Here is a 288,358-nt window from a genome sequence, read left to right on the forward strand (position 1 = left end):
TTTTGGGTTTCCACTTCGTTGATTTCTGCTCTCAGCTTTGTTATTTCCTTCTGTCTCCCTATTTTTGGGTCCTTTTGTTGAGCACTTTCTAGTTCTATTAGCTGTGTCATTAAGCTACTCAGGTAAGCTCCTTCTTCCTTCCTGATGTGTGCTTGCAAAGCTATAAATTTTCCTCTCAGTACTGCTTTTGCTGTGTCCCATAAGTTCTGATAGTTTGTGTCTTTATTGTCATTTGTTTCCAGGAACCTTTTGATTTCCTCCTTGATTTCATCTCGGACCCACTGGTTATTGAGTATGAGGCTGTTTAACTTCCAGGTGTTAAATTTTTTCTTCTGTGTCCCTTTGCAGTTCACATCTAACTTCAGAGCCTTGTGGTCAGCAAAGGCAGCCTGCAAAATGTCTATCTTTTTTATTTTATGGAGGTATGTTTTATGTGCCAGCACGTGATCTATCCTGGAGAATGATCCATGTACATTGGAAAAGAATGTGTATCCAGGTTTCTGAGGATAGAGTGCCCTATATATATCTACTAGGCCTCTTTCATCCATTTCTCTTTGCAGGTCTAGTATATTTTTGTTGGGTTTCCATTTGGTTGACCTATCAAGTGTTGACAAGCCTGTGTTGAGGTCTCCCACAATTATTGTGTTATTATTGATATCCTTCTTCAGATTTGTCAACAATTGTATTAAATACTTTGCTGGACCCTCATTCGGTGCGTATATGTTTAGGAGAGTGATTTCTTCTTGCTGTACAAATCCCTTGATTAGTACATAATATCCATCTTTGTCCCTTACAACTTTTCTGAGTATAAAGTTTGTGTCATCTGATATTAGTATGGCCACCCCCGCTTTTTTAAGGGTGTTGTTTGCTTGAATGATTTTCCTCCAGCCTTTGATTTTGAGTCTATGTTTATTCTGACTATTCAGGTGTGTTTCTTGTAGACAGCAGAAGGTTGGCTTCAGTTTTTTGATCCATTTCGCCACTCTGTGCCTCTTAACTGGTGCATTTAGTCCATTGACATTGAGAGAAATAATTGTCATGGGATTTGTTGCCATCTTTGTGACACACGCCTCAGGAGACACGCCTTGAAGAGATTAATGCTGAAGGAGGTCAAAGTTCCCAGGTTGATGCAGGCTGGGGGAGGTCCCAAAATGTCTGCCGGGCCTAGGGGTCCAGCAGTCAGCCTGATCCGCAACTCCGGCCCCCAAACACTCACCTCAGCCGAGGCAAGCCGTCAGGGGATGCCAGGAGAAGTCCCCAAATGTCCACAATCCACAACTCCAACAGAAAACACACGCCTCAGGAGACACGCCTCAGCCGAGGCAAGCCGTCAGGGGATGCCAGGAGAAGTCCCTTGGAGACATTCTTAATACATATTATCTAAACACATATATAATATATAATGCATATGATATGATATACATATAACTTTAAGCATAATAATATTATGCAATATATAATACTATATTAATAATGTAACATAACACAACATAACAAAACAGCGTAATACAATATAATGTATTAAAATAATATAAATATAACATAACATAATATAGTGTAATAAAATATGCTAATATAATATAATTAATACATAGTAAATAAATGTAATACAAAATAATATAATAATAAATATAATATAAATGGCTTTTTGCCTCAAAAATGATAAATACATATTCTTCCCTAATGCAATGGGGCCATCTCCTGAGTAGACAATATGCTAGACATACTTTCTCAAGATCAAGAGGATGGAAATTATAGCAACTCTCATCTCAGACCACGATGCACTGAAAATAGAAGAGAACTACAAATAGAAACCAATAAAAATGAAACAACATTGAACTAAATAGCTCATTGATGAACAACAAGTGGGGCAGAGTAGAAATAAAAAGATTTCTGGACATAAATGAGAATGAGGATACAAACTACCAGAACTTGTTCAACACAGGAAAAATACCTGAAGAGTCGAATGTATTTTTGAGATGGAGTTGTAGAGTACTCAAAAAAAGCTAAAGAATATACTAGCTTAATGATTAAAAATGCACTCCCTTTTAGTAAAGAGCCTTCAAATACATACAGTTTTCAATAAAGTTGGTAAAAAGTATTTTTACAGGAAGGATTTTAGGTCATTCCTGGTGGTGTTTAAGAGAATATTCTCAACTCTGTGCTTGGGAGTTAATTTCTGAAGTGGAGGGTTCAATTCTTGGTTGGCTACTTAGAGACAATGGCCTTAAGCTCTGTGCTATCTCTGGATTTAATTTCTTTTTAGCAATGACTTTATTTAAGCAGTGATTACAAAATTGTTCATAGAATGTACAGCACCCTTCACCAGTGTACTTTTCCCACAACCAGTTTCCAGTTCCAGTTTTCCTCCCATCCTCCCACCTACCTTTCTCTGGACAGTCACTTTTCTTCTCTCTCTCTCTCTCTCTCTCTCTCTCTCTCTCTCTCTCTCTCTCTCTCTCTCTCCCTCTCTCTCCCCCTCTCTCTCTCTTTGACACTGTGGTTTGCACTATTCCTAATGAAGGGGTACTGTGCATATCATTTTATCTACTTTCAGCACCCAGTTCTTGTCTAGAGTGATCATTTCCAGCTATCATTGTCATAATGTTCCCTTTTCTGCCCTAACTGCGTTCTACCGCTCTTTGTGGCAAGCTTTTAACCAAGAACTAGTCCTCCTGGTCCTCATCTTTATTTTCTCTGTATATTATTACCATACTATCAGTTTTTATAACTCATAAATAAATGGGACATTCTATCTCTCTCCCTCTGACTCAGTTCGCTCAGCATAATACTCTCCGTATTCATCCATGTATAAGTTAATTTCATGACCGTGTGTGTGTGTGTGTGTGTGTGTGTGTGTATGTGTGTGTGTGTGTGTGTGTGTTTTGGGTTACACCTGGCGGTGCTCAGCTCAGGGGTTATTCCTGGCTCTGTGCTCAGAAATCTCTCCTGGCAGGCTCAGGGAACCATATGGGATGCAGGGATTCCAACTGCCTTCTGTCCTGTGTTGGTTGCGTGCAAGGCAAACACCTTGCTGCTGTGCTATGGCTCCAGCCTCCATGTTTCTCAACAGCTACATAGTTTCCCATTTTGTAAATATATCATCCTTTCTTTATCCACTTATCTGGTCTCTGGGCATTTGGGTTGTTTCCAGATTCTGCCTACAGAACAGAATAGAATAGAGCTACAATGAGCATAGGGGCACAAAGAGCTTTTCTTTATTGTGGTTTTCAGCTCCTAGGATATATTCCTAAGACTGATATTGCTGGTTTATATGGAAGCTCAATTTCTAGTTTTTTGAGGAATATCCATCTTGTTTAAAAAAGACATTCTAGTTCAATCTTATGGTGATTTGTTCATAATTATTTAATATACTTTGTGTATGGTGTGAGATGTAGATTAGGATTCTCCAACACTTGTCAAGCTTGCTCTATTTCATGAATTCAAGTCATTTTTTCATAGTGTAATTGTACATAATCCTGGAAACTTGTCCCTGCACTTTTTCAATTGGATTCTAGTGGTCTGAAGACCATTTTTATTCTAGACCCACAGTTTTGGCTACTATATATTTTTTTAGCACATTTTAATTTCAGGAAATGTTATACCCTCTTTTCTTTTTTTCTATGAATCACTTTGTATACTCAGGGCATTTTATAGTGTTGTCCGGGTTTTAATGAAATTTATTCTAACTCTGAAGTATTTTAAAAGCAAATTATAATAAGTCTATATAATACTTGGCATAGAATGATCAATTCCCCAATGTTAACTATTCTAATCTATGAATATGTAATATAGTCCCATTTCTAGGACTCCTCTTTCTTTCAATAATGATATAAAGTTTTTGATGTATAAACCAATTTTTATGAGTTGATTTTGGTAGCCTGCTACATTGTTGTATTTTTATGAGAATGTTTTAGTGTGATAATAGTGTCTTCTTTGTGCACTAGCATGTCATCTGTAAGTAGTGAGAGCTTCACTTCTTTTCTGATTTTATGCCTTTAATCTCTTATTCTTTTGAGGAGAGCGATTGAGTCTCACTGTGTGTGGTTTAAACCACATAGGTAGTAATGAGGGCTTACTGCTGACTTTGTATTTAGAGATTACTTGTAGTATACTCAGGGTCCTATATGAAGTCCTGGGAATTGAACCCACATTGGCCACATATAGGCAAACACTCTACTCGCTGCATTATTTCTCAAGTCCCTGATCTTTTTTTCTTATTTGTTTAAAATGGCAAGGACTCTCAAAGCCACATTTTATAAAAGAGATGAATGTGAGTACTCATGGCCAAGATGGCAGAAAAGTTATTCTGGTGAGTTGCAACAGGGTATAAAATGATCATAAAGTGAAATGTAATCTTAGGGTACAGGTAATGCCTATAGGAAGCCCAGAGTATGACCTAAATAAGAAGAGTGAAACTGTGGAGCCCAGTCACTCACAGGAGTTTTCATCTCTCTAATAACACAAATTCTAGTTGGGAAACCAGTAAAGTACCATGAAGCCAGAAAAAAAAGGAACAATATAGAAGCTACTGAAAGTAGAGACATTCCGGAAGCACCTCAGGCCTGGGCTTAGGACACTTGGCACTGCCAGACAAGACAAATGATTATAGTACTCTCTGCCCTGACCAAAACTTAAGCACAAAATAAGTGGAGCCAAAATACTCTGGACTCTAGAAATCCAACATGCTGAATATGAGTACTGAATTAACAGAGTCAGGGTGAGGCAATAAGAACTACAAAACCAATATTTCATTCATACTTTTAGAACAGCAATCATGATGATGAACATCAAGCTCAGACAATAGTCCAGATGCTTTCCCAATACTAATCAATATCGGATCATCAAAATATTTAAAGCAGATGTTTTTGAATATACTTTAAGAGAGATATTAGTATACTTGAAGTAGAAATCTACTCCTTGTAGATAAACTTTGGCACCCCTCTTTCACTGCTAACAGGTCAACTGGACAAAAAATGAAAATGAAAATATATGAAAAAAATTAAAGAGATGAGCCTAGCAGACATGTTGAGGGCTCATCATTCTTCTGAATCGGAGTATACATTTTTCTACAACGCACATAGGACCTTTGCCAAAATAGACTATATGTTGGGATAGAAACATTTTCATTAATGAAGAAGAAAGAAATTGTATCAACTCTCTTCTCAGTGGAAATATGGAATAGGGTGAAAACTCAAATACTTGGAAATTAAATGACTTACTACCAGGAAACACGTAACTCAAAGAGAAAATCAAGGAAGAAATCAATATTCCTGAAAATGAATGAGAATGAAGAAGCAAGTTACCAGAACAAAAGAGATAGAGCAAGAAGTGTATTAAGTTAAAAATTCATAGCAATGTAAGTGTACATACAGTAGGGAACAACAAATAAAAGTGCCCAAGAAAATAACTTAACTTTACAGATTCAGTGACTAAAAAAAGAAAAATAAAAATTAACCCAAAACAAGTAGGAGGAAAATTATGAAGTTTAGAGCAGAATTCAATGAAATGGAATCCAGTTTCATCAAAGGTTTAACAAAACAAAAAGCTGGTTAACAAATAGAAAAAGAAAAGACAGCTCATTAGTTAGATTCACAAAGAAAAAAAAAATGAAGGAAAACCGGCTAAGCTTTGCAAAAGCCGGCTCTCTGTGTGTGACACCAGGCGGGGAAAATCCGCAAAAGTATACCGGCCCAGTGGGGCTTAACTGTGAAAAACTGTGAGTGTGACCTGTCTATGTCTGTCTACTGTCCTCTTGCGTGAAACTCTTGCAAGTGGGGCAAAAAGAGGCTCCAGAGGAGCACTCTTTCTAAGGAAAGAACTCCATTGCAACAAGAAGGAAAAATCACACTAAGAACTGTGCTGGATCACAGAAGCAAGCATTTCTCTCCGGACTGTCTGCTCTGTTGCATGCTTGGGCCTAAGATTTGACCCAGTGTGAGGCTTCATCCACGGAGGACTCCCCTCCCTTAGAGGCAAGTCAGCCCATCCAGAAAGGGAGGAGCCAGAGGAGTGTGCTGCCTGCATCATATAGACAATGAATACCACCACAACACGTAGAAAAACCCACAATACAAGTGTGACAATGGGGAAACAATGCAGGCCAACATCAGACATAGAGAATGAAGATGACAATTCTGAGGACCAGATAATGACCAACCAACTAATCAACCTCTCAGATAAGAACTTTAGACTAGCAATATGGAAGATGCTCAACGGACTCCAAGAAACCATGGATCGAGTTGAACAGAACACTAATAATAACCAAGAAGACAGAAATCACAAAACTCCAAACTGAAATAACATGTCAACTAACAGGACTGAAAAAGTCAGTAAACGAAGTGAATGACAAAATGGATAAGCTCTGGGACAGGGTATCAGAAGCTGAGAATAGACTTGGTGCTGTGGAAGATGAGATACATAACAATTCCATACAGCAGGAGAGATTGGACAAAAAATTTAAAGCAAATGAGCAGACAATGGAAAAATTAGTCAAAGAATGGGAACAGATGAAAATAGAAGTCTATGATAAGATCAACAGAAACAACTTAAGAATCATTGGAGTCCCAGAGACCCAGGAAGAAAATTTCCAGGAAGAATCAACAGTCAAGAACATCATTAAAGAGAAACTTCCAGAGCTAAAACATATATGTGATCAAATCCTGCATGCCCGAAGAGTACCAAGCAAAAGAGACCCCAGAAAAACCACCCCAAGACACATCCTAGTCACAATGACAAATCCCACAGATAGAGACAGAATTCTGAAAACAGCAAGATCAAAAGGGGAAATCACGTTCAAGCAAGCTTCCCTGAGATTTACAGCAGACCTGTCACCAGAAACACTCAATGCCAGAAAGCAGTGGTGGGATATTGTGACAAGACTGAATGAAATGAATGCTTCACCCAGAATACTATACCCAGCAAAACTCACTTTCCGGTTTGACGGAAGAATACATGGCTTCACAGAAAAAAAACAGCTCAGAAACTTCACAGACACAAAACCAGTCTTAAGAGAAAAAATGAAAGACCTAATGTAAGGCAAGACTACCCAAAAGACACACCAAATTTTGAAATAAAGATGGCGTTAAATCCCAGGACAATTCTTTCATTCAACGTCAATGGACTAAATGCACCAGTTAAGAGACACAGAGTGGCTAAATGGATCAAAAAACTCAATCCAACCTTCTGCTGCCTACAAGAAACGCACCTGAATAGTCAGAACAAACATAGACTCAAAATAAAAGGCTGGAGAAAAATTATCCAAGCAAATAACACCCATAAAAAAGCTGGAGTGGCCATACTAATATCAGATAATGCAAACTTTATAGTCAGGAAAGTTGTAAGGGACAAAGATGGACATTTTATATTAATCAAGGGGTACGTAGAGCAGGAAGAATTCACTCTCCTAAACATATATGCACCGAATGAGGGGCCAGCAAAATATTTAATACAACTGTTGACAAATCTGAAAAATAATATCAACAACAACACAATAATTGTGGGGGACCTTAACACGGCTTTGTCAACACTGGATAGGTCAACCAGACTGAAACCCAACAAGAATATACTAGACCTGAGGAGAGAAATGGAAGAAAGAGGCCTAGCAGATATATATATAGGACACTCCATCCCCAGAAACCTGGATACACATTCTTCTCCAATGTACATGGGACATTCTCCAGGATACACTACATGCTGGCACATAAAACATACCTCCATAAGATCAAGAGGATAGGAATTTTGCAGACTACCTTCGCTGACCACAAGGCTCTGAAATTATTTGTGAACTCCAAAGGGACTCAGAAGAAACACTTTAACACCTGGAAGTTAAACAGCCTCATGCTCAATAACCAGTGGGTCCGAGATGAAATCAAGGAGGAAATAAAAAGGTTCCTGGAAACAAATGACAATAAAGACACAAACTATCAGAACTTATGGGACACAGCAAAAGCAGTACTGAGAGGAAAATTTATAGCTTTCCAAGCACACATCAGGAAGGAAGAAGGAGCTTACCTGAGTAGCCTAATGACACAGCTAATAGAACTAGAAAATGCTCAACAAAAGGACCCAAGAATAGGAAGACAGAAGGAAATAACAAAGCTGAGAGCAGAAATCAACAAAGTGGAAACCCAAAAAACAGTCCGAAAGATCAACGAAAGCAGAAGTTGGTTCTTTGAAAAAATAAAAAAGATTGATAGACCACTGGCAAACCTAACAAAGAAAGAGAGAGAGAGAAACTTGATAACTCGTATCAGAAATGAAAAAGGAGAGATCACTACTGATATGACAGAGATTCAAAGGGTAATCAGAAACTACTTTGAAAAACTCTACGCCACTAAAAATGAGAACCTGGAAGAAATGGATAAATTCTTGGACTCTTATAATCTTCCACGGTTGAAGAAAGAGGATGTAGCATATCTAAACACCCCCATCACCATTGATGAAATTAAAACAGTAATCAAATGTCTGCCGAAAAACAAAAGCCCAGGTCCAGATGGATTCACTAATGAATTCTATCAAACTTTCCAAGACGAACTACTGCCAATCTTGGCAAGACTCTTTCATGAAATTGAACAAACAGAAACACTTCCAAATAGCTGTTATGAAGCCCACATCACCTTGATACCTAAACCAGACAGAGATGCTACCAAAAAAGAAAATTACAGACCAATATCACTGATGAATGCAGATGCAAAGATCCTCAACAAAATCCTGGCAAATAGGATTCAATGCCTCGTTAAAAAGATCATCCACTACGATCAAGTAGGTTTCATCCCAGGAATGCAAGGCTGGTTTAACATCCGTAAATCTATCAACATAATACACAACATCAATAACAAGAAAAATAAAAACCACATGATCATATCAATAGATGCAGAGAAAGCATTTGATAAGGTCCAACACCCATTCTTGATCAAAACTCTCAGCAAGATGGGAATGGAGGGAACCTTTCTCAATATAGTGAAGGCCATCTACCACAAGCCAGTGGCAAATATTATCCTCAATGGAGAAAAACTGAAAGCCTTCCCTCTAAATTCTGGCACAAGACAAGGCTGTCCTCTCTCACCACTCCTATTCAATATAGCACTGGAAGTACTTGCTATAGCGATTAGGCAAGAAAAGGATATCAAGGAAATCCAGATAGGAAAGGAAGAAGTCAAGCTCTCACTGTTTGCAGATGACATGATACTCTACTTAGAAAACCCTAAAGACTCTATCAAAAAGCTTCTATAAACAATAGACTCATATAGCAAGGTGGCAGGCTACAAAATTAACACACAAAAATCAATGGCCTTTCTATACACCAATAGTAATAAGGATGAAATGGACATTAAGAAAACAACCCCATTCACAATAGTGCCACACAAACTCAAATATCTTGGAATCAACTTGACTAAATATGTGAAGGACCTATACAAAGAAAACTATAAAACTCTGCTCCAAGAAATAAGAGAGGAAACACGGAAATGGAAACGTATACCTTGCTCATGGATTGGCAGGATTAACATCATCAAAATGGCAATACTCCCCAAGGCATTATACAGATTTAATGCCATCCCTCTAAAGATACCCATGACATTCTTCAAAGAAGTGGATCAGACACTTTTGAAATTCATTTGGAACAATAAACACCCTCGAATAGCTAAAGCAATCATTGGGAAAAAGAATATGGGAGGAATTACTTTCCCCAACTTTAAACTGTACTACAAAGCAACAGTTATCAAAACAGCATGGTATTGGAATAAGGATAGGTCCTCAGATCAGTGGAATAGGCTTGAATACTCAGAAAATGTTCCCCAGACATACAACCACCTAATTTTTGATAAAGGAGCAGGAAATCCTAAATGGAGCAGGGAAAGCCTCTTCAACAAGTGGTGTTGGCACAATTGGATAGCCACTTGCAAAAAATTGAACTTAGACCCCCAGCTAACATCATGTACGAAGGTAAAATCCAAATGGATTAAAGACCTCGATATCAGCCCCAAAACCATAAGATATATAGAATAGCACATAGGCAAAACACTCCAGGACATTACAGGTATCTTCAAGGAGGAAACTGCACTCTCCAAGCAAGTGAAAGCAGAGATTAACAGATGGGAATATATTAAGCTGAGAAGCTTCTGCACCTCAAAGGAAATAGTGCCCAGGATACAAGAGCCACCCACTGAGTGGGAGAAACTATTCACCCAATACCCATCAGATAAGGGGCTAATCTCCAAAATATACAAGGCACTGACAGAACTTTACAAGAAAAAATATCTAACCCCATCAGAAAATGGGGAGAAGAAATGAACAGACACTTTGACAAAGAAGAAATACACATGGCCAAAAGACACATGATAAAATGTTCCACATCACTAATCATCAGGGAGATGCAAATCAAAACAACGATGAGATACCATCTCACACCCCAGAGAATGGCACACATCACAAAGAATGAGAATAATCAGTGTTGGCGGGGATGTGGAGAGAAAGGAACTCTTATCCACTGCTGGTGGGAATGCCGTCTAGTTCAACCTTTATGGAAAGCGATATGGAGATTCCTCCAAAAACTGGAAATCGAGCTCCCATACGATCCAGCTATACCACTCCTAGGAATATACCCTAGGAACACAAAAATACAACACAAAAAACCCCTTCCTTACACCTATATTCATTGCAGCACTATTTACCATAGCAAGACTCTGGAAACAATCAAGATGCCCTTCAACAGACGAATGGCTAAAGAAACTGTGGTACATATACACAATGGAATATTATGCAGCTGTCAGGAGAGATGAAGTCATGAAATTTTCCTATACATGGATGTACACAGAATCTATTATGCTGAGTGAAATAAGTCAGAGAGAGAGAGAGAAAAACGCAGAATGGTCTCACTCATCTATGGGTTTTAAGAAAATTGAAAGACACCCTTGTAATAATAATTTTCAGACACAAAAGAGAAAAGAGCTGGAATTTCCAGCTCACCTAAGGAAGCTCACCACAAAGAGTGATGAGTTTAGTTAGGGAAATAACTACATTTTGAACTGTCCTAATAATGAGAATGTATGAGGAAAATGGAGAGCCTGTCTAGAGTACAGGCGGGGGTCAGGTGTGGCGAAGGTAGACTTGGGACATTGGTGATGGGAATGTTGCACTGGTGATGGGTGGTGTTCTTTACATGACTGAAACCCAAACACAATCATGTATGTAATTAAGGTGTTTAAATAAATTTAAAAAAATACAAAAAAAAAAAAAAAAGAAAAAAAATGAAGGGGAAGACATAGCTGGATCGTATTGGAGCTCGATTTCTAGTTTTTGGAGGACTCTCCATATCGCTTTCCATAAAGGTTGAACTAGATGGCATTCCCACCAGCAGTGGATAAGAGTTCCTTTCTCTCCACATCCCCGCTAACACTGCTTGTTCTCATTCTTTGTGATGTGTGCCAATCTCTGGGGTGTGAGGTGGTCCTCATAGTTGTTTTGATTTGCATCTCCCTGATGATGAGTGATGTGGAGTATTTTTCATGTGTCTTTTGGCCATTTGTATTTCTTCTTTATCAAAGTGTCTCTCCATTTCTTCTCCCCATTTTTTGATGGGATTAGACGTTTTTTTCTTGTAAAGTTTTGTCAGTGCCTTGTATATTTTGGAGATTAGCCTCTTATCTGATGGGTATTGGGTGAATAGTTTCTCACATTCAGTGGGTGGCTCTTGTATCCTGGGCACTATTTCCTTTGTTAATCTCTGGTTTCACTGGCTTGGAGAGTGCAGTTTCCTCCTTGAATATGCCTGTAGTCTCAATGTCCTGGAGTGTTTTGCCTACGTGTTGTTCTATATATCTTATGGTTTCGGGTCTGATATCGAGGTCTTTAATCCATTTGGATTTTACCTTCGTAAATGATGTTAATTGGGGGTTTAATTTCAATATTTTTCAGCTTTCTTTGCTCCATTTAGGATTTCTTGCTCCTTTATCAAAAATTAGGTGATTGTATATCTCAGCTATACCACTCCTAGGAATATACCCTAGAAACACAAAAATACAGTACAAAAATCCCTTCCTTACACCTATATTCATTGCAGCACTATTTACCATAGCAAGACTCTGGAAACAACCAAGATGCCCTTCAACAGACAAATGGCTAAATAAACTGTGGTACATATACACAATGGAATATTATGCAGCTGTCAGGAAAGATGAAATCATGAAATTTTCCTATACATGGATGTACATGGAATCTATAATGCTGAGTGAAATAAGTCAGAGAGAGAGAGAGAAAGACGTAGAATGGTCTCACTCATCTATGGGTTTTAAGAAAAATGAAAGACATTCTTGCAATAATAACTTTCAGACACAAAAGAGAAAAGAGCTGGAGGTTCCAGCTCACCTCATGAAGCTCACCACAAACAGGGATGAGTTTAGTTAGAGAAATAACTACATTTTGAACTGTCCTAATAATGAGAATGTATGAGGAAAATGGAAAGCCTGTCTAGAGTACAGTCGGGGGTCGGGTGGGGAGGAGGGAGATTTGGGACTTGGTGATGGGAATGTTGCACTGGTGATGGTGGTGTTCTTTACATGCCTGAAACCCAAATGCAATGAAAATGTATGAGGAAAATAATAGAAAGCCTGTCTAGAGTACAGGTGGGGGTTGGGTGGGGAGGAGGGAGATTTGAGACATTGGTGGTGGGAATGTTGCACTGGTGATGGGAAGTGTTCTTTACATGACTGAAACTCAAAGACAATCATGTGTTTAAATAAAATATATATAAAAAAGAAGAAATGGAAGACATTATAAAAGATACCACAGAAATTCAAAGAATCACTGAGGTTACTGTGAGAAACTTTATGCTTGCTATAAAATGGAGAACCTAAAATATAAGAGAAAATTTGAAATTATTCAACCCTCCTAGCTTGAATCAGGAGGAAACAGAAAGTCTGAACAGACTAATTATTAGCAGAACATTTGAACGACTAGTCAAGAAATCAAAATCGTAACAAAATTATTCTCAAAATGTGGGAGAAAATAAAGCTCCTCTACTGCTGGTGGAAATTAAACTGTTCAAAACATTTTTGTAAACATTATGGATACTCACACAACTAGAAACTGATCTTCAGTATGATCCAGTAATTTCACTTTTTAGCATATGCACCAAGGACCAACAAATGTATACAGAAAAGATATTTGCACTCATTTATTCATTGGAGTACCATTCACAAAAGCCAAAATCTGGAAACAATACAAGTATTCATGAACAGATAACTGGATAAAGGAACTATGGGATACATCAAGAATGGAATATTACTTAGCTATTAGAAAAGATAAATTCATGCAATTTGCTGCTACATGAATTGATCTGGAGATTCTGATGCTGAGTAAAGTTAGTCAGAAGGAGAGGGGCAATTTCAGATCTCCCTCATTGTGGTATAAGAAGAAACAATAATGGATATCAAATACCTAGAGGCAACATACATTAAGAACCTGCATGAACCCTTCTGGTATCATATTATTGTAAACCAGAGTGCCTAAAATAAAGTTTTATAAAATCTCCCTGAATTCCAGACTCAGCAGAGTTTACTAGTTAGTTCTTGCAAATCTTTAAAGAAAACGTACTTCCATTTTCCCCAGGCTCTTCCAGAAAGTCAAAGAAACAAATATTCATCCAAATAGCTTCTATGAGGTAAAGACACTAAAGTTGAGATAGCAAGAACAAAATCAAGTCATAAAATTAATGTAAGCATCATTTCAATACAAGAAAGAATTAAAGGGGCCCAGAGAGTAGAGCAAGCAGGCACTTGCTTTGCACATAGAGACTCAGGTTCAATCTCTGGTGCTGACATGGTCCCCTAAGTCCTTCCAGGAGTGATTCCTGTGTGCAGAGCCAGAAATTAGTCCTGGGTACATCCAGTTGTTGTGCAAAGTCTGACAAGATATATCTATTCACACTAATATTTTTCAACAAAATAGGAATAAAAGAAACCTTTCTCAACATAGTTAAAGCTGTTTGTCACAAACACAGCTAGCATCATATTTGGTGATGAAAACTTGAAAATATTTCCTTGTAGGTCAGGCCCAAGACTAGGTTAACTGCTTTACTTTATTATAGTATAGAAAGTCCATCTCATAGCAATTAGGCAAAAAGGATATTCAGTCTGGAAAAGAAGTCAAATTATTGCTGTCTTCAGATGGCATGATTCTATACTTAGAAAATCCTATGTATTATACACTAAAACCTCAGTAAAAATAAAATTGAACAGTATTGTGATAGGCCACAAAATCAACAGGCAGATGGCATTTCTGTATGCAAACAATAAAATAGAAGAAGGGTAAAAATTGAAGTCCATAAAACGTTGCCTCAAAAATTTGAGTACCTGGAGTCAAATTGACAGTACAGTCTATACTGTGCTTGTCTTTCATGCTGCTGACCTGGATTTAATCCCTGGCACTAACTATGCTCCCTTAAGCCCCCCATGAGTGAGCCTGGAGTGCAGAGCCAGAAGTAAACCCTGAGCACCACCACATGTGGCTTCAAAACAAAAGTTTTGGAGTATCTGGGAATCAGCTTAACAAAGGAGGTGATAGAATTATAAAAAAAAAAAAAAACTACCAGTCAGTGATAAAGGAAAAGGGAGAATACATAAGGAAATGGAAACACATGATGTAGTATTATTGTAAGAAAAGACTTTCTCAAAGCAATATACATATTTAACACATTTTCTATAAAATTAGCTCTGATAATTTTTGGAAAAAGAGATCAAATGATGTTAAATTTTTTATGGGGTAATACCCTCCCCCATATTGGCAAAACATTCCTGAGGATAAATATCTAGGCTTTTATTTACCAATTTAAATTATCCTACAAAACCACTATAGCTTTATATCAATACAGTATGGTACTGAAATACAGAAAGAAGCTCAAACCAGTGGAGGAAAAATGACAGGTATATTGTCAGCTATTTATCAACAAAATGTTGCTAGGACTGTGAAATGGATCAAGGAAAGTCTCTTTGAAGTTCTAGTTCAACTAATTAGTGAACTTTTGGATATTTGAAGTTATTGTTTCAATTCAGTTACTCCTAATTGGTCTGTTGGAGATTTCTACTTATTCTGATTCCATCTAAGGGAGTTTTATGATGATAAGAATTCATCCGTTTCTCCTAGGTTCTCTAGCTTAGTGCCATAGACCTGTTCATTGTAATCTCCTGTGACATATTTCTATTTCATAAGGATCTGTTGTAATTTTTTTCTTTCACCTCTGATCCGATTTATATGATGTTTCTCCCTATATTTTCATCATGAGTCGGGTTTTACTCATGTTTATTCTTTCAAAACAACAGCTCCTGCTTTCATTAACTCTTTGTATTTTATTTTGGTCATTGATTACAGCTCTAATATTTTTAAATCTCTCTAAGACCTTTGTTGTTCATGTGTCATTCTTTGTTTGTTTGTTTGTTTGTTTGGTTGGTTGGTTTTTGAGTTATACCCAGAGATGTTCAGAGGTTACTCCTGGTTCTGATCTCAGAAATAGCTCCTGGCAGGCTCAGGGGACCATATGGGATGCCAGGATTTGAGCCACCATCCTTCTGCATGCAAGGCAAACGCCTTACCTCCATGCTATCTATCTGGCCCCGCCTTTAGGATTTTCTAACTACTTTTTTTTCCTATCTTTATTCTCTTGGTATATTTTTCTAGACTAATTTCTATGGCAAGTACTTCCAGTAGTAGATTTAATAGAAGTGGCAAGATGGGGCAACCTTGTCTTATGCCAGAGCTGAGAGAAATGGTGTTTATTTTTTTCCCATTTCGTATAATATTTTCAATAGGCTGGTGGTAGATGGCTTTGATTATATTGAGGATAGTTCCTTCAGTTCTCAGCTTGTTGAGGGTTTTCTAATGAACAGGTACTAGAACTTGTTAAATACTTTCTCTGCATCTATTGTTATATATAATCTTTTATTGATATGATATATTGAATGACTTGCTGATGTCAAACCATCCTTGTATGTCTGGAAAGAATCCTTTGTCCTTCTTGATGAGCTGTTGGATTCTGTTTGATAGTATTTTAGGGCTATCAGCCTGTAATTCCCTTTTTTCAGGGTGTCTCAATCTTCCTTTGGTGTCTGGGTGAATTTAGCTTCATAGAAACTATTTGGGAGTGTCTTTGCTTCTTTAATTTCCTGGAAGAGTCTGAAAAGGATTGACAGTAGGTCCTCTTTTAAGGTTTGAAAGAATTCATGAGTGACTCTATGTGGGCCTGGGTTTTGTTTTGGGGCAGTCTTTTGATTACCATTTCAATTTTTTGAGTCGAAATACGTCTGTTTGGGTATTCAAGATCATCTGGGTTCAAACTTGTGAGTTTACAGGAGTCCAAAATTTTCTCCAATTTTTTTACTATTTCTCTTCTTTTGTGGAATAATATTTTCAGTAGAATCTATGATTGACCTTTGTAGTATCTGTAGTAACATATCCCTTTCATTTCTGATTCTATTAAGTTCTTTCTCCTTTTCTGTGTGAGTCTTGCAATGGTTTATTACTTTTGTTTATTTTTCAAAGAACTAACTTTTATTTTCATTGATTTTTGGATTGCTTTCTGGGTCTCCAGTTTATTAATTTCTGTTCTAATTTTACTATTTCAATATGCCTATTTTGGCTCATTTTGCTGATCATTTTCCAATATTTTAAGCTGTGCCATTAAATTATTTATGTAGGCCTTTTCTTCCCTCCTGAGGAAAGCTTGCTATGGTATAATTTTTTCTCTTAATATTGCTCTTGCTTTGCCTCACAAATTCTGATTATTTGTGTCTCCATTCTCATTTGTTTCCAAGAATCAAGTAGTTCCTCCTTGACTTAGTCTCTATCCCACTGGTTCTTCAGCGATAAATTGTTTAATTTCCAGTTATTAAAGTTAGTTCTCTTTTTGTGTTTATAATTTATTTACATTTTTATTATTATAAATAATTATTTTATTATATATTTATACATTATAATTATACAGAATATTATATTATAATTATATATTGTAGATTTATTATTGTGAATTATTTTATTCATATATTTATATATTATAATTATGATTATATTATATTATAAATTATTATTTATTATTTATTATATTTTCTGAGAAGATAGTTGATATAATTTTTTTTTGGTTTTTGGGCCACACCCAGTGACACTCAGGGGCTACTCCTCACTGAATCACCCCTGGCTTGGGGACCATATCAGATTCCAGGGTTTAGCACTTGCAAGGCAGACACCTTACCGCTAGAGCCACCACTTCAGCCCAGTTAATACAATTTTTTTTCTCTTTTTTTTTTCTCTTTATTTAGATATCTTGATTACATAAATGATTGTGATAAGGTTTCAGTCCTATAAAGATCACCCCTCTTCACCAGTGCAACATTCCCGCCACCAAAGTCCCAAATCTCCCTCCATCCCACCCCACCCCCACCTGTACTCCAGACAGGCTTTCCAGTTCCCTCATTCATTCACTTGATTATGGTAGTTCTCAGTGTAGTTATTTCTATAACTGTGCTCACCACTCTTGTGGTGAGCTTCATGGAGTGAGCTGGTGTTCCAGCTCTCCTCTAATTGTCTCTGAGGATTGTTACAAAAATGACTTTTATTTTTCTTAAAACCCATAGATGAGTGAGACTATTCTGCGTCTCTCTCTCTCCCTCTGACTTATTTCACTGAGCATGATAGATTCCATGTACATCCATGTATAGGAAAATTTCATGACTTCATCTCTCCTGACGGCTGCATAATATTCCATTGTGTATATGTACCACAATTTCTTTAGCCATTCGTCTGTTGAAGGGCATCTTGGTTGTTTCCAGAGCCTGGCTATTGTGAATAGTGCTGCAATAAATATAGGTGTGAGGAAGGGGTTTTTGTATTGTATTCTTGTGCTCCTAGGGTATATCCCTAGGAGTGGAATAGCTGGGTCGAATGGGAGCTCAATTTCCAGTTTTTGAAGAAACCTCCATATCGCTTTCCATAGAGGCTGTACTAGACGGCATTCCCACCAGCAGTGGATAAGAGTTCCTTTCTCTCCACATCCCCGCCAGCACTGATTGTTCTCATTCTTTGTGATGTGTGCCAATCTCTGTGGTGTGAGGTGGTATCTCATCGTTGTTTTGATTTGCATCTCTCTGATGATTAGTGACGAGGAGCATTTTTTCATGTGTCTTTTGGCCATTTGTATTTCTTTTTTATCAAAGTGTTTGTTCATTTCTTCTCCCCATTTTTTGATGGGATTAGATGTTTTTTTTTTGTAAAGTTCTGTCAGTGCCCTGTATATTTTGGATATTAGCCCCTTATCTGAAGGATGTTGGGTGAATAGTTTCTCCCACTCAGTGGGTGAATCTTGTATCCTGGGCACTATTTCTTTTGAGGTGCAGAAGCTTTTCAGTTTAATGTATTCCCATCTGTTAATCTCTGCTTCCACTTGTTTGGAAAGTGCAGTTTCCTCCTTGAAGATACCTTTAGTCTCAATGTCATGGAGTGTTTTACCGACATGTTGTTCTATATACCTTATGGTATCTGGTCTGATATCAAGGTCTTTAATCCATTTGGATTTTACCTTCGTACATGATGTTAACTGGGGGTCTATGTTCGCTTTTTTGCAAGTCGCTAACCAGTTCTGCCAGCACCACTTGTTGAAGAGATTTTCTCTGCTCCACTTAGGATTTCTTGCTCCTTTGTCAAAAATTAGGTAATTGTATGCCTGGGGAATGTTCTCTGAGAACTCAAGCCTATTCCACTGATCTGAGGGTCTGTCTTTATTCCAATACCATGCTGTTTTAATAACTATTGCTTTGTAGTACAGTTTAAAGTTGGGGAAAGTAATGCCTCCCATTTTCCTTTTCCCTAGGAGTGCTTTAGCTATTCGAGGATGTTTATTGTTCCAGATGAACTTCATAAGTGTTTGATCCACTTCTTTGAAGAATGTCATGGGTATTTTTAAGGGGATCGCATTAAATCTGTATAATGCTTTGGGGAGTATTGCCATTTTAATGATGTTAATCCTGCCAAGCCATGAGCAGGGTAAGTGTTTCCATTTCCGTGTGTCCTCTCTTATTTCTTGGAGCAGGGCTTTATAGTTTTCTTTGTATAGGTCCTTCATGTCTTTGGTCAAGTTGACTCCAAGATATTTGAGTTTGTGTGGCACTATTGTGAATGGGATTGCTTTCCTGACTTCCATCTCCTCCCTATTATTATTGGTGTATAAAAAGGCCATTGATTTCTGTAGGTTGATTTTGTAGCCTGCCACCTTGCTATATGAATCTATTATTTCTAGAAGCTTTTTGGTAGAGTCTTTAGGGTTTCTAAGTAGAGTATCATATCATCTGCAAACAATGAGAGTTTGACTTCTTCCTTTCCTATCTGAATTCCCTTGATATCTTTTTCTTGCCTGATCGCTATAGCAAGAACTTCCAGTACTATATTGAAGAGGAGTGGTGAGAGAGGACAGCCTTGTCTTGTACCCGAATTTAGAGGAAAGGCTTTTAGTTTTTCTCCATTGAGGATAATATTTGCCATTGGCTTGTGGTAGATGGCTTCAACTAGATTGAGAAAGGTTCCTTCCATTCCCATCTTGCTGAGAGTTTTGATCAAGAATGGGTGTTGGACCTTATCAAATGCTTTCTCTGCATCTATTGATATGATCATGTGATTTTTATTTTTCTTGTTGTTGATGTTGTGTATGATGTTAATAGATTTACGGATGTTAAACCATCCTTGCATTCCTGGGATGAAGCCTACTTGGTCGTAGTGTATGATCTTCTTGATGATGCATTGGATCCTATTTGCCAGGATTTTGTTGAAGATCTTTGCATCAGCATTCATCAGGGATATTGGTCTGTAATTTTCTTTTTTGGCAGCATCTCTGTCTGGTTTTGGTATCAAGGTAATGTTGGCTTCATAAAAGCTGTTTGGGAGAGTTCCCTTTTTTTCAATTTCATGGAAGAGTCTGGCTAGGATTGGTAGTAGCTCCTCTTGAAAGATTTGAAAAAATTCATTAGGAAAACCATCTGGGCCTGGGCTTTTCTTTTTTGGTAGATGTTTGATTACAGTTTCAATTTCCTCAGTAGTGATGGGGGTGTTTAGATATGCTACATCCTCCTTACTTAAATGTGGAAGGTTATAAGTGTCCAAGAATTTTTCCATTTCTTCTAGGTTCTCATGTTTTGTAGCATAAAGTTTCTCAAAGTAGCCTCTGATTATCCTTTGGATCTCTGCAATTTCTGTTGTGATCTCCCCCTTTTCATTTCTAATACGGGTTATCAGATTTCTCTCTCTCTCTTTCTTTGTGAGTTTTGCCAATGGTCTATCAATCTTGTTTATTTTTTCAAAGAACCAGCTTCTGCTTTCGTTGATCTTTCGGATTGCTTTTTGGTTTTCCACTTCATTGAGTTTGCTTTCAGCTTTATTATTTCCTTCTGTCTCCCTATTTTTGGTTCATTCTGTTGGTCATTTTCTAATTGTTTAAGCTGCGCCATTAAGTTATTCAGGTATGCTCCTTCTTCCTTCCTGATGTGTGCTTGTAGAGCTATAAATTTTCCTCTCAGCACTGCTTTTGCTGTGTCCCATAGATTCTGGCAGTTTGTGTCTTCATTATCATTTGTTTCCAGGAAAGTTTTGATTTCCTTTTTGATTTCATCTCGGACCCACTGGTTGTTCAGTAGCAGGGTGTTTAATTTCCAATTGTTAAAGTTTTTCTTCTGTGTGGCTTTGTAGTTCACATCTAATTTCAGAGCCTTGTGGTCAGCAAAGGTAGCCTGCAAGATTTCTATCCTCTTGATTTTATGGAGGTATGTTTTATGTGTCAGCATGTAGTCTATTCTGGAGAATGACCCATGTACATTGGAAAAGAATGTGTATCCAGGTTTTTTGGGATGGAGTGTCCTGTATATATCTACTAGTCCTCTTTCTTCCATAACACTTTTCAGGGCTAGTATGTTTTTGTTGGGTTTCAGTCTGGTTGACCTATCAAGTGTTGATAGGGCTGTGTTGAAGTCTCCCACAATGATTGTGTTATTATTGATTTCTTCTTTCAGATTTGTCAGTAATTGTATTAGATAATTTGCTGGTCTCTCATTGGGTGCATATATGTTTAATAGTCTGATTTCTTCCTGTTGCACATATCCCTTGATTAGTACATAGTGTCCATCTTTGTCCCTTACCACTTTTCTGAGTATAAAGTTGGTGTCATCTGATATTAATATGGCCACCCCAGCTTTTTTCAGGGTGTTGTTTGCTTGGATAATTTTCTTCCAACCTTTGATTTTGAGTCTATGTTTGTTCTGACTATTCAGATGTGTTTCTTGTAGGCATCAGAAGGTTGGATTCATCTTTTTGACCCATTTTGCCACTCTGTGTCTTTTAATTGGTGAATTTAGTCCATTGACATTGAGGGAGATGATTTTCATAGGATTTAATGTCATCTTTGTAGATAAGTTTGCTGTGTTTGTTGGTCTCTCTTGTCTTAGAGTAGACCTGTCAGTTTTTCCTTTAAGGCTGGTTTATCTTCTGTGAAGTTTCTGAGCTGTTGTTTATCCGTGAAGCTGTGTATTCTTCCTCCAAACCTGAATGTGAGTCGGGCTGGGTGCAGTATTCTTGGGGAGGCATTCATTTCATTCAATCTTGTCACAATATCCAACCACTGTCTTCTGGCCTTGAGAGTTTCTTGTGACATGTCTGCTGTAAGTCTTAGGGATGCTCCTTTGAATGTAATTTCCCTTTTTGATCTTGCTGCTTTCAGTATTCTATCCCTATCTATGGGATTTGTCATTGTAACGAGGATGTGTCTTGGGGTGTTTTTCTTTGGGTCTCTTTTAGCTGGTATTCTTCGGGCATGCAGTATTTGATTGCATGTAGGCTTTAACTCTGGGAGTATCTCTTTGATGATGTCTTTGACAGTTGATTCTTCTTGGAGATCTCCTTCCTGGGTTTCTGGGACTCCAATGATTCTTATGTTGTTTCTGTTGAGTTTATCAAAGACTTCTATTTTCATCTCTTCGCATGCCTTGAGTACATTTTCCATTGCCTGTTCATTTGTCTTAATGTTCTTTTCCAATTTCTTCTGTTGTGTTGAGCTTTTCTGCATCTCATCTTCCAGTACTCCGATTCTCTCCTCAGCTGCTGATACCCTGTTGGCGAGGCTATCCATTGTGGTTTTCAGTTGAGCAACCGTATTTTTCAGATCTGTTATTTCAGTTTGGAGTTTTCTGATTTCTGTTTTTGTGTTCTCTTCAGATCGATCTATGCTCTTTTTGAGGTCTACAAACATATTCCATATTTCTACTCTAAACTCCTTATCTGAAAGGTTAATCAGGTGGTTGTAATTTATTAGATCAACCGAGCTTTCGTCTTCATTCTCTATGGATGGTGTTTGCCTGCGAGTTTTCCCCATTGTCACGCTTGTAGTGTGGTTTTTCCTGCGTGTTGTGGTGGGGTTCATTGATTAGGAAGAGTTCGCGGCTGCAAAGGGAAGCGAAGCGGCTGAGCGCTTCTGTTGCCTCTAGTTGCAAGTCCTCAGAGTGAACAAAGGCAGGGCAAGGTAGAGCGATCCTGCAGGCCCAGAATGCAGCTGCTCACCAGCTTCAAAATGCAGTTTTTTAGGGGTGCACTCCCTAGGCCCCTGAGGAAACCTTCGGAAGTTCAGAAGCACAGTTTCAGGCAGACAGAGATAGGAGTTTTCCCCGGAGTCCTCAGAGTGAACAAAGGCAGGGCAGGGCAAAGCGATTCCGCGGCCCCAGAATGCAGGCACTCACCAGCTTCAAAATGCAGTGTTTTTGGGGGTGCGCTCCCTAGGCCCCTGAGGAAACCTTCGGAAGTTCAGAAGCACAGTTTCAGGCAGACAGAGATAGGAGTTTTCCCCAAAGTCCTCAGAGTGAACAAAGGCAGGGCAGGGCAAAGTGATTCCGCGGCCCCACAATGCAGGCACTCACCAGCTTCAAAATGCAGTGTTTTTGGGGGTGCGCTCCCTAGGCCCCTGAGGAAACCTTCGGAAGTTCAGAAGCACAGTTTCAGGCAGACAGAGATAGGAGTTTTCCCCGAAGTCCTCAGAGTAAACAAAGGCAGGGCAGGGCAAAGCGATTCCGCGGCCCCACAATGCAGGCACTCACCAGCTTCAGAATGCAGTGTTTTTGGGGGTGCGCTCCCTAGGCCCCTGAGGAAACCTTCGGAAGTTCAGAAGCACAGTTTCAGGCAGACAGAGATAGGAGTTTTTCTCCGAAGTCCTCAGAGTGAACAAAGGCAGGGCAGGGCAAAGCGATTCCGCGGCCCCAGAATGCACGCACTCACCAGCTTCAAAATGCAGTGTTTTTGGGGGTGTGCTCCCTAGGCCCCTGAGGAAACCTTCGGAAGTTCAGAAGCACAGTTTCAGGCAGACAGAGATAGGAGTTTTCCCCGAAGTCCTCAGAGTGAACAAAGGCAGGGCCAGTTAATACAATTTTTATCCTCTTAATTTTGTGCAGGTATATTTTATTGCACAGCACATGGTCTATCTTGGAGAATGTCCCATTGCATTGCAGGTGAACGTGTATTTCAACCTTGTGAGGATGAAAATTCCCATATATAATATTAGGCCACTCCCTTTTTATTTCTTCCTTAAAACACAATATATCTCTCTTAAGTAGTAACCTGCTAGATGTTTCAAGATATGAGGTGTTTAAATCTCCCTATAAGAGTGTGTTGCTACAGATAAGTATTAGGATTTGTTTTAAGTATATCAAAGGACCCTCATCGGGTGCAAATATATTTAGGAGTGTGATTTCTTCTTGATGCATATTAGTAAGAACTGACCCTCTCTTCAGTTTTGGGCAATTTTCAGCAATGATGGATGTCCTTGACTGTTGCAACTTCATACGTGTTTTCTTCCTTAATCTCTGGGACCCCACTGATTCTTATACTGTTTCTGTTGCATTTATTCGAAAGGTCTATTGTTAACTGTTAACTTATTTTGAGGATATGTTTTATCTTCTGTTAATTTATTTTAAGGTTCTTTTCTAACTTCTTCTCTTATATGGAGGTATTATGCAGCTTATTTTCCTTTCACTTATTGTGTCCTCAGTAGCAGTTTCTATCCTGGTGAAACCTTCCAGCAAGTTTTTCATTTCCTCTACCAAGTTTAGCAGACCTGTTATTTATTTATTTATTTTATTTTTGGTTTTTTTGGGGCCACACCCTGTGACGCTCAGGGGTTACTCCTGGCTATGCGCTCAGAAGTTGCTCCTGGCTTCTTGGGGGACCATATGGGACGCCGGGGAATCGAACCGCAGTCCGTCCTAGGCTAGCGCAGGCAAGGCAGGCACCTTACCTCCAGCGCCACCGCCCGGCCCCTGTTATTTATTTTTTAATGACTTTTTAAACTTTATTTATTTATTGGTTGGTGTTTTGGGGCCATACCCAGTGGCTCCTGGCTTTGTGCTGAGAAATCGCTCCTGGCAGGCACGGGGTACCATATGGGATTTCGGGAATCGAACTGGGTCTCTCCCGGGTAGGCTGCGAACACCCTACTGCTGTTCTGTCTCTCCTGCCCCAGACCGGTTATTTTTGTTTCAAATTTTCTCATTTATACTTCCCTATCCTTTTGAGTCTATTCATTCCATTCGTTCCATGAGTTCTTTGAACATCCTCCACATTTCCTTATAATAGAGGCTATATAAGTGGATGATGTTAGTTGACACTTCAGAACTAATATTTTCATCCACTAAGTGTAGTGGATTTCTTGTTGTCTTCCCGTTGTGACATTTGTAGTGTGTTGTTTTTTATGCGTTGCTGGTGTGGCTCCTTGCCTAGAAGAAATGTGCAGCCATGGAGCAAAATGGTGCGGCTGCACTCTTCTCTCAGTTCACTAGCCTGAGGTCACTTTTGATTCCCACTATTGTCACAGCTGCTGGTCTCTAGTCTTGCCCTAATTCAAGGTCAAGCTTTTCTCTGGGTATAGGAACCTTAGTCAGAAATGCAGGTAGGAGGGGCCGGAGCGGTGGCGCAGAGGTAGGGCATTTTTCTTACAAGCGGCTGACTTGCAAGGATGGACTTCAGTTCGATCCCCCTGAGTCCCATATGGTCCCCCAAGCCAGGAGTGATTTGTAGGCTCAGAGCCAGGAGTAATCCCTGAGTGTCACCAGGTGTGGGCCAAAACCAGAAAAAAAAAATGAAAAACAAAAAACATTAAAGAAATGCAGGTTGGGACTGAGGTCCTGTCTGGGTCGCCCCAGAGGGGAATCCAGGCTAAGCGACAGTCACAGCGGCTACCCCGTCCCACTGTCACTCGTGGCCTCTCTTAGTCTCCTGTCTCACAGCTGCACTACTGCTGTCCTTTTGGTCAAATTGAGGGCCATCCTGCCTTTGTTAGTACATGCTCGCTCCCAAAGCGCTTGTCTGAGTCCTGAAAGTTTGGCCATGCAGATGGGCCAGTGCATTTTCCACAGTTTAGAATCCCACTCCGGGCCACCTGGGGCATCGTCACTCATGGCCATGGCACCACCGATCCCTGCCTCACTGCCACTATTGGCGTCTCCTAGCAGGCATCTCTCCGCCATGCCACTGCCACACGCATGGCCCAATGCGGGCCTCCTGCCTCCTTGAGCCTTGCCTTGCACAGGACCAAGTCAAGGCACCACTCACTGCCAGGCTCCTGTCTCTGGGATCACTGCCATGTGGCTGCTTTGAGGACTGCCTCTGTGGCTGAAGGTTGACCTGTCGCTGCACTTTTCTTCAGCCATCTCCCTAGGAGCTCAAGTTTTGATTTGGTGATCAGCCTTTGCTTCTTCTGCAGGAGTCCAGGGCCCCATTGCAGGGCTGGAGGGTTTCGGCAATTTCACACTGTGGCGACAGGGAACGAACTGCTCTTGGTGTCTCCAGGCTCCTCCAAGCTGCTGCTGTTGCAGATGCTACTGCTACCACAGTCTGTCCTTTTTTTGCCCAACTCATTCTTTTTTAAAAATTAATATTTTAGGGGCCGGAGTGGTGGTGCAAGCAGTAAGGCATTTGCCTTGCACGCGCTAGCCTAGGACGGACCGAGATTTGGTCCCCTGCATCCCTTATGGCTCCCCCAAGCCAGGAGCGGTTTCTGCGCGCATAGCCAGGAGTGTCATTGGGTGTGGCCGTAAAACAACCAACAAAAATTAATATTTTAAATCATTATTGTCATTGGATAACAGAGTTACACATTATTGATGTTTATGTACTTGATCGAAGTTACCGCATCTAGACCATCATCAAAATGCTAAAGATCCTCCATTTTGTCCTTGTCTCTTCCATTCAAATTAATGAAATTTTATACCAAGTGCAATACCAAGTTTAAGCAATAATAAGTAATAATACCAAGTGTAAGCAAACAATAAAAGCAGTTCAGAAATGCAGGGTGATCATTACACCAAGAGCAGACTTATAAACATAATAATGAGGAATAATAACTTTCTAGAACCAGATGAAAATATAATTAAATAACTAGACTATCTTGGGAAGGGCTGGAACATTCAATCCCAAGAAATACAAAGTTAATCTGAAGAAAATAGACACCATGAAATAAATACCCCAATCTCATCCTTCACTCTGTAGTTTTTTTGGGGGGTATCTCATTGGTAGAGCTCAGAAGCCAGCGGGCATAGGAACAATCTGAGTAATAACGCAAGGTAAAAATGAAAAAAATTCATGTGGATATGGAATAGAAAGGCAGAAGATATTTGACAAAAATTTGTATGATGTCAGACATTTTTCACTCTTTGGAGTTTAATAATGGGACTAATCTAGATTCAGATGCAGAATTGTAACTCTTTTTTTAAATAAAAAAGTTAAAACTCAGTGAAAAAATGCCGAATTAAGGACACACAAACATAATCTTATCTATAGGATACAGGTTGGTGAATCAACTTCTGCTGATAAAACACCTTACAAATTGTCCTATTCAGTTATTCCTAATGTTTGGCAGTCAAAAACATAGTAGCACACATGGTTTTTTGGAATAGTATGTTAGGTACATATCTTTCTAGTTGACTTGGGGTTTCTATTCTGGTATCCTACAGTTCTAGGTACTCAAATAATGTTCCTGTGGAACCTAGCTGGCAGGTCTATCTAAATGTATTCCCTTAAAGTTCCGATGTACTAAGAGTTTTACCACAAAAGCCTTACAAATACCTTGCATATATTCCAGAAACCGCTACTCTGAACTCAAAGTAACATGATTACACGGATTCGACACACTTGGAAACTGCTTGTGTAGTCCAGCCTGAGAATGATCTGTCTGCTAGAAAAGCCTAATAAAGTCCACGCTAGACAAAAAGAGTTGTTCCTTGCTTCTGAATTCAGAGGCACAGGAAGAACTACCAGAGTCAACTCCTAATAAGTCTCTTAAGAGAATCTTTGACAGCAAAGCTGCCCTTGATTTTGGATGTAGACATTGAAAATGTGGGTCAACTAGAATACTTGCTATTGATAATTTTTAGGATAAGAGTACATGGCGCTTAAAGCAAGGACTCTAGAGGCACAGCATTAGGGAGTCCTGTAATCACCATTAGTAATTAACTAAGTTGCACCAACTTATTTAACTTTATAGGCAAGAGTGCCCTCTTGTGATTAACATATGAATAATATTCTAGGGCCTTGGCATGATCAGTATACATGCCAGTTGAGGCAAAGAAATTTTACTGGCATTACAAGAAAGATAAGGCATTCTTCTACACTCTGGTGAGTACTTTATGAGGTGTTCAATAAAACCTCCATTGGAGACATTTTTGTATCTGTTTAGCAACCCATAACTTAGTTACTAGATATGTACAAATATAGTATTTGCTAAAGTATGTGATAAACCAAAATAACTCATTGCATATGTGGCAAAATCATGTAGGATGATGAACATCCAATATTGCCAGTAGTGATCCCTGAGTGGAGAACCAGAAGTAAGCCCTAAGAGTAGCTGAGTGTGGCTGGCCCCAAAACCAAAACTAAAACTCCATTATAAGTAGTTGTGGGCTGGGGCCAGAGTGGTGGCACAAGTGGCAAGGCATCTGTCTTGACTGCACTAGCCTAGGACGGACCTTGGTTCGATCCCTGGCATCCCATATGGTCCCCCAAGCCAGGAGCAATTTCTGAGTGCATAGCCAGGAATAACCCCTGAGTGTCACTGAGTGTGGCCCAAAAACAAAAACAAAAAAAAGTAGTAGTGGGAGAGAGAGTACAGTGGGTACTGCATTTGCTGTGCAATTGGCCTACCGGGGTTTATTCCCTCCTATTCCATATATTATTCCAAGCACCACCAGGACTAATTTCTGAGCACTGCCAGATATGACCTCCAAATCAAGATAACAACAGAACATTATAACTACTTAAGCAGTTCTATCAGAATAACCTTTGTATATTTAGTGCTGAAGTCAACAACACTAAGGTTATGGAATGAATTGATTTCCAGTTCTGAAAAAAATTAAGCAGGGTCGAAAATACTTCATTCATTCAGGAAACACTTATATGTCCTTGTCTATTTTAGTGAAATACATGTGTTCATTTTGATCATTAGGATTAGTAAAATGCAGATGTGTAGTCTACTTGTGGATGAACAGATTTTTACATAATGTTGAAATGAGGATACACACAACAAATTATGCTTGCAACACTTATCTTTATTAAAATGATAATGAATAAAATATAAAGTGAGAAGATGGTAGCTAAGGAAATAAGGTAGCTCATAACAATAAAATGTTTCAAATAAAAAAGGAGTGGGCCCGGAGAGATAGCACAGCGGTGTTTGCCTTGCAAGCAGCCGATCCAGGACCAAAGGTGATTGGTTCAAATCCCGGTGTCCCAAATGGTCCCCCGTGCCTGCCAGGAGCTATTTCTGAGCAGACAGCCAGGAGCAACCCCTGAGCATCGCAGGGTGTGGCCCAAAAAACCAAAAAATTAAAAATAAAAAAGGAGTATCAATTGGATTGTTGCCTCTAGAAAAAATATATAAACAATTCTCATCTTCTGTTTTTTGCACCAGCAGAGTCTACAAAAGAATATTCTGAAGCACCACAGTAAAAAGACCCATTAATCTTTGTGTATTTGTGTTTTTCCTAATTAAAAGGTATAATCTCATCCAGATGGATGAGCAAGACCAACATGCAACAAAAATCAAAACAGAGGGCATCAAGAGTCCAATGTCTTAGAGAATGTAGCAAAAAGGAAGTGCACATGAGATGCTATCATTTGTTCTGTAACACCATTAAAGGCTCTGATTTGTTCTGTAAATGGCTTTTTAAACTTCTGATTTAAGTGATATAAAACCTGTTATTTTTAAATTAAAATTATGGGTCACAGGGATAGCATATCAGGTATGGTACTTGCTTTCTATGCCCAACACAGGTTCAACTAATGGCATGCCACTCGAATTATCCACAAAGCTCTGTCAGGAGTGATATCTGAGCACTGAGCCAGGGGTAAACCTTTAGCATTGCTGAGTGTGGACCCACAAAAAAGAACTTAGTAATGGGTTAAGCCTCAAATTAAACTATTCTCGGTTGTATCTTTATATTAGAGTAGAAATCTTATTTTTAAACAGTTGGATATGAAGATTTGTTTGTAGTCTTAATTTTGCTGCATTTTTTAATAAAAAGTGATTCAAACCAAGTCACATGTAAGTAAGTCAACATTTTGAGCTAAAAGGCCATTAACATGAAATATACATTATTATGGAGCAGAATAAGTTTAATACTTTTATATTAAAAACCTGGGATACAATAGGATTATTAGCACCATAAAATAATTCTTCCCCCAAACTGTGCCCTTATACAAAGTGAGATTATTCTCTTAATTGAAAATTTAATCTGTTATCTTAGTTATTAGAGAAAATATATAATATTCTTCTTATAATCTTGGAGAAAGTCATAGTGGATCCATAAAGTAAATTGATTTTCTTATGTCTTATGCAGAATGGAGACCTTGCTCTGACACAGTTGAAGTACATTTAAATCTTTGTGGTTACTATCCAGCATGTTCTTTTGGTCAGATATAGTAGCACCATTAGTGACAGCAATGATAGATACAGGACTTTGGATAATGCACACTGGAAATTTTATATATACATCTATATGTATATATAATATATCAGCGTTTAAAACCACAAGCATTCTTCAAAACGTTATGTCTTCTTCATACACACTTGACATCGGCTAATATGTGTTCTCAAGTCTCCTGCTTTCAGTATTTCTGAATGAGGTATTCTAGGAAAGAAAAAAAAAGGCAACAATATTAACCTTTTAGGATATCTCAAATTTTTTACTTTTTATAATGATCAAAGTAATATGATTTACAATATTATTAATGAGTTCATAAATGATACACTAGCATTCATCAGCAGTGTACCACCTCCCTTTCCCAAGACCTCCATCCAGTGCCTGTGTCTGTCAACAACCCCTCAAGTCAGTGTTTTTGGTCAATTCCTCTATTGTGTTGCTTTTGGCTCTTTGTGTCTACCTTGCTGTGTATCTGCAAATCCAGCACATGAGAGAGATGATACTGTATTTATCCCATTCCTTAATTTAAAAAAAAATAAAATAAGCAAATTCTTTAATTAAATCACCATGAGACATAAGCATTTTTGGTACTGTGAGATATAAGCCTTTCTGGAAAACAATATTGGCATTCATCAAAAAATACTAAAAATTGAGCTCCCATCTATCTTGTAATATCTCTCCTGTGAAAATGACCTAAAGATCACAAAACACAAAGCAGAAAAAAATTTGAATGCCTATGTACAAGAATCTGAAAAAAAATATTAGAGACTATGCAGCTGTTAGGAAAATATTAAGCCATGAAATTTGTTTATACATAGATGGATCTGGAGAGTATTATGTATATTTAAATAAGTCAGAGAGAGAGGATAGACATAAATGAGAGCACTCATTTGTGGGATATGAAAATAAAAAGCATTTCAAAAGCATACTGAAAAATAAGAAACAGGGAGGCATCTCAACAACTTGAAGATGTACTACGAAGATATAGCGATCAAAACAGAAAAGTAGTTGAACAAAAACATTTTCAGATCAATGGGTCAGAATAGAATATCTAGTGTCAAACACTCAAGTATATGGACAATTAATCTTTGACAAAGGAGCTGAGGCATAAAATGGAATAAATACTGCCTCTTTAACAAATGGTGTTGGAACAACTGGATAACCACGTGTAAGAAATTAAAGCTGGATCCATACCTCATACTTTACACAAAAGTCAATTCAAAGTAGGTCAAAGACCTTGAGATCAGATATAAAATCGTAAAATACACTGAGGAGGACATAGGCATAACATAACAAGACCTAGATGACTAAGGAGTATCTTCAATGATATGATGCCAACGGCAAAGACTATAACATCAAATCTGAATAAATGGGACTAAACTAAAAAGTTTTTGTTTGACAAAAGAAACATGGACTAAAATTAAAAAACAGCTAGTGGGAGAAAATATTGGTATTCAACACTTCAGATAAAAGATTGATATCTATAATACACAATATACTCACAAAGGTTAATCTTACAAAATCTGAAAACCCCATTAAAATAGGGAGAATAAATGAACAGATACCTCTGAGGAAGACCAATAGGCACATAGAAAAATACTCATCACTTATAATTAAGGAAATCCGAATAAAAACAACTATGAGATATCATTTTATACCAGTGAGGATGGCACATGTCAAAAATAACGGAACAATTTGTGATGGCAGGAATGTGATGAAAAAAGGAACTCTGACCCACTGTTGGTGGGTATGCTACCTGGTCAACTCCTATGAAAAACAGTATGAAGGACTCAGTAAATTCATAATAGAACTCTCATATGACCCAAAAATCCTTTATTTGGGTATCTATCCCCAGGACAGAAAAACACTAATCCAAAAGGATATGTGCACACTGCTATTAATCCAGCACTAAAAATAGGATTTGGAATCAGCCTAGATGTTTAACAGATGAGTGGATCATGAAGATATGGCATGTATACACAATGAAACACTACACCGCTATAAGGAATCATGCAATCATGCAATTTGATGGACTCGGAACTACTTCTGGAAAGTAAGCCAGAATAAGAAGGATACATACAGTATGATATCACTCATATATGGTACTTAGAATAACTGTATGAAGAAATTAAATGGTTTAAATAAGGGTTGTCAAGAACAGTCTAGACCCCAGAATATAGTGAGGAGAAAAAAGAAACTGACTGGGGGTGGAGAAACATATAAATGATAACAGACAGGGACTAAGGGGGTTCTCAGACGCATTGTTAAGAAAGACAGAACTAAATATCTAAGAGTCAACATCAATAAAGTAATGAAAATGGAACAAAAAAATGGAGACACATGCCCTGCTCATGGATTGGTAGGATTAACATCGATAAAGTGGCAACACTCTCCAAAGTATTGTACAGATTTAATGTAGTCTCTCTAAAGATACTCATAACATTCTTCAAAGAAGTGGATCAAACATTCCTGAAATTCATTTGGAAAAATAAACACCGGCGAAGAGCTAGAGCAACCCTTGGGAAAAGGAATATGGGAGGCATCACTTTCCCCAACTTTAAATTGTACTACAAAGCTATAGTCATTAAAACAGCAAGGTACGGGGCCGGAGAGATGGCATGGAGGTAAGGCGTTTCCCTTTCATGCAGGAGGTCATCAGTTCGAATCCCGGCATCCCATATGGTCCCCTGTGCCTGCCAGGAGCAATTTCTGAGCATGGAGCCAGGAATAACCCCTGAGCAGTGCTGTGTGTGACCCAAAAACCAAAAAAAAAAAAAAAAAAACAGCAAAATACTGGAATAAATACAGATCCTCAGATCAGTGGAATACACTCGAGAATTCAGAGAATGTGCCCCAGAAATTATAATCAATTAATTTTTATAAAGGGGCAAGAAATGCAAAATGGAGCAAGGAAAGCCTCTTTAGCAAGTGGTGTTTGGACAACTGGTCAGCCATTTGCAAAAAAAAAAAAAAAAATCAGATCTCCCACCTAACTCCCTGCACAAAGGTCAAATCCAAATGGATTAAAGACCTTTATATCAGACCCAAAACCATAAGGTATATATAACAACATGTAGGTAAAACACTTCATGCCATTGAGATTAAAGACATCTTCAAGGAGGAAATATCACTCTCCAAACAAGTGGAAGTGTAGATAAACAGATGGGACTACATTAAAATGAGAAGCTTCTGCACCTCAAAGGAAATAGTGCCTAGGATACAAAAGCCACCCACAGAATGAGAGAAGCTATCTACCCAATACCCATAAGATAAGGGGCCAATATCAAAGATATACAAGGTGCTGACAGAACTAAACAAAAAATATCTCCCCCTATCATAAAATGGGAAGAAGAAATGAAGACACTTCTCTTAAAGAAGAAATACAAATGTCTAAAAAGTACAAAATGCTCTATATTTCTAATCATCAGGGAGATGCAAATCAAAACAACTATGAGGTACCATCTCAAGCCACAGAGACTGGCACACATAACAAAGAACAAGAACAATCAGTTCTGGCAGGGATGTGGGGAGGCAGGAACTTTCATTCACTGCTGGTGGAAAAGCCTTCTAGTCCAGCCTTTGAGATTCCTCAAAAAGCGGAAATTGAGCTCCCATATGATCCAGCTATACCACTCCTAGGGATATATCCTAGGAACACAAAAAATACCCTACCTCACACCTATATTTGTTGCAGCACTCTTTCCAATAGCCAGACTCTGGAAACAACCCAGATTCCCTTCAACAAATGAATGGCTAAAGAAACTTGTACATATATACAATGGAATATTATGCAGCCATCAGGAGAGATGAAGTCCTATATGTGGATGTACATCTATTATGCTGAGGAAATAAGTCAGAAGAAGAGAGATAGACACAGAATAGTCTTACTCATCTGTGGGTTTTAAGAAAAATAAAATACATTATTGTAATAATATAGAGATGAGGGCTGGAAGAACAGGTTCACGATATGAAGCTCACCACAGAGTGGTGAGTGAAGTTAGAGAAATAACTACACTGACAAGTATGGTGACAATGTCAATGAGTGAGAGAAGTAGAATGCCTATCTCAAATTCAGGTGGGAGTGAAGGAGGGAGATTGGGGTTATTTATTGGTGATGAGAATGTTGCACTGGTGTAGGGGGGTGTTCTTTTTTATGACAAACCCAACTACAATCATGTTTGTAATCAAGGTGCTTAAATAAAGATAATATAAAAAATAAAGTAATGATACCAAAATGTTAACCAAACTTTAAAAAGTGCCCATTATAATGACTGGCTTGAGCGGGGGTGTGGCATGGACATGGAATATCAGTAAAAGAAGGTTTGACACTAGTGGTGAGACAGGTTCTGAAATATTGTATATATGAAACCCCACTATGAATGTTTTAAATCACAATGGTTTAAATAACAAAAACTTAAGGCATTTCAATTTATTTCATTTCAATATCATACCCCATCTGTTTGTATTTAATTTATACTGATGATTCAATGATTGACTTTTAAGCAATGTGATCTAATATAATAACTGGTATGATCAAAGATAAATGAATGAGTAATGTGATCCAATATAGTAACTGGTATGGTAATGAAAACCTTTTTGATTCTTTCACCATCATTATTATCTTTATGTATATATAATCTCTCTATATAATAATACCTATATATTATCAAAATCATTATCTTATATCTTATTCTAAAAACTCTACATTAATGAGAACCTGAGCACTTGGTTTGAAAAACTACAATAAGAATTATTTAGAGAAATTATGTAAGAAAATTATCAAGAATTGAAAAAGAGAAGCAACATATAAATTTAAACTAACCCCAATATTTTGAAATATCCTGAGGTATGTGGCACATGGTCTTATTAATTTAAAAAAATTATCAGGCCCATAAAAATTTCCCGTTAAAGAATACTAGATGAGTTGGGAAAATACAAATTGACTAGAGCTTCAATCATCAACGTAGTCTCACAATTCCTTGCACAGCTGTTTTCTCATTATTGAGTTACAGAAACTTTACTTGCTTTGTTTTGCTGCTGAAAGATTTCTACCATCCCATCTCAATCATGTGAACCTAATATTAGCCAAGTATGTTTTTCTAAGTTGAATCAGGGCAGGAGGCAATAATAAAGGCTATAGTCCACTAGATTCCTAACATTTGTTGGGCATGCACCATCCATGGATTCATAAATTTCCATTATTCCATAGTATCTCTAAAGGAATATTAGGATCTTAAATAAATTAAAGCCTTAATCACTATACCTGAACATGTCTGACACATCCACAGTCGCCAACCAAAAGGAATAGGAGTTGGAGTAGTAGTTGCATGTACCTCTCCCATGACATTCAATGAAGGGAGCGGAGCGAAACTCTTCCAAGCAGGACCCAGGAGAAGCCAGGGCTTGACCTGAACCCTCTGCACCTGAACTTGTGTGCTAGAAAGACAAATAGAAATACAATGATCCAAAATACCTTGGTGAATACCCAAAAATCTGCATTGAGTTTGATTAAAATTATAATTTGAGAAAAGAGCCAGGGCCAGAGAAAAAAGAATAAGAGCCACATCAAAGGTTCCTAACAAGAATAACAGTAAAATTATAAAAGTTATTTTCTAAAAAATTTGTGACGGAAGGGGCCAGAGTGGTGGCGCAGCAGTAGGGTGTTTGCCTTGCAAGTGGTTGACCTAGGACAGGCCATGGTTCAATCCCCAGGCATCCTATATGGTCCACCAATCCAGGAGCGATTGCTGAGCAAAGAGCCAGGAATAACCCCTGAGCATCACCAGGTGTGGCCCAAACACCAAAAAAAAAGCCATAAAAAATAGTGTTTTGGAGAAGCTATTTGCAAGTATTCATTACACTGGAAATATGTAGATGCCCGGGATAGTTAACTATGGATGACAAGGTGAAGGCAAAGCATTTCATACCATCATAAAGGAATAACCAATCCAGAGAGAATCCCATTCTGGAGGACAATGGGGAATTTGAACGGTTTGACTATGAACTGCAATGACCACAGCTGGAGCTTCACATACAGCGCACCTTGTAAGGAAAGGGGAGAATGTAAACAACTTACAAAGAAAGCATGTGACACAGTGCTGTCCTTTTCCTTTTTATGTCTTTCTTATATGACAGGGAGCTGATTAAAGCCAGATTCCAAGTAAATATAAACTGACTAGTATAATGGCATCCATTTTCTACCTATCATGAAAATAATTATCATTAGCTCTGGACTCACTTGTGATAAGTGAAACTCGCAGGGTTCTGCTAAAAGGTAAAAGATATAGCATAATGTTGGGGTATGGAGGTAGCATAGTGGGTATGGTACCTGACTTGCATGGGGACAAGCAGGGTTTGAAACTAGTACTCCTTATGCTCCCTGGAGTTCCACCAGGAGAAAGCCCTGATTACGTATGGGTTTTGCCCCCAAATCAAACAATGCTCTATCAATAGCTTACCGACTAATATATGGCTTAATGTTCTGGCCCTTCAAGGGCTCCATGCTTACTGGTATGAGCTCTGGGGTGGAAAGCCAGTAAGAAAAGTCATTTCTTGAAGCAAAGTTGCAAATATTATTAATGTTGCAGAACATGAAAGGCATAGTACTGAAGCGACGTAGGCAGCTACCAGTAGTTCCTATGGAAAAATTGAAGAGAAAACGACAAAGGATTGCATGATGATGATGATGATGATGCTTTAATTTCTTCTAAAGAACTAAAACAATCTTTCAAAGAGAAACTAGTATGGATATCTTAGATAGTAAATACAACCTTATATTTTAATTCCCATCACCAATGCCCCCATCTCCACTCCCTCACACAATGGCATTGCATGAACGTCCTCAGTGTAGTTACTGCTCTAACTGCACTCACCACTCTTTGTGGTGAGCTTCATATTGTGAGCTGGTCCTTAGGGCCCTCATCTCTGGAAATTATTTCAATACTGTCTTTTATTTTTCTTAAAATAGATTCTGTGTCTCTCTCGCCTTCTGACTTATTTCACTCAGCATAATACATGTACATGTACATCCATGTATAGGAAAATTTCATGACTTCATCTCTCCTGATGGCTGCATAATAGTTCATTGTGTATATGTATCAGTTTCTTTAGCCATTCATCTGTTGAAGGGCATCTTGGTTGTTTCCAGAGCCTGGCTCTTGTAAATAGCGCTGCAATGAATATAGGTGTGAGGAAGGAAGGAATTTTTGTATTGCATTTTAGAGTTCCCAAAGTATATCCCTAAGAGTGGTAGGGCTTGGATCATATGAGAACTCAATTTCCAGTTTTTTTTTTTTTGGTTTTTAGGTCACATCTGGTGGCAGTCAGGGTTACTCCTGGCTTTGCACTCAGCAATCACTCCTGGCAGGCACACAGGGGAACATATGGGATGCCGGGATTTGAACCACCATTCGTCCTGAATTGGCTGTGTGCAAGGCAAATGCCCTACTGCTGTGCTATCACCCTAGCCCTCAATTTCCAGACTTTTGAGGACTCTCTATATTGTTTTCCATAGGCTTGACTAGACAGCATTCTAACCAGCAGTGAATGAAAGTTCCTTTCTCTCCACATCCCTACCAGCACTGATTGGTGTCATTCTTCGTGATGTGCGCCAATCTCTGTGAGATGGTACTCATAGTTGTTTTGATTTGCATCTCCCTGATTAGTGATGTGGAACATTTTTTCATGTGCCTCTGGTCATTTATATTTCTTCTTTGAGAAATTGTCTATTCAATTCTTCTTCCCATATTTTGATAGGGTTAGATTTTTTTTCTTGTTAAGTTCTGTCAGTACCTTTTATATCTCTGATATTATCCCCTTATCTGCTGGGTATTGGGTGGATAGCTTCTCCCATTCTGTGGGTGGCTTCTGTATTTTAGGTATTATTTCTTTTGAGGTGCAGAAGCTTCTCATTTTAATATAGTCCCATCTCTTTATCTCTGCTTCGACTTATTTGGAGAGTGATGTTTCCTCCTTGAAGATTCCTTTAGACTCAATGTTATGGAGTGTTTTACCTACATGCTGTTCTATAAATCTTATGGTTTTGGGTCTGATATAAAGGTCTTTAATCCATTTGGATTTGACCTTTGTGCAGGGTGTTAGGTGGAGATCTGATTTTGCTTTTTTGCAAATGGCTGACCAGTTGTCCAAACACCACTTGCTGAAGAGGCTTTCCTTGCTCCATTTTGCATTCATTTCCCCTTTATCAAAAATTAGTTGATTGTATATCTGGGGCACATTCTTTGAATACGTATTCCAATGATCTGAGGGTCTGTTTTTATTCCAATATAATGCTGTTTTAATGACTATAGCTTTGTAATACAATTTAAAGTTGGGGAAAGCGATGCCTCCCATATTCCTTTGTCCAAGGGTTGCTCTAGCTATTCATGGGGGTTTATTGTTCCAGAAGAATTTTAGGAATGTTTGATCCACTGCTTTAAAGAATGTCACGGGTATCCTTAGAGGGATTGCATTAAATCTGTACAATGCTTTGGAAAGTATTGACATCTAATGATGTTCATTCTCCCAATCCATGAGCAAAAACCTTATTTCTTATTGAAACATTTGATTTACAAAGTTTTTCATAGTTGGGTTTCAGGGCCAATCCCAATTCTAGCGTAGACCACCCTCCAATGCTCCCAGAGTACATTCCATTCCCCCAAACCTATAACCCAGCATGACAGTATAACATGCATATTTTAAGTTTTGATTATTAAAGTATGGGTCTCTTGATTTCATCGTTGTTGACATTGGCTTGGATATTTAGTTCTGTCCTTGGTTAATACCACCAATGCTCCAGAAATCTCTTGGCCCCTGTCCCCATCCTTTGATATTTGCATTTCTCCTATTTTTTACTCATTTCTTTCCTTCTCCTCACTATACTCTGGGCCAATGGGTTCAGACAACTTTCATTTGCTTAATTACATTTCTTCATGCAGTTATTTTGCCACATACCTCATATAAGTTATATCACTCTGCATTTTTCCTTCTTCTGGTTTACTTTAACAAATATCTTCAGGTTCCATCCATGTTGCAGTAAGTTGCATGATAGAATTATGCCTTAAAGCTATGTAGTATTCTATTGTATATGACACACATATCTATTGTTGGCCATCTAGGTTGATTTCAACTCTTACCTATTTGACTGAATACTGCAGTGTAGAGTGGTATGCATGCATTCTTTTGGATCAGTGTTTTTCTGTTGTGAGGACACCAAAAAGTTGTTTTGCTGACAGACTGGGTCATGTGGCAGATTGAATCTTAGTCCATCCATACTAGTTTCCATAGGGGTTGGACCAGGAAGCATTCCCATCAGCAGAGGCTGCGAGTTTCTTTATCACCTCATCCCTGCCAGCATAGATTATTCCCAACTGCTTGATTGTTCTATCCTCACTGGTGTAAGAAGACATCTCTTAGTTGTCTTTATTTGGATTTCCCTAATTGTAAATGATAGTGAGCAATTTTTCATCAGCCTGTTGGCCATCTGTTGGTCTCTCTCCAAAGTGTCTGCTCATTTCTTCTTCCGATTTTTATGGGAATTTTAGGTTTTTGTGGGGTTAACCTTTGTAAGTAATTTGCATATCTAGATATCAAAACTTTATTTGATTTTTGAGTGCAAATATTTTCTCCCACTCAGTCAGCTATATTTAATTTGCGCCCATTTTTTTGCCACACAGAAACTTTTTAGTTTGGTGTAGTACTATTTATTCATATTTGATTCTATAGCCCTTGCCACTGGCATCTTAATATTGAAAACTCTTTTGAGGTCTAAGTCTTGTTATGTTCTGCCTATGCTTTCCTCAATTAATTTTATGGATTCATATCTAATCTCAAGGTCTCTGATCTACTTTGAATTGACTTTTGTGTAAGATATGAATCAATCTTTAATTTCTTTTTTTTTTTGGTTTTGGGGCCACACCCGGTGATGCTCTGGGGTTACTCCTGGCTGTCTGCTCAGAAATAGCTCCTGGCAGGCACGGGGGACCATATGGGACACCGGGATTTGAACCAACCACCTTTGGTCCTGGATCGGCTGCTTGCAAGGCAAACGCCGCTGTGCTATCTCTCCGGGCCCAATCTTTAATTTCTTACATGCAGTTTTCCAATTGTTCCAATACCATTTGTCAAGGAGACTATCAATATTCTAGTTCAAATTCTTGGTTTCTTTATCAAAAATTAATTGACAATATTTTGGGTTTTGTCACTGGAAATTCTTTTCAGACACATTGGTCTAAAAGTCTTTGTTCCAATGCCATGCTGTTTTGATTGGTATGGCTTTGTAGTATGCCTTTAAGTTAGGTAAAGAGACTTCTCCCAGTTTCTCGTTCTTCAATATGTTTTTGGCTACACCAGGTGTTTTATGGTTGCTCAAAACTATAATTTACTGTAATAAGTCCCCGAAGAATGTCATCTGATTTGGGGTAGGGCTTGCAAGGAATTTATGTAGTAGTTTAAGTAAGATGGTCATTTTCAGAACATTGATTCTTCTAATTCATAAGCATGGAATGTTTTCCATTTTCACTGTCTTCTTAAATTTCTTAAGTGTTTTAAAGTTTTACTGACATAGGTCTCTCTCCTCTTTTGTTGATTCCTAAGTACTTGATGGTTTTTGACACTATTTTAAATGGGATAGACTCTTTGAATCTTTTTGGTCAGAGCAGTCATTATTTGTATAAAGGAATGCTTTTCAGTATCCTGTATTGAAAGCTGATCCCTTGGCTGTAATGATTTATTGTTTCTATGAGCTTTCTCTGGACCCTTTAGGTATATATATATCTATATATATCTATATATATCATGTCATTTGCAAATAGAGATAGTTTGAATCCCACTTTTACAATTTGTATCCCTTTTATTTTCTTTTCTTGCCTGATTGCTGTTGCCATGAATACCAACACTATGTTAAGTAAGAGCTGAGATAATAGACCATTCTTGCTTTATGCCTGACCTCTGTGAGAATGCTTTCAGTTTTGCACCATGAAGAATAATGTTTGCTATGGGCTTTTTGTTTATAGCTGTTAATATCTTGAGGATAGGTCCTCTGTACCTATTTTGCTGAGGAATTTAATCATGAATATACATTATTCTGTTGTATAGATGGAACATTCTCTAAGATAGATCACATTTTAGTGCATAAATATAACTTACAAAAATTCAAAACAAGAATCCTACCAGATGACACATCAGACTACAATGCTACAGAAATTGAGACTGATTGTAAAAAGAGGATGTGGAGAAAATCTAATATCTGGAGACTAAATGATATCCCCTTCAATAATGGCTGGATCAAAGAGGAAATCAAGGAAAATAAAGAGATAGCTTGGTACTAATGAAATTAAGATGAAAGTTACCAAAATCAATGGAACACAACAACAGCAATAATTAGGGGGAAACTCATATAGATACAGGCCTACATAAGGAGAGAATAGAAAGATAAAATTCAACAACATAATGGCACACTGTAAATATCTGGAAATCAACCAACAAGCGAACCAAAACACAGATGAAAAAAGAAATAATAAAAACCAGAGCAGAAATCAATGATATAGAAACAAAAAAGTAATGCAAAAAAAATCAATAAAACCAGGAGTTTCTTTTTGAAAGTCTAAACCAGAAAGACAAAATCACAAGGAAAAATAGAGAAAATGCCCAAATAATTTGGATAAGTAGTGAAAGAGAAATTACAACAAAATCTTCAGAAACCCTACAACTCATGAGAGCTTATTATGAACAACTGTACTGTTGTTAAGCTAAAGAACCTAGAAGAAATGTACAGATTTCTGGAAACCTAATCTCTCAAAACTGAATGAGAAGAAAGTAGGTAGCATAAACAGGCAATTCACAAGCAAGGGAAAATTCAAATAGTAATTACGAATCACCCCAAGAATAAAAGTCCAGGGCAGGAGTGATAACACATAGTGGGTAGGGTGTTTGTTTGCCTTGCTTGTGGCTGATTTTTCAGTGTAGCATCAGGATTAATCTCTGAACGCTACTGTGTGGCCCCTCCCCCAAAATAACCACAAATAGAAGAATAACAGTCCAGTACCTGGTTGATTTATGTGTTAATTTTATCAAACATTCAGAAAAGAATCACTACCATTGATTTTAAACTCTTTCAAAATATCAAAGAGATGGGAACCCTCCCTAACTACTTCTATGAAGCTAACACTGCACTGATTCCCCAAAGTCGCCAATCTCACTGATGAGCATTGATGTAAAATCCTCAACAAAATTTTAGCAAGCTGAATCCAATGGTGTATCAAAAATTACACTTCATTTCCAAGTGGGTTTCATCTTGGGAATTAAAGGATGGTTCGGTATATGCAAATCAATCAATATCATATAGCACATCAGTAAACGAAAAGACAAAAATCTTTTTTGGACATATACCCATATTACCAATTAAAAGCAGGACATACATTATAATTTATGTAGATATTTGTTGCAGTTAGTAGTTCATATTCTTCCACACTTTTAAAACTGGTGGCATATTTGTCTTTTGGGCATATATCTTTTGGTGAATATTAAGTAATGCAGTCTGGACAGGAGAGTCTATGTAACCTTGCCAGTGTTGTTTCTTCAGGCTGCACTATTGTCGTTCAACACATTTCCAGTCTGTATCTTGAGATCTCCTTTAGTCTAGGGACAATTGCAAATCTGAACAACAACTGACAGTTTTAGTTTTGGGTTTTCAATTTTTGAACATAAGTAACAGTGCTCAGGGCTTCTTCATAGCTCTGTATTCAAGGGTCATTCTTAGTGGTTCCTGTGAGGGGCAACAATATGCAGTGCTTAAATAGAAGCAGGATCAACTATGTCTATGTAAGTGTTTTAACCTTACTATACTGCCCAAATGTAACACTTTTAAATTCCTCTTCAGGTACCTTCCTCTATTTCACCATACTTAAAATTTTCCCTGTGTTACTTTGTGGAAAATATCTTTCATAATTTTCTTTCATGTCATGTTATATATTAACTGTATTGCTGAGTTGACTATATGTTTTACCTTGACTTTTGCTTAGGTCTTATATTATATTTGTAGGCCAAAGGACTTAATCAAAGGATATTTATCTAAGATTGTTTTGGATACTGACATGCATTCACCTGATTAGCTGTGTGCCATCATCCAACAAATATATATAACAGGAGTAAGTATCTGTATCAGATAAGCTCCAGGAATGTAGAAAACAAATGATTATCTTAAGTGTTTCTATGGAGATAAAAGCATACTTACCTACGGAAGATATTTATCTACTAGTAGACTTAGGTCAAGCAAGGTTCTCAAAATCAGAAGCAAAAATTTTAGAAAATTTTGTGGATTTAAAGTAGCTTTGAGAATCATCAGCATATTCTTATTTCATAAATGAAACTACTTACTTTAGTATAGAACTAATGTATTGATAAATTTTAAATGATTTTATATAAAAATATTTTACTTGGTAAAGCAAGTCCTCTGTGACATCAGACATCTGCCCCTGCTGTATGATTACCAATTGGGAGAGACTGTGCATGGCTCCTGTGTGTGTTGCTCTACTATCCCGTGTCCAGAACCTCTCCTGAGTGGGCCGAGAAGGGCCCAGAAAAATCGCTTTCCTAGAGTTGCTCGGGCAAAAAGCCAAGAAACACTGAGTCTGAGGGCGAAAACCAGCTATAGCAGTAACTTGCAGAAAGGCAGATTCCCTGTCTGTGACGTCAGGCTGGAGTAATCTGCCCCTACTGTGGGATTACCAATTGGGAAAGACTATGAGTGTTGCCTGTGCTTGTTTTTCTACTGTTTTGTGTCCTGAACGTCTCCTGAGTGGGCTGAGAAGGGCCCAGCAAAATCGCTCTCTTAGAGGCTCTAGAAGAGCACAGCTGCCCTGCTTCGCTTCATGACTATGCACTCTTTCTAATGAATGAACCCCACCATAACATGCAAAAAAAAAATCACACTACAAGTGTGACCGTGGGGAAACCTTGTAGGCAAACCCCATGCACAGAAAATGAAGATGATAGCTCTGATGACACAAAAAATAAAAACCATCTGATTAACCTCTCAGATAAGGAGTTTAGAATAGAATTATGGAGGATCCTCATGGAAATAAAAAAAAATATAGCTTTAGTTGAACAGAACACAAAGACAGAAATCAAAAAACTCGAAATTGAAATAACAGATCTGAAAAAGAAGGTAGCTCAATTGAAAACCTCAATGGACAGCCTCTCTAGCAGGGTAACAACAACCGAGGACAGAATCAGTGAACTGGAAGATCAAATGCAGAACAACTCCATACAGCAAAGGAGACTGGAAAATAACCTTAAGGCAAATGATCATACAATGGAAAAAGTACTCAAAGAATGTGAACAGATGAAAATAGAAGTTTTTGATAAACTCAACAGAAAAAACATAAGAATCATTGGAGTCCCAGAGGCCCAGGAAGGGGATCCCCAGGAAGAATCAACAGTCAAAGACATCATCATAGAGAAACTCCCAGAGCTAAAGACTGCATGAAATCAAATCCTGCATGCCTGAAGAGTACCAGCTAAAAGAGACCCAAAGAAAAACACCCAAAGACACATCCTAGTCACAATGATCTCTACAGATAGAGATAAAATACTGAAAGCAGCAAGATCAAAAAAGGAAATTACATTCAAAAGAGCATCCATAGGGCCCAGAGAGATAGCACAGTGGTGTTTTCCTTGCAAGCAGCCGATCCAGGACCAAAGGTAGTTGGTTCGAATCCCGGTGTCCCATATGGTCCCCCGTGCCTGCCAGGAGCTATTTCTGAGCAGACAGCCAAGAGTAACCTCTGAGCACCGTCGGGTGTGGACCAAAAACTAAAAAAAAAAAGAGCATCCATAAGATTCACAGCAGACATGTCACAAGAAACTCTCAAGGCCAGAAGACAGTGGTGGGATATTGTGACAAGACTGAATGAAATGGACGCTTCACCTAGAATATTGTACCCAGCTCGACTCAAGTTTAGGTTTGAAGGAAGGATACATAGCTTCACAGATAAGCAACAACTCAAAAACTTCACAGATGCAAAACCAGCCTTAAAGGAAAATTTGAAAGGTCTACTTTAAGACAAGACAGAGCAACAAACACACCAAACTTAGACACAAAGATGATATTTAATCCTATGACAATCATCTCCCTCAATGTTAATGGACTAAATGCACCAATAAAGAGACACAGAGTGGCAAAATGGGTCAAAAAGATAAACCCAACCTTCTGTTGCCTACAAGAAGCATACCTGAATAGTCAGAACAAACATAGACTCAAAATCAAAGGCTGGAGGAAAATCATCCAAGCAAACAACACCCTTAAAAAAGCTGAGGTGGCCATATTAATATCAGATGACACCAACTTTAAACTCAGAAAAGTTGTAAGGGACAAAGATGGACACTTCATACTAATCAAAGGATATGTGCAACAGGAAGAAATCACACTACTAAACATATACACACCAAATGAGAGACCAGCAAATTATTGAATACAATTATTGACAAATTTGAAAGAAGAAATCAATAATACAATATAGATGAGAGACCTCAACATGGCCCTGTCAACACTTGATAGGTCAACCATATTGAAAACCAACAAAAATATACTAGCCCTGAAAGGAGAAATGGAAGAAAGAGGACTAGTAGATATAAATATAGGACATTCCATCCCTAGAAACCTGAATATACATTCTTCTCCAATGTACATGGGTCATTCTCCAGAATAGACCACATGTTGGCACATAAAACATACCTCCATAAAATCAAGAGGATAGAAATTTTGCAGGCTACCTTTGCTGATCATGAGGCTCTGAAATAGGATGTGAACTACAAAGGGACACAGAAGAAATACTTTAACAACTGGAAATTAAACAGCTTACCAATGAACAACCAGTGGGTCCGAGATGAAATCAAAGACGAAATCAAAACTTTCCTGGAAACAAATGACAATGAAGACACAAACTATCAGAATCTATGGGATACAGCAAAAACAGTCCTGAGAGGAAAATTTATAGCTTTGCAAGCACACATCAGGAAGGAAGAAGGGGCATACTTAAACAGCTTAATGATGCAGCTTATAAAATTAGAAAATGATCAACAAAAGGAATCAAAAATAGGGAGACAGAAGGAAATTACAAAGTTGATAGCAGAAATCAATTAAGTGAAAACCCAAAGAAATAATCTGAAAGATCAACGAATGTAGGGGTTGTTTTTTTGAAAAAATAAACAAGATTGATACAGCATTGGTAAAACTCACAAAGAAAGAGAGAGAGAAACTTGATAACCTATATTAGAAATGAAAAGGGGAAATCACTACAGAGATTCAAAGGGTAATCAGAGACTACTTTGAGAAACTCTAGGCCACTAAACATGAGAACCTGGAAGCAATGGATAAATTCTTGGACTCTTATAACCGTCCACGGTTGAGTAAGGAGGATTTAGCATATCTAAACACCCCCATCACTATTGAAGAAATTAAAATGGTAACCAAATGTCTGCCCAAAACAAAAGCCCAGGCCCAGATGGATTTACTAATGAATTCTTTCAAAACTTTCAAGAGGGACTCTTACCAATCTTAGCCAGACTCTCTCATGATATTGAAAAAATGAGAACACTTCCAAACAGCACAGCTTTTATGAAGCCAAAATCACATTGATACCAAAATCATACAGAGATGCTGCCAAAAAAGAAAACTACAGACCAATATCCTTGATGAACACAGATGCAAAGATCCTCAACAAAATCCTGGCAAATAGGATCTAATGCCTCATGAAGAAGATCATTCACTACAATCAAGTAGGTTTCATCCTAGGAATGCAAGGATGGTTTAATATCCATAAATCTATCAACATAATACACAACATCAACAATACGAAAAATAAAAATCACATGATCATATCAAGAGACATAGAGAAAGCATTTGATAGGGTCCAACATCCATTCTTGATAAAAAAAAAACTCTCAGCAAGATGGGAATGAAAGGAACCTTTCTCAATATAGTCAAGGCCATCTACCACAGGCCAAAGGCAAATATTATCCTCAATGGAGAAAAACTAAAAGCCTTCCATCTAAATTTCGGTACAAGAAAAGGCTGTCTGCTCTCTCCACTCCTCTTCAACATAGTACTGGAAGTACTTGCTATAGCGATCAGGCAAGAAAAAAATATTAAGGGAATCCAGATAGGAAAGGAAGAAGTCAAGCTCTCACTGCTTGCAGATGACATGATCAATTAGAAAACCCTAAAGACCTTGATATCAGACTTGATACAATAAGGTATATAGAACAACACATAGGTAAAACACTCCAGGACATTATGACTAAAGGCATCTTCAAGGAGGAAATTTCAGTCTCCAAACAAGTGAAAGCAGAGATTAACAGATGGGAATATATTAAGCTGAGAATTTTCTGCACCTCAAAGGAAACAGTGCCCAGGATACAAGAGCCACCCACTGAGTGGGAGAAACTATTCACTCAATACCCAGCAGATAAGGGGCTAATCTCCAAAATATACAAGGAACTACAGAACTTTACAAGAAAAATATCTAATCCCATCAAGAAATGGGGAGAAGAAATGGACAGAACTTTGACAAAGAAGAAATACAAATGGCCAAAAGTCATGAAAAAATGATATACATCACTAATCATCAGGGAGATGTAAATCAAAACAACTATGAGGTACCATCTCATGCCACAGAGATTGGCACACATCACAAAGAATGAGAACAAGCAGTGCTGGTGGGGATGTGGAGAGAAAAAAACTCTTATCCACTGCAGGTGAGAATGCCATCTAGTATAACCGTTATGGAAAGTAATATGGAAATTCCTTCAAAAACTGGAAATTGAGCTCCCATACGATCCAGCTATACCACTCCCAGGGTTATACCCTAGGAACACAAAAATACAATACAAAAATCCCTTCCTTACACCTATATTTATTGCAGCACTATTTACAATAACCAGACTCTGGAAACAACTAAGATGCCCTTCAACAGATGAATGGCTAAAGAAACTGGTACATATATACAATGGAATATTATGCAGCTGTCAGGAGAGATGAAGTTATGAAATTTTCCTATACATAGATGTACATGGAATAAAATAAGTCAGAGGGAGAGAGATAAATGCAGAATAGTCTCACTCATCTATGGGTTTTAAGAAAAATGAAAGTCATTCTTGCAATAATTTTCAGAGACAAAAGAGAGGAGGGCTGGAAGTTCCAGCTCACTACATGAAACTCACCACAAAGAGTGATGAGTGCAGTTAGAGAAATAACTACATTTAGAACTATCATAACAATGTGCATGAATGATAGAAGTAGAAAGCCTGTGTGGATTACAGGTGAGTGTGGGGTGGGGAAGAGGGAGATTTGGGACATTGGTGATGAGAATGTTGCACTGGTGACGGGGGGGGGTGTGTTCTTTACATGACTGAAACCCAAGCAAAATCATGTTTTAATCAAGGTATTTAGATAAAGATATTAATTTAAAAATATTGTACTCATAGCTTTAAACTACTCCTGCAAATCTTAATAAAACTTTGGGTACTTAATTTTGGGGACTATAACAGCATAATTAAATAATAATTATAATTATTTATATCTAGATCAAATTTCAGAAATTAACCTTTACTCTTTATAAAGACTAGTATCATAGAAGAGGTAACCCTCCCAAGCTGTTGTACTATACAAAGACCAGTCTCCCTAATAACTAACTAACAAAAAGTAAATAAGATCCTTTATAAAAAGCCTTGCTTTATGTCTCGAATGGTATTTCACACTAGATAATTAATGTTTTTTTCTTTTTTTTTCTTTTTTCATATATATATAACCCTTCATCAGTGCAACATTCCCATCACCAATATCCCAAGTGTCTCCTCCTCTCCACCCCACGCTGGCCACTTTCTACTTCCAGACTTTCTACTTCCCTCATTCAGTCACATTTTGTTATGACAGTACTCAGTGTAATTATTTCTGTGACTGCAGTAAATAATCCCTGTGGTGAGTTTCATGTCGGGAGCTGGACCCTCAGTCCTCCTCTATTTTTGTCTCTGAGAATCATTAGACAAATGTTTTTCATTTTTCTCAAATTAATGTTTTTCATTTAAAATAAACAGTTATCTATATAAAATTCAGAGTGCCGTGATATGCTTTTCATTTGGAAGCTCCCTAAAATAGAGATGTACTTTGACTAAGGCTATATCACAGAACACAAAAAAAAAAAAAGCACAGTAGCAAGTAAGTTGTATGATCTTACCTAAGTCTTGACCATGAGCTCTTTTATTTCCTTGTACATATAGAAGAGAAAAGCCTTCGTAAACCTTGGCAGTTCCTGGTGGGCATGGAGGTACTTCCGTGGTTTGACTGTGACGTGTGATGAGGAATCCGTGGTTGTAAAAGGAGGTTCCAGGTGGACCTGGAGGACCTTGTAATCCATCAGGCCCAGGTGGGCCACCCAAGCCACGGGTACCTATTTTCATGGAATCATTAATACACAAGATGAAGGAAACTCCAATCCACTATTATGACTTCTAACAAAATATAACTGCATTTAATTACAGCCAATATCTATGGTGTTTGTAAAATCATATTAAGGTATCAAAGTTTAAAGCTAAATAAGATCCCGATCCTACCCTCAAAGAGATTTAGTTTTTTTCTCCTGGAATGGGTTGATGACATTTGACATTTATAAATACTGGGTGACTAAATCCTGAGTAAAGTGACACTTTCTGATGGAGTCTATATGCAAACTGGTCTCTTTATGTATTAAGGAGTTCCGATTCCATGACCAATTTCTTATTAGTTGCTCTGTTCAATAGTAAGAAAGGAAGAGTGTGGTTGCAATCAGTCTCAGTTGGCGAGCTTCAATTCTGAAAAACCTTTACCTGTGAATCTGTCTGGGTAATTATTTGCAGGCATACATTTGCTTAAAGAAGAGACAATACACTAGAAAAAACTGTTTAAATACATGCTTTTCTATCTACTACTAATTTTATTTAAATATATATTTTAATTAAATATGTTTTTCAATCTACTACTAATTTAAATTACTGAATTTAAATAAACATATTTAATTTTTATCAGAAGAATATACACTGAATACTTAAAAAATTCCCACTTTGAAGCCAAACTGGATTTCTAGTATACCAAATACATAAATAAAACAATCCTATGCTTTTCTTATCCTGGCTAGTCCAATGATATATTTTTCCCATCTTCCCCAATATTAGATTTTTCAGGTAGCGCTGCTTCCTCTTGACTAATACTGCACTGGAGGCCATATGTCTGTAGGTCTTCCCATCTGAAAGGTTGGTGTCTGTGGCAATGTTTTACTTATCTTACCTGGCTGGCCAGGCAGACCTGGGTCTCCTTTGTGTCCTCCTGCACCATCAAAGCCAAGGAGTCCATTACGTCCCGGTTCTCCTGGAAGGCCAATTGGACCTGAAGGAAACAGAAGTATGATCTTAAAATTTGAATGTATTAATATCACACCTAGACTGACCTAGCATACTTAAGGTCCTGAGTGTCACTGAATTTCACAACTTGATCATATCATTAATCCAGGTAAAAGTTAGGACAAAACATAAGGTCTAAATTTTAAACATTCACTTTGCTTCAGTAATCCCCTTTATTTGTTTATTTTTTAAATAAATTTCTTTATTTAATAACTGGGTTTACAAAAATTTTTATACTTGGGTTTCAGTCATAGAATGTACACCAACTTGCACCTTTAAATAACATATACTTAGAATGGGGCCAGAAAGATTCTCTCCACTCCCAACTCCTCACCCCATGCAAATGGAAAATCCAGTGGTCCATGCCCACACCCACTATCTTGCTAGCAAAATCAGTTCAGTTCCACAACTAATCTTGAAAAGAACACCATGCAGCCTTTTCAGGGGCCTTCTCAGAAAGTAGAAAAGAAATTCCCCTTTCTGCCTAAAATCACAGCAGACCGCTGCCAACCTGAACACCCTCCAGCTTAGCTTCACAACGAAAATGCAGCAATCTGGCAAGCCACCTAATTTTGTCTGCTTCATAGCTTCTGGACTGCACAGACAATTGTGTGTCTACATGCTAACTCCGAACTTCATAGTACTGTCAGTACAGTACCTCACGTCAAATTTAATGGGAAAGTTGCACAGAACACCAAAGTAAATGAGTGAAAACAATAACACAGAAGGCTCAACTGGCACCAAGCAGCCCAATGAAATGCTCAGACAATGACTTCAATAACACTATTTTGAGGTATCACAGGGGTTAGCACAGTAGCACAGTGGGTAGGGCATTTGTCTTGCTCATACCCAACCGGGATTTAGTCTCCGATATCCCATGTGGTCCCTCTTCCAGGAGTAATCTCTGAGTGCAGAGCTAGCAGTAACCCTTTAGCACTAATGGACATGGCTGAAAAACAAAAACAAAAAGAGAAAACTGGAGAAAAGCCTTAACCTCCTGCTGGCGTGTGGGACCCCATTGCCAGCAAGGTGAGTGTGGACCACTCAGAGGGAGAGAAATAGAGGAAGGACTCAGCTGCCCACCAGTGCCGGGGATAGAACCGCCAGCCAGATGAACGTGGCCCACTCAGAGAGCCAGAGCCAGAGAGTGTGGCCTATCTGCTTTGCTCTATGGCAGTGCACTTCTCTTAGTCAATAAACCCCAGAATGGCAGAAAGAAAACACCACACTGGAAGCGTGACAATGGGGAAACAACGCTTAGAAATGAAGATGGTAGCTCTGATAACCTGACAAGTACCAGCCAACTATATAGCCTCTCAGATGAAAACTAAATTTAGAGAATATGGAGGATGTTCAAAGAACTCAAAGAAAGCATGGAATGAACTGAACGAAGCACAACCAAGACTCAGGAATATAAGAAAGCATAAATGTAGCCATTAGGAAAAATGAAGCCATGAAATTTGCTTATACATGGATGGACACTTATGTAGATCATTATGCTGAGTGAAATGAGTCAGAGGAAATGAAATAGATATAGACTAATCTCACTCATTTGTGAGACATAAGAAAAACAAGACTTAGCATGTTAATATTACCTGGAGACAACAGACGTAGAGGTACAGTGGTCCTCAAACTATGGCCCACGGGCCATATTGTATTTGTATCTGTTTTGTTTCTTCATTGCAAAAGAAGATATATGCAGTGTGCATAAGAACTCGTTCATAAGTTTTGTTTTTACTACAGTCAGACCCTCCAATGGTCTGAGGGACAGTGAACTGGCCCCCTGTTTAAAAAGTTTGAGGTCCCTGGAGGTCCAGCCCAGAGTAGAGAGCTCACCACAAAGAGCGGTGAGTATAGCTAAAACAGAGAAGGGTTTCCTATGGCAATGATAATTGGAACTGATGATGGCTCTGGACTAGAACTCAGTGCTGAAAGTGGAGAAGCTCACAGGCAAGGCACCCTCCCATTAGCCCACTAGCAATAATGCAAAGCACAGTGTCAAAAGGGAGAGAGCAAGAGAGCGAGAAAGAGAAAGAAAGGCAAACTAGCTGCCCTAGAGCAAGGTGGGGTAGGAGGTTAAGGGGTGGGAGGGAAATGGAAGGCATCAGTGGTAGGAAGAGTGCGTGCACTAGTCAATGACAGTGTATTTTGTAAGACTGAAACAAAACAATGAAGAACATTTTAACCATGGTGCTTAAATAAAGCAATTAAAAACCAAAAACCAAAAACAGGTATCACAGTTATTACTTTTATTGATGTACATTTGATAATTGCAATTGCCTTTGTGTTGTAACAAACAATATGAAGTAACTTTGTGCCTGCGAAGGACGGAGGGTGAAGGTAATGAGGAAACTAGGATATTTAATGTCTGAAACAACTGTAATATGAACAACTTGGCAAACCCCTTATGTTATAGCAATTTTTATTTAAATGGGAATATATGGTAATCTTGAATTTTACTAGTTGTGAAGACTCCTATTTGGGGGAAGATATGGTCTGAAAGATAAAAGAAGAGTAGGTGAGTTTCCTCAAACAGATAAGTATCCATACTGGTACCTGGTAAGCCTTGAGGTCCTGGAAATCCTGGTGGACCTTTTAGTCCATGTTGGCCTGGGACCCCAGGTGGACCAGGATCTCCTTTGATTATAATGCTCTTTCCTGAAGGGCCGGGTAGTCCAGGAGGACCTAAGAGGCACAAACAAAAATTTGTGAGTAGGGGAAAAGAGCAAAAGGAATACATGCTGGAGAGAACAAAGATCAGAATAAGAATGAATGCAGGAATAATATGTTAAACATGCTACAATATTGCTATGTCTAACAAAAATCTGCTTGGGAAACTACCATGATCTCATTCAAATGACTTCCCTTAAGTGTTGATGAAAAAATAGGTATACTGTTTCTCTTGTCAAGTCTTTAAGTACGATTCAGTTAATAGACCATCTAATGCACTACAGTTCAATGAACACAGGTAACAGGAGACGACAAGTCCATTTTGATTCGAACAGCATTTACAGTTTCTTTGTATTTGTCAAGGGATCCGTTGTTCTAGGAGGAAAATTTAGTGGACGCCATAATTCACAGATTATGTCTCTCAGTACAAACAACTATGACAGCATAAAATCCAGTAAATTTCAAAGAACATTTATTTGGGGAGGGTTGCCTATTAAGGCCCCTCCTGGAAATTCTTAAACCACTGGCCCGTAGTTCAGTATGACAGGAAGTATATGTGATGCTGCTTGGGCCCTGTGGTGCCACGGATTACCTGATCATCATGATAGTGCTTTGGGGCCTCCAGGGTCCCACCAAGAGATGATCAGGGTACCGTGTGGTTTCAGGGCTTGAACAAGAGTCAGCTGCATTCAAGACATGAACTTTAACCTCTGTAATGTCACTCAGATACTTCAATTAAGCATTCTGATTAGTCCTGCACAATCTTACATTAAAAAATCTGATATCATTGCAGCTCTATTTACTATAGCAAGACTCTGGAAACAACCAAGATGCCCTTCAACAGACGAATGGCTAAAGAAACTGTGGTACATATACACAATGGAATATTATGCAGCTGTCAGGAGAGATGAAGTCATGAAATTTTCCTATACATGGATGTACATGGAATCTATTATGCTGAGTGAAATAAGTCAGAGAGAGATGGAAAAACGCAGAATGGTCTCACTCATCTATGGGTTTTAAGAAAAATGAAAGACACCCTTGTAATAATAATTTTCAGACACAAAAGAGAAAAGAGCTGGAAGTTCCAGCTCACCTCAGGAAGCTCACCACAAAGAGTGATGAGTTTAGTTAGAGAAATAACTACATTTTGAACTGTCCTAATATTGAGAATGTATGAGGGAAATGTAGAGCCTGTTTAGGGTACAGGCGGGGGTTGGGTGGGGAGGAGGGAGATTTGGGACTTGGGTGATGGGAATGTTGCACTGGTGATGGGTGGTGTTCCTTTTATGACTGAAACCCAAACACAATCATGTATGTAATCAAGGTGTTTAAATAAAAAAAATTAAAAAAAAATAAATTAAAAAAAAAATAAAAAAATAAATGAATTTTATTGCAAATGAAAAAAAATCTGATATCGCTATTACAACCATTAACATATATAGCTTGGAAGATTTGTAAGTAGAGGAAGAGAATTACCTATTTCTCTACAATTGTTGGGGACGAAGACTAACAGCTAGATTGAAATGCAACAAAGCATTTGGCACTACTGGTTGTACCGAAATACAAACAAATGTAAACTTTCAAATTATTTCATGTCTTTAGTATCAGGTATATCACCAGGAATAAGACTTACCAGGGGGCCCCATACGTCCTGGATTCCCTTCAGGGCCAGTTGAACCAGGTACTCCTGTGGGTCCTTTTATGCCTACAAAGAAATTTCATAAAAGTTCATAGTACACCACCAGAACCATGACACATCCCAAAACATAGTTATAAGAAGAAAGTTGAAAATATCACTTTAATACCTGGGAATCCTGGAAGACCAGGGAGACCCGGATCTCCTTTCATTCCATTGAGACCTGGATGACCAGGATCACCCTGGACAAATAAAATAAGTAGCGTTAAAATAGAATATGGAGAAGCATGAAGAGAGTGAGGGAACAGGTATTTTTGCATAGTGGTTTACAAAACTGTCTATACAGTGAAATGTTAGGGATTCAATTCCTAACTGTACCTCTTATTAGCTTGTGATAGCATTTTAGTTTCATACTTTTCATAATTAGGATAAAATACCAAGAACGGTATGTACTATGAAGATTAAATTAATAATATTACATAATTAGAAAATAAGTGAACGTGACATGTACTTAATAAATGGTAGCTATTAACTTACCAGAATTAACAAAGTTTTTAGTGTAGCAAGAGTGATTATGTATTTAGACTAAATAAAAATTATACAATTACAGAAAATATAAAGTCTGAAAGACAGAGCCAGGAAATTTGGGAAGAGTAGAAAATAAAATAATAGAACATATCTATTATTTAGACATCTTCACAGTAGAATATGTCTAATTGAAGTAATTAGAATATATAGAAAATATAGGAGAATATTTTGCTAGTCTAAAATATAACAAGATTTCTTATTAGTAGATATAAAATAGGAGCAAGACTAACATCTCATTATGGCAGAATGTAAGAAAGTATTTAAAAGGAGCATATTTCAGGAAAAGTAAGAATTGGATTTCAGGCGATCCTAACTCTGAAGAACACTAAAGTAAGAAATGATAGGTTAAAAAGTGAATCATCAGGAAAAAAAGAATGTATGCATCAAATGAAAAAAGGATGAATGAAAGATCATGTTAGCACTTTTTTTTAATAATGCACAACCAGTATATGTATAGGCACTACTACAGAGTAAGAAAAAAACATGGGGTCTAGCGCATTGGCGCTAGAGGCAAGGTGTCTGCCTTGCCAGCGCTAGCCTAGGACAGACCATGGTTCGATCCCCCGGCGTCCCATATAGTCCCCCAAGCCAGGAGTGACTTCTGAGCGCATAGCCAGGAGTAACCCCTGAGCGTCACCAGGTGTGCCCTCCCCAAAAGAAAAAAAAAACATGGGGCCAGAGAGATAGCAAGGAGATAAGGCGTTTGCTTTTCATGCAGAAGGACGGTGGTTCGAATGCCGGCATCCCATATGGTCCCCTGTGCCTGCCAGGGGCGATTTCTGAGCATAGAGCTAGGAGGAACCCTGACACTGCCGGTGTGACCCGAAAACCAAAACCAAAAACCAAAACAAAAAAAAACATTCTATGTCACTATCCCAGTATTGACTATTTAAGGTAAAAACTATAAAAATCAAATTTAAGGAGAAAGTTTGATGACAAGAAGTATGATCTTAATATTCTTTTCTGTACTTTATAGATGGATTACAATGGGAAACCATGTGATGAAGAAGCATATTAACAACTTGATTAAGAAACCAGTAAAATTATCCAACAAAACAAAAAATAAACAAATATAACCACATCAAGTTAAAAACTTATGCACAGTGAAAAACAAACTACACTTAATAAGGCACCCAACTGAATAGAATAATATATTTGTATACATCATATAAAATGGATTTATATACAAGGCACTTCAAAAAGTCAACAAAAATGTCCAAGAACTCTTTACATAAATGGGGTGAGAAGATGCATAAACACTTTCTACAAGCAGATAAAGAGATGGACAGATGATTAGGGATTTACAAATCAAACCAATGAGATATCAACTCATAAAAGTGAGAACAGTACATATCAAAAATATCTGGAACCAGCCATTGTTGGTGGGGCTGTGGTGAAGAAGTAAACCTTATCCACTGTTGGATGGAAATGTCATTTGGTTCAACCTCTATGGATACCAATAAAGAGATCTCTCCAAAATGAACAAAAAGTAGAACTCCTGTCTGACCCAGCAATGCCACTTCCCAAAGCATAAAATCATTACTTTGAAAGGATATCTGCATACCAGTGTTCATTACTGCACTTAATACAATAGTCAAGATATGGAAACAATAAAAATACCCACTCTGGAGGCCGGAGAGATAGCACAGCATTTGCCTTAGACGCAGAAGGACTGCGGTTCGAATCCCGGCATTCCATATGGTTCTCCGAGCCACCAGGAGCGATTTCTGAGCATAGAGCCAGGAGTAACTCCTGAGCGCTGCCAGATGTGACCAAAAAACAGAAAAAAATATGCATCTGGCTCCATGGACCGTGAAGTTGTGAAATATATATTATGGAACACTGTGCAGCTCCAAGAAAAAAAACAAAATCATGCATATAGTAGAAACATGAATCTCATAGAGAATTCATAGCAAATATCATGCTAGTGACATCTGTCAGAAAGAATAGATACAGGTAGATACAGAATGATCTCCCTCAAAATGGAGTTTAAAGATTCACAGAATCACAATCAATAAAATAATTAAAGAATTAAAGTCACCAAAGAGCAGATGAATATCAATTGACTCCAAATCTGTAATACATATTTTAAAAATCACCTCTACAATATTACAGTTGGGGACACGAAACTTAAATCTTATTATAATGAAACAGCAACTGAGAAACATCTTCAAAAATAGAAAAGAGCCACATTCTTTTTCCAGATATATCAAGTCACAAAAGAGAAGATAGCTGTAGAAACATCTCTAGATTAAGAAAGAATAAAGAGGGGCCGGTGAGGTGGCGCTAGAGGTAAGGTGTCTGCTTTGCAAGTGCTAGCCAAGGAAGGACCACGGTTCGATCCCCCAGCGTCCCATATGGTCCCCCCAAGCCAGGGGCAATTTCTGAGTGCTTAGCCAGGAGTAACCCCTGAGCATCAAACAATTGTGGCCAAAAAAAAACACAAAAAAGTAAAAAAGAATAAAAAGGTATCAAAGTTAAGTGCAATGAATAATTTCATTTTACTAATTTTACAGGGGGAAATATATAAAAGACATTACAGAAACAACTAATACAATTGAAGATATTGGGAAAACTGAAATGTTCAAAACTAAAATAAACTAATCTTCATTTTCCTCAAGTTGCAGAAAATTAACTTTAATCTTAATATTATGTGGGCCTGGAGAGATAGCACAGCGGCGTTTGCCTTGCAAGCAGCCGATCCAGGACCAAAGGTGGTTGGTTCGAATCCCGGTGTCCCATATGGTCCCCTGTGCCTGCCAGGAGCTATTTCTGAGCAGAAAGCCAGGAGTAAGCCCTGAGCACCACCAGGTGTGGCCCAAAAACCAAAAAAAAAAAAAAAGAAATATTATGTACTTAAGTATTTAGTGAAAAAAGTGATGTAACACATGGAGTTTACTCCCAAATATTTTAAAAATTAAATTATTGATTATGCTGGCTCTTCATCAGGACTTAAGTTATTACAAATGTGATGCCTTAAGTTTGATTCCTGGTACCATATACACAAAATATATATAATTGCATCTATAATATACATATTATTTTATATATATAATTACTTACTCTATACATGAGAGTAAACAGGGAATCATTCATTGCTACATTCTTAACCATTCTAAAATTTTCTATAAATATCATTTTCAATAAAATTTCAGAAATAGGGATTGGAGAGAAAGCACTTTGAGTAGGGCATTTTCATTGCACAAGGCCAACTTAGGTTTGATCTCTGGCATCCCATGTGATTCACTGAACCTGCCAGCAATGACCCTTAACACAGGAGCCAGGTGTAACATGCGAGTCATGCTGGGTATGGCCCAAAAATCAAAAGAAAAAAGTTAAGACATGTGTAGATATGAGAACTGACACTAAAAAAATAAACTGAAATTGATAATGAGTTATAGAATATATCTGTTAATATTAATTAAGTGGAGAGACATGTGAACTGGAAATATATGAGAAATGAATGAGGTACGTATTGAGAAGAAACTGAATAGAGAGGGAAGTAAACATTTTAGGTAAAGTTGTAAAGAATAATAGTGATGATATAGGAGAAAGTATCCAGTTATGGAAATTTTTAAAGCCTATTTTGCATGAGTATTTCCCTAGAGCTGTCTGGGTTAAAAAAACTGAGCTCTTGGGGCCGGAGAGATAGCATGGAGGTAAGGCTTTTGCCTTTCTTGCTGAAGGTCATTGGTTCGAATCCCAGCATCCCATATGGTCCCCTGAGCCTGCCAGGAGCGATTTCTGAGCATGGAGCCAGGAGTGACCCCTGAGCGCTGCCGGGTGTGACCCAAAAACCAACAATAACAACAACAACAACAACAATAACAAACAGCTCTTTCTGTGTAGGCTTTCCAAGCTAACAAAAATCTTTCTGATAACAGAGGAATCTTTGAGGATCACCAAAGCACAATATGACTTTCTGAGTCACTCTCAGGTGAAAAGCACATGAATGTAGATGTGGAGATATGTTAACATTCTCATTTTGGCAAGTGAAGGCAGAAGTTCAGTCTATTTGTCTCCGTACAGCCGAAATGGTAAACTTTACTTCATTTCAAATGTAGGATATACCCACTCATTGTAATTACTTCTTTAGAGATGAATGATCTACATAAATGCAGTTATGAAGTGACAGTTAAAAGAGAGAGAGATTTGACTTTGGCTCATTTGCTTTTAAATCAAAATGAAGCATTCCAGAACGCAAGTCATGTGCTAAGATTTCAGGGAGAATACCTTCTGAGGCACCTTAACTATAGTGTAACAAAGCCCCTTTAATTGGAAATAGGACTGAAAAGCTGCCTCTTCACGACTAAAGCTGATATGGAGATCTGAAAAATGAATGCTAATGAAGGCGATACAAGCTTAGAATCCTTCCTCTACTGACAAATATTCACAATCCTCTTTCATCAAATAAAACTCGCATCTCCTACCTGCATTCCTGGTGGCCCTTGATTTCCTTTCGAGCCAGGCAATCCAGGTTGCCCAGGTTGGCCTGGAGTTCCTTTTTCTCCTTTAATACCTCCATTTCCGGGGAGACCTGGCGGGCCTTCTGGACCTGGTAGACCTTGAGAATGCAGGACAAATGAGCACATTTCAGTAACAGGATAAAGTTAATACTTTAATAATATCAGTCATTCAAATAGTTTGTGGAAGAAAATCCAGACTGCATTAGACTATAGACCTATATTCTCTAAAGTAATTGGAGTGGATACTGTATTTATTAGCAAAGGCTTGCAGACCCTTTTAGGGTGCTTTTGTTATGTATTAAATCCAATGCTTACATGCAAAGAAGAATTTTTAACATTAAAATGAAGAATGCTTGTGTAATTCTTGATTGATTTAAATTCCAATAAGGCAGACACCACAGGGCACTTTTCTCAAACTGAAGATAGCCATAGAATTCACAGGCAAGCTTGTTCAAACTGATCCCTGGGTCCCTGGCTAGGGTTCTGGATTCTGTAGGCAGTAGAAAGATTCAGACTCAAGACTGTACATCCTAACACTTCCCTGATGATGAGAAAAAAGCTGCAAGTTATGGTCCACACCTTTAAAAATCATTGCTACAGAGCACTCAGGTCCTAGCCATTGTCTTACTCTAAAATAAAATTATATTATATATAGAGTAACTTGAAGTGTTTCTTAGTGTGCAAGTAAGAGTTATTTAGTGCTTAAAAACATTTTAGTGACATCTACTATACAAAGATATTTTCAAGGCATCACATTTATGAATTCAATGTTCTATCACTGAATAAACTTGAAAATACTTTTTAACTTTTTGGGGGAGGGTCACACCCAGCAGCGCTCAGGGATTACTCCTGGCTCTGCTCTCAAAAGTCTCTCTGGCAGGCTCAGGGGACCATAAAGGATCCCAGGATTCGAACCAGGGTCCGTCCTGTGTTGGCCGTGTGCAAGACAAATACCTTACTGCTATGCTATCACTCCGGCTCACATTTTAATTTTTTAAATATTTCTGATAAAATAACTATGGATATATTTTATGAATAAAATAATTTATTTTTCATTTTCCTTATCTTAATCATACAGTAAAGTTAATTTCTTTTCCAGAATAGTTTATTAAAACCATTGTGATTTACAAAATTCTTAGTGGGTTTCAGACATACAATATATCTGGGTCAATCCCACCAGTGTGAACATTCCTCCACCAATGTTCCCAGACTGCACCCCATGACCCCACCCTAACCCCCAGACTTCCCGCAAAACAGGCCCATTCAAAGTTTTCATTGTTAAGAATTTGGGTCTCATGATTTCATTGTTGCTGACTTTGGATGTGGATATTTAAATGCACATGAGACCCCTTGGCCCCTGGCCCCAATATTTCTTATTTGTGTTTCTCCTCCTCCACTCAACTTCTTTCCTTCTCATACTTTGAGAGTAGTTGATTTTTATTTGGTGGACAGTAACATTTATTTGAACATGTATACATCTTGAGCCATACTCAGGATATCAGGATACAACCCCTTTTAGACTAACCCTCGGCAGGTTCATATTTTTTCAGATTTTACAGTGGGATTTTGTTCCTCTCTATTTTTAAACTGTGCTCAAAATCTTTTTTTCTTTTGGTTTAAGATATTTCGTAACAATAAATGAATTTAGTCACTGTGACACAGTTCCAAAGTTGTTCATGATTAAATTTTAGTCATACAATGCACAACACCCTTCACCAGTGCACATTTCCCATCACCAATGTCCTCAAATTTGCTACCAGCCTCTCTTTCTTTTTTTCCCCTTTATCAAATATGAATTGATTGTAAGTCTGAGGGTCATTCTCTTTATATTCAAGTAAATCCCATTGATCTGAGTGTCTGCCGTTATTTCAGTACCACACCGTTTTAATGATTATTGCTTTGTAATACAATTTAAAGTTGGGCAAAGTGATGCCTCCCATCTTCTTTTTTTCTCAGGGTTGCTTTAGATATTCTTGGCTGTTTATTGTTCTAGATGAATTTCAGGAGGGTTTGATCTACTTCTTTGAAGAATGTCATGGGTATCCTTAGAGGGATTGCATTAAATCTGTACAAAGCTTTGGGGAGTATTACCAATTTAATGGTGATAATTCTCCCAATCCTTGAGCAGGGTAGATGTCTCTATTTCCTCGTGCCCTCTTTTATTTGTTGAAGCAATGTTTTCTACTTTTCATTGTATAGGTTCTTCACTTCTTTAGTTGACTCCAAGGTATTTGAATTTCTGTGGTGTTATTGTGAACGAAATTGTTTTTAATGTCTATTTATTCTCTATCATTATTTGTGTATAAGGCCATTTATTTTTGTGTGTTAATTTTATAGCCTGCCACGTTAGTATATGAATCTATTGTTATTAGGAGCTTTTTGGTAGTCTAAGTATAATATGTCATCTGTAAACAGTGAGAGCTTGACTTCTTCCATTCCTATCTGGATGTCCTTGATATCTTTTTCTTGCCTAATTGTTAATGCAAATACTTTCAGTACTGTATAGATCTTATGTGCTAGATCTTAGGGGAAATGCTTTCAGTTTTTCCCCATTAAGTATAATATTTACCATAAGTTTGTGATAAATGGCCTTGACTACACTGAGAAAAGTTCCTTCCATTCCCATCTTGTAGAGAGTTTTTATCATGAATGAGTATTGGACCTTATCAAATGCTTTCTCTGCATCTATTGATATGATCATATGGTTTTTTAATTTTCCTTTTGTTGATGTGGTTTATTATGTTGATTGACTTGCATATGTTGAACGATTCTTGCATCTTCACAATGAATCTACTGGTCATGGTGTATGACTTTCTTCATGAGGCACTGGATCCTATTCGCTAGGATCTGCCCACTGCAACCTTGCTGTTTTTGTGCAGGTTAAGCCGCTCTTAGTTCCCTGCCTGGGATTTCGTTTCTGAGTTCACTTTTTATGCATGTTGCTGACCAGTTTTCTCACTTGCTGAAGTGGCTTTCCTGCTTAACAATGTATTTCTTTTCTGTTTATCAAAGATTAATTGATCTCAGAATATTTAAATCTACTCCATTGATCTAGAGTCTGTCTTTATTCCAAAGCTGTTTTATGACCAATGCTTTCTAGTGCAGTTTGAAATTGGGGGAAATTATGCCTCCCATCTTCATTTACCACAAGGATTGCTTTAACTATTCATGGAAGTTTATTTTTCCAAATGAATTTCAGAAGTGTTTGATAAATGTCTTGGTAAATTGTATTGGCCACCTTATAGGATATACCTTAAATCTGTACATTTATAGATGTCAATTTTCCATGCCATGAGTAGGTATGTGTTTCCAGTTCCTTATGCCCTCTTCTATTTGGTGAAGCAGTGTTTTGTAGTTTTTCGTTATAGGTATTTCACCTTTCTAGCTGATATCAAGGTACTTGAATTTATGAGACACAATTGTGAATGGTAATTTTAATAACTCTTTGAGAATGAGATTATTTTTAATAGCTTTTTTCTCCCCTTCATTATTTATAGTTAGAAAAGCCGGGGCCGGGCGGTGGCGCAAAGAGGTAAGGTGCCTGCCTTGCCTGCGCTAGCCTTGGACGGACCGCGGTTCGATCCCCCGGCGTCCCATATGGTCCCCCAAGCCAGGAGCGACTTCTGAGCGCATAGCCAGGAGTAACCCCTGAGCGTTACCGGGTGTGGCCCAAAAACCAAAAAAAAAAAAAAAAAAAAAAAGAAAAGCCATGATTTTTTTGCACGTTAATTTTGTATCCTGACACCACTTTCCTATACATTTCCTATGTGTTTCTAAAAGCATTTTTACAGAATCTTTAGGATATTCTAAATATATTATCTTGTTATTCAGAGTGAGAGCTTTACTTCTTCTCATCCTATTTGGATGCCCTTGATATATTTAAAACATTTTTAAATGTCTAGTCTTATAAAAATTAATGACATCTTTAACTGAATAAGAATGAGATGCACAGTTACAAAGTTATTCATGACCCAAACCGAATTGTAAACAATCCATGCCTATAATATATATAGCCCCTCCTATATACTATTCCTCCTTCCCCTTCAGAAATCCTACTATCCCTTCACCCCCAATCCCAATGTTATATCCTGCCTTATTAAAGCTCTTTACCCTCAGTTCTTAGCCCATTAGGTATAAAGACCGACCTCCTGTCCCAATAATCTATCACCCAGCTCCCAAGAGAAGAGACACACATCTCGTCCCCAGTAAGAAACTACAACCAACACTCCTGCTGACTCATGCTCTCTGGCCCTCCTTCTCACCCACCCAAAATGTGGACTGTTGCTTGATACTTGATACTGGATTCAGCTCCAGAAGGACCCCCAGTGCAATGTCTTTCATCATCAATGTCATCATCCCATCTTTCATCATTGCATATTTACACCACCAATGTTCCCATTACTCCACCAATATCTCCAATTTCCCTCCCACTCTCCCAACTGCCTACCTCTGGAGCAATTTTCTTGTTCTTTTATTCCTTTTGTTTCCTTTTAGAGACAGTTGTTTGCAAAATTCATAATAAATAGGGCATTTTCTACTCCATGACAAGTATGTTCGGTACTATACTGTACAAAAATGGTGAGAGTGAGCAAACTTGTTTTATGCCAGGTCTTTTTTTTTGTTTGTTTTTGTTTTTGTTTTTGGGCTACACCCAGTAACGCTCAGGGGTTACTCCTGGCTATGTGCTCAGAAGTTGCTCCTGGCTTGGGGGACCATATGGGACACCGGGGGATCGAACCGCGGTCTGTCCAAGGCTAGCGCAGGCAAGGCAGGCACCTTACCTTTAGCGCCACCGCCCGGCCCCTTATGCCAGGTCTTAAAGCTTTTAGTTTTTCTACATTGTGTATGTTTGTAACAGACTTGTGGTAAATGGCTTTTGTAGACTGACCAAAGTTCCTTCAATTTAGAACTGTTTTTATCATGAATAAGTGATGAATTCTGTAAAATATTTCCTCTGTATCTATTGATATGATCATATGATTTTTATTTTTCTTACATTGATATGATATATGATGTTGTTTCACTTAAATATGTTAAACCATACTTGCATCTCTGGGATTAATCATATTTAGTCATGATGAACTTTATGATGAATCGTTGGATTTATTGGCTAGTATGTGTTGAGGATATTTGCATCTGTGTTCATCAAAGATATACTTACATCTCTGGAATGAAACATAACAGTCATTGTGTGTGAACTTTATGATGAATTGTTGAATTCTATAGGCTGGTGTATGTTAAGGATATTTGCATCTGGAAAAATTGTGAGTGCTGCCTGTGTGTGTCTGTCTACTGTCCTGTTGTGTGAACCTCTTGGGAGTGGGCCAAAAAGAGGCTCCAGAAAACTCGCCCTCCCAGAGGCCAATTCCAGGGCGGGACTCCATAACATGAAAACCGGCTATGCTTTGCAGAAGCCAGGTCCCCTGTTTGTGATGTCAGGCTGGGAAAATCCACAAAACTACGCCTTCCATTGGGACTGGACTGTGAAAAACTGTGAGTGCTGCCTGTGTGTTTCTGTCTACTGTCCTGTTGTGTGAACTCTTGGGAGTGGACCGAAAAGAGGCTCCAGAAAACATGCTCTCCCAGAGGCCAATTCTAGGGCAGGAATGCCAAGGAACTGCTCCATAACGTGAAAACCAGCTATAAGCAGTACTTCGCTATGTGGCCGTGTGCTCTTTCTAAGAAAAGAAAACCATCGGAACAAGAAGAAAAAAATTACACTAAGATGTGTGCTGGATCACTGAAGCCCAGCATTTCTCTCCAGACTATCTACTTTGCTGCATGCTCGGGCCTAAGATTTGATCCTGTGTGAGGCTTCATCCACGGAGGACTCCCCTCTCTTGGAGGCAAGTCGGCCAAACCAGAAAGGGCGGAGCCAAACCAAATCAAAACCACTATGAGGTACCACCTCACACCACAGAGAATGGCACACATCACAAAGAATGAGAATAAACAGTGTTGGCGGGGATGTGGTGAGAAAGGAACTCTTATCCGCTTCTGGTGGGAATGCCGTCTAGTTCAACCTTTATGGAAAGCGATATGGAGATTCCTCCAAAAACTGGAACTCGAGCTCCCATATGATCCTGCTATACCACTTATAGGAATATACCCTAGGAACACAAAAATACAATACAAAAACCCCTTCCTTACACCTATATTCATTGCAGCACTATTTACCATAGCAAGACCCTGGAAACAACCAAGATGCCCTTCAACAGACGATTGGCTAATGAAACTGTGGTACATATACACAATGGAATATTATGCAGCTGTCAGGAGAGATGAAGTCATGAAATTTTCCTATACGTGGTTGTACATGGAACCTATCATGCTGAGTGAAATAAGTCAGAGGAGAGACACACACACACACAGAATAGTCTCACTCATCTATGGGTTTTAGGAAAAATAAAAGTCATTTTGTAACAATCCTCAGAGACAGGAGGGCTGGAACACCAACTCACTCCATGAAGCTCACCACAAAGATTGGTGAGTACAGCTATAGAAATAACTACACGGAGAACTACCATAATCAAGTGAATGAATGAGGGAAGTGGAAAGTCTATCTGGAGTACAGGTGGGCGTGGGGTGGGATGGAGGGAGATTTGGGACATTGGTGGCGGGAATGTTACACTGCTGAACGGGGGTGTTCTTTCCATGACTGAAACCTAATCACAATCATTTATATAATCAAGATATTCAAATAAAAGAAAAAAGAAAGAAACTGTGGTCCATATATACAATGGAATGTTATGCAGCTGTCAGGAGAGATGAAGTCATGAAATTTTTCTATACATGGATGTACACGGAATCTATTATGCTGAGTAAAATAAGTCAGAGAGAGAGAGAAAAACGCAGAATGGTCTCACTCATCTATGGTTTTTAAGAAAATTGAAAGACATTGCTGCAATAATTTTCAGACAGAAAAGAGAAAAGAGCTGGAAGTTCCAGCTCACCTCAGGGAGCTCACCACAAAGAGTGATGAGTTTAGTTAGAGAAATCACTACATTTTGAACTGTCCTAATAATGAGAATATATGAGGGAAATAGAAAGCCTGTCTAGAGTACAGGCGGGGGTCAGGTAGGGAGGAGAGAGATTTTGGACATTGGTGATGGGAATGTTGCACTGGTGATGGGTGGTGTTCTTTACATGACTGAAACCCAACATAATCATGTATGTAATCAAGTTGTCTAAATAAAATATAAAAGAAGGATATTTGCATCTGTGTTAATCAAGGATATAGACCTGTATTCTTTTTTGTGGTCTCTCTGCTTTTGGTATCAGGGTGAGGTTAGCTTCATAGAAACTGTTTGGAATTATTTCTATTTCTTCAAATTCCAAGAAGTGTATGAAAATGATTGGCAATAGGTTAAATGAATTCATTTGTAAATCTATCTGGGAGAGGACTTTTGTTTTTGAAAAGCTTTTGATTGCCATTTCTATTTCCTTGATAGTGATAGGTCTCTTCAGGCATTCCACATCATCTTGGTTCAACCTTGGGAGGTTATAGATTTTAAAGTATTTTTCCAATTCTCCTCCTGGCTCTCATCTCTACTGTTCCTGGATATTATTAACATACTATTTTTCTCATATCCCACAAATCAGTGGGATTATCTCGTCTATTCTTCTCCCTCTGACTCATTTCACTCTTCATAATTCTCTCCATATCTATGCATTTTATAAGCACATTTCATAGAATGCATTTTTCCTAATAGCTGCATAGTATTTCAAAGTGTAATGTACTAGTTTCTTTAACCATTCATCTGTTTCTGAGCACTTTGGTTGTTTCCAGATACTGTAAATAGTGCTGCAAAATACATATAAAAATAATTTATCCTTTTCTTCTAGGTGCTCTCCTTTTATGGCATAAAAAGTCTGAAAGAAATATCTGATTGTTGTTTGAATTTCTGTACTATCTGTTCAAACTCTTCTTTCAAAATTAAAGTATCATGTTCATTAGCCAAGAAACTTTATGAAAGATCATCTCTTTTATCACTACAAGAGAATTACTTAAAACTTTATTGTAGAATAAAACTGAGACTAAGTCCATTACTAAGAAAAAAACACATATCCTTTTAATTTCTCTACACAAATTATTCTATTTTTTCCATTGATTTCAACAAAATATGGAAAATACAGTATTTTGAAAGACATAGACTTATGAATTTAGGATATCCACTTCATTGTTTACAAGGCTACCTTTTGTTCTGACCTAAAAGTCAGACTTTGATTCCATTTCTAATACTTTCAATATCAAGAATCAGATTTTTACCTGCTATCCAGGCTTTACTATAATAATTAAGAACAATAGATTGTGGATCTAGAATGCTAAGTTGGAATCCGAGTTGCATTAGCCTATTAGTGTTTGAAGATAGCACGTTTATTGATTTATTTAGCCTCACTTTTTTCGAGTCTTCTGTTTCAAACCACAGAGATTCTTAAATACCCTACCCAAGCACCAAAACATCTCTCTTGGGTAACAATGGGTAGAGCCCCTAAAATTCAACTAAAACAAGTCTGAAGTAGAAATAAGTATAGTAGCTAATTTATCAGATCTTCAAAGATTAAATAATATGTGTTAATTAGATATCAGTGTCTGGCGCATAATAAGGTTCTTTCAGAATTATGTAATATTTAAAAATTACTGTTTTCATTATTTTTAAGATGAGAGCAAAAAAGGTTATTTTAATTTTTCCATGGAATTAGAAAAGCTTTTATTTGAACCTTTCATGTGATGTAAGAAAAAACAACAGAATACTTTTTAATAACCAGGAAAAATAACATTATGTCCCTATAAGAGACAATGTTTCATATTTTGACTTATATAAACTAAACTGATACACTGCTTGCTATGTTTTTTTGTTGTTGTTTTTGGCCACCCCAGTGGTGCTCAGAAATCACTCCTGGCTTCCTGTTACTTTTAAGATACCTAACCTTAAATGGGCTGGCTATACTGGCAGACCAGGGTCAAAGGGTGATAGTATAGGATGCACTCTGGGTTCACTGGTGGAGGGAGGTTAACACTGGTGGTAGAGAATGGCCCTGATTTACTATATATCTGAAATTTAACTATGAGGGACTTTGTAGATGACAATGGTTTTAATAAAAGAAAAGAAAAAGAAAATGTTGGTGTAAGTTGAATATTGCATTCATTTTAAACCAACTGCACTGATGGGAGACTTTGTCCAGACACTGCAACCAGTGTCATCCAGGGATTTACTTCCTTGACAAAGAAAACATGTCACTCTTTGAGGTAGATCTTGGGACCAGAAACTGTCAAAGAAGCTTGATTTTCACTTTTAAATTCTTTTTTGGAGAGTGGAGTTTGTTCTTATATTAAACAGCTAACAACCGAACAGACATATTCAGAGAATTGCTGTCACAATCATGAAGAAAGGGCCATGGAGATGGTGTCAAGGGCTGGATCACATGCTTTTTATTCGGGATGTCTGGATTTAACCCCGACACTGCATGGTCCTCTGACCATCAGCACGAGATGTACACTCACTATAGATCCCAAATAAAAACAATGTGTAACCATGAAAAAAGGTTGGTCATTCTATAATTACAGAAAAAAACAATAACAAACAGTACCTGCTGACAATGCCAGGAATGGCCACTGACCATAGCTAGGTGTGGTTTCAACCCCAACCCCTAAATGATCCCACTGAGTCCAAATCTCTTACCTAGAGAGCAAAATTATTAGTTTCACCTATGATGCATTATGTAGACTAGAAATCACTTAGTAAATCAGCTATAAACAGGACATAAGAAATATAATTGACCCTGGTTTTATTCGTTTCACCACATATTTTCCTCCACGGACCCCACTGAGTGACCCCTTATCAAAAAGCTAGTAGTAAAATTGATCACAGCTGGGTGTGGCTTCAAAACAAAAAATGAAAGAAGAAACTGTGAATTAACTACAGTGACGTAGATGTCAAGATGGAAAAACTGAATACTTTATCAGCTTCCTCTTCCTGTCTGAAAAATAATCATTACATAAAAATTTGGAAAAACTACATGTTATGGGCATTTACTTTTGCAATTAAATGTAAATAATGGCCAATCAACATGTCATTAATGTAGATTCTGTTCTGAAGTCCCTCAAATATATTTGACTTTAAAGAAAAAAAGAAATACATGTTTTATTTTGAACAATACTTAATAGTTTCCATGAAGTCAATAAAACCTTAGGACACAAGATTTCAAGAAAATAAAATGAATATGAGGAGGCTACAAATGGGCCATATTCCTTCTTCAGGATATACCTTTACCTGTATTAACCACATAATTGTTTTTGTTTTTGAGCCACACCCGGTGATGCTCAGGAGTTACTCCTAGCTATACGCTCAGAAATTGCTCCTGGCTTGGGGGACCATATGGGATGCTGGGGGTTCCAACCGCAGTCCGTCCTAAGTTAGCACATGCAAGGTAGATGCCCTACCGCTTGTGACACTGCTCTGGCCCCTTAACCACATATATTCTAATCATTCTTCTAAATATAGCCAAAGTATATTGTTGTATATATGAATTTAATATGTTCATCTCTTGAAATTTTTATTAATTTTCACAAAAGTGAGTAAAAGAAAATGATATACTGAGAGGAGTCCCTAATCCTAATATCTGATATTCTGCCTAACCATAAAAATAAGTCTATTTTAATTGAAAAATATGATGTTTTTATGTCTGGATTGACTGTTACAAAAATGAAAACAGAAGTGCATATATAAATTCAAGCTTGATTATAAATAGGTCATGTTACCTTCACCAAAATGTGAAATGCCAGAGCAGGCTGTATTTGAGTATATCAGCACTCTTCAATGACTTCTGAATTATAGTAAAAAGTACCTTATCTTAGCAGACATATATTTAAAAAGAGAACTGACAAATGAAGAATTCTAACCTTGAACACTTGTGAAGAACAGCGTTCACCAAAACCCAAATATCAATGATAGCAATATCAAATAGCACACGTACAAAATAAGATTAAGAGAAGTGTTCATGACTTAGCTAAATTAAATAATTAAAAAATGATTCCAGCATTTCTTTTTTTGTTTGTTTGTTTGTTTGTTTGTTTTGGATTTTGGGCCATACCTGGCGATGCTCAGGGGTTATTCCTGGCTGTCTGCTCAGAAATAGCTCCTGGCAGGCACGGGGGACCATGTGGGACACCAGGATTCGAACCAACCACCTTTGGTCCTGGATCGGCTGCTTGCAAGGCAAACGCCGCTGTGCTATCTCTCCGGGCCCTCCAGCATTTCTTTTACTAGAGTTAACTGTATACAAACAATCATATAGAACTACAGATATTCAAGTCTTTAAAATCTGATTTTACAAAATAAGCTGCTATTGTTCATAAATCATAAAATAAGAAAAACACCGTGGAAAATACATTAACCATATTATTGTGGCTTTCTAAAAATTAGCATCTCAACACATTAGGGTTCCAGATGTCACTGCAACACTGCGACATGTCACTGACAAACTTTCATGTCTTTAACAAGTGAGAGTTTTCCGGAGAAAAAAGGTTTATATCACATTAATGTACAAGATTAACATTAGTGTCTCTGTCATTCTTTAAGGAAAATATGAGGTGAAAATTTGTTATGCTCAGATTGTCCCAATGACATAAAGTTAACATTAAAACCTCATTAAACACAAGAAAAAAATCACAGGTGATTAATAACAGAATTTAAAACATGAGTACACAATGTACTAACAGTGGTCTGTTTTAAAAATTATTCTATAAGGACGCCTTAAGACATTTTTCATCATTTATTGAGATTTTATTCTCTGTGCCTGGTTACTTGTGGTGAGTTATTGACAGAAATATCCACTATTTGTTAGCAACCGAACATGAAAAGATAATGCAGAAATATCACTATCAATAGAAAAGTGTGCTTTAAAATATTTCTGCATTTAATATGTATTTTGGAATTCAGGCTATTAACTATTCAAAGCAAGGCGGTAGGGCATTTAACTAGCACGCAACTGACCCAAGACCCACCTAGGTTCAATCCTTAGCATTGCATAAGTTCCTACCCAAGCCTGCCAGGTGTGATTTCTGAGCACAGAGCCAGGAGTAACCCCTGAGAGCTGCTGGGTGTGGCCCCAAAGTCCAACCCCCAAAGAAAAACAATTCTACAAAAAAGGACATCTTAGTTAATATTATCTGACTATAAAAACAATTTCCTTTACTTACAGTTTTTCTATGATTTCTAAATAATGGAATAAGCAGATAGAAGAAGTTTGTGCTACAGCACTGGGTCCTAGGAATTAGAAGACCTAATTTTTACTTTTTGCTCTACTTCTTACATATATGAAATATTAGGCAATTAAATTTTTCTGAGGTTTCCTTACTTAGGGTTATATACTCCCATACAAAGTTATTTTTTAAGATTGATTCAGTTTTTAAAATGTCCATTTAGTATTTTAGCTGATATGTTCAAAGTTCAACAAGGAACAAAAAGGTTGCCAAATTCAAGCTCCTCAAGGAGCTTAAACAATTTAAGTGCATTGTAAGATGTAAATAATGGATGTCTATTAATGTACAATATTATCATTACTGTCTACAATTAAAACATTAAATATTTTGAAACTCAAAAGGTTAAAATTAGCTTCTGTTTCTGTAAATGGTTTCCAACTCACATACGGCAAACTTGCGAAAGATTGCATGTCCAGCAGAGCATGGCCAGGCAGTTAGTTAAATAAGTTAGAATTCTAAGCAAAGATAATTCAGTATTTGAGCAAAGATTTTTTTTTAACTTTTGAACCACACCTGTTGTTGGTCATGTCTTACTACTCCTGACTCTTTGTTCAGTGATCATTAATGTGCGACTCGGGGGAACACATGCAGTGTTGAGGATTGAACTGGGATCAGCTGTTAGACAAGGGAAATGCCTAGATCTCTGACACTGAGTAAAGACATTACATGTAAGTGTTTGGTTCAGAACCAATATCCGAGACTCACAGAAAATGTATCACTGAAATATATGGTATTCCTGTTTGACTAAATGCCAGGCTATTTTTATGTCAAATCATAGAAAAACTTTTTTTTATAGTTTTTTGGTTTTGTCTTTGAGTCACACACAGTGATGCTCCTGGTTTACTCCTATCTCTGCACTTGAAATTACTCTTTAGACTTTACTTTCTAAAAGGTAGCGATTTAATGAGCTATATGCCAAGTTAGTTTCGGAAATTGGGCTCTGAAACCTTTCTATTTCACAACAGAACTGCAAAACACAAATAAAATATAAAACATAAGATCTCCTATGAGTGGCAATAACTAAAAATAAGGTAATGAATGGGCTGATATGTATCTATACATCTATATTTGTATATGTTTTCAGGCCAGACCCAACGATGCTCAGGGGTTATCCCTGTCTGCACACAGGAATTACTCCTGTCTATGAGAAACAGGACACTGAACCCGGGTTGGTCTGCCAGAAGCAAAGCAAGTGCCCTGCTTGCTCTACTATCGCTCTGGCCTGGGATTGATACATTGCAAATTCAGCTTCTACTTAAGGTTTTGATATTTAACTGTTCCAAGGAAGATAAACTGCATTGAACAATAACTGCAATGTAAAGAACATCTTGTAAATCAAATGTTGTTTAATCGTTTTTAAGGAATGTGGCTACTTTCCTTTCTTATTCTTTGAAAATGTTCTAGTGATCAGAAAAAAGCAATTTCCTTCTAGCTAACAGTAATGCCTAGAAGTCATCAAGGCAGCAAGAAAATTACTATGCAATTCAGACAGGGGGGCACTCAAAATGACTTCAGAGTATAACCTGGTCTCTTTTGCTTGGGGGTAGTTAAACAGCATGCACTTTTGGTAATTGCTTTAATGATACTCATTAGGAAAAAATTCAAGAAGTAGGGGTTGATAGAAGTTTTTGAGGTTAACAGAAAACAAGAAATTGGAGTTGAGTTTCAGTTTGCTTATGGCTGATCCTTGTCTCCTAAAGAGTTAGAGGCAGGTGTTCTGTGTCAATTATTTAGAACTATAATGAGATTAGATCATGAACATCAAATGATTTAACTATTTCTGTGGAAAGATATATGCTGCCATATATGCAAAGCATAAATGGGAACCATGTGTGAAAAGGCTTACAACCGAGCATTGGTGACCTTAAGTGAGAAAAGCAAATAGGGCAGTAACTTATCAGACCTTATATTTATTGATTTATTTTGATTTGGGGGCCACATCCTCAGCATGCTTCATTACTCCTGGCTCTGCATTCCAGAATTGCTCCTGGTGAGACTCAGGGGATCGAATGGAATATTGAATCTGAGTTGACCATGTGCCAGGCTAGTGCCCTACCTGCAGTCCTACCTCAAGCGCTTGATTTTTATGTGACAAAATCTTATTCCTGGACTTCAGACAGGTTGCAGTGCGCCCTCTTCTCAAGAAGCCCTGGTTTTAGCAAAAATATTATTATAAAGAGTTCTGGCATCATTTATATCCATTTATATTAAACTCCTCATCTGCAACCGCTGATGCCTAAGATTTTAGCCTCTTTAGCAAAAAACACTGGTTGGCCCATTTCGAAAGAATCTGCCTGTCATTCATATATGCTCGCAGTATTTTGATCATCTAATGACTCTGATGACTCGCTCTGCCACTCAGCTATCAACCCTCACTTTTCCTTGTATTCAGAAACAGACTCAATCTCTTGCCCTTATTGCAATGATTTTTTTTCCACTTGCAATAGCCCTGAAGAAAATCTGTTTCACTACCTTTAACGATTGTCTGGTAAATTTAAAATATATAGAACGTAGTCCCTTCTCGACCTGACATCTGTGGATCTAAGAAATAAAAGAATTGTGACAAAGTGAAAATTGACTGAGTTAATTTAGATAGAAGTGTATTTTAAATGATTCTAGAAAAATATGCAATTCAAATTGTGAAGAAAAATTGTTATCATTCCAAATACCCAGAAATAAGGAATTATAATTTTTCCCTTTTAGTTCTTTCTTAAAATTCTCCCACTGGGAAAAACGTCATGATTGCCCCTTGGAGTGCTAATATACTCATGACTAAACACAGATTAAAAAAAGCTTCTAGGGGCTAGAGTGATAGTACAACGGGGAGGGAACTTGCCTTGCATGCAGTCAAACTGGGTTCAATCACTTGCGACTCATATAGTCCTACTCACTTGCTCTGAGTAATCCCTGAGCATCAAGAGGTGTGACCCCCCAAAACAAAAACAAAGCGAAGAGGCTTCAATATAAAGATTTTAAACGTTTTTTACTTTGTGCTTATTTAGCCCCATTTTCAGAAGAGCAGAACTCAGAATTGTGTGATAATCCCAAATGCTTAAAAATCTATGTCGAGTCAGGAAATGAATACTGACAAGTTATTAAATCCTATTTTAGTTTAGAAATATAAAAAAGAGTTCAATTTAACTTACATTAACAGATATAAGTAAACAAATAGGTACTACTCCAAAATTAAAATATTATAAATATATTTGTGTTAACACAAATATTCAACTAAAGTGATAGAAATATACAATATTTGAAATGTTAAATCAGTTTTCCTAACTAGATCATTTTCAGGACCCCAACAGACAGAAACACTTCAGTCTACAATTTACAAAAATCTTTCAGAGAGAATTTGAGAGCATCTGAAAGAATCTGAGGATCAAAGCAGTGGAAACCAATTCACAGATGCACTTTCTGAGGCTTTGGGAGCCCGCTTTGTGGCAGTGCTTGTGAAGGCCGTGGCTTTGGGACCAGGAAACCTCGTCTATGGTATGACATACGGTCACGCATTCCACTTAGTCAAGGATCATCAACATGGGACAAGGAAAACACTACATTACCACTGTGACAATGGAGAAACAACACAGGCGTCCACCATGCTTAGAGAATGAAGGTGGTATCTCCAGGGCCAGAGCCAAAGCATAGTCGGATGTTTGCCTTGCAAGCATCCAACCCTGAATGGACCCCAGTTCAATTCCCAGCATCCCATATGTTCCCCCGTGCCTGCCAGGAGTGACTGAGCTCGGGGCCAGGAGTAATCCCTGAGTGCTGCTGTGTGTGACCCAACCCCCAAAAGATGGTATATACGATGATCTGAAAAAGTACTGACCATCTATTTAGCCTCTCATAAAGGGACCACAGAGAAGAAATATGGAGATTGTTCATAGAACTCAAAGAAAGCATGGATCAAATTGGATATGCCACAAATCAAGAGGATAGGAGAGTAGAAATAAGAAAATTTCAAACTTAAATAACAGAAATGAAAAAGTTGGTACGCAAAATAGAAACCTCACTGGAAATCCTATCCAACAGAGTAACAAGTGTAGAAGACAGAATCATTGAGCTGGGAGATGAGATGCATAACAACTCTATAAAACAGAAGAGGTTGGAAAAGAGACTCAGAACAAATGATTAGACAATGGGAAAAGTCCTCAAAGTAGAGGAACAGACAAAAATAGAAATCTTTGATACAGGGCTGGAGAGACAGCATGGAGGTAAGGCATTTGCCTTTCATGCAGAAGGATGGTGGTTCAAATCCCAGCATCCCACATGGTCCCCTGTGCCTGCCAGGGGCGATTTCTGAGCATAGAGCCAGGAGTAACCCCTGAGTGCTGCTAGGTGTGATCCAAAAACCAAAAACCAAAACAAACATATAAAAAAACCTACTTATAATTACATCAGAAATCAATTTAGTACAAGAAATTCTATACAAGAACAAGACATTAGGGCCGGAGAGATGGCATGGAAGTAGGGCGTTTGCCTTTCATGCTGAAGGATGGTGGTCTGAATCCCAGCATCCCACATGGTCCCCTGTGCCTGCCAGGGGCGATTTCTGAGCGGAGAGCTAGGAGTAACCCCTGAGCACTGCCAGGTGTGACCCAAAACCAAAACCAAAAAAAAAAAAAAAAGAATTATTTGATAAACTCATCAGAAACTATCTAAGAATCATTGGCGTCCCAAAGACACAGGAAGAAAACCCCCATGAAGTATCAACAATCAAGGATATCACTTCAGGGGCCAGCGAGGTGGCGCTAGAGGTAAGGTGTCGTCTGCCTTGCAAGTGCTAGCCAAGGAAGGACTGCGGTTCAATCCCCCGATGACCCATATGGTCCCCCAAGCCAGGGGCAATTTCTTAGCGCTAAGGCAGGAGTAACCCCTGAGCATCAAATGGGTGTGGCCCCAAAAACAAACAAACAAAAAAGATTATCACTGCAGAGAAATTCCAGGAGCTAAATAGGACATGCAAACAAATCCTAAATGCCTATAGAGTACCAGCCTAAAGAGATCCAAAAGAAAACATCTAAGACACATCTAGTCACAATGATGAACCTCATAGATAGAGTTGGAATACTGAAAGCAGCAAGATCAAAAACGGGAAATTATATACAAAGAAGTGTCCTTCATTAAGAAAACAACCCCATTCACATTAGTGCCACTCAAACTCAAATATCTTGGAATCAACTTGACTAAAGATGTGAGGGGCCTATACAAAGAAAACTATAAAACTCTGCTCCAAGAAATAAGAGAGGACATGCAGAAATGGAAGCACATACCCTGCTCATGGATTGGCAGGATTAACATCATTAAAATGGCAATACTCCCCAAAGCATTGTACAGATTTAATGCGATATCTCTAAAAATACCCGTGACATTCTTCAAAGAAGTGGATCAGGCACTTACAAAGTTCATCTGGAACAATAAATACCCTCGAATAGCTAACGCACTCCTAGGGAAAAGGAAAATGGGAGGCATTACTTTCCCAACTTTAAACTGTACTACAAAGCAATTGCTATCAAAACAGCATGGTGTTGGAATAAACAGAGACCCTCAGATTAGTGGAATAGGCTGGAGTACTTAGAGAAGTTCCCCAGACATACAATCACCCAATTTTTGATAAAGGAGCCAGAAATCCTAAATGGAGCAAAGAAAGCCTCTTCAACAAGTGGTGTTGGCACAACTGGCTGGGCACTTGCAAAAAATTGAAATTAGACCCCCAGCTAACATCATGTACGAAGGTAAAATCCCAATGGATTAAAGACCTCGATATCAGACCTGATACCATAAGGTACATAGAACAGCACATAGGTAAAACACTCCATGACATCGAGACTAAAGGCATCTTCAAGGAGGAAACTGCACTCTCTAAACAAGTGAAAGCAGAGATTAACAGATGGGAATATATTAAGCTGAGAAGCTTCTGTACCTCAAAGCAAATAGTTCCCAGGATACAAGAGCCCCCCACTGAGTGGGAGAAACTATTCACCCAATACCCATCAGATAAGGGGCTTATATCCAAAATATACAAAGCACTGACAGAACTTTACAAGAAAATAACATCTAATCCCATCAAGAAATGGGGAGAAGAAATGGACAGATACTTTGATAAAGAAGAAATACAAATGGCTAAAAGGCACATGAAAAAATGCTCCACATCACTAATCATCAGGGAGATGCAAATAAAAACAACTATGAGGTACCACCTCACACCCCAGAGATTGCCACACATCACAAAGAATGAGAACAAGCAGTGTTAATGGGGATGCAGAGAGAAAGGAACTCTTATGGTGGGAATGACATCTAGTTCAACCTTTATGGAAAGTGATATGGAGATTCCTCCAAGAACTGGAAATTGAACTCCATGCGATCCAGCTATACCACTCCTAGGAATATACTCTAGGAACACAAAAATACAATACAAAAACCCATTCCTTACACCTATATTCATTGCAGCACTATTTAACATGGCCAGATTCTGGAAACAACCAAGAAGCCCTTCAACAGATGAATGGCTAAAAAAACTGTGGTACATATATACAATGGAATATTATGCAGCTGTCAGGAGAGATGGAGTCATGAAATTTTCCTATACATGGATGTACATGGAATATATTATGCTGAGTGAAATAAGTCAGAGAGAGAAAAACACAGAATGGTCTCACTCATCTATGGGTTTTAAGAAAAATGAAAGACATTCCTGAAATAATAATTTTCAGAGACAAAAGAGAGGAGGACTGGCAGTTACAGCTCACCTCATGAAGCTCACCACAAACAGGGATGAGTTTAGTTAGAGAAATAACTACATTGCGAACTATCCTAACAATGAGAATGTATGAGGGAAATAGCCTGTCTAGGTGAGGGTGAGGATGGGGTGGGGAGGAGGGAGATTTAGGACATCGGTGGTGGGAATGTTGCACTGGTGATAGGGGGGTGTCCTCATATGACTGAAACCCAATCATAGTCATGTTTGTAACCAAGGTATTTAAATAAAATATTATTTAAAAAAGAAGTATCCTTAATAATTACAGTGAATTTATAAGTAATTCTCAAGGCCCAAAGACAGTGGTGATATATGGTAACAAAAATTAATGAACTGAATGCATCCTTCACCTAGCCAGACATTACATTCAGGTTTGAAGGAAGAATACACAGCTTCACAGATAAACAAAAGCTTAGAAACTTTAGACTCAAAACCAGCCTTAAAGTATGAACTGAAAGATCTACTTTAAGATAGGACAGACCACAAGACACACCAAATTCCTCCTAAAAGATGACACTATTTCCCAAGACAGAGAGGCAAAATGGATTAAAAAGCTTAATTCAATATATTGCTGTCTACAAGAAACACATCTGAATAGTAACAACAAACACAGACTCACACTCAAAGGTTAGAGGACACTCATTTAAGTAAACAACTCCCTTAAAAAGGCTGGAAAGATAAAAAAAAAAAGGCTGGAGAGGCCAAACTAATATCAAATAACACAGAATTTAGACTTAAAAAGTTATAAGGGACAGAAATGGACATTTCTTAATGATAAAATGATGTGTACAAAGGAAATAAATCATACTCCTAAACAGATATGTATCCAATGAGGGAAAAGCAAAATATTTGAAACAACTGTTGACAAACTTGAAGGAAGACATCAATAACAAAACAATAATAGTGGGAGACTTCAACACTGCTTTCTCACCACTTGATAGGACAATCAGGCTGAAAACTAACAAGAATATACTAGCATTGACAGGAGCAATGGAAGAAACTGGCCTAGTAGATATATACAGGGCTCTCCCAGAAAACTGAATGCACATTCTTTTCCAATACACATGAATCAATCTCCAAGATAGACTACGTGCTAATTGATAAAATATACCTACAAAAAATAAAAAGGACAGAAATTGTATGTACTATCTTCTTAGATCATAATGCACTGAAATTGGAAGGAGACACAGAGGAAAAATTTTATCACTTGGAAAATACACAGCTCACTACTAAAAATGTTCAGACTAAACCAATACATAAGAACTGAATTGGCACATGACCCTTAAAACTTCTGCAAATATTTTAATATGTAGCACACATATATAAACATATATACATAACAAAATACATATATATCTAAATACATCTACATATACATAAACAAAAGAATACTTTAAAAGTTCATGAGTTAAAGGACCTGGAGAGAGGTAAAAGTTCACAAGAGCAATGTCATAATTAACAAAAAGGGAAACATCAAAATTGTTAGAAATACAAAAAACTGATGCATTATACTAAATTATTTTATGTTGAATTTTAATTAAAAAATACTCTAAGGGGCCATAACGAATGCACAGCAGTAGGGTGTTTGCCTTGCATGCGGCTAGCCCAGGATGGACAGCAGTTTGATCCCCATTATCCCATATGGTCCCCTAAACCATAAGCAATTTCTGAGTGCATAGCCAGGAGTAACCCCTGAGCGTCACTGGGTGTGGCCCAAAATCCAAAAAAAACCTTTAAATGTTCATATTCATACATCTGTTTATAAAATGAATTATTACTTTGATCAGTATAAAATAAGGAGCACAGAAACATCCTGAACTATCAAGAATCTTTTTTACTAATAAAAATTACTATGAGATTAGAATAAGAACAATCAATTCTTACATTTTCCTTTGGCTATTGGGCCATGCCTGACAGTGAACAGGACTTAATCCTGGCTCTGCACTCAGAGATTCCTCCTGGAATTCTCAGAGAACCATAAAGGTGATGTTTTCAAACTGAGGTCAGGTACATGGAAGGCAAGCACCCTATCCACTGTACTTATCATTTCAGCCCCCAAAATATCACTATCCATTTAAGACTGATTTGTTTTAAAACTCCATTTTATTTAATGGTTTATGAGTAAAATAAACCACAAATACTTATCAGATGTGTATTTTTCTAACTACCTCATTTTATAGAATTGGTAAAAATTTTAAAGCACCACTAAAACTAATGATGTATGTTGGCATATTCCAAAGAGTTAATTCCATTATTAGAAAGAATAAAATAAATGCACCCCATATACATCTTAACCCAGGCCCTTTGCCTGGTCTGTATTGTGAATGGGGGGACAAAAAAAGAAAGAATAAAAGGGACATGTATTATCATATTGATAAAAAAAAAAGTGTCTTGCATGTGTGAGCCCTAAATTTGATCCCTTAGATGGCCATAAAATGAATAACAGTACTGCTGAATAAAATAAATGTAAAAAGGATAAGTTTGTTTCCATTGAATTATTTATGCATAATAAAGCAAGCAATTAGTGATGATTCTTTAGATAACATAAAAGTTTAACATAGGTGAAGAAATTTTCAGTTTTTCTTCAAAAGAAAACAAAGGTGAAAATCTAAAAATATTTATAGACAAGTCGCATAAAATAATCTGATTTGAAAATCTTTGACCATAGGTCATGGTCCTATTGATTTATATTTTAGAGAATATCTAATAAAATTTACCACATCACTTATGATTTTATTGCAATTTAAGTATATTTTTATTATTCACATTTAAAATTAATATTTTCTTAAAGAAAAACTATTACGTTTTTTGTTTTTTTTTTTTTGGACACACCCGGTGATGCTCAATGGTTACTCCTAGCCATGTGCTCAAAAATCCTTTCTGGCTTGGGGGACCATATGGACATCGGGGATCAAATCACTGTCTGTCATAACTTAGCCGCATGCAAGGCAAATGCCCTACTGCTGCACCACAGCTCCGGTCCCATAACTATTACAGTTTTTATAATTACTTTATTTAAGCAGCATGGTTACAAAATTGTTCACAACTGACTTTCAGTCATACAATGAACACCACCTCTCACCAGTGCACATTTCCCACCACCAATGTCCCCAGTTTCCCTCCCACATTCACCCTTGCCTGCCTCTTGGAAGACATTGTACCTCTCTCTCTCATTCTCTCTCCCCTTCTTTTTCCCTTTGTGACACTGTGGTTTGCACTATTGTTAATGAAGGGGTATATATCATGCCTATTATTTATCTCCTTTTAGCATCACATTTTTGTCCAGAGTCATCAGTTCCAACTGTAATTGTTGTAGTGGTCCCTTCTCTACCCTAACTGCACTGCTACACTATTTTTGGCAAGCTTCCTACCATGGACTGGTCCTCCTGGCTCTTATCTCTATTGTTTCTGGATATTATGATGCTATCTTTGTTATCTTCTAGCCCACAAATTAGTGATTATTCTCTGTGTATCCCTACCCCTGACTCATTTGACTCAGCAGAATAAGCTCCAAATCCATCGAAGTTTAGGTAAATTTCATGACTTCACTTTTCCTAACAGCGTATGTATACATACTATGTATGCATAGTATTTCATTGTGTAGATGCACAACTGTTTCTTTAGTCACCCATCTGTTCTCTGGAACTTGGGTTGTTTCCAAATTCTGGCTATTTTAGTAGTGGTGTGATAAACATGGGAATGCGAATGCATAGTGCTTGTCCACATGATGTTATTGCATTCCTAGTAATGGTACTGTAGGATAAAATGTAAGTTCAATTTCTAGTTTTTTGAGGAATCTCCATATGATTTCCAAAATGGCTGGACCAGTCTGCATTCCCCTGGCAGTCAATGAGTATCCCTTTCTCCCCACATCTGCACTAGTACTGCTTGTTCTTGTTTTTTTGTAATGTGCCAGTCTCTGTGGCATGAGATGTTAACTATTGTTGTTTTGATTGCATCTCCCTGATGATTAGTGATGGAGCATTTTTTCAAGTGTCTCTTGGCCATCTGTATTTCTTCTTTGATACAATGTCTGTTGATTACTTCTCCCCATTTTTGATGGGGTTCATATTTGTTAAGTTCAGTAAATTCCTTGTATACCTTATTAACACCCTATCTTCTGGGTCATGTTTCAATAGTTTCTCCCAATCCACGAATGGTCTTCGTATCCTAGTTAATGTTTACTTAAATGTATAGAAGCTTCTCAGTTTATTGCATTCACATTTGTTTATCTTTGCTTCCACTTGCTAAGTCAGTGATTTTTCATCCTGGAAGGTACTTTAGCTTTAGTGTTATGGAGTGTTCTGCCTATGTTTTCCTCTATATACCTTATGCTTTCAGGTACGCTATAAAGATCTTCAATTCCTTTTGATATGTCTTTTGTGTATGGTGTTAAAGGGTTCTGAGTTCACTTTTGTATGTAGTTGACCAGTTTCCCCAGCACTACTCGTTGAAGAGGCGTTCCTTGCTCCACTTTGTATTTCTTGCTTCTTTCCTAAAGATTAATTGATCATAAACCTGTGGGTCCATCTCTAAATATTTAAATCTATTCCACTGACCTGAGGGCCTGACTTTATTTCAATATCATACTGTTTTTCATGACTGTTGCTTCATCATAAAATGTAAAGTTGGGGAAAATTATTCCATCCATCTTTTTTGACAAAGACTGCTATAAATATTACTAGAAATTTATTGCTCTATATTAGGGGGTCCTCAAACTATGGCCCACAGGCCACATGCAGCCCACTAAGGATATCTATCCAGCCCACCAGTTATTTTTGCTACTCTGCCTGTTCTGCTTAGAAGGCCACTCGTCCAAAACTGTAGTGCATATGTTTTATTTTTTAATTTAAAATAAGATATTTGCAGTGCTTTTTAAACTATAGTCCAGTCCTACAACAGACTGAGGAACAGTAAACTGTTTAAAAAGTTGAAGATCCCTGCTTTTTATTAATTTCAGGAGCATGTGATCCACTTTTTTGAAAAATGCCATGGGAATTCTCATAGCAATCGCACTAAATCTATACTAAACTTTGTAAAATATTGCCACTTTAATGTTAATCCTACTAATCCATGAGCAAGTTTGTTTTTTTTTTTTTTTGTTTGTTTGTTTTTTGGTTTTTGGGTCACACCCGGTAACGCTCAGGGGTTACTCCTGGCTATGCGCTCAGAAGTCGCTCCTGGCTTGGGGGACCATATGGGACGCCGGGGGATCGAACCGCGGTCCGTCTCCTAGGCTAGCGCAGGTAAGGCAGGCACCTTACCTCCAGCGCCACCGCCCGGCCCCAGCAGGTTTGTTTTTATTTCCTTGTTTCCTTTTTAATTTCTTGAAGCAGTGTTTTGTAGTTTTCTTTGTATTAGTGTTTCACCTCTTTCGTTAAATTGACTCTGAGGTACTACATATTCTGAAGCACATTGTGAATGGGGTTATTTTTTTAAATATATATTGCTTCTCTTTTATTGTTTGTGTATAGAATAGCCACAGATTTTTTGTATTAAATTTGTAGTGTGTCACTTTACTACACAAGTTTATTGTTTTTACATGCTTTTTTGGAAAACTCCGGGATTTTCTAGATACAGTATCATGCCATTCAAAAACAGTGTGTGCTTTACTTCTTTCCTATGTGGATGTTCCTGATATATTTTCCTTGCCTAACTGATATGACAAGAACTTTCTGTACAGTTTTTCAGTATAAGAGGCAAGAGGGGGCAACCTTGTTATGTACCAGACCTTAGAGGAAAACTTTTATTTTGTTTCCCTTTGAGTATAATGAGTTTGTGGTAAATGGTTCTGACAATACTGAGAAAATTTCCTTCAATTCCCATCTTGTTGAGAGTTTTTGTCATAAATGGAAGCTCAACATTGTCAAATGATTTCTCAGCATCTACTGCTATGATCAAATGATTTTTGTTTTTCTTTTATTGACCTGGTATATTACACTGGTGACTTGCATAAGTTAAACCATCCTTTTATCTCTGGAATGAATTCTACTTCTTAATGGTGTATAAACTTCTTGAGTTGATGAATTCTATTTGCTAGTACTTTTTGACGATCTTTACATCTGTGCTCATTAAGGATATATTTATCTAGAATTCTCTTCATTTGGTCGTCTGTCTCTTTTATTATCAGGGTGATGTTCACTTTGTCAAAACAATTTGCGAGTGTTTGTTTCTTCAATTTGTTCAAAGAGCTTGAAAAGGATTGGCAGTAGGCCCTCGTTATTTTTTTTATCTTTATTCAAGCACCTTGATTACAAACAGTATTGTAGTTGGGTCCTCTTTAATTAAAAAGTTTGAAATAATTCACTAGTGAATCCATTTGGGCCTGAGCTTTTGTATTCTTGGACAAAACATTTGAATTTCCTCAATGTTGATAGGTCTTTTTGGCATTTCCAGATCAACTTAATTCAAACTTGGGAGGATGTAGGAGTGCAAAAATGTATCCATTTCTTCCAGGTTCTCTTGTTTTATGGCAAAAAGATTCTCATTACTTCTCTGAATCCCTTGGGTTTCTGTATTTTCTATAGTGACTTCTCCTTTTCATTTCTGATTCTGTTTATTAAGTTTCTCGCTCTCCCTTTCTTTGTATATCCTGTTAATGGTATATTGATCATGGTTATTTTTTCAAACAAACAATTCTTGCTATCATTAATATTCTGGATTGTTTTCAGGTATCCAGTTAATTTCTGCAATCAGTTTTATTATTTCCTTCTGCTTGCCCATTTCCAGTTCATTTTCTGATCCTTTTATATTTTGTTAAGCTATGTCATTAAATTATTTATGTAGGCCTTTTCTTCCTGAAAAATGTTTGGAAAGATATAAATTTTCCTCTTAATACTACCTGTGGATAAAATACCACTACCTCTTTTACACAACCACTTGCTAACCAATTATTGCTTCTTAATTTTAGCCTTTTCTCTTTTTAAAAACAATGACAGTAAAGTTTTCAATTACTCGAATATAAAAATAAAATATGAAGTCTAAAATTTTGTTTATCACCAGTGATGGTACTCAGCAACATTAATCTTGGCTAAAAGTGAGAGCATCTCTCCAAAATTAGTAAAATTAAATGACAGCATAGATACAAAATAAAAAGTGAATGTGGATGCAAAATTGAGACATCTAGAGAAACTAACACAAAACACCTAACAGAATGAAGCTAGCATGAAAAGATCATTATTCAATTTAAATCAAGCTGTGATGTTAAAGATATATTTTTTTATTTTTCTTGGTGTTATTTCTTGATTATATGACAGAACCACAACACAGTTTTGGAGTGAGCCACAGCATCCAAAGGGTGATCACTAATAAGATTTCTGTATGACATGCTGAGAACTTTATATTCAAAACTACAAATGCATTTTACTGCCACGTTATCAGTACAGCTAACTTTACATTTAATAAGAAGATAATAAATTCATGTTTGCTTTATTTGCCTGTTAAATTCAACTTTAAGTAAATGATGGTAAGTAAATTTAGGTAAATGATGATAAGTATTACTGGACAGAATTATTAGAGTACACGGAATTGGAGAGAACTAAGTATTAATCAAACTATTTACTTAGCTTGCTCTTAGATTATATTCTAAAATCTAGTGACTGGATAACCTGATATCGAGAAAAAATCTATTAATAAATATACTACATACATACCTGGTTTTCCAGGATAACCTTGGGGACCTACATTGCCTTTCAGGCCTTGTAGCGTTCGGCCTGGAGGACCAGGTGTGCCTGGGGGACCCTGTAAACCAGGGAAACCATGAAAGCCTGGTTCACCCTTTGGGCCCGGAGGACCAGGATTTCCTGGAATTCCAGGTAATCCTCCATCACCTTTTTGACCTATAAAAGCAAAGATACATTAGAAAACATTTTAAATGATATCAATTATGCTTATATATAAGGCTAATGTTATTCACTCATATTAGAACAAATAGGACATTTGGATAATTTAGATCTTTAAACACATCCTCAATACATCTCAAGTCCCATTTTTCTTATTATATTTTATTTATATTATCTATTATTAGCATACTTATAGAAATGTAGAAAAAAAACACTTGCATATTGAAAAATATCATGTGCATTAGGATATAGAGCAAAGATCACATGACAGGATATGTAGAATGGTATAGAATACATGTAAAAATACACTCAAGATGGTGGGAAGAAACATTTTGAGACTAATTTTATTTTTTAATTTTTTTATTTTTTTGGTTTTTCAGGCCACACCCATTTGATGCTCAGGGGTTACTGCTGGCTAAGCACTCAGAAATTGCCCCTGGCTTGTGGGGACCATATGGGACGCCAGGGGATCGAACCGCGGTCCATTCCGTGTCTAGCGCTTGCAAGGAAGACACCTTACTTCTAGCGCCACCTCACTGGCCTCTTGAGACTAATTTTAAACATACTTTTTTATTGAATCACTCTGAGATACACAGTCCAAAGTTGTTCATAATTGAGTTTCAGTCATATAAAATTAAAAATAGTAGATTTCCCATCACCAGTATAGACTTCCACCATCACTGTTCCCAGTTATCCCTACTCCTCCTAGTCTGCCTCTGTTAGATACTTTTTTTTTCCTTTTAGGCACTGTAGTTTGCAATACTGTCACTGCATATCACTTTACCTCCTTTCAGCACCCAGTTCTTGTCCTCAATGATCATTTCACACTATTATTGCTAGTGTGATATAACAATACTAGTTAGCTAGCTAGTTAATTAAATAAGTTAGGCCCTTATCTGGCCTAACTGTACACCTGCCTCCCTTTGTAGCAAGCTTCCTACTACGGACCAGTCCTACTGGCCCTTGTTTCTATTGTCTTTAGGTATTATTCTAATACTAAAGATGAAGATCTTCAATGGTTTCTGAATGTCCCCGAAGATCCATTTATAGAAGATTCAGAATTATAATCTAGATCAGCTCTTTAAATATTTTTCTGTTATCAATACCCCTGATAACAAAATAATAGTGGCCTATTAAAATAATTTTGCACCTTGAGATCATATGAATGATATTGGAATATTCAGATTTGTGTGTTTTAAAAAGTGCTCATAAAACAGCCAAAGAAAATGTAAGAACATAAATAGAAAGATGTGGCAAATGTTCAGTCACTCAATTAACTATATTGTGCTTATAAAAAAATAGAACAAATGATAAATAGTAGATATACACTCTGAACTAAAAAGATATACATATATATGTGTGTATTAAGTTAGTTTTCAAGAAACATGATTACTGACATATTCATAGACCATTTTCTTAAATTACCTTGATGTTACCCTATAGGGAGAAAATAGGTTTTCTTTCTTTTTTTTATTTGCTTTATTTTGAGTCACACCTGGTGATGTTCAGGGGCTACTCTTGTCTAGCAATCAGGAATTATTCTTGGTGGTGCTTTAGAAGACCATATGACATGCCAGGGATAAAACGTTTAGCTGTGTGCAAGGCAAGTGCCCTATTCACTGTATTATCTCTCTAAACCCCCAAATGTGGTATTTTTCTTGACAAAAAATAGAATATTTTTGAAATCAATAACTTTTTACACTTTTGCTTTCTAGCCTTATCATTTCAATATCAATTAGATAGCCAATAAATAGACATGTATGTATGTGTAACTTTCCTTAAAGATGCATTGTCTTAAAGAGTGCTGAGTGCAGCTAGAGCAGTAACTGCAACTACCATGACAACTACCATGACAATGATAGGAGAGAGGCAGGGTGTTGGGGTGGGGAGCAAAACGAGGGGCACTGGTGGCAGAAAAATCACACTGGTGAAAGGTTGTGTACATTCTATGACTAAAACCCAATTATGAGTATTTCTGATACAAAAGACATATTGTATTTTTGTAAATAAAATTGCTAAAAAAAGAATTATTTGATACAACTTTAGCTTACAGTTATCATGGCTTTTATCTGCATGTTATTACAATAAATGGCAGATGCCAAGAAATATTCTCTTTTAATGGGTCTAAGTAACAAGTTTAAAAACGTTTACCATTAATTGGGGCCCAAGCAATAGTGCAGCAGTAGGGTGTTTGCCTTGCATGCAGATGACCCAGGACGGACCTAGGTTCGATCCCTGGTTCCATATGGTTCCCTAAGCTAGGAGCGATTTCTGAGCACATAGCCAGAAGTTACCCCTGAGTGTCATCGTGTGTGACCCAAAACCCCCAAAAAAAGTTTACCAGAAAGTCCTGGGAGTCCAGGGGGTCCTGGAATTCCAAAGCCGGGTTGACCTGTCAGAAAATAAATCCAAATCCTCAAATGAATATTAATTAAAACAAAAAAATCTTTGAAATGTTTAAGTGCTAGAGGTATATTAAGAAATATATAAGATTTGTTTCAAGATAAAAATATAAATCCAAGATGATGGAACTATATAACTATTACATGTATTAGATATATCATTACTTAAATTACATATAAAATGAAATATAATTGCTATTGATATAGTGAAGAAATCATCACTAAAATAATCTGGGCAGCTCTTTTTGTGATTTCTTCTATTTTTATTTTCCTCATTCAATTTTATTGCTGTATATATTCATTAGTGTTAATATAGCTTCACACTCATAATTCTACTATTCCATATCCAACATTAAGTGACCCATATCCTTTTATCACTTTATATCTCCACTATCTCTTTTGGCAGCCTCAGGTTTTTGTTTTTGTTTTTTTTTTTGGTTTTTGGGCCACACCTAGTGACGCTTAGGGGTTACTCCTGGCTATGCACTCAGAAGTCGCTCCTGGCTTGGGGGCCCATATGGGATGCTGGGGGATCGAACCACGGTCCGTCCTAGGCTAGCACAGGCAAGGCAGGCACCTTACCTCTAGCGCCACCGTGCCAGCCCCAGCCACAGTTTTATGTTCTATTGATGATACCTAAAATTTGATTTCCAGGACCAGAGAGATAGCACAGCAGTAGGGCATTTGCCTTGCATGCAGCCGATCCAGTTTCAATTCCCAGCATCCCATATGGTCTCCTGGGCCTGCCAGGAGTGATTTTTGAGTGCAGAGCCAAGAGTAATCCCTGAGTACCTCTGGGTGTGGCCCCCAAAAAACAACAAACAAAATAACCTTAAAAACTTAAAATTTGGGGCCCGGAGAGATAGCACAGTGGTGTTTGCCTTGCAAGCAGCCGATCCAGGACTTAAGGTGGTTGGTTCAAATCCTGGTGTCCCACATGGTCCCCCGTGCCTGCCAGGAGCTATTTCTGAGCAGACAGCCAGGATTAACCACTGAGCAATGCTGGGTGTGGCCCAAAAACCAAAAAAAAAAAACTTAAAATTTTATTTTATTGGTAATTGTTTAATCTATTAAGTTTGATAACTTGATATGAAAAACTGAGTAAAAAAGGATAAAGGATTTTTCATAATAAAAAGACAAATTGATGTTTACATGAGGTAATGTTCTCACAAAAGAGTGGAAAATTTGGGGCCAGAGAGATAGCACAGCGGTAGGGCATTTGTCTTGCTTTTGGCAGACCCAGGTCAGACCTAGGTTTGATTCCCAGCATCTCATATGATCCTCCAAGCCTGCCAGGAGTGATTTCTGAGCACAGAGCCAGGAGTAACCCCTGAGCGCCACTGGGTTTTGTTCCAAAACCAAAAAATCAAGAGTGGAAGAATTAATTAGGAAGAGAAAGGTGGTTAGCAGCTTAGACAGTAAGGAAATTAGAAAATGAAGAAAATAGAAATAATGAAAAATTGTAATACCTGGTTCCCCTTTTTGTCCATGTGGTCCAGGAAGACCATCTTGACCTGGTTGGCCTTTTACACCAGAAGGCCCTGGTTCTCCAGGAAGACCTCTTGCACCTAAAGAATAGAGTAAAACAGGTAATACCTATCGTCCCAATTCCCTTTTCTTTCCATGTACCCTGTCATTTTCAAATTAGCTTCAAATAGTTTTATTCACAAGACATGTTTTGCTTCTGAGACATGACATAAAACCATGAAATATGGAAGGAGTAGCAGAATGGAAGAAAAGGATGAGACTAAGGGATAGCTTAATTAATAGTTCAATATCCAAAATCTCTCGAGTTTCTCAATTTAATCTAGACTATAGAGTATCCAAGAGAATAAGGGGTGGAGGTAGACAGATGAATCATAGATCTCTGATGGAAGCAAGATAAATGACTTACTTTAGAATTTAGTAAACAAAAGTACTACATGTTGTCATTCAAATAAACAAAACCAGAGTTATCTCCTCGTACAAGATACTTGAAATAACTTTCCCACAGAAAAGTGAGTTGCCCTCTAAAGATATCACACATTCAAATGACTTTTCATTTATTATTAATAAGTTGTCTACTTTACACCAAAAATCAGAGTGAAAAGTCAATGACCATCATGTTTCTTTTTCTTGAAATGTTCACAGTTCCTAGAAATAACTTTATAAAAAATTAATGAGACCTGATTTTCAGAATAACAAATTCTGTATTTTGTGCTTACCTACAGGACCTGGTTCTCCAGGAAGGCCAGGATTCCCAGTACAACCATTAATACCCTTTGGTCCAGGAAGGCCTGGGGTTCCTACAGTTAAATAATAAGAGTCAAGTTTAATAATAAAAGAAAAACAGAACTGATTGACAGCCATAACTCAAAAGGACAGTTTGTATATCATTAGCATAGAAACAGCGAAGAACAGAAAGGAAACCCAAAAAGATACAGATATTTTCTATATAGTTAAAATGATCATTTAGTTTTAAATTTACTTATTTAGAGAATAAAATCATTACATTTTCATAAAAAATAATCATACTACACTTCAAAGAGTTGGAACAATTTGAGATTTCAGGGCTGGAGTGATAGCACAGTGGTAGGGCATTTGCCTTGTATGCAGCCAACCAGGACGGGCTTGGTTCAATTATCGGCATCTCATATGGTCCCCTGAGCCTGCCAGGAGTCATTTCTGAGCACAGAGCAAGAGTAACCCCTGAGTGCCATCGGGTGTGCCCCCCCAAAAAAACAAAACAAAACAAAACAAAACAAAAAGAATTTGAGATCCCATTTCATAGCTGATATCAATCCAGCTATAATTTTATTAAAGGCTAGTAGATTTTAGCTATTATGATTTTAATTATTATGAACTCTACTTATAGATATCAGATCTACTTTCAGTTTTATGTTACTAATGATATTAGTGAATATTAATTTATCTTGGGAAATTATCTATACTAATAGATATAATATACTAATATATACCAATAGCTATAATATACTAATAGGAATGGAACTGCTAAATTCATACGCAGCTGTATGTCATATTTTATGTTTTTTATTAACTTTAATTTAGGCACCATGATTTGCAAGACTGTTAATGGTAGGGTTTCATGCATAAAACAGTCCAGAACTAAACCCTCACCAGAGGGTTTACTTTCCTTTATCACTTCCCTCAGTGTTTCCCCATTACCCCACCTATTGGTTCCTCTGTCCATTTGCCATGCCGAGCTTCCCACTAAAGACCAGTTCTCAATTTATATTTCCTTGTAGAATTTGGTATTTCCTTAGTATGTTTCTCCCAGATATGGTAAATATCATTCTTTATTCCCCCTCTTCTTGTAACTTCACTTAGCATGATACTATCCATAGCCATCTACACAGAAAATTATATTATTTTATCTTTTCTTATAGCTGAATAGAATTATATTAAAAACATAGTTTTGCCATATATTCTTTGCTTGCAGTCTTTAGCTCTGGGAGTTTCTCTGTGATGATGTGTAATATGTTCTTAAACTTGGTTTATTTCCTATTGTGAATAGGAATGCAATAAACAATGAACTACAAATGTCTGTTGTGAATAGTTTTGAACTCTAGGAATAGATGCCAAGGAGTGGAATTTCTGGGTTATTTGAAAGCTCAATTCCTACTTTTCTAAGAATTGTCCAGATTGTTTTTGAAATAGGAAGGGAATTCTGATATTCCCACCACGAATGCATAAGGGTCCCTTTTCTCCCACACCCATGCCTACACTGGTTAGTTTTGTTTATTTATTTATTTGGTGAATGGTGGAAGTCACTCTGGTGTGAGATATATCTGAGTTCTTGCTTATTGATCTTGTTTATTTTGTTCAAAGAACAAACATTTTCATTCCTCTTGCCTACTTTTGGTGTTGCTTTTTACATTTCCAATTTTTAAATCTGTGCCATTAAGTTATATATGTAGGCCTTTTCTTTTCTTTTCTTTTCTTTTTTTTTTTTTTGGTTTTTGGGCCAAACCTGGCATTGCTCAGTGGTTAATCCTGACTGTCTGCTCAGAACTAGGTCCTGGCAGGCACAGGGGACCATATGGGACACCGGGATTCGAACCAACCACCTTTGGTCCTGGATCAGCTGCTTGCAAGGCAAACGCCACTGTGCTATCTCTCTGGACCCAGGCCTTTTCTTTTCTGATGAATGCTTGCAAATGATAAATCTTCTTCTTAATACTGCTTTTGCTATGACCCCCAAATCTGATAATTTGTGTTTTCATTCTCATGTTTGCATTCACATGATTCCAGGAATCATGTGATCTCCTCTCTGATTTGGTCTCTGATCCACTGGTTATTCAGCAGTGAGCTCATTAATTTCCAGGTGTTAAAGTTATTTCTCCATTTCTGCCTGTAATTCAGTTCTATTTTAATTATATATGATTCTATTCAATCACATGGTCAGAACAAATAGTTGATATGATTTCTATCCTCTTGATTTTATAGAGATGTGTTTTATGGCCCTGTATGTTGTCTATCCTAAGGAATTGCCCATGTGCATTGGAGAAATAAGTGTATTCAGGTTTTTTTAAGGAATGGAAAATCTACTATCTACTAAGCTGCTCCATTCTATTTTTCACTTCAAATCCAGAATATCCTTGTTGATTGACCTATCAAGAGGTGACAGGGCACTGCTGAAGTCTGCCACTAATATTATATTGATATTGATATCTTTCTTCAAGTTAGTAGCAGTTGTTTTAAGTATTTTGCTGACCTCTCTTGGATATATATATATATATATATCCCTTGATTACTAAAAAAATCATCCTTCATTTGAAACCTTTTAAAGGCTGAAGTTTGTGTTATCTGATGTTAATAGGGCTACCCCAGCATTTTTAAGGGAGTTGTTTGCTTTAAGGTATTTTTCCAACTTTTGACTTTGAGTCTAAGTTTTCTCTGACCATTCAATATTTTTGAGGGCAGAAAAATATTGGATTTAATTTATTTGATCCATTTTGCCACTCTTAACCCTGGCCTATTTAGTCCACGAGTGTTGAGAGACATGGTTTTCATGGCATTTATTCCATTTTCTGTATAACTTTTGGTGTGTTTGTGGGGTTTGTTTTCCTAAAGTAGAAGACCCTTCACACTAGATCACCCTTAGAAAATGGACCAGTAAGAAAAGACTAGAATGACATATTCAAGTTACTGAATAAAATAAATTTTCAACCTAGAGTTTACTACCCAGTAAAACTCTCATTTATATGGAAGGGATGTATTAAAAACATTCTCAGACAGAAAAAGAACTATAATATTACAGATAATAAAATCAACTGTAAATGAACTACTAAAATATAACTTTCACTAATGTTATTTATTATTTTAATATATTTTATTCAAGCACCATAGTAACAAGATTGTTCATATTACAGTTTTTTCCCACAAATAAAGTTGTTTATGACTGAGTTACAGTCATACAATATATAACAACCTTCAACAGTGTGCATTTCCTGCCACTATGTCAACTCTCACACTCACTCTCACCCTCCCTGATGCCCTCTTCCCTGCCACCCACCCTCTCTGGCCTGTACCTGGGGCAGGCATTTTACTTCTCTCTCTTTCTCTTTCTCCCCATCTCTCTTTTTTTTTTGACATTGTGGTTTGTACTATTGCAAATTAAGTGGTGCCATGAATGTCCCTTTCACATTAGATCCTTCTCTACTCTAACTGCACTCTTTCATTATTTGTAAATAGAAAAGCCACGAATTTTTCATGTTAATATTGTAGTCTGCCACTTTACTATACAAGTCTATTGTTTCTAGGTGCTTTTTGGCAGATTCTTCAGAATTTCTAGATAAGTATCATGTCATCCGAAAACAACATGTGTCTTTCACCTCTTTAGTTGACTCCCAGGTACTTGCTTTCTTGAGGCACAATTGTGAGTAGGATTGTTTTTGTAATGCCTCTTTCTTCTCTATTATATATATATATATAAACAAAATCCATAAATCACTAACTCTAGACTCACAAAGAAAGGAGAGAGAAACTTAATAAATCAAATTGGAAATGAAAAGCAGGATATTATTACAGACACAGAAATTGAAATGGTAATCAGATTACTTTGAGAAACTCTATGCCACAAGAGTCTGGAAGAAACAGATAAATACTTTTTGTGGGGAGGTTTTGGGCCACACCCATTGAAGCTCAGGGGTTACTCCTGGCTATGGGCTCAGAAATCACTCCTGGCTTGGGGAACCATATGGAACGCCAGGGGATCGAACCACAGTCCGTCCTAGGTTAGTACTGGCAAGGCAGACGCCTTATTGCTTGCACCATGGCTTCGGCACCAAAACAGATAAATTCTTGGACTCCTATAACCTCCCAAAGTTCCACCAAGAAAATCTGGCATATCTGAACAGACCTATAACTATTGAGGAAATTAAAATGGTAATCAAAAGTCTTTCCCAAAATAAAAGTCTGGACCCTTATGAATTCACTAGAGAATTCTTTCAAACCTTTCAAGAGGACCTGATGCCAATCCTTTCAGGATCTTCCAGGAAATTGAAGAAAAAAAACACTCACAAATAGTTTTTCCAAAGCTAACATCACTTTGATAACAAAGTAGACAGAGATGAAACACACAAAAAAAAGAACTACGGACCAATATTCTTGATGAACACAGATTCAAATCTCAACAAAATACCAGCAAATAGGATCTAACAGCTTATCAAGAAGGTCATACACCTTGACCAAGTAGGATCTATCGCAGAGATGCAAGGATGCCTTAACATACACAAGTCAATCAACATAATATATCGTATCAACAAAAGGGAAAATAAAAACCATATGATCATATCAGTAGATGCAGGTTAATCATTTGCATTCATGATAAGAATTCTCAAAAAGATGAGAATTGAAGGAACTCTTCTCAGTATAGTCAACACCATTTACCACAAGCCCATAGCAAATATTATAATCAATAAGAAATAAACTAGGCCTTTCCTCTAAGATCTGGCACAAGACAAGGTTTACTCCCCTCACCATTTCTATTCCACGTAGCACTGGAATTACTTGCCATATTAATCAGGCAAGAAAAGAACATCAAGGGCATCCAAATAGGAAAGGAAGAAGTCAGGTCCTTATTGTTTGAAGATGACATAAAATATTTAGGAAATCTTAAAAAGCTTCTTGAAACAATACATTTTTATAGTAAAGTGGCAGGTTACAATATTTATTATTTATTTATTATTAATTTCAGTAATAAACAATAAATAACCTTCAAACTAAATAATTTTAGTAAAAAATACTTTTAGTAAAAAATAACCCAATACAATATAATGGTACAACGGTTCATCTGTTAATAGATTCCTTGAATGTCAATGGACTAATCTCCCTAAAATGACAAAACATGCATTTGCTGCTTAAAGAAAAAATATATAAAATCTTAGGCTAGACACAGGCTCAGAGTCACTGGATGAAAAACAATTATAAAAAACCACTGGAAAAACAAGCAAACAAAAATCTGGGACAACCATACTATCATCAGAAAAAGGCATTAAACTTCAAGAAAATAATTAGAGACAAAGATGAATCAGGGAACAATAGGCCAAGAAATACTAATTCTAATCAATATTATACATACCAAATGCTGGGTCACCAAAGAGTATACAGTTTTTGATTATATACCTAGAGAAATATATGGAAGATGACATGATAGTACTGGAATTCCACTCTTGCCACTGGATAGATCCATTAATCAAAACATAAGGAAGGACACAGAGATATCAAAGAGAAACTAGAAGAGCTAGGACTAATGTATCTATGTAGGGGCTTCCATACTCAAAAATCTGAATATACATTCTTCTTTAGTGCACACAGAACATTCTCTAGCATCATACCAAGCATTCTATCAGACCACAATGACAGAAAGTTAGAGATTGATTGTAAAGAGGATGTGGAAGAACTAAAACCTGGAGACTGGACAACATATTGCTTAAGAATAGCTAGATTATCAAATGGTCCCAAGCCAGAGCAATTTCTGAGTGTATAACCAGGAGTAACCCCAAGTGCTACCAGGTGTGCCCCCCTCAAATAATAGCTAGATCAAAGAGGAAATCAAAGAAGGAATAGAGATTCCTTGAGACTAATGATAATGAAGAAACAAGTTAATTAAAATCTATGGGACACAGCAAAAACACTAATTAGGAGGAAAACTAATAGCGATACAGGCCTACATAAGAAAAGAAGAAAAAATTACAAAAACCACACCTTAAATATCAGGAAATTCAAAAACAAAGAAACCTAAATATAAGTAGAAGAAAAGAAATGATGAACACCAGAGCAGAAATCTATACTATAGAAACCAAAAAAAAAATAGAATTAATGACAAAATTAATGAAACCAGAAGCTTCTCTGTTGAAATAATAAATTACATAGAAAACCACTGGCAAGACTTATGAGAAAAAAAAGAAAGTGCTCAAAAAAAATCAAACTGAATCCAACAGCATATCAAAAAATTACACATCATGAAGTGGGTTTCATCCCATGGGTGCAAAGATAGTTAAATATACACAAATCAATCAATATCATACGCAATATTAGTAAAAGGAAAGATAAAAATCATAAAATCATATCAATCAAAACAGAAAAGATTTGAAAATATCAAACACTAATTCATAATTAAAGCCCTAAGCAAAATAGGTGTGGAAGGAACCTTTCTTACGATAGTAATAGCTACCTATAAAAGCCCATATACAATGTTATTCTTAATTGTGAAAAACTGAAAGCATTTCCGCTGAGTTCAGGCACAAGGCAAGAATGACCATTGGGGCCGGGCGGTGGTGCTAAAGGTAAGGTGCCTGCCTTGCCTGTGCTAGCCTTGGACGGACCGCGGTTCGATCCCCCGGTGTCCCATATGGTCCCCCAAGCCAGGAGCAACTTCTGAGCACATAGCCAGGAGTAACCCCTGAGCATTACCGGGTGTGGCCCAAAAACCAAAAAAAAAAAAAAAGAATGACCATTGTCTTCACTTTTATTCATCATAATATGGAAGTCCAAGCAAAATCAATCGGGCAAGAGATGAAAATCAAAGGATCCAAATTGGAAAAGAAGTCAAATTATCTTTATTTGCAGATGACATTATGATATACATTGAAGACTTTAAAGAGTCCACAAAAATGCTCCTAGAAACAGGTGCACAGTGGGTAGGGCATTGGCTTTGTATGAGGATGACCCAGGTTTGATATCCGGCATCCCATATGGTTCCCTACCCTATCAGAGTTATTTCTGAGTGAAAATATAAGAGTAACTACTTGATGTCCCTGAGCATGGCCTAAAAAACCTCCTAGAAACAAATCAATACAGAAATTGGCTGGCTAAAATTCAATAAACAAAAATCAGTTTCATTCATTTATACAAATAATTCAGAGAAGATCAAAGACTCTATCCATTTAAAATAGTGTCAAAACCAATTGATTATGTAGATATGAATGTAACAAAAGAGGTAAGATATCTATACCAAGAAAAGCTCAAAACACTTAAGAAACTATATTGAAAAACATTAAGCTGGAAAACATCTTATTACACAACTAGAAGCTATAGTACAAAGTAATAGTGATCAAAACTTCAAGGTATTGAAACAAGGACACAATTTCAGACCAATTTTAGACTGGGTCAGAAGATATTCAGTGACAGCCCCCCAAATATATGATCAATTAATCTTTTTTGTTTTAGTCTCTCAAACTAGAAAATCTGGTGACAGTGGATTCACGTTTTTTTAATGTCTATTTTTTTTTAATTTTTATTTTGATCATATTGGCTTACATATCTTTCACAGTAGTATTTTAGGTACATATTAACATTGAATCAGGGGAATACCCATCACCAAATTTGTCCTCCCCCCATCCCCGTTCCCTTCCTGAAACCAGATCCTCCACCATCACCCCCCCGGGCTGTAGGTGGCCCCCTCTTTGTCTAGCTTACTATTAGTGATCATATATCTGTTTGGTCCTGGTACCCTCCCTTGTTTCCCCCTCTATTTGAGAGGTGGAGCTCGATCATTCGAGTAATGTGGTTTTGTTTGAAGGAAAGAAAAGCAATAGGATGGAGTAAAAAATAAGAAAAAATAAAAAAAATATAATGTAACACCACTTCTTCCTGCAAAGGCATACTAAAATAAAGGGGAAATTTTACGTGAAAAAACAAGCTCTTATCTACTAGGGATAAGAACTTATACTTTTTTACAACACAGGGGCAACTCCCACCCTGAACATATGTCATGTGGAACCAACTTAGACCCCAGGAAATTAAGCACTGACCATCCAGCCCTGACTCCTGGATCCCAGACATAGAAACGACAGAGTTCTCCATAATAGCTCCAGGAACCAAATCCCCTCCAGGGCATCCATAATGTTGCTCTGACACCAACATGCGCCAGTTCTAAATTGATAACCTGACAACAAAGAAATGGGAACAACTTGATCCAAGAGCAAGTTGTCCTTCCTCACCAGCCAACTATAAGACAAAATCAGAAGACATGTCACTCTTTGATCTGTGCAAAAGCCAAGATCGCAATATACAGATGACTGGTTGTTATAACCAGGACTGGACAGTATGCATCCTGGGACCACCACCGCCACCAACAACAACAAAAAGTACTAGTCTAGCTTTTGGTCTACTATTTGTTCAACAAACAAGATCTCCAATTCCAGAGGTCTGACTGAGACAATCGCAACTGAACGAGTCTTCCAGAAGCATAACGAAAGACTCTATCCCAGGCTCCATCCTAGGAGCAATGTAATGACCAAGACCACCAACTACAGAAGATGGATTAAAACGACACTGAAGAAGCAGAACTGCTAGAACCACAAAGAAAGACTTCATAAGCTCCATTCCCTGAGCTGCACAGCCACCAAGATCTCTAGAAACAGAGGTCTGATTTTACCATCCAAGACAAAGCAGAAGTCTTCCACACACCACGAAAGCAGCAAGGGGAGAGTAAATGATCATACAAGGAGTCTATAGTTAATCCCATGACAGTATACTGCAGGGGTGGAGAAATCCTGTATCTCCTAGGCCAAGGGAATTCTCTCTATTATATCCCCAATAGTTACTGTGCCTATGCAGGGAGACAAAGAAAAAAAGCACAAAATAATCATTTTTCCACATAAAAAATTTATTGATTGATCGATTTTTATTGACATGTTTATTTTGGTGTAGACATTGAAGTTGATGTCTCCAATTTTATTTTATTTTATCTTTCTCTTTCTTTTTGTACTCCACATGGTTTGATTTCAGAACCGAGACTATTGTGTGGTGCTTGTCCTTATTGCTGTAGTGCTCACTGGATATTTAATTTGATATTTCTTTCTGTATTGACGTGGTGTTTCAATTACCTTTTTCATGTCCTCGCTCATACTGAGGTTGAAAGCCTCTAGAAGGACTCTGCCATTTTCAGCTTATTTGGATTCACATTTTTAATATAATTACTTCATTTAAGCACTTTGATTGCAAAATTGTTTCTGGTTGAGTTTCAGTCAAAGAATGCACACAAGCCATCACCAGTGCATATTTCCCACCACCAATGTCCCCAGTTTCCCTCCCACTCATCCTCCCCCACCTGCCTCTTTTTGACTGTCATTTGCACTATTGCTAATGAAGGGGTATCATGCATGTCAGCACCCAGTTCCTGTGCAGAGTGATCAGTTGCAGCTAGCATTGCCATGGTATATTCAACTAATCTCTGACAGAGAAGTTGAGAACATGAAATGCAGTGAAGATAGCCTCTTCAATAAATGAAGTTGGGAAAAGTGGATAACCATGGTAAGAAATTAAGTCATACCTGGAGTCAAACCTAGAGTCATACCTCCTCATACATTAAACAAAAGTCAATTCAAAGTAGATCAAAGATACTGAGATCAGATCTAAACCTATAGAGTACACCGAGGAAGAGATGGGCAGAACATAAAAAGAACTAGACTTCAAAGGAGTCGTCAACAATATGATACCAATGACAAGGACTATAGAATCAAATCTAACAAATGGGACTATATCAAACTCAAAACTTTCTGTATGGCAAAAGAAATATGGTCATAAAGTAAAATACAGATGAGTGAGTGGGAGAGAATATTTTTGAACAACCCATCAGATGAAGTATTAATATCAAGAACAAATGTTAACTCCACAAAACAAAAATCTCATTAAAATGGAGAGGAAATAAATATATACAAATTTGAGGAAGGCCGAGAGATGGCCAAGAGGCACAGAAAAAAATGTGCATCATCACTTATTATTCAAGAAATCCAAATCAAAGCAACTATAAGGTATCATCTTTCACCAGTGAAGATGACACATATCAAAAATATTGGGAACAATCTGTGTTGGTGGTCATGTGGTGAAAAGGGAACTCTTATCCACTGCTGGTGGGAATGCTTCCTAGTCCAACTCCTGTGGAAAACACTATGTAGGGTTCTCAGCAAACTCATAACTGAACTACTATGTGACTCAGTAAGCCTGCTTTGGTTATCATTCCCCAGGACAAAATAATAAATTCATCCAAAAGGAGTTATGTACACATATATGTACACATATATGCAGCATTCAGTACGATAACTAAGAGATTGAATCAACCTATATGTTCAAAAACAGTTAAGTGAATCATGAAGATGTGGTGTGTGTATATTATATATAATAATATAAGATAGTGTATATTATATATGTATATATTTATATATATAAAATGCACTTGAAGAAAGACATCAATAACAACACAATAGTATCTGAAGACTTCAACACCACTCTGTCAAGATCAACCAGGCTAAGACTCAACAGAGATATACTAGCTTTGAAGGAAGAAATGGAAGAGAGGTGATTAGTAGAAAGATCTGCATTTGTTTCATATAGAATTAGTATAGAATTTATGCAGTATTCCTTTGAAGCACCTTCTAAATTTGTTTTTGCTCAAGTTTTATTGGGTTGTTCTATCATCTAAAACCTTTTCATACCTAAAAACCAAATACACATTCTTCTCCAATGCATATTGGACATTCTTCAAGATAGACCACATATAGGCTGTTAAACATACCTGCAGTGAATCAAAAGGATAGAATTTATATAAACTCTTTTCTCAGACCATGATGTACTGAAAATAGAAGAGACCTACAAATGAAACAGAGAAATAACTTTAATACCTGGAAACTAAACAGCTAACTACAGAACAACTAGTGGGTCAGAGAGGAAACCAAAGAGGAAATTGTCCAGGAAAGATTTCTGAACAAAAAAGAATAAGGAAATGAACTATCAGAATTTGTGGGACACACCACAGTATTAAGAGGAAATTAATAGCTCTGCAAGCATTTATTGGGAAGGAAGAAAGGATCCACCACATAAACAAACAAATAAAATATTAAAAATTAAAATAAATAAGAACTCTAAATAAGGTGAAAATAAAAGAGAAATAAAATAATAATAAATAATAAAATAAATAAAATAATAGAGAAATAAAAGAGAAATGAAATGGGGGAATATCAATAGAAATTACTGTTTCTGCAGGCAAGAAAATCAAAGAATAAGCAGATAATTTTGAGAAACTTCATTCCAAAAAGTGAGGGTACCCAGAAGAAATGAATACAATTCTTGACTCCTATAATTACTCAAGTTTGAATCAAGATGATTTGAAATACTTGAGTAGACCTGTAATTATAGAAGAAATTGAAATGGTAATCAAAAGTCTTCAAAAAACATAAGTCAACATCCAGATTGATTCACAACTGAATTACTTCAAACCTTTAAAGAGGACTTCCAGTTCTTTATAGGCTCCTCCAGGAAATTGAAGAAACAGAAACAATCCCCCAACAGTTTGTATGAAGCTAACATCACCCTGATATGAAGAGCAGACAGAGATACCACCAAAGAAGAGAATTACAAGGAAAACTACAAAATACTACTTCAAGAAATAAAACAGTACATAAGGAAATGGAAACACACTGCTCATGGATTGCGAGAATTAACATAACTGAATGACAATACATTCCAAAGCACTGTACATATTTAATGCAATCTCTATAAAAATACCAATGTCTTTTTCAAAGAAACAGATCAAACACTTCTGAAATTCATAGGTAACAATAAATCTCCATCAATAGATAATGGGAGGAATCAATTTCCATAACTTCAAACTATACCACAAAGTGTTAGTCATTAAAACAACATGGTATTGGAATAAAAACAGAACCTCAGAAAAAATAGCATAGATTTGAATATTGTGAGACAAACTCTCACGTTAATTAATCTTTGATAATGGGGCAGGAAATATGAAGCAGAGGAAGCAAACGTCTTCAGCAAGTGGTGCTGGGAAAAATGATGAGCTACATGCAAAAACTGAAGGTACATAGAGGAAAAACAGGAAAAACTCCATACTATTGAAGCTAAAGTAATCTTCAAGGCTGAAGCACCACTTACCAAGCAAGTAGAAGAAAATATTAATAAATGGGACTTCATTAAACTAAGAATCTTCTGCACCTCAAAGGAAACTGTTTCCTGTGTCCAGAATACAAAGACTATGAATTGAGTGAAACTACTCATCCAATAACAATCTTCTAAGGAGTTAATATCTAATATCTATAAAGCACTGGTAGAACTTCAGAAGAAAAAACGCTTATCCTATCAAAAATTGGAAGAGATGAACAAATACCTGCACAATAAATAAACATAGATGGCCAAAATACACAAGAAAAATGCTCCACAACTTTAATCATTAGGGATATCCATATCAAAATACTAATAATATATCTTAATCCACAGAGATTGGCACACAACAAAAGAACAAGAAAAATCAGTGCTGGTTAAGATGTGGGGAGAAAAGGAATTCTCATTCATTGATGGTAGGAATGCTGACAAGTCCAGCCTTTTTTAAAACAGTGTGGACATTCCTCAAAAACTACAAATTAACTTTCTGTATGACCCAGTACTCCCAAGAGTATACCCCAGAGTCCCAAAAACACAATGCTGAAAAGACATCTGTACTCATATGTTCCCTGCAGCACTATTTACAATGCTCAGATTCTCAAAACAATCTAAGTGCCTGAGAACAGATGAGTGGATAAAGAATCTTTACACAACGGAATATGTAGCACATAGGAAAAATAATTTCATGAATTGGCTTATACATGAATGGATATGGAGAATATTATGCTTGAGAAATGAGTCAGAGGGCACAGAAATAGAATGATCACACTCATTTGGGAGAGATATAAAAAAAAGATAGCATGGTAATAATACCCATATACAGTAAAGACAAATTCCAGGAGGGCTGGTTCAATGCAGGAACCTTGAAACATAGAAAGCAGAGGACAGTTAGGGCAGAGAAGAGAGCAACATGTCAATGATAGTTGAAAATGATCACTCTGAACAAGAATTGGGTGCTGAAAGGAGATAAAGTGATATTCATGATATCCCTTGAGTAGTAATCTTGTAAATTTTAGTGTCTAAAAGGAAAAATAAGAAGAGAGAATAAGAAAATAAAAATGTCTGCCATAAATGCAGAAAGCAATAATGGCAGGAGGAAGGATGGGAAGGAAATGGGAAATTGGTGATGGGAAATATTCAATGGTGAAGGGATGGGTGATAGATACTGTATGATTAAAACTCAATTATAACAATTTTTTAACTCCAGTTAAAAGTAATTCAATTTAACACACAGTAATTCAATTTAAAATTTCATTTAAAAAAAAGACAGAATACTTAACAGAATACCGAACTTAGAAATGAGATCTAAATACCAGTACAACACCAGGAAGCATGAAGTAGGAGATTTAATCTGTAATGATTGAGGAAGACAAAAGCCTGGAAAGAATCCTTAGCTCATCAGATATTTCTTTTTTATAAAATTTTATAATAGGTTTTAAATTTATTGACAAAAAAGAATAATATATTTGGAGAGTAACTTCCTTCTAGAATTTTGAAAATTAATTTGCTCACTTCACTTTATCCACACATAAGACGACACAATGGAAATGAGAACACAGAAGATATGGTTTCTCAGACAATATCACAATACACCAGTGCAGCCTCTTTTAGTCTGGGGCTCTCACATGGCGGGGAAACCATTCATCTTGGAAGGTTTTGCTCCAGCATCTCTCCCCACGAGGGGGTACAGGGGTTATTCAATTGGCTTCCTGGCCATCAAATTCCTCTGAAACAAAACCAGACTTCATCCAGGGAGCTTACAATGTTTAAAGAATTTTCAACATTGTCAGATCTTCCCAAAAGAATCTGGGAGGTAGGAAGGTTAAGTCCTTTATCTAGATGCAATAGCCTCATTTATATTGGTGAACCCTGAGTAATTCTACTTCTCAACCATCCTAATATAGATTTAGACTACCCGCTAAAGGTTCCCTCCAGCCCCTTTGGGCTGTGACTCCTAAAGGTTCCCTCCAACATCTGTGGGCTCATTTCTTGGAATCAGACTGGCCTAGAGAGATGGAAGGTCCCTTCCAGAGGCTCATTCACAGGGGCCAGCATTTACTTCACTGGAGCCTGACTGAATGAACAGTGTGGATGCCTTTGAAGAATATAGTGGAAGAGAGAAAAGGAATGTGAGACTTTGTTCTGAGACAAACTTCCAAACTGGTTGGAAAGTCAGGCTGCAGTGTTTTATTCTTGCACAACCCAAATCCTCTGCAAGTTCCACTTCTATCTGTAAGACAGATCACCTAGTGTGGTCCAGGAAAGACAAAACCTTAAAACTCAAGGTTCAGCCTTAGGGAAAACGCTTTGTTTTGACTACCTTGGCACTTTTTTAGACGGTGAAGAGCATGTGTGATCACAGGCGTGTTGATTCCAAAGTAGCCTGATGGAAGGTCCAGTACTCCCACACTGCTCCTGCCAAACAGCACAAGACAGTCTCCCCAAGGCATCTGCTCAGGCTGTGGGAAAGGCTTTGGAATGGGCTCCTTGATAGGAAGTCTCACAGAACAGGAAATAGAGCTAAAATTTTAGGTGTCATGTGTTAGCTTCCTCTTCTGGTCCTTTCTGAATTCTGTATAGGAAATTGGCAATTTGGCTGAGATGAACCCAAAAAGTATTTCCAGAGTCGAAAGCCTTAGAGTTCCAGTAAAATCCTATGTTCAAGTCAGAAGATCAGCTAAAGACTGGAATGACTGGTCCACTGAGCTGCAGAAGACTAAGGATGAGGCATGGTACAATCTCCTAGGCCACGGGAAGCTCCAGAGGGAGGGTAGTTAATACTGACGATCACAAGATGCTTCTAGGCCAGCAGGTAAGTACAGGGAAGATTTTCTCTTTGAGAATAGAAATGAGCCCAGGATTGTTACATTTTTTTTTAATTTTTATTGTGACCAATGTGCATTACAAATCTTTCACTGCATCATTTATGGTACATAGTGACAATGAATGAGGAGCATTCCCACCACCAGTGCTGACCTCCCTCTGTCCCTATTCCCAGCATGCATCCCACATCTCCCTCCTCTACCCCCCAGTATGCCAGTGCAACTGGTCTCCACTTTACAGTTTGTTGTAGATTGAGCATCCATTCCACCGTCATTGGAGATAAAAAAAAAAGGATAAGAAAAAGGGGAAAAAAATTGGTAACAACTACCAAAAAAAGAAAGGAGAAAAGAAAAAAAAGAAAAATGGAGGAAAAAAGAAAAAATGGACCCAGCAAATAAAAATAAAAATAAATCTCTAAATAATAACCACACGTGTGAAAAAGAAAGAGAAAAGTGAAATAACAAAGAGAAGGAAAATAAAGTCAAAACTAACAAATCAAAACAAAACAAGAAAAAGTATGGGTGCTGGGGTGGTGGGGTTTGGTGTTCCCCCAACTTTTTTTTCTTTTTGCATAGGCACAGTAAGCATTGGGGAAGAAAGGGAATTCCCGTGGCCTAAGAGATTCAGGGTTTCTCCATCCTTGAAGCATACCATCATGGGATCAACCCCTGGCTCCATATATACTCATTACCCCATCCCAAAGGCTTTTTTGTGATGCCAGGAAAGTTTCCTCTCGGTTGTGTGTGAGAAATTCAAGCCACTGTAGCTAGCGATCTTGGTATTTGCGCAGGTTATAGGTCAGGGTCTAGGATAGAGTCTCTAGGTTCTAGAGGTTCCTATGCATCGTTGATGTGGTGCTCAGTCTTCTGTAACACTTGCTCCCTGATTTCGTTAAGTCCCTAGGCTGAAGCCTAGGATATTATGGATCCAAAGGTTCTGCTCAGTCTCTGTTGTCCAAGTTAGACCTCTGCAATAAGACATTTAAGGCATTTACTTTCGGACCAACTCTGTGGGCCGGGAACATCAGCCCCATGGCTGCCCATTTCAATTAGACCCTTCAACTGTTCTTATTCTCCTCACTCATCTTAGCATCTCCTGACAATGTAAGTTGTAGCCTGATGCATATATATGTGTATATGTGTGTCTATAAATATATATCCCCACAAGGGCCAAATTTGGCAGTGCTTAGGGGCCTATGCAAAGTCAGGGCTAGATCTCAGATCTGGCACATAGAAAGCATGATGCCCTACTACTTCCAACTACTCTGTTGGTTTAAATAGGTGCCCCCACCCCATTTCTGGAGTGCTCAGATATTTTTTGGTTTGGGGGTCACACTGGTGGTGCTCAGGAGTTACTCCTGGCTCTGTACTAAGGAATCACTCCTCGTGGTGCTCAGTGGACTACATGGGATACCCGGGATCAAACCCAGGTAAGATAAGGAATAAGTCTTAACCATTGTGCTATCACTCTGGCCCCTGTCAGCAAGGCAAGAGCCTTTAACACTGTGCTATTGCTCAGGCCCCTGTGATGTTTAGATTTTTCAAAAATGTATAGCATAAAATAACAGTGCTCTCAAATGAAAAATGTTTTCCAAAGTTAAGATGTTATAGTCAGAATGAGCTTGAGACACTGACCAGTGAGGAAACTTTGGTTTCAGGATGTCTCACTGTTCACAAGTTCACTTCAATTCTACACTTTATATCACTGTTAGGCCCATTTGCTTGGATACTGAAATGGCTTAGAAATTTAGAATGCGGGTATTCTGTGAAATTCTCAACCAGATCTGGGCTTAATTCTGCACTTGTACAAATGTTACTCTACATGAAAAGGGTGTTACTTCTGGGGATGTTTAGTCTAAGGATCTGGGTTTTGGAAACCATTTGGAGGCATGAAAGGAGAAAGCAGATGCTGGTGAAGGGCAGATGGGACAGGCTCATTTCCAGATCTCCCTCTGGGGGCACTGTCGCATATCTGAGTATCTAGGATCCCAAACAGACAATTACTGTTAATAGTGACTTTCTCTTCCTATGTTATAATCAAATCATATTTGGAATCAATTTAGTTCATTCTGGTAATCCCTGTTCAAAGGAAAATGACTAGTTCAGATAGGTCATGAGGTCAAATACTAGGCTTCTACAGCTCTAAACAAATCCGGTTTTGCAGCAAGAAACCCCTAGTTGAGTTCCATCCTCTTCCTAGGTTCCTCTTGCCCGAACAGTGCAAAGCCTTATGGAACATGGCACGTGCAGAAAGCAAACAAACCCTCCAGAGGCCCCCATCTCCAAAATCCTGAGTAGTTAGGGAGGTGGCACTGGTGGATTCTGAGACTAAATGATTAAAGGGGCTAATAAAGAACAATGGAAGAAATTCGTAGGAAAACATGGATAGAAATGAGCAGCACAGGTGAATGAAAGCCTGAAATCACAAACATGGTTCCCAGAGCTCGGAGTGGCCAGGCACCCCAAGCCCATGGCCACAACCTCAGCAAGGAAGCCTAGGCCTGCAAACCTTGGTTCTCTTTGGATTCTGCACTCAGCACACTAAGCTAGCTAAACAAAACTTTCCAAAGTTCTAAAATTATGAGGCTCATGAAATAGGCCAACATACAAGAAAAGCAGATTGCAAGAAATGTAGCTAAGACCAGTCCCTGAAAGATCCTTTTCCTGCGAATGAGGCTGCTTGGAGAAAGAAGGGGGTTTCTCCATTCAAGTCCAGCCCAGTCTGGTCCTGCAACCCAAGGCAAAGCTGAAAGCCCTGGGCAATGACTCCAACCTGGTCAGTGTCTGATTTAGCGCTTGGCGATCTCTTCTTGGATGCACAACTTGAGGGCCTCTTGCCTGGCTGGATCAGAGCTGCGTGAGCTGACACCTCTTCACTCATCCTTCCTAGATCATCGGTCTGCTCCACAATAACTTGTGTGACTTCTCCGCTGCCCGCCTCAGACTCTGAGCAGAAGAGCTGCTGATGGCCAGAAGACTGGTTCCGAACTGCCACTACTTCTGCTTTCTGCGGACTCTGGACAGACTCGGCTGCTCGAGTGCACAAAGCCATCTCAGTGTCGTGGCAGGTACGCATGCAGGTCAGGCTTCGCGCCGCCTCCTTGCCTTCTCCTTAGCCGCCTGTTTCATGTTCTTGTCCTAGTAGTCATCGTTATGGGGAGCTAGCCTGGAGTCAGTGATCACCAGGAGGGGCCACACCAGGCTGAGGTCGGCAGTGGCGGAAGGGGAGGGCAATGCCTGGTCAGCTGGTTCCTTCATGATTGATGTACAAAACCGCGGCTCCTGTCCAGCCACCCTCCAGGCTTACAGCAGAGCCACAACCAGGAATATGGAGAGGAGTCCATTTGGATTCCCTGATGCAGAGTCGCCGTCGACTCCCCAACCCCGCCGCCTCAAAAAGCCTCATCAGAAATTTCTAAACTCTGATGAACATTTCAAAGCAATAGTCTCAGTTACTTAATAAGACAAGAAAATGTATGGAGAGGAAATTTAAGGACAGTGTAACTTTGGGGAATAATCCAAAACAAAAATCAGTGAGAATACAATACACACACACACACACACACACACACACATGTGGCTGACCAGTTGTCCCAACACCACCTGTCTGTAGGATCTTGTCCCATTGCATTGATAAAAACTTTTTTTTTAAATTCTTCACAGAGAAAGGTTTGAGCAAGCATAATCTAGTTCAAGATTTAAGTTGTGAGGCACTATCTGGTTGAGAAATAATAAAAATTGCCAAATAAAAACTTACTCTGTGATAAGAAAAAAGGAAAGTATTTTAAAAAGAGTATTACCTGGGAATCCAGGAAGGCCTTGTTGCCCTTTTGCTCCAGGTTGTCCTTTTTTTCCAGGCAAACCAGTCACTCCCACAGAACCTTTGGTGCCAGGGTTACCTGGGTATCCAGGCCTACCAGGTTCACCCTGAAAAATTAAACACTTAATTTATATATGACTAAGATTGCATAATGGCATAAAATTAATTGTGTTGGGGGACCACACTCAGTGTTACTCAAAGCATATTTCTGGGTGTGCATCCAGGGATCAGACCTGGCAGGTTTGGGGGACCTTATAGGAATATAGGGATCATAGAGCTCAGGTCAGCTGCATTCAAGAGAAGCACACTACCCATTATAATATCAATAACCCTAAATAATTTATAAAGATTAAACTCCATATCAAGCATGTTGCTAAGTATTTGACATAAATTCTCTCATTCAACCATTAGAATAGCTCATTTAGTTATTTATCATATTTAAATATGAATGACAATGTTGCACCTTCCAAGATTTTATCCCTGTCTCACAGTCCTGTAACTAGTATGTGGCGGAATCTGGATTTCAAGGTTGACAGTCTGATCTACACAGTGATAATCAATGCAGTAGCCTATAATTCACTCCTTACTATAAGCACTTGTCAGTAAAATTCTCCTCCAAATCAAATTTCATCTTAATATAAATAATTGCATCAATTCTTCCCTGGAAATATCAAGTTCAATTACTACTCTATTAGAGTAGATACTTATCCTGGCATGTTTATGATGGTTTTATAATGTATGTCTTAAGTCTTTGAAGTTAGGACTATATTGAAGTTTGGGGAGTCATTGAACTAACACTGGAACTAACTACACTGAAGTTTTGAGAGTCAGAGATAATTCAAATGAACCATTTTCCTCAATGAATATTTGCATCATGGTTTATTCAAATAGAACCTTATAGAATAATTTGTCTCAGTTTTCAAAGAAATTATTTTTCAAAAATAAGAATATTTATACTTTAGCAGTGTTTACACTTCTCGGCTTCAAAGGATCTGTTATGTTCCAATGAAATGATTGTGTTCACTGCCACCAACAAATAATGAATTACTATCTCATAAGATCCACAGCAGTTGATTACTGGAAAAAATACCACTAAAGTTTCAACGCTGACTAGGTGTAAGGAAGGGTATGTAAAACTGTTTTCAGAGAACTATGACAGAGATACAGTTAAGAATGCAATTGCTACTTTCATTAATTACCTATTATGCTTTGTTTATAAGCCTCTTCCATTTAGGTAATAAAACATTATGACACAGATCAGCAAGTTCATCACTAAAAAGGAAAGGGAAAACAAAAGCCAAGCAAGAGATATGCCTTTAATCTACTGAAATATACTCAGATATTATGATAAAGAGAAAATAAACCATGTTCTCTTCTCTGTTTTTGGACTGGCTACATATGCTAAAGCATAGATTTTACAATAAAAATAAAGATTAAGGGGCCGGAGTGATAGCACAGTGGTAAGGTGTTTGCCTTGCATGTGGCAAACACAGGATGGACCCCAACTTAAATCCCGGCATCCCATATGATCCCCCAAGCTTGCCAGGAACGACTTCTGAGCACAGAGCCAGGAATAACTCCTGAGCGCCACTGGGTGTGACCCAAAAAAACAAAAAATAAAGATTAATTACAGAATAATAAATATTCTATACCATTTTGTAATTTGTTTAAAAAAGAATAGGAAGAAGTGGAATATTAAAGGAAAAAACACACCTGCTGAGACAAGTGCCTTGAGTAAGTTTACCTTTGGGCCAAGCAGACCTGGAAGACAAGTGCCAGAAGCACCTGGATCCCCCTTTTCTCCTTTTTGTCCTGTTAGTCCTGGGGGGCCAGGTTGTCCAGAAACTCCGGAAGGTCCAGGCAACCCTATCATGCCCTGAGGGCCTGTTACAAGACGTAAAATGCAGTGTGTAAGAAAGTAATTTTCATTTGTGGCATATATAATTAACATCTAACCAAGCAAAATATTTAAAAAAGAAAGTCACAAATTTTGAGTTTTAAACTGATAAGCTTTAAAATAAAATTTTCATAAAGACCTATTTTTAAGAAAGTTTAAGTGAAATGCATAAGGATGGAGAAGTAGATACTTGTGAACTATATGAACAGATTATAAAGTTCTGACTCTTAATTTCCACTTACAATTTTATATGATGAGAGTTTTACCCATTGATTATATTATATACCATATTTTCTGGCATATAAGACTGGGCGTATAAGACGACCCGTAATTTTCCTGTTAAAATATAGGGTTTGGGCTATATTTGCCATATAAGACCTACCTCTCTTGACACACAACAAATGGAAATTAAAAAACGTAAGAGAAAAAGAATAGAACCCTCAAAGGTTAACAGTATATGTTTAATAAAGCTAGACTTTGGAGTGCCAACAATCATTTTACAATTGTCATTTGTTGTAAGTGACTGTGATTTTTTTTATTGTGATCTACATTGAGAGCAGGGAGAGGGAACTCCTCCAAGAGCAGTTGGCTGGGTTGCAGCGATTAATAAGATTAATAGTGATTAATAGCTAGAGGGAGACAAAGCACCTCCTCTGTGTTCCATAAAAGTTGAACAGAGGACTGAGCACCAGAAAGCCACATACCAGCGATGACACCTGGAGGCTAGATGGGAAGCAATGCTCAGTAACTCAGCTCCTCTGTGTGCCCTGAAAGATGAGTTAGGACAAGCAGAGGACTGAGTGATAATGCCTGGCAGCTGGATGGGATGCGGTGGTAAGAGGAAGACGGGGGTGGATCACTCGTCCCTGAAGTTGGAGTAAGTTGCAGCAAGCCCTATACCTGCATATAAGACGACCTCCAACTTTTAAGAAGTTTTTCATGGGTTAAAAAGTTGTCTTAGGAGTAACCCTTGAGCGCTGCCAGGTGTGACCCATAAACAAAAACAAAAACACAAAAAATGTTGTCTTATATGCCAGAAAATACGGAACATTTTTTAAATTTGATTCCACAAACACCATATTTTTATTTAACCATTTACTATTGATGATATTAATTATAAGGTAATAATTTTTACTGCTCACCTGGAAAACCCATATCACCTATGTTCCCTTTCAGTCCAGGAGATCCCATACATCCTGGATTTCCTGGGAGACCAGGGTCACCCTTAGGACCTAGAAAATTTAAATGGCTAAAAGTAAGACATATCAGCAATATTGGATTCTTGCACCATAAAAGATGCAAGTAAGGAATTGGATAGATAAAACCTTAATATATAGTCAAGTTCCAGAGATCTAAATTACATTCATTTAAAACTGAATAGTTCTATCAGGAGGGCCTGAGAGACAGATAGTATAGTGAGTAAGGCCCTTGATTTGCATGCAGCTGACCTGACTTTGATATCTGGTAACCCATATGGTTCATCCCCAACCTGCCAGGAGCGATCCTTATGTGCAAAGCCAGGATTAAGTCTTAAGTACAGCCAGGTGTGGCACAAAAACAATTCTATCAGGTTACCCTGTTTCTTATTCTAATAACAATTCGAACTGAAACCCAAATATATGTTGTAAGTATGTAACAGGTCTTACTAAAAATAATCCAATATCATTAATGTCTGGGGAACTTCCCATTAGTGCTTAGGGAATGTAGGATCATGCCTGGTAAAGCTTAGCCTGGCACTACATGCATCTTGACAATTCAGTGCTAGCTTCTCAGTCCCTGGATTCACCTTGGGCACTCAAGCATGTAAGAAATTTGTTCTAGTTCTTGGAGTTATCTCCTTACCAACCCATACAATTTTCTCAATAGATTCAGAAAAGGCTAAAACTGATTATGTGAGATAATCAAAGGAAGGGGATAACTTGATGATTTTCCAAAGCACATTAGGCCAGGAATAGATAAAAAAAAAAGGCAGAGTTCCTGGAACGCCCAGTAGTAATGTTGTTTACACATTCTTCGTAGCTTTTAGGCAATTAAGCTTTGTTGTGTTCCCTAAGTTTTTTCCAGTGAATACAGTACTGTACTAGATATATATTTTTTGTTTTTTATTATAAAGTGACTTCGAACTTGGGAGAGAAAATGCAGAAGGTACAATGGAAAGAAAGACAAGATTTCTCCTTCCAACTACATTGAGGGAATGTGAATGTGGACATCGACTATTCCGTATTCTAAATGGTCCAACTATAAGAAAATGGCTTACAATGTGCAAGAAAAAGTTTTCTTGGAAATATAAAAATCCAATCAACTCATGTTGACTTTAAGGATGATAATATTTTTTCTCATTTTAGGGACACATTCATCTCTGCTCAGGGGTTATTCCTTGCTCTGCATTGAGTGATCACATCTAGCAGGGTTTAGGGGACCATATATGATGCTGGGAATAGAAATCTGTTTAGGTATGTGCAAGGTAATCCTACCCACTGGTAGTATTTCTCCACCTGAAGCTGTAAAATTTTATACTTAAATTTTAAAAATAGAATCAGCTGGAGGGAATAGATCTCAAAAAGCTGGAAAATATGCTTTGCATGTGGGAGGTTTAGCTCAATACGGGGGACTGTATGGTCCTCCACACACCATGCACCACTGGAAGCAATCACTTAGCTTGGAAGAGTCCCTAAGCACCACTTCATATGGTTCAAGAACAAACAAACAAACAAAATCAGGCCTTGAGAATTAGTATACAATATATGCCATTCATGCAGTTGAACCCTAGCACCACATAAACCTCTGAACATATATGCCTTTCATGTATTTGATTCCTAGCACCACATAGTGTGAACATCACTGGATGTCACCCTGGGAGCAACCTAGTACCAACAGAGTCATATAGGTAATCCCCAAAACTACATGGCCATCTAAGCACAATATCCATGGCCCTCATATTAAACTATTAGTAGATGGGAATCTCAGAGAGTTATTTTAATTATTGGGTCACACCTGGTGATGCTCAGGGGTTGCTCCTGGCTATGCACTCAGAAATCGCTTGGGGGATGAGACTTCAGGGATCGAACCACTGTCGGTCCTGGGTCAGCTGCATGCAAGGCAAACACCCTACCTACTGCTACGCCATGATTCTTCCCGCAACAGTTTATTTACATGCTTCAATATGTGACTAGTCTGAAGGCACATAATTGGAAAAGATGATTTCTTCAGACTCCTACTGTGTAACGTTCTTATTTATATATGCTGTCATGTATGTTAATAAAGCACAGTTCATTACTTGCATGTTCTTATTCAGTGTAAAACCTGATGCCACAAAGTGAAAAAATTAATTAAGAAAAATATCCTACAAATATACAAATATTATATTTGACCATGGGTTTTGTGAAAGAAGAGAACTTTATGCTTCAGTAATTATATAAGCAAATCATCATTCCCAGAGATACATTACACGGGATAAATATTTAATTTTTTTCAGGGTTTTAGTATTAGTTTAACAACTATCATACTGACCAGAATGTCCTGGCAATCCAGGCTGTCCAGTTAATCCAGGTTGTCCTGGGTCTCCAGGTAAACCAGGGTAACCTTTTGGCCCAGGAACTCCAGGAAAACCTGACACAGATTTTTTAAAATGGTATTATTAACCCATTAAATTACTTTGGCAGAGCTAGTCAAATTATGAGCTATGAGTGAAACATAAGAAACAGTGACAATCTAAGAGTATGAACCAATATTGATCCATACCAACACTGAGTTTCTGACCCTATAAAAATGAAAGAAATCTGGTAGGGGTGGGGTGGGTGTTGGAACATCCATCTAAACTTCAACTATAAACATCTTTATAAATCATGCTTTAATAAAATAATTTTCTATGAAAAAATCTGACAAATTATTTCTTTTTTTTTTTTTGGGCCACACCCGTTTGACGCTCAGGGGTTACTCCTGGCTATGTGCTCAGAAATCGCCCCTGGCTTGGGGGGACCATATGGGACGCCGGGGGATCGAACCACGGTCCTTCCTTGGCTAGCACTTGCAAGGCAGACACCTTACCTCCAGCGCCACCTACCCGGCCCCTAAATCTGACAAATTATTTCTAAGCTGTCTCAGACCTTATTATGATCTTGAGTTAGAGATAAGTTAGTTTACTTCATCTACTTTGTATGAGGCACAATTGAAAGAGAAAAGACATCTTGAAAGTACAAAGCCAAGAAAGAAATATTATTTTAGCTGTAAAATAGGTGTCCCTGCCTCTTATGTTATTAGATATAAAACTGCAGAAAAATTAAAGCGTTTTAAGGAAAATTTTCACTAGTTCTGCTCATAAGGAAAGTTACAAGAATATGTGTACACATACACACAATTTTAATAATGATGAAATAATATTAATAGTTATAACACTTAGCTACAAACTATAAACATCAAATAAGCATTTAAGTTTTATGGGTAGAGAGTATTAAGGCCATACCTAGTGGCACTCAATGTCCCTTGAAATGCCAGGTATCCAACCAGCATCAGCTACATGCAATCACCATAATCCTGTACTATTCTCTGGTCCCACTGCTAGTTTTAAAGTTCTGTGTTGTTTGAAATCAACCAGCTGCATTTAAAATGGCAGGGATGTTGGGGCTGGAGAGACAGTACAATGGGTAAGGAGCTGGCCTTTATGATGCCCGACCTGAGTGCAATCCCTGGCACTGCATATGGCCCACTGAATCCTACCAGGAGTGGTCCCTGAGCACAAATACAGGAGTATTCCTTGAGGATAGTCATGTGTGGGCCAAAAATCAAATAAATAATAAAAAATTAAAATCCAAGTACAATATGGTCAACATTATAAGGCATAATAATGCAGTATTCATTCTTATCTGGATTCACAGTGGTTTAAAAGGATCAAAAATTCTCAAAACCTGAAATGTGTTCCCAGTAATTTTGGCATATATTCATTTCTCTTTACCATATAGGATTACAATATTCTGGAAATCCTATAGGTGACTTCCTAAAATAAATTTAAAGCCTTGTAGCTTACTCTGGACAAGAACTGGGTGCTGAAAGGGTATAAAGGGATATGCATAGCACCCCCAATTGACAGTAGTGCAGATCACAATGTCAGAAAGGAAAGAGTGAGAGAGAGAAGCAGAATGCCTGAGATAGAGACAGGCTGGAGTGGGGCTGGAAGGGAAATATGGGACATTGGTGGAAGAAAGTTGCACTAGTGAAGGTCAATGCACATTCTATGACTGAAACCCAACTATGAACTTTTAGTAAATATTGTGCTTTAAAAATGTATATAGAAGTAATTGTACATGGGTTCTGTTTTATTTTTCTTAATGTTCTTTGGCTGAAAGTTCAAAGTTAAGATATCAGCAAGGGGACTTCTGAGAATTCTGTTTATGGGTGATTGTCCTTCTACTGTAACTTTACCTTGTCCTCTTTCTTTGCATCTTTGTTCTCATAATTAAAAATAAAAAAATAATAAAAATGTATGTAGACGAAAACATAGAGAAAACACTCCATGACATTGAGACTAAAGGCATCTTCAAGAAGGAAACACCGCTGTCCAAACAAGTGGAAACAAAAATAAACAAATGAGACTATATTAAGCCGAGAAGCTTCTGCACTTCAAAGGAAATAGCAAACCAGGGTAAAAAGGTCACCCACGGAATGGGAGAAATTATTCACCCAATATCCAGCAAAAAAGAGGATTCTAAGGTGTATCTAAGGATATCTAAGGTGTACAAAGTAATAAAAGAACTTAACAAGAAAAATATCTAAGGCCATCAAAAATGGGGAGAAGAAATGAACAGACGGGCCCGGAGAGATAGCACAGCTTGCAAGATAGCTTGCAAGGCAAGCACCCGATCCAGAACCTAAGGTGGTTGGTTCGAATCCCGGTGTCCCATATGGTCCCCCGTGCCTGCCAGGAGTTATTTCTGAGCAGACAGCCAGGAGTACCCCTGAGCACCACCGGGTGTGACCCAAAAACCAAAAACTAAAAAAAAAAAGAAGAAATGAACAGACATTCCTCAAAGATGAAATACAGATGGTCATAAGGTACATAAAAAATGCTCAACATTACTAATAATCAGGGAGATACAAATCAAATCAACAATGAGATATCATCTCATGCCACAGAGAATGGCACACATCACAAAGAATAAGAACAGTCACTGCTGGTATTGGTGTGGGGAGGAAGGAACTCTCATTCACTGCTGGTGGGAATACCATATAGTCCAGACGTTTTGGAATACAAAAGGATATTCCTTAAAAAAATGGACATTAAAAAAATAAGTGGACATTGAATTCTCATATGATCCAGCAATACCACTCCTACAAACATACCTTAAGACCACCAAAAAATACAATAATCCCTTTTGCACTCATATTCATAATAATGTTATTTACAATAGCTAAAATCTGAAAACAACACAGATGCTCAATAACAGGTGAGTGGTTAAAGAAATGGTGGTACATCTACACAGTGAAATACTATGCAGCTGTTGGAAAAAATGAAGTCATAAAATTTGCCTTTACATTGATGAATATAGAGACTATTATGCTAAGTGAAATAAGTCAGAGGGAGAGAGATAAACACAGAATAGTCTCACTCACTTCTGGGCTTTAAGACAAATAAAAGGTAATATAGGAATAATATCCAAAGATAATAGAGATGAGAGCAGGAAGGACCAGTCCATGACATGAAGCTTAGCACAAAAAGTGGTTAGTGCATTTAGAGAAATAACTACACTAACAACTACCATGGCAATGATAGCAAGAGTAATACAATTTCTGTCTTAAAGACAGGCAGTGAATGGAGGAGGAGGGAAATGGGGGACATTGGTGGCAGGAAGGTTGCACTGGTGAAAAGGGTGTATATTTTATGGCTGAAACCCAATTAAGAACATGTTTATAACCATGATACTTGAATAATCCTTAAAAAAGAAATTCTTAAAACATTAAACTACAAAATCAATATTTAAATGTTAATTAGTGAGCAGTACAAATCATTTAAAATCTTTCCCCAAATTTTCCATATCATCTTTTTTGATTAATCCTGTATTATAAAAGTGTTCATAGTATGAAAATGATCTTCAGATATGCAAAAAAACATATTCACAAAAAATAAATTCACTCACCGGGTAACCCGGGGTCCCCCTTCTCTGGTTTAGAGTCTAGCAGGTTTGGATCTATTGGTCCAGGAGGACCTGGAAGGCCAGGCTCTCCTTTATTTCCTTTTTCTCCTGCAGGGCCAGGGAGTCCTGGCTCACCTGGAAAGCCATCATTACCTAAAACCAGCACATGTTGTAAGAGATCCATGACTAATACATACAGATTATTTGTAAGTTCCATTTTTAGGTTACTTAATAAGCATCCAGCATTAATATACCTTATCAATAAATTACTTGTAATGACATATATTTTATGTTAAAACAAATAAATAATTTCTTCTGGGATTCTCTGATAATTATAGAACATAAATGTCAAAATTCAATCCCCAGGGCCCGGAGAGATAGCACAGCGGTGTTTGCCTTGCAAGCAGCCGATCCAGGACCAAAGGTGGTTGGTTCGAATCCCGGTGTTCCATATGGTCCCCCGTGCCTGCCAGGAGCTATTTCTGAGCAGACAACCAGGAGTAACCACTGAGCACTGCCGGGTGTGGCCCAAAAACAAAAAAAAAAAAATTCAATCCCCAAAATTGTATCATTTTGAGGTAAAATTATCATGTCACTGGGTATACATATGAAACAAAACATATCACCAAATTGAAAGCAATACTTAAATGCTATGCCACAGAGAAAACAGTAATAATTATTCTGTATTGGCATAAAGTAATGCTTAATTTTCTTTTATAGATGCCAAAAAATGTCATATTACCTTTAAGACCAGGAATGCCACTCCTTCCTGGAATTCCCAAAGGTCCTGGTGGACCTGGAGGTCCCATGACACCCATTTCACCTTTGGTACCTTTTAAGAATATCAATAAATAATTTAGTTTTCCTTTCCTTTACTTTGGAAAGATAAAGCCTGTTTTAATCTTTCAACTGGAAAAACATTGAAAGTTGGAGGGAAAGCAAAATATTTGATACTTTTCAATAGTTATACATTTTGTAAGCAAATTTAATCACCAATGATTATTCTCCTTACATCCTTCACCCCCTGAGAAATACAATTTCCAGTTCTACTCCTGTAAAGTCATTTTCCCATTACCATCTACTGCACCTATGCTTTGCTCTTGAAAAAAAAAAACACTGCAATTCAAAGCTTTCAGTTTTCATAACAAATCTTTCAGTTTCTTGAAATACTTCTTTTTGTTTGGTATTATTTCTATTGGGAGTCAGTTACTCAGAAAGAAGAAAAACTATACTGATATTTCCAGTATAAGAAGACCTGAAGTCATGTGATGACCTGAAGTCATGTGAAGAGGAAATCTGGATGAGGTATAATGTGAAGATGGCAACATGCAGGAGTCAGAGCATCTTAGATGCAGACCCTTCTCCCTCAACTACAGTAGTACCATGTGAATCAGACATAAAACACAAATAACCTTACCAAGTAGTCCTTTGATATTTTATTAAAGATATTTTAGGTAAGCAAAATTACGTATTCAAATGATGTGATGATTTACATTACAGAAACACATAGTGAAAATTTCAGACAAAGCAGGGGTAAGCTAAATGGCAGATATCATCCATGCTCATGTACAGTATAAATTTAATACCCAGCATGAGAAGAAAAGTGTGATGCAAATTGAAAAAATAATTCTCTACAAATAAGGACACTTAACCGTTTTCCGTCACATGCACTGTTAACCAGAAAAGTATAAGAAAAAATGTACCAAAGCCTTATTTTATAAATGCCCTGAATCCAGAACCAAACAAAACTTTAAATATATTAAATATATTACCTGGAAAACCAGAGGCACCTGCTTTGCCGGGGAGCCCCGGTGACCCTGGAGATCCAAGAGGACCAGGTTTGCCAGGGATCCCTGGACGGCCTCTCTCACCAGGGAGTCCTGGAACATCAAAGCCCGGGGGCCCCGAATCCCCTTTCATTCCTGGTATTCCTTTCGAGCCTAGTTAATAACAACAGTGACAGAAGTTAAAAGTTTTAAGAAATGTATCTGCTTATTTTTCTAACAATAAAAGGAGAGAATTCTGTATTTGACAAATGGGAACAATGAGCTAGAGATACTTTTGCATCATGCACAGAAAAAGAACCAACTACCGTAATTTGGGACTTTCAAGAATATGTTTCAAAGAAGGTACAAAAACTACAATGGTGAAATACCAATCTTTAAAAAACATTCCTGAAGTATAATTCTAAGTTACAATAAAAGGTACTTAACTTTTTAAAATTTAATTTAATTGAAACCACGGTGTTCTGTAAAGTCCTTCCTAGTTGGCTTTCAGACATAAAATGAATCAGGACCAATCCCACAATCAATGTCAACCTCCCTCTACCCTATTCCAAGAGGATATTCCAACCCCACCTTTTGCACCCCCCAAGCCTTCCAGTGGGACAGGTCCCATCAAAGTTTAGATTGTTATAGTTAGGGTCTCTTGAGTCCATTGTTGTTGACTTTAGTTTGTATATTTACTTCTGTCCTTTTTCTTCACACTTCTAATGCACTTGAGACAGCTTGGACCTTGACCCTCATTCTTTCATATTTGTGTTTCTTTGCCTCCACTAAGTTTCTTTCCTTCTCCTTGCTATACTCTGGAACCAAAGGTGTTTGGGACAACTCTCATTTGGACCACTGCACTTCTTCATGGAGTTATGCTAAATAACACATGTAAGTGATATACTGTATTTACGCTTCTTCTTTTGGCTTCTTCCATTTAACATAATATTTTCCATTTTATCATCCATGGTGCTGCAAATTGCATGATGGCATCATTCCTTACAGCTATGTAGTATTCCATTGTCTATATGTACCACATCTTCATGGTCTATTTGTTTGTTGTTGGACATCTAGGTTGATTTCAATTCTTAACTATTGTACTGATTGCTGCAATGAACAGCGCTGTGCATGCATCCTTTGGATGAATGTTTTTCTGTCCTAGGGATAGATATGTAAAAGACAGATTGCTGGTTATATGGAACCTCAATTTTGAGTTTAATGAGAACCTTCAATACTGTTTTCCATAGGGGTAGGACCAGGCAGCACTTCCACCAGTAGTGGATGAGAGTTCCTTTTCCACCACATCCTCAGAGATTGTTCCCATTATTTTTGATATGTGACATCTTTACTGGTCTAAGATGATATATAACTGTCTTAATTTGGATTTTCCTAATGATAAATGATAATGAGCATTTTTTCATGTCTCTGTTGGCCATCTGTTGGTCTTCCTCAGAGAAGTCTCTATACATTTCATCTCCCCATTTTTATGGGGTTTTTAGGTTTTGTGGTAACTTTATGAGTACTCTATATCCTAGATATCAAACCTTTTAGTTGAGTGCAAAATTTTTCTCCCATTTAGTTAGCTATCTTCTAATTTTACCCTCTGTTTCTTTTGCCATATAGACCTTTTTAGTTTGATGTAGTCCTATTTATTCAGATTTGATGCTTAGCCCTTACCATTTGGCATTCTATCATTGAAGACTTCTTTGAGGTGCCCCCAAACCCCACCAGGAGTTATCCCTTATCTCAGAGTCAGAACTATGCCCTGAGTTGTGCTGCATGTGTCCCAAAATATAAACAAAGGAAAAATATGGCATTTAAAATTATGTAAGCTTCTAGAGTACAGGCAGGGATGGGGGGGGGAGGAGGTTGGGACATTGGTGATGGGAATGTTGCACTGGTGAAGGGGGTGTTCTTTACATGACTGAAACCCAACTACAATCATGTTTGTAATCAAGGTGTCTAAATAAACATATTAATTTAAAAGTTATGTAAGCTTAGTACATTTCTGCCTTAATACTAAAGTACTCTAAAAACAAGGTGATTTAAAAATAACATATTTATGAAAAATAATTACATAAATCATGTTATAAATTCCCATTAAAATATCTATCTTCTATATAATATAGTGAATCAGTGTTATTGGTCTTCATCTATCAAATGGGAATATTCCATAACTGACTAATTTGAGCAAGTTCATTACTTCAAAGCAATATTCAATGATAACATGTCATTTTACTGTTGAGTTCAAAGGAAATTTTTATGAAAGCAAGATGATACAACATACTTTCAGGGTGGAGAAACCCTGTATCTCTTAGGCCAAGGGAATTCTCGTTCTAATTTCCCCAACAATTACTGAGCCTTTAGAAAAAATATATTAAAAGAAGAAACCTTTATAAGTAGTTGCTGGTTTGGGGTTGATTTTTAGTTTTTTATCTTTGTTCTGTTTTGTTCTGTTTTTTGTTTGTCTTTTTGTACTTTTATTATTACTGCCCTATTGTTTTTTCTTGTTTTTGTTTGTTTTGCTTTGTTTTGTTACCCTTTTCTTCTTGTTTTCCCCTTTCTCCTCCTAAAGGGAAATTTATAACACCTAGACGGACTCCTCCTAGTTCCCTTTTCTTTGGCTTTTTCTTTTTCTTTTTCTCCTTTTGCTTTTGTTTTTGTTTTTCTTCTCCCTTATCTGTTCGTATATCTCCAACAGAACCACATTACTGGAATCCTCTTGTTCAGTCTCTCAATTTGAGGGAGTAAAATGGATGGTACCAAGACCAGACAGTCGAATGAACTTTCAGTGGAAATAAAAAATGATCAGACTTGAACACCAAACCTATAGTCAATGACAACAGAATCGATATCCAATTTACAACAAGCTGTACAAGTGGGGAACAGTTACACTAGCATTATGGGGGGTAAAGGAGGGAGGCATGAGATACATGCTGGGAACAGGGGCGGAGGGAACACAACACTCGTGGTGGGAATGCTCCTCACTCATTGTCACTATATGCCTTAATTATTTCTGTGAAATAATTGTAATTCACTTTGACCACAATAAAAATAAAAAAGAAAGGGGCTTTGTAAAAGAAAAAAGGAAATTATAAGGCTTAAAAAGTGTTTTAAGATGTTTTTTGCAAAGCCTTAACTATAGTTTTCAAAGGTCAAGAAATTATACAAAGGTATATTAATGTTTAGGTGTGAAAGAATGAGTACCAGAAGCTTTGGGGTATTTAGTTACAATTATGACTACCTCACATTTATTTTAATCTTACCAGGTCGCCCTGTTAGTCCAGGAGTCCCTGGTAGGCCTGGTGGTCCCTGAGCACCTGTTCCTGGCAGTCCGGGAAGTCCTATTGGTCCAGGGCGTCCTTTTTCTCCAATGGCACCTTTAAGAAATATAGTTCAATTAAAGAGTTGAGAACATCATGAAATAGAATAAATACAGCTTCTTCAACACGTGTAGCTGGGAAAACTAGAGAAATAATCATAATAAATTAAAACTGGATCTATATCTTATGTAGATATAGATACACAAAATTCAATTCAGACTGAAAATTATATAGTACATTGAGGAAAATATAGTCAGAATGCTCCAAATTATCTTCTTTAAAAAAAGTAGAAAATCTTAAGCATCTTCCTATTTATGAACTTGAGCCCATGGCATATTGTAAATAAATCCACACAATGTATTTCCAAATATGGGTCTGAAGCAGGGTTGTTGCACAAAATAATCCAAACCAGGCTGCGGGTGAAACACGGGTAGTTTGGCAATCTTCTACCGTATATCATGAGAGAGCTGCCTGCCATAACTACCATTTTTATCGAGTACAGAGGCAATCCTCAGGTGGGGGAGTAAGGATAAGAGTAAGGACAGATAAAACTCAGGCTATCCTGAGCCAGTCCTGCCCAAGTTTGAGCTTGAGACATGTAAGACAATCTTTGTTTTGAGTGAAATCAAGTTGTATAAAAATAGATACATGGGCCGGAGTGATGGTGCAGCTGTAGGGCATTTGCCTTGCATGCAGCAGACCCAGAACCAACATGGTTTGATCCCCGGAGTCCCATATGGTCCCCCAAGCCAGGAGCGATTTCTGAGCACATAGCCAGGAGTAACCCTTGAGAGTAAGAAGATTTGGCTGAAAAACCAAAAAAAATGATACTATCTAGAGATACATTTACCTTAATTGAGAACAGACATATTTCTACCTTCGCACACGAGAAAACATACATGTAAGATTATTCACTAAGTCATTATTTCTAATAGGAAAAGATGGTAATAGTTCAAGCTAGTAAGATGAAACTGGTAAACTATGGTACAACCAAGCAAGTAAATAATATAAAATTATTTTAAATATATTGATAAAAAGTGATCTCTAAGCATAAAATAAAATACAGGCAAAGACACTGATAAATCTTTTGAGAAAGAAAATAAATGTAAATATTTGCTTGTTTGTATTTCTGTAAACAAATACTAGAAAGATAAACAAGTATTTCTGAAGAAATATATGAGAAATGGGTGGCACAGTGGAATGGCCATGGGGTAGGAAGACTTCAGGGCACATGCCTTGTATGCATCTGACCCCAGTTCAATCTCTCAAAGCACCACCTCAAAGCATCTCTGGGTGGTCGTGGTGTATCTGACACAAGAGGGCCTGAGCTACTCTACATCTTTAGGTTCTATCATTCAACTGTACAGCTACATTGACCAAGAATTTGGAACATGGTCTTGATACCACTGAGTACCACTTGGAAGACCCCCAAATTTTTTCAAATAAATACCTTTTAGATTTACTTTTATAAAAATATGATTGTATTATCTAGCCAATGAAATAAAACACAAAATTCAAGGGAGTTAAAAATATAGTGACAAATTGGGTCAGAGAGATAGTATATTAGGAAAGGTGCTTGCCTTGCACACAGCTAACCTGGGTTTGATACCAAGCAGCGTTGCCAGAAGTGACTTCTGAGTCAGAAGTAAATCCTAAACATTGCTGATGTAATGAAAATCAACAACAACAACAACAACAACAACAAACCACTGAGTGGCAGCACAAATGCACAGACCTTCCAGTTAACTGGATTTATAACTCATAAACTTTCCAAATATATTTGATTTCAATAAGTTAAGAACAAGTTGAGGACTACAATAGTCTCCCATACCTTTAGGTCCAGGCAGCCCATCCAAGCCAGTTTGTCCTGGAGGACCTGGAGAGCCTGGGAAACCATGATCTCCTTTTGGACCAACTGCTCCTCTGATGCCTGGGAGTCCTGAAGGTCCTGGAGGTCCAGGTAAAGCAAATCCTGGCTCACCCTTGAACATAAACATAAAAAAAGGCAAGAAAAGCTCTCATGACTTTCTTGATTTTTATTTAGTGATTATTTTACCAATAGAGTAGTTAAAGGATAAAACATAAGGTACTACTTTTTTTTCTAGTTGGGAAGGGGAAAGATAATTAAATGAAAAATAACTGCTATGTTGTGAGGAAAGAAAAACTGCAAGATAGAAAGTGGTTTAGTAAAACAAATTCAGTAAGTCGGACTGCTTTTAAAAGAAAAAAATGAGATCCTGAGACTAAAGAAGAATTTGGGCCTGGAAGGATAGTATAGTGGGTAAGGTGCTTGCCTAGCATGCAGCCAACCTGGGCTCCATCTCCAGCACAGATATGGTCCCTGAGCATAACCAGGAGTAACTCCTGAGCATAGAGCCAGGAAAAATACCCAGGCATTGCCTGGTGTAGTTCAAAACCCCCCAAAATAAAATTATGAATCTACCTTTGAACTGCGGAAATCTGGCAACATCCCTTCTTTGTGCCTAATCCAAATTTGATTCTAACATTACATGGCTCCCTAAGTATTACCAATGCCACGATGACCCTGGTTGGTCTCGAGCACTGCTGGGATGGAGCAGGCACCTAACATTCATCTTGACTTCACTGACAGAATTGTTCGGAATGATTCTAGATCCCTGTATGTCACTTGAGAGCTCTGGCAATTCAAGAATAATATGTATGTCCAAGTAAAAATTGAGATTATAGATTAGAACCATGATAGGGCCAGAACGACAGCACAGCAGTAGGGCATTTGGCTTGCATGGGGCTGACCCAAGATGAGCATAGGTTCGATCTGCAGCATCCCATATGGTCCCCCAAGCCAGAAATTATTTCTGAGCAGAGAGCCAGGAATAACCCGAGCACCAATGGGTGTAGTGCAAAAACCAAAAAGAAAAAAAATGATAACTAGTTAACTTGTATTTTTTTGTTTAAAACATCAATTTACTTAGGATGAATTTTTAAATATTTACAGGTGAAAGGACAGGACTTTGAGATCTGGATTAAAATACCTCAGCAAAAGTAAGACTAGGTAAAGCAACTGAGATATCTTGATTTGTAATCTGGTTGATGAGTATATGAACATTTACTACATTACTCCTTTTAATTCTGTGTTCATTTGAAACAATTCAGGATAAAACTGAAATATGAAAGTGGTTTCTCAGGAGCCCTGAGATTTGGGGGGGGGTTGGGTCACACCCGGCAGCGTTCAGGGGTTACTTTTGGCTCTATGCACAGAAATTGCTCCTGGCAGGCTCAGGGAATCATATAGGATGCCGGGATTCAAACCACCGACCTTCTGCACGCAAGGCAAACGCCTTACCTTCATGCTATCTCTCCGGCCCCCCTGAAAACATGATTAATGGTTCTTCCCATAAAAAGTATAATTATGAAACATAGAAAGTTTAAATAAATTAAATAAATAAAAATCAGGATCAAAATAATTATATACCATATCACAGTAATTTTCTGAAGCTGAACAAAATGTTAAAGTTAGCTAAGATAGAATAAAATAATAAAAAGTAAATCAAACAGGGTATAACTGTTACTGTTATTCTATTAGTATTACTGTTATCAATATTATTAAGTTGATAGCAACACTTTGCTTTCGGTATATAGGATGGGACTGGGAGAGAAGGAAACAAAGAAGAAAACTCTAGATCCAATATTCAATATTTCCAATAAATAGCTCACAAGCTTAGACATAGATTAAATGAACAGAAATAGTATTGAGTGACTCAGAGAAGCGAATTATTATACTTTCTTATCTTTATTTTCCTCTCATTCCATAATCATTCACTCTAAAAGAGTTAGGAATTTTGCTTCTGAGAGCATTAAAATAATTTTCTATTAAACATTGAATGGAAATATATTATCGGTTTTATTTTATCTACTATAGCAGCGACTTGGAATAATATCTAAATCAAAATATAGATTAGGGATAAAGAACATAAAAGAAATATAGGAAATAATAAATTAAAATGCCCTAGACCTTTGGTCCTGGGAAGCCCGGTAGCCCAGGAGGACCTTCTAGACCACTTCTTCCAGGTATCCCAGGTGCTCCTGGAGGTCCTGGAATTCCAGGAAAACCTGTAAAATATGTTATTTTTAAATCTCCAAAAGAAGAAAGTCTATGAAAGATACCCAGGCTCACATTGGTATCATGTCCAAGTACTAAAGTATATTAAGATATTAAACTACGGTGACATTGTTAGGGCCAGTCTTTATAGATCCCTGAAATTTGCCCTCAATCACCTAATTATGCCATCATTTTCACAGAGGGCTTATGTATTTAACTTATATGCTCATCTCAATAAAAATTGGGGTATTTATATAGTAAAACAGAATGGCACATGAAAATTAATTACCCAGTGCTCGCTTCAGCAGCACATATACTAAAATGGGAATGGTACAGAGATTAGATTGGCCCCTTCGCAAGGATAACACGCAAATTTGTGAAGCGTTCCATATTTAAAAAAATTAATTACCCACAAAAATGTAGAACATTTTCTTCTGCTTACAATTGAATATAGGTGATAAACACCTACCATAGAATTCTGGAAATGAGCTAAAAACAATTCCAGATCTTATACATACACAGAAAATTAAATCTGACACTTTTGAAAAAATTTCAGTTTAAATGAGTAAGGGCATATTTAAAATTTCATTTCAGCTCAATACATACTCTTGTTTGATAAGAATAAATTCTGCAAAGAATTAAAAAAATTGAAGTATTATTTCTAAATATTTTCAGTAAACCCTGAAAATAAAATTTAGGAAAAATATTTCTTGGATATATGTGATCTACAACTCAATCATATAATAACCATGTACTGAATGTTTATTGTGTGACTGAAAGAATTCTAAACCCAGAGAATATAATAAGAAAATTGAAAGACAATAAATGGTCTTGTGAATTCAAAAAATATTTTGATTTTCCTTGATCATACCCAGTAATATTCAGGGGCTACTCCTCGTGGTGCTCAAGGGAACATTCAGGATTTTGGAAATCAAACCTGTGTGCAAGAGAAGTACCCTATCCATTGTACTATTTTTATGGCCCCAGCATTGTGATTTTTAAAGGTTAACATAATTTTTCCATAACTATGAATTAGACATTTTATGTGAAATATTTTAGATAGTCAAAAATTGTACAACATATACAATGTAATTTTATTTATATTTTATGGTACATAGTGAAAACATAATTAGTATGTTTTGATTATTGAATTTACTATATCAATATTAATCAGTTAACCTACTCTTCCTACTGCCCCGTCCTACATACCTTTGGGACCAGGAGGTCCAGGATGTCCAATTCCAGGCATACCTGGTTCTCCTTTGCTGCCAGGTATTCCTGGCAAGCCGGGTTTGCCTGGCTGTCCTGGTTCACCTATAAAAGGATAGTTATTTAAAAGGAAGCATTCAGAGAAGGAAGCCAGTAAGGGTTGAAGATGTGATTAAATAATTTCACCACATACCTGGAAGACCTACTTCACCATCTCTGCCTGAGTTACCAGGTAGGCCAGGTTTCCCTGGCAGGGTTACAGTCTGACCTGGATCACCCCTAGGACCTAAGAAACAAAGGAAACTATAGTGATTGATATGCATGACATGACTAGAGGTTTATTTCAAAAATTAAATTAAATATCTTATGTAATTAAAAGCAAAAAGAATTTGTGATCAACCTTGAGAATAAATTAATAAAAATATACCATAATATATCACATTATATATTTAAGGATAATACCCAACAGAAAGATGCCATTGCTTTAAAGTTTTGAAAGGTTCAATTACAACAAGAAGTAGACCAGGGGTCTCAAACTCAATTTATCTGGGGGCCGCAGGAGGCAAAGTCGGGGTGAAGCAGGGCCGCATAAGAGATTTCACCAAAAAAAAGTCCTCAAACGTCATTATTAACAGTTTTAATGATTTCTTCTGAACATGAATAGAACATTGAGTGAAGATCATGAACAGTTCTTCTGAACATGGCTTATTTTTCCTATTCCTTGCTGCCAGAGACTTGACAGAACTTTTCACAAATCTGAACCACCACATTTGGCTTTAGAGAGGAAGCAGTTGAGACCCTCAGTATGGCTTGAAGATGATCATCATTAAGTCTAGACCTGTACTTTGACTTATTGAAGTTCAATGTGGAGAATAACTTTTCACACAAATATGTGCTCCCCAAAAGGCACATGGGGCACTTGAACATTCGGGAAAGCTCAGGGAAGCTGGGGGGCAATTCTTTCAAAAATTGCCCATGCATGTCTGCTTTTCCACTAATCTCCCTGAACTTGGCTTTGAGATCAGAGTTGCATTGCTGGTCAATGAGCTCCATTCGAAGTACAGGAGGGGCATCTTGCACATCAAAGGAAAAGGGGTCCACAAAAATTTGGAAAGTGCTTTTTGGAGTCTGCAAATCTGTGATCAAATTCCTTCTCTAGCTTAAAAATAGCATCAACATATTTCTCACCACTGAATGGTATGCCTGCATCCACAAGTTCCTTGCATGCTGGGAAATGGCAACGGTTTGTCTGAGAGAGCTGGGATTTCCATAACACAAGTTTTGTGGAGAATGCTCTCACGTTGTCATAGGCAGCACTGATAAGTTGCCCTGGGCCTTGTAACATCTTGTTTAGTACATTCAGCTTATGTGTGATGTCAAAAAGAAAAGCTAAGTCCATGAGCCATTTGTGATCACTCAACTCAGAAACAGCATTCCCATTCTTCTCCATTAAGGCTTTCAATTCTGTCAACTCAAAAAATCTTTTCAGGACATCTTCCCTGCTGAGCCAATGTACCTCGGTGAAATAGAGCACATCTCCATATTCTGACTCCATTTCCTCTAAAAAAGCATGGAACCTCCTGTGCTTTAAGCCCCTGGATTTGATTTGGTTGATGCATTTCACAACAACAGACATCACATTGTCACACAGCAGGCATTTACTGCAAAGGGCCCGCTGATGGACAATGTAGTGAAGAGCAATAGCCTTCTCTACACCCTCCTCTTCAAGTTTTTTTGAACGAGTGCCACCAGTCCATTTTTCCTCCCTGTCATCGATGGTGCTCCATCAGTTATTATTCCAACAAACTTCTTCCATGGCAAACTTGCATTCTCAATGGCATCACACAGATGCCGAAATATCTCATTAGCGGTGGTCTGGCCATGCATTGGAATTATTGTGAGCAGCTCCTCTGTCAATTCAAAATTGCAATCAACACCTTGGACATAAATTGTGAGCTCCACAGTGTCTGTTATATCTGTGCCCTCGTCAAGAGCAACTGAGACTGCATCAAAACATTTAGCATTCTCACACAGTTGATGATAAATGTCACTTGACATGTCAGAAATGTGCTCTGTCAGTGTTGGCAGAAAGGCTAATTTTGTTAAACTGACCTTTCTTTTCCGAAAAGATACTACTTGTGGCCTGTAACATGCATTTTTTAACAAACTCTCCTTCTGTAAATGCTTTCCCTGCCTTAGCAATCATCTCACTAACCATGTAACTATCTTCGACTGATGCAACATTCTCTTTGGTTTCTTTCTTAAAGAAATCTTGTTGCCTCATTATACATGCTTTAAGACTGGCAACCCGCTTGGCTCTCTCATTTATTTGATATTTTGCACATTCCTCAGCATGTTTAGTTGAATAATGGCGTTTTAAGTTGTATTCCTTGTGCACTGCAACTTTCTCTGAGCAAATAAGACATGTGGGGATGCCCCTGTGTTCAGCAAAGAAATACTGCATCTCCCACTTTTCCTGAAATTGTCTGTGCTCGTCATCAATCTTTCTCTTCACTGCGGGCTTTGATGAAGTCATGATGAAGGTATGACAAAATCTAATTCTGTAATAAACTTCTCTCCCTTCTCTCCCTTAGGCCTCTGATAATGCAAGGGACAGCGGGCAGGAGCAGCAAAAATGATGTCTATGCTAGGTGCAAAGTATTTGCGATTATTTGCTTACTGAATATTTCCAATAAAAAATTGTATTAGTAAGAAAAAAATCACAAAAAATTGCATTAAACATTTGCATACCCCGGTTAAGTTATCTTGCTTACATATTAACTGACCTAGGTTTTATCCCCAGCACTGTACATGGTCCCCAGAGTACGATCAATTGTGATTCCTGAGTATATAGACAGAAGTCCTGAACATTGCCAGGTATTGCTCAAACAACACTCCCAACCTCCAAAAGAAGACCATAGTTGACCACAACAATGAAACTGCAGACAATCAAATAAGGGATAGAGAGTACAGTAACAACAGTCCATTAACAATAGTGGAGAGCAGTTTGAATCCAGTTGAGGTAGGTGAGACCAGCAGGAGCAGCTGTAAGCAGTGGGTAGAGACTGGATTAAAAAGTGCCAGCTGGAATCGGAACTCTGTTATGTAAACCCAGACACAACTGCATGCTGGCTGTAAACAGAGTTTGGGGTGGAAACAGGTTGAATCCAGCTGAGGTATGTGAGACCAGCAGAGGTAACTGTAAGCAGTGGTCAGAAATAGGATTAAAAATCGCCAGCTGGAATCAAACCTCTGCTATGTGAACCCAAATGCACCTGCCTATCAGTTGTATGTGGAGCTTTGGGGAAAAAAGAACCCAATTTGAATCCAACTGAGGTATAGTATGTGATCCCCAAGACTGCACCCACTCCGTTTCTGTCCACTGCTGCACATTTCTTCCAGTAAAGGAGCTGTAACACAATACTTAGTAACAGTACCATACAAAAAAGATCACAATGGAAAAACTACACAGAACCCCACAACACCCTGTGAATGAAGGTGCTAGTTCTAAAGATCCAACGAACACCTGCCACCTACATAACAGCTCTGATCAGGACTTTAAAGAGGAAATGTTATAGATGTTTAAAGAACTAAAAGAAATGATGAAACTGCCGGAGAGATAGCATGGAGGTAAGGCATTTGCCTTGCATGCAGAAGGATCGTGGTTTGCATCCCAACATCGCATTTGGTCCCCTGAGCCTGCCAGGAGCGATTTATGAGCACAGAGCCAGGAGTAACCCCTGAGCGCAGCCAGGTGTGACCCAAACACCAAAAATAAAAATAAATAAATAAATAAATAACTACATAAATACATAAATAAAAAAGAAATGAAACTACAGCCCAGAAGACTCAGAGAATATGAGAGTAGAAAAGAGAAAAGAGAAAATTTCAAACAGAAATATCAGCGCTGAAGAACATGGTAGGTGAAATGAAAACCTCACTGGAAAGTTCTGACCCACAGAGTAAAAGTCACAGAGGACAGAAACAGTGATGTAGAAGATGAGTTGTATACCACCACCACACAAAAGAGGAGGCTGGAAAAAAATCCTAAAAGAAAGCAAACAGATGACAATAGAACTCTGGGATAAACTCACTAAAACACCATAAGAATCATTGGGGTCCCAGAGATTCAGGAGAAAAACCCTGATAAAGAATCAACTGTCAAGGACATCTTTACAGAGAAATTCCCAGAACTAAAGAGTGCATGCAACCAAATTCTGAATGCCTGAAGTGTACCACATAAAAGAGATACAAAAAAAGTACCCCAAGGCACATACAAATAATAACGATGAATATCACAGAAAAGAATAAAAATACTGAAAGCAGCATGATCAAACATGGAAATCGTATAGGAAATTGTAGCTATCTGATTCACAGCAAATTTATAGCAAACAACTCTCAAGGCCTGAAGGCAATGGTGGATATAATGACAAAACTCAAGAAAATGAATGCTTTGCCAAAGATACTTCACCAAGCCAGAATTCAAGTTTGAAGGTAGGATATGCAGCTTCATGGATAAACAACAGCTAAGAAACTTTACAGACTTAAAACTAACTGTACAGGAAGAGGACAGAAAAAAAAGGCAAGGCTGTGGAGCTTCACTCCGCAGCCATGCACCTCTTATAGAACAGGAACCCCGGCCAGCACACCTATCTACCTGTCTTCTGTGCTGTGCTGCATTTTTGGCCTGATTTCATCCTGTGTGTGGCTCATCTGCGGACGGCTCGCCTTCCCTGGAGCCTTCCTGGAGGTGAGTTTCAATGCCCAGAAAGGGGAAGCCGCTGAACTCTGCTGGAACTCAGATGCCAGCACCCCTATCTGCCTGTCTTCTGTGCTGTGCTGCATATTCGGCCTGATTTCATCCTGTGTGTGGCTCATCTGCTGACAACTCACCTTCCCTGGAGCCTTCCCTGGAGATGAGTTTAAACATCCAGAAAGGGAGGAGCCAGAGGAGCGCGGCCAATCCACTTTGCTTTTCGGCCGTGCACATCATTTAGCCAATGAATACAGCCACAACACGTAGAAAAACCCACAATACAAGTGTGACAATGGGGAAACAACGCAGGCCAGGGCCAGACATAGAGAATAACGATGGCAACTCTGATGACTTGAACATGACCAACCAACTAGTCAGTCTCTCAGAGAAGGAGTTTAGAGTCGCAAAATGGAAGATGTTCAAAGAACTCAAAGAAAGTATAGAGGAGAACACTAATAAGAATTGAGAATATGAAGATAGAAATCAGAAAACTGGGGAGGGGGAAAATCAGAAAACTCCAAACTAAAATTTCAGCTCAAATAATAGGTCTGAAAAATTCAGTAGTGAATTGAAGTAAAACATGGCTGAGCTTCCCAACAGGTTAATAGCAGCTGAGGATAGAATTACTACACTGGAAGATGAGATGAATAACAATTCCATACAGCAGAAGAAATTATAAAAAAGCCTTAAAGCAAATGTTCAAACAATGGAAAAATTACTCAAAGAATGGAAACTCTTTCTAAGAAAAGAACACCATTGCAACAAGAAGAAAAAAATCACACTAAGAAATGTGCTGGATCACTGAAACCCAGCATTTCACTCTGGACTGTCTTCTCTGCTGTGTGCTCAGGCCTAAGATTTGATCCTGTGAGAGGCTTCACCCACGGAGGACTCCCATCCCTTGGAGGCAAGTCGACCCACCCAGAAAGGGTGGAGCCAGAGGAGTGTGGCTGCCTACATCATTTAGCCAATGAATACCACCACAACACGTAGAAAAACCCACAATACAAGTGTGACAATGGGGAAACAACGCAGGCCAGCATCAGACATAGAGAATGAAGATTACAGTTCTGATGACCAGATAATGACCAACCAACTAATCAACCTCTCAGATAAGAACTTTAGACAAGCAATATGGAAGATGCTCAAAGAACTCAAATAAACCATGGATCGAGTTGAACAAAACACTAACAAGAACCAAGAAATATGAAGACAGAAATCACAAAATTCCAAACTGAAATAACATGTCAACTAACAGGCCTGAAAAAACTCAGTAAACAAAGTGAATGACAAAATGGATAAGCTCTGGGATAGGGTAACAGAAGCTGAGAATAGAATTGGTGCTGTGAAGAAGAGATAAATAACAATTCCATACGGCGGGAGAGACTGCAAAAAAAACTTAAAGCAAATGAACTGACAATGGAAAAATTAGTCAAAGAATGGGAACAGATGAAAATAGAAGTTTATGATAATCTCAACAGAAACAACTTAAGAATCATTGGAGTCCCAGAGACCCAGGAAGAAAATTTCCAGGAAGAATCAACAGTCAAGAACATCATTAAAGAGAAACTTCCAGAGCTAAAAAATATATGTGATCCTGGGATCCCATATGGTCCCCTGAGCCTGCCAGGAGAAGAAAAAAAAAAAGAATATATGTGATCAAATCCTGCATGCTCGAAGAGTACCAACCAAAAGAGACCCCAGAAAAAATACCCCAAGACACATCCTAGTCACAATAACAAATCTCACAGATAGAGACAGAATTCTGAAAGCAGCAAGATCGAAAAGGGAAATTACATTCAAGGGAGCATTCTTGAGATTTACAGCAGACCTGTCACTAGAAACACTCAAGGTCAGAAGGCAGTGGTGGGACATAGTGAGAAAACTCAATGAAATAAATGCTTCACCTAGAATACAGCACCCAGCAAAACTCACTTTCAGGTTTGAGGGAACAATGCATGGTTTCACAGACAATCAACAGCTCAGAAACTTTACAGACTCAAAACCAGTCTTAAGAGAAAAACTGAAAGACCTACTGTAAGACAAGACTGAACAAAAGACACACCAAATTTCAATATAAAGATGCCATTAAATCCCAGGACAATTCTTTCTCTCAATGTCAATGGACTAAATGTACCAGTTAAGAGAAATAGAGTGGCTAAATGGATCAAAAAACTCAATCCAACCTTCTGTTGCTTACAAGAAACGAATCTGAATGAACAGTCAGAACAAATATAGACTCAAAATAAAAGGCTGGAGGTAAATCATCCAAGCAAACAACACCCATAAAAAAGCTGGAGTGGCCATACTAATATCAGATAATGCAAACTTTATACTCAGGAAGGTTGTAAGGGACAAAGATGGACATTTTATATTAATCAAGGGGTATGTAGACCAGGAAGAAATAACTCTCCTAAACATATATGTACCGAATGAGGGGCCAGAAAAATATTTAATACAACTGTTGACAAATCTGAAAAATAATATCAATAACAACACAATGATTGTGGGGGACCTCAACACGGCTTTGTCAACACTGGATAGGTCAACCAGACTGAAACTCAACAAGAATATACTAGACTTGAGGAGAGAAATGGAAGAAAGAGGCCTAGTGGATGGATATAGGACACTCCATCCCCAGAAACCTGGATACATATTCTTCTCCAATGTACATGGGACATTCTCCAGGATAGATTACATGCTGGCACATAAAACATACATCCATAACATCAAGAGGATAGAAATATTGCAGGCTACCTTCGCTGACCACAAGGCTCTGAAATTATTTGCGAATTCCAAAGGAACACAGAACAAAAACTTTAACACCTGGAAGTTAAACAGCCTCATACTGAATAACCAGTGGGTCCGAGATGAAATCAAGGAGGAAATCAAAAGGTTCCTAGAAACAAATGATAATAAAGACACAAACTATCAGAACTTATGGGACACAGCAAAAGCATTACTGAGAGGAAAATTTATAGCTTTGCAAGCACATATCAGGAAGGAAGAAGGGGCTTACCTGAGTAGCTTAATGACACAGCTCATAGAACTAGAAAGTGCTCAAAAAAAGGACCCAAAAATAGGGAGACAGAAGGAAATAACAAAGCTGAGAGCAGAAATCAATGAAGTAGAAACCCAAAAAAAAATCTAAAAAATCAATAAAAGCAGAAGTTGGTTCTTTGAAAATATAAACAAGATTATAGACCACTGGCAAAACTAACAAAGAAAGAGAGAGAAAGGATAACTCGTATTTGGAATGAAAAAGGAGAGATCACTACTGATATGGTAGAGATTCAAAGGGTAATCAGGAACTACTTTGAGAAAATCTACGCCACTAAAAATGAGAACCTAAAAGAAATGGATAAATTCTTGGACTCATATAGTCTTCCTCAGTTGAAGGAAGAGGATGTAGCATATCTAAACTCCCCCATCACTATTCATGAAATTAAAACGGTAATCAAGTGTCTGCCCAAAAACAAAACCCCAGGCCCAGATGGATTCACTACTGAATTCTTTCAAACTTTCCAAGAGGAAATACTACCAATCCTGAGAAGACTATTTCATGAAATTGAACAAACAGAAACACTTCCAAATAGCTTTTATGAAGCCAACATCACCTTGATAACTAAACCAGACAGAGATGCTACGAAAAAAGAAAATTACAGACCAATATCGCTGATGAATGCAGATGCAAAGATCCTCAACACAATCCTGGCAAATAGGATTCAGTGCCTCATTAAGAAGATTATCCACTATGATCAAGTATATTTCATCCCAGGTATGCAAGGATGGTATAACATCCGTAAATCTATCAACATAATACACAACATCAAGAAGAAAAATAAAAATCACATGACCATATCAATAGATGCAGAGAAAGCATTTGATAAGGTCCAACACCCATTCTTGATCAAAACTCTCAGCAAGATGGGAATGGAAGGAACCTTTCTCAATATAGTTAAGGCCATCTACCACAAAGGAGAAGCAAATATTGTCCTCAATGTAGAAAAACTGAAAGCCTTTCCTCTAAATTCTGGCACAAGACAAGGCTCTCCTCTCTCACCACTCCAATTCACATAGCACTGGAAATACTTGCTATAGCGATTAGGGAAGAAAAAGATATCAAAGGAATCCAGATAGGAAAGGAAGACGTCAAGCTCTCGCTGTTTGCAGATGACATGATACTCTACCTAGAAGACCCTAAGTCTCTACCAAAAAGCTTCTAGAAACAATAGACTCATATAGCAAGGTGGCAGGCTACAAAATTAACACACAAAAATCAATGGCCTTTCTATACACCAATAGTAATAAGGAAGACATGGACATTAAGAAAACAACCCCATTCACAATAGTGCCACACAAACTCAAATATCTTGGAATCAACTTGACTAAAAATGTGAAGGAACTATACAAAGAAAACTATAAAACTCTGCTCCAAGAAATAAGAGAGGACACGTGGAAATGGAAGCACATACCCTGCTCATGGAGTGGCAGGATTAACATCATTAAAATGGCAATACTCCCCCAAAGCATTTTACAGATTTAATGCGATCCCTCTAAAGATACCCATGACATTCTTCAAAGAATTACATCAGGAACTCTTGAAATTCATTTCGAACAGTAAACATCCTAGAATAGCTAAAGCAATCATTGGGAAAAAGAATATGGGAGGCATTACTTTCCCCAATTTTAAACTGTACTACAAAGCAATAGTTATCAAAGCAGCATGGTATTGGAATAAAGACAGGCCCTCAGATCAGTGGAATAGGCCTGAATCCTCAGAGAATGTTCCCCAGACATACAATCACCTAATTTTTGATAAAGGAGCAAGAAATCCTAAATGGTGCAAAGATAGCCTCTTCAACAAGTGGTGTTGGCACTACTGGCTAGCCACTTGCAAAAAAATTGAACTTAGACCCCCAGCTAACATCATGTATGAAGGTTAAATCCAAATGGATGAAAGACCTCAATATCAGACATGAAACCATAAGATATATAGAACAACGTGTAGGTAAAACACTCCAGGACATTGAGACTAAAGGCATCTTCAAAGAGGAAACTGCACTTTCCAAGCAAGTGAAAGCAAAAATTAACAGATGGGAATATATTAAACTGAGAAGCTTCTGCACCTCAAAAGAAATAGCACCCAGGATACAAGAGCCCCCCACTGAGTGTGAGAAATTATTCACCCAATACCCATCAGACAAGGGGCTAATCTCCAAAATATACAAGGCACTGACAGAACTTTACAAGAAAATAACATCTAATCCCATCAAAAATGGAGAGAAGAAATGGACAGACACTTTGAGAAAGAAGAAATACAAATGGCCACAAGCACATGAAAAAATGCTCCACATTACTAATCATCAGGGAGATGCAAATCTAAACAACTATGAGGTACCACCTCACAGCCCAGAGATTGGCACACATCACAAAGAATGAGAACAAGCAGTTTTGGCGGGGATGTGGAGAGAAAGAAACTCTTATCCACTTCTGGTGGGAATACTGTCTAGTTCAACCTTTATGGAAAGCAATAAGGAGATTCCTCCAAAAACTGGAAATCGAGCTCCTATATGACCCAGCTATACCACTTCTAGGAATATACCCTAGGAACACAAAAATACAATACAAAAATCCCTTCCTTACACCTATATTCATTGCAGTACTATTTACTGTACAAGACTCTGGAAACAGCCAAGATACCCTTCAACAGAAGAATGGCTAAAGAAACTGTTGTACATATACACAATGGAATACTACGTAGCTGTCAGGAGAGATGAAGTCATGAAATTTTCCTATACATGGATGTACACGGAATCTATTATGCTGAGTGAAATAAGTCAGAGAGAGAGAGAAAGAAAGACACAGAATGGTCTCACTCATCTATGGGATTTAAGAAAAATGTAAGACATTCTTGCAATAATAACTTTCAGACACAAAAGAGAAAAGAGCTGGAAGTTACAGCCCACCTCATGAAGCTCACCACAAACAGGGATGAGTTTAGTTAGAGAAATAACTACGTTTTGAACTATGCTAATAATGAGAATGTATGAGGGAAATAGAAAGCCTGTCTAGAGTACAGGTGAGGGTTGGGTGGGGAGGAGGGACATTGGTGGGACATTGGTGATGGGCATGTTGCACTGGTGATGGGTGGTGTTCTTTACATGACTGCAACCCAAACACAATCATGTATGTAATAAAGTTGTTTAAAATAAAAAAATATAGAGGATAGAAATTTTTATCAAATACCTTCTCAAATCATATTGAACTGAATTAAAAAGTAAGTTACAAACAAAAGAACTTAAACACTTAGAAATTAAGTAGCTCACTTCTGAAAGCCAGTGGATTAAAGACTAAATCAAAGAGTAAAACAAAGTATTCCTAGAAACAAATGAGAATAATGTCATGAATTATCAGATTTTGTGGGACACAGAAAAATCACTATTATGAAGGAAATCTATAGCTTAATAAACATTCATTCAGGAAGGAAAAGCCAACATAAATAACTTAATGGCAAGCTTAAAAACAGGCAGACTAAAGGAAACAACAAAGCTCAGAGCAGAAATTAATGAACTGGAAACCCAAAAAACAATTCAAAAGATCAATGAAAGCAAGAGTGTTTTTTTTAAGTTAACAAGATTGATGGGGCCAGAGAGGTGGCGCTAGAGGTAAGGTGTCTGCCTTGCAAGCACTAGCCAAGGAAGGACTGTGGTTCGATCCCCTGGCATCCCATATGATCCCCCCAAGCCAGGGGCAATTTCTGATTGCTTAGCAAGAGTAACCCCTAAGCATCAAATGGGTGTGGCCCAAGAAACAAAAACAAAAAACAAGATTGATAAACCACAAGAAAGTCTCACAAAAACAGAGAAACTTAATAAATCAAATTAAAAATGTAAAGGGAGAGGTTACTTCAAATATGGCAGAAATTCAAAGGGTAATCAGAGATTACTTTGGGTAACTCTATGCACAGAACTAGAGAATTTGGAATAAATGGATAAATTCTTGGGATCTTTTAACCTCTCAATGTTGAACCAAGAAAATTTGGCATATCACTATTGGGGAAATTGAAATGGTAATCAAAATGCTTCCCAAAAACAAAGCTCAGGCTCAATTGGATTTATTAGCCAATTCTTTCAAATCTTTAGAGAGAACCTATTGCACATCCTTTTCAGGCACTTCCAGGAAACTGAAGAAACTGAAAGACTTTGAAATAGTTTCTATGAAGCTAACATCACCCTGGCACCAAAAGGATAAAGAGATGCCACAAAAAAAGAGAACTACAGACCAATATCCTTGATAACAGAAGCAAAGATCCTCAACATCCTAGCAAATAGGATCCAACATCTCACTATAAAAGTCATACACCATTTCCAAGTAGGATTCATTCCAGATATGCAAGATGGCTTAACATATGCAAATAAACCAACACAATGAACCACATCAAGAAAAGGAAATATGAAAATAATATGATCATATCAATGTATCCAGAGAAAGCATTTGATGAATTTCAACATCAATTCATGATAAAAACTCTCCACAATATGGAAGAAACTTTTCTCAATATAGTCAACACCATTTACCAGAATTTTCTCAATATAATCAACACCATTTACCACAAGCTCAAAGCAAATATTATAAACAATGGGAAAAATAAAAGCCTTTTCTCTAAGATCTAGCACAAGATAAAGTTGCCCCCTCTCTCCACTTTTATTCAACATAGTACTGGAAATACTTGCCATAGCAATCAGGCAATAAAAAGAGATAAAGGGTATCTATATCAAAAAAGGATAAAGCCAAGCTCTCACTGTTTGCAGATGGCATGATACTATATTTAGAAAATACTAAATACTACCAAAAAGCTTCTAACAACAATGGATTTGTATAGTAAAGTGGCAGCTTACAAAATTAACACTCAAAAATTCATGGTGATTTTAGATACAAATAAGAAAAGAGATGAAAGAGATGTTTAAGAAAACATTCACAATTTTGACTCCGAAAATCAAATATTTTGGAATAAACTTTACTAAAGAGGTTAAAGACCTATAGAAAGCAAACTAGCAAGCACTGATTCAAGAAATAAAAGAAGACACAAGGAAATGGAAACTATTCCCTGCTCATGGATTGGGAGCACTAATATTATTAAAATGGCAATACTTCCCAATGCATTGTACAAATTCAATGCAATCAAACTAAGAATATCCACATTTTTCAAAGAAGTAAATCCAACACTCCTTAAATTCATTTGCAAGAAAAAATGTCCACAAATAGCTAAAACAATCCTTGGGGGGAAATGGTCCAAAAAGGAAGGGAAGACTCATTTCTGCTTTTAGACATTAAATTAAAACATATTAATTACAGTAAACTCACCTGGAAATCCTGGGTGACCTGGATCTCCTGCCATACCTTTCGTGCCCTTTTCACCTACTGGGCCTAGAGGCCCAAGGCCAAGAGAGCCCTTAGGCCCTATGTTTCCCAAAAGACCCGGCAAACCTGGGTTCCCAGGTGGACCTCTTTCACCCTTAGAAACAATTTGACCCTGAAAATTTTAATGAAAAAAAACACATATATAACATTATTAAGCTTGCATTACTGAATATAATTACATTAATAATACATCCAAAATAGTCCTTAAAGGCTGGGTAAATGTGTTATTATTATGAGATGGTATGTGTGATCACTCCACTTATGTCGTTCCTTTATGTCATTCCTTTAACTACTATTTTGAGTTCCAACTAAATCTTAGAGGCTGGTAGGATAATAAAAAATAAAAATTCAAATCTCTATGCCTTTATGCAGTCTCTATTCTAGTATAACTCAAGACATTTACAGTCCAACTAATAGTTTATAAAATATATTCTTACACATAAATACCCTGGGCTGTTTTTTGTGTATAAAACAAGACTTTATATTCAGTCTTTAGGAGCTGTGGTATAATTAACATAGCTATCTTTTCATACTAATTTCTAAACTTCATTTTACCTAACACCTGTTGTCCGGTTTAAGTAAGATAAAGATATATAGGGTGTGAAATGGAGACACACAAAGAACCCATACATACTTTAACTTCCTGTATCTATTCACAGCTGATATTACTCAATATGGTGATAGATTAATATGAAAGAATTTAAAAATAATTTTGAGAAGCATCTCCAGAAGCCCTACAAATTCAATAAAATTATATCACGTACTAGATATAATCACATTATTTAAAGCTTAATTAGATACTCAGCACTGACCCCAACCTAAAGAACTTCACTAAGTAATATTCTGATATCGCTAAACCAAGAATAGCAACTTACAGGTTCTCCTTTGTGGCCAGGAATTCCTGGCAATCCATCCTGTCCAGAAGTGCCGGGTAAACCAGGACGCCCTGGAGCTCCAGGGGAACCCACTTCTCCTTTGTCACCCTTCATTCCTGGGTACGTGTAGATGTCACCAGGCTCACCTTTAGATCCAGGAAAGCCCGGAGACCCTAGGATCCCTGGTATTCCCTAAGGGAATTTAAAAAAGTGAAGTCAGTTGCTTTTTGGTTTGGGGGCCACAGCCAGCTATACTCTGGGCTTATTCCAGGCTCTGTGTTCAGGATTAACTCCAGGTGAGGCTTGGAGGACCTTAAGAGGTGCCACAAATTGAACCACGTTCAGCTTCATGCAAGGAAAAAGTTTTACCCACTGTGTGTTAAGTATCAAATTCCAATAAATTAACTTTTTCTCATAGTTTCTTCTTTACAATTTAACCTATCAACACATATGAAAATATTTAGTATATAAAGTAATGAACAAACTGGGATAGAAAAGTCAGGGAAAGTACATAATTCAAATAAATCCCAAATTAAAGAAAAAGAAAAATTCTGGGTCAGGGCAATAGCACAGCAGGTAGGGTATATGTCTTGCACGCGGCTGACCCGGGTTCGACCCCCAGCATAACTATATAGTCTCCAAAGACTCCCAGGAGAGATTTCTGAGTGCAGAACCAGGAGTAATCCCTGAGCACCTCTGGGTGTGTCCCAAAAACAAAAAAGAAAAAAAATTCTTATATAAGTGAAAATCAAACAGTAAGTGGCTTCCTTCAACTTTTCTTTTATAATATACTCAGAACTTACTGTTAATCCTTTGGGACCAGTTGTACCAGCTTGGCCCTTTTCACCTTTTTGTCCAGGCAAACCAAGAGATCCTAACACATACATAAGAGAGTGCATGCTTTGAGCTTGAATCTCAGAAAAAGTTCAAATACAAAACAACAAGTCAAGGAGTTTCTGAATAAGAATACCATAGAACATCACAAGAGATGAAAGCATCTCTTGAGGTGAATCCTGGCATTTCATTTACATGCAATGTTATGTCCTTAGCTATTTCCAACTCCAGGGCCTCTCAGAGCTTCGGTTTTCAAATGTTGGCTCAGGTTCTCAGAATCATTTCACGGCCAAAGTGAGAATGGGTGAAGGCCTCAGAGAATTCTATGTCCTAAATTATCTTAGATTCTTACTATCTGCTCATATTTCTTTGAGCTTTATCATTTCAGTGAACAGTTGTCATGCCTGAAACTTTGGCTCATATTTTGTGCTTAAAGATCAGAGGAACTAATACTAAAATAATGTTTCTCAAAATGAGTCTCTGGGCCCTGCTTTATCAGCATCACTGGCTAGCCATAGCACAATTATTAGTTAGAAAAGCCAACTCTTGGGGCATCCCAGGCATGTACTAAATATGAAACTTTGGGGTGTGTTCCAAGAATCCCAACTTAAAAAACTATTCCAGGTAATTCTGATACACTCTTAGACTTGAAAAATCAAACTTGAAGCACAAGGCGATACAAACTCCAGTGTCAGTGACAGGACTTACTAAAATTCTATTTCCAAGTGTCAAATTGATTTCCTTGGCACATATTCTAGAGAAAATAACAAGAGATCTAGTGTCTAGTCTAAACCCTGAAAGATATAAAGTATGATTTCAAAATACAATAATGGGATATACCAACAGGTATAAATTTAACAAATATAAATTAAGCTATGATTTCAAAATAGAATAATGGGATATCCCGAGAGAGCTGAATAAAAAAACTGTGGGACTATTAGATATCAAATACAGTTTTAGGGGTCGGAGAGGTAGCACAGTGGCAGGATATGCCTTGCATGGGCTGACTCAGGAAGAACTCAAGTTCAATTCCTGGCAATCCATATGGTCTCCCAAGCCTGCCTGGAGCAATTTCTGAGCTCAGAGCCAGGAGTAACCCGAGCGCCCCCTGGTGCGACCCCAAAGCCATATAAATATGGTTTTAATTATAAATTGAGAGGTAGTCTGAAAGAGGGGAATGTTACCTAATACGACCAAAAGTAGCATTTTTATATAGCACTTTAATGATCATTTCCGATGATTATGAACTCTACCACTGCAATCTAAATACAAGTCAATTGCTATGTTTTCAGGCCCTCAGTTTTCTAGAATAAAATACCTGACTCTGCATGTTAATTTCCTCACCGGATATAAAATAAGTAAGCTATTTTTCCTGGAATATGCCAACATATTTTAATAGGAAGCATTAGTAGCTTCACTATTAGAAAAAGAGCCTAGTTTATTCTATAGCACATAGAACTTCCTATTTATTTATATATAATCATTATAATATTATAAAATTATGAGCTCACTAATTTCTAGCTTTGACATATTTTAAAAGGTGTCCCCGTGGCTTGAAAGTTTACCTGGAGGACCTGGAAGGCCTGGTAAACCAGGCTGACCGGGAGGACCCGAAATAGCAGTTCCAATACAGTCGAAGCAAGTGTCACCTTTGGCACCTAGACAAAATGATAATGCAGACAGATTTGACTAGAAAGTAGCTACCGTCTTTAAATAGGTTCAAAAGAAGTCGGCACTATGAAATAACTTTGCCACCTAACAGTGTACTTAGAGAAGGCTGTATCTAGAATTAATCCATTTGACATTTATTGTGTACCAATAACAGTTCTCAGTATTTACAATACACTGGTAACCAGTGTAATACAGAAATATTAATGCCTCAGAAGTACTCTCATTCTACCAGCGGGAAGGGAAAAAAGGAAAGTTACTAATAATCAAATTACATATTACCATACATGATTATGGAAAGAAGAACTCAATAATGCCACTGCTATGATAGGGATAAATATAAGCTTGCTGATAAGAACAGGCTTTAATGAGATAATACATAATCAATTTTTAAATAACATGGTAATGTATTCAAGGCAGAAAGAGTCATACTTGGTATATACAAGGAGCATCCAGAAGACTACAAAGGTATAGCAGAGTAAAGAATGGAACCTAAGTTAGAGAGTTAAATTCTACCATCAGAGTTATCATTAAAAATATAGGTCACTGTAAATACTGCTGTTTTATTGTGTGTATTAAATTATAATGGAAAAATTCAAACAAAAAATACTAAGGAATTATTTAAAGTTAAAAAGCCAAAAGCCACATGAGAAGAACTGATCATTGTTGATTATTATTAGGTAAACACAAATTAAAATAACAAGGAGGTTTTGTAAAATAACAATTCGCCAACGAATAAAAATGGCATATTTAAAAAAGTATCCGGAAACAAGTGCTGGCAGGACTGTGAAGAAAAAGGAACTTGACGGGAATTCATTGTTGGTGGAAATGTAAAATGGTTTATCTGATATAAAAAATAATATATAGGTGCCAAGAGAGATAATACGGAAGGTAGTGTTCTTTCCTTACATGTGGTCAACCAGGGTTCAATCCCTGGTAACCCATACAGTGTCCTAAACACTGACAGAAGTAATTCCTAAGTACAGAAATAGGAGTAATCCCCAAATATTTCGGGGAGGGGGTGGTCCAAAAGCAAACAAAATTTTAAGACATCTTAAAAAATTAAAATATAAAAACAGAACTACCATGAATAGAAACACAAAAACAATACTAGTTATCCATTCTAAGAACATAAAAACATTAATTCAAAAAATATATATACTTACGTATGGATATATCTTTATATTTATACACACATACACTATTTTCATAGCAACAATATGACCAGTAGTTAAGGTCTAAAATAACCCAAGTCCTCATGAGTGAACAATGAAGCTATAACATATATAAAACTTTAAGAAAATCTAAACTCTTGCCTTTAACTGAAGGTTGTAAAGGAGACAGAAAGCTGAAAGTAGGCATAACGTAGGGGACAAGAGGGAAGCATTTATGGTGACGAAATTCATGTACTACTGAAACTAAATCTTGAATAACTTTGTAATTTTAAAATTCACAGTGATTTAATAAGAAGAGAAAAAACTAAAGAGCTCTATGCTAAGAAAAGTAAGTCAAAAGAGAAAAGACAAGTACCAGATTATCCAATATAAATATAAACATACAAATATTTTCAGTCTCAAAAATCAATTCTTCCTAAATAAAAATAACCTTAAACGATATTGATTTTATTTAAAATATTTTCATGGTAAAAACAATGAAAATGATCTATTTACAAGAGAATAAGTTGAAGGCTAGAAACAGGTTACTCATTTAAGTGGCTAATCCGCAGTTATTGGGGAAAGATGACAGCCAGCCTAAAGTGACTCAACGAAGATAATGATAACTGAATAAGAATCTAGACAGACTTGAAAATAGCCAACAGAATGTTTTCATGAATCATGAATCAGGTAGAGAAACTAATTTCAAGATTTCTAGCCTAAGCAACCATAAAGCTAGAGTGACCTGCTTTTAAACAAGAAGGGGAAGACATAAATGGAAAAAAATGTGAAGTGGAGGGACAAAGATTGTGATTTTTAACTTGGACAGAATGACAAATTTAAAATGTTTAGCAGACAAGGTTAACTACAGTTGGAAAGCAGATAAAAATTCAAAGTAATTGGCAAATAGGCGGTGTGTCAGTAACCAGATTGAATTAAAGAACTCAGATACAGAAGAGAAAAATACCTGGACTGTGAAGCATTCTAAAATTAAAGGTTGGGTTAATAACTCTGAAATTAATATAAAAATAAAATTAACTTATTATAAAGCTTTAATAATTTAGATAGTCTGACATTGGTGGTAGACTAGAATAGAAGAATGAAACAAAATAGAGAGTCAAAGAAAGACATATACTTTATAATAAATGTAACAAATGCAAAGCAGTAATAGTCTTTTATAAAAATTTCAATAACATAAAATTATTAAACAAAGTCAATTGTATATTTATGACAAAATTAACTTTGAGCCTTGATCTAAACTATACACAAAATTATTTGAAGATATGATTATTTATAGTGCTAAAATTTAAATTAGAATGGTATATTTACTGTATATCAACTAGAAAAAAAGAGACTCAGAATTAGTATATCATAGAAAAAGCTAAGACAACTTTTATAGATAAACCCAATGAGAAAATGTGAAGAACTAAACGAGGATTCCTGGATTACCCTCACCCCAGAGTTTATGGAGAAGAATAGAGAAGGAAGAAACGAAGGTGGTAAGGAAGAAGATAAGAAAAGGAAATAATGGGGGAACAGGGGTTGGGATTTCAGTTCTATGGATGATACTGGAGCAGAGTATAGCCACGTATCCAAAGTCCCAGATTCAACAACACTGAAAACACGAGCTCTTTTAGCTACAACCACTGAACTTTGTAATGTACCTGTCAAGGTGGCAGACAAGGTGTGTGGGTGGGATATGATGGAGTATGGGAAACTTGATGGGAGTTGACACTGGTGGTGGGACTGGTGTAGAAATATCATATGCCTAAAAATTACTAGAGCAACTCTAGTCCTACAGTGTAGCACCAGCCAGCCATAAAAAGGATCTGCCTCTTTAAGTAATACCCTCTGATTGGCGATTGACCAGCTGAGTTTATATCCCTCCCCAATCCCCCCCCCATTTGGGAAGAATTGGGGTAGAGAGGTGTTAGCAGTTAGAAGACACAGTTGAAGGAGCAGTCTCGGACTGAACGGTTTCTACCCCTGGCTACAGCTTTTCTCCTTGATTTGGACAGACCTTTGGCTACCTTTGGCTGTATCCTTTGACTTTGCCTCAATATGACCTTCCTCTGATTCCAAACCCATCTCTCCTCTCCTGACCTAGGGGTTTGTCATAGGCTCCTGGACTTCTCCTCTAAAAGAGATTGAAATATCTGTCATAGTCTTGCCAGCAAGATCCCGTGGATGAGTGTGGGCTCATCTCCGGCAGCTTGGCACTGACAAGTAACATTATGGGTCTTTAGTTAAATAAAAATTAAAAAGAACAAAAAAAAAAAAACCAAGACCACTTTAGAAAAATGATTGGTGATATCTACAAGAACAAAACTTGTAGCTACTCTACCTCTTAAAAACTCCATTATCAGGTATACAAATGCCCGAAATGAATAATGTTTATGCTCTACAAACAATATGTAAAAATGTTCCTATCAGATGTATTCATTATAGAATCAGAGCAAATGTCCATGAGAATGGATAGTGAGGTATTTTTGTATGTTGAAATTCTAAGTATTTATTAAAATACTTTGCAAACAGAAAGATGAATAAATAAGATTTAATATTAAGCAAAAGCAGACATTAAATTTTTTAAACAATGAGCCCATTCATGGCAAGCTAAAGATTAAGCAAACTGGTAAATGATAGCGAATACAAGAATGGTTGTCTTTGGAAATGCTGATTAGAAGTACAAGAGGATCTATTGGATTCCCTCAAAAGTTAGACATTTAAAAAATTAAATGGTAGTTAATACATATAATACATAATATAAATATCTACAAAAATCTTACAAATATGTATGAAAACAACAGAAAATGTAATTTTCTGAAAACTAGATGAAGAAATAAAGAAGTGATATTTCACTTTTGGATTTGCAGGTTATCTGATGATATCTCTTTTTTGTTTGTTTTTTGGGCCACACCCAGTGACACTCAGGGGCTACTTCTGACTATGCTTGCAGAAATCTCTCCTAGCTTGGGGAGTTATCTGATGGTATCTCTTTACCTATCTCTTTACCCTGAGTGCTGCTGGGTGTGGCCCCAAAACCAAACCAAACAAAGTTGATTGTGGTCAAAATGATGAAGTGCACACTAATGCTTATGAGAAAGCATTCAAATATGATAATTGGGCAGAGTAACTTAGGTAGGATGTACAATACAGGGGGTTCTGTTGACGATTTGAAAGAATGAAAGAATGAGCATCAAACCTTTCACGCCTTGTTCTCCTTGGAGTCCTTTGTCACCTGGAGGTCCTAGAGGACCAGGAGGGCCAGATTGGCAAATCTCATCACCTGAGATAATATAAACACTGGTAAACTTATTGTTATAAAATATTCTGAAGCCTAAACAAACAATAAAACCTGACAAGGTAACAAGATGTTTTAGTTACTTCTCTACACTGCCTATAGGTAAAATTGTTAATGATTTGAGAAACACATTTAAATGCCAAGAATAGTAAAAGCACTATTTTATATATGTATATAATTCTATATATGCACTCTCCTATATATCAAAAAATACAAAAAGTAAAGATCCTTAGGTTGGATTTATTTACAAATTAAAACAAAAAAGAATAACTTACTAGGAGGGAAGAAAGGGCCAGGAGGGCCAGGAGGACCAGGAAGGCCAGGAGTTCCAGGCTGACCATCCACTCCAGGAGCACCCTGAATAGAAATTCCAGGCAGACCACGTTCACCTTTATGACCCTTTTCTCCAGGCAGTCCAGGGGGGCCAGGAGGACCCAGAGCTGCAGTTCCTAACATTGAAAGCGTGCTCTTATTATTGAAAGCAGAGATAATACAGGAGTAAGGCTATTTTCACAGTGGCTATGGTTCGGTTTCTCATGCCACAGATGGATCCCTGACCACCACTAGAATTGATCCCAGAAAACAGAGCCAGGAGTAAGTGCTAATCATTGCTGGATATGGCTCACAAAATAAAATTAAATAATAAAAAATATAAAGCGATCTACTTTAGCTTTCAATGGAACTTCTAGTAATAACAAGCTCTTCCTTTAATATGAGAGCCAGTTATATTACATACTGTATTGATAAAACAGTTTACTTAATAACGTTTAATAAACCTTTCTATTGCCTTATATTCCAATTTTCTATATCCATCCACTTTAGTTGTCTTAGTTCACAGTATGTAGATATTATATTCCAATTTTAATTCATTCAGTGATATATTATTTCATATCTACTCCAATTATTTCTTGTCCTCTCGTATTTTATTTCTATTTACTTGGGTTTATCTGTGTATGCCCTGCCCCAATGTACATATATTATGCAGATATATTTTTGGATATTTTCTTTAATCAGCTATTGTGTAAGTCATGAATATTATTTATATTACACTTTAGTGATTATTACTAAATTTAAACTTCTGTATTGAAACCTGTATTTTATAAACACATAAAGTATTAATAATATATTTTCTCCCCTTAATAAGACAAAAAGCTATCTTCCTGGTAATCTCTATGTACTTCACATTCCATGTTATTATACCCACAATTACATTTCCAGTTTGTTAAAATATATCACTCTATCTTTAATGATCAATATTTATTATAAATTACTCATATTTTCTCTAAACATTGATTTTTATACAATATCCTCCTAATTCCATGCCAAAATTCATCTTAAATTATGTTGAGTGAAATAAACATTACTCTATTCCAAAAACTATAACTTTGGTTTTTGCTTTCAAATAAAATTATATACTTTACACTTAAAAAAAGAAATAAGTCAGAGGGAGAGAGAGATGCAGAATAGTCTCACTCATCTATGGGTTTTAAGAAAAATAAAAGACATTTTTGCAATAATTCTCAGAGACAAAAGAGAGGAGGGCAGGAAGGTCCAGCTCTCGACATGAAGCTCACCACAAAGAGTGATGAGTGCAGTTAGAGAAATAACTACATTGAGAACTATCATAACAATGTGAATGAATGAGGGAAGTAGAAGCCTGTCTAGAGTACAGGCTGGTGTGGGGTGGGGAGGAGGAAGATTTGGGACATTGGTGATGAGAATGTTGCACTGGTGAAGGGGGGTGTTCTTGACATGACTGAAACCCAACTACAATCATATTTGTAATCAAGTTGTTTAAATAAAGATATAAATAAAATTAATTTCCTTCTTGAAATAAAGATTCTAATAACTATTTCGGATTTTATGGATATCATAAACAACCTTCCTTCCTTCCTTCTCTCCCTCCATACCTCACTCCCTCCATCCTTTCTTCCTTTTTTGTTTGTTTGTTTGTTTGTTTGCTTGTTTGGAGGGGGTTGGTCCACATCTGGTGATACTCAGGGTTTAGTCCTGGCTCTGGATTCAGGTTCATTCCTGGAGAGACCCAGGGAACCATGTGGGTGGCAGAGAATTGAACCCAGGTTGATGCATGCAATGATTCAAGAGCCCTACTCTGTACTGTTGCTTCAGTTTGACCATAACCTTTATAAATAAGGCATATTCACAGTAGGATCATAGTGTGATGTACAATACAGTATCTTAAATGATTATTATTTTACAGTCACTTTGAAATTGTAATCCATTATTATCATCCTACACACGTAACTTGATAGTGATCTCCCTTTTCTTTTAAATAATAAAATTATTTTTATATCCTAAATTATGAACTTATCCTATAGTATGTCTTCCTACATATTTGGGAATTAGGATTATTTTAATCTTGCACAGTAATTAATAAGGATTATCATAGAATCATTATTTATGTTTTAGAGACACAGCCAATGGTGTTCAGAGGATACTCTGGTGGACCTCAGGAGATCATCTTCAGTGTTGGAAATCAAACCAAGGTCAGCTAAATACAAGGCCTTAATCAATCCCTGTATTGTGGCCCTTATAGATTTTCTTTTTGTGTGTGTGTGTGGTTTTTGGGTCACGCCCGGCAGTGCTCAGGGGTTATTCCTGGCTCCAGGCTCAGAAATTGCTCCTGGCAGGCATGGGGGATCATATGGGGCGCCAGGATTCGAACTGATGACCTCCTGCATGAAAGGCAAAGGCCTTACGTCCATGCTATCTCTCTGGCCCCCCTTATAGATTTTCTTAATAGAAGCTCTAAGTCAGTTTTGTTTCAAATATTGACTCCTTTTCAAATTCTTTCATGGCACATTTTGGAACTTTTAGTTTTATCCTTCATTTCTTAACTTTTATTTGATACTATGTAACTATCTAACTTTCATTGCCACTTAGGATAACTCTTTACTTTTGCAGAACTATATGTAGATAGTCCTGTTTTGGAGTAGAATTCATACTTAGGACTAAATAGGTCATATATTTTTTCTCTTTCTTGTTGGGGGAAAACTGAATGCCACTCATCTTAACCAATTAACTATTTTAATATCCAAATAAATATTTTGGGCTTTTTAGTCACACCTGGCAGTGCTTAGAGGGTAGTCTAAGATCTGTGCTGAGGAGCGACCCTTGGTGATACTCAAAGAATCATATGCAGTACTATGGATAAAAATGGAGTGGGCTGCATGCAAAGCAAGCACATTGCCTTCTTAGTGTATTATCTCTCTATGTAACTAAATATATTTTAAGTAAAATGGAAAATAATTTATTAAATTGGTTTCTGTACCAGGTACATTAAATTTTTTTTGAAATTTTGCACACATCTGCATGATCATTTCATTGTAAACTTCAGTGCTCATATTATGGTTAAATTAGAAATGTTCAACCATACTGCTGATTTTCAGATACAGAATTATAAAAACATTTATTGACCCCATAATTTTTTTTCTTTTTGGGTCACACCCAGCAATGCTCAGGGATTACTCCTGCTGGCAGGCTCAGGGGGCCATATAGGATACCGATATTCGAACCACCGTACTCTGTATGCAAAGCAAATGCCCTACCTGCATGCTATCTCTTTGCCCCTGTGACCCCATAATATTTTATTACAATCTAAAATAAGTAGTGAATTTGTAATTAAATGCTGTAGAATTCTAATTGGATGCCTTGTTTACTATTTTAAAATAGGAATTCTTATACAGACAGTCATATTAGAAGAGCATTATTTTTGATAAAAGTGTAATGGCCAAATTTTGGCTCATAAAATGTTACTTGATTCATTAATAATAACAAGAAACATTAAGCATGACTTAAATGATTTTACTTTTCTTTTTAGGTAGAGTCATATGGTGAGAAAATTATCTGGTGAGGTTTAATATTTTCACACTCACTCTGGGGCTAGAATAAGATGTATACATGGATTAAAACATGCCAAGCACATAAGAACAGTATATTTTACCTGGAGGTCCAGGAGGACCAACTAGACCCTGTATTCCAGGAAGTCCTTTTTCTCCCTTTGCTCCAGGTAAGCCAGGTGATCCAATGCTTCCTTTTTCTCCTACATATGTATCTGTCCCAGACCTGGGAATTACCTTTATTATAAAAGAATAAATAAACTCAGAGAAAGAGCTGATATCATGGGTAAAACTTATCAATAATATATAATTACATCATTCATTATTTTTCATAAAACTTTCAGATACCACAATTACTAACACTACTACTACATAAAGTCACATTCTGTTTTAATACTATGCTTCAATAAACTCAAAAATGTTTAAAACCAGTAAAACTATCACCACTTTTCTGGATCCTAGGGATATAAAACAAGTTTTTTTTATGTCTCTTATAAATAATATTCAATTTAATTATATCACCAAAGCCTAATAAATATTTACTGGCAATCTCTCAAATTTTCTCCCTTGTCTCCAGTAATGACTCATAAAATTGGGGTTTGTCCCCTTGAATCCAACTTTATATCTATAGCTATGATATGCTTCCTTTAAAAAAGCCTTTTGGGGACCAAAGTCCAACTAGTATTTCATTATATGTGAACAACCTGGTTTCAATCCCTGGCAACCCACATGGAACCTCCAAGAGTAATTCTTTACTATTGAACCAAAAGTAATATCTGAGTACTGCTAGGTGTAGCCCAATAAAGCAAAACATAAATAGCACAAATCCCTTTCAAAAACGGCTTTCCGGGGACCTGAGAGATAGCATGGAGGTAGGTAGGGCATTTGCCTTAGATTCAGAAGGACAGTGGTTCAAATCCCGGCATCCTATATGGTCCCCTGACCCTGCCAGGAACAATTTCTGAGCGTAGAGCAGAGGAGAAACCCCTGAGTGCTGCTGGGTGTGACCCAAAAACCAAAAACCAAAAACAAACAAACAAAAATACCCACGGCTTTCCATTGTTATCTTAAGACAGAAATTGTTTGGCCAGCGTGGTGGCGCTAGAGGTAAGGTGTCTGCCTTGCCAGCACTAGCGTAGGACGGACCACGGTTCGATCCCCCCGCGTCCCATATGGTCCCCCAAGCCAGGAGCGACTTCTGAGCATATAGCCAGTAGTAACCCCTGAGCGTTACTGGGTGTGGCTCAAAAACCAAAAAAAAAAAAAGAAGAAAAGAAAAAGAAAAAGAAAGAAAAGAAATTGTTCATTACTTCTTTTTTTTTCTTTAGTTTTTGGGTAACTCCTGGCATACTACTGGTTCTGGATTAAAGGATCACTCCTGGTTTGGGACTCGTTCAGGGATCATTCCTGGTGGGGTTGGAGGAACATATGGAGTCCTGGGGTGCTAGGGATTGAACCTGGGTTAGTTACATGCAGGACTAATGCATTACCCACTTACTATTGGTCCAGTCCTGCTACTTAGTGGATCTACATTTTAACTAATTATTTTCATTTTTTATTGAATCACATGAAATGCGAAGTTACTAAGTTGTTGATGGCTGAGTTTCAGTCATATGCTATTCCAACATCCACCTTTTCTGAGTGTACACTTCTGGCCACCAATATCCCCCGTTTCCCTCACACACCTACCTGCTACAATCTGCCCACTACACTTTTCTTCTTTCTCTTTCTCCCCTTTCTTCCATTAGGCATTTGTGATTTGCAATACTGTCACTAAAAGGGTATCATGCAAATCACTGTAACCCCTTTCCGAACACAGTTCTTGTCCACAGTGGTCATTTCCAACTATCATTAACATAGTCGTACCTTCTCTGTCCTAACTGCACTTCCTCACTCTTTGTGGCAAGCTGAATATTATTCTCACTGTGTCTTTTTATATTCCACATGAGTATGCCTGACTCATTTCACTCAGCATGATACTCTCCCTATCTAGCCACAGATAGACCCATTTTATGACTTGGTTATTCCTAACGGCTGCATAATACTCCACTGTTTAGATGTACCATGGTTTCTTTATCCACTCATCTGTTCTTGGGCATTTGGGTTGTTACCAGATTATGCTATTGTAAATATTACTGCAATGAACATAGGAGTACAGGTGCCCTTTCTGCATTGTGCTGATCTATTTTTATCTTTAAACTATGTCAAGTAATTTCTTTCAGATATATTGCTGCCATTTATTGTAGTGAACTCTTATTAGAATGAGATATGAAGATTATAACCACTTGATGCAACTTGCACACTGTTGTCTTTGTCTTTTTGTATGTCATTCCAAACACCTGTATCTTCCCCCGATCATTCCCTGTATCAATTTATATTTTTGTTTCTCTAAAGAGACAAAGCTGACCTCTTAAAAGATTTTTTGTCTATTAAAATCAACAAGAAATCATTTCCGTTCGCTGTCATCTTAGATTCATAGTCATTATAAATTTCATACTAAATAAACTAAAATAAATTTTATTCATAGATCCATATAGGTAAATATCTTTGGATTTAAGAACTTGTCCATCTGAGATATAAAAAACACCTGTTGGAAAACTGAAAAATCATCCTGGCATCATTAGATGAAAGAAAGATTCAAACAACAAGAGTCTGAAACTGGGGTCAAGAATTGGGATAGTTGTTCAAAGGGAAAGGTAAAGTGATTGTGTACACTTATGGTCTCAAAATGTCTATTTCTTGGGGCCAGAGTGGTGGCGCTAGAGGTAAGGCAGATGCCTTTCAAGTGTGAGCCTAGGATGGACTGCAGTTCGATCCCCCGGCATCCAATATGGCCCCCAAAGCCAGGAGTGATTTCTGAGTGCATAGCTGAGAGTGACCCCTACTCATCAACGGGTGTGGCCCAAAAACCAAAAAATTTTTTCTATTTCTTCTAATATTCAACAGAATATTATTGTCTTTTTATAGAGAAATTATTATCAGATAAAAAATTGCAATTTTAAAGTGAAAAATCAGTGACAATTTTTAAAGTGAAAATATTTAAACATATTCTTAGATTCAGTGTGGTAATAAATATCACTATCTGAGGTCTCTATACACAAAAATAAATGACATTCAAATGTTTGAATACATGGGTTTATGCCTATTTAAAATCACTTAACTATTTGAAGGCTCAAAGCAGTATAAAGTCAAAAGACTTACCAAACTTTAACCAATAAAATTAATATATCAAGCTGCAGTAATTATCTTTCATTCTTGTTTATAAATTTAATTTGTGCTGGATATATACATGACAAAAATCTGTATTAGCCCAATTATCTTTCATTCAGCAGTTTTCTGTATTTGCAATTGAGAGCCTCTAGAAAGCATAAAATCAGGGAAGAATGAACTGTAAATCAGACAATTACAAATTGAGAAAATCCATTAGAACCTGGTCCATCTTTCCTTTGAGCCCTCTGCAGGAGCAAGGATCAACCTCTACGTTTCTTGTAGTTTATTTTCTTGAACCCTTGCAAGCAAGAGGTGCACCACCTGCTGGTTACTAAAAAATGATTTGGCAATCGTGATGGAAAACAACAAAATGTCCATCAAACCTTTACCATAGGAAGTAAAGATCACTGGCAGAATAATATAATGATTGTAATGTCAATATCATAGATATCATAAATATGAAGAATTTCAGGGTAGTGCAAGTTAATACCGGCTTATATTTTAAAGTTTAAAGGTACAGAGCATATAATTAAGACACAAAAATAATATTACATTACTAAATGTGATAAATAAAGATTATAACAAAAAAATCTTACAAGTCCAGGAGTCCCAGTTGGACCTATGTCACCTTTTTGGCCCTGTTCAAAACATATAAAACATATTAGTAAAAACTTGAAAATATTAATTTCTAAAAAGCATAATAGTTAACAAAGTTTCTCAGAACCTTAGAAATTCATAGTAAAACATCTCAGAGAAATACACCATGACATAATGATACAGAACTGACACAAAGCTATGAAGACCTGTGATAGTACTTCAGATTTATCAGCTCTAAAACGTGAAAAATTTAACTTCTCTGCCTTATACAGAGATCAGACTTCGAAGGTACTTTTAATGTAATATCCCTTGACAGAAAGAATCCTATTTTTTTCCAATCTGGATGCCCTTGATATCTTTTTCTTGCCTAATTTTCTACCAGAACATGAAAAGTCTATTTAAGAAGATGGTGAATATAAAAATGGTTCCCATGGGCAAGAAAGATAGTACAGTGGGTAAGGCTTGCCTTTCACATGCCCAACCTATGTTAGATCCATGGCATCACATCTGGTCTCCTGAACACTACCAGGAGTCATGTGAAGAGCCAGGAGAAACCTGTGAGTATCTCCAGGTGTGGACACGAAACAAAATTAATCGAAACAAAGCAAAATGATACTTAGAATCTGTTAAAACCATTATTTTTATTTAACCATATTTATTTTCATAAAACTTGTCAAGTGCATAAATTTTAGACCATCGCATTAGGGGCATGTATTTTAGAGCTTATGAACTAAACTATCATCAGCAACCACAAATAATACTTGTGTGACTTTCTCGAAGAAGCAAAAGAAAGACAAATTCAGATGAACCTGTTATAAAGAACACAGTAGTCAATTGTTACTTTACTGACCAAGACACAAGGATAGATGTCTCTCTCACCTTTATTTTAGTTCTAGAAATTAATAGAAACCTTTCATCTATCTATAAATTCCTTTTACTTTAAATAGTTATGGTGTTCCATAATATCAATTTATTAATATTTCTTAATTTATTAAAATAATTTGGTATATGTGTATTTATAATCTTCCTTTATCCTGTGTTTCTTAAAACAATCTAGAATTAGGACCTCTTATTGAGTTAAACTACTATCAAAATACTTGCCTTTGGTACCTTCAAATTTGTAATCTGAAATCAAATTTTGTTATCTGTAATCAAATTTTGCCTATCCGGCAAAACAACATTTGCAACTTTTGTTTTCATTTGGAATAATTAATGGCTAAATAGTAAGAATAGATATTTTTGGGGCCGGTGAGGTGGCGCTAGAGTTAAGGTGTCTGCCTTGCAAGTGCTAGCTAAGGAAGGACCGCGGTTCGATCCCCCGGCATCCCATATTGTCCCCCCAAGCCAGGGGCAACTTCTGAGCGCTTAGCCAGGAGTAACCCCTGAGCATCAAACGGGTGTGGCCGAAAAAAAAAAAGAATAGATATTTTTGATCTAGTATAAATATGAGAATTACATGCTTAATACATGCTTTCAAAAATCACTTTTATAATAGGTAACTGAGTCCCAACAGGGGTGATCCCCGAGTGCAGTACCCTGAGCATCACTGAGTATAGCCAAAACCCAACAAAAGCAACAAAAAAGAGAGAAAGCAAAAGAAAAGAAAAGAATAACTAGCTACTTAAACTTAGGTCCAAATTTTAAAAAGTCACTAACAGAACTCAAGCAATAAATGCACAAATAATGGAAATTTACAATAGATGTATTCTATAAACCCTTTTGGTATGAGAACCTCACTAAAATAATGCTGATCCTTCTTTCCATAAAAGATAACTTTTGCTGATATTTGCTTAAATTAAGGCACCAGCTTTATAAAATAGAAAATGATAAAACTAAACAATTGTTCATCTGCTTTCAACAAATAAACTATAATTTAAGACAATAACTTATAATTTAGAGAAGAGAATAAAGCAATACTATTGTCTGAGTATAAAATTTTAAATCTTTACAACCTTTTCATTTAAAATGCAAACATGGGAGAGTAATATGTTAGTTATGTTAACTAAAATGAAACTCATCACTTCACAATATTATAATTCTTACCTTTTCTCCGTCCTTCCCTGGCTCACCAGGGTAACCAGGATCACCGGGAAAACCCTTTAAAACATAGTGTCATCAACAAAAACAATGAAACAAAATGGCCAAAATTCTCTTCCTTGATAAAAGCAAAGTCACTGGCCAAAATGACTCACAAATTTCAGTCTATAAAATCTTGGTCATAGGTTTGCAGCTAAATTGAAGATTTTGGTAGGGTAAAAGGAATACTAAATACTGATGTGAAATGAGTGTGTGGCTTTAGAATCAGATCTACTTTCACATTATCTCCTCAGTCCAGTCCCACTGTACCCTGAAACCACAGATAACAAGGTGAAAAGTAGCAGCAATCAGAAAGGAAAGAACAAGGCATGAGGGAGTTCTTCAGAGCTCCATTTCCATAGAAATGGAATTCTAAGACTTCTTTTGCACGACACTTGTTTTCTGTGATCATTTTAGAACTCTTGTTGTGCATTATTCTACCCCTTCCTCTCCCTAGGAATATCTGTAGAACATAACCAGAAGCAATTCTTGAATAGGCTGCACAATGATGAAGTAAGCCAAGGACCCAGCCTTGAGCTACATCACAGGATCCATTGCAAATGCATTGTCCTCTTTTCTTTCTAACAAATATCTTCTTATTATTGAGGCAACATACTGAAGTGCTACTATTAGTGCTTTTGGAGTATGTCACAGCACCTCTACCAACACACATATGCCAAAGACCTCTACCACTGTCCTTATGTCACTTCTTCGGATGCCATAAGTCACCAACACCCTGCCCAGCTCCCATCTGACCTGGACAACCTCAGTTCTGATGTCTAAAGAGAATTTGCTTTCCATTGGGCACTGTACCTTGCTTTATTTCCTTATAGAGTAACATGTGAGATCATCTGGCATTTGTCCTTCTCTCTCTCACTTATATCACTTAAAATAACATCATCTAGCAACCAAGGCAAGAGTTCATATTTTCTTATAACTGAGTAGCATTCCATTGTGTATACCAAAATTCATTCATCTTTTGTCTTAGGGTTGATGGCATATCTTAACTATTATAAAAGGTAATGCAGTGCATATGGTGTGCATATAAATTTTAATGTAATACCTTTGTATTCTTGGGATACATGACAAAATGGAATTGTTAGCTGGATTAAATGAGTTATAATTTTAAAATTTCTTGAATAGCCACATCTTGTATATAATGACACAACACAATTCAATAGTGAATGAGGATTCCTTTCATATTGCATCCTCACTAATACTGGTTTTGCACAAAAGCCAAGGGTATAAAGTAATATCTCGTTTGATTTGTATTTCCCTATTAATCGATGATGATAAAAAAACTTTCAGATGTCTATTGGCTTTCTGTACATACTTTTTGAGGACATAGCTATTCAACAACTCTCCATTTTTAGTGAACGTATCAGCTGTTAAGGTTTGTGACTACATCATAGATTTTTATATTAGCCCTCTATAAGATGTATACTCTCATAATATTTTCTCATTAAGTAGAAGGAGCTTATAATTTTAAATATTGTTTACTTATGTGTGGAAACTTTTTAGTTTGATGTGGTCACATTTGTTTATTTTGGTTTGACTTGCAGTGTTACTGAGATTGAATAGCTGGGGACTCTACTGAGGTCAATCATGGAGAGTTTTACTTATGTTTCCCTTAAGGGATTGTATGAATTTGAGTCTAATTTGATGGTTTTAATCTATTTTGAATTTGTGTATCTGATGTGAGAGATGCAGTGGAGATTCATGATTCTTGAAAAAGCTTTCCTTTCTCCATAGCTTTTTCTGACTAACAGTCTATATATCTGAGGATTTACTTCTGGGATTTCAATTTTGTTCCACTAGATAGAGTCTATTTTAATTCTATCTCACACTGTTTTTATTACCATAGCCTTCTAATATAGTTTAAGTTCAAGGGATCATAATGCCGCTCACCTTTTTATCTTGGGATTGCTTTGGCAATTCAAGGAATTTTATGAATATGTAAATAATTTATCAGTATGTATTCTATGCCCTGAAGAATGTTATGTGGATTTTGTCCTTATAATTTTGATAAAAGCAGTTTTATCCAGAAAAATGGGACAACAGTTATTTCCCTCTATTTTGTAGCAATTAGAATCTCCTGTCAAAACTTCCACTGAAAAAAAGTATGTTTACAGGAACAAAAATTCTATGTGAATGTTTATAGCAGTTTATTCACGATGGCCCAACCAGAAATGACCAAAATATCATTCAATGAACAAACCCTGGGACAGGCATATTATAAAAAACTATTCAATAGTAAAATGAAATTAACTATTAAAATATAGTATAATATATTATTGGAAATCATTGTAATTCAAAGGCTTACAGATTCATTTGGCATTCTGGAACAGGTTATATTATAAGAATAGAGAGAAATTGTTTCTAGAGGAATGGGGTGAGGAAGAGAGGCAGATGAGTGGAAGAGCATGAAGGAACTTCTGAGAATAATAGAAATGTTTTAAGACATGATATATTCAACAGCCAAAAGAGAACTGTATACATAAAATGGTTTGCTTTACTATATAAACTTCATGTCAATAAAATTGACTTTAAAAAAAGGAAGTTTCAAATTTGTATCCTTAAAAGAAAAATTTCACATTCATTTAAATTATAAAATCAAGTCTCTTTAGGTGAACCTGTTTTCCTAATACTATGTTATATATGCTGAAGGTTTTAATGGGGTATTTTTTTGTCAGAGGGAGTTTGAGACTTGGGGAAGAACTTTACTCACTGGAATTCCTGGCTGCCCACTCTCTCCATCTTTTCCTGATTTGCCCTATAAGATTAAAATATTAAATAAAATTGATTTGTTACTTAGGAAGTAAGAAGATGTAGAATACAATAAGTTTTATTCCTACTTTGGCTAAATCTTAACTATACTTTAAAATTTTCAATATTATAATAAATAATATATAATTTGATTGAGACATCTTGGTGCAATCAACGCATATTTAGGAGTTTTACCTACATAATCTTAAAACATTTTGCAAAGTATTAGTAATCATAATACTTACTCTTTTGCCTGGTTCTCCTTGTTCACCTTTCATACCTTTTACACCACCTGCAGGGCCCTGTACATAAAAAATCGCTCTACATAAATTCATAAAGAACAGTGTATAAATGCCAATTTATAGTAAATTATCCAAAAGAATTTTAGGCCACTTACTGGAGGACCACGTCTTCCTGGAGGACCAGGGGGTCCTTGCTCACCAGGTAGTCCCTATGTTGTGGTAAAGAACAGAAAATGAAGTATTAATAGTGATAAATCAGAGTTCTATAGGAATACCTTTAACAAACTGAACTATAGATTCAAGCAGTAAAACCATACACACTGAATTTTTCCAAATCAAAGTTGAGCTGCTAAGTCAAAGGAATCTAGAGCCACATTTGTTCACTTCAGATAATTTCTAGTGTATCTATGGGCCAAAATCACAAGTAGATAATAAAAATTTAGAAGTACTAATCATCTTTCTTCTTATAAAATAGTTTATAAAAAATACAATTAAGCATTAGAGCACATATACTTTCCATGTGTGAAATTCTAGGTTGAATCCACAGTACCACAAACAAACAAAATCAAACATGCCTAAAAATGTGAACAATACAATACACATATATTTGGGTATTAGAATAAGTGACCTAATCCATGTTCATACTAAAGATTCAATATATTTCCCCTTATTATTATCTTTCTCATTAGAATTAAAACAATGTATAAACTGAGTTCAAAGGTGGGTCATGAAATGGTCTGAAAGATAAAGTTGATTGTTTCATATGATCTAACAAAAATAAGCTAATTATGTAAAAATTTTCATTATTAATAATAAACAAAAATAAGTGAAACTATATCCAACAGTTATAATGGATTAATAAAATAACAAACATATTCCGAAATACATATGGTTGTTATAAAAAGTAAATAAAGTACAAGTAGAGACATGAAAAAAACTTGAAAATGTCCCAAGTAAAAAGAGTCAGACATAGATAATTTATATAAAATTTTAAACACTTTCAAATATTACTAGTTTCTTAATTTTAAAGCATTTTATTGCATGACACTAAATAGCATGATTTTCACTGATTTTTCTCCCTACACACTCACCTTATCAACTTTCTGAAAATCTATAGCCATTGGTCTCTTCTGTTCACTAATATGTCCAGGTGGTCCAGGTTCACCTGGAAGACCTTGTTCACCCTATTTATAGAATAAAGTAACATTTTATAATGTAAAAATAATAATAATAATATAAAATGATCAAACTAAGTCAGTTGTAATAGAGAAATGAAAGGCAATATAGACATAAGTAAATATGAAATGATTAAACTATGAGTTGAATTATCAACTCTTTTTTTTTATTTTTTTCTTTATTTAAACATCTTGATTACATATATGATTGTGATTAGGTTTCAGTCATGTAAAGAACACCACCCATTGCCAGTGCAACATTCTCACCACCAATGTCCCAAATCTCCCTCCATCCCACCCCACCCCCACCTGTACTCCAGGCAGGCTTTCCAGTTCCCTCATTCATTCACATGATTGTGGTAGTTCTCAGTGTAGTTATTTCTATAACTGCACTCACCACTCTTTGTGGTGAGCTTCATGAAGTGAGCTGGAAGTTCCAGCCCTCCTCTCATTGTCTCTGAGGATTGTTGCAAAAATGACTTTTATTTTTCTTAAAACCCATAGATGAGTGAGACTATTCTGCATCTCTCTCTCCCTCTGACTGATTTCACTCAGAATGATAAATTCCATGTACATCCACGTATAGGAAAATTTCATGACTTCATCTCTCCTGAAGGCTGCATAATATTCCATTGTGTATATGTACCACAATTTCTTTAGCCATTCATCTGTTGAAGGGCATATTGGTTGTTTCCAGAGCCTGGCTATTGTGAATAGTGCTGCAATAAATATAGGTGTGAGGAAGGGGTTTTTGTATTGTATTCTGGTGTTTTTAAGGGTATATCCCTAGGAGTGGAATAGCTGGGTCGAATGGGAGCTCAATATCCAGATTTTGAAGGATCTCCATATCACTTTCCGTAGAGGTTGGACTAGACGGCATTCCCACCAGCACTGATAAGAATACCTTTCTCTCCACATCCCCGCCAGAACTGATAGTTCTCATTCTTTGTGATATGCGCCAATCTCTGTGGTGTGAGGTGGTATCTCATCATTGTTTTGATTTGCATCTCCCTGATGATTAGTGACAAGGAGCATTTTTTTCATGTGCCTTTTGGCCATTTGTATTTCGTATTTTTTATATCAAAGTGTCTGTTCATTTCTTCTCCCCGTTTTTTGATGGGATTAGATGTTTTCTCTTGTAAAGGTCTGTCAGTGCCCTGTATATTTTGGATATTAGCCCCTTATGTGATGGGTGTTGGGTGAATAGTTTCTCCCACTCAGTGGGTGACTCTTGTATCCTGGGCACTATTTCTTTTGAGGTGCAGAAGCTTCTCAGTTTAATATATTCCCATCTGTTGATCTCCGCTTTCACTTGTTTGGAAAATGCAGTTTCCTCCTTAAAGATGCCTTTAGTCTCAATGTCATGGAGTGTTTTACTGACGTGTTATTCTATATTCCTTATGATATCAGGTCTGATATCAAGGTCTTTAATCCATTTTGATTTTACCTTAGTACATGATGTTAACTGGGGGTCTATGTTCGCTTTTGTGCAAGTGGCTAACAAGTTCTGCCAGCACCACTTGTTGAAGAGGTTTTCCCTGATCCACTTAGGATTTCTTGCCCCTTTGTCAAAAATTAGGTGATTGTATGTCTGGGGACAATGTCTGAGAACTCAAACCTATTCCACTTATCTGAGGGTCTGTCTTTATTCCAACACCATGCTGTTTTGATAACTATTGCTTTGTAGTACACTTTAAAGTTGGGGAAAGTAATGCCTCCCATTTTCCCTTTCCCTAGGAGTGCTTTAGCTATTTGAGGGTGTTTATTGTTCCAGATGAACTTCATATGTGTTTGATCCACTTCTGTGAAGAATGTCATGGGTATTTTTAAGGGGATCGCATTAAATCTGTATAATGCTTTGGGGAGTCTTAACATTTTAATGATGTTAATCCTGCCAATCCATGAGCAGGGTATGTGTTTCCATTTCCGTGTGTCCTCTCTTATTTCTTGGAGCAGGGCTTTATAGTTTTCTTTGTATAGGTCCTTCACGTCTTTGGTCAAGTTGACTCCAAGATATTTGAGTTTGTGTGGCACTATTGTGAATGGGATTGCCTTCTTGACTTCCTTCTCTTCCTTATCATCTTTGGTGTATAAAAAGGCCATTGATTTCTGTGTGTTAATTTTGTAGCCTGCCACCTTGCTATATGAGTCTATTGTTTCTAGAAGCTTTTTGGTAGTCTTTAGGGTTTTCTAAGTAGAGTATCCTGTCGTCTGCAAACAATGAGAGCTTGACTTCTTCCTTTCCTATATGGATTCCCTTGATATCTATTTCTTGCCTGATCGCTATAGCAAAAACTTCCAGTACTATGTTGAAGAGGAGTGGTGAGAGTGGACAGCCTTGTCTTGTACCAGAATTTAGAGGAAAGGCTTTTAGTTTTTCTCCATTGAGGATAATATTTGCCACTGGCTTGTGGTAGATGGCTTCAACTAGATTGAGAAAGGTTCCTTCCGTTCCCATCTTGCTGAGAGTTTTGATCAAGAATGGGTGTTGGACCTTATCAAATGCTTTCTCTGCATCTATTGATATGATCATGTGAATTTTACTTTTCTTCTTGTTGATGTTGTATATGATGTTGTCACGCTTGTAGTGTGGTTTTTCCTGCATGTTGTGGTGGGGTTCATTGGTTAGAAAGAGTGCATGGCCCCAAAGTGAAGTGGCCGCGCTCTTCTGCTGCCTGTAGTTGACAGGCCAGAGAGCTCAGCTTATTGGACGGCAACCCCCACAGCAGAATTTACTCAGTGGGCAGCTTCAAAATGCAGGTTTTGGGGGGTGCGCTCCCTAGGCCTCTGAGGAGACCTTCAGGGATTCAGAAACATAGGCAGACAGGCACAGACAGGAGAAGTTTCCCTTGAAGTCCTTAGAGTGAACAAAGGCACAGCAGGGCGGAGCCTCCGCAGGGCAGAGAGCTCAGCTTATTGGATGGCGACCCCCACAGCCAGAATTTACTCACTGGGCAGCTTCAAAATGCAGTTTTTTGGGGGGTGCGCTCCCTAGGCCTCTGAGGAGACCTTCAGGGATTCAGAAACACAGGCAGACAGGCACAGGCAGGAGAAGTTTCCCTTGAAGTCCTCAGAGTAACTCTTGTTTTTACTCACCTTTTCACCTTTGGGTCCCTGGAAATTTAAGCCCATACTGCCCTAAAGAGAAAAGTTTTCATTTAAAGATTTACTGACAGCAGCATAAAGTATACACATCAAATAAATTATATAAAGAAACAGATAATTACTTTTTGTCCTGGAAATCCTGGTGGACCTGGAAAACCCTAAAATAGATTAAACCAAAAATTAAAAATGATTGTATTAATGAATTATCAATATTTTTGGTTTCACAAAAAGGATTAGAAAACATATATCCAAATAATCTTTTCCCTCATATTGTATAATCAGGAACAGGATCAGAATTTATTAATATTAATTAGATGGGGCAAAGATGTCTTTTAATAGCAGAGAAATTGATTTACATATGAGGCCTTGAGTTTGATTCCTGTTATGTTCTTCTGGTCACCACTTAGGAGAAAACCATAAGTTCTAAGACATAAGTATCCCAAACACATATGGATATGGACCCTGCTCCAAAAAAATCTAAATGAAAGTGGAAATATTTGGTGAGAGACAAGTTGTCAGGGAAAGAAATGTGTAAAATCAGAGAAGTGTCAAAAATGAACACAAAAGTTAACTTCAACAAACATCAAATTCTCGTACCAAAATTATAATTAAATTTAGATAGCATGGAACCAATTAATAACTATTTTTTATTTTTAACTTTAAAGACCATGTTTACAAAGTTGTTAATAATAAAGTTGTTTCAGACTTTCAATGTTCTGACACCAATCCCTCTTCCAGTGTGACCTTCCTTACTGCCAGTCTCTCCAGTTTTCCAACCCCCCTTAGAAGCCACAAAATAATTTATTTTCTTACTTTAAATGCCACATAGAGAGGGGGGGAATACCACAGATAAATAACATCATCCTGTATTTACCCTTCTTATCTGGCTTACTTCATTTTAATATATCTTCCAGTACCATCCAAACTGCAGCAAATTCCATGATTTCATAATTCTATATATCTGTGTAGTACTCCCATGTGTATATGTATAGACATATACACCACATATTCAGGATCATCATTTGTTGGATATCTAGGTTTATTCCAAATTAACCTAGAAGGAATTAAATGATCTAAAATAGGGACAACTAGATCATCCTTGACTCCACAGTAGAGGGAGAGAAAGAAAATAGAGTGGAGTGGTGATGGAGAAAGACAGCTGAGAAATAGCAGGAGCCAGGATTGATGGGGACACAAGTATATGTATGGTTTTAAGGAATGAGAGACCTAAAATTCCATATCACAGCAGTCAAGTGCTCGCTTTGGAAGCATATATACGAAAACTGAAACAATGCAGAAAAGATTAGCATGGCCCCTATGCAAGGATGACACACAAACCATAGTCAGAAACACTGAAATATCGAGATCCAAACTTTAAAAGCTGAACTTAAAAAGGTTCCTTTCAAGATGGCAAGCTGCGGTTGGGGGTTATGGGGGTAACTTAAGCACATTGGCGGAGGAAGTTGACCCTGGTGGTGACAATGGTGCTGGGACAATTGTATGTCTAGGAATAACGTTGTAAATCACGGCACTATGGTGCTTTAATAAAATAAAAAATAATTTAAAGAAAAATTATCAGTGATCATATCAATAACAAAGAAAACTGGTAGTACATTCTGAAACTTTAGTTTTGGCTTTATTACTGGTGTTCCCATTTTTATCCCATTTCACGGTGATTTAATATCAATATAAATCCTACTGTTTATCTCCATATCCCTGAGAAATATGAACAGCTATTTTTTGTGAATAGTTATTTTTTGTGAACTGATTTATTCCTGTGAAAAATAAAACTGCAGTTTGTATAAACATGTTTCACCAAGTAGCTAGAGAACTGTCTAAAAAGAGTTCATAAAATGCCTAGAATTGGCTTCAACATTAATAATCAATAAAATAACTTATTTGACTCTCTTTTCATGTGTCTAATTTTTCCATGTGTGAAACTGAACTACTACTTAGCATATATGTTCACTACAGCACTGAAAATATACCTTAAGAAAGGCACAGATTATGAAGACTTAAATGCATTATACATTCAAGTAATTAGATAATACTGATATTTATTAAATAAATTATAAATGAGGAGAAATTAAATTATAGAAATAAACCTACCACAGAACCTCGTGGTCCGGGAGGACCAATTGATCCTGGCATACCTGGGGGACCAGCTGGGCCCTGTTGTAAAAAAGTAAAGGATAAGAAAAAGAAAACATCACTGTATAGGGCAAAGAAAAAATTATTAGAATTTAAACTGAAAATACTTGGTAATTATTTCCACCATTCTATAATTCTGTGTGGTAATATGCATGAAATTTAAAATGACTCAAAATAAAATGATTAAGTAACTATAAAGAAATCAAACTAAATAGAATGGATGCAGCTTTTATAAAGCAAGATTTCCGGTGGTATATAACAAGTATAGAAAACATAACAAAACTTTACAAAATAGAATGATAAAGACATTTATTAAAATTTATAAACTATAAAGGGAATGGAAAGTTGCCAATATATAAAAAAAATAAAACCATGGTATGCTTACTTGTATTCCAGGAGGACCAGGATATCCTCTATTACCCTTTGGTCCTGGTAGTGTTGACATAATTAAACTACCTGGTTCTCCCTGAAAAAGAAAATCAATTCAAGTTAAAGGTAATAGTTTAAATTTATGATGCATAAAAACTGGCAAGTGTAAAAAATGATCTATCAATCTAATTTATCACATCAATGTGCAGAAAGTTAAGCCAATCTGAGTAACAGGAATCAATTTACCTTTTAGGGAAGTGGCCAGAGCATACTGTACTACCGTCAAATTATTAAGAGACTGTGGTTCCTTTCAAATTTTTCTTTCAAATTTTATTAAAGACAGTTATTTAAGAATTGGGTTGGAAAGATATTACAGCAGGTAAAGAGCTTGCCTTGCCAAGACATGGGTAACCTGGGTCAGATCTCCAGCACCAAAAGGTTCTCTAAGCAGAGCCAGACGTGAGCCCTGAGCACAAACTAGAGTGGACCAAAGCCCCTCCAAAAAGATATTTTAGAACTACATTACATTCTGTATACTCTATGGTGAATATAAAAAGGATCTCTGTTCCCTAGGTGTTAACATATTGGAAGAATTCAGTCATAATATGTAAATAATATGGTTGAAAGATTTCCTGTTAAGAAATATAGAGGTACTGAAGTGATATGACGGAAGGAAGGAAGGAAGGAAGGAAGGAAGGAAGGAAGGAAGGAAGGAAGGAAGGAAGGAAGGAAGGAAGGAAGGAAGGAAGGAAGGAAGGAAGGAAGGAAGGAAGGAAGGGAGGGAGGGAGGGAGGGAGGGAGGGAGGGAGGGAGGGAGGGAGGGAGGGAGGGAGGGAGGGAGGGAGGGAGGGAGGGAGGAGGGAAGGAAGGAAAGAAAAAAGGAAGGAAGGAAAGATGGAAGGAAAGAAGGAAGGAGAGAGACCTGAGGGAAAGAAGAAAGAAAGGAAGGAAAAAAGGAAGAAAGAAAAGAAGAAAGGAAGGGAAGGAAGAGGGAAGGAAGAAAGGAAGGAAAGAGGGAAGGAAAGAGGGAAGGAAGGAAAGAAGGAAGGAAGGGAGGGAAGAGGGGAGGAAAGAGAGGGAAGGAAGAAAGGAAGGGAAGAGGGAAGGAAAGAGGGAAGGAAGGAAAGAAGGAAGGAATGGAGGAAGGAAGGAATGAAGGTAAGAGAGAAGGAAAGAAGGAAGGAAGGAAGGACAAACTGTAGAAAAACAACATGACATGATGGATAAATAGTAGGAAAATAAGATAATCATAATGTGAGAAAGGAATTAATTATTGCTATGATAGTGCTCAGATAACATAAAATATAACAAATTTCAATAGTGTACACTTTAAAATTATATAGCATTATATATCAGTTATTTTTAAAGAACAAAATGATCAAAATTATTTTGAGTAAAGTATAATAATCAGGCTGAGATGTAAAATATAAATACTAAGGCAGAAGATGGGGAAAGACTGTTAGGCAGTTTAAAGAGACAAAAAGGGACTAAAAAAGGAACAGCTTGGCATCTTCAAACAACTTAATACCAACCTGTTGATTAGTGCATCAATGAAGAATATTTAAAGGCCAAACTGAAAATATATATAGGAACGAGAACACAAGAGTCAAATAGTCCATGACAAATATCTTTTAGATATAGTGAGAAGCATGTGTACATTTTTAAGTAGGTAGATTAAATGATTCATTTCTTGGGAATGTATTAAGGTGCTCTTGGAAGTGGAAGGTGGTAACAGAAGCTGAAAGGGAAGCTATTGTAACAGTCCAGATAAGACATTTGGTTACTGTGGTTACAATGGAAATCTTACATATACCTTACAGGCAAAAGTCAAGAGCATTTAGTAATAAATAAGGAAGAGATATATAATATGAACCTGGAAATAATGAGAAATTAGAATAGGCATATGCTCTTGGTTTGGATTTTGGGCTTTTAGTAATGCAAACTTTAGAGATGGGACACTGGAACTTCTTTATTTTGTGGTATGGGTTAATTTTGTACATATTAACCTGGATATATGGAATCTGCCCGAAAGACAGCAGGGTCAGTTTATTGTATCCCTCTAACTCAGAATAAAAGTGTATTTTAGATATATAATATAGGTTTTCAAAATTATATAGTACTGAATACCATGGCCATTAACAATATCACAAAGCACAGAAGAAAATATGGGGATGGAACTGCTTGATAGAATAGCACGAGCTTTCATACATGACGGCACAATAGCCACAGCTGCAGAGTTAAAATCACGAAAGGATAGTGTCACAGAAGCCAAGGATTTTGAAATTTTATATTTCTAAGGAGAACAGATGATCAACTATCAAAATGTAACTAGATGAAACTGAAGAAATTCAAGAGAAATCTGGGTCTAATTTGTAACAGAACCTAGACAAGGAACAAAGGAGACCTTTCACCTAGAGTTTGTACGTGTCTACCTGTTTAACTTTCTGAAACATTCTTTTTAAGGCAAAAGTACATTTTTACCTGAGTGAAGTTACAGGCTTTCCAAATATTTTATTCAAAACGTTTGCCTTTTCAGTATAGGATACTTACTTTCATACCTTTGATACCAGGAGGACCCTAGTATTAAAAAGAAAAAATATTAAATATGAGAATCAAAGGAACACAAAGCTTCCAAAATATAGTCCAAACCGAATGTACTACTAAGTATAGTTAGTATAATAAATCTTAGAATAATTACAGTATTATATATTATACATAATATATGCATATATAAATATATAATTAATTTTAACACAGCACAGAGCTACATTTTGAACTTCTTTTGAAAATTATCCTTTATAGTACTTTAAAATGACAATGATCAGGGGCAGGCATTTGCCTTGCATGCAGAAGGACGGTGGTTTGAATCCCGACAACCCGTATGGTCTCCCGAGCCTGCCAGGAGCAATTTCTGAGTGTAGAGCCAGAAGTAACCCCTGAGCGCTGCTGGGTGTGACCCCCCAAAAATAAATAAATAAATAAATAAATAAATAAATAAATAAATAAAATGACAATGATCTGGAGACATTGGTGGTGGAAATTTGCACAGGTATTGGACATTGTATGACTGAAACTCAATCGTGAAAAACTGTAACTATCCATGGTGACTCAATTAAAACTTAGAAAAATAAGATAAAAAAGAGAGCATTAAGCTCTCTTTCCATACTTCTTTACCTGCCAACTCCATCTTTCATTTTAATTTCCAATTTTATAACTTACTGGAGGCCCCTGAAAACCAGGAAAACCGGGAACGCCTGGAAATCCACGTTCTCCCTAAAAGAATTTAAAGATAGGACATTAAGAGGAGGTTCAGTGAAATAAGTCAAAGGAGAAAGATAAATATCAAATTATCTCAGTCACAGGTACCATATAAAGAAACCAAGCAGTAGAAAAAATTCAATAGAAACAAATGTATTGGCATTTGCTCAGACATGGCACAGAAATAAAATTATTAATATAGGTGTAGTGAATTGAAAGGGCCCAGTGGACTGTTGTGGAGGAATATCGTCACTCTGGCTATGGCAATACCACAACCTTAAAGTACATTTACACTCTTGCAAAGCAGCTACTTGATAGATATTATGTAAATGCTGGGGAGAAAAATAAACATAGCAAAAACTTATAATAAGAAAACTAAACTAAATCAAGGTTACCTAATTGAGAATCTCTGTGTGACAAAAATCATACTACATTAAACACCCAAATTCTCCCTAGTCCTAACTATCTAATTATATCAATACCCAACATTCATAACAATTCAAGATTTTATTATTATCAAGTATAGATTAATTTCAAAAAATATATCACCTTGGTTCCATTGTATCCAGGGATACCTTGAGGTCCTGGGGCTCCATCATGGCCTGGCATTCCCTTTGAAATACAATATAAAACATGTAATTTATAACCTAGTGTTTAATATATTTACTTTAAGGGATTTTCAAATAAAAATTCAAATTCTTAGGGCCAAAGAAGTTGTACAATGGGTAAGATATTCTCCTTGCATACAGTCAACCTATGTTCAATCTCCATATTCTCATATGGTCCCCCAAGCTTACCAGGAGTAATTTCTCAGAGTAGAATGAGGAGTAACCCTAAGCATAAATGGATCTGACCCAGAAATAAACAATACAAATTCTACTTACAGGAAGACCAGGGGTCCCTGGAAAGCCAGGAAGTCCAGGAGAACCCTACAAAAAGTACATTTCTTGAAGCACATAATAGATAAAAAAATATCTCATATAAAGGAATCACAATATTAGTGGACATTATATGTTTAATGATTATCACTATATATTATTCCTTTAAATAGTGGAAAAATCACAATTATATCCTGAAAGTACTCTTATTCAAAACTATAGAAGAAATTTCTTCTGCATGGACCAATTTTCACTGGACATAGAAGAAAAACAAAAATTAGTAAATGGAATGTCTCTTCATAGAAAAAGTTGTTCTTCCAATTTGTGATAATGAATTCAGAAGGAATAAGCAAGTGGCAAGTACTTACCCTGAAGAAATCCAATCAATTCCAAAATCATTCCATTAAACTCCCTTGTCATAACTTATACATTCTTATACACTTTCAACAGAACTGAAAGAGTATTAAGAAAGGCTTGCAGGGGCTGGGAAGGAGTGGGGGTATTGGTGGTGGGAATGTTGCACTGGTGAAGAGGGGTGTTCTGTTTATGACTGAAAACCAAACACAATCATGCTTGTAATCATGGTGTTTAAATAAAGATTTCTACAATCAAAAAAAAAGTGTGAGACTAGAACTCTTAGATATGCAAAATAAAAAATAAAAATGAAAAGCTTGCTCTTCAAGCCCACATTCACTCATGAACATGTATCTCACTTTCTTGCCTCTATGTTTCTTTTGATTGCTTTGCTTCTCCTCTGGTGATGACTGCATTCTGTTTAGAACACATACTTCTGCCTCTCTCCATTTACATCGTTCTAAAAAAAGTTCTAATAAAAATGTTGTTTCTTCACACACAAAAAAACAATACTGGGAAATATGGATTTATGGAGCAAAATCAAATATGTATTATCCTTTGAACCTACTCGCTTTTAAAAAATTGTACACTGGAAATTGTAAAACATGTAAAATTCAAGGTTATAAATTTCAGCAATATAACAATTAGAAATAATCATATAATAAGATACAGCTCAAAATTATAAAGAACTTAAACATACTCTAATAAGGACATGAATATGAATTATTGTCTATTCAAATGCTAAATCCAAAATATGTGCCTTCACAAAAATTTTCTGAAAAAAGAATTAGGATTTATACAATGAAATATGCAATGATATTCAAACTATAATACCAGATAAAAGATATAAAATACAACAGAAGTAATTTTGGAAACTAAATATATTTTCTTTATCTAGATAGTTTCTGGGGTGTGATAACCGGAAAAGTGTTTTAATAGGTATTTATACTATTTTAATAATTATCATACTTAGTTATAATGCTTTTTATAAACAAATCTGTTTTTAAAAAGAAGATATATACATTTATATAATACTTATAAATGCTACCCTCTACAAGAAATGTAGTGATATTAAACAATAAAGACTAAATGAAAAATAATAAAATTATCTGTAGGAAGAAAGAAAAAGAGGAAGTATACAGGAAGTATAGAAAAGAACGATCTCTGCGATCTCTGACAATATGGTTTTTACAGAACAATATGTTGCTTAAAGTAAAGTTGAAGGAGCCTGGGGCCAGTGCAATAGTCCAAGGGGTCGGGCGTTTGCCTTGGACCTGGCCATCTGGGCTCAATGCCTGGCATCCCATTCGGTCCCTGAACCCTCCAGGAGTGATTCCTGAGCATAAAGCCAGGAAGCAGTCCCTGAGTACCAACAGGTGTGGCCCCCGAAACAAACAACAACAACAAAATTGAAGGAGCCAGAGCAATACTTGCTTTACACGTGGCTGACCTGGGTTCAATCCCAGCAACCAATATGGTCTCCCAAACCCCACCAGTAGTGATATCCGAGTCAGAGCCCTGAGCACCACAAGGTGTGTGTAAAGACTCCATCTGCCGTAGTCCAATCCTGGATGAATAGATCTGAAGCAGAGGCCCCACAAAGATTAAGAAAACCAAGGTAGACTTAAGGGAGAAAAGCATGGGGTCAGGGAGCTTCCAGCCACGTGGACTGTGTACTGAGAGAGCCCGGGCTCCCTTTCTTCTCGACCAGACTCAATCCACCTGGGGGGCATGGCAAACATCATTAACAGACAAAAGTACTTAGAAATGCTAACCAAGACCAAGTGAGTCTTTGTGTCTCAAAAGGGGTGGGTGAAGGGTACAAGAAAGCTGTTTTGCAGAAAGCTGGGTCTGTGTTCTGTGTGTTCAGCTACAGTGTGCCCCCAAACAAGAAACACTTCTTTAAAATGCAACTCATAGGTTGGGTATTGGAGAGATAGTACAGTTCAGTCAAATGCGTTGCAGGAGACTGACCCAGGTACAACTCACAATATAGTCCCTCAAAGCACCATCAAGAATAATTTCTGAGGAAAGAGCCAGAAGTCAGCCTTGGGCATCACTAGGTGTAATTCTTCCACCAAAAAAGTAACTATGGGGCCAGAGCAATAGTGCAGATGGTAGATTGTTTGCTTTGCAGACTGACAACTCAGGTCCTATCCCCAGCACTCCATTATAGTCCCCCTTAACTAGGTGCCATCCCTTACAGAGCCATGAGTAATCACTAAGCACAACAGGTGTTGCCACCCAGAAGGCAAATAAAAAAAGTGTCTCACTCTACTGACTGAGCTAGCTGAGCACTAAAAGTTCTGATTTAAACTACTTGTATGATATATATTTTAATAAATGAAACATTGCTGCAGTCAATATATTACTTAGCCATACACTAAATTAAAATATTGTAACATTACCTACAAAACAAAGACCTATACCTATACAAACTTTCTGTATTTCTCCTTTTAAATTCTTAATTTTTATTGCATTTCAGGTAACATGGTTACAATAATGTTAACAATTCTGGTTATAATGTACAAAATAAAACCAGCTCACAACAAAATTGTCCATTATTATCCACCATTGTTCCCATGTCTAAGATTGCATTTTATTTTCACATTTCAATGAGTCTTTCAATCATCTCATATAAATCCATTTCTTTCTTCTACTTTGACAAAATATTTAACATACAAAAACATCACTTACTCTAATGCCTTTTGGTCCTGGTAGTCCTGGAATTCCATCATCACCCTGAAAAATATATCTTTAGTATCCTTTTATTCAAAAAGAGCCCTCTAAAATTTTAGTTTATAAAGTAAGACTTAGATTTTATGGGCGATTGTAACAGTTGGTGAAGAGTTACATATTGAAAAAAACATTGCTGGAGACTGGAAATAATTTTAAAAAATAAAAAAGAGCTTTATGACAGTCCTCTGAAACAATACCGAACATCATTAATTACGGAAGTGAAAATCTAAAAACCATGATATATTTGATAGAATTGTTACTATAAATAAAACAAGGAATAACAAATTTTGCAAGTACATGAACATCTTCCACAAGCTGTTCCTGAGAATGTAAACTGGTACAGCTATAATGGGAAATACTAATTTTAGAACCAAGAATATAATCATCACTCAATAGGAATAGATCGACTTCAAACCTATTTACCTACATGTCCAGACTACTCTGTTTAATATCATCTGATTAGCAACTTTGATTTCACTTGCGATCTTAATTTTATTTATCAATGGAACCTATGATGGGTTCTTCAATTGGAAAATAGACATCTTCAGGTAGCGGTTATCATTATCTCCATCACAGCTTGCCCCTAAAACAGTTTAGGAGCCCTGAGTTCTTGCTCACCCCATTCCATTGATATATCATACTAACTCCCAGGCTAAATTCCAGAAATAGAAGGTTCCAATTATCAGAAGAAATGCTATTTGGTATTACTGACTCTGCGTATTATTACATTCCAAGAAAATTCTCCCACTATCAGGGTCATTCAAATAGAAAAGGGTGCACACAACCTATTCTTAATCTCTTCTGAGGTTTCTAAAACTAAAGATAGTAATAGCTTTGTCCCTGGGCCCAGAAAGTGTCAGATAACAATACATGTTAATCCTAAACTAGACTCAGTACATGAGCAATTTCTGAAGGGAGTTGTAGTCAAGAAATCAGGGTTCCTGAGGACAGAGTGATAGCACAGCTACAGGGCTTTTGCCTTTTACATGGCTGACCCAGGACAGACCCGGGTTAGATCCCCGACATCCCATATGGCCCCTTGAGCTTGCCAGGAGTGATTTCTGACCGTAGAGCTAGGAATAACCCCTGAGCATCACCAGGTGTGGCCCCCAAACAAAAAAATCAGGGTTCCTGTGTGGCCATTCATGTCTGAAATGAAAGGCTTATTTATCTGGACTCCTATTAGTGACCTCCTTCGCTTCAGAGAAGAGCCTTTAAGATAGTTTGTCTGCACACTGACAGTAGTCTTCCATTCCTATCCTTAACTCTTCTCCCAGTGTGATGTTAAGTAAAGAAATAAAAAGAAGACTTTTTCTCATAAGAAACCATTCTCTATATCTAGACATATTTATGAAACCATTATCAATACTAGTCCATGGGGAAGTGGGATAGAACAAGAGTTAGTATGTTCTCTGGTTTAACTGTCTGTTTATGCCATCACCAAAAGGAGCGATTTTACCTTTTACTTTCATTTTGGCATGCTATCTTCATCAGCTACAGTAAAACATAACAATTCATCTCTCTGTATCTTAGCCAAGCTCCTGACAAAAATAAATGTTTTAAAGGATCTCAATAAAAACATGAGACAACATTATCTTCTTATAATCATTTGACTATAATAGTAATAACCAGTTCTTTGATGACACCAATATACATTATTCTCTATCATGTTTTAAATATTGAATTATGGGCATAATACAATTACTTTTTGATATATATATTTATACTTACATTTTAAGTGACTTAATTATTTTGATACTACTGACTAACAATTTAAAACATACCTTTTGACCCAGAGGCCCTGGAGGCCCTGCAGGACCTGGAAATCCAGGCAAACCTGGATGACCCTCCAAACCTGGAAGTCCTTTATCCCCCTGGAATTGAACATGAATGAAAGGGAAGGTCATTTGTGAATGTTCAAACTCTAACAATAATTGAGATTTAAAAATATAAAATTATTATGCAGAAATACATATCTTAATTTAATGGTACTCAATTCAGTATTTAGTAACATGAGGAATCTGTAGGTTATAAGTGAAGAAAATACAAGCCGTTTTAAATTTATGTCATATTTGGTAATAATCCCTTTCTTGTAAAAGTCTAAAGCAGGGAGCCAGAGTAAAGTATAAGAGAAAGGGCATTTGCCTTGCAAGCAGCTGACCCAGGACTGATTCAGGTTCAGTCCCCGGCATCCCATATGGTTCTTCGAGCCTGGAAGGAGTGATTTTCAATGCAGAGCCAGGGGTAACCCATGAGCACTACCAGGTATGGCCTAAAACCAAAAAATAAATCTAAAGCATATCAAATATAAGATAGGTTTAAGCAAGATGACATGAAGAGCTAAACATAGAGATAGAAATAAAATTACAAAGGCAGGTCTGTAGGAGCTACATAAGTATGGTATAGTGGTGAAGAAAAAAGAGTAGCCATGAGAGAAACTTTCAGCTTTGCTGTAAATTAAGAGTGCAAAATAACCCACATTGAACATGTGGTAGAAAAAGGCTTTAGGAAACCAAAATATGGGGATTTTTGACTGAAAATAAAATTTATGATAAAATTACGTTGCTGTTTCCTCCTTAAAGATACCTTTAGTCTCTATGTCATTGAGTGTTTTACCTATGTATTGGTCAATATACCTTATGGTTTCAGGTCTGATATCAAGGTCTTTAATCCATTTGGATTTGACCTTCGTAAAGGGTGTTAGCTGGGGCTCTGAGTTCGCTTCTCTGCAAGTGGTTAACCAATTGTGCCAACACCACCTGTTGAAGAGGCTTTCCTTGCTCCATTTAGGATTTTGCCCCTTTATCAAAAATTAAGTGATTGTGCTCCCTCTCCTTCTCACTCCTTTCACAATTCTTTCCCTCTCTCCCTCCCTCTTCCTCTCCTCCTTTCTCCTTCCCTCTCTCCCCCTCTCCCTCCATCTTCCTCTTCCTCCTTTCTGCTTTCCCCTCTCCCTCTCTCTTTTTCCTTTCTCTCTCCCCTTCTCCCCCTCTCTCCCTTCCTCTCCCTCCTTCTCTTTATCCCTCCCTCCTTCCCTCCCTCTCTCTCACTCTTTCTCATCTATCTCATCTATGTCATCCCAGTGGCCCAAATACTAAAAATAAAAAAAAATTTAAAAAAATTAAGCGGTGGTATATCTTGGGAACATTCTCTGAGTACTCAAGCCTATTCCACTGATATGAGAATTTGTCTTTATTCCAATAGCATGCTGTTTTGATAACTATTGCTTTGTTATACAGTTTAAAATTGGGAAAAGTAATGCCTCCCATATTCATTTTCCCAAGGATTGCTTTAGCTATTCGTGGGTGTTTATTGTTCCAAATAAATTTCAGAACTGTTTGATCCACTTCTTTGAAGAATGTAATGGGTAACTGTAGAGAGATCCCATTAAATCTGTACAATGATTTGGGGGAGTATTGCCATTTTAATTATGTTAATCCTGCCAATCCATGAGCAGGGTATGCGTTTCCATTTCTACACATCCTCTCTTATTTTTGAAGCAGAATTTTATAATTTTCTATGTATAGGTCCTTCACGTCTTTAGTCAAATCAAGTTGACGCCAAGATATTTGAGATCGTGTGACATCAGTGTGAATGGGATTTTCTTAATGTCCATTTCTTTCCTATCATTACTGGTGTATAAAAAGATCACGCACTGATTTTTGTGTTAATTTTGTAGCCTGCCATTTGCTATCTGAATCTATTGATCCTAGAAGCTTTTTGGAAGAGTCTTTAGGGTTTTCTAAATGTAGTATCATGATATCTGTAAACAGTAATAGCTTGTCTTCTTCCTTTCCTATCTGTATGCCCTTGATATCTTTTTCTTGCCTAATATCTATAGCAACTACATCCAGTAATATGTTGAATAGGAGTGGTGAGAGAGCACATCTTTGTCTTATACCAGAATTTAGAGGAAAGGCTTTAAGTTTTTCTCCATGAGAATATTTGCCTTTGGTTTGTGGTAGATGGCCTTAATTATAATGAAAAAATAAGTAACTTTCATTCCCATCTTCCTGAGAGTTTTTATGTAAAGTGTCTGAGCTATTGTTCATCCATGAAGCTGTGTACCCTTCCTTCAATCTTGAATGTAAATATGGACTGGTGAAGTACTCTTGGCAAAGCATTGGTTTTGTTGATTTTGTCACTATATCCTACCACTTCCTTTGGACTTGAGGGTTGCTTGTGACAAATCTGCTGTAAACATTAAGAATAATTATTTGTATTTAATTTCTTTTTTTTAATCTGGCTGCCTTCGTTATTCCATTTCTGTCTCTGGTATTCATCTTTGTGACTAGGATGTGTCTTGGGTGCTTTTCTTCGGACATCTTTTAGCTGGAATTCTTTAGTCATGAATTATTTGGTTGCATCCACCCTTTAACTCTAGGAGTTTCTCTGCAATGATCTCCTTGACTATTCTTCATGGGGGTTTTCTTCCTGGGTATCTGGGACTCCAATGAATCTTCCATAGTTTCTGTTGAGTTTATAAAAGAGTTCAATTTTTTTCTAGGTTTTTTTCATTGCCTGATCATTTGTTGGGGTTTTTATTGTTGTTGTTGTTGTTGCTGTTATTGTTTTTGGTTTTTTGGGCCACACCTGGCAGTGCTCAGGGATTACTCCGCGCTCTGTGCTCAGAAATTGCTCCTGGCTCAGGTACCATATGGGATGCTGGGGATCAAACTTGTGTCTATCCTTGGTCAGCTGCATAAAAGGCAAATACCCTACCGCTGTGCTACCACTGCAGCCCTGATCATTTTATTTTTTGGTTTTTGGGTCACACCCAGCAGTGCTCAGGGGTTACTCCTGGTTCTATGCTCAGAAATCGCTCCTGGAAGGCTCTGGGGACAATATGGGATGCTGGGATCCACCATCCTTCAGCATGCAAGGAAAATGCCCTACCTCCATGCTATCTCTCTGACCTATGATCATTTGTCTTAAGGCTGTTTTTCCAACCTCTTCTGTTGCATAGATTTGTAATGTATCTCATCTTTCAGCTCAATAACTCTATCCTCAGTCACTGTTATTCTATTAGAGAGGATTTCCAATAAGATTTTAATTTCACCTACCAGGGTTTTCAGTCCTGTTATTGTACTTTAATGCTTTGTCATTTCTACTTGAATATCCTCTTAATTCTTATTTGTGATTTGTTTAGTTCAGTGGTTCTCAAACTATGGCCTACGGGCCACATGTTGTATTTGTTCCTGTTTTGTTTCTTTACTTCCAAATAAGATCTATGCAGTGTGCATAGAAATTTGTTCATAGTTTTGGTTTTAGCTATAGTCTGACCCTCCAACTATCTGAGGGACAGTGAACTGGGCCCTGTTTAAAAAGTTTGAGGACCACTGGTTTAGTTCATTTCCTGATTTCTTTGAAATTTTTGAGTATTATACAAGTTTCTTCTGTAAAGTCTTTCTCAAAAAGGCTACATAGGTGGTCAGCACTTGGGTCTGAAGAGCTACCATCATCATTCTCTAAGCATGGGGTGTCTGCATTGTTTCCTGATTGTGTCCTTTGCACTGTGTTTATTTTTTCTACACATTGTGCATAGGTTCAAGGATATGCATGAGGCACGCTGTTGATCAGTCCTCCTGCTGGTTCCCTTCTGGGCCATGAAGTGGGTACTGGTTACATGCAACCTCCTGGGGGTTTTCTTTTTTGGGACTGCGGAGCTAGCACAGGTCACTTGCCACCTCATGGGATTTGGGGGAACTTATCACACAGTTGGTCAGTCTTCTTTTGGTTCCCTTCTGGGCTGAAGTGTAAGCATTGGTCACTTGCAGCATCTGGGGGTCTAGGAAACCTGCTCAAGGCACTGGTAATCCTTTCTGCTGGTTCTCTTCTGGTCCACAGGACTGCCTCAAGTTACTTACTTCCTCCAGAGGTTTGGGGAAAATCACCACACTGTTCTATCTATGTTTGGACCTCTTAATTTGGAGCTAGTTTGGGGCCAAACCGGGCTCTGAAATGAGGAAGCATGCCTGTCATAGTTTAGGGAACCTGATGTGTGTCTGTGACTTAAGCTAGGGTTATGGCAACAGGCCAATGCTAGGCAAATACCTTACTCTTCAAACTACTTTGAAGTCCCTCCAGTATATTTCCTTCTTTTTTTCTTACTAACTCCTTTATTTCAGCAAGATTTATCAGATGCTGGCATTTTACAGCTCTCAGGCCAAATGTATTCAAAAGTCTATTTTATGTAGCAAACAATCTAATAATTTTTTACAACAAAAAGGATTTCTTAAAAAAGAAAATGTAGTATAGAAAGTAGGAATGCAGCTTATAGGGGTTCAATTCCTACCACCCATTTGGTTCCCTCTACACCACCAATAGCAATTCCCTAGAACAGACCCAGTAATAGTCCCTGAGCGTTACTAGGGTGTGGCCAAACCCTCTCCCCAAAATAGGGAAAAATTGAACGATGGAAACCTTATATAGCCTACAAACACTAAAATATTTACAATATGACCTTTTATAAAAAATATTTACTGGGCTGGAGAAATAGCACAGTAGTACGGCATTTGCCTTGTACACAGCCGATTCAGGAAGGATGGTGTTTCTAATCCCAGAATCCCATATGGTCCCCCAAGTCTGCCAGGAGCGATCTCTGAGTGCAGAGTCAGGAGTAACAACTGAGCACTGTTGGGTCTGACCCAAAAAGCAAAAAAAAAAAAAAAAAGAATATTTACTGACCCCTAAAATATTTTCAGTTATCTAAAATAAAAAACATAGTAGTTTTCATCTTACTAAGATGCTACAGTTTAAGTCAATTTGGTAAGAAAAATCTCCCTGAAAGCAAATTGTACTGGATTTGATACGCTTATATAAGCCACTCTCAGATCCTACCTTTTCTCCTTTTATACCACTGCAGTTACATTTTGATCCTGGAGAACAACCATAGTAAGCCTACAAGGAAGACAAAGAGGGAAAAATCATTAAATAAGACTTAAAAACCCAACTCACTTAAAATTAAACCAAAAATCAATGCTCAAAATTTGAAAATCAAATAACAGAAAAATAACTGAAAGGCTATGTGACTCCACCTTGGATTTAGGTGTAACTTCCTGCAAGACCCGCCCATTTCTGGGAGGTGTCATGGGTGGATATTACTTGTATCTTTACCTGCAAGACCCCACCCATTCCTGGGAGGGGTCTTGGGAAGGTTAGATAAGGTCTTTGACCCAAGGGATTAGAGTCTTTGCCAGCATGGAGGTCAGAAAAGATGGCTGAAAGAAGTTAAGACACAGGGCAAGCTAAGGATAGCATGTGTGAATGGTTAAGATTGACCACACAGTGGTGGACAGGATATGAATAAAGCTGATACTTCCTGAAGCCTGTCTGAGTGAATCTGATCCCCGCCATGACCACCTGAAGATGATGACTGCTGGTTAATGGGGGATGGAGCCACATGGCCGGGGCTTAAGGACAAAGGCCTCCATCTCCACCATCCAAGCCCATCCTAAGGGCTGAATGCAACAAGGCTATACCAAATTAGAAACAAGACTGACTCAAAGAAGATCTCCCCTTCTACTGTATACACTTTTAGTTTCACTTTCTATAGTAAGGAAATGCTATTTTTATAAGTAAAGTAAAAGTACCTTCTGAAAATAGTTGAAGTAATTGAAAAAAAATTATATGGTTAAATATATGTTCTGTAGCTTGTCAAAATTAGTAGCAATTCATTTCTCTTTAATTCTAGGCATCAACTGGAAAACATTTTCAATAAGTATCAGAATTTATCTTAACAACTAGCCAAGATTTTGCCTGCAACTAATTTTACTAAACTCATGACCAATCACAGACCACAAAAGACATATTATCATCTAACATCATTTTCTATACCTCCACTCTCATCAATAGCAGCTCAGTTTTTAACAGCTCTAAACTTTACCACAAATGAAGCTTCATTTATTGTTATAAATAACAAGTCACTCATGTTAAAAATTGAGGTTTAAATCCAAAGAAATATTCTGAAACAACTTGTGCTGGAAATATTACAGTGGATATTGTGCTTTACTTGCAAGCAGATTATCTGGGTTCAAACCTACGCACTATGTGTGGTATTCCAGCATGATGAGTGATAGCTGAGAAAAGAGTCAAAATTAAGCTCTGAGCACAGCCATATGAGGTTGAAAATATTTTTAAATATATAAACAATAACTTTTTATAAATAAATTCTAATTGAATCACCATGAGATACAAAGTTGTTCATGACTGAGTTTCAGTAATAGAATACATAGCACCCTTCACCAGTGCACATTTTTTCCTACCAATATGCTGAGTTAGCCTCTTGCCCTCCCATATGCTGTATCACATGACACCTTTGTAGACACCTTTGTATTCTCTTTTTCTCTCTCTTCATTTGTATCTAGTTATACATTGTGGATTGCAGCAATGTTATTAGAAGGGTTATTATGCATATCAATTTATCTTTTCAACAACCAATTATTGTACATCATGATAATATTTAACTTTCATTGTAAAACAGTAACTTATATTACAAAAAGGTATACATTTTAACAATAAAACTATCAGTTAGTACTGAGGCAGACAGATAGACTGATATCAGAGTTCTGTTTAACTCTGAAGAGCCACTTTTACCTCAGGTCAATGCACATTGAGAAGAATGTGGTCGACCAGATTTTCTCCAAGGCTATGCATTTCTGGAAATCAATGAGACTGGCGCCAATACATTGAAGAAAAATGCCACCACTTCACAAAAGTCATAATGGGAAAGCAACGCAGAAACCCACCATGCTTAGCGAATGAAGATAGTAGTTCCAAAAATACAACTAGAAAGTCAAATATATAGCATCTTTGACAAGGATTGTACAGAAGAAAGGATCAGGATGATCAAGGAACTTAAAGAAACCATGGAAAGAACAGCGAATAAGACTCAGAGGATATATAGTAAGTGCGGCTCCACCCCGTGATAAGAAACCTCCGGACAGACCAGCGCCAGAACCACCAGGTGAATTGCAAGCATGGCCTTGCCCCAACAACAGAACACAGAGAGATGGAGACTGGCCCAACAAGAAAAAAGCAGCTGCTCTATGGCCGCACATTTCATCTAGTCAATGTAACCCCTAAAACATGCACACACACACACACACACACACATACACAAAACAATGTAAAAGTGACACTGGGGAAAGCAACACAGAACCCCACCATGCTTAGAGAATGAAGATAGAAAATATGATAACCCAACAAATACTGGCAACTTATATAGCCTCTCAGATAAGGACTTTAGAGAGAAAGTTGGAGGATGTTCAAAGAACTACAAAGAAAAAAGCATAGAACAAACCAAACAAACCACAACTAAAACTAAAGCATATATGAGAGAAAAATGAAAAAATTTCAAATTGAAATAACAGTACTGAAAAACTTAGTAGACGAAATGAAAAACTCAGTGGAAGGCCTTACCAGAAGAGTAAAAGTTGCTGAGGACAGAATCAATAAGATGGAAGATGTGATGCTTGACACCACCATACAACATGAGGCTGAAAAATAGCCGTAAAATAAATGAACAGAAGATGGAAAGATCTTCAAAATAAATAGTGAGGTGACAATATAACTATGGAATAAACTCCACAATATGAGAATCACTGTAGTCACAGAGACCCAAGAATAATTAACAGTTATGGACATCATTGTTGAGAACTTCCCAGCATGCAATCATATCCTGGATCCCTGGACAGTACCAGCTAAAAGAAACCCAAAGAAAAGTACCTCCTAATGACAATGATGAAAATCATATAGGGGGAAAATATTGAAATCAGCAAAATCAAAAAGGAAAATTGTATATATAAATTAAGATTTACAGCAGTACTGGGGCCAGGGCGGTGGCACAAATGGTAGGGCATTTGCCTTGTACGCTCTGACATAGGACCGACCGTAGTTCAATAACCTGGCATCCCATATAGACCCCAAGACAGGAGTGCTTTCTGAGTGCATAGCCAGGAGTAAACCCTGAGTGTCACTGGGTGTGACCCAAAAAACAAAAAAATAAAGATTTACAGCAGCTTTAACACAAGCAACATTAAGACCCAAAGGCAGTGAAAATCTCAAAGAAATAAATGCTTTATAATAATACTTCACCCAGGCAAACTTTCATTCAGGTTTGAAGGAAGGATACACAGTTTCATAGATAAAGTACAGCTATGAAATTTTGGAGATCCAAAACCAACCTTAAAAGAACCGAAGAATCTACTTTAAGGCAAGGCAGACCAAACAAACACACCCAACTCCTACAAAAAGATGACACTTACTTCCCAATCATCTCTCTGAACATCAATGGACAAAATGTACCAGTTAAGAGAAACAGAGTGACAAAATGGATCGGAACATTGAATTCAATATTTTGCAACATGCAAGAAACATATCTGAATAGTAAAAGCAAACATAGACTCAAAATAAAAGGTTGGGGGCCAGAGCGGTGGCACAAGCAATAGGGCATTTGACTTGTGTGCTCTAACCTAGGACGGACTGTGGTTCGATTCCCAGGCATCCCATATGGTCCCCCAAGCCAGAAGCGATTTCTGAGCACATAGCCAGGAGAGTAACTTCTGAGCCCTGAGCATTACTGGGTGTGGCCCAAAAAAGTCAAAAAAAATCAAAGGTTGGAGGACATTACTTCTAAAAGCTTTGTAGAGATTTCATGTAATCCCTCTAAGAATATGCATGAAATTTTCCAAGAAGTGGATCAAACACTCCTGAAATTCATTTGGAACAATAAACATACATGAATGGCTTAAGCAAGCCTTTGGGAAAAAAAGATGAGAGGCATCATTTTCTCCAACATTAAACTGTACTATGAAGCATTAGTAATTAAAAGAGCATGGTATTGTGATGCAGACAGACTCTCTGATCAATATAATACATTTGAATATTATGAGATTGACCCCCAAACATACAATGAATTAACTTTAATAAAGTGGCAAGACATGCCAAGTAGAGCAAACTTCAACAACTGGTGTTGGCATAACGTGTCAACTACATGCAAAAAACGTAAAATCAGACCTCTCTTTAACACCATTCAAAAAGATCAAATCAAAATAGAAAAAGACCTGGATATCAGACCTGAAACCATAAGGAACATAGATGAAAATATAGGCAACACACTCTATGACATTAAGAATAAAGGCATCTTGAAAAAGAAAACACCACTGTCCAAGAAAGTTTAAGCAAGAATTAAAACATGGTACTGCATTAAACTGAGAAGCTTCTGTACTTCAAAGGAAGCAGTAATTAGTGACCTTTTAAAAATATAATTGCTTTATTTAAGCACCATGGTTACAGAAATGTTCATATATGGGTTTCAGTCAAGAATGTACAACACCCTTCACCAGTTCAACTTTCCCGCCACCAGTCTCCATTCTCCTCCAATCCCCCTCTCCTGCCTGTCTCAGGGCAGGCAATTTGCTTCTCTCTCTATTTCTCTATCCTTTTTTTTGGGTTTTGGGGGGCATACCCCATAACGCTCAAGGGTTACTCCTGGCTATGCACTCAGAAATCACTCCTGACTTGGGGGACCACATAGGATGTGGTCCATCATAGGCTAGCATGGGTAATGCCTTACCCCTTGTGCACTACTCTGGCCCCTCTATTTCTCTTCCCTTTCTGACTGTGGTTGCACTATTGTTAAAGAGGGGTGCCATGCATGTCACTTTATCCCCTTTCAGCACCCAGTTCTTTTCCAGAGCCATCAGTTCCAAAGATCATTGTCATAGTGACTGTGCACTCACCACTCTTTGTAGCAAGCATTCTACCAGAAACTGATTCTGATCCTCATCGTTACTGTCTCTGACAAAGGCTATGCCATGGAATGGGAGAAACTATTCACCTATCAAATAAGGAGTCAAGGTACTGATAGAACTTATCAAAAAGAAAAAATTATCTAACCCCATCCAGAAATATGCAAATATGACATTTCCTCAAGAAAGAAATGCAGTGGGCTAAAAGGCACATAAAAATGCTCTACATCCCTAATCATCAAGGAGATGCAAATCAAAATAACAGTGTGATACCATCTCACACCACAAAGACTAGCGCACATCAAAAAATACAAGGGCAACCAGTGTTGGCATAGATGTGGGAAGAAAAGGACTCTCCTTCATTGCTGGTCACAATGTAGACTAGTACAGCCTTTTTGGAAAACCATATGGATATTCCTCAAAAAAAATAAAACACTAGAAATTTAGCTACATTTGATCCAGTAATACCAGTCCTAGGGATTTACCCTAGGAATCAAAAAAAAATACCATGCAAAAATGTTCTCTGCATTGCAAAGTTCACTGCAGCACTATTTATAATAGCCAGAATCTGGACACAACCCAAGTGCCCAAGAATGATGAGTGGATAAAGAAACTGGTATATCTACACAATGCAGCTGTTAGGAAAAATTAAGTCATGAAATTTGCTTATACATGGATGGATATAGAGATTATTATGCTGAGTGAAATAAGTCAGAGGAAAAGGGGAAGGCATAATTTCATTCATTCATTTGTGGGATATAAAAAAATAAAAGACAGAACGATAATAATATCCAGACAATACAGACAAGAGCCAGAAAGATCAGTCCATGGTAAGAAGGTGGCTGCAAAGTGAAGTTATGATTAGAGAAAAATCCGCTATGCAGTGATAGTTGGAACTCATCACTCTGGACAAGAACTGGATGCAAAAAGGAGATAAAGTGACATGCATGGTATCATCTATTAACAATCGTGCAAACCAGTGTCAAAAAGGAAAGGGAGAAGGAAAATGCCAACCCAGAGGCAGACAGGAGTAGGTAGGTGGTAGGAAAAGTGGCAGGAAAAGTGTACTGCTGAAGGGTGATGTACAGTGTATGGAAACTCAATCATGAACAATGTTTAACTATGGAACTAAAATAAAATGGAAAAAGAAAATTACTATGAATCATAATATAATTTCAGAGTAAATTCTATAATTGGTAGATAGGATAGAAAGTATATTTTATTTTAAAAACAAATTTCCCAATTTTAGATACCATTATTAAAATTATTTTATTTATTGAGTGTTCATTCAGTAAAAATTTATATTTGTATTCAGTGAATATTTTGTATCTTATTTCCCTAGAAAAAACAGTGAAGAAAAATAGTTTTAGTGAACGGAATTTAGAAGATTATGATGAGGGAGGACAGAGAGAAACCTGTTCGAGAGAGAAACATACTCAGAATGAACATGAGCTTACAGAGACAGGGAAAGACTCCCTAGTCAGGAGTCTCAAACTCAATTTACCTTGGGCTGCAGGAGGCAAAGTCGGGGTGATCCTTGAGTGCAAAGTCAGTAGTAAGCCTTGAACATTGGGGGGTGTGACCCAAACAACTAAAACAAAACAAAACAAAAAAAGATTCCTCTAGAGGGCAGGGCCACAAAACGTTGTACGGAGGGCTGCAAACGGCCCGCAGGCTGCGAGTTTGAGACCCCTGCTAGATGATTTGATAGCCAAAAAAGATGATTAGTAAAATGAGCACATTCAGACAGTGGTAATGTATAGATTATTATTTTGGGGGGGTTGGTTTTTGGGCCACACCCGGCAGAGCTCAGGGATTACTTCTGGCTCTCTACTCAGAAATCACTCCTGGCAAGCTGGGGGGACCATATGGGATGCCGGCATTCAAACCACCAATCCTTCTGCATGCAAGGCAAATGCCCTACCTCCATGCTATCTCTCCAGCCCCACAAACAGATTATTATTAAATAAGAAAAATGACATAAGAAAAATATTAGCAACATTCTAAACAGAAAAACAATGCTGAGAATACTGTTATCACACAAACATTTTTATATGCTAGTCAAATAGATTTTTTTACTTAGCAAGAGTGAAAAGGTTTTAAGAAAACAAGCACTATTTCAAGGACATAATTGTATGTAAACATATTTGTATTTTAAATTTGAAAACATATACAAAATTATTGCTTAACAAAATTAGATTCATTCGAAATCTCAGCACTATATATTCTATGATATACACCTAAATTATATTGTTTTTAGGGTCACACAGCTGTATTCGGGGCTTACTGCTGTCTCTAAGCTCAGACTTCACTCTTTGGGGGCATCCAGTTACCATATGGAATATAGGACAATTGAAATTAGGTTTGCTCTGTGCTAGGCAAGCACCTAACTGTTGTACTATTTCCCCAGCTTCACGTGTAAATAGGGTGTGTGTGTGAGTGAGTGTGTGTATGTTGACATCAGTTAATACTTGGAAACCGAGTGGTGCTGGAGATTAAGACCTCAGCTCATATACATAAAGCATGTTCTCTAATCCTCTAAGCCAGGGGTCTCAAACTCAATTTACCTGGGGGCCACAGGAAGCAAAGTCGAGGTGATCCTTGAGTGCCAAGTCAGTAGTAAGCCTTGAATATTGGGGGTGTGTGACCCAAACAACTAAAACAAAACAAAACAAAAAATGATTCTTCTAGGGCAGGGCCACAAAACGCTGTATGGAGGGCCGCAAACGGCCTATCTTCTGGACCCTTAGAACGTTTTTATGCATCCAGTCTCATCTAGTTAATACTCGCAGTGATAAAGAACTCACAGTGTAGCCAACAATACTAAAGTCTGAGACACTTCTGCAATGATATATTTAGCCTGCTGAAGTATCATACAAAAAAAACTTAACTATGGGAACAAAAGCAAGTATTAGAATTATCTTCAAATACTCTCTTAAAATTATTATTAAAAGGTATAATATAAACAGAAGAACATTTAATTGCTCTACTAAAGCTGTAAGTAGTTAACTTTGGGGATACAGAAAGGCATCACTTATAAACTGTGTCTGCTAAAATGAAAGAATAATAAGAAAATCTGGCAATATATATTTAACAATCAAACCTACATTCTTAAGTGATATTATCTATAACCTGTCACTAAAAGATTCTATACATGGGTAGATATATTGAATATTCTGGGGCATAAATCAACATTTAAAACAAACTGATAACCAAACATTTAAATATTTACAAATAAAATTATATACATAATTTGTGGTATTAATGTGTTCATGTGTAATTATCTACATCTAATGTTAGAAATTAAGCTTGTAAAAAGCTGAAATTATTTTATTTCAAACAAAAGTAACACTTGAACTAAGATTTTTGTTTTCCGTCTTCTTATACTCTGATGCCTCCTCCTACTAACTGGAAAAAGTACCCCAAAATGCCAGCTACAAAATAGTAGTTCAAATGATGGAATTATAAAAACCTGGGCCCCCAAAATTGTAATATTTTAAGTTATTTCTGGACATTATGATTTGTAAATTCTGGATGCTATAAATATGTCTAACATCACTTAAAGTTATTTACTTTCAGATAAATAACTTAGCCACAATTATGGCTTTACTGAGCAAATATTTAGGTGAGGAAATTAAATGTATGGCAAAATCTTTATAGGCTGTCTATTGATCGATTGAATCTTTCCATTCTGCCAAAACTGTACACACATATTAGAAGTTCCAACATCTTTTATTAGCATTGCAACTACAGTTATATCATAAATGTTGAGATTAACACAAGTCGGACTAGTTTCCAATTATTTGTTCTGATTTGGCCGTGGAAATGTACTGGCACCGCAGATAAAATGAACAAATAAAAGGCCATAGTATGGTGATAATAATAATCAAAACTTCAGAATTATGTTCAGATATGTGTAGAATTCCTTCCATGAAGCATTTAAAATCTGTATATAATTCTATAGTAAATTTAACATTCATTCCAATTTCAGGGCTCTATGACAATATAAAAATACAACAAGTCTCCTACAGCCTCTGGGCAGACTAAAAAATGCTTTTATGCTCAGGTTTCATAGAACATTTTTGTGCATTTCTAACAAAATATTGACTAATAATACCAACTTCAAATATAACAATACTAATATCTTTATTTAGAAGCAGCAAAGCAGGACACCCTGCCACTTAATTTTAGTAAAGCAACTTATCTGCATAGAAACCTCCATAATATTTTTGAAAATAGGCAGGGATCAGGAGACATTTAATAAGCAAAAATATTCGAAATCTTGTTTTCATGCTTCACTTGAATCAGCAGAAAAAATATTGTCCTTGACTATAAGGCCCTGATTACATAAAATTACACAAATATCACAAATCAAGACTAAGAAATAATATACCACTGTCAGTATGGTGCTATTCATAACATAAGAACTCCAACTCTATGCAAATAGGCTGGCAATATCCAAGTGAATTTTTAAAAAAAACTTTCAATATCCTCTACTATTAAAGCTTGTAGCACTTTTACTTCAATATTTATCACTTAACTAAGGAAATCATCTTCAAAGTAGTTTTAATTGATAAACTACTTGAGCTACAGCAATAGTACAGTTGGTATGACATTTGCCTTTGCATGTGGCTAACCTGGACTTAATCCCTGGCAGGACATATGGTCCACTGGGCACGGTGAGATATGAAAAAATTTTTACAAATACTACTAAATATCTAAAGCATGCCAGACATATTATGACCTACCATTTAAATCATATGTCTTCCTCTTATCTCTTTATATTTCCCAGTCTTATCTTCTCAATCAAATTCTTTTACTCATTCTTTACTGATCAGGTTATAAATACAAAACTAGTGCAGTAGTACTGGACACATAAGTCATTATTACTATGTCAGTTCATAAAATCTTAACTATTATGACATCAATTGTACACATCACAACAGCAGTTTTGCACTTCTAAGTTGATGGTAGACTTTATGAAAGTTACAAAAAACATTTCATGGGGCTTACTTCCATTGAAAATATCCAAATGCATAACTAATCCTATTAGAAAGATAAATATATTTATTATATTTTAGATTATGTAGAAGACTTCTGTAGGTAGGGAAAAATCAGCAAAGATTAAAGGTGCTTCAACCTTGCCTCTAGCTAATATCACTGGGCCTCTTAAAAATGGGAGGCAGAGTGACTTTCTCCCTCGTGGGTCCCTGCAGCCTCCACATCCAAACTTTGCCATATTAGTGTGTGGCACTTAGCGTGACTCATCTATTCAATAAACTATATGCTGCTCAGTTAGTCTTTCTGTCATTCTGTGAACAGTAAAGAATAAAGAGAGGAAAGACTCAGCCTAATCCCTCAGCATCTTCCAGGAAGTGGTAATACAAAGACTCAGCCTCAATGTAGTAAGAACACCATAAAAACAAAAGGGAAAACACCAAGAACCCACCATATTCAGTGAGTGGAAATAATGTCACCAAAGACATGCACAATACCAATAAGCTCAGTAAATCCTCCAAAAAGGTCTTTAGTGACCCCATGATTAGGATAATCAATGAGCTGAAAGCAAGTAGTTGGCAAAGCTCAAGAACTTACAAGAGTCAGAAAAAACCTGCAATCAGAAATTACAGGAATAAAGAACATGGTAGGTGATATAAAACTCAATTAAATGCTCTGAATAGCAGGATGACTGCAGCTGATCAAAAAACAAGGAGCTCCAAATAGGAAGAACTGCTACGAAATGGTAAAAGGTGGAAAGGCGTCTGAAAAGAAATAATCAGCACACCAGAGAACTAAGGGATAAGTTCAAGAACAACAATATAAGAATTATTGGAGTTTCTGAAGAACAAGAAGGCAAATATGATGAAGAAACAATAAATTCATTCAAAATAATTTCCCAGAGTTGAGGATTAGAAGAACTGAGACACAAGAGGCCTGAAGAGTTCCAGTGAAAATAAACCTAATTAGGAAAACTCCAAGACACATAATCAAAATGTGACTGTAAGAGCCTGAAGAATATTGCTGGATAGAGTACAAAAACTAAAGATATGAACACCTCACCAAGAGTCCTCTACCCAGCTAGATTATAGTTCAAATTTAAAGGAACTATACAGAGCTTCATGGGTAGACAACAGCTTTGGGAATTCACAGCTTTGCAATCACCTTTGCAAGCATTAAAAGAACTCCTTTAAAGGAGTGGAGAAGTTTCTAAATATATGGCACTGAGCATGGCACTCACTAATGACGCAGATGGTTGTCCTCTACTAGATTAAGAAAGGCTAAGAATATAGAGCAACCAACCATCACAGAATTATTTTTATTTATTTATTTTCTGATAATTATATTTGCCATTCTTTTATTTTTTGCTGGAGCAGTAAATATGAAAATAAACTTATATGCCTGCCAAGGCTGTGGTGTGGGAGGAAATATGGGGACATTAATGAAAGAAAGGGGACATAGGTGGTGAGGTTGGTAATAGAACACTGTATGCCTAAAACAACTCCATTATGAACAACTTTGTAAATCACGATCTCAAAAAGCATTCCTGAAAAAATAAAAGAACAAAAGTGCTTCTAGTAAGGAGGACATTAGGGAAATAGACTGGGTAGGTGACAAATGAAAACAATCTAAGACTAATGTTAATATTCTGTAGAATGATAATGAATTACATACATGTATTTACATCTCAAATATCACAATTGAATTTTAAGCATTACATTTTATATAATTTTATAACAAAAAGAAAATTGAAAACACATTTTGGAGGAAAAATACTAATTATGAAACTTGCTTGTTTTTCTCTAAAATGTATGACTATATCCTATAGAGCTTAATGGTTTTTAGTACATACATGGAGTTATACAAGCATGATTGGATTTTTTGTTTTGTTTTGTTTTTGAGTCACACCTGGCGGCACTCAGGGGTTCTCAGAAATCGCACCTGGCAGGCTCAGAGGACGATATGGGATGCCAGAATTCGAACCACCATAGGTCCTTGGATTGGCTGCCTGCAAGGCAAACGCCCTACTGCTGTGCTATCTCTCCATCGCCCCATAATTAGATTTCTTACACAGTTAGATTGATTAATTATACAATGATATTTAGGTTGATTTTTAATTATAAGGAAATTTTTAATTAAAGGCGAGGGTGAGCTGGTGATCTCTCAGTCCACAAGGCTTGAAGCCCCTGACACCTACCTATGCCTTTTCTCTCCCTCACAATTGTCTTCTTTTATTAATTATTGCAGTGACCCTGTATCAAGCTTGTTCTTCCAGGGCTAGATTATAGCAAGTAGAGCTGTACAACCCAGTGCTTACAGTCATACCCTATTTTCCTCTAACATACTCCTAGCCATTAGCAACAATTTACTCTTTGTCTTATAAATTCGAGCATTTTTAAATTTTGGATAAGTATATTTTGAATTTTTATATAATTAAAAGTCCATATACAAAAATGGACCAAGTTACTCCTTTACTGCAGACATATAACCATTTGCTGAAAAAAATTTTCTGGACACTTAATTCTATTCCACCGATCTACCTTTTTATGTCATCGTCACACAATTGTGATTACAGCAACTTTGTAGTGGGTTCTGACATTATGTATTCTTAAATTTTTTTCTTTTATTAAAAATTTGTTGCATACATTACATTTCTTAGAGTTCCAAATAAAATACTTGGGTCAATTTGGGAAGAATTGGCATCCAAACAATATTACTGTACAGAGGATGCATAATGATGGAGTTATTTCCATTATTTAATTTTAAATAAATCTTATAATATGGACTAATAGATAGATAATAGAAAGGATCACTTGAAGCATAAATAAAACCACTTTAAAAATTAAAAGAAAAGCCTAGGCAGTGGCCATATTAGTGGTCAACTACTAAACTCCTTAGCTTTGCCTCAGTTCTACCAACAGAAACATAATTCTAATTCAGTCTTCACAGCTGTTGCTATTTTCTCAGGCACTTGCAATCAATTCATCTGTGAATTATACCTGACACACTTATGACTATGCTGACTATACAGTTCCATGGTCACATATACTCTCTAGGAGCTGTACATGTATATCACACATATGCCTATAAAAATACAGAAGAAATACTTCTTCAAAGAGAAAAAGATACAAAAAGAAAAAGAAAAAAGGAAATACTTCTTCAATTTATCTAACTGAAGAACTCCAAGTTCCTTCTACCTTGGATTCCTCCAAAATAATCAAAAGCAAAATAAGATAACACAAAGAACACAACAGAATTTTTGGGTAATGGCAAATGGCAGATAAAGAAAATGTAACATATAATGCTCTCATAAAATTTCATACTATTAAGTCTCTGGATTTAAAAAAAATCACTAAGATATATTATGTTTCATTGCAAACCAGAGTATTATACAACTAAAACCCTCATCTACATAACTATGTAATAGTACAAAGCAGCATTTTTACATCACTTGACATCAGAATCAGTAGAAAGTTATGATCAGGGGCCGGAGAGATAGCATGGAGGTAATGCGTTGGCCTTGCATGCAGAAGGTCGGAGGTTCAAATCCCGGCATCCCATATGATCCCCTGAGCCTGCCAGGAGTGATTTCTGAGCATAGAGCCAGGAGTGATTTCTGAGCATAGAGCCAGGAGTAACCCCTGAGCACTGCCGGGTGTGACCCAAAAACCAAAAAAAATAAGTTATGATCAATTTGACTAAAAAGTAGTAAATATGCCTTATAGCTTCACAAAAAAAGATTATATCTAACAAGAGTAAAATAAATAAAACCATGAGAAGACGTTGTTCCATGGTATGCTGTTGCCTAGGCTCAATCACAAACTAAGTGAGTTATCCCGTACTACTTTCTAGAGTGAATGTGTACTGCCCAATTTGGTCTCACTTTTGCAGTGGAAGAGAAGTATGCTATAATGAATGCATCTTTAGTTAAGTACTGAAAAATAAATTACAGGGCCAAACAATTTTGAGATAAGTTAGAACTACTCCTTTTTAAAAGAAATATTCCACATGTATATTCAAGGAAGTAGTGATAGAGTTGAGAGTATCAGGTTGGGAAATTAAACAGTAAGTTTTCCTATGAATACAGTAGAAAGCAGTGGTTGTCTAAATTTTCCTATGGTATGAATCACCCTCCTTACCCTCAGTTCTTAACTCCTCAGGAACTGGAACACCCCCCCCAGCAAGATGCCATTTCTCAACCAGGAAAGAAGCTGCAGTCACCACTTCTGCAGACCTATTCTATGTGGCCCTTTTCCTCCTATCTCCCCCCACTGTGGACTGTTGCTTGCTATGAGATTCGGATCCTGAGAGACCCTCAGCTCAAGGACACTACTGATCCCCAACTTCTGCGAACCATTCACTCCTCATACTCTACAAGACCACGGTGCTGGATGAAACTGTGCTTGATTTTATCCCCCCCCCCCCAATGACTATCTCAAAAGACTTAAAGGAGATATCTATATTTCTTTGTATGTTTCTGTAGATGCATTTCATTAATAGCTATAAACAAGATTATCAATTGCATGTAATTGAAACTGAAAAATAACATTTTATTAAGATATCACCAGCAAAAGGAACTCTTATCCACTGCTGGTGGGAATGCCGTTTAGTACAGCCTCTATGGAAAGCGATATGGAGGTTTCTTCAAAAACTGGAAATTGAGCTCCCATTCGACCCAGCTATTCCACTCCTAGGGATATACCCTAGGAGCACAAGAATACAATACAAAAATCCCTTCCTCACACCTATATTTATTGCAGCACTATTCACAATAGCCAGGCTCTGGAAACAACCAAGATGCCCTTCAACAGACGAATGGCTAAAGAAACTGTGGTACATATACACAATGGAATATTATGCAGCCGTCAGGAGAGATGAAGTCATGAAATTTTCCTATACATGGATGTACATGGAATCTATCATGCTCAGTGAAATAAGTCAGAGGGAGAGAGAGAGACGCAGAATAGTCTCACTCATTTATGGGTTTTAAGAAAAATGAAAGTCATTTTTGCAACAATCCTCAGAGACAATTAGAGGAGAGCTGGAACACCAGCTCACTCCATGAAGCTCACCACAAAGAGTGGTGAGCACAGTTATAGAAATAACTACACTGAGAACTACCATAATCAAGTGAATGAATGAGGGAACTGGAAAGCCTATCTGGAGTACAGGTGGGGGTGGGGTGGGATGGAGGGAGATTTGGGACTTTGGTGGAGGGAATGTTGCACTGGTGAAGAGGGGTGATCTTTATATGACTGAAACCTTATCACAATCATTTATGTAATCAAGATATTCAAATAAAGAGAAAAAAATAAAAAAAAGATATCACCAGCATTTGTATGCCCCACCCCGCTTGCCAGGAGTAGTAAATCTTGAGCACAGTGTAAGTAAAATATTTTTGCATATGCATAAATAATATAAATTTTCTATGTTTTCACATTTCCACAACAAAATATTAATTGCAAATCAAGGATTTTTTTAAGTAAATGAGATATATACTCTTCTGTGAATTTGAATCATGAAACATAGTAAAGAAGTCAATTCTATCCATCGAAAAGGATATATAATTTTGCTATAACTTCAGCCAAAAACTTAGCAGGGCCAGAGCAATTGTACAGCAGGTAGGGTATTTGACTTGTAGGTTTTATCCTCAAAACCCCATCTTGTCCCTTGAGCCTACTAGGAGTTATTCCTGAGTGCAGAGATAGGAATAATCTCCGAGTACCACTGGGTATGGACCCAAAACAAAAACAATATCCTACCAAAACTCTAACAGGAAGAGCTGGAAAGATAGTACAGTGGATAGAGTATTTACTTTGTCCTCAGATAACCTGTGTTCAATCTCCAGTACTCTATCTGGTATCCCAAATCTGCCAGGACTGTACCCTCAGTGAAAAGCCAGGTGTAAGCCTGAGCACTACAGGTGTGACCCCAACATTAAAAAGTAAATAAATAAAACTTAACAGATATGTTTTTGTATATACAGAAAGGCTGTATATACAAAGGCTGTATATCCCCCCAAAAGGAAATATAATAGTTAAAGTAAAAGCAGAAGGAACTCCACCAAAAAAATTTAAGATAACTACAAAGCTACCATGATATACAGTTTTACTGATAGGTCAATGTAAAAGGACAGTTAGGAAACAAGGCCATCAAACATGGTCAACTGTATTTTAACAGATATAAAAGTAATTCAGTGGACAAAGGATAGTTTCTCAAACAAACTGTTCAATAATTAATTGGAAAATAATTGACAAAATTATGAACTTTAAATGAAATTCCATACCTTATATAAAAATTAACACACAAAAACATAAGATATAAACAAATGTTTTAATAAAGGAATATAGAAGACTTCCTTAAGCTTACTATGCTTGTAAGAATAAAACTGAGTGCAAAAGAAGATTATTAGATACATGACTAAGAAAGCTCATTATAGAGAGAGATTGATCTGAATGCATTCACATAAAAATATTTTCATCTCTAAGGATCATTATATAGTGTTAGTGAATGAAAATTAAAACTAAAATCTAGGAGAAATATATGATAAGTATATAAAGAAATCTAAAAATTCAACAATAACCCAATTTTAAAAAATAAGAAAATAATGCCAACCAAATACTTTAGAGAAGTTATACTTTACAGAAGAAATTAAGAAGCCTACAAAAATGTGCCAACATCATCAACCATTATGGAAATAAAAATAAAAGCACTATGACATATTACTACCAATGAGAAATAGTATGTAATACTATTTATTTATTTGTTATATCACTATGATTGATCAATCATTTTATGAAGGTATGCAGTTATTATTTTGTTACAGTTGTTTTGTTTTTCTTTTGTGTGTGTGTGTGTGTGTGTGTGGTTTTTGGGTCACGCCCGGCAGTGCTCAGGGGTTATTCCTGGCTCCAGGCTCAGAAATTGTTCCTGGCAGGCACAGGGGACCATATGGGATGCCGGGATTCGAACCGATGACCTGCATGAAAGGCAAACGCCTTACCTCCATGCTATCTCTCCGGCCCCTGTTTTGTTTTTCTTATTCTTGCCACACCAGTGATGGGTAGGGATTACTCTTGGTAGGCATTGGGATCATTTGAGGTGCTGGGATTGAACCAGGGCCAGCTATGTGCAAAATGAGTACCTGCTGTAGTATCTCTAGAGCCCTTTTTTTTGCAAATATTTTTGTTTAGTCTACTCACTGACACGAAGAAGTTTTGGCTTTTGATGAACTCAAATTCATCAATTCGAGTCAAGAAGTCAGCCTTTGCTACCAAGTATAAGAATTCTTCATGTAGTCCTAGAAATTGTGAATTCACTTATTTTGTTTTCAGTTAACTTTTCAGCATAGATGAAAGTATATCCTCTTGATTTTATGGAGATATGTTTTATGTGCCAGAATGTGGTCTATCCTGGAGAATGGCCCATGTGCATTAGAGAAGAATGTGTATCCAGGTTTCTAGAGATGGAGTGTCCTATATATATCTATTAGGCCTCTTTCTTCCATTTCTCTTTTCAGGGATAGTATTTTTTGTTGGGTTTCAGTCTGATTGACCTATCAAGTGTTGACAGGGCTGTGGTGAGGTCTCCCACCATTATTGTGTTTTATTGATGTCCTCTTTCAAATTTGTCAATAATTGTATTAGATAATTTGATGGTCTCTTATTGGGTGAATATATGTTTAGTAGTGTGATTTCTTCCTGTTGCACATATCCCTTGATTAGTACAAAGTGTCCATCTTTGACCCTTACAACTTTTCTGAGTCTAAAGTTTGTGTTGTCTGATATTAATATGGCCACCCCAGCTTTTTTAATGGTATTGTTTGCTTGGATAATTTTCCTCCAGCCTTTGATTTTAAGTCTATATTTTTCTGACTATTCAGGTGTGTTTCTTGTAGGCAGCAGAGTTGGGTTCATCTTTTTTTTTAGCTATTTAGCCACTTTTTTCTCTTCACTGGTGCATTTAGTACATTGACATTGAGTAAGATGATTGTCATAGGATTTAATATCATCTTTGTGTATAAGTTTGGTGTGTTTGTTGGATCAGGAAATAAAACCCAGCTATTTTCTGCTTGCATGAAACACACTTAAAAATACCAGGAGAGATAGCATGGAGGTAGGGCATTTCCTGTGCATGCAGAAGGATGGTGGCTCAAATTACAGCATTCCATATGGTCCCCCAAGCCTGCCAAGAGCGATTTTGAGCCTAGAGCCAGGAGTAACCTCTGAGCGCTGCTGGGTGTGACCAAAAACCAAAAAAAAAAAAAAAAAAAGAATTCAGGACATAGGTGTCGGAGAGACACACAGCAGTAGGGTGTTTTCTTTGCACACAGTCGACCCAAGACGGATGGAGGTTCAAGTACTGGCATCCCAAATGGTCCCCCAAGCCTGCCAAGAGCAATTTCTGAGCACAAAGCCAGGAGTCACCCCTGAGCCCTGCCGGTGTGACCCAAAAACCAAAAGTAAAAAAAATAATCTCAGGGGATAGACACAGGTTCAGAGTAAAAGGATGGTAAATAATTATACAATCTACTGGGAAAAAACATTTGGACAGCCAGACTTATATTAGAACAAATTGCATTCAACCTCAAAAAAGTAGTTAGAGAAAAGGATGGACACTACTTATTTATCAGGGTAACAATAAAGAAGTACTAGCTCTGATCAAAATATATGCACCAACTTTAGAATCAGCAAAGTACATAAAACTTTTGCTCACAAATCTAGAGAAATATAATGAGGATAACACAAGAGTAATAGATTTTAAAATGTCCCTCTCACCAATGGGCAGTTCCACTAGACAGAACATTATTAGCATGTACACAAGACTCCAAATGTGAAACTAGAAGGCCTGGGAAAATGGATCTATAAAGGGCCTTTCATTCTCAAAAACCTAAATATAAATTCTTCTAAAGTGCACACAGGGGGCGCGGAGCAGTGGTACTACATGTAAGGCATCTGCTTTGCACGTGCTAGCCTAGGATGGACTGAGGTTCGATCCCCCAGTGTCCTGTGTGGTCCCTCAAGCCAGGCACAATTTCTAGCTCATAGCCAGGAGTAACCCCTGAGCATCACTAGTTATGGACGAAAAACCAAAAAACAAGTGCACATAGAACATTCGCTAGGATAGATCACTTTTTGTGTGTGTGGGGGTGGGGGGTGACCACACCTAGCAGCACTAAGAGGTTACTGCTGGCTCTGCACTCAGAAATTGCTCCTGGTAAACTAGGGGGACCATATGGGATGACAAGGATTGAACCTGAGTCCATTCTGGGTCAGCCTCATGCCAGGCAAACATCCTACCACTGTGCTACCATTCCAGCCACAAGTCTAACTTACAAAAATTCATAAACATAAGAATCCTACCAAGCATCATATCTGACCATAATGCCAAAGAGATGAAGATTGATTGTAAAAAGATTTGGAGAAAATCTAACAGCTGGAGGCTAAACTGCATGCTGCTTAATAACAGCTGGATCAAAGAGAAAATCAAGGAAGAAATAAAGAGATTGAGACTAATAATAAAGAAACGAATTAGCAATACCTATAAGACACAGCGAAAACAGTAATTAGGGAAAATTCATAACATTATAGGCCTACATAAGGAAAAAAAGAAAAAGACAAAACCAACAATCTAAAGGCACACGTTACATATCTATAAAAGCAACAATGAAGAAACCCAAAGATAAGCAAAAGAAAATAAATAATAAAAAAGAGCAAAAATCAAAATATCGGGGGCTGGAGCAATAGCACAGCAGTAGGGCATTTGCCTTGTGCACAGATGACCCGGAATGCACCCAGGTTCAATCCCCAGCATACTATATCATCCCCCAAGCCTGCCAGGAGTGATTTATAAGTGTACGGCCAAGAGTAACTCCTGAGCGCTGCTGGATGTGGCCCCAAAACCACATATATTTATGTGTGTATATATATATACACACACAGATATATATATGGAAAACAATACAAAGAATCGATGTAACCAGGAGTTGGTTTGTTTTGTTTTGTTTTGTTTTGTTTGTTTGTTTTTGGTTTTTGGGGCTATATCCGGTGATACTTGGGTTACTCCTGGCTATGCACTCAGAAATCGCTCCTGGCTTGGGGGACCATATGGAACAAAGGGGATAAAAACAAGTTCCATCGTAGGTTAGCGCAAGCAAGGCAGATGCCCTACCACTTGTACCACTGCTCTGGCCCCAAGGAGTTTTTTTGAAAGAATAATTAATATAGACAAACCGTTGGCAAGACTCACAAGGTAAAAAGGGAAAATACTCAAATAAATCAGATAATAAATGAAAGGAAAAATTACAACATAACACCCAGAAATCTAAGACATCATAAAAGCTTATTATAAACAACTGCTCCGTTAACCTATAGAGCCAAGAATAAATAAATGGACAAGGTTCTGGAAACATATAATCTTACAAAACGGAATGAGCAGGATGTAGAAAACCTAAATAGGTCGATCAAAAGTAAGGAAATTAAAACAGTAATTACAAATCTACCCAAGAATAAAAGTTCAAGACCAGATAGATTATGAGTTTTATCAAACATTCAGAGAGGAGCTGCTACCAAGGAAGGAAACTACAGACCAATTTCACTGATGAACATCGATGCAAAAATTCTTAATAAAATCTTAGATAGTTCAATATATGAAAATCAATCACCATCATACATCACATTAGTAAAAGGAAGGATAAAAATCACATGCCATCAATCGATACAGAGAAAGTATTTGACAGGATCCAACACCAATTCATGATTAACACCCTCAGCAAAACTGATGTGGAAGGAACCTTCTTCAAGATAGTAACAGCTATCTACTTTTAAAAAAAAGCCTATAGCCAACACTATTCTTAGCTGTTATCCAGCAGGTTACTGCAATAAGTTGCAAGAATGCCTACTGCTTGGCTACTGCAAGGCTGCAGGGATCCATGGGGCCAAGCTGCCAGATAGGGCCTCGCGCCAACCCAGGGATGCCAACTTGTAGTGACCGCCTGCCTGGAATGGAGACAGAGACAGAGACAGAGAGAGAAGAGAAGTAAAAACCAAGTACACTTTTTATTCCTCTTGGAGTCTGAGGCCTGCTGCCACTGCCTGGAAATTACTGAGAGGAGAGAGAAACAGATAGAAATTCACTGGCCAGAGGTGGCCTGGGAAGGCCCTGGTACAGAAAAGAATGAGAAATAAATAGATACAAAGTGGGCAGCATTTCTCCAATGCTTTATCTCCCCTCCTCCCACAGACCAGCAGATGCTGCTATGGTCACTATCCTGGGACCTCCTGCAAAGGTCCATGTTTTTACTTTTATACCCAGCATGACAGGCCCATTTCCAGGTTCAACTTTCATTAGTGTGGAGTATCCAAGGGGCATGTCCAATTGCCATAAATCAACAGCAAAAACTGAAAGTATCTCCACTAAGGTCAAGCAATAAGCAAGGATGTCCACTATCTCCACTCTTATTCAACATAGTATTAGAAGTTGTAGCAATAGCAATCAGGCAAGAGAAGGAAGTCAAAGGTATCCAACTTGGAAAAGAGGAATAATATACATCAGAGAACCTACAGAGTGCACAAAAAAGTTCCTTGATGGGGCAGGGGTGATAGCACAGCAGTAGGGCATTTACCTTGCAAGCAGACAACCCAGGACAACCCGGGTTCTATCCCCAGCATTCCATTTGGTCTCCTGAGCCTGCCAGGATCGATGTGTCAGTTCAGAGCCAAGACTAATCCCTGAGCACCACTGAGTGTGGCCAAAAAAAAGCTCCTAGAAACAATAAATCAATACAGCAAAATGGCCCACTACAAAGTCAATATACAAGACAGTTGCATTCCTTTATACAAATAATGACTCAGAAGACAAAGACTTCAAAGAGTCTATTACATTTAAATTACTGTGTCCCAAACTATCAAGTACCTAGGAATCAACCTAACGAAAAAGATGAGAGACCTATACCACCAAAACTTCTAAAAATTTAAGAAAGAAATTGAAGACCTAAGAAAATGGAAAAATATCCCATGCTCATGGACTGGAAGAATCAACATCTTCCAAATAAAATGATCATCTCACCTAAACTACTATATATTATGCAATCCCTATTCAAATTCAGACAACATTTTTCAAGAAACTAGAACAATCAATGATAAAGTCTGTGTGGAACCATAAGACGAGGATAGCCAAATTCATATTGAAAACCAAGAAAATGGAGAACATCTCATTACCTAAATTGAAGCTCGACCACAAAACCATAATGAACAAAGCACCAAGGTATTGGAACAAAGACAGACTTTCAGACTAAATGGTCCAAATAAAATATCCAACGACAAACTCACAAGTATGTGGTCAATTAATCTTTGACAAGGAGCCAAGAACTTGGGGCTGGACAGATAGCACAGCAGTAGGACATTTGACTTGCAGGTGGCTGACCTGGAACAGGCCCAGGTTCAATCCCTGGCATCCCAGCTGGTCCCCCGAGCCTGCCAGGAGCAACTTGAGCTCAGAGCCAGGAGTAACCCCTTAGTACTGCCAGGTGTGACTCAAAAAAAAAGGGGGGGCAAGAACTTAAAAAGGAATAAAAAAGTCTCTTCAACAAATTATGTTGGAACAATTAGACAGCCACGTGTAAGAAATTAAAGATCAATCTTTATATCACACGTTACACAAAAGTCAATTCAAACTGGAATAAAGACCTTAATATTAGAATTAAATCCATAACGTTCACTGATGAAAGCATAAGCAAAACACTCCAAGACTTATAGCTCAAAGAAATTTTCAATAATATGATGCCAATGGCAAGGACTAAAAAACCAAATATGAATAAATGGGACTACATCAAAATAAAGACGTTTCTGTATGGCAAGAGAAACTAGAAGACAGCTAATGGAATGGAAAAAAATTTTGCACTCAGCATATCAGATAAAGGCTTGATATCTAGGATATACAAATTACTCACAAAGGTTAACTCCAGAAAACATAAAAACTCAATCAAAATGGGGAGACAAAATGAAAGACACTGCTCTGAGGAAGACCAACAGAGAGCCAACAAGCACATGATAAAATACTCATCATCACATATCATTATGGAAATATAAATCAAGACAACAATGTGATACCAATTTACATCAGTGAGGATTGCACAAATCAAAAGTACTGGGAACTATCTGTGTTGCTACAGATGCGGTGAGAAAGGAACTCTCATCCACTGTTGGTGGGAATGCTGCCAAGTCCAACCTCTGTGGAAAACAGTATGGACCATTCTCAGTAAACTCAAAATTGAGCTGCTATAAGATCATCAATTCCACTTTTGGATATCTATGCCCAAGACAGAAAAATATTCATCCAAAAAGATGTATGCACACTGCTATTGATTGCAACACTCAGTACAATAGCTAGACTTGGAATCAACCTAGATATATCCAACAACAGACAAGTGAATCATGAAGATGTGATACAAATATACAATGAAATACTACGTAAGCTGTAAGGAATGATGCAATCATTCAATTTGCTGCAACAACATGGATGGAACTGGAATATATTAGGTTAAATGAAGTAAGCCAGAAGAATATGGTTAAATACAGAATTATATCCTTATATGTGGTATTTAAAATAACTGCACTAATCAACACAATGGTGTATATGGGAATTGTACCGCAAACCACTGACCCCAGAGTATAATGAGGAGAAGGAAAGAAACTGAGTGGAGGAGAAATACAAATATGAAAAGACAGGGATTAGGGGCCAAGTGGTCTCAGGTGCATTTGGTAGAGTTAAAAAAGAAAAAACTAAATACCCAAGCCAAAGTCAACAACAATCGAATCAAGAGACCCAAACTTTAAAAATAATCTAAACTTAAGGACTGGAGAGATTTCATAGAGGTAGGGTGTTCGCCTTGCATGCAGAAGGATGGTGATTTGAATCATGGCATCCCATCTGGTCCCCCGAGCCTGCCAGGAGTGATTTCTGAGCATAGAGCAAGGAGTGACCCCTGAGCACTGCTGGGTGTGACCCAACCCCCCCCCCAAATCTAAACTTAAAATGAGCTTGTCATACTGTCAGACTGAGGAGCAGGTGGTAGTGATATGGGATGAATTCTGGGAATATTAGTGGAGGGAGGTGGACACTGGTGGGTGGATTGGCCCTAATTTATTGTATGTCAGAAATCCAACTATGAAGAATCATGTAAATCACAATGGTATTAATAAAATAAAGGGTAGTGCCCATACTAGCATTGTCCCAAATATATTGATAATCCTTGATATAGCTAGTAAGTCTTCTGAGGGTTCTACATTGGAATTTCAAAGAGTCAATGTTAAATACAAAAAGAACAAAAGAAAATCAATTACCTAGGAATCAACTTAACTAAAATGAAAGACCTAGACAAAGAAAACTATAAAACACTGCTTCAGGAAATAAAAGAGGATATAAGAAAATGGGAAACCATACCCTGTACATAAATTGGGAGAATTAATATCATTAAAATAATAGTACTCCCCAAAGCTCTGCACAGATTCAATGCAGTTCCTGTAAGTATACCCGTGACATTTTTTCAAAGAAATAGACCAAACATTTCTGAAATTCATATTGAATAATAAACCTTCAAAAATAGCTAAAGCAATCATTGGGGAAAAGAAAATGGAATGCATCAACTTTCCTAACTATAAAATGTAACACAAAACAGTAGTAATTAAAACAGCATGGCTTTTGAACAAGGCCAGAATCGGAGGACAGTAGAATAGAATTGAATATATGGAGACAGAATTCCAGGTTTATAATAAGTTAGTTTTTGAAAAATGAAATCGTGCCACTACATGTATGGAATTAGAGGGTTATCATGCTTAGTGAAGTCAGTTAGAAGAAAAGGGAAATATACAGAATGATCTCTCTCGTATGTAGGATATAACGATGCACAATAAGGAAGCAATACAGGTGAAAAGCCACAAAACTGGAGAACTTGTCAATAGAACTGAGTTTAACATCCCAACAAAAGAAAAGATTTTGAGATTCAACAAAGCAAAATATTCTAAAGTATTCTAAGTAAAAAAGAAGAACATGTTATGTTAAACGAAGTAAGTCAGAAGACAAAAGATAAACACAGAATGGTAGCACTATTCTGAAGCACCTAGAACATACATCTTATACCCAACTAATACCTAACAATCAAATAACAGGGTGTAACAGGGTAGAAACTCCAAACACTGTAATAGTCAACATATACTTGGGAGCAGTGTCCAAAATACATGAAAAAGGAACAACACAAACTCTCGACTACACATTATACCACAAAGAAAACAGCAACACCAGAAACAGCAGCATAGAGAGAACAAGTATGTAATCAGCCTTCTACAATAAAGGCCCAAAATAACCCCTTAGAGATTGTATATAGGAACACAGGTAAAGAACACCACGGGAAATCACTGACTGCAATGGAAACATACCATAACACTATGTTTTAAAGCCTTTATCTTACTATATTTTAAATAACCTCTCAGCTTTTCTGTCCACAGGCGCCCTTGATTACAAAGGGCGGACAAACTAAGATGGCAACTCGGGATACTACACGAGATACCATACCTAGCTTGCACTACGAGATGGCCCCGAGAAAACTCTTTAACATATACTTTATCTCAAGGTTATACCTTCTTTTAGGAATTGAAGTACGCGACCACTCAGACCACCAAAGCAGTAAGTGCGACGTATAGACTTAAACTACAGGCTCTATTCATCAAACACATTCAACCAAACTAGCATTCCCTTGCTATTCTCTCCTCTCTTCTCACTTTCTTTTTTATTTTCATTTTTTTCTTTTCTATTCTTCTCTTTACTTTTTTCCTTTTCTCTTCTCCCTTTCTTTCTAATGTATTTTCTCTTTTCTCTCCCTTCATGCCCCTTCCATATACCTTCCCCTTTCTCCCCTCCAGAAATCCAACTATCCCTTCACCCCTCAATCCCATCCAGATCTCCCACCATATTAAAACTCTTCACCCTCAGTCCTTAATCTATTAGGCATCAAGATAGACCTCCTACCCAACGAACCAGTACCCAGAACCCAGGCAAGGGGACACCCAGTCAAACCCACATCTCATCTCCTGCAAGAAAAGACAGCCAACTCCCATGCAGACTCATGCTGCGAGGCCCTCCCTACCAACTCCCCCTAACGTGGACTGTTTCTTGAAACCGGACCTAGGTCCAAAAGTATCCTCAATGCAAGAACTCTTCCAAGACCTCCCTTCCGCAAATTTTTACCAATCTGAAGAAGGTCAAGGGGTGTGATAGGAAGATGCCTGGGAACCCACACACCACAAGAAAAACTGTACTTCCAACATAGGCATAAGACCTGTAATACACCACCTCTTTACCTGCTTTCCCCCAAATGAAAGGTAGTCTTTTGCATCACTTTGGTCCTTTAAAAACTTTGCTAACTCATTTTCTTTTTTCTTTTTTTTATTTTTATTTATTTATTTTTTTAAATGTCTGTCCTACATATACATTTGTGAGCACATACATTTTTATTCCCTTTTTTTTAGGTTTCTTTCTTTCTTTTTTTTTTCTTTTTATCGTTTTTGGGTATGTGACCTGTTTCTGTTATCCCCTCTGTCCACCCCCAAATGCACCGACAATATAATGTAGCACCATTTCTCCCTGCAAAGGCACACTAAAAAAAGGGGAAATCTTACATATAAAAAAGAGCTCTTATCTACTAAAGATAGGAACTCATAGTTGTTTACAATACAGGGATATCTCCTACCTTGTAAATATGTCATGTGGACTCAACTTAGACCTCAGGTGATTAGATACCATTCATCCAGCCTTGAACCCTGGATCCCAGACATAGAAATGGCACAGTTCTTCACAACAGCTGCAGGAAACAAATCCCATCCAGGACAGCCTTAACACTGTGGGGTCACCAACAAGGGCCAGTTCTAACATGATATCCTGACAACGAGGAAAATGAGAACAACTTGACCTTAGAGCAGATTATCCTACCTTACCAGCTAATGACAAGACAAAACCAGAAGACTTGTCACCCTTTGGTAGGTCAAAAAGCCAAGATCGCAATTTACAGATGACTGGCTGCTAGAACCATGACCAGACTGTATACATCTTGGGACCAATAAAAAAGCCCTAGTTTAGGGTTTGAACTATGACCTGCACAATAAACATGATCCCCAGTTCCAAAGGTCCGGCAGAGACAATTGTAACGGAATGGGGCTTCTGGAAGCACAAAGAAAGACGCTATCCTAGGTGCCATTCTAGGTTCAGTGCAAAGACCAAGATCACCAACCACAGAAGATGGATTAAAATGACACTGAGGGAACAGAACCTCTAGAACCACAAAGACTGACTTCATCATAAATCCCATCTCAGGATCTGTGCAGATACTGAGACCTCTAAACACAAAAACACCACCGGGAGAGTAAATGATCCTGAACAGAGTCTATAGTTGATCCCATGACAATATACTCCAAGGACAAAGTAACCCCATATTTCTTAGGCCAAGTGAATTCCTTTTCGAATGACCCCAATATTTACTGTGCTAGGGCAGGAGGGAAAAACAAAAATACAGAAAGCACAAAACCTTGGTTATTTTTTATATATTATTTTTTATCTTCATTTATTATTATTATTATTTTTATTTACCTATCTATTTTTGGTCAATTTCTGTTTGGGTGTGATTATTGAAATGGTTGTCCTCAGTTATACTTATTTTCTTCTCTTCCTTCCTTTTCTTTTGTTATGTGCTATGCCATGTTTCTTATTTCAAGACCATGGTGTGTGTTTTTTGTTTGCTTGTTTTTGTTTATTTGTTTTGGTTTGTTTTGGTTTTTTTTGTGGTGCTTATCGATATAGCTGGAGTCCTCACTGGATATTTGACACTTCTTTTGGTACTGGTGGAGTGTTTCACCTTCCTTTTGTCCTTCATCTCTCAAATCGATGATGAGAGCCTCTAGGATTTCGCCCATTTTCGGTGTATTAGACTCTTACCCCAGTTTATTACTTTTCTCTTTTTCAAACAAAACCACGCAACTTGAACTAGCTAGTCCTGCCTCCAGTTAGAGGGGGAAATAAGGGAGGCATCAAGACCAAACAGGTGCAAGACTACTAAGTAGTAGGTTAGATACAGAGGGGATCACATATTCTAGCCACCCTGGGGGTGAGGGAAGAGGAAATGGGAGGTAGGACAAAAACGGAAGTGTAGGGAGGACAATCTGGTGATGGGAACCCCCCCTAATTTTATGTGAATATGTACCTAAAATATTGTCAACAATATGTAAGCCACTATGATCAAAATAAAAATTATATTTAAAAAAAGAAAAAAAAAGAAGTTGTTCTAATAAATTAAATGCATAAAGAAATCAATGAATTTAAGTTTTTCAGATATGCCTAATAGTATGTGATTCTATCTAATTTTTTTTGTTTTTTTTTTTGGGAGGGCAACACCCAGTGATGCTCAGGGGTTATTCCAGACTATGCGCTCAGAAATCGCTCCTGGCTTGGGGGACCATATGGGATGCTGCGGGATCGAACCACGGTCAGTCCTAGGCTAGCACCGGCAAGGCAGGCACCTTAACGCTCCACACCACTGCTCCAGCTCCTCTATCTAAATTTTTTAAGCTGAATACTTCAATCCGTCTGCCAACAGCCACCAAAATGGCTGGCCAGGGTTATCTCTAGAAGTAGATGAACCCTGCCCAAGGTCACGGAGAGGGTTATATAGGGAAGGAAATATAAGGAGGTTCTAGCTTTCTGATGATCTTTAAAATGATTGATTCTCCCTAATTTTTATTAAGGTTTCAACATATGAAGAAGCATACTAGTTTTATTTTCCATACTGTTTTAATATGTTCTTTACATAGGCTATGTACCTGAGGATAAATAAGGAAGAAACACAATATTACTTTTGTTTTAATGTCTACATTCATTTTTATATTCTCATAGCAAATGTTATATATACCTTTATTTTTTTTTAATTTTTTTGATTTTTGGACTACATTCTGTGATGCTAGGGGTTACTCCTGACTATGCACTCAGAAATCGCTGCTGGCTTGGGGGAACATATGGGACGCCAGGAGATTGAACTGCGGTCAGTCCTAGGCTAGTGATGGCAAGGCAGGCACCTTAACACTCCACACCACTGCTCCAGCTCTTCTATGTAAATATTTTTAAGCTGAATACTTCAATCCGTCTGCCAACAGCCGCCAAAGTGGCTGGCCAGGGTTATCTCTAGAAGGAGATGGACCTAGGAGTCCATCCTAGGTCAGCGCATGCAAGTCAAATGCCCTACTGCTTGTGCCACCGCTCCAGCTCCTATCCTTTACTTTTAATATGTTTTACCAATTCTTCAAAAATATTTAAAATGTTAGTAGTAATACATTGCAGATATATTACAGGGATTAAGACACCTGCCTTGAATGCAGCCAAACATGATTCAACCCATGGCATACAGTTCCTTAAGCACATCAGCACAGCCATGTGTAGATCCACCAAAATAAGATAAAATGCTAATAGTAATAATGGTTCAGAAAATATCTGTGGCTCTCTATAGAGACACCAATCTAACCATACAGTACTGGATATTAATCTTCATTTGACAATGTACATGACAAGTGCTTTATCTGATATATGAGAAGGCAGGGAGAGGGTCCCCTATAGTCATGATTTTCTGAATAACATTTATATATATACATATATATATACACACACATATAAATGATTTACTACCATGATATATATGTACCACAGTTCATTCAAATACTGAAAAAACCTTGGCTGATTCTTGTTTTGGACTATTATAAATAGAACTTCTTTGACCATAAATGTACAGATTTTTGTGTAATACGAATTTACGTTTCTTAGAAATAAGTGATCAGAGATACCATTGGTATATTATGGTAATTCCATGTTTACTTTTAATGAAAAATGCAAAAAAATGCAAAACTGTTTTTGCATATTAGCATTCTTATTTCAACAAAAGTGATTGCTTATCCATACTATCACTAACATATTTTGTCACTAATTTTAATTTTAGCCTGCTTGTGGGTATAGAATGATATCTCAACATGGCTTTAATTTCTAGTTCCATAAAGGTTAATGATGTTAAACACCCTGTTATGTACATTCTTTAGTCTTGATTTTCTTTTCAGTGAAAGGGATCTTCAAAAATATGGACTCTTTACCATTACACTCTCCACTCTACTGTTGGCTTTATTTGTTCCTTATTTGTCTAGGCATTATTCACTTGACACCTGTATGGTTTTCAAACATTGTCTCCCCACTGTAACCTATTTGTTATCTTTTGAGAGCAAGATATTGAAATTTTGATGAAGCCCAACTTATCAGTATTTTCTTCTATGGATTTTACTTTTTAAAAATAATTTTAATTTAGGGCCAGAGCGATATTGCAGTGGTAGGGTATTTGCCTTGCACGTAGCTGACTCAGGAGGGACTGCGGTTCGATCACGCAGCGTCCCATATGGTCCCCAAGCCAGGAGCGATTTCTGAGCACATAGCCAGGAGTAACTCCTGAGTGTTACTGGGTGTGGCCCAAAAACCAAAAAATAAATAAATAAATAAATAAATAAATAAATAAATAAATAAATAAATACAACAACAATAATAATGTTAATTGAATCGCTATGAGAAAAATGTACGGGCCCAGAGAGATAGCACAGCGGCATTTGCCTTGCAAGCAGCCGCTCCAGGACCAAAGGTGGTTGGTTTGAATCCCGGTGTCCCATATGGTCCCCCGTGCCTGCCAGGAGCTATTTCTGAGCAGACAGCCAGGAGTAACCCCTGAGCACAGCCAGGTATGGCCCAAAAACCAAAAAATATATACAAAATTGATGTTGGAGCACCTGGATATCCACAAGATAAGTAATAAACCATACATTTTATACAAAATATCAATTAAAATGAAAATGAACTTAAACTGCAAAACTGAAAAGATAACGTCTAGGAAAAAATCCAACATTTTCATACCTTTGGCTGTGTTAGTTGACATTGAAAATTGTGTAATTGACATTAAAAGTATAGTGCAGGTTCTGTAAACATAGTAGAGAGAGTAAGGGTCTTACTGCCTTGCACACAGCTGACCTAGGATTGACAACCAACACCTCCTATGGTACCCTAAGAACCATTAAGAGTGATGATCCCTGAGCACAGAGTCAAGCATAAACCCTTAGTACAAACAGGTATGACCTAAACCAAAAATAAATTACAAGTAAAATCCATTCAGTACCCTGAGCAGGGTATTGAAACTATGTAAAGTGATATGTATGATACCCCTAAAGTAACATTAATGCCAACCAGTACCCAGAAGGATAAAAAGGAAAAGAGAGACAGATATAAGAAAAATATCCGCAGAGAGGCAGGTTGGGGGTAGGAGGAGTGAGAGAACTAGAGGCATTAATGGTGGAAAATGTGCACTGATAAAAGAAGAGTGTTGGAAAATTGTATGGCTGAAACTCAACAATTTTTTAAAAACTTATTTTTTTATTTTTTATTTATTTTTTGTTTTTTTTTTGGATCATACCCTGTGGTGCTCAGGGGTTACTCCTGGCTGTCTGCTCAGAAATAGCTCCTGGCAGGCACGGGGGGCCATATGGGACACTGGGATTCGAACCAACCACCTTTGGTCCTGGATCGGCTGCTTGCAAGGCAAATGGCGCTGTGCTGTCTCTCCGGGCCCTTAAAAACTTATTTAAAGAATTTTGATTTATGGGGCTGGAGAGATAACATGGAGTTTGTCTTGCATGTAGAAGGATGGTGGTTCGAATCCCAGCATTCCATATTGTTCCCAGAGCCTGCCAGGAGCGATTTCTGAGCATAGAGCCAGGAGGAACACCTTAGTGCTGCCAGGTGTGACCGAAAAACTAAAAAAAAATAATAATAATTGTGACTTATAATGCTATTCATAGCTGATTTCAGTGTTGCTGATTGCATGATTTGGATATTTAGTTCTTTCCTTCCTTAACATTACCAATGCATTGTCCCTTCCTGTCCCTGTCCCCCACTATTTCCTATCTGTCTTTTTCCTCCTCCATAAACAATATTTAAGAGTATCTCACAGCAGCTCAATACTTTTTTTCAAACAACAAAAAGAAAGTGATTTGAAAACTATGTTGCTGAATCTTCTAAAATACAATGGCCAAAATTTTAAAATGGTTATAATTTGAATCTTAGTGAAATAAGACACATATTTTATCTTGCAGATGCCTAATTTACCCACAAATTTCCAGCAAATACTTAGAACCATCTTTGACTAAAGTTAAAATAGAACTTCAGAAGTGGACAGATATACAATGGACTGACACATGCTTTACATGAAGACAAGATTAAGATTTTCCACAACACTTTTCATCAGCATGGCCCAAAACAACCCCTGTTCACTAATTCAGAAGTAGCCTTTGAGCACTGCTATGGATGACCCCATTTTTAAAAAAGGAAATTTATTTTATAAAATTAAGGGCAAGTAAATATGAACAATAACTAAAATCTCTCTGAAATTGGAACATAGATCAAGTAGGAGTATGTAAAGAATATGCAAGACCTTGGGATCAAAATCTGATACTACATGTCCCCCACATAAATATTCAGGTAGTCCTGAATATTGCTAGAATGGGCTCAGGCCCTGGAATATTGCAAGTGTGCCCCCTTAGAAAACACTCTTTATCACAAAAGCCATTTCAAACTAGATCAAAAGAACCTGAAATTAGACCTGAATCAATACAGTTCATTGTGGAAAACATAGGCAGAACACTCCAAGACCTCAAAGGAGTCCTCAACAATATGATGCCAATGGCAAGAGCTATAGAACCAAATCTAAAGAGGAATATATCAAACTAAAAAGTTTCTGTATGGAAAAAGAAACACAGACTAAAACTAAAAGACAGCTAACTGAGTGGGAGAAAATATTTACACCCAACACATCAAATAAAGTGTTATTATCTAGGATTACAAAGTACTCATAAATGTTAGCTCACAAAACCAACAAACCCCATCAAAAATGGGGAAAATGATGAAGAGACACCTCTCTGAGAAAGACAGATGGTCAACAGGCACACGAATAAATGTTCATTATCACTTTTTGTAGAAATCCCTCATTGCGGGTTACCTGCAGTAAGTTGAAAATTTGCCTGCTGCTCGGCTGCTACAATGCTGCAAAGTCTAATGCTGCCAAGGCTGCAGGGCTGCCCACACTGCCAGGACCTGGTACTGCAAGGCTTGCAGGGGCCTGAGTGATCCGATTGTCTGGTGGGGTCTTGTGCCCACCCAGGGATGCCAAGTTGTAGCAACTGCCCACCTGAGGGGGAATGAGAGAGGACAGAGAGAGGGAGAGGGAGAGAGAGAAAGAGAGAGAGAAAGAGAGAGAGAAATATAAAAGCAAGAGATGACCAGGGGGTTCTCAGGAACACTTTAGGCCCCAGAGTATTGCAATGAGAAAGAAAAAAATTGAGGAGGAGGAGAAACATAAATATAAAAGGATGGGGGAAGGAGACAAGAGGTCTCAGGTACATCGGTGGTGTTAAGAAAGGACATAACTAAATAAATAAGCCAGAATCAACAGCATTGTAATCGTGAAACTCAAACTTTAACCACCAAAATTTTAAATGGGTCTGTTATGCTAGCAGGCTGAGGAGAAGGGGGTGGTGGCCTGAGATGCATTCTAGGAACAATGATGGAGGGAGATTGACACTGGTGATGAGATTGGTCCCCAAACATTGTATGTCTGAAATCCATGAAAACCATTGTAATTTCAATGAAATTAGTAGTTTCAATGAAAAAATGAAAATAAAAATCTCTTTGTGAAGCCAGAGTGAGTACAGGGAATAGGAAGAGGGTGTTTGCCATGCATGTGGTCAACTCAAATTCTATTTCTAGCATCCATTATGGTTCCTTGAGCCACTGCCAGGAGTAATTCCTGAGTATCATTAAGTGTGGATCAAAAAACAAAACCTCTCGTTCTCTAATGCTATTATTAGAGTAGCATTTTGATTAATTCTTCTTAATTAAACCAATAATAAAGTAAACTCAGAAATTATAATGATTTATGGTAATAAAATTTATTATAAACCACTGTAGTATACTTTTACTAGCCGAACAATATTTTGATAATTGCATAAGGTTATGTTTTTATTTTATTGAAACCTCTGTGATTTACAATGTTCTTCATAGTTTGGTTTCAGACATGCAATGCATCAGGGCCAATCTCACCACCAATGTCAACGCCCTCTTCCAACGTTCCCAGAGTACATCCTGTAACTCCAGCCCATTTTTAGTTTTGATTGTTAAAGAGTACTGAGTGTAGTTAGAGTACTAATTACACTGAAACTACTATGACAATGATAGTTGGAACTGATCACTCTGGACTAGAACTGGGTGCTGAATGGGGATAAAATGATAGGCTCCCTCTAATTAACAGAGAGAGAAGCAGAATCCCTGTTCCACAGACAGGCAGGGGTTGGGGTGGGAAGGAAACGGGGGACATTGGTGATGGGAAAGTTGAACTGGTGATGGCAGTGTGCATGCTATGATTGAACCCAGCTATACACTCTAAGCATCTGTCTCTCATGTGCTCAGAAATCTTTAAAAAATAAATAGTATTGGTCAGAACCAAGTTTATCAGCATTCCGGGGGAAAATCCACTAACAAACAAAAATTTAATCAAGAAAAAATACAACTCAAAAATTAAATGGGGGTTCTCTAAAAAGAAAACAAGAAAAAGGCTTGTGAGATTTTTGTCCTCACTAAACTGTTTAAATCCAACTGGCAGCTTAACATCCATCCAGTGGAATTAGTAGGGAAAGAGAATAAGACAATCACTTAATGTGACAAACAAACAAGGACATTCCACGTTTTAGGGTGGCTAGGGCAACCATCAGTGAGCTCACAGGCTAGCCATTTGTTCAATAAAATATTGTTCCTCCACTTGGCTCCCAACCTGTGAGCCACTGCTTAAGATGACAGAAAGAATAAGGACAATGAGTAAGCAAGTCAACATCCAATAGGCACACATACCTGTTGAAAAGCAGAGGCCGAGTTATTTCACATAGTCAATCATCAGGAACCCTGAACATAGGAAGTCCTGACAGTTTCCTACAGATACTCCTCGCTTAACGACCTACCAGTTTAGTGACCACTCGCACTTATGACCATCTCTTCACCGTTATTTTATTTTATTTTAATTTAAATATCCTCTACGGTACAGTACTGTGGTTTTTGGTGCTTTAGTGTACCTATTTTACTAACTTTATGTTCTGTAATACATTGCAGTACTGTGTGTAAATTATACAACCTATGCAAATTAAAATAAGTGGAAGTTTTCAGTTTGATCTTTCTTGTTATTTTACTTATTCAGAATACTGTATTGTCAAGTACTATGCATATACTGTACATGCAGTTCCTCACTTAACGACCAAGTCTTTGAAAGGAACTTGGTCATTAAGCAAGGAGTATCTGTATTTTATTTTTGCCTATTTTGCCCTCTACATCTCATAGACCCAAGCAAGTTTTATTCTATTCTTTGCCGGGAACATGTCTGCTGCCCATTTATATTCTAACATGAGATTTTTTGCCCAGAGAGATATCACCACTTTGGGGTTGGGTTTTGTTGAAACAATCTTCCATACCCAACTACTTTTCCAGTCCAGTAGTATTTTTCAAGATGTCAGTTACATTTAAATTATGGGATTTGTGTCCTAGATACAGAGGGATCATTATCTTATAATAAATGAAAAAAATTTTAACTATTCTATTTTTTCAGTGTAGATAAACTTGGTCAATTTTGTTGATCTTTTCAGCATTTCGCAGGGGTCAAGCTAATCTCTGTATCATTCCAATGTAATATATGTGCTGCTGAAGCAAGCAATTTGTTGATCTTTCCAAAAAACTATGTTTTAAAATTTTCTTTTATGATTTTCTGTTCTAACTGAAATATACTGCTAAGAAATATACTTTGTATGTACACATGACTAAGTTTGTACTCAGAATATGAACAAAACTATTAAATTTAAAAGACAGATCTAATTCTATGTTAAAAAAAGAATTGAAACAAGACTCACAAATAAGGTACTTAAGTAGCCAATAATTACATAAAAACATGCTCAGCAAAATGAAAATGCCAAAAAGTGACAGTATTTTGTATCTAACAGAATGGCTATACCTAAAAGACCTTAGTCCTTCTAATAGAAATTTAACATAGTATAATTATCTTGACAATATTTCAGCATCTTATTATAAATTTAAAAATAATATATACTGTCCTTTTGCATTTATTTACCCAAGAAATAAAAATTACATATACAAAAAAACTTATATACAAATGCTTATAGTGAAATATAGAAGACAAATGGCTTCTAAAGTACATAAATAGGGCAAGATTTTACAGGCAAAAGACGCAAGTGAAAATCTACAAGTGACAAAAGTTTTCAACATCTTAATTTTTAGGGGTGTCTGTCTGTATACAAACTTAAAATGGATGCAGTTTACTATAAGTAAACTATGATGTATTCATACATTTCTTTTTTAATATAGAAGGGAGGAAATCTTGAATTGGGAACCTGAAACTCTTTGATAAGATTTCCACAGGCAACTCCCATGAGGGGATTCTTCACTGATGTCCCTGTTTGCATCAAGGAATGCGGAGGCAAAACATAGTTGAAATAGCTAAGTTATTCACTTGTTCCCTTAACTTTACTAAATGGCATGGTGTATTTTCCAAAATATGCAAAGTATTTATTTGAATTCCCTTTGTGTAAATTAGAACCCCCAAATTAGTTCTGCCTCCCTGCATATCATTTTGCTTTGCTTTGTTGTTTTGTTTGTTTTGACTAAGCACAGGTTGCTGAGGACTCACTACCAGTTTGCACTCATGGGTCTCTCATAGTGGTGCTCAGGAATTGAATGTGAGTCGGTCACATGCAAGACAAGCGACTTACCCAATGGATTTACTATCTTGCCACTCTCCAAAAGTTAACTGTTTGAAGCATTTATTACTGTTACTATATAAATCTCACATAATCTGAATAATGCTAATTCAAGCAGACAACACCTGAATAGAGCATGAAGATTTAGGATTCAGGGAGGAAGCTAAAAGGGGAGAGCACTTGCTTTACACGTTGGAGTTCCTGGTTCGCTACCTGGCAAATGATCCTCTCAGAACCAAGAGCCAGAGGTACTATGTGAGCACTACAAACTATGACCCCAAAAGCAAATAGAATAATATAAAAGCTTAAAATCGTCCCTTTTAAAACAATGAACAAATTAGTATTTTATAGCAGCATTTGTGTCAATGTATCTAAAATCTGGATACATTTCAAAAATAAAAATAAAAACACAAGCAGTCCAGGGCAATAGCACAGTGGGAAGGGTGCATACTTTGCACTCATTCAACCTGGATTTGATCCCTGGCATCAGATACAATCCCTCAAGTATCAGCAGGTGTAATTCTTAATAGTCAGTCAGGACTAACCCCTGAGTCACCAGATGTGGCCCAGAAACAAATAAACATAAAACACAGGAGTTGTAAAGCACCATATATTTTGCTCCTAGGTGAAAATGCTGAATTGAGTATTCAAAATAAAATTTTAATGATAAAATGAGTATCTGTTTGGGACTTAGCATCTGAGGAAAGATAAGAATGCCTTGGGGCTGGAGGAAAGGTTTAATGTTAAGTGCTTATTTTCACTATACGAGGACTAGATTTTATCCCAGACATAATACAGACCCCAAGCACCACTAAGTATGACCCTAAACCTAAATTTTAAAAGGAAAAGACCTACCATACATCATATGAGACAAGTTTGGAGACAATAAAGACGACTCCTCTCCACTGTGTAAGACAGAAAATAACAAATTTCTGGTTTTAGGATTATTTAGGCAACCTTTAGCCGAGTTTATATTAATACCTAACACTGAAGTTCTCTTTTAAAAAGATGAGGCAAAGAAAAACTCTAAGAGACCTGAAATGTTGATAAAATAATATTATGTTTTAAAATCTCAAAAATTCATAATTTTCTTAATTAGTAACATAGCATAAACTGGAGAAATAGCTTAAAGGGCTGAAGCAATGCTTTGCATGCTGTAGACTATTTCATGGTCCCCATGAACCAACATGAGAAATTCCAACTGAATACCACCCAAGAATGCCCTTGAACATAGTGTGGCTCCAAGAAATAAACAAGAAAAAAGTGAAGGCATAAAATCAGTTAACTGCAAATATATTGCTATATGGTTTAAATTTTAAAATGCATGAATATATAGCAGCAAACTAATGTCCAATAGTTAAGTATTTTAGTGACAAAATTAGTAAACGTTACCTAATTAAAATAAAAATCTAGACCAGATAAATTGACCATAATATCTCCACAACTATTTTACATTCATACATCTTATTTTTTTCTTTTTACTTTGACTAGACATTTAGAGTGGAGAAATTAAGTCACATTTGGGTTAATGTTAAATTTTAAATGGAAATGGTAGACAAATAGAAATGTATATACCCCCAAACTTATGCTACCCAATGTGAATCATCATCATGACTGAAAGTACACATTTTCATTTTGATTAAATAGAACGTATGTCTACATCTTGTACTTGTTCTTTTTAGGTGAGGAGGGCCATACCCTGCCATTCTCAGACTCACTCTGAAAGCAAAGAAACTAGTTCTAACATATACAAAAGAGTATTTATTTGACTGAACTACGTATGACATAATACAAATGCCAACATATTTTTTTTAGTATTTCTTCAGTTCCATTAACCTGACTAGCACTTGGTCATAAATAGTGCTTATCTCTTTACAAGTTAATTTAAAAGGCTAATATTTACAGCAGATTCAGTATTTTAAGTATTTTAAGTCAATCATTAAATTTCGCCAAAACCTGTTGCTTTTTAGAAAAGTTTTCTCCAGATATCATTAATTAGCAAACAGTAAGAAATCTAAAGTTCCCATCTCAAGAGTATCAGATACCACCACAAATTTTTTTTGGTTTAAAAATCAGGAAAAAATGAGGGAAATGGAGAGCCTGTTTAGAGTACAGGCAGGGGTCGGGTGGGGAGGAGGGAAACTTGGGACATTGGTGATGGGAATGTTGCACTGGTGATGGGGGTGTTCTTTACATGACTGAAACCCAAACACAATCATGTATGTAATCAAGGTGTTTAAATAAAAAAAAACTGAGAAAAAAAATCAGGAAAAAAACCTGACACAGGAACAAAGGACTACACTAGCAACTACCATGACAATGAAAGAGAGAGAAAAACAATGTATGTCTTGAAGGCAGGCAGTGGATGATAGAAGAGGGAAATGGAGGACACTGGTGGCGAGAAAGTTGCACTGGTGAAGGGTGTTGTGCATTTTATGACTGAAACCCAATGATGACTATGTTTGTAACCATGGTGCTAAAAAACAGAAATTATTGAAAAATAATACATAAATAAATAATTTAAAATCTACCAAAAGAAGAAAAAATGTTTTAAAATAACTGGTTCTAAATCCAACTATCCCTTCACCCCTTAATCCAATCCCCAATATCCCCACCATATTATAACTCTTCACCCTCAGTTCTTAACCCATTAGGCATCAAGACCAACCTCCTACCCCAACAATCCAGTACCCAGTACCCAAGTGAAGAGACACCCACTCAAACTCACACCTCGTTCCAGGTAAGAAAATACGACCAACACCTCGACTGACTCATGCAGTGTGGCCCTCCTAATCACCTCTCCCTAATGTGGACTGTGGCTTAATACCAGATTAGCTTCAAAGAGACCCCCACTGCAAGAACTCTACCCAAGACCTATCTGCCTGGAGCCCACACTTCACAAAGAAATCTCAAAAGGCAATGGGGAAGTCTACACTATCATCATAAGTATAGACCTATATTCACTACCTCTTATACTGTTTCTCCCGAAATGTAAAGTAATCTCCTGTATCACTTTCTCCCTTTTTCTTTTTTTTCCTTGTTCATTTTTTTATTTGTTTTGTTTTAGTTTTTTTTATTTGATTTGTTTTTTGCTTCTTTTGGATCACAGCTGGCGGCACTCGGAGGGTGCTCCTGGCTCTGTGCTTGGAGGTTGCCCCTGGTGGGCACGGGGGACCATGTGGGATACCAGAATATGGCCACCATCCTTCTGCAGGAAGGACAGATGCCATGCCTCCCTGCTATCCCTTCCGGCCCCACTTTATTCCTTTAATTACGTCTTTTATTTAATCTTTTTTTAAAGAAACTCTTTTTTCTTTAGATATGTCTGAGCATATATATTTTTAGTTTTTGTCATGGGTCTGTTTTCTTCTCTCTCCACCCCTGAATCCACCAGCAATATAATGTAGCACCACTTCTTCCTGCAAAGGTATATTAAAAATAGGGGGAATTTTACGTGTAAAAACAAGCTCTTATCTACTAGGGATAAGAACTTACACTTTTTTACAACACAGGGACATCTCCCACCCTGAACGTATGTCATGTGGAACCAACCTAGACTCCAGGGAAATAGGCACCGACCACCCAGCCTTGACTCCTGGATCCCAGACATAGAAACAACAGAGTTTTCCACAACAGCTCCAGGAACCAAATCCCCTCCAGGGCATTTATAATGCTGCTCTGATGCCAACATGCACCAGTTCTAAACTGATAACCTGATAATGAGGAAATGGGAACAACTAGATCTAAGAGCAAGTTATCCTTCCTCACCAGCCAACGATAAGACAAAAACGATAAGGCAAAAACCAAGATTGCTATATAGAGATGACTGGTTGTTACAACCAGGACTAGATAGTACGTATCCCGGGACCAACAAAAACAACAAAAAGCTCTTGGTCTACAATCTGTTCAACAAACAAGATCTCCAATTCCAGAGGTCTGACTGAGACAACCGCAACTGAACGGGTCTTCCAGAAACACAACAAAAGACTCTATCCCTGGATCCATCCTAGGAGCAACATAATGACCAAGACCACCAACTACAGAAGATGAATTAAAACGACACTGAAGAAGAACTGCTAGAACCACAAAGAAAGCCTTCATCATAAGCTCCATTCCTTGAGCTGCACAGTCACCAAGATCTCTAGATACAGAGGTCTGATTTTACCATCCATGACGAAGCAGAAGTCTTCCATGCACCACAAAAGCACCTAGGGAAGAGTAAATGATCATGCAAGGAGTCTATAGTTAATCCCATGACAGTATACTTCAGGGGTGGAGAAACCTTGTATGTCCTAGGCCAGGGAATTCCCCTACAATATCCCCAATAGTTACTGTGCCTATGCGGGGGGGGGTGGGATAAAAAAGCACAAAATAATCATTTTCCACATATATATTGATTGATTGATCGATTGATTTTTTGACATCCTTATTTTGTTTAGATACTGAAGTTGATGTCTCCATTTTTATTTTGTTTTATTTTATCTTATCTTTCTCTTTCTTTTTCCACTCCGGCATGATTTGATTTCAGAACCGAGACTATTGTGTGGTGCTTGTCTTTATTGCTGTAGTGCTCACTGGATATTTAATTTGACATTTCTTTTTGTATTGTTATGGTGTTTCAATTACCTTTTTCATGTCCTCTCTCAAACTGAGGTTGATAGCCTCTAGAAGGACTCTGCCCATTTTCAGCATATTTGATTTATCTTTTTTTTTAATTTTTTACCCCATTCTATTGCTTTTCTTTCCCTCAAACAAAACCACATAACTTGATTTATCTAGCTCAGCTTCTCAAATAGAGGGAGAAGCAAGGGAGGGCATCAGGACCAAACAGATGTATGATCACTGATAGTAAGCTAGACAAAGAGGGGACCACCTACTCTAGCAGCCTGGGGGGTGATGGTGGGGGATATGGGTTGCAGAAAGGGAACAGGGATGGGGGGAGGACATATTTGGTGGTGGGTATTCCCCTGATTCAATGTTAATATGTACTTAAAATACTACTGTGAAAGATATGTAAGCCACTATGATCAAAATAAAATTTAAAAAAAAGTTTGTAAAAGTATGGTTATTCCGATTTAGGTATCTGGCAAATATATACTTAAAAACAAACAAAAAAGGCAAACTGTCATTTAAAAAACTATTAGAATTTGTTCCCAACAATAAAATTCAGAGTTCTAAAAATAAGAATTTTGAAAAATGTTTAACTGCTTATGTGAGCATGACAATTCTACATTATTTAAAAACTTTCCTGATGAAATTAGTGGTAATATAAAAGTGTGATGTTTTAAAAATGATACCATTTGGAAAGTCTGGGGAAGTCAGTTAAACCTATTTAAAAAATAATCGTGCCCTTAAAAATTCTTAATTTTTGTAACAGATCAATTCAATATTCAAGGTAATCATCTATGAATTTAAATGTAATGGAATATGAAAATTTATTGATATGGTTTTAGATTCTGTGTTGTAACTAACCTTTAAGCAATTTCTATATGCCAAAGTCCAATAAAGTTTTTAAAAATGAAAAAAAAAACTGGTTCTATCTTTGCTGATGCCAGAAAGGATTGACATAATGTAATGACTGCGTTTAAAAAAATCAGTATAGAATAGGACCACATTGGCCAAACAGCTGGTAATCAATCAATTGAGTATCAATTCCATAACCACTATATTAAAAAATAATACTGTCTCATAGGCACTCACACATTCTACTGAAAGGAATGTAGTCGGTAAAATCATTCTGAAAAGTGGGAAAAAACATATTTCTTTAGTTGGGAAATCATAAGTTCTGTTTTCAAATGCCACGTAGAAAAGTCTAATACTCAGTAGTTTGCGACTTTGCAGAGGAAAACCTTTAGATTGAGCAAATTACAATGCTGGAAGTAATGCATTGAAGTAATGGAGCTAGTGAAGAAGCATGAAGAGAAAGTAAAGTAAGTACTGGTAGAAAATAAATCCAGGATATCTTTATCATATGTAATGGAAATTTTTATTTTCTAAAATGTGGACATGGTAGGGCTGGAGAGATACTACAGGATTTAAGGTTTTGATTTGCATGCTGACAACCTAAATCTGATCACTCTCATTGCATGGTTCCTCAATCACTGATGGGAGTAACTTTTGGGCACAGAGCCAAGAATGCAGGTAAGCCCCCAAATTAAAAAAAATTGGAGTAGGCATCTTAAGCAAAGTGTGCCTCCATACATGTTTTATCACATGTATATCACAATAAACATGCTCCTAAAAAGGTATTACATGTATAATCACGACAAAAACAGACTAACAGAATAAGGCAACTTTCTTAAAATAATAATAAACCACAAATTATAGTTGATTTATAAATATCACTGCTTTTTAGTGAGGCCCCAGCAGTGGCTAGGGGCCAATGTTGCTTCACAAAAGTTCAAGGAGTCATGTGTGCTTCAGCCTTTTGAGTCATGTCTTCAGACCTGTAAATCTAACATTCTATGTACAGCATGTGATTGTTTTCAGAGTGCTTTAAATCTATATCTATATATAAATATATATTTGGATTTCAAACTGATCGTTTCGTTGTAGGTCCAAAGCTGCTTCCATTTTTTGTCTGCTGCTTTTCCTCGTTGCATTAAAAAAAAGCATCACTGCCATTTTCATTTCTATTGCACCTCCTGTGTTTCCCCACCGCAATAAATGCCATGCTAGAGATCTAAATATACATTACTCTTATCACTCTGTCTATCAAGTGACTAGTAATGAATATTACTATGAACACCAAATAAATAGCAAACTTAGTTTTTTAAATTGTGAGTCATGGCCCCTATGCAGTCAGTTAACTGAATGTCAGGCAGTCTAAAACAAAACTTCAAAGCCCATGAGCACCACAGAATGTGGCCACATAGCAAACAAACATGAGATAGTTACATGGTTGGAGGGCTGGAGATATAGAACATCTGGCAGGACATTACCTTGCATGTGCCCAACCCAAGTTCAATTATCTCTGGCACCATATATGGTCCCGTAAATCCCAAGAGTAATCCCTGAGCACAAGGTCAGGAATAAGTCCTGAGCACTGCTGGGTATGGCCCAGAATAACAATAAAGATCACTGTATATAAGTAATTAATGGCATATGATGCACATTTATTAATAACAGCAAAGAATGAAAAATAGTGATCATCAGTCAACAAACCACCCGCCCCCCGGGACAAAGGAATGCTATGTTACACCAAGAACTTTTAAAAAAATATGGCTTACAGGAACACAAGTTCAGCATGAAATCTTTTTCATTTTTGAGATCATATTCAGTGGTGTTCTGGGGCTACTACCAGTACAGTGGTGTTAGGGGTCTGTTCTGGTGACAGCCAGGGGATCGTATGGTACTAGAGAGTGAATCCAGCTCCCATAAACAGAGCATGTCCTTCACACCATTGCGCCATCTTTGCTGGTGCCCAACTTTTACAAATTCTTTGTTGTTGTTCTTCAGCAACACGCCACTACGCTCAAGGCTTACTCCTGGCTCCATGCTCAGGAATCACTGCTGGGCAGGACCATGCTTGCGGAATCAAAAATATTTTAATGGCAGGACATAGGTAACGGTGGAGCAACTCTTTACATGTGAGAACCTGGGTTTTATGTTCTTTAGCACACAGTATATATATGAATATATATTTATATGCTTGCTTTTTCATCAGATTTGATATGCCAATTATTTTGTTTATAGTCATGATATTCATGCCCTGAATATGAATAAGTTGGATGCAATTCAATGCATGATAAAAGTATTAGAAACAAGAGAACATATTTGAAAGTAGACCTAGATAAACTAAAGCAGAACAATTACATTTGAAAAATCGATGCTACTCAACCTTTTCATGCAAAAAGATCAAAGAATGACAGGACCTCGTATTAAAAGTGCTTTTAAGGGTCAGAGACCTAATACATAGAGAAGGCAATCGCCTGCAATGCCTGCGACCAGTTTGATCCCCGACATCTCATAAAGTCTCCGAGGACAGCCAGAAAAGGTCCCTGAGAACAGAGGCAAGAGTAAGCCATGAGCATAGTTGGGTGTGAGCCAAAATAAATAAAAGTGTAAAGCACTAATTATGATCACTCAATTATAAGTTTTTAAGTCATCCGTAGGAGTTAATTTTTCAGAGAGAAAATCAACTTTCGAGTGGGCTTGGTTTTCTCTGAGCAAGGCTTTCCTTTCACTTCCTTTCCTTGGGCCTCTCTTCCCCAGAAAGAGGGTGGCTCTAACCTGAGAGCTTTCTGGAAGACACTTTGCTAGGGGTTGTGATCCCGCATTCCTCCACAAAGTGGAATTTTTTGCTCCGACTTCCCATGCACTTGCACCTCCAGAACGATCCATCTGCCTTAGAAAAATCCTTGTGCTCTAAACAGAACACGGGCAAGTTTTCAAGTCTGTTCTGGTACCTCGAGAAAAATGCTTTTTGTTGTCGGTTTCTAAACCAACCAACAACAACATGCCAGAATCCTGTTTCTGTTTGTTTCAAAGGTGGGGGGACGTGCGGGGTGCAGGAAACCCGAGGTCTGATCATCTCGCCTTTCCTTCACCTTGGTCTTTCGACTGTGGAGCTTTAGTCAAACGGAGGAGCCCGGGGGGGGTTCATTTCTGGGGGGGCTAGGAAGGGTTCCCGCGTTTGTGCCCAGCGGCAAAGGGCAGAAGTTCCCGAAGCGCCGCGGATCGGCTGATGCTGCGCTTTCCCGAAGCCCGGGAGTTGCTAGGAGTTGCTCGGGCCCCCCCAAGTGCGAGGACGCGGGGCTGGGGGCGCGCCGGCGGGGGGAGAGGAAGGCAGGTGGGGCGCCGCCACCTGAGTCCGCCTCGCTCCCAGCCCGGGGTACCCCGGAACGTCGGTGCACCCCCGCCCCCGCGCGCAACGATCTGGGGGTGCAGAAGCGCCCGCTGCGGGCGGGGTGCGGTGCGGTGCGGTGCGGTGAGGTGAGGGGGGGACTTACCTGGGCCCCGAGCGGCGGCGCCCACAGGCTCAGCGCCCGCAGGAGGAAGGCCAGGGCCAGGCGGGCTCCACGCGCCCCCATCCCGCCGCAGCCTCGCGCCCGCGGACAGAAAGTTCGAGAAAGCAAGCAAGCAAGCCAGAAAGCCAGCCAGAGCGGGCGGGATCCCTCCGCGGGGCCGGCGCGGGAGGGGTTCCCGGGGGAGGGCACCACTCCGCAATCGGGGCGCTCGGCCGCCGGCGCTCACGCCGCCTTGCGGAACACTTGCCCCCTCTCCGCGGCCCCCACTCTCCCGGTCGCCGGGGGGTCCCAACCCCCGAATTGGGGCCTGGGCGGGGACTACTTTTCCTAGCGGAGGACTAGAAGGGGACCCTGCAGGCTGGGAGGGGTGGTTAATGATTAGATGCAAATTGTCATCACTGTGCTCTGGGCTGCTGGGATTTTTCATTTATTTATTTAGTTATCATTGTTTTTTTTGTTTTGTTTTGTTTTGTTTTGTTTTGTTTTTGGCTTCCCACAGGTCGCCAGGCTGACTTCGTAGCTATCTACAATTTTTTTATGACATCTCAAAATGTTACAGTCAACTATCTCCTCTGGTTGAATTATCTGAATAAATGAAAAAGTAACAAAGAAACTTCCTCTCTGTGTGTCAAAACATGTGTGCATTTGTGTATTTTTGTGTGTGTTTGTCTTTAGGATTTGGGACCATTCGGTTGACTTCAGTACTTTTATAGGACACCTTTTCATTGACCTACATTGAATATCATAATTAGTATTTGACCACTCCCATGGAAAACATATCAGGGCGAGTGAGGGTAAATGAAGTAGGGAACCTACCTTCCATGAAGCCCACCTGCATTCCATCATAGGCATCCCGTATACACACCCTGAGCAATGCCAGCAGTAATTCTTGAATACAGAGCCAGGAATAACCTCTCAGCATCGCTTGGTGTGACCGAAAATCTGAAAAGAAAAACAGAAAAAAATGGAGAACAAAAAACTACAAAAAAAAAGCACGTTAAAGATATTAAACCAAGTGGAAGATAGATGTGTATTAGGTAAACTCAGAACTACAAACTAAATAAATAGTACGATTTTCTTTACCACAAACACATAATTAGAAACATGCATGGAGTTGATGGGCATTGAATGAACATCTCCAAATAAACTTTGATATTTTTACTTATTACTGCATAATGTTGTTTTTGATAAAAATGCTATTGGTTATTAACATAAAACAGAATCCACTTTTAGCAAAATGTGGATTCTCTCTTTTATTTTGCTTTTTCCCAGTTTTTCTTTGCACAATGTGATTTACAATACTATTAGCTTTTAAGCATACTATATTCCAACACTACACACACTAGCTCCATGTCAGCGTTCCATGATTATATGATTCTAGATATACATACAGATATATATAAATAGTCAAGTACCGTTAGAGCCAGGTAGTACTTCATGTAGCCATTCAGAGTGTCTTTGAAGGATTGGTTGAAGAATCCCTCAGCATTCTATCATGTCAGATTCTATTATGGCATTTTCTATTATGTCAGATTCTAGAATTTAGAATCAACCTTTGGGATCTTACCACTCAACAGGCCACTTCCCAACATCCCCAAGACTTTAGTGCAAAATCAATTATTAGAACACATGTTGTCAGGGCGACTTTGAGAGCCCATTTATGTAATGTCAAAGTTCTATCTCTTAATCCATTTATGTATTAATTCAGTATTTATAGCAGTGAATGTATGATGTAAATGATTGTTTTTCTCAATACTGCTTGCACCTTTGTGTAGAGATGTTAGTGAACCTTGCATGCCAATGAGTGAGAATGTCCGGCTCCGAGAGGCATCTGAAATCTGACCCTTGGCCAAGGTAAAGGAATGATTAATGGGATCAGGCCCCCCTGCCCCCAATTCCTTGCTCTGCTGTGGCTGCAACTGTCTTTGGAGTGTTGCAAGTTGCAGGGAGCCCCGCTGAGCGTCTTCCTCTTTGGGATACTTCGTTTCTAGGAGCTCACTTTAGTTTCTTCCTAAAATAGCCTTTTCGCCCTAATACTTGATCTCCAGAATGAGGAAGCAGCTGCCTCTTATCATCAGTGAGACCCTAATAAACTGGGGGGCTGTAAAGTACTTTAGCAATTGCTCCAGGGATCCCGCTTAGAAGGAGTCACAAGCATGCACCCTCGGTTACTGCCCCCCAACCCCGAATTGCTCTCCTCTTTTCTACTTTGGGCTACTTTACTAGACCAAGTCTATCCTTAAAATTCTATTATAGAAAAAGGGGGGGGCTGCAGCAGAAAAGGGGTCGATGGTTTATGGACAGATTCGGGACTCAGGGCTTCTATATCATTGTTATTATCCCTACTCAGGTTGTGGCTGTTCCTCGTGCCCGTGGAAAGGGGAGAAGCGATGAGTCTTTTCTACTCCACCTCTTTCCCTTCTTGTCCTTTGACTCCTCCTCATCCCCTCATCACACCTCTTGTGTTGGGGGGGTTTGATGAAGAGTTGCACAGTGAAAGGGAGTCCTCCTCCTTTCTCATTCTAGTGTCAGTAAATGGTATCCAGTTAATGTATTTGAGACAGGGGCATCTCCTGTCTCATAAAGGGTTCAGAAAACAATAGGAGATAGAGGAAACCAGAGGCACACGTTTCTGAACCTCTTCCTGGAAGGCTTGAGATGACTGACAAATATTTGTTGCCTTTCTTTGCTTGGCTCTCCAAGGCAGAAAAAACATCATGATTTGTTCCTGGTCTACAAGAACCGGAATTGGCATACAAGTTGGAGAGTGGTGGAGAACATGAGGAGAGGGACTTGAAAGTTTTCTGAAAGGTAGGAAATTACCAGATACTAGGTGACAATATCTGGATTCTTTTTAACTATCTGAATTGATAACATTAGATGATGTTCAGTGTCTGCATGATGTTTCATTTTACTGGTTGTCTTATCAGAAAATTGAAAGTTACATTGGTTCAAATATAAAAAAATATCAATTTTTGACTTTTAGGACTTTACATAGCATACATCAAATCAGCTAGAAACTGCAGGTTAAGGAATTTTTGTAGGTATCTCATCAAGAAAAATTCAATGATGCCAAGAAAATAAAGATATCTTCAATGGAATTGCTGGGACAATCTTAACCAATAATCAGATACTGCGATTTTCTAGTGTCATTGGCTATGTAAACTAGCATTAACAAACTTAATTTGAGTTCAAATATAAAGTTGTTCAATTATTAAATATTATTTTGTTATATTATTATTATTTTTTTTTTTTTTTGCTTTTTGGGCCACACCTGTGACGCTCAGGGTTACTCCTGGCTATGCGCTCAGAAGTTGCTCCTGGCTTCTTGGGGGACCATATGGGACGCCGGGGGATCGAACCACGGTCCGTCCTAGGCTAGCGCAGGCAAGGCAGGCACCTTACCTCCAGCGCCACCGCCCGGCCCCTGTTATATTATTTTTAAAAAATTATCAACAGCCAAAGCCATGAAGTAAATTTTAGATGCCTAAAGAGCAGGTTGCAACCTCACACTGAAAAAGTAGTCTTAAATGGATTTCTTTATGAAATACTGTCAGTAAATATTTTATTTGTATCAGACTTTATATTTATTGAACTGGGATTACATTAAAAAGTTCTGACATGAAAAGTGGTTGTAAGTGGAAAAAAATTAGGAAGACCTGAACTAGACTTTATAAATATATTTGTTTGGGGAGTTTTGACGATTTTGGTTATTTAAATCTATCTCCTATTTTATCAGATTTTAGATTTTGTCTACACCCAGCAATGCTCAAGGCTTACTTCTGGCTCTGTGCTCAGAAATCACGCCTAGTAGTGCTCTGGGTACCTTATGTGCTGCTGACAATTGAATCCAAGATAGCCAGTGCAAGCCAAGTGTTCTACCCATTGTACTATCTCTTCACTCCCAATAGTTTTATCTTGGAGATAAACTATTACCTTTAATAGTTTAAAAGTTTTAAGTATTATTTATAGGACCATACTGACTTGAAGCTAGTATATTTACCAACCACTGTCACTAAAAAAATGGATTAGTCTAGTCATATGTCTTTATGAAAGTACCAGAATAAAGTTAAATAATGTGTCTCAGAGGAAAATGATTATTTTATAACATCTAGAATTTTAATATCCTATGACTCTTAACTTGGAGCATTAAGCTTAAATTTATAAATGGATAAATAGAGATCTTGATCTAGGGTTTTATGCATTTTTTCTAAATGATTCTTCCAGCCTACAATCTTAGTTATGTATTATGTAGAGGCTCAGTACTACATTTATTAAAAAATGAGAGGTTTTGATTAGTTAACATTTTGTCTGGGAAATTAGTCACCTGTAAAAATGTTGTGCTGCAGCAGATACACTCCAGCAAACTTTTATACCCTCCAGAATACCCCCAGCAACAAAAACTCAGACAGACACCAACTTAACATACTCAGTGTGCAATGGGGAACATAATAAATCATTCCAGACATTGAGAAACTTCCCAAACGTTGACTTATTTCTCTTGATATCATTATAAGCTATGTGGAGACAATGTGCTCAATTCTTAGAAATATTGAAATGTGTCTCCAAAGTCAAGCCCTGCTTTGGTATGTGTGTTTTAGTCTTTGCAATTTCACTTGCTGCAGTAACCTGGTAAGACTGAATTAAACCCTCAAAACCATTGAGAATATTATGGGATTTGCCATTTTTTAAATCCAAATCTTCTTTCTTCACCAGTTATTTACTTTTGCATATTACATTAGATATTGTGAAGCTATTTTACACTTTTGGGAAAAGGCAAAGAGAAATATCGTTCTCAGAATATGGTTTTTCTAATAAAAAGTTGTTTTTCCTCTCTTTTTTATATTAATATATTTATTTAAACACCTTGAATACAAATACGATTGTACTTGGGTTTCAGACATGTAAAGAACAGCCCACCTCACCAGTGCAACATTCCCATCACCAATGTCCAAAATCTCCCTCCTCCCTACTCCACCCCCACCTGTACTCTAGACGGGTTTTCTAATTCCCTCATTCATTCTCATTGTTGTTATGATAGTTCTCAGTGTAGTTATTTCTCCACTCTTTGTGGTGAGCTTCATGGCATGAGCTGGACCTTCCAGCCCTGCTCTCTTTGTCTCTGAGAATTATTGCAAAAATGTCTTTTATTTTTATTAAAACCCATAGATGAGTAAGACTATTCTGTGTCATTCTCTCTCCCTCTGACTTTTTACACTCAGCATAATAGATTCCATATACATCCATGTATAGGAAAATTTCATGACTTCATCTCTCCTAATGGCTGGAGGACCATATGACAGGCTAGGGAACACGTCTATGTCATCTGTATGCAAGGTGAAAGCCCTATCCACAGTACTATTGCTCTTGTTCCTATCCTAAAATCGTAAAGATGACTTTTTACTTGTTTAAACTTCCCATGGGGTTAAGGTATAAACTTTGGAGTATGTTTGCCTCTCATTTACCAGCTATTGATGTTAGGTTAGGCTTGAAGCTTCTTTTTGTCTGTTTCCCTATCTGAAAACTCATTATTTTATTTATGCATTTGGTTTATTTGTTTATTTTTATGGTTTGGGATTCACACTCAGTGGCACCCAGAGTTCCCTGGCTCTGCACCCAGGAACTCTTCCCTAACTACTCAGTCTAAAGTCTGTTCCATGGAAATATACACAGGTCCCAACTTTTTTGTGGTTTCGGTTTACTATCTGCTTCGTATCGTAAAGTAGAATCTTTGATTCATCTACTCTGAATGAACTTTCTACGAATTTGACTTCGACATTTTAGCAATAAAAACGGAAGGATTCTGAATTTTAATGAGTCTGGATTTTTAGTTAAATTTAGAACACTGGTTATAAACATAGAAGTCCAGAATGAGATAGTGACATTTAGAAATCATTACTGTTAACTTAACCTGGACTTCATGATAATCACAGAATCAGATGCTTAATAGGGAAATAATAGTTGATTCAAACAAATAAGTTTATAAAGTGGCATGCTTTATTAAAGCATATGTACTTTATTATCTAAAATGACCTGATTTATATATATTTATATAATCTATATATATAAATTGTATGATAACCTTAACCAGAATATAAACTTCCATGAGGCTAGGGAATTTCCCTGCCCTATTCACTAATTACACTGTGCATAATAGCCATACTGTCTTGCATGTTATCTGGCAATGCTTAATATGTGAGAATTGTATAAACAAACACAATAGCTCTGTTTTCTGAAACAAAAGCCAGAATACCTCTTCTGTCAAAGAATCTTGAATGTATGCTTCAAGACTTACAAAAACACTGATTTTGGGGACTGAGCAGTGGCACAAGTTGTAGGGTATCTGCCTTGCATGTGCTAGACTAGGATTAGGACAGACCTTAGTTCTATCCCCCAGTGTTTCATATGGTCCCCCAAGCCAGGAGCAATTTCTGAGAGCATAGCCAGGAGTGACCCCTGAGTGTCACCTGGTGTGGCACCAAAACCAAAACAAAACAAACAAATAAAACCACTGATATTCTTTGATCTGAGAAATGTGAAATTTCTTACATATTGATAACAAGTAGAGATAAGACAGAGATTGTCATTTGTGGCATGGAAAAATTAAGCATATGATCTCTGAATGCTATTGTGTCTAAACAATCATTATAAAATGACCCATTTGATCATTCTCTCCTCTTCCTACCTATCTCCTGGTCACTTATATCCCAATAAATATGGCTTTGTCACTTTTACTATAATTTCCAAACAGCACATTAGCACACAGTATATATACAATAATTATATATTATATGAATAAGCTTTTATATTTTCTTTAGTATTACAAATTTTATGTCAGTGAGGTATGGAAGAAAAACATCAACTTTCATCAGAAGTGACCATATTTTAAAAATATCTTCTCTATAAGAATTTACTGGGTTTGTTGCTTCTATTACAAAATATTTTAAAAATTATATTTAAAAAACACATCAAATTTCAGAAAATTTGTACAGAAAATTATTAGATTTTTCCATCACTGCTTTGCCACTTTACATGTATTGCAGGTTTTATTTTCGATCTATAATAGTAATAGATTTCTGTTCCATTTTGTTGTTGTTGTTGTTCTTGTTTTTTGGGCCACACCCGGTGATGCTCAGGGGTTACTCTGACTATGAGCTCAGAAATAGCTCCTGGCTGGGGGGGACCATATGGGACGCAGTCCGTCCTAGGCTAGCGCGGGCAAGGCAGACACCTTACCGCTTGTGCCACCGCTCTGGCCCCAGTACCAAACTTTCTTTAATCTGTCCCTATATCTCCTAATCAAGAGAAATGATCTAATGTTGTTTTTCTAGAAAAAATCAATCTTTCATACTTTTGGGTGGTATCTGGGTTGGTCACTTTTAGAAAGGATTTATTGTTTTGCCAATGACTATTGTACATACCTGAGCAAGTAAGTAATATCCCTGAATGCCAGTGTGCATGTCTGCATAAAGAACAAAAACCAAACAAATAGTAAAGCACCTGACTCACCCAGGAAGTGTAATTATTAAATAAGATAAAAAAAATACCCCAAAGGGGGGCTGGATTTGTTTAAATCCAAAAATAAAATCTAAAATATAATACTCGAAATGCTTAGCATGTGAATAATAAATGTTAGGCCCTGTTTCCTTTTATTATCTATACCATTGTTTCAAGTAATGTTCTACCACTCTTTCCAATGCTATTTATTCTCTAATAGGTTATCATATCTAATGAGGCCTAAAAAGCATCTTACAGACATCTTAGCAAATCAAGTGTTCCTGTATATCTAAGACATTTTTGTGGCAGAGACAAGTGGGAATAGGCTATCTCTTTGGCCTCATTTTCTTTATAACCACATTATAACCACTGAATAACCATAGGAATAATTAGAATTTACTACTATAATGTTTGAGATTGAGCTCATATAATTCCCAATACACCCTTTAGTGCTACTTATTGTTATTATCACTATTTTACAGATGAGGAAAAGGAGGCTGAGAGATCTGGTAATGCACTTAAGGTCACACAGATGCGATAAAATGCAGAGCCAAGTCTTAAACCAATGTTTGACCCCCATATCACTGCCTCTGAGCTCAGAATAAGAAGTTATTACTGTCTAGAGAAGTCCAGTTCTCCCATTCTAAAGATGAAGAACTGAAGTCTGGTATGAGAGTGAGATGCTCCAGTTCACTAAAAGGAAGAACGAAGCATTAGTTCGTTCAATTTGCTCTGCAGTTTTTAAAGTAACACAGCCTGGTTGGAAGCAAATATATTTCACTCCTCCACTTAAACCAGTGGATAATGACTCTGCTGAATTGGAGGGGGACGTTTAATCTTTTTGTGCTTAACAAATGAGCTTTCTGTAGGGTGAGAGTAAAGCTCTGGTTTAAAACATCTGCCAAATTCCATGGTACAAATACTCCCAGTAAGGCTGATTTCAAGCTCTGAGTGTGCTGTTGCTGAATGCAGGGTTGAGGACTACACATAGTACAAATTCTTGAACTAATGCATGCTGTCTTCCGTACTCTACAGCTTCCATCTTTGTACAAAATGACAAATCAGAATCTGGATTATTTTTCTTGCCTCAGTGGTTATAAAGAAAATGAGGCCAAAGAGCTAGAACAGGCATTAGGGCTTTGTCTTACATACAACCAGCCTGCTTTCTCACTTGACACTGCATCGTCCCCAAGCGCTGCCAGGAGTCACATGAAGTAGAGAGGTGGGAGTAATCCGTGAGAACTAATGGTTGTGGCCCACCAACCACCAAAGTAGGTAAAATATGAGGGTTTTCTATGTGATAGGTTTCTGATAAACAGTTTAATTTGCATTCTGGCCAAGTCTCAGAACTTAAGGCTGGCTCTATTATTGATGGTGAGCCCCTGCCAAGGGTATCTCTTGATTATTATAAAATCTATTTTTACCAAAAGGTGTCTGAAAATACTGTCATGTTCTATGTTTAAAAATGCGATTCCCATTTTTTTAATTTTATATTTAAAATTGAAGAACAATGTACATAAGAAGTTATTTGTTAGACTGGCAAGAGCATAATGGGCTGAGCTATTCTTGCATCAAGAAGTCCAGGTTGATACCTGGCAACATGTATTGCTCTGAAAACTGTCTCAAGTGACCTCTTGTTTTGAAGTCCCTGAACATTACTAGGTATAGTCTAGAAACAAAAAAATGGCTTTGTTTCTATTTCTTTCTTTCTTTCTTTTTCTTTCTTTTTCTTTCTTTCTTTCTTTCTTTCTTTCTTTCTTTCTTTCTTTCTTTCTTTCTTTCTTTCTTTCTTTCTTTCTTTCTTTCTTTCTTTCTTTCTTTCTTTCTTTCTCTTTCTTTCTTTGTTTGTTTGTTTGTTTGTTTGTTTATTTATTTATTGGTTTTAGGGTCACATCCGGCAGCTCTCAGGGGTTACTCCTAGCTCTACACTTAGAAGTCGCTCCTGGAAGGCTCAGGGAACCATATGGATGTTGGGATTCGAACCACCGACCTTCTGCATGCAAGGTAAATGACCTACCTCCATGCTATCTCTCCGGCCCCTCTATTTATTTTTATTTAAAAATTGTATTGAATCACGGTAAGATACAGAGCTAGAATTCTTGATGTTTGAGTTTCAGTCATACAATGTTCCAACACCCATCTCTTCACCAATGTACAGTTCCCACCACAAATGCCTTCAGTATGATGGATATCACTTTACCTCCTTTTAACACTCAGATCTTATCCAAAATGATCATTTCCAACTACCATTGTCATAGTTGTCCCTTCTCTTTTATATCTGGACATTCTTTTCTCCCACCAGTCTGTGCCAAGCTTCCTACTATAGACCAGTTCTCTGGTTCTTATTTCTATTGTCCTTGGGTATTATTCTCATAGAGTGCTTTTTATATCTCCCAAATTAGCATGATCATTCTACATCTTTCCATCTATGTCACTCAACATGATACTCTTAGTATCTAAATTTCATGAATTCACTTTTCCTATCTGCTATATATTATTCTATTTTGTAATTATACCATAGTTTTTTTATCCACTCATCTGTTCTCAGGCACTTGGGTTGTTTCCAGAGTTTGGATATTGTGGATAGTGCTGCAATGAACATATGATTGTAGATAACTTTTCTGCATTGTATTTTTGGGACCCTGGATTGTATTCCCAGGGGTGGTATCGCTGGGCTATATGAAGGGCAATGTCTAGTTTTTTGAGGAATGGCCATATGGTTTTCCAAGAAGCTTGGCCAGTCTACACTTCTACCAGCAGTGCATGAGAGTCCCTTTCTCCTTATATCCATCCAGCACTGGTTGTTATTGTTCTTTTAGCTGTGTGCCAGTTTCTGCGGTGTGAAATATCTTGTTTTAATTTTTAAATGTCTGCAACAGAGCTTGGATAAAGCAATTGTCCTGTATGCAGTCATCCGGTTTGATTCCTGTACCATATATAGCCCATGCCGTGCCAGAAATAAACCCTGAGTGCAGAGCCAGGAATAATTTTGAGCATTTTGGGTGTTGCCAATAAATGTCTACAAAACTAACTTTTAGAACACAATATAATCAATGGGATACATGTTAAGTTTAGGAAATGTAGAAAATACAAATAAAATAATAGGTAAATTATGTTATAAACATGGCTGACAAGTTATATATCCTTTCAGTGTATAGTGTAATATTTTACCTTCTGTGCATTTAGAGTCTTAAAACTGCTCTACTGTAAAATAAATCCATCTATAAAATGAAAAGATATCACAGACCATTATCTTCCTGATAAAGTTTCTGCTACTTAAATTGTATTCACCGAAGCAGTATGTTAGCTTTATTTAGGCATTTGAAGATAATATTACTAAAGACCAAGTGATAGTTTCAGCTCATTCCAATCTGTAGATTACAGCACGCACAAAGGCTTTCTCAGTTATAACTGCAACTGTACTGATACGGAGGTTTGTTGGGACCTGCCTCTGAGACTCAAAATACCAACCTATCAACCCCCTCCTGCATTCTTTTATTGCTATAGCTTGCCTGGCCTGCCTGTTGCTTGTTTCCTGCTGCCTTCAGCTCAGCATCATTGTCTAATTGGTGCTTTGGGTTGCTTTAATGGGTTTTCTTCTGCCTTCACTACTGGGGTTTACCTCACTTTAGCTCAACATACACCATACTGATCGGGTATCCTGGGGCATTCATCCTTCACACATGTCCAGCACAGTTGGATGCTACTAGCATACTATAGTTCTCTCAATTTAATGTGTCCAGTTTTCATAAGGGAAAGTTAGAAAACTTATACCAGGACTTTTAATCAAGTCAAAGCATAATAGTCTTAGAGCTAATCTCATTAATGCTGGTCATTTATGCTTGAATTGATAGCTATAGTTCAGCTTTTATTAATTTAGTCCAACATGTATCTATCTGCCTTGTTCACAATTCCAGATCATGCTCTTCTGTCTGTTTCAGAAGATATGTTTTATTTAGATAAACTCTAATTATGTCCATTTTCAACTGTTTTGATAATTTTTGACAAATTTTTGAAAATAAGTAGTAAAGTTCACTCTTCATTGTTACATACTTAAATCATCTGAAAATAGATGTTTCATTAATAAAACCTTATAGGATGGGGAGATGAGGAAGGGACATACTACTTAAGGTTTTATTTAAGTATGAATTAAAAACAAGTAGGACAGGGGCCGGAGACATAGCATGGAAATGAGGTGTTTGCCTTTCATGCAGAAGGTCGTTGGTTCTAATCCCGGCATCCCATACGGTCCCCCAAGCCTGCCAGGAGCGATTTCTGAGCCCTGGAGCCAGGAGTAACCCCTGAGAGCTGCCAGTGTGACCCAAAAACAAAGACAAAAACAAACAAACAAAACCAAGTAGGACAACTTTTGTTTACTTGGAAGGCTTAAAGCTATGTAAAAAAGCAACCTTCAGAGGGAAAAAGGATCCCCACCATAGATATATGAGGTATTCTATTTTGGAGTAAATGCTTAATTCTGAGTTGTATCTATTAGTAATGTAATTAGTAATAACATATATCCTCATTTCTCCCCATGGTTAGTTAATATTCATCTATGGAACAGGCCTAGTTTGCTATTAGTTTCATGTGAAATAGAAATATAAGCCAAACCCAGTCAAATACTTGCATCTTATACTTTTGTTTTTCCTTTAAAAATCTCATTAAACCTGATGGAGGAAAAGGAATATTTTTTACAGAGATGTGATATCTGAGGCATTTACCTGGATCCTCAAAATCCCAGCTGCAAATAAATGCAAATAAATGTCAATTCTAAGTCAAAAGATCTTGAATTAGAAATACATGATGGTTGATCATAAAAAACAATATTAATTTAAAATTCTTTTCTCACAAATAATCTGGGACTTAACTATTGATGGTATGCCTTTTAATGTGCTAATCAAACTACTCAAGAAAAATTCAAAAATATTTTTGAGATTTAAAAATATACATGCCTTCTCGAATGTGTAATTCTGAGCTTCAACAAAATTTAACTTCTATGTGTAGTCCTAAACTCAGATTCTTCCAAGAATGAAGAAAACAAGCTCTTCCTTGTTGTTTATTCTTGGGTGTGAGGTGAGAGGTCCAGGACTACTTTGTTCTTTGGCTAGAATCACTAGTTTACTAAATAAAGGAGTTTGAAATCTTTAGTCTGCTTGTTCAAAGTAAAAGGCAAAGGGCAACTTTTCCTTCAAGTACATTCTAAACAGATAACAGCCTTTGTGATGTTTCTATTGAGCACTTTAGACATGACAGGCATGGCCTGGATCTTTAGTGGGGTGGGTTTGGGACCACGTCTAGTAGTACTCAGGACTTACTCCTGACTTTGTGCTCAGGAATCATTTCTGGCTGCACCAAGGGTCGTCTATATGTGGTTCCAGAGATCAAACCAGAATCAGCTACATGTGAGGCATGCACCTAACCCACTGTAGTATCTCTTTAGCTTCTGTCCTCAAGTGCTAGATGCAGTCCAAGTCAAAATAAAACCTTATTTTTCAGAACGAAGTTGATTTTATTCTTCAAGTTTTATCAAATGGACACAGCAATTGGTAAAGTGGATCTTTACAGAGAGCGCTTATGAAAAAATATCAAAAGTAGAGCTTTTATATGTTATCACTACCATTTGAGAATAGACATTTCAGAATGTCTAATCAATTTCACTATTGCAATTTCATCTCACATAATCACATTTGGTTACTAACACATTTGGCTAGGGATGTTTAAGTGGCCAACTTAACTGTGTGCGGTCAGCACTCACCTCTGCTTTTTAGGCTAGTTTGCCTTTGCAGCCAAAAAGACTGGAAAGTTATGCTCATTTTCAGCCTGATTTGGGATAGAAAGAAAGTCAAAATTTTATAACAATTATCTTAGTGCTTTAGTCACCTCTAACATTTAGCCCCTGAACATTTGTTGTCTGGATAATGAATGCTCTGTTTTCTATTTCAGTTAAGAGTTATTTCACCAAATGAAACCAAATCTCAAATTTTAGGTCTCAATTAATTCCCTGTCAAAATCATGTTCTCTGATAGCAAACTTCTAAGCTGTTATGTTTACAAATATATGTTTTTCACATGTTTGTTTTATTATTTTTCTCAAAATAAAGAGGCTATTTTGTAAGAAATAATATTCATTCTGTATCTAGACATCCCCATTTTTTGTACCAAAAAATGAACCTAGAGAAATTGATTCAATTTTTGCTGCCTGAGATGGTCATACTAGATCTTATCACATTGATGTCCTCTTAGTTCAAGCCAAATTTTAGTGGCTTACACATAGCAGATATTTATTCAGTTGAAACAAATCTACTGTGTAATCTTTGTTGGAAATTTCCAGCTTTTGTATATATAGTGGATGCTCAATAAACATAATGGATAATAATCTTCATTAGAATAGAATTTGTAAATAAGCATTTGTGCTTATGATGCATCTATTGAGACATAAATGCTTTGCTAGGAACACAGATTACTGCTGAAAAAATCATATTTCTCAATTTATACATTTAAAACAATTTAAAGCAAATAATCTAATAAACTATAAAGTTATTTATAAATAAAGTATTATTTATTTATTAATATAATGTATATAGTATATATAATATATAAAATTATTGTATATAATGTATAAAATATATAATAAATATAATTATTTATAAATTTATAATAAATCCATAATTTATTATACTATTAAATATTATTAAATATCTATACATAAAGTTTTAACAATATCTCTAATATACACTTCAACCTCTATTTTAGTACATATGCATAGAGATTTTTTATCTAATTGTAATTTAATTTCATAACAACTATATATTTTTTCAATTCTTTATAAATTTCATCACTATGATTTTTAAATTTGTCCTTAACAGAGTTGTAAGCATACAAAATTCCAAAACCAATTTCACCACCAGTATTAATGTTTTTATACCAATGGTGGTTTCCTCCCATCTTCTTGTCTGTCTCCTTAATAAATGCATTTTAGTCTAATTATTGTAGTTTGGGTCCCAATTACTGTATATTAATAGTCATATTGTTTTAAAGTTAGATAAGCCTTCCCCCAAATATTCAGCAGGTGTGGTCCAAAGAGCACTGCATTGCCAGCCCTGAGTAGTGAGTCATCTGCCCTGGTAGGCTAAGAGCTCTCTGTACCCCCCCACACACAGAGATAAAAGTAGACTTTCTTTTTTTATTTTTTATTTTTTATAATTATCTTTATCTAAACACCATGATTATAAACATGATTATAGTTGTATGATTACAGTCATGTAAAGAACACCCCTTTCACCAGTGCAACATTCCCACCTACAATTTTCCAGATCTCCCTCCTCCCCACCCCACCCCCTACACCTGTACTCGAGACAGGCTTTCTACTTCCCTCATTCATTCACATTGTTAGGATAGTTTTCAGTGTAGTCATCTCTCCAACTGCACTCATCACTCTATGTGATGAGCTTCATGTCATGAGCTGCACCTACCAGCCCTCATCTCTCTTGGCTCTGAGATACTGTTAAAAATGTCTTTCATTTTTCTTAAAGCCCATAGATGAGTGAAACCATTCTGCATCTTTCTCTCTCCCTCTGACTTACTTCACTCAGCATAATAGATTCCATGTACATCCATGTATAGGAAAATTTCATGACTTCATCTCTCCTGACGGCTGCATAGTATTCCATTGTGTATATGTACCACCGTTTCTTTAGCCACTCATCTGTTGAAGGGCATCTTGGTTGTTTCCAGAGTCTGGCTATTGTAAATAGCGCTGCAATGAATATAGGAGTAAGGAAGGGATTTTTGTATTGTATTTTTGTGTTCCTCAGGTATATTCCTAGGAGTGGTATAGCTGGATCGTATGGAAGCTCAATTTTCAGTTTGTGAAGGAATCTCCATATTGCTTTCCATAAAGGTTGTACTAGACGGCATTCCCACCAGCAGTGAAAAAGAGTTCCTTTCTCTCCACATCCCCACCAGCACTGCTTGTTTTCCTTTTTTGTGATGTATGCCAATCTCAGTGGCATGAGACTTTTTAATTATTATTCAAACTTCTACATTCTGAGCATTTTCTGCCACTCTTTTGCTTCATTAGAAGAGAAATCTCACATGGTTTTCATGATTGTCTATGCCATGCAGATTGGAATAATTTCAGTTCTTCAGAATGACCCATGTGGTCATTCCTGGACATGTACTTTTTCATTCAACTTCTCAGGGAAGAGAATATGAGCTTTTTTTAAAGTGTGAATATTGGACCACAATTGTTTACTTTAATTTTCAAATATATTTGAAAATAATATTTTATCAACAACATATTATTGTTAATCCGACTAACAGACAATGTGAGATATCTAAGCAATATTAGCTTTAAACACTTAAGAAAGAGAAGACCTTAGAGAATGGAAAATATTGCATGATCCTGGATTGGAAGAGTCAATATTGTTAAAATAACTATCCTACATAAGCTATTATATAGATTCAATGCAATTCCCATTCAATTTGCACTACACTTATCAAAGACATAGAAAAATCAATTAAAAAGTTAGTATGAGATCAGAAGATACCATGAACAACCCAAGCCCTATAAAAATAAGAAATATGGAGTCATTTTATTATCTTATTTGAAACTGTATTATACAGCTATCTTGATTAAAATTGCTTGGTACTAGAATAATATTAGGATCTCTGCTTATTGGGTCAGAATAGAATACCCTATGACAAAATCACATATATATGTCCAGTTAATTTTTGCATGTCATCATTGTTAATCTTCTCTGTATCATTCCAATTTTAATATATGTGCTGCCAAAGAGAGCACAATGTGGCCAGTTAATTTTTACAAAGAAGCTGAAAACATGAAATGGAATAAAGATGGCCTCTTTAATAAATGATGCTGGGAAAACTGGATGACTACATATGTAAGAAATTAAAACTTAATTTATTTCTCCTACCTTACACAAAAATCAGTTCAAAATTAAAGAACATGAGATTTGACCAGAAATTACAATGTACATTTAGGAAAATTTAAGGATAACACTCCAAGATTTGTATTTGAAAGGCATCTTCAGTGGTGTGATACTATTGGCTAAGGGAATAAATCCAAAATAAACAAATGGAAGTACATCGGATTAAAGACCTTTGGAATGGCAAAAGAAACAAGGACTAAAACTAAATATTTTCATCCAATACTTTAGTACAAACAAAGAACAACAAAAACAAATTCAAAAATCCTATCAATAAATGAGGAGAGAAAATGAACATACACCTCTCAAAGAAAGAAAAGCAAACTGACAATAGACACATGAAAAAAGTGCTCAGTCTCATATATTATTAGGGAAAGCCATAGCATTAGGGACATCTATGAGACTTTGTCTCACAGCAGTGAGAATGACACATATCATCAATAGTAGTAACAGGCTCATGTGTTGCCTGGCTACAATATGCCCTAGCACATGTTGCCTACATCTTCCTCCTGGTTTGAGTGCTTTCAGAATTCATGCTGTGTTTTGTACCAGGTTCTTTTTGCTTTTGGAAAAGACTACAATCTCCCTTGAGAGTGTTACTCTTTCTTACTATCTCCCTCCCCTTTCAGAGTACCTTACAATAAAAACCTTTTACTTCAAATATATTAGGAACAATTTGTGCTGCTGGGGAGGTGGTGAAAAGGAGCTCTCACTCACTTTTGGTAAAAGTTTTGTGTCTTTCAACCTGTATGGAGACCATTATAGAGTCCTCATAAAATTAGAATTGAGCTGCTATGTGACCCAATAATTCCACTTTTTGGTATCTATTCTCAGGACTTAAAAACATTCATACAAAAGTCATATGCACACCATTTTTGATTTTTGCATTGAGTACAATAGCTAAGATATGGAATTAAATTAGGAGTCCAATGCCCGATAAATGACTTGTGAATATGTGATATGAGAATGTCCAGACATAAAATACACCAGTAGGGTGCTTGTCCCATGATATAGTTGACCTGCATTTGATCCCTGGCACCACAATAGTGGTGAACTCTGAACAGTAGCAGTAGTGATCCCTGAGAAAGGAGCCAGAGTAATCCTTGAATAGCATTGGCCGTGCTTCCCATAATCCCCCCACCAAACCCAAGCAAGTACAGGATACACTGCTGGCCCTGCTCTCCCCAATAAACAAGCAAAAACACTCCAACCTTCTGGTTGTGTTCTACCTCCCCCCCCCAAAAAAAATCAAAACGATAAAAATGTGTAGTGGCCAGAAAGAGAGTACAAGGGTTAAGGTACTTGCATTGCACTTGGCTGCGCCAGTTCAATTCCCAGGACCACATTTATCCCCAGAGAAGCCCCAAGGAGTGATCCCTGAACACAGATCCAGGAGGAAGGCACAGTCATGTATGGCCCCAAACATAAGAAAAGTAAATTTAGAGCCTCTACGACTCTTCCCTCAGGAGTAACCTGAGCCATGATCAGTGCCAGTGATGCTTTAGCCCTTCTACTTACTATTTCTCTGGCTCGCAAATTCCATGTCCCAGCATGTATCTCCCAAATTAAAACATATTAGCTCAAACAGATTTACACACACATATCTTAATTACATTGTTACAATGGCCATTATGTGGAAACAATCAAAACGTCCAATGTAGGATGATTAAATTTAAAAAATGTGATGTATATATATATATATATATATATATATATATATATATATATATATATACAAGATTAAATACTATTCTTATCTCAGAAAGCTGAAATCTTTCAGCTCATCACAAAGTGGATGGAATTAACATGAATAATATTAATTGAAATAATTCAGGGGGGGGACAGATACCGAATGGTACTACTCATTTGTGGTATAGAGGGAGATAAGGAAATAGATGGTATCAAATATTGGCAAACTTTGTTTTGTTTGGTTTGGTTTTGGGGCCACACCCGGTAATGCTCAGGGGTTACTCCTGGCTATGCGCTCAGAAATTGCTTCTGGCTTAGGGGACCATATGGGACACCGGGGGATCGAACCTGGTCCGTCCAAGGCTAGCGCAGGCAAGGCAGGCACCTTACCTCTAGCGCCACCGCCTGGCCCCTTTTTGTTTTGTTTTGTTTTGTTTTTGGGGGGGCAAACTTTGGTCTAGAATTACAAACTAAGATTAGCAAGTGAAAGGGAGAATTGCAGGGGCAATGAAGAGGTAGACTGGAGATGACAAAGGGAGAGTAGGGAACACCCTAGTGGGGAGCAGTATCTTTGTATATTCATACCATAATATATACATATTATTCATATATTCATACCATAAATGTTAACACTATTGTAACCATGCTATCTAAACTATAATTTAAAAGTAATAAAAATGGATTTAAAAAAAACAAACAGAAAAATCTCCCTAAAAGTAGAAAAACACTTGTAAAATGTGGGACTATATTAAACACACTTTCAAAGACAGCACAAAGCAGAGAAAATAAAACCAAAGAAAGTACACGAGGGCATTTCCTGATTCTCTAGAAGTTTTTATATTCACAGTTTCTTTATCCTGTCATTTGTTCTTGGACACTTGTATCATTTCCTTATCTTGGTCATTGTGAATAATGCTGCAATAACATAGGAATGTCAATGTTCTTTTGAAATAGTGGTTTTGGGCCCTTTTGGAGATGCTAAGAAGTGAAATTTCTGGGTTACATAAGAGCTCTGTTATTAATTTTTGAGGTCTCCATATTCTACAGAGGATAAATGCCAACAGTATATGAGAGTTAATTTTTACTCCTCACATCCCCAACACTGGTTACTTCTATTTTTTGTTTTTGTTTATTTTTGAGGAGGGGGGTCAGGAGTTTCATATATATGTATTGGCCATCTGTCTTCTTGAGGTTCTGTATCTTGGCTATTGGGCTTCTAGCCACTGTGTAATGAATGAATATATGTATATTTGATATTATTTCATTGTTTACATTTGTTTATATTTGCTTAGTCATTGGCATTGACATTGAAGATGCCTCTAGCATCAATATTATGGAAGGCTATCCCTATAATTTCTTTCATGTAATTTATAGAATCAGATATAATATTTAGGACTTTGATCCAATTTGAATAGTTTTGTATATTTGTAACTTTTTTAATTAAATTACTGCAATGTACAAAGTCATGAACAGTTGAGTTTTTTACACAAAATGTTTCAGCACCATTCCCACATCCAGTGTCAACCTCTCATACTTTCCCCTATTAGTCTCTACTCCTGCAAGCAACACATGGATGGGTTGTTCCCTGATCTATCCTGTCACTGTGGGTTTTGAAGGAGAGTTTATTCCATTGAAATTTGGGGATATTATAGATATACAAGGTTGTGTTACCATTTTACTGTATAGAGTTGCTGCTTCTACTATCGACTATTTGATTTATGAGTGACCTTCAATAATTTATTCAGAGCTGGTTTTGTTATTGCAAATTTTTCCAGCTCTTGTTTGTTTGAGAATGATTTTATCCTTCCCTCTCATCTAAATTAAAGCTTTGCTGTATTGGTCAAAAGCTTCTTTCATTCAGTAATTTGAGTATGTCACTCCACTCTTTTTTTCTTTTTTTTCTGGACTATATTGTATGAGAGATCTGTTGTGATTCTTATGTTCTTTTATTTATATTTAAGGTTTTTCTTTTTCCCTTACGGTTTTAAGAAGTTAATATCTTTTGGGGGGTTGCCATTTTTATTACTATGTATCATGGTGTTGTTTTGTTTGAGTCTATTTTGTTTGGTATACTTTTGTCCTCTTGATCTTGTGCAGCTGTCTCTTTCCAGAGATAACTTCTCTGTTATTATCTGTTCTATCACCCATGCTTCCTCTTTCCCTTCTGCCTCACCTCAGGTATATGATTAATTCAGAGATTATGTTTTGTTTCTTTTTTATTATAAAATATGTATTTAAGCACCATGATTGCAAACATGATTATAGTTGGGTTTCAGTTATAAACAGAACACCCCCTTCACCAATGCAGCATTCCCACCACCAATGCACCCTTCCCATCCCTTGCCTGTATTCGAGACAGGCATTTAACTTCCCTCACTCACTAAGATAGCCATGATAGCTGTTAGTGTCCTTATTTCCCTAACTGCACTCACTACTCTTTGTGCTGAGCTCTTCTTATCTTAGTTCATTAAGTACCTTACATTTTATTCCATAATTTTGTTTCTCTTTTCCTCTTTTGCTTCTTTATCAGTGCAGATTTATAATTTGTCTTCAGTTCTATTTTTCTCACCCTGACTGATTCTGCCATTATTGCTGATAGTGTGCTCTTTAACTCCTTTAATTCCATTTGTATGGGATCTCTCATCCTCCGAAATTTTCTCCTTTAAGTTGGTTGAATTTTTCACCTATTGAGACCTTAATTTTGCTGTTGAGTGTTTCCTTAATTTCTGTTATCAGTGTTGAATTTATATTCTCATCAAGCAGGCTCAAGTGTTTTGATGGGCTTGAAGACTCACCTACATTTCTCTCTCTGTCTACAACTACAGATGATCTTACTTTCCTCATTGTTCTTTGCATTATGTGAATGTTAATGGTTGAGTTTTAGATTCCAAGTTACTTGAGAAATAATATATTAATTTTTGTATTAAATGGCAACCAATAATCCACTTTTCAGATTGTTTTCTTTACTGTACAATTATTTGAGTATGTCCAGAGAAATGTCAACTAGAAATGTCGCTTATCTCTGCCATCTTTATATACAAGCTCATAATTCTAATGAATTCAGAAGTTATGAGTAATTGGATAATGTACATAATTTTAAAATAAAAAGCTTGCCAGTAAGCAAAAATTGACTCCCTTCTTCTTAGTTTATCCTGATTTTTAAATTTATGTACTATACGTATAATTCAATAAATATTTCTTAAATATTTGTCTTGTATATAGTGTGTGATCATAAGGTAGTGATGACTTGGGAAATCTCAAAGCTGCCAGTGCCTTTCCTTTATATTGGTCTAAAATCTATAACACAGTCTGGGGGAAATTACTTGACATAGTTGTGGAGAGAAGAATCAACCATGGAAACCATTTTTCTCTCTAACAACTTAATTTGGAACAAATCATATTTTCTGCTTATGAGATAGAACAGTAAACTATTTCAGCCTTCCATCATCTTTTCAGTTTTAGGCTAGAGCAGTGTCAAGTATGTATGTATTTGCATATGTACATATTGCATGTAGCACCTAACAAAATTGTTGCCTTCGAGTATTTTAGTGCAATTTTTCTCCTTAAAATAGTATTATCATTTTTTACCCAAAGAGACAAAATATTCTCTGATTCCTTGCCCTGCTTTCATTTATAGTATTATGGAATAAAATGCAAATTAATGCTCATACCTGAATCTGTGAATATCTTCAGAACTTTATTAAAAGTTTGAATTCTCCAAAGGCAAAATGCCTTTGTTCCATTCTGCTTTATATTCAACATGAAATTTTGTTTCTTTGTTTGTTTGTTTGGTTGGTTGGTTGGTTGGTTGGTTGGTTGGTTTTGGTTTTGGGGCCACACCCAGTGGTGCTCAGGGGTTACTTCTGGCTGTCTGTTCAGAAATAGCTCCTAGCATGCACGGGGGACCATAAGGAACACCGGGATTCGAACCAACCACCTTTGCTCCTGGATCGGCTGCTTGCAAGGCAAACGCCGCTGTGCTATCTCTCCGGGCCCCAACATGAAATTTTGAATCCTGTATCCACTACTCAGTTCTTATTTGGGGAAGTGGGACTTACCACATCCTGCTTAGGACTTACTCCAGAATATGTGCTAAAAATCACTCTGGCTTTGCTCAGAGTTCCCTAATAGGGTGAACTTTATGAAAAATAAGAGCTGTCGACCCAGAAATATCCCTCCTGCCCTGCTCAGGGCTTTCTCTTACATTAACTTCTCTTCTCTCCCTAGGAGTAGTGTTGTTAGACCATATGGGAGCTCAATTTTCAGTTTTTTGAGGAAAATACATATTGTTGTCCAGAAAGGCTGGACTAGAAGGCATTCCCACCAGCAATGAATGAGAGTCCTTTTAACCCTAAATCCACTCCAGCACAGGTTGTTCTTGCTTTTTTGTGATGTGTGACAGTTTCTATGGCACAAGATGATACCTCATTGTTTTTTTTGGTTTGCATCTCCCTGAGGATTAGTGAAGTGGAGCATTTTTGTGTGCTTTTGGACATTTCTATTTTCTTTGAGGAAATGTCTGTTTATTTCTTTTCCCCATTTTTAAAGGGGTTAATTTTTCTTTTTTAATATATTTTATTTTATTTAAACACCTTGATTACATACATGATTGTGTTTGGGTTTCAGTCATGTAAAGAACACCACCCATAAACAGTGCAACATTCCCATCACCAATATTCCAAAACTCCCTCCTCCCCAGCCGACCCCCGCCTGTACTCCAAACAGGCTCTCCATTTCCCTCATACATTCTCATTATTAGTACAGTTCAGAATGTAGTTATTTCTCTAACTAAACTCATCACTCTTTCTGGTGTGCTTCATGAGATGAGCTGGAACTTCCAGCTCTTTTTAATTTTGTGTCTGAAAATTATTATTGCAAGAATGTCTTTCATTTTTCTTAAAACCCATAGATAAGTGAGACCATTCTGCAGTTTTCTCTCTCTCTCTTTGACTTATTTCACTCAGCATAATAGATTCTATGTACATCCATGCATAGGAAAATTTCATAACTTCATCTCTCCTGACAGCTGCATAATATTCCATGGTGTATATGTACCACAGTTTCTTTAGCCATTCATCTGTTGAAGGGTATATTGGTTGTTTCCAGAGTCTTGCTATGGTAAATAGTGCTGCGATAAATATAGAATGTAAGAAAGGGATTTTTGTATTGTAATTTTGAGTTCCTAGGGTATATTCCTAGGAGTGGTATAGCTGGATCGTATGGGAGCTCGATTTCCAGTTTTTGGAGGAATCTCCATATTGCTTTCCATACAGGTTGAACTAGGCAGCATTCCCACCAGCAGTGGATAAGAGTTCCTTTCTCTCCACATCCCCGCCAACACTGCTTGTTCTCATTCTTTGTGATGTGTGCCAATCTCTGGGGTGTGAGGTGGTACCTCATAGTTGTTTTGATTTGCATCTCCCTGATGATTAGTGATGTGGAGCATCTTTTCATGTGTCTTTTGGCCATTTGTATTTCTTCTTTGTCAAAGTGTCTGTCCATTTCTTCTCCCCATTTTTGGATGGGATTAGATGTTTTTTTTTCTTGTAAAGTTCTGTCAGTGCCTTGAATATTTTGGAGATTAGCCCCTTATCTGATGGGTATTGGATGAATAGTTTCTCCCACTCAGTGGGTGGCTTCTTGTATCCTGGGCACTATTTCCTTTGAGGTGCAGAAGCTTCTCAGCTTTATATATTCCCATCTGTTAATCTCTGCTTTCACTTGCTTGGAGAGTATAGTTTCCTCCTTGAAGATGCCTGTAGTCTCAATGTCCTGGAATGTTTTGCCTATGTGTTGTTCTATATATCTTATGGTTTCGGGTCTGATATCGAGGTCTTTTTTTTTGGGGGGGGCAACACCTGGCGGTGCTCAGGGGTTACTCCTGGCTGTCTGCTCAGAAATAGCTCCTGGCAGGCACGGGGGACCATATGGGACACCGGGATTTGAACCGAACACCTTTGGTCCTGGATAGGCTGCTTGCAAGGCAAACGCTGCTGTGCTATCTCTCCAGACCCGATATCGAGGTCTTTAATGCATTTGGATTTAACCTTCGTACATGATATTAGCTGGGGGTCTAAGTTCAATTCTTTGCAAGTGGCTAGTCAGTTGTGCCAACACAACTTGTTGAAGAGGCTTTCTTTGCTCCATTTAGGATTTCTTGTTCCTTTATCAAAAATTAGGTGATTGTGGGCCCGGAGAGATAGCACAGCGGCATTTGCCTTGCAAGCAGCCGATCCGGACCAAAGGTGGTTGGTTCGAATCCCGGTGTCCCATATGGTCCCCCGTGTCTGCCAGGAGCTATTTCTGAGCAGACATCCAGGAGTAACTCATGATCACCGCCGGGTGTGGCCCAAAATCCAAAATCCAAAAAAAAAATAAAATAAAATTAGGTGATTGTATGTCTGAGGAACATTCTCTAAGTATTCAAGCCTATTCCACTGATCTGAGGGCCTGTCTTTATTCCAATACCATGCTCTTTTGAAAACTATTGCTTTGCAGTACAGTTTAAAGTTGGGGAAAGTAATTCCTCCAATATTCTTTTTCCCAATGATTGCTTTAGTTATTCTAGGGTGTTTATTGTTCCAAATGAATTTCAAAATTGCCTGATCCACTTCTTTGAAGAATGTCATGGGTATCTTTAGAGGGATTGCATTAAATCTGTACAATGCCCTAGAGAGTATTGCCATTTTAATTATGTGCTTCCATTTCCACGTGTCCTTTCTTATTTCTTCGAGCAGATTTTTATAGTTTTCTTTGTATAGGTCCTTCACATTTTTAGTCAAGTTGATTCCAAGATATTTGGGTTTGTGTGGCACTATTGTGAATCAGGTTGTTTTCTTAATGTCCTTTTCTTCCTTATTACTATTGGTGTATAGAAAGGCCATTGATTTTTGTGTGTTAATTTTGTAGCCTGCCACCTTGCTGTATGAGTTTATTGTTTCTAGTATCTTTTTGGTAGAGACTTTAGGGTTTTGTAGGTAGAATATCATGTCATATGCAAATAACGACAGCTTGACTTCTTCCTTTCCTATCTGGATTCCCTTGATATTCTTGCCAAATCGCTATAGCACGTACTTCCAGTGCTATGTTGAATAGGAGTGGTAAGAGAGGACAGCTTTGTCTTTTGCCAGAATTTAGAGGAAAGGCTTTCAGTTTTTCTCCATTGAGGACAATATTTGCCTCTGGCTTGTGCTATATGGCCTTAACTATATTGAAAAAGGTTCCTTCCATTCCCATCTTGCTGAGGGTTTTGATCAAGAATGAGTGTTGGACCTTATCAAATGCTTTCTCTGCATCTATTGATATGATCATGTGATTTTTATTTTTCTTGTTGTTGTGGTGGTGTATGATGTTGATAGATTTATGGATGTTAAACCAGCCTTGCATTCCTGGGATGAAACCTACTTGATCATAATGGATGATCTTCTTAATGAGGCATTGAATCCTATTTGCCAGGATTTTGTTGAGGATCTTTGCATTTGTATTCATCAGCGATATTGGTCTGTAATTTTGTTTTTTGGTTGCATCTCTGTCTGGTTTAGGTATCAAGGTGATGTTGGCTTCATAAAAGTTATTTGGAAGTGTTCCTGTTTTTTCGATTTCATGAAAGAGTCTTGCTAGGATTGTTAAGAGTTCCTCTTGAAAGGTTTGAAAGAATTCATTAGTAATCCATCTGGGCCTGGCCTTTTATTTTTGGGCAGACATTTGATTACTGTCTTAATTTCCTCAATAGTGGTGGGGGTGTTTATATATGCTACATCCTCTTTATTCAACCATGGAAGATTACAAGTCCAAAAATTTATCCATTTCTTCCAGGTTTTCATTTTAGTGGCATAGAGTTTCTCAAAGTAGTTTCTGATTACCCTTTCGATTTCTTCCATATCAGTAGTGATCTCTCCTTTTTCATTCCTAATACGAGTTATCAAGTTTAACTCTCTCTTTCTTCATTTTTTTTGCCAGTGGTCTATCAATCTTTTTTATTTTTTCAAAGAACCAACTTCCGCTTTTGTTGATCTTTTGAATTGTTTTTTCGGGTTTCCACTTCATTGATTTCTGCTCTCAGCTTTGTTATTTCCTTCTGTCTCCCTATTTTTGGGTCCTTTTTTTTTGAGTACTTTCTAATTCTATGAGCTGCGTCATTAAGTTATTCAGATATACCCCTTCTTCTTTCCTGATGTGTGCTTGCAAAGCTATAAATGTTCCTCTCAGTACCACTTTTGCTGTGTCCCATAGGTGCTGATAGTTTGTGTCTCCATTGTCATTTGTTTCTAGGAAGGTTTTGATTTCCTCTTTAATTTCATCTTGGACCCACTGGTTATTCAGTATGAGGCTGTTTAACTTCCAGGTATTAAAATTTTTCTTCTGTGTCCCTTTGTAGTTCACATAATTTTAGGGCCTTGTGGTCTGCGAAGGTAGCCTGCAAAATTTCTATCCTCTTGATATTATGGAGGTATGTTTTGTGTGCTAGCATGTAGTCCATCCTGGAGAATGTCCCATGTACATTAGAGAAGAATGTGTATTCAGGCTTCTGGGGGTGGAGTGTCCTGTATATATCTACTAGGCCTCTTTCTTCCATTTCTCTTTTCAGGTCTAGTATATTCTTGTTGGGTTTCAGTCTGGTTGACCTGTCAAGTATTGACAATGCCGTATTGAGGTCCCCCACAATTATTGTGTTGTTATTGATATTATTTTTCAGATTTGTCAATAATTATATTAAATATTTTACTGGCCCCTCATTCGGTGCATATATGTTTAGGAGAATGTTTTCTTCCTGTTGTATGTATCCCTTGATTAATACAAAATGTCCATCTTTGTCCCTTACAACTTTCCTAAGTATAAAGTTAGCATCATCTGATATTAGTATGGACACTCCAGCTTTTTCATGGGTGTTATTTGCTTGGATGATTTTCCTCCAGCCTTTTATTTTGAGTCTATATTTGTTCTGACTATTCAGGTGCGTTTCTTGTAGGCAGCAGAAGGTTGGATTGAGTTTTTTGTTTTATTTAGCCACTCTGTCTCTCTTAACTGGTGCATTTAGTCCATTGACATTGAGAGAAAGAATTGTCCTGGGAGTTAGTGCCAACTATATGTCGAAGTTTGGTGTGTCTGTTGGACAGTCTTTTCTTAAAGTAGGTCATTCAGTGTTTCTTTTAAGAATGGTTTTGAGTCCGTAAAGTTTCTGAGTTTTTTTTTGTCTGTGAAACCATGTATTGTTCCTTCAAACCTGAAAGTGAGTTTTTCTGGGTGCAGTATTCTAGGTGAAGCATTTATTTCATTGAGTTTTGTCACTATGTCCCACCACTGCCTTCTGCCTTCAGTGTTTCCGGTGACAGGTCTGCAGTAAATCTCAAGGATGTTCCTTTGAAAGTAATTTCTCTTTTCGATCTTGCTGCTTTCAGAATTCTGTCTCTATCTGTGGGATTCGTCATTGTGACAAGGATGTGTCTTGGGGTGGTTTTTCTGGGGTCTCTTTTAGTTGGTACTCTTCAGGCATACAGGATTTGATCGGATATATTCATTAGCTCTGGTAGTTTCTCTTTAATGATGTTCTTGGCTGTCGATTCTTCCTGGAGATTTTCCTCCTGGGTCTCTGGGACTCCAATGATTCTTAAGTTGTTTCTGTTGAGCTTTTCATAGACTTCTATTTTCATCTGTTTTCATTCTTTGAGTAATTTTCCCATTGTTTGATCATTTGCTTTAAGGCTTTTTTCAATTTCTTCTGCTGTATGGATTTGTTATTCATCTCATCTTCCAGTGTACTAATTCTATCCTCAGCTGCTGTTAACCCGTGGAAAAGCTCAACCATGTTTTCCTTCAATTCATCTACTGAGTTTTTCAGACCTGTTATTTGACCTGAAAGTTCAGTTTGGAGTTTTTTTATTTCTATCTTCATATTCTCTTGTTTCTTATTAGTGTTCTCTTCTATATTTTCTTTGAGTTCTTTGAACATCTTCCATATTGAGACTCTAAACTCCTTATCTGAGAGACTGACTAGTTGGTTGGCATGTTCAAGTCATCAGAGTTGCCATCATTATTCTCTATGTCTGGTGCTAGCCTGCGTTGTTTCCCCATTGTCACACTTGTATTGTGGGTTTTTCTACATGTTGTGGTTGTATTTATCGGCTAATGATGTGCACAGCCGGGACGCGAAGTGGAGCGGCCATGCTCCTCTGGCTCCACCCTTTCTGGGCTTGTAAACTCACCTCCAGGGAAGGCTCCAGGGAAGGCGAGCAGTCTGCAGATGAGCCACACACAGGATGAAATCAGGCCGAAAATGGAGCACAGCACAGAAGACAAGCAGATAGGAGTGCTGGCATCTGAGTTCCAGCAGAGTTCCTCAATTCTGTCTTTCACTCTGAAGCAGACAGGATCACTGGCAGGAACGCTGATGAAATTTAGTCTCAGGCAGCTGGAAACCGCATGGCCCAAGATGGCTTCTGCACCCTTCTGGCTCCCAGCAAAAATCAGCAGGAATCAGTGTGTGTACCCCCGACCCACCTCTGAAGCAGGCAGGATCACCAGAAGGAACGCTCATGTCTATTATTCTTGATGGTGAAGAATTGAAACTACTTCCTCTGACATCAGGCACAAGTCTAGGATGACTACTTTTATTCAATAATAATTTGAAGACCTGGCTACAGAAATTAGGAAAGAAAAGCAAATCAAGGAATCCAAATTAGAAAAAAGAAGTCAAGTTATCACCGTTTATAGATGACATGATAATATATGTAGAAACCCTAAAGATCATAAAAAGCTACTAAAAAGCAATAAATCATACAACAAAGTATCCAGCTTAAAGAACATACACAAAAATCAGTTGCAGTCTTATATAATAAACTGAATCTGAAGAGAAAGAGCTCAACTCTATTCCACTTAAAATAGTATCTGAAACATCACATATCTAGGAATAAACTTAACAGAAGATGTGACAGATCCATAGGACAATAACGTTAAATAACTTATGAAAGAGATAGAAGAAAACTTTAGGAAATGGGAAAATAATGAATCCTCCTGGATTGCAGAATTAATCTTTCAAAAATTACTACCCTATGTAAATTATCATATACATTCTTTATAACCTCCATCCAAATTTGCATGCCATACTTCAATGTCTTAACACATTCAATTATAAAGTTTGTATGGAATCAGAGGAGATAACAAATAGCCAAATATATATTAAAATTTAAGAAATATGAATGTATCTAATTATCTGATCTGTAACTCTATTAAATCTATAGGGATTAAAATTTTTAGATATCAGAATAAAAAGGAATATGATCATTGGATCAGAATCAATTGTCTAGAGACAAAACCACACATATATATATGGAAAGCTAATTTTTATAAATGAGGTAAGACTGGGACATGGCTTCCTGTGCAAGCAGCTTCTATGAGTCTGCAAAAATAATATTGTACTCACATAGGGTCCCATAAATCTTCAAAGAAAGACAATGACATAGGCAAGAAACACCTTGATATGACAAAAGGAGACATGGTTAAAGCAGCAAAAAAAGCACCACACCTTGGGAGTGAAGATTGTAATCATGCAGACCCAATCAGTAGTAACCCTTTATATATCCTCTCTGAAATGTTATTCATAGTGGAAAGGCTTTGGAGATGCAATGAGCTCAAAGAGTAAGACTCACTGCTATAACCAGTCCCCAGGAGATTGAACAGTGTTAGTCCAATCCGAAACCCCAGATCCTCAACGTAGAAATGATACAGCTCCAGGCAACACCACCAGGAACTAAGCTCCATTGGGAGATTTATAACACTATTCTGGCACCAACTTGTGCCAGTTTTGATATGACAACGAGGAAAGGAAAACTTGACCTAAGACCAGGCTGTCCTTTCACATCACCTAACACTAAATGGAAATCAGAAGAGCTATCGTCCTTTGAACTGTGAAAAATAAGAGCACCAACAACAGAAAACTGACTTTGACAACTGTGACTGAACAGAGCCTACCTTGAGGCTAATAAGGAAAACCCTACCCTAGGCTGTAGCCCAGGACACATAAACAACAACAACAACAACAAGATGTCTTATTGCAGAGGTCCAACTTGGACAACAGAGACTGAGCAGAACCTTTGGATCCATAATATCCTAGGCTTCGGCTTAGGGACTGAATGAAAACAGGGAGCAAGTGTTACAGAAGACTGAACACCACAACAAAGATGGATAGGAACCTCTAGAACCTAGAGACTATCCTAGACCCTGACCTATAACCTGCGCAAATACCAAGATTGCTAGCTACAATGGCATGACTTTTTCACACACAACTGAGAGAAAACTTTCCTGGTATCACAAAAAAAGCCTTTGGGATGGGGGTAATGAGTATATATGGAGCCAGGAGTTGATCCCATGATGGTATGCTTCAAGGATGGAGAAACTCTGAATCTCTTAGGCCATGGGAATTCCCTTTCTTCCCCAATGCTTACTGTACCTATGCAAAAAAAAAAAAAAGTGGGGGAACGCCAAACCCTACCACTCCGGCACCCATACTTTTTCTTGTTTTGTTTTGATTTGTTAGTTTTTGACCTTATTTTCCTTCTCTTTGTTCTTCCACTTTTCTCTTTCTTTTTCACACTTGTGGTTATTATTTAGAGATTTATTTTTATTTTTATTTGCTGGGTCCATTTTTCTTTTTTCTTCCATTTTTCTTTTTTTTTCTTTTCTCCTTTCTTTTGGTAGTTGTCACAAAAATTTTTTCTCCCCCTTTTCTTTTCCTTTTTATCTCCAATGATGGTGGAATGGATGCTCAATCTACAACAAACTGTAAAGTGGAGACCAGTTGCACTGGCATACTGGAGGGTAGAGGAGGGAGATGTGGGATGCATGCTGGGAATAGGGGCAGAGGGAGGACAGCACTGGTGGTGGGAATGCCCCTCATTCATTGTCACTATGTACATAAATGATGCAGTGAAAGATTTGTAATGCACTTTGTTCACAATAAAAATTAAAAAAAAAAGACTCGCTGCTATAAAACACAAGAGGATATTGCCAGAGGCCACTGCCTGCTAGAGGCCTCCCAGGCACAACTCTGACAAGAAAGGGTGTTTCTGGAGACTGGGTTTAATAGGGGAACAGTCAAGGTAGGGAAGTCAGGGGCCCTCTTGCTAACCCCTGAGCAGAGAGAGGTAGAGAGAGAAAGCTGGGGTTGGGGCCAAAGAAGGATCAGTCAGAGAGAGGACCAGAGCGGAGGGAAAGACAGGAGCAACAGGGTATCAGAAACAATAAGTCCAGCCAACAGTTTTCCAGTAGTCTGGCAGCAACCTTCCAGCAAAGCAGTCTGGGAAAAACAACCAGAGTTGGAGAGAAACAGCCAAGAGAAATAGTCTGGAGAAACAGCCACTGCCTGCACTGGAGGGTAGGTATGGGTGGGGTGTATAGTCCCCAGGAAATTGCCACTAAAAAATAGCTATCAGGGCCTTCTTCTTTTTTTCTGGGGGGGGGGACACCTGCCAGTGCTAAATTACTCCTGGTTCTGTGCTCAGAAATAGCTCCTGGCAGACTTGGTGAACCATATGGGATGCTGGGAATCGAACCCAGATCCATCCTGGGTCTGCCACGTGCAAGGCAAACGCCCTACCACACCCTACCACTGTGCTATCTCTTCTGCCCAAGTTCCTCCATCTTAAGACATCAGCCATTTTATGCACACCGGCTAGCCTCTCAATCACCCCCAACCTCCATTCTCTCTGGAATAAGGCTTTGTGCAAGCAGGCAGGGTGAATTAACTGCTCAGTTACTCCAAAAAGTGCTCTGAAACTTCCCAGCCATGTCTTGAACAGAGTATTGCTCTGTTGCCCACTCCCCATTCTTCCTGTAACCTTACCTGCTAATAAGACCTGCCCATTTCTGGGAGGGGTCTTGGGGAGGTCTCAAAAGGTTTGGCCTGAAGGCCAGGGAGGGAGATTAGAAGATTTTGGAGAATAGGAGGGGCAGAAGGAGAGATGGCTGAAAGAGGCTAAGACTCAGGGCAAGCTGAGGAGAGCATGCTTAAATAGGGTTAAGATTTTAGGCCATACATGTAGTGGCTAGGGCCTGGATAAAGATGATGTTTCCTGAACCCTGACTACCTGTGAGTTTGCTCCCCGCCGCTATCCTGAACCAGTGGACCCGTCGGCTGGAGGGTGTTGGAGACACATGGTCCTGGGCTGGAGGAGAAAGGCCTCTCGTCCCTCCATCACCATCCACCACCATCCAGCCCCATCCAAAGGGCTTTTATTCTACATTAATCTATCAAATAAGCAGAGGGAAAATGGTGGCCTTACAATTCCCAAGAAAAAAGAGCAATGTATTCTTCAGGTGGATCTAATCAATCATTGTAAAGGACACAAGAAAATTGTAAGATTGCGGTTTTAGAAAGATAAGGAAGCCCATATTAGAAGCCAGGGTTGCTCTCCTCCTAGAGGGCAGCCCTAACTGGTCAGTTTTAGGACTTGAGTCCTAAAACTTGTACATAATAAACTATTGTAATACAAAACTCATTGCTTGGTGTGATCTTTCAGATAGGAACCCTAACACCATTACATTTAATATAGAACCATCTTCAATGAGTCTATGCTATTGACCAAGCAAATATAAACAAATGTGATTGCATCGAATTAAGAAATGTCTGCACTGCAAAAGAAAGAAATGTAAGATTGTTCCACACAGCTCTATTTATCATCTCAAGTTGGTATATCTACACTGGCTAGAATGACCAATGCAAAGAAAGCTCTGTTTTCTAATAGTACTTATTTATTTTCTGTACCACCCACATTTCTTTTTCTTCTTCCACATATCCTCAACCCCATATGCAGGTATATATGTAAAACATAGATCCTTATATGTAAGCATATATGTAAAACACAAATACTTATATGTGTTCTGCCTTCCTGACCCTTGCTTCTTTCTTCTATCTGATCGGTTATCCACCAAATTGACTTACATATGCTCAATCATATCACATAAAAATAGGATCCCAACTACTGTAACTCTTCCTCTATCCTGAGATACTGGCCACTGGTTGTTTTTGCTACTTGATTGCTTTATGGTACTAGTCAATTAGATCATGTATGATTAACTAAAGGCTTGGAGTATCTAGGCCCTCCCCCCTCTTTCCTCTTTATTTGGTTCCTCCTCTTTCCTCCTTTTATAGCCACTCCTTACTGATTTCTTCCTAATCAGGTCTCTCCCCATTCTTTACTCTGCAACTTTTCCTACTCTAACAGTGGATGTCCTAAGTGCTTTTATGGCTATAGATTAAAGCACATCTTCTGATTTATTTTCTGCTGAAAGGGAGTGATCTTTTCCATTAGAGAAATTAGAGCATCTCTCTATGTTCTTTGAGGAGAAAATTGTGGATATTCAAGTATTATCCTGAAATTGCAGTTGAACATTAGAATAAGTCTCTCTGTCGTGATGGAGTCCCCCTTTATGAGTACAAAGTAAACTGAAAGCAGGGATTGTTGATACTGCTTACAAATAAAATGTGGTCCCTAATCATATTTTAAGTATAATTAGGTTTTATTTGGAAATTCTGAATTTGGGAAGGTAGAGGAGAGAGAGTAACTCGCTGAAGAGATTGCAGACTTCTTCAAAGACAGAAATAGCACCCCATGTACATATCCCAGCATGAAAGTAAGGAAGTGTACATCTCAAGAAGGAGATGCTTGTGACTTGTGCATGCTGGCACTGAGTGCATGGGCCAGCAACACACATTTGCCACTATTTATCTTCTTAACTAGAGGTTTTGAAGGGGTATTTCCAGCTTCTAGAATGTTGGAGTTAGTTCTTTGTTCTCAGTACCCAATGATAACCAGCCATCTGAGTTAGTCTTCAACCACTGGATGTTGGATACTGACTCATCATTTTACCTGAGTGATGAATAACTACACCTTGAAATACCAGGAGCTTTGATGGCTGTGAATACAGAGAGGGGCTCTTAAATGGACTCTTCTGGGTGCCTTTTAATTTTGATGAAGGCACTCTAACCTGATCAACTTTAGCTGTTATTCAAGGTGTTTAAATAAAGTGGTTACCCAGAGGGCACTTTGGGCTTTTGGCTACTTGTTGACCAAACTCTCTTTAGAGCTTTTTGTAAAGAACCTAGGGAAAGAGTATTATTTGCAGTAAGGGAGATTCAATCTCAAATAGAGATTGGTGGGAATGAAAGGCCCCTATTAGAGGTCTTCAAATGGGGCTAATTCATACTTCATACAGGTCTAGAAAGGGGTAATTCATATATAACCCAATTAATGCTGACACATCAGGTGCAATACACATTCAAAATTAAAACCTGTCACAAGTTTTGAGATGTTTACTGACTGAAATCTCTAATTTTACCTTTCAGATCTGACTTACTCTTTCCACTTTTTTGATGTTTGAGGTCTCCAAACAAAAATTTAATACTTAATCCACAGAGTTGGCCCCACATGCTGATTTACTCCTGCAGCCAACTAAGGGACATTATCATTTTTCAGGAGATAGACCAACTTTGTGGACTTATGCCCTTGAAATTCTGGTGCTGAATGTCTCCTTCCATTCTTTTAAGATATCCACCAGGACCAACAAGTATTTAAATCTACATTTTGGGATTAATTAAGGAAAGTCTGTTTTCCAGTCATCTCTGGGTTATGTGCCATGTTTTTGTGTACTACTTATAAACTTGAGAGACTGAACTATCTACAGGTGTTAAGAGTGAATTTATATATTTGGCACACTTGATACAAAATCTTAGATATTTTTCCTCCCAGCAAAGATGAAATGACTATGGGCAGTAATTTGGTCTCATCCTGAATGTCAGAGTTCACTAAGATATTTATAGTCTTCCATAGGAAGGTGAAATTGATGCAGAATGCTACTCTTCCAGGGCCACCCAATTCTTCTCCGCACGTCCTTTGGTTATTCAATACTGTTCTTCCTCCATATAGAAAGGGCAAATGTTCTGCCTCCATATAGGAAGGCCCAATACTGTTTTTCCTCTATATAGGAAAGAAAAATGTTTAAGGATTAAAAAGGCAAAACTGGGCTAACAGTCTATGTTTTTGGTGCATTTTGGGTTTCCTGATATGCCCTTTTATTTCCCAATGTCAGATCACTATTGTATTTTCATTACCTCAGCAGTATGTAAGTACAACTCCTTTTTATTATTGATTGAGATTTTGTAGTTTTCAATACTGTCAATATTGATTTATCATGCACATAATTGTAACATTTTACCCATCATCAATTTACAAACCTTTTACGAAGGACCCCAACACCCTTCCAGCTTAGCTCCCCAACACAACTACATTGATTCAGCAATTATCACATTGTGTTGCCTGTGGACCTTTGTTGCAACTTTGTGTAACTTGTAGTTACACATACAAGAGATATTCTTCTGTATCTATCACTTCCTTTCTGAGTATCCTCCAGTTCTATTCAAGTCAGAGAAAATTGTATAGTTTTTTGTCGTATAGCTGCATAGTATTTCATTGTGTCTATATAGCACAACTTCTTGATCTATTGGGCATTTTATTTATTTCCATATATTGGCTATTATACAAAATGTGACAATGACTATAGATGAGAATATATTCTTTCAAATTAATGTTTTTGTTATTTGGGGATAGATATCCATGTTGATTTCCATCATGTAAAACCAGACAACTTTCTCAAAGGTATATGATGATATATCTTTTTATTTTGATTTGCATTTCTCTAATCATGAGGGATATTGATCATTTTTCCTATATCTATTGGCCATTTCTTTGTCTTTGGAGAAATGTGTGTTCATCTTCTTGTTCCATTTATGAAAGGGATCATTGAATGTTTTCATTGTAGAGCAGGGTGCTGGAATAAAGATATCCCTGCAAATCAATGGGACAGAATTAAGACCCCAGATATATAATCAGAATCTATTACAAAGGATCTATATATATGAGTTGAAACAAACAAAATTTCTTCAATAAATGGTGTTGGAAAAACTAGCTAGTCATATGTAACACAATGAAATTAGAACTGTACTTCACACCATTTTTAAAATGTAAAATGGATGTGGATTAAAACTATCAAGGATAAAACAGAATCTATAAAGTACATTGAAGAAACTATTGACAGAACTCTCCAGAAAATTTACCAGAGAGAAATGAGATGACTAGGTGACAAACATAACAAAAACAAAATAAACAAATGTGACTACATCAAATTTAAAAGCTTCTGTGCAGGAAAAGAAACTCAAGCTAATAAAAAGGAGCCCTATTGAATGTGAGAAAATATTTGCAAACAATACCCTGATAAAGTTTTACTATCCAAGATCTATAAGGCATTACTGCAACTCTTCTAGTCATATCAAATGTTTGAGTAATTAAATTATCTGAGTTCCAGATTAATGCAGCGGGTTTTTTTTGGCAATCAAATATCCCTTTCCTTATAAATGGCAACATGGGCATTCAATAATAAAATGGCATAATTAGAGTCTTTATAGATATTGCTCGACTTGTTCCCACTTAGCTCCAAGGCTATGAGTTCAGCTAATTGGGTCAAATGAATGTTCTGGGAGAAAAATGCCACTCTCCACCACTGCAATAGAAGTACCCTTTTATTTAAATTTGTGGGTGCTTTGTTACACAGAGGGACTGTCACCTGTAAACAAAAAGAGGTCTATATTTCCCAAAAGGCTATTAGATAGACTAGGTCTACTGGAATAGAAGACGATCTTCTACTTGTGTGAATGGCTCCTATAGGACAATTAAGTGGCTGAGCTTAAAATAGTATATGATTTCCAACTTAATCTGGTATTTCTAAGAGTATGATACCAGAGAAGGTGGATCTCACTTATTCAAAGGTTTCCCTTGATTTCTAAGACAAAACATATGACCACTCCAAAAGCAACAAAAGATACATCATGTACTTAAACTCTACTTAGAACTGAGACTTTAATAACTTGACAGGTTGTGGACGATAGTGGCCTTGCATACAAATTTAAAACTAAGTAAACAACTCCTTTGTCCAAAATGAACTCAAGTCTTACCTCAAGAGAGAAACTCCCATTATATTTATATCCAAGCTGTCTATTTGCTGTTTCAGTAATAAAAATTGTCCCACTAACTCAGAGCAGAAGAATCTGTAGTATAGTCAGGTCCCTTCAGACATACAATGAATCAGGGTCAATTCCGCCACCAGTGTTGATCTCCGTCCACCAATGTTCCCAGAATGTCTCCCCTATCACCACCCTTTGCCCCCAGCTTGCCAGTAGATAAGCCCATTTTAAGTTTCGATTGGTAAAGTGTAGGTCTCTTGATTTCCATTAATGTTGATTTTAGTTTGGATATTTGGTTCTACCTTTTTTTTATTTCCACCAATACACCAGAGACCTCTTGACCCACATTTTTATATCTGTGCTAACTAAAACAAGCAAAATAAGAGGGACATCTGAGTTCCCTTCTCCATCTTCTACACCAATCTCTACTCCGTTGTTCTTCCACACATCCCCTACCAGTCTCCAACCACTACACAGCTATCTGAATGTATGTTTATATGCATATATTTATGTATGTGTCAGTATTCTTTTATGACATTCTGGAATTTTTTTGAGGTTGTCCTTCCTAGGATTGTTAATATTATTATCTTCTCTTCATTTTCATAATTTCTCTTCTATTTACTCTTCTTTCTTGCTGGAGCTGCTTATTGTATCTTCAAGGTCACTGATTCAATTATTTTTATTTCCTTATTTTTAAAGCACCACAGTTGAGCTTTAGATATACGTGCTCCAGCCAGGGATTCAAATGGAGGAGACAGCATGAGAAGCAAGTACCAAACCTCTCTAGCTTCAGTTTAATATTTTTAACAAAAGTGTATACTCAGAGACAGTACTACAAACAAGATATAAAATACATCCTTATTCAAGGAAGTACACATATGTTCCCAATACACACGTATTGCAGAGGTAACCAGATTGTGTTTTCTACCTTAAAGTATTAAATTTGCCTGCTTCAGAGCTTGTGTAACTAAATTCATATTGATAACTGTCTTTTATCTCTGGTTTCTTTTACTCAATATAATGCCTTTGAGATTTATCCATGCAGATTTACATTTTTACTGAAGTGCTAAGAGTTGTATTTTATTTTCAAATACATTTTTGATTGAGTCACTTATAGACTTATAAATTTGTTCATGTTTGATTTTTTAATATAATTTTTATTTTGATCATAGTGGCTTACATATTGTTGACAATAATATTTTAGGTACATATTTACATAAAATCAGGGGGGATTCCCATCACCAATTTGTCCTCCCTACACCCCTGTTTTTGTCTTACCTCCCATATCCTCTTCCCTCACCCCCAGGGCTGCTAGAATATGTGCTCCCCTCTATACCTAGCCTACTACTTAGTAGTCTTGCCCCTGTTTGGTCTTGGTGCCTCCTTTATTTCCCCCTCTAATTGGGAGGCAGGACTAGATAGTTCAAGTTACGTGGTTTTGTTTGAAGAAGAGAAAAGTAATAAACTGGGGTAAAAGTCTAATATGCCGAAAATGGGCAGAATCCTTCTAGAGGCTCTCATCATCAGTTTGAGAGATGAAGGAGAAAAAAAGGTGAAACACTCCACCAGTACAAAAAGAAGTGTCAAATATACAGTGAGGATTCCAACAATAACGATAAGCACCACAAAAAAAAAAACCTGCCATGGTCTTGAGATAAGAAACATGGCAGAACACATAAAGAAAGAAAAGAGGAGAAAAAAATAAGTATAAATAAGGACAACAACTTCAATAACTACACCAAAACAAAGAAATCGACCAAAAATAGATAGGTAAATAAAATAATAATAATGATAAATGAAGATAAAAAATAATATATAAAAATAAACAATGTTTTATGTTTTTTACTTTTTTTCCCCCTCCTGCCCTGGCACAGTAAATATTGGGGTCATTCGAAAAGGAATTCTCTTGGCCTAAGAGATATGGGGTTTCTCCACCCTTGGAGTATATTGTCATGGGATTAACTATAGACTCTATTCAGGATCATTTACTCTTCCGGTGGTGCTTTTGTGGTGTTTGGAAGACTTCTGCTCCATCCTGGGTGATGAAACGAGACCTCTGTATCTAGAGATCTCAGTATCTGCACAGGTCCAGGGGTGGGACTTATGATGAAGTCAGTCTTTGTGGTTCTAGAAGTTCTGTTCCCTCAGTGTCATTTTAATCCATCTTCTGTGGTTGGTGGTCTTGGTCTTTGCACTGAACCTAGGATGGCACCTAGGATAGCGTCTTTCTTTGTATTTCCAGAAGCCCCATTCTGTTACAATTGTCTCTGCCAGACCTGTGGAACTGGGGATCCTGGTTATTGTGCAGGTCGTAGTTCAAACCCTAGACTAGGGCTTTTTTATTGGTCCCAAGATATATACAGTCCAGTCATGGTTCTAGCAGCCAGTCATCTGTAAATCGCGATCTTGGCTTTTGGACCTACCAAAGGGTGACAAGTCTTCTGATTTTGTCTTATCGTTAGCTGGTAAGGTAGAATAATCTGCTCTTAGGTCAAGTTGTTCCCATTTTCCTTGTTGTCAGGATATCATATTAGAGCTGGCATTTGTTGGTGACCCAGCAGTATTAAGGCTGTCCCGGATGGGATTTGTTTCCTGCAGCTGTTGTGAAGAACTGTGTCTTTTCTATGTCTGGGATCCAGGGTTCAAGACTGGACAGATTATATCTAATCACCTGAGGCCTAAGTTGAGTTCACATGACATATTTTCAAGGTAGGAGATATTCTTGTATTGTAAACAACTATGAGTTCCTATCCCTAGTAGATAAGAGCTCTTTTTTATATGTAAGATTTCCCCTTTTTTAGTGTGCCTTTGCAGGGAGAAATGGTGCTACATTATTTTGTCGGTGAATTTGGGGGTGGACAGAAAGGAAAACAGAAACAGGTCACATACCCAAAAAAGATTTAAAAAAATAGGAATAAAAATGTATGTGCTCACATATGTATATGTAAAACAGACATTTTTTTAAAAATGAATTAACAAAGTATTTAAAAGACCAAAGTGATGCAAAAGACTACCTTACATTTGGGGAAAAGCAGGTAAAGAGGTGGTGTAATACAAGTCTTATGCTTATGTTGGAAGTACAGGTTTTCCCATTGTCTTTTGGGTTTTTCTTGTGGTGTGTGGGTTCCCAGGCACCTTTCCATCACACCCCCTGACCTTCTTCAGATTGGCAAAAAATTTGCTGCAGGGAGCTCTTGGAAGAGTTCTTGCATTGGGGATACTTTTGGAACTGAGTCCGGTTTCAAGTAACAGTCCACGTTAGGGGGAGTTGGTAGGGAGGGCCGCGCAGCATGAGTCTGCAGGGGAGTTGGCTGCCTTTTCTTGCAGGAGACGAGGTGTGGGTTTGACTGGGTGTCCCTTTGCTTGGGTGCTGGGTACTGGTTCGTTGGGGTAGGAGGTCAATCTTGATGCCTAATAGATTAAGGACTGAGGGTGTAGAGTTTTAATATGGCGGGAGATCTGGATGGGATTGAGGGGTGAAGGGATAGTTGGATTTCCAAAGGGGGGAAAGGGGAAGGTATATGGAAGGGGTAGGAAGGGAGAAAACAGAAAATACATTAGAAAGAAAGGGAAAAGAAAAAAAGAAAAAAGTAAAGAGAAGAATAGAAAATAAAAAATAAAAAAGAAAGTAGTGAGAAGAGAGAAGGAAATAGCAAGAGAATGCTAGTTTGCTTGAATGTGTTTGATGAGTAGAGCCTGTAGTTTAAGTTTGTATGTCGCTGTTACTACTTCGGTGTTCTGACTGGTCACGTGCTTCAATTCCTAAAAGAAGGTATAACCTAGAGATAAAGTGTGTGTTAAAGAGTTTTCTCGGGACCATCTCGTAGTGCAAGCTAGATATGGTGTCTCGTGTGACTGAGCCCCGAGCTGCCAACTTAGTTTGTCCACCCTTTGTATCCAAGAACGCCTGTGGACAGAAAAGCTGAGAGGTTATTTTAAATATAGTAAGATAAAGGCATAAAAACATAGTGTTATGGGACGTTTCCATTGGAGTCAGTAATTTCCCATGGTATTCTTTACCTGTGATCCTGTATACAATCTCTAAGGGATTATTGTGGACGTTTGTTGTAGAAGGCTGATTACATACCTGTTCTCTCTATACTGCTGTTTCTGGTGTTGCTGTTTTCTTTGCGGTATAATGTGTAGTCAAGAGTTTGTGTTGTTCCTTTTTCATGTATTTTGGGCACTGCTCCTGAGTATATGTTGACTATTACAGTGTTTGGAGTTTCTACCCTGTTAAACCCTGTTATTTGATTTTGAATATTAGTTGTGTATAAGATGTATGTTCTAGGTGCTTCAGAATAGTGCTACCATTCTGTGTTTATCTTTTGTCTTCTGACTTACTTCGTTTAACATGATATGTTCTAGGTCCATCCACGTTGCTGCAAAGTCTGTGATTGTATCGTTTCTGACTGCCATATAGTATTCCATTGTGTATAAAAACCACATCTTGATCCATTCATCTGTTGTTGGACATCGAGGTTGGTTCCAAGACTTGGCTATTATACTGAGTGCTGTGATAAATAGTGGGGTGCACACGTATTTTGGAATGAATGTCCTTCCAACTTGGGGGTATATACCTAGAATAGCAATTGCTGGGTCAAATGGCAGCTCAATTCTGAGTTCTTTGAGCACTCTACAGACTGTTCTCCATAGGTGTTGGACTAGGGGGCATTCCCACCATCAGTGGATGAGAGTTCCTTTCATACAGCATCCCCACCAACAGAGATTGTTCCCATTATTTTTGATATGAGCCATCCTCACTGGTGTAAGGTGGTATCTCATTGTTGTCTTGATTTGGATCTCTCTGATGATGAGTGAAGGTGAGCATGCTTTCATGTGTTTGTTGGCCATCCTCCTCTCTTCCTCAGAGAAGTGTCTATTCATTTCATCTCCCCATTTTTTATTGCTTTATTTGGTTTTGGGGGGCTAAGCTTTCTGAGTGCTTTGTATGTTCTAGATATCAGCCCTTTATCTGATATGTCGAGTGAAAAGATATTTTCCCATTCTGTAAACTGTCTTCTTGCATTAAGTAAGGTTTCTTTCTTCATGCAGAAGCTTTTTAGTTTGATGTAGTCCCATTTGTTTATGTTTGATGCTAAAGTTCTTGCCATTGGTGCTCCATTCTCGAAGACCTTATTGATATATAAGTCTTCGAGTATTCTGCCTATTTTATTCTCGATAAACTTTATAGATTTGGGTCTGATTTCAAGGTCTTTGATCCATTTTGAGTTGACTTTTGTATAAGAAGTGAGGTATGGGTCAATTTTCACTTTCGTACATGTGGTTTTCCAGTTGTATCAACACCATTTGTTGAATAGGCTTTCATTGTTCCATTTCAAGTTCTTGCCTCTTTTATCAAATATTAGTTGGCTGTATATTTGGGGGTTTATATCTGGGAATTCTGTTCTGACCCACTGGTCTGAGGTCCTGTCTCTGTTCCAGTACCATGCTGTTTTGATTACTATGGCTTTATAGTATAGTTTCAAGTTAGGTAAGCAGATGCCACCCAGCTTCTTGTTTTTCACAGTATGTGTTTGGCTCTCCTGGGTCTTTTGTGGTTCCAGATGAATTTTGTGATTGGTTGTTCTATTTCTTTAAAGAATGGTCTCTGAATTTGGATAGGGATTGCATTAAATCTATATAGTAGTTTGGGTAGGATAGTCATTTTGACTATGTTAATTCTACCTATCCATGAGCATGGGATGTTCTTCCATTTCTTTAGATCCTCTTCTATTTCTTTCTGAAGTGTTTTGAAGTTCCCATGGTATAGGTCTTTCACTTCCCTTGTAAGGTTGATTCCTAGGTACCTGATATTTTTTGATACTATTTTAAATGGAATTGTATTTTTAATCTCTCTCTCCTTGAGTTATTTGTTTGTATATAGAAACGCTACTGTCTTTTGTGTATTTACTTTTATCCAGCCACTTTGCTGTATTGGTTAATTGTCTCTAGGAGTTTTACTGTGGACTCTTTAGGGTTTTCGATGTATATAATCATATTGTCTGCAAATAGAGATAGATTAAGCCCCTCTTTTCCTATTTGGATTCCTTTGATTTCCTTCTCTTATCGGATTGCTATTGCTAGGACTTCTAAGGTTATATTGAATAAGAGTGGAGAGAGTAGACAGCCTTGCCTAGTTCCTGACCTTAGTGGGAATGCTTCTAGTTTCTCGTCATTAAGTATAATGTTGGCTGTAGGCTTTTCATAGATAGCTGTAACTATCTTGAGGAAGGTTCCTTCTAACCCTATTTTGCTGAGTGTCTTTAACATGAAAGGGTGTTGGATTTCGTCAAATGCCTTCTCTGCATCGATTGATATGATCATGTGGTTTTTGTCTTTCTTTTTGTTGATGTGATGTATAATGTTGATTGATTTGCGTATGTTGAACCAACCTTGCATTCCTGGTATAAAACCAAATTGGTCATGATGTATGATCTTTTTGATGAAGTGCTGGATTCGGTTTGCTAAGATTTTGTTGAGTATCTTTGCATCTATGTTCATTAGTGAGGTTGGTCGTTGGTCTGTAGTTTGCTTTCTTGGTGGTGTCTTTGCTGTCTTTGGGAATGAGTGTGATATTAGCCACATAAAAGGAATTGGGGAGGATTTCTGTTTTTTCTATGGTTTGGAAGAGCCTATGGAAAAGTGGTAGTAAGTCTTCTTGAAATGTTTGAGAGAATTCACCTGTAAATCCATCTGGGCCTGGACTTTTGTTCTTACGGAGTTTTTTAATTACATCTTCAATTTCCTCTGAGGTGATTGGTCTGTTTAGGCTTTCTAGTTCTTCCTTTTTCAGTCTTGGAAGAGGGCGTTTTTTTTCAAGAATCTGGATACACATTCTTCTCCAATGTACATGGGACATTCTCCAGGATAGACTACATGCTGGCACATAAAACATACCTCCATAATACCAAGAGAATAGAACTATTGCAGGCTACCTTCGCTGACCTCAAGGCTCTGAAATTATATGTGAATTCCAAAGAGACACAGAAGAAAAACTTTAATACCTGGAAGATAAACAGTCTCACATTAAAGAACCAGTGGGTCCGAGAAGAAATCAAGGAGGAAATCAAAAGGTTCCTGGAAACAAATGATAATAAAGACACAAACTATCAGAACTTATGGGACACAGCAAAAGCAGTTCTGAGACGAAAATTTATAGCTTTGCAAGCACACATCAGGAAGGAAGAAGGAGCTTACCTGAGTAGCTTAATGACGCAGCTAATAGAACTAGAAAGTGCTCAACAAAAGCACCCAAAAATAGGGAGAAAGAAGGAGATAACAAAGTTGAGAGCAGAAATCAACGAAGTGGAAACCCAAAAAACAACCCGAAAGATCAACGAAAGCATAAGTTGGTTCTTTGAAAAAATAAACAAGATTGATAGACCACTGGCAAAACTAACAAAGAAAGAGAGAAACTTAATAACTCATATCAGGAATGAAAAAGGATAGATCACAACTGATATGGCAGAGATTCAAAGGGTAATCAAAAACTACTTTGAGAAACTCTATGTCACTAAAAATGAGAACCTGGAAGAAATGGATAAATTCTTGGACTCTTATAATCTTCCACAGTTGAAGGAAGAGGATGTAGCATACCTAAACACCCCATCACGATTGATGAAATTAAAACGGTAATTAAAAGTCTGCCCAAAAACAAAAGCCCAGGCCCAGATGGATTCACTAATGAATTCTTTCAAACTTTCCAAGAGGAACTACTACCAATCCTATCAAGACTCTTTTATGAAATTGCACAAACAAAAACACTTCCCATAGCTTTTATAAAGCGAACATCACCTTGATACCTAAACCAGACAGAGATGCTACAAAAAAAGAAAATTACAGACCAATATCACTGATGAAAGCAGATGCAAAGATCCTCAACAAAATCCTGGCAAATAGGATTCAGTGCCTCATTAAGAAGATTATCCACTACAATCAGGTAAGTTTCATCCCAGGAATGCAAGGATGGTTTAACATCCATAAATCTATCAGCATAAAACACAACATCAACAACAACAACAAAAAAATAAAAACCACATGATCGTATCAAAAGACGCAGAGAAAGCATTCAATAAGGTCCAACACCCATTCTTGATCAAAACTCTCAGAAAGATGGGAATGGAAGGAACCTTTCTCAATATAGTTAAGGCCATCTACCACAAGCCAGAGGCAAATATTGTCCCCAATGGAGAAAAACTGAAAGCCTTTCCTCTAAATTCTGGCACAAGACAAGGCTGTCCTCTCTCACCACTCCTATTCAACATAGCACTGGAAGTACTTGCTATAGCGATTAGGCAAGAAAAAAACTATCAAGGGTATTCAGATAGGAAAGGAAGAAGTCAAGCTCTCCCTGTTTGCAGATGACATGATACTCTACCTAGAACACCCTAAAGTCTCCATGAAAAAGCTTCTAGAAACCATAGACTCATATAGCAAGGTGGCAGGCTACAAAATTAACACACAAAAATCAATGGCCTTTCTATACACCAATAGTAATAAGGATGAAATGGACATTAAGAAAATAACCCCATTCACAATAATGCCGCACAAACTCAAATATCTTGGAATCAACTTGACTAAAAATGTGAAGGACCTATACAAAGAAAACTATAAACCTCTGCTCCAAGAAATAAGAGAGGACACGCGGAAATGGAAACACATACCCTGCTCATGGATTGGCAGAATTAACATCATCAACATGGCAATACTCCCCAAAGCATTGTACAGATTTAATGCGATCCCTCTAAAGATTCCAATGACATTCTTCAAAGAAGTGGATCAGGCACTTTTGAAATTCATTTGGAACAATAAACACCCTAAAATACCTAAAACAATCATTGGGAAAAAGAATATGGGAGGAATTACTTTCTCCAACTTTAAACTGTACTACAAAGCAATAGTTATCAAAACAGCATGGTATTGGAATAAAGACAGGCCCTCAGATCAGTGGAATAGGCTTGAATACTCAGAGAATATTCCCCAGACATACAATCACCTAATTTTTTATAAAGGACCAATAAATCCAAAATGGAGCAGGGAAAGCCTCTTCAACAAGTGGCATTGGCACAACTAGCTAGCCACTTGCAAAAAAATTGAACTTAGAATCCCAGCTAACATCATGTACGAAGGTTAAATCCAAATGGATGAAAGACCTCGATAGCAGACTCGAAACCATAAGATATATAGAACAACACGTAGGTAAAACACACCAGGACAGTGAGACTAAAGGCATCTTCAAAGAGGAAACTGCACTCTCTAAGCAACTGAAAGCAGAGATTAACAAATGGGAATATATTAAACTTAGAAGCTTCTGCACCTCAAAAGAAATAGCACCCAGGATACAAGAGCCCCCATTGATTGGGAGAAACTATTCACCCAATAACCATCAGACAAGGGGCTAATCTCCAAAATATACAAGCATTGACATAAATTTACAAGAAAAAAATCATCTAATACCATCAAAAATGGGGAGAAGAAATGGACAGACACTTTGACAAAGAAGAAATACAAATGGCCAAAAGGCACATGAAAAATGCTCCACATCACTAATCATCAGGGAGATGCAAATTAAAACAACTATGAGGTACCACCTCACACTCCAGAGATTGGCACACATCACAAAGAATGAGAATAAACAGTGTTGGCGGGGATGTGGAGAGAAAGGAATTCTTATCCACTGCTGGTGGGAATGCCGTCTAGTTCAACCTTTATGGAAAGCGATATGGAGATTCCTCCAAAAACTGGAAATGGAGCTCCCATACGATCCAGCTATACCACTCCTAGGAACATACCCTAGGAACACAAAAATACGATACAAAAACCCCTTCCTTACACCTATATTCATTGCAGCACTATTTACCATAGCAAGACTCTGGAAACAGCCAAGATACCCTTCAACAGATGAATGGCTAAAGAAACTGTGGTACATATAAACAATGGAATATTATGCATCTGTCAGGAGAGATGAAGTCATGAAATTTTCCTATACATGGATGTACATGGAATCTATTATGCTGGTGAAATAAGTCAGAGTGAGAGAAAGACACAGAATGGTCTCACTCATCTATGGGTTTTAAGAAAAATGAAAGACATTCTTGCAATAACAATTTTCAGACACAAAAGAGAAAAGAGCTGGAAGTTCCAGCTCACCTCAGGAAGCTTACCACAAAGAGTGATGAGTTTAGTTAGAGAAATAACTACATTTTGAACTGTCCTAATAATGAGAATGTACGAAGGAAATAGGAAGCCTGTCTAGAGTACAGGCGGGGGTCGGGTGGGGAGGAGGGAGATTTGGGACATTGGTGATGGGAATGTTGCACTGGTGATGGGTGGTGTTCTTTACATGACTGAAACCTAAACACAATCATGTATGTAATCAAGGTGTTTAAATAAAAAATCATAGTTATTAGATAAAAATGTACATATGTATGATTTCTGGAGAAAACTAAAATGTGGCTTACAGTTTAGATATGTATATATCAAAATTAGAGTATATACTATATATGTAGTTTAGAAACAAATGTTATAAGAGGAATCGTTTGATATAACATGATTTCATACAAATATTTAATTAAAATGATTAATTTTTAACAGTTTTGTAAAAGTTTCTCACTACTACAATTTTTTAAATGTTTTACTTTGATGCAATCCGATTTGTTTCTTTTTAGTAGTTTAACTATGTTTCAAATATTGAATGAAATATAATTATGGTAATTTTGTACAGATTGATGCTTCAAAGCTTTGCTTTATTTGTTTCCTGAGTTTTTTAAAAATAACATCTTTCTCTTCCAGAAATCCGACTATCCCTTCACTCTTCAATCTCACCCCTGATATCCCACCACATTGTAACTCTTCACCCTCAGTTCTTAATCCATTAGGCATCAAGACCGACCTCCTACCCCAACGAAGCAGTACCCAGTTCCCAAGTGAAGAGACACCCACTCAAGCTCACACCTCGTTCCCGGCAAGAAAATACAACCAACACCCCAACTGACTCATGCAGTGTGGCCCTCCTAATCACCTCTCCCTAACAGGGACTGTGGCTTGATACTGGAACTAGCTCCAAAGGACCCCCACAGCAAGAACTCTACCCAAGACCTCCCTGCCTGGACCCCACACCTCACAAGGAAATCTCAAAAGATAAAAAAAAGGCAATGGGGAAGCCTGTACTTTTATCATAAGTATAGACCTATATAACACTACCTCTTGTCCTGTTTCTCCCCAAATGAAAGTAATCTCCTCTATCACTTTCTCACTTTTTCTTTGTTTTTTTTTTCTTTTCTTTTTTATTATTGTTTGTTTTGTTTTGCTTTGTTTTAGTTTTTTGTTTTTTGATTTGATTTGTTTTTGCTTCTTTTGGATCACTCCTGGTAGCAGTTGGAGGGTGTTCCTGGCTCTATGCTCGGAGATTGCCCCTGTTGGGCACAGGAGACCATATGGGATGCCGGGATCTGAGCCACCGTCCTTCTGCAGGAAGGACAGATGCCTTGTTTCCATGCTATCTCTCTCGGTCCCACTTTATTACTTTAATTACGTCTTTTTACTTAATCTTTTTTAAAAAAGAAACTTTTTTTCTTTAGATATGTGTGAGCATATATATTCTTAGTTTTTGTCAGGTGTCTGTGTTCTTCTCTCTCCACCCCCAAATCCACCAGCAATATAATGTAGCACCACTTCTTCCTGCAAAGACATATTAAAAAGGGGGAAAATTTTACAAGTAAAACCAAGCTCTTATCTACTAGAGATAAGAACTCATACTTGTTTACAACACAGGGACATCTCCCACCCTGAACGTATGTCATGTGGAAACAATTTAGACTCCAGGGAAATAGACACCAGCCGTCCAGCCTTGACTCCTGGATCCCAGACATAGAAATTACAGAGTGCTCCACAACAGCTCCAGGAGCCAAATCCCCTCCAGGGCATTCATAATGCTGCACTGATGCCAACATGCGCCAGTTCTAAATTGATAACCTGACAACGAGGAAATGGGAACAACTTGATCTAAGAGCAAGTCGTCCTTCCTCATCAGCCAATGATAAGACAAAATCAGAAAACATGTCACCCTTTGATCTGTGCAAAAACAAAGTTCACTATATACAGATGACTGGTTGTTTACAACCAGGACTGCACAATATGGATCCAGGAACCAAAAGCAACAACAATAGCAACAAAAGCTCTAGCCTAGCTTTTGGTCTACGATCTGTTCAACGAACAAGATCTCCAATTCCAGAGGTCTGACTGAGACAATCGCAACTGAACGGGTCTTCCAGAAACAGAACAAAAGACTTTATCCCAGGCTCCATCCTAAGAGCAACATAATGACCAAGACTACCAACTACAGAAGATGGATTAAAACGACATTGAAGAAGCAGAACTGCTAGAACCACAAAGAAAGCCTTCATCATAAGCTACATTCCTTGAGCTGCACAGTCACCAAGATCTCTAGATACAGAGGTCTGATTTTACCATCCATGACGAAGCAGAAGTCTTCCATACACCACAAAAGCACCGAGGGGAGAGTAAATGATCATGCAAGGAGTCTAATTAATTCCATGACAGTATACTTCAGGGGTGGAGAAACCCTGTATCTCCTAGGCCAAGGGAATTCCCTCTAAAATATCCCCAATTGTTACTATGCCTATGCAGGGGGAAAAAGAAAAGAAAAAAAAAGCACAAAACAATCATTTTTCCACATATTTATTTACTGATTGATCGATTTTTTGATGTCTTTATTTTGGTGTAGATATTGAAGTTGATGTCTCCAATATTATTTTATTTTATTTTATCTTTATCTTTCTTTTTGCACTCCAGCATGATTTGATTTCAGAACCGAGACTATTGTGTGGTGCTTGTTTTTATTGCTGTAGTGCTCACTGGATATTTAATATATTTCTTTCTGTATTGTTGTGGTGTTTCAATTACCTTTTTCACATCCTCTCTCAAACTGAGGTTGAAAGCCTCTAGAAGGACTCCGCCCATTTTCAGTTTATTTGATTATTTTTACCCCATTCTATTGCTTTTCTTTCCTTCAAACAAAACCATAAAACTCAATTTATCTAGCTCCACCTCTTAAATAGAGGGGGAAACGAGGGAGGGTACCAGGACCAAACAGACATCTGATCACTAATAGTAAGCTAGACAATGAGGGTACCACCTATTCTAGCAGCCTGGGGGCTGATGGTGGGATATATGGATTGCAGAAAGGGAACTGGGATGAGGGGAGGACAAATTTGGTGATGGGCATTCCCCTGATTCAGTGTTAATATGTACCTAAAATACTACTGTGAAAGATATGTAAGCCATTGTGATCAAAATAAAAATTAAAAAATAACATCTTTATTTAAGTACCATGATACAAACATGTTTGTAGTTGGGTTTCACATACAAAAAAAGAACACCCCCCTTTACCAATGCAGCATTCCTACCACCAATGCCCCCCATCTCTCTCCTCCCCCACCCCCTGCATGTATTCAAGGCAGGCATTCTACTTTTTTCCTGAGTTTAAACTTTTCTCAGCATGCTGTATTTTTTATTTGCAGATGGTTATCCCAACATTATGAGAACTTTGGGGTCTCTTATCATCAGTTCCCTTCTGGATTTAAATTTCAAAGTTTCCTCAACTATTTCCATTGACTAGGCTACACAAATTCTATTATTTTCATAGTTGTTCAGTAAGTATTTAATGGTGAAGGAAAGATTAGATAAGACTTTAAGAACTTTCTGGCAGCCATTTGTTTGAGTTCTAAGAGTTTAATTGATAAATCCACTTTAAGGTCAGATCAAGCAGTGCATACCATCAGGCCTGGGTTTATTAGAAAAGATAGAGCTTTTCCATGTAAAATTCACCAGGCCCATTCTTCTTCAAAACCCTGACTCTTCAGCTGTGTTTCTGTATGTGTGTGAACACAGCTAGACAGATATTGGAGGATAAATGCCATCCTGAAATAGTCACCAGTTTCTGATGTCAAATTCATTCTTAAAATAAAGTGTAGGTGACAAAGCTTTCTGGTAGGGAGCCATCTCTCACATCTGACTTCCTTTTCTTCCCAGAGACTTTCATTCACAAAGTTCTAGAGATTTGCTCTTAAAAGTAAAAATACATCAATACATGTATTAAGACTCAGCTTGGTTTAATGTGTGTGAATAGGTTTGTTTTTCAATTATTTTATTTTAAGCACTATTATGTATAATATTATGAATGAGAGTTTCATGCATATGATGTTCCCACCCCACATTTAGTTCTGTAGATCAGTTCTCAGGCCTTAGGCCACTTGTTATTCCTTTTTATATTTCTTTATGTATCACATATAAAGATAATTCTGTATCTCTCTCCTTACTTCACTCAGATTTATATTCTGGGGATCCATCTGTGTAGCAGAGAATTGTATAATTTCATTTTTATAGCTGAATAATTTCCATTGTTTATATATACACCACAATTTCTTTATCTCATCATCTGCTTTAGGCCCTTGAGTTGCTCCCAGATTTTGGTTATTGTGAATAGTGTTGTAATGAACACAGGAGCGCATTTCTCTTTCCTGAAGAGTTTTTGTGCCCTTGAAGTAGAATTGCTGAATCATATTGAAACTCAAACCTTAATTTTTGAGAAGCGTTCATACTTTTTTTCTAAAACAATTGAATCAGTCTACATTCCCACCCAGCAGTAGATGAGGGTTTCTTTTCCCCTATCTATGCCAGCAATGGTTCTTTTGGATGTGTGTCAGTCTTACTGGTACGAGGTAAAATTTGCTTGATTTTTTGATATGCATTTTCCAAATGACACGATTAAAACTAAAAAAACTATATTATGTTATAGGTATGTGAATTAATCTGATGGTGGCATGATTTTATATATTATGTACATATATTTTATATATACTACAGTGTACATATCAAACTATATTATATGACAGTTACATATAAATAAAACAGGAAACAACATTATTGAAAGAGGCACTTAACTTAAAGTCAGAAATGATTGACATCCTATATACTATGAAGGCTATGATATAAAGTGCTGTATACTATGAAGATGCATTAAATGTACATTGTTTCCCATTTATAAGGGCCTCTAGTGATTCATTGATATGAAAACAGTTTACATAATTGGAGCCTAGAATATACCAATATTTTCCAGAAATTAACTGGAATAAATGCTTCATAGGTTTAGTAATATTGATTAAAACTACCTTGCACATAAAAAGAAGACTGAACTTATTTTTGGAACATTGTTATGAGTCCCTCATCAGTGTACTAGTAGCTACTCCACTCCTTCATGGTACTTGTGTCACCAATAGGACACCTTATATCATTCTGTATCAGTAGGCTGTTGCATTCAAGGCTAATTTTGATAGCTTCACTATGTGTTCTAAAATTCGAACATTGACATATTAAACACTTACATAGTTACATATTGTTTTCCATTGTAAATTACTTGCAGTTTTTGATACAATTACGGCATAATATATGGCTTTTGGAATTGTTGCATGATTTTTTCATAAGTTTTAATTGAATCACTGTGAGAGATAGTTACAAAGCTGTTCATGATTGATTTTCAGTTACACACTACCCAACACCCATCCCTTCACCAGTACACATTTTCCACCACCAATGTCCCCAGTTTCCCTCTTTCCCTACCCCCTGCCATCCCCTCTGCCTGCCTCTACGGCAGATGTTTTTCTTTTCTTTCACTTTTTCTTATTTTCCTTTTTTTTTTTTTTTTTTGGTTTTTGGGCCACACCCAGCGGTGCTCAGGGGTTACTCCTGGCTGTCTGCTCAGAAATAGCTCCTGGCAGGCACGGGGGACCCTATGGGACACCGGGATTCGAACCAACCACCTTTGGTCCTGGATCGGCTGCTTGCAAGGCAAACGCCGCATCTTGCCGCTGTGCTATCTCTCCGGGCCCCTTATTTTCCTTTTTGACACTGTGGTTTGCAATATTATTACTGAAGGGGTACCATTCATATCATCACTTTACCTCCTTTCAGCATCCAGTTCTTGTCCAGAGTGATAATTTCCAAATATTATTGTCATAGTGTTCTTTTCTATGCTCTAATTGCATGACCCTGTTCTTTGTGGCAAGCTTCTTATCATGGACCAGTCTTCCTGGACTTCATATCAATTGTCTTTGAGTATTAGTATTATGTATATTTTATATCCCACAAGTGAGTGTGATAATCCATTATATATCTTCCTTATAATGTATTACTATAATTTTTTATTCAGGATTACAAGACAGAATAGTAAATTTTGACATAATAAAATAAATTGTGCATTGACCTGATAGAGTTAAGAACCATTGTCCCAGGACAATATCTCAGGACATTTTCAGTTCTAATTTTCTGTAAATGCAAGAATAGATAGAATTTTTCAGATGAAAGTGAAGGGTATTTCTGCTTGGAAATGGACGAGCCATGTGGCCTGGTTGAATAGGGCTTAGAGACTCCCCAAACAAAAATAGACCAGAGCCTTCCTTGGAGCCTGATCTTGCTCTGTCCTCCAGTAGCCACTCCTTTCTTTCTTTCCGCGACTCCCAAACTCCTACACACACTGTAATTGAAATCTCCTGAGGGAAATGCCCGGGCCAACATTACAGGAAATTGCCTTGTGGCCAATGGGGCTTCTCTGGTTACTTTCCTCAGTGACAGAGGAAGGTGATGTCTTGCTGTCTGTTAGCTGATATCTTTGCCTCCTTACTCTACCAAGTTCCTAAGAAATCTTACCTTTCACTCATACATTTTTCTTCTGCTACTGTTTATTTTGCTACAATTATTAAGATTTTTTCCCTAAGTGAATACAGCTCCCTTTCCTTAAATGTCATTGCTCCATACTAGAGATTTGGAAAAGTTTGATCCATAATAGAAACACTTTATGAAATAACTGAAAGACACTGTTTGAAAATAAGCCATAGCGTTGTATAGATACCATGTCCATTTTTACAATTGAATCCTTTCTATTAAAGGGAAATAATTTTATCATTAATTGGCACATTGCTTTTTCTTATTAAATTACATGTTCTATGAAGATTTCTTGGTAACTGCACAAATGTGTGGTGAAGAAAGTACAGTTATCTATATCCCACGGAATCATAGTACCCAGCATTAGATAAAGGCACAGGTAAAGGTTGTAGCCAATGATGCCTTATCTCTTTTTTCTATTCTATGCCAACTTCTTCCTTCCATGGGCTTTATGATTTCACTCTGTGATAGTTTAAATGTCACATAAGCCATAAAATGGCATAGAGAACACTGGCACCATATTAAAAACATAAAAAGAGAAAAATTATCTCATAAGAGGATGGTGTTTGGAATCTAAAATAGCAATATTTTGTCATAACTCTGTTATCATTACCTTATTACTGAGGTGTTGTGATGATGACCCATTATGGGATTATCTAAAGAGATAAAAGAAACACACAGAAAAGGCTCACAGTATAGAGACAAGAATGATTGAGTATGAGGCTGGCTCATAATGCCTTTTCCCTTGTAGGAAAGTAACCAACATTAAAAACTGTTGGGTGATACTAAATCCATCTCAGAGATAAAGTTCTTGTTATAGATAATAAATTGTATGTTATTTGTAATCCAATGTAAATAGGGTCATAATGCAATTTTATTCATTTTTCTGCCCTTGTAGTGAGACTCTGGTTTGCAGAGGACTGAGGCAAATAGTTCAAGAAGGGGCATAGAGTTAGTCAAATTTGGGTTCAAGTCCCAACTCTATTCATGTAATCATTATTTTTAAATGATATACACTAATATTAGGCAATTCAGATTAGGTTTGTGCTTGCATGGGTCTTACGTTTTTGTGGAAGAAAGAATAATATTTAATATGAAAAATATGAGAGTGGTTCAGAGAAATCTATGGGGTTAACTTGCTTAACTTGCCTGCATGTGGCTGACAACTGGCACTAGATATGGTCCTCTGAACACCACCAGCAGTGACTGACTCCTGATCACAGAGCAGAAAGAAAACTTGGCACAGTAGGCCCTGAGCCAATAGTAAGCCCTGAGGCTATGACACATACAAACTGATAAAGGACAAACCCTAACTCTATTGGGTACATGGTGTCACACAGGCACGTGTCTAGGATGTTTCTAGCCCATTTTTAGGGTACCTTCTTTTCCCCCTTCCCCATTTTTAGGGTACCTTCTTAAATTGTGTGACTGGAATTTCAACCAACAAGAGAACATCTGAATCACAATTCCCAAAAAAGCTACCAAATGCATTTTAGTCATATATGGACCTGACTTCAAAGTGTACTATTTTAAGATGATTTTGTACTCCATGTTGCATGACACAATAAAATGATATGATTAAGTCACTGTCTACTTATTTGGTTGAGAAGAGTGTGACTGGGGCTGTGAATTAAGTTCCCTGTGGCAGCAATGCTTCCTGGTTTACATAAATTATTAACTTTTTAATAGGAAAAGTTAAGTCATATGGAAAATCATGCTGGGGCCAACAGTGCAACATAGACTGTAAATGATTTCTTGAGAAAGCACTGAAACTAAGTTGTTTGTTTCAATGTTGAAAGACAAATAGTCACAGAAGCTTTTTACCAGAAGTATGTGTTTGCTTTAGAATTAAAGTGCTTAGAATTTAATCTGAGAACCGTGTGAAACAAAGAAAAGCAATGATAAGTAGATGAAAGGAGCTTTACTAACTAATGATAGATAGAACTATATTGGTGAAAGTCTCTGAGGGAGCAGGAAGATGTTTCCTTCATTGGGTTAGTGCTAGAATGTCATCAAATTTTCATCTAGAATGTTTATAAAAATTAATTGGGTTATGAAGAACCAGATTGTTATATTTGTAAATAAGTATAATTTGAATGTCATTTGTACCCATTTGGTTCTTCCCTACAACTCTTGGGATTAAGATATTTACAGATAAAGAATGTGGTACAAGTTTCAGAGACCTAGCTGACTATTAATAAAGAATAATATGTAAGTGGTATCTAGGGGCTAGAGATATAGTACAGCGGGGAGAGAGCTTGCCTGATATATGGCCAACTATGGTTTAATCCTCAGCATCCCACAGAGTAGTCTCTTGAGCACTTCCAGTATTCATTCTAGAGCACTGCCAGATGTGGCATCAAAACCAAAAAAAGCAAAAACGGTGCTTTATTTATGGCACACAATATGATAGTAAAATATATACACAGTTCAAATTGCTGTGACAATTGCAATGAAACAATGCATTGGGCAAGCATTTCCACCATTCTTGTATATGTATGTTATGTTTTGCCTCAAATTATATTTATCTCTAATTTTTACTAAATAAGTCTGCAACTTTTTAAAATATTTTATTGTGACAAAGTAAATTACAAATCTTTTACAGTAATATTTAAGGTACATAATGACATTGAATCAGGATCATTCCCACCACCAGTGTCGTCCTCCCTCCACCCCTGTTCCCAGCATGCATCCCATATCCCCCTCTCTTTCCCCCCAACTGCTAATATAACTGGTCCCCTCAGTGTATAGCTTGTTGATTGGGTATCTATTCTGTTGTTGTAAATATGCAACTTTAAAAGTAAAACTTAGAAGAAATTATTTAAGCAGACTAATTTTTAAAAGCAACATATAATTTGTTCAATTATAAAGCTCATGTGGAACCATAAAAGACTGAAAAAACTCAAAAAAAAAACCAAGAAACTAGGAGACATCTTATACCTAATTTGAAGCTTTACTACAAAGCCATAGTGATCAAAACACCATGGAATTAGAACAAAGACAGAGTTTCAGACCAATGGGTCAGAATAGAATATCCAGTGGCAACCCCCAAGCTAATTTTGACAAAGGAGCCAAGCATTTAAAAAGAACAAAGATAGTCTCTTCAACAAATGGTGTTGGAACAATTGTAAGACAGTGTGTAAGAAATTAAAGATTGGGGGCTGGAGTAATGGCACATGGTTGGACATTTGCCTTGTACACGGCCAACCAGGGATGATCCTAAATTCAACCCTGGCATCCAATATGGTCCCTGGAGACTGCCAGGATAGATTTCTGAGTGCAGAGCCAGAAGTAACCACTGCCAAGTATGACCCAAACCCCCTTCAATGGAAGATTAATCCATATCTCACATCTTACACAAAAGCCAAATCCATATGTATTAAAGATCTTGATATTAGATTCATTGAGGAAAACATAAGCAGAACTCTCCAAGGTTTAGACCTCAAAGAAGTCTTCAATGATAGCTAATGGCAAGAGCTATAGCATCAAACCTAAATAAACTAGATAACATCAAAATAAAAAGTTTCTGTATAGCAAAAAAAAAAAACACCCACAAACTAAAATTAGAAGGCAGCTAACTGAAAGGGAGAAAAAAATTGCACTCAATGCATCAAAGTGTTGATATCTAGGATATACAAAGTACTCTCAAAGGTTAACTCCACAAAACCCAAAAATCCTATAAAAATTGGGAGAGGAGATGAACAGACACTTCTCTGAGGCAGACCAACAGAGTGTCAACAGACATGAAAAAATGTTCAATATTACTTGTCATTAGGGAAATCCAAATCAAGACAATAATGAGATTCCATCTTACAGCAGTGAGGGTGGCACATATCAACAATAGTGGAAACAATCTCTGTTTGCGAAGATGTGGTGAGAAAGGAATTCTCCTCTATTACTGGTGAGAATGCTGCCTGATGCAACTCCTATGGAAAACAGTATGGAGACTTCTCACAAAAAATGAGCTGTCATATGACTCAGCAATCCCCCTTTTTGATATGTATCTAAAGGACAGAAAAACATTCATCCAAAAGAATGCATGCACACCGCTATACATTGCAGCACTCAGTACAATCGCTAGGACTTGGAATCAAACTAGATGACCAACAATTCATGTCATGATGAGTGGATCATGAAGATATGGTACATATATACAATGGAATACTACACAGCTGTAAGAATGATGGAACATGGATGGAATGAGAAGATATGTTAAATGAAGTAAGTAAGCAAGAAGAAGAAGGATAAATACAGAATGATATCGTTTATATGTGGTATTTAGAATAACTGTACAAAGAAACAAAATGGTCTCAATTTAGTTGTCTTGAACACCATTAATCCCATATATAGTGAGGAGAAGATAAGGAACTGAGTAGAAGAGGACAAACACAAAAGCTTATATTCTCTTCTATACTTCAAAGAGAACTTCAGCAATAATACCGCTATTTAGATTGAGCAGGTGTCCAATCAACAGCTCTTTATCAATGTCTATAATAATGTTGCAATGCCTTTATCCACAGAAACAGGTGCAGAATGTGTTAGGAAGCCATGGACTCGAC

General features: G+C 37.3%; 1 protein-coding gene, 2 non-coding genes and 3 pseudogenes across 3 annotated transcripts; 3 read left to right on the forward strand and 3 right to left on the reverse strand.

Annotated features, from left to right (window-relative positions):
* Nucleotides 1–30,005: 30,005 nt before the first annotated feature.
* COL4A5 (collagen type IV alpha 5 chain) lies at nt 30,006–184,367 on the reverse strand. The gene is made up of 51 exons (XM_049767039.1): nt 184,314–184,367; nt 184,117–184,176; nt 179,061–179,150; nt 177,235–177,279; nt 174,190–174,234; nt 173,855–173,917; nt 173,267–173,320; nt 172,598–172,624; nt 170,064–170,144; nt 169,637–169,699; nt 167,650–167,685; nt 167,519–167,560; nt 164,339–164,431; nt 163,403–163,456; nt 163,251–163,307; nt 162,968–163,012; nt 160,207–160,260; nt 158,163–158,204; nt 154,461–154,593; nt 150,772–150,945; nt 150,398–150,481; nt 145,939–146,031; nt 144,343–144,413; nt 143,540–143,731; nt 142,608–142,776; nt 129,678–129,770; nt 129,485–129,589; nt 128,189–128,286; nt 126,029–126,179; nt 124,141–124,254; nt 120,878–121,045; nt 119,848–119,937; nt 119,109–119,258; nt 115,489–115,587; nt 113,121–113,210; nt 111,826–111,965; nt 110,062–110,188; nt 91,241–91,321; nt 90,506–90,604; nt 88,976–89,026; nt 86,446–86,631; nt 59,736–59,869; nt 54,887–54,959; nt 54,715–54,786; nt 52,965–53,093; nt 50,296–50,394; nt 49,211–49,423; nt 36,437–36,614; nt 35,906–36,020; nt 35,242–35,414; nt 30,006–30,185 (listed from the first exon to the last, which is right to left on the reverse strand). The coding sequence occupies exons 1-51, from the start codon at nt 184,365–184,367 to the stop codon at nt 30,104–30,106; spliced, it is 5,031 nt and encodes a 1,676-aa protein (XP_049622996.1). The 3' UTR covers nt 30,006–30,103.
* Nucleotides 81,012–81,131, forward strand: LOC125999888 (uncharacterized; annotated as a pseudogene).
* LOC126000395 (U6 spliceosomal RNA) lies at nt 128,568–128,671 on the forward strand. The gene has a single exon (XR_007492728.1). It is a non-coding gene; the product is annotated as a U6 spliceosomal RNA (small nuclear RNA).
* Nucleotides 168,781–168,889, forward strand: LOC126000384 (U6 spliceosomal RNA). The gene has a single exon (XR_007492722.1). It is a non-coding gene; the product is annotated as a U6 spliceosomal RNA (small nuclear RNA).
* A 35,421-nt stretch (nt 184,368–219,788) lies between the features above and the next one.
* Nucleotides 219,789–219,887, reverse strand: LOC125999614 (uncharacterized; annotated as a pseudogene).
* Nucleotides 219,888–246,122: 26,235 nt separating this feature from the next.
* Nucleotides 246,123–246,213, reverse strand: LOC125999613 (uncharacterized; annotated as a pseudogene).
* Between the last annotated feature and the right edge of the window lie 42,145 nt (nt 246,214–288,358).

Source organism: Suncus etruscus, chromosome X (assembly GCF_024139225.1).
Source record: "Suncus etruscus isolate mSunEtr1 chromosome X, mSunEtr1.pri.cur, whole genome shotgun sequence".
In the NCBI taxonomy this organism is placed as follows: Eukaryota; Metazoa; Chordata; class Mammalia; order Eulipotyphla; family Soricidae; genus Suncus; species Suncus etruscus.

Coding starts and splice junctions, on each gene's coding strand:
- COL4A5 (XM_049767039.1), bottom strand. CDS start 184,367: ATGACACCTCCCAGAAATGGGCGGGTCTTGCAGGAAGTTACACCTAAA. Junction 143,732..144,342: donor CTGGTCCCAAAGGATTAACA/GTAAGTTCTGAG, acceptor AAATTCCCTTAG/GGAATACCAGGGATCCTAGG. Junction 54,960..59,735: donor AAGGGCCACCAGGAATGCAG/GTAGGAGATGCG, acceptor TTATTTGTCCAG/GGTGATCCTGGTCATCCAGG.